General features: G+C 53.8%; 2 protein-coding genes and 2 long non-coding RNA genes across 7 annotated transcripts; 3 read left to right on the top strand and 1 right to left on the bottom strand.

Moving 5' to 3' along the window:
- The first annotated feature begins 31505 nt into the window (after positions 1-31505).
- LOC135286185 (uncharacterized) lies at positions 31506-46074 on the top strand. Its single transcript, XR_010350644.1, has 3 exons — positions 31506-31790; positions 33078-33323; positions 45683-46074. It is a non-coding gene; the product is annotated as an uncharacterized LOC135286185 (long non-coding RNA).
- Positions 46075-84640: 38566 nt separating this feature from the next.
- PLXNA2 (plexin A2) lies at positions 84641-217269 on the top strand. 4 transcript variants are annotated; one of them, XR_010350655.1, is made up of 33 exons: positions 84642-84904; positions 101727-102981; positions 103395-103577; positions 130045-130179; positions 155290-155390; positions 159062-159185; positions 160034-160187; positions 161415-161511; positions 163341-163455; positions 170458-170658; positions 172296-172392; positions 173067-173260; positions 179118-179269; positions 182459-182576; positions 183013-183149; positions 185954-186121; positions 186601-186694; positions 188660-188899; positions 189071-189214; positions 190283-190517; positions 191680-191822; positions 193798-194066; positions 198250-198316; positions 198864-199010; positions 199366-199525; positions 199614-199717; positions 203844-203943; positions 205978-206168; positions 207271-207440; positions 209028-209240; positions 209548-209698; positions 210723-212342; positions 213618-217269. XR_010350655.1 is itself a non-coding variant. In XM_064399207.1 (32 exons), exons 2-32 carry the CDS (start codon positions 101794-101796, stop codon positions 210816-210818), a joined length of 5688 nt encoding a protein of 1895 aa, XP_064255277.1. In that variant the 5' UTR covers positions 84642-84904; positions 101727-101793; the 3' UTR covers positions 210819-217269. The 4 variants fall into 4 exon arrangements, 3 of the variants coding, with proteins under 3 accessions (XP_064255280.1, XP_064255277.1, XP_064255278.1); XM_064399207.1 differs by having other exon boundaries at positions 210723-217269; XM_064399208.1 differs by having other exon boundaries at positions 101679-102981; positions 210723-217269.
- A 20250-nt stretch (positions 217270-237519) lies between these two features.
- Positions 237520-251281, top strand: CD34 (CD34 molecule). Its single transcript, XM_064399106.1, has 8 exons — positions 237520-237972; positions 243606-243740; positions 244583-244836; positions 244921-245010; positions 247737-247884; positions 248376-248422; positions 249127-249291; positions 250534-251281. The coding sequence occupies exons 1-8, from the start codon at positions 237924-237926 to the stop codon at positions 250705-250707; spliced, it is 1062 nt and encodes a 353-aa protein (XP_064255176.1). The 5' UTR covers positions 237520-237923; the 3' UTR covers positions 250708-251281.
- A 13764-nt stretch (positions 251282-265045) lies between these two features.
- On the bottom strand, positions 265046-274299 carry LOC135286193 (uncharacterized). Its single transcript, XR_010350654.1, has 2 exons — positions 273808-274299; positions 265046-273722 (listed from the first exon to the last, which is right to left on the bottom strand). It is a non-coding gene; the product is annotated as an uncharacterized LOC135286193 (long non-coding RNA).
- Positions 274300-280192: the final 5893 nt, after the last annotated feature.

Genomic DNA, 280192 nt, shown 5'->3' with positions numbered 1-280192 from the left:
TTGCAGCTGAGCTGGCTCCAGTCAGGAAGTCCCTGCCTCGAACACGAAAAATTCAGCTCCTTCAATTCCCAGTTTTAGTGAATTTAGCCAAATCTGATTATTTTTAATTTCCTTATCACTGCTGTTGCTGGCCCAATTTTCAGCAGAACGCCACGAACCCGCTCTGGAAATGTCAGAAATCCCTGGGAAAAGGCTCCATGTGTGTGAATCCCTCATTTGGGCTCCCCTTGCCCATTATGGTTTAACAGGTTGGAGCAGAATTTTATTCCTGGACTTGTGAACACAGCCTCCAACTGTCTGCTACTAAATAACTCCTCTGGAAATAAATCCCAAATTATGCTCAGCGTCTGAACACGGAAGCTGTGTGGGGATGAGATATTTCCCAGCCTGGCTGAGGCAGCCTGAGCTGATATTTCTCAGCAGTTTTTCACGTGCTGTAAAAGATATTTAGATCAGGCCCATCCATAAGCCCGGCATTATCTGGACTGAGGTTTCCAGGTCTGCTCCTGTCGGGGATGACTTAAGGGACAGGGGATGTTCGGCTGCATTAGCACAGCAGATGGAGCATTATTCCAGCCTGGATGGCAGGAGAACACAGAGCTCACCTCCAGACTCAGCAGATGTCAATTTATATTAACGAGCAGAGGCAACACACCATAGATTTGATTTTCCTTGTAACCTGTCTCCATTACAAAACATCTGCATACATTACACCCCATTCCAGATGTTTAAAATTAATGCTGTAGCAGGCAGCTCCCATTTTTGCCTTTTGCTGATAATTTTTTTTGTCAGCATAGCAATGAGGGCTGATAAAAACCAGCGAGCTGCTGATGGGCTCGGCTCTTTGGAGTCTATTACACCATCAACTGCACTTCCACAGCCTGCTAAAAGCAGCAATGAGACAAGACTGCTTGTCACATATTTATGAGCTCATGAACCCTCCTGTCCCTTTTGTTATCCCTTCCCCCGGCAGTGCAGGGGCTGGACCTGAATTAACGCGGGGAGGATGAGGCTCTGCTGCCTGCTGCAGCCCTCCTGGTGCCTGGCAGTTTGTACATGTCACCTGGACAGGGGACAGGGAGCTGTGTGCTGGGGCCGTGAGGCTGGCTTCTCACAGCTCCCCGGGAAATGGATGGGGCAGCAATGAGCAGCAGAGAAGCTCCTTTCATGTTCTTTGTGTTTTCCTTTCTCTTCGGCACGATCTACAGATGAATTTCCTCAGGGTGCAACCCTAAATCTTCTCTTAGAGTCAGCTGTGAATCCTAAAGCTGGAGAGACTCTGGGTGGCCCCAGAAGAACCTTTCATGGGAACAGGCAGGGCCTGAAGAATGGCTGGGGAATCCTTCAAGGAGTAATTGCAGCAATTGATCTGGAGATGTTCCCTGGCATCTTCCACTCCTCCTTCTCCAAAGCCGCTCCCGTGGCTGGGTGGGAGCTGCTGGGAGCAGAGAGCTCCTGGTCACTGAGGAGGAGGAGGAGGAGCTCCCCAGAGGACGAGGGGAACAGGGATGGGGTGGAGGAGTCTGGATGTCCACAGGGAATCCCACAAGGGTTTGGGTTGGAAGGACCTTCAAGCCCAGCCCGTTGCACACCCTGCCATGGGCAGGGACACTTCCACTCCAGCCTGGCCTGGGACACTCCCAGACGTGTTCATGCCTCCCATCACACACAGATATGTGTGCATTTGGGTTTTGGGGCTGGAACAAGGTGAGCTTTAGGGCTCCTCCCAATCCCAGCCCTGCTCTGATTCCATGATTGCTGGATCTGAACATTCCTGGAGGTTCTCAGGCCCAGCAGGTCCCACCTCAAACCCCTGGAGCACAGAGCCCTCACTGGGAAATCCTCTCCGGCTGCTCAGGTGTTCTCTGGGTACCAGTTTACTCCTGGTCCAAATTAATTTGGCTTTTCCTGGCCTGAGGGAGGGACGTGCCTTCCCCAGGGGCAGCTGGCAGAGCGTCCTGGAGCAGGCCAGGAGCAGAAATAGGCCTGAGTTTAATTCAGTGTGACTTGGTGGTGGGCTCGACTGCAGGGCAGAGCACACCCAGAAAATCATTTCAGTCTGTCCTGGCCGTGTGGGGACAGCAGGGATGGACACGGGAGTGCATTAATGCTCATTCTCCTTGGGAATCAATAGGAACCTGGATTTTATAAATGGCTCTGCTAAACACAAGAGAAAATTCATGGAGGGGAGAGAGAAGGAGGCAGGGAATGAAAAGGCAGCTAATTCCTTTCAAAGAGCTGATGATTATCAGATCCTTGGGAAGCACATCCACTGCAGGCCACGAGCTGGAGGCTCCTGCTGTTATTCCCAGCAGGATGATTGCATTAACCATGCAGGGACGCCAGGTTACCCCAGGTACAAAGCTGTTCCTTGTGCAGCACCTGGAAATGGCCCTGGGGATGCTCAGAGGCTCCGGGGAGAGCTGGGATGTTAATCAGCAATTAAATCAGCATAAATAGATAATGCAAAAAGGATGATAAGGCGGGAGAACCCAAACCAACCCAAACATCTGGGAGAAGAGGACAGCGAGGGGGTTCACAGGTGATTTTGGGGGGAGTAAGATTTTGTGGGATGTGGAAAGTGCAGGTGGATTTTAGGGTTGAAGTGAAGCTGACAGGGAAGAGAGGTGGGAGAACACAGATTTATGGAAAAGAGGTGGGAGAACACAGATTTATGGAAGAGAGTGAGGATGAAAAAGAAGCAGCAGAATAAAAGGTGAAAGGAGGGAAATGGCAAGTTGAAACAAAAATCAAATCAGGCAAAAGATCAAGCTCAGAGTAAAGTGGAAACCCATCAGGAATAACATTTTCTGCTGGAGCTGCTGCCCTGTGAGGATCTGTTTCACTTACTGCCACTCCAACCACGCTTCCCTGCACTCCTGAAGGGCTTTTCCTCCTCTGCAACAGCCCACGAGGGTTGGATGGATGGAGTCAGGACAGAAAGGATTTCGTTTAGATTCTCCCCCATTTGCAGTCCTGGCTAATTACAAAGGCCAGGGGGGTCAGGGACACGTGGAAAATCCAAGGTGCTCGCCAGGCTCTGCCACCAAGGCAGAAAGTTTGCAAAGACAAATGATTCTGCTGCCTCCAGGCCCAGTTTGCTCAGCTGGGTCATGCAGGGCTGAGATGGATGGAGCAGAGTTCCTCCTGCACCACGCAGGTGAGGGAGGAAAAAGTTGTTAATCCTTTGGGAAAATGGGCCAGCAGCATGGAACCTGCATTCCTGGAGCTGCTGGTGAGCAGGAGCAGGGGAGCCCAAACAGCAAAGTTTGGGAGCCCAGAGATGGGAGCAGATCATCCCTGAGGTACCAGGAGATCTCCTGGAGCAATCCCAGTCTTTAATCATTATCCTGGAAGCACAAAGCAGCTCCAGACACACACCAGGCTCGCTGAAAGACTTGTCAAGACTGAAAGGGTAATTCACAAATTCACTAAAATTCCCTGCTCCACTGAGCAATGTGACAGCTCTGCCGACCGCAGTAACATTTCTATTCAAACTGGCTTTGGTGCTGGAGCTATAAATATCCCTGCAATATTTCCTGCTTCAGAACATAAAGACAGCTTTACAGTGCTGATAAAATAGAAATTACTTTCTCTCGGAGGTCTAGCTGGAATTTTAATGTCTGTTTTGCAATAAAGCAGCTCCTCCACAATTCGATTTGAGGGGAAGAAAACAAACGGTCTAATTTAGTTACAGTAATGACTCCTCTTGGATTGCTGGCCACAGCTGAGGCTGGGCTGCTGAAGTTGGGACTGCTGGGCACAGAGATGATTTTTATTGTAATATGAATCCTTTTTATCCTTTAAATGTATAGATACACACACCCCTGCTTAATTACAGCTCGGGAAGAACAAGGCCCAGAGAGTAAAAGGTCATTAAAGTTTACAGCCTCTGACAGTGTTCCTGGGGAAATTGTTACAGCTTTAAAGCTGGTGACCAAGGATGACCTGGATTAAAAAGGCTTCTTCTATTGAAAAGAGAAATTGCAACTATTGGGCTCATCAGAGTTGCCTTTAATTATCCATAAATGTCACACTGGCTCTCGTTAGCTCCTTGAAAGGGAAAGGAGAGAATTTTGTCCAGAGTTTTGTTTTGCATGAGAGCAGGGAAGAGACCTGGAGCTGTTAAATGGGGAAGGGAGTGAAAAAACCGTGAAAAATAAGGATTCTTCATTTGCACGGGGGCAGAGGTGGAGTGTCCTGAGCAGGGAAGGTCTGAAACACCAGGACAGGTCCCAGGCCAGGCTGGACAGGCTGGGACAGGGGAGGTGGCCCTGCCCTGGCACTGGATGGGCTTTAATCCCCTCCCAGCCCTCACCAGTCTGATTTCCTGATTACTGCTCTCCCCTGAACTTCACCCTTGCTCTTCCAGCTGAAATCCCTGTCCTCCCTGAGGCGCCCTGCTTTGGTCTGAATGGTGCTGGAAAGATAAAGGAGCAGAAATGAGACAGAACCTGGGGACAAGCGGCAGAGGCAGGGCACTGTGTCACTGACTGACAACACTGAGAGCACAAATTTTGTTTCTCCTTCTCTTCTCTGCTGGATTTATTTGTTTGTGGTTTAGTCTGAGCTCTCCTTGCATGCCTCTGAAATGCCTAGCAAGCTTCCAGGGTTGCATAAATAAATAATAACTATTTAGAATCTTCTAAAAGATACATAAGTGTATTTCTTTTCATAGACCTAAAGCTAATGGAAACCTCTGAGTTTTTATTTCAGTGACAAAGCAGCCCTGGAGCAGCTGTGTGGGACTCGAATGGAATCAGCTGCAAATGTTAGACACTATTTCCTTTAAAGAATTAGAATTTATAGTGCCTCCATGAATGCTGATTTGGAGATATTTAAAGGAAAATAAATCCCTGTAGATATTTTTTCTTTATTATTTCAGAAGGGGATGTGTGATGGTGGCTTGCACTGCTGCAGGGGGATGGCACAGCAGGCTCCTGCAAGTTCTGCTCTCACACAGCTGGGCCAAGGAGGGAGAATTTACAGCAACCTGTTGACTTCTGTTCCCGAGGAGCCCTCACTGAAACCCAGCCCTGAGGGAGGAAGAGGAGGATAAATCCTGCACAATTCCCTGCAAAGCCTCTCCCTGTGCAGGGCTTCTGCTGCTGTCTTGCAGACCCAGCACTGGTGGATGGGTTTTGCTCTGGAATGCTTTAAACCATCCAGACAAATACTAAACTCTGGAAGAGGCATTTTTTTCTGCTGAAGAAATATCAGGAAGGATCTGGCAGAGTTGTTGTTTCTGAAGGGAAGAGCTTTTATTCTAGAGGACAAATGATTCCTGCTCTGCCTCTCAGGGCCCTCAAGCTGCTCCCAGGGTGCCACCAGTGAGAGCCAAACCCAACCACAGCTCCCAATTGCAGGGAAATTTGACTAAATGGGCACCTGAAGCTCCACTGGGAAAGGTTCCAACATCTGTAGGTGAAGAGGATTGCCAGGCAGGAGGATGGGCCACAAATGTCTGATGGGGAGGAGAAAAAGCCACCAGGAGCTTTTCCAGGGTCATCCCAAAAGGATGCCAGAACCTGCCCTGTTAGATCCAAACGTGCCCAGGTGTTACAGCCTTGAAAAGGGAGCATAAACCAGAATATTTGATTTGAAAATCTGTCTCGCTCACACCTTGGTGAACGCAGGCGTCGTTCCCAAGCTGGACTTGCAAGCTCAGGGTCTCGGGGAGCAGCCACGGAGCAGGAGTGAGTCCTGCTTTTCTGCCAGCTCTCCTTCATGTGATGCTCCAGGAAATCCAGCCACAACTGCATTTCCCTTGCACTCCATCCCACAGCAAGTGGGAAATCATCTCCGCTTCCTCTGACACGCAGTGCAAGAACATTAACCATAATGAATTTCTCTTTACTGTTCCTGTGCCCACCATACATTATTCCAGCCGAATCCCATTGTAATGGAGCACTAATTAATGGCTGCTGCTTATCAAGGGGTGCCCACTGCTCCCTTCCATCCCGCCCTGATCCTTGAGGAGTCTCACTTGGGAATGCTGCAGGGGCTGCCGCTGCTGCCAGGGAATCTCCACAGGCTGCAAAAAGTCCAATTCTCGTTCTGATGCCACACTTAGATCAAAATAAGGCTCTTTTCTTCCAGACTTAGCAGTAAAATGAGGCTTGCTGAGGAGCTGAGACTGTTTTCAAGAGTAGTTCTGTGATGAATTTCCTTATTAATTCTCCAGAACCTTCCAAGTTCAGCTTCGTGCACTCCTTAGAGACACTGGGCCACAGAGTGGGGTTAAAACCCACAAACCCCCAGTTCTGGCTGAAATGAAACCCAAGGGCAGCTCCAGCCATTCCCCAGGCTCAGTTTGGAGGTTCTGACCCCAAAAAGGCAGCAGAGCTCTCCTGAGCCCCTGGCTGTGAGGGGTCTCCCCTCCAGGTGAGATTTTTTTGCAGTTCCCAAAGCACACCTGAGGAACCCCTTCCCTGCATTTTGAAGCCTCCAGGTCCAAAGCAGATCTGCCGGGAGGTTTCCTCTGCAGCTCTGGGGGCTGCCAGGACCCCGAGCTCCTCGCTGCAGCTTCATTTGCAGGTTTAATTAGTCGCTGCTCCTCGGAGCCGTCCTACCACAAGATGTCATCCTTCCGACAGGTCTGCTCCGGGCTGGGCTGCCTCTCCTGCCTCGGTGCTCGTTCCAGGCCATCCCAGGAAAGCCAGCCTTCTTCTGCCAGACTCAGGAACTCGGGATGGGAGAGAGGAGAAACTCTGTGAACAAACACCACGTTCCTGGCAGCGAGCGTGAAACCGTGCAAACCGCTCTAATAAGCATAATTTAAACCTGTGGTTTTCTTTTTATGGCAGCTTCATATTGGGTGCTTTATATTCCAATTTTCCACCTTTTAGTCGTGCTTCTTCCTCTCTCTGCTATGGAGCCCTATCACAAATGGGAGGGCAATTACCAGGCGAGCATGTAGTTCTTTAATTGAAACACTTATAGGTGTACACTTAAAAACTATAAAGACTTTTATGGAATGGCAATGCCTTAATAGGCTCCTGTGTATGTACATTGTAATGTAATTCTGTACCCCGTGAGCATGGCTGGGGGAAGCTGCTAATTTATGGTTCCCAGGAGCAATAAAGCAATAACAGTAATCGAGAGGTGCAATATTCCCTGCTTAGGGGGCATTTATGGGTGGGTATTAAAACTATAAATACATCAACACGCCGCAAAACTGATCATGGAGAATGAAAGATAAGCTCTCCTCCCTTCCAAACGGGGCTTTTCCAGCAGCCTGATTAACTTAGGGTTGGTATCAGATCAGGGATTGGGGAGGAGCGAGGCGGCCAAGTGACCCCAGCCCTGTCCCCAGGTGTCCCCAGAGGTCCCCAGGGGTCCCCAGAGCTGCCCTGTTTCCCCTCAGCAGCTGAAATCCAGAGCCATTTGCTGGGACACTGCGTGACAGCCTGGCAGGAGCAGCTGGTTTGGAGCAGGCTGGAGGAGCAGGGTGACATGGAGGGATAATTACCTTGTCTCAGCAGGGCTCTGGGCAGCCACGGTGACATTTCACCAGCCCGGGCGGCTTTGTTGTGTTGTGATTGGGAAAAGAATGGAGGGCAGAGCCCCTGACATTCCCGACTGCCAACAGCTCCTCGGGAGGGCTGGCAGAGCCTCTGCCCCTCCAGGAATGAGAAATATTCTGCTTTGGGGGTTTGGGACAGTCCCTGCAGCTGGGAGCGAGCTGGGGCCACAGCCAGCGGGTTTTAATCTGGGTTTTAATCTGCAAGTTTGAGTTCCTCTGCATGTTCCTGCTCTTCAGCGTGGCAGTGTGAAGTGCCCTTGCTGGATTCTTGGCCACGCTGTGCCTGGGGCTGTGCCAGGGTTTCCCTGGGCACTGCTCAGGTGTTGCAGCCCCAGGCCTGGCTGGCAGAGTGGGGCAGAGCCTTGAGCTGATGGGCTGTGACCATCGTGGGCAGGGGCTGCTGGGTGTGCAGGGGACGTTCAGCTCTCCACATCACTCCCAGAATTCTGGAGAGGTTTTGCTTGGAAAGGACCTTGAACCCCAACTCATCCCACCCTGCCATGGGCAGGACACCTTGTTGCTCCAACCTCCTCTCTGCCTCATGCCTGTAAAACAGGGTTAAAATGAAGTTTATTTCAAGCAAAGGTTGTGTGAGTACAGATTGATTTTAATATTCAAACAGAGCTTGGAGACCTTCTAGAGCGCACTTGTTTGGAGCAGAGCTGTGCTGTCAGCAGTTTCCCTCTCTGTTTCCTGGTGAGGGCTGCAGGTTCTGCTGCCTGCTCTGCCCCAGGAGCCCCGAGCTGGGGAGGAAGCTCAGAGGAATGAACGAGCAGCAAATCCCCCTGTGCCGAGCTCCTTGCAGCGCTGCTGTTCCCCGCTGTGCTTTCAGGAGCTCATCCAGTGCCAGGAATTCCCTCCCAGACCCTGCCCTTCATCAGGACCAGCTGCTTGGCACCAGCCGTGCCAGCTCAGCGGCAATGCCCGCTCCTCCCCTGGGGGATCTGCTCACCCCATCTCCGAACAGAGACAGGGGGAGGAAATTCCATCTGCTCTGCTCCGTCACCGCGGCTGCACTGCAAATTCGGGGTTCAGGGAGTGCTGGGGGAGCATTCATTCTGCTTTTATTGCTGTTCTCTCCTCACGAGTGACTGTTCCACCTCCTCTGGGACGCCAGGAGTTCTGAGCTTAGCGATGCCAGGGCCACAAATCCATGCTGGAGGAGCTGTGCTCTGTCCCGAGGTGTGAGGGGACACTTCTGCTCCCACACTCCCTGACAGGACGGGCAGCCAGCAGGGACAGGGCTCTGCAGCGGCCTGGAGGGAATCCTGGGGGCGTCACAGTGAGGAAAAAATCCTCCTGAATGCACTTGACAAAGAGGAAACTTTGCAGGATTCCTTGCAAAAAAGGGTTTGGGCCAAATGTCTTCCATCCCTCTGCTGCTGGCTTTGATTCCCCGGGTACAGTCAGACCTCAGACTGAATACAAGTGGTTCTGCTTTATTTGTTTTTATTGCTGCCAAAGAGAGGGAAAAAAAAAAATCAGAGTAAACAGTGGGATGTTTGCAACCTCCTCACATTAGGCAGATTGAATAAACTGGCTCGCAGTTGATTGTTTTCCTTCAGATCAGTCATTGCATTTGTATTTATTTGATTTTATGGATGTAGATCGGGGGCTTTTGTTTTGTCTTGGGTTTTTTGGTTGGGTTGTTTTTGTTTGGTTTTTTTTTGCAAGGGAAAAGGGAGCACAGACAGGCCCTGCCTTTCCTGCCCATGGCTGTGGGAGCACAGACAGCTCTGCTTTTCCTGCCCATCCATGCAGGGTTTGCGGGATGCTGACCCCTGGGGCAGCCAGGTGGGACTCAGGGATGCAGAGTGACACCGAGGCTGCTCCTCTCTCCGGGAATTCCCGGGGGATTCCCTGCTGGGGAGCAGGGCAGGGCTGTGGGGAGGGGCAGCACCAGGGCTGGGAACTCCCTCCAGCTCCCCCCACTCCCCTCCCCAGGCCTCCATCCACTCCCACCATGGCAAAAGCAATTCCCCGAGGATTTTGGCTCTGTCCACCCTCAGTTCCCACCCCGAGGGCTTTTCCCTCTCTGGGATTCCCCTGGAATCCCCAAACAATGCAGAGAGAGCAGGAGCAGCATCCTCTCTCCATCAGGGTGCCACACCAGAGCTCACCTGCACTTTTACACCTTTCTGTCCCTTTCCCTTCCCTTGCAGCTCTCGGTGTCACCTGCAGTTGCATCTTTTTTGTCCTTTTCCCTTCCCTTTCAGCTCTGCTGGGTGTCACCTGCACTTTTACACCTCTCTTTTCACCTTCCCTTGCATCTCTCAGTGTCACCTGTAGGTAGATTTTTTTGTCCTTTTTCCTTCCCTTGCAGCTCTCGGTGTCACCTCAGTTTCGTCCTTTTGTCCCTTTTTCCCTTCCTTTACAGCTCTCATTGTCACCTGCAGTTTTACACTTTTTGTCCCTTTTTCGCTCCCTTTCAGCTCTGTTCAGCTCTCAGAGCACCGGGGAGGGGAGCAGCCCAGGCAGCCCCCGTGAATTCCCGAATGAATTCCCGAATATCCAGCCTGGTGCCACCTCAGGGACTTGCAGCTCCAAAATCCCACGTTTTCCTCCCCACTTTTCCTAGAAGGCAGAAGAAGTCGGAGTCGTGAGGCACTGCTGAGCAGGGGAGGAGGGAAAGAAGGGAATGTGGGGGTTTTTCATGCCTCACAAATGCAAACAGGTTGTGGTTATTCCCTGTATGCAAGGGCATACTAAGTGCAAGAACACTCATTAATTATGTATAATGCTCGCAGCTCAGTTGCCAAAAAAATCATATTTTTGGATATTGTTCACCAGAATATGACTTTAACCTACTGTCACCATTATTTTGCACGTCGTGGTGTTTTAATGAACATATGGCAGCGCATTAGCTCATGCCAGCCCCTGATTTGCTCACAAAGTTGGTTTCCCAGTAGCTGCAGTGGGCATTGTGTGCATCACAAGCTGAATACTGAAATGTTCAGGGGAGGGGGCAGTGGAGCTGCTCCTCCTCTGCATTCTGGTGCCCCAGACCTGGCTGGGGGGACCATTCCTGCCCCCGAACTTCAATTAAATCAATCTGCAGCTCCTGATGTTCCTCAGCCCATTCCCAGCCAGGAGAAAAATCTGTTGGTCTCTGAAATGTCTTCAGACACCACAGCTCCACGTGAGCATCTTCAAAGGCTCTGCCTCCCCGCCCTGCCACAGCACATTGTTCTAAAGCTGATCTCATAATTGTATCGATTTACTTTTTTTTGGTTCTCTGCGTCAAAGCACTTCTTTAATCAAAAGTAAATTATGTAAAGGCCATTAGGGTCAGCCCAGCCAGCAAAATGAAAACTGCAATACATCATTTATTTGTAAATGTCAGTGAAATCTGCAGATCAATATCCTGCCCAATGTGATTGATATTTATTATTTCATAGAACTCCTGAGGCAGCTGCAGGCTCGGGGTGGCCCAGCAGAGCTGGCTGGGGCAGGGGAGGCTGGGGACACCCCTGGGCCCGTCCCTGCTCCAGGGTCAGGGACAGATCCTGTGTCCCTGCCTGTGTCCCTGTCCATGTCAAGGACCTATGTGTGACCCCTGGAGAAGCCCCAGCCCCATTTGGGGTGGCTTTTATGGTCAGCAGACCCCAAACCTGGAGCTGCCAGGTGGCTGCCAGCCCTCCCTGCCCATGCCCCACTTCACAGACCCCAAACCCCAACACTCTGCTGAGGGAGCTGCTGGAACCCGGGCTGCCATCTCCATCCAAACTCCAGCCAGTGGCAAAAAAATCGGCATTTTGTGATGGTGGGAGCCTGGTGGGGCTGGGTGGGAGCTGATCTCCCCTTGAGGTGGGCTTAGGTGCTTCCAGGGCAGCTGGAACCTTGGCCTGGGTCACCCCTGGGTGCTCCCAGGGCAGCTGGAACCTTGGCCTGGGTCACCCCTGGGTGCTCCCAGGCAGGAGCTGTCGCTCTCCCAAGGGTTAAACCCCACGTGCTGAGCTCTGCCCCAGCAATGAAGGCATTTCGTGGTGTAAAAAAGCAGTCCTGGTGTGATAAAGGGGAAATTGCAGGGAATTCTGGCTGGGTGGAGAGCAGGGGCTCCTGGCAGCGTCAGGAGTATCTGCCCATCTCTTACAGCCTCGTGCAGGCCCGTGAGGGTCAGCTATCCGAGCCCTGCAGGGGAAATGAAGGAGGATATGGGAGCAGATAGGATCTGAGCGCTGCTCCGCTCTCCGGGATTCAAAGGGACCTCAGGAGAACGGATGGGATTCACATGGGGGAGATCTCCCTGCTGCTCGGGGCCGGGCTGGCCGTGAGAGCAGCACGGGCTGTGCTGGGGGGAAGGACAGGGGGCAGGGGAAGGAATGGGGGGCAGGGGAATGAGGGGGTTCAGGGGAAGGAGGGGTGCAGGGGAATGAGGGGGTTCAGGGGAAGGAGGGGTCCTGCCCAGCCCGGGCTCTGTTCCCCCGGCTCCCTGCAGGAAAATCCCCTCTGCCCCAGCCCCCTTGCCCCCAGCCCCGTGCCCAGGAGAAGGGGAATGCCGGGTTCCTGCTGTGGGAGGGTTTTCTCCAGCTGCCTCAGGCTTTGGGGGGATTTAGGGCCGGGCTGGGGCAGGTGTCCTGTCCCAAATCCCAACCGAGGACTGTGTGGATTGGGCTGAGCCCGGTTTTTAGCCCAGGCCGGGGAGTGTTTCACAGCCTGAGGCTTTCCCCCAGCCCAGGGAGGGAGGAAGGCTTCCAAAGTGTCCGGGACACCCCTGGCTGTCCCCTCACTGTCCGGAACAGCCCTGGCTGTCCCCTCACTGTGCCAAGGATGGGGTGCAAGCCGTGACCCCAAGCTCAGAGCCCCGGGCAGGGCCCGCAGAGGGAGAACAGAGCATTCCCAGCGCATCCCCGGGATCCGCGCCGCTCCCGGAGCGCTGGCACAGCCTGGCACACCCGGTGAGTGCCCAGGGGACAATCCCGGACCTGGCACAGGCTCCTGCTGCCTCTGGAACCGGCAGCACCAAGAGCCGGCACAGCCCGGCCGCGGGCGAGCGGCTGCCGCTAATTGCGGCCGCGCTTAATGAAGGCGTCCGCTCTCATTAAAGATGGAAATGATGGGAGGCAGGGGCACGGAGGGCTCGGTGCCCGCCCAGGGATGGCCCTGCTGGGCAGGGAGGGGGGCAGGGGCTGCTTTGGGGGGCAGGGGCTGCTTTGGGGTGCAGCCCCTCGCCCCCAGCCCTGCCCGGGCTCCGCGGGTGTCCCAGGCTCGGACAGGGCTGGGAATTCTGCTCAGAGCCGGGAATGCCCAGCCCAGCCCTGCCCTTCCCAGCTGGAAAGGCTTCCTGAGAGCCGCTCCTGGGGAAGGGAGAGCTGCCTTCCATCCTTCTCCAGGCAAAAAATCAGCCTCTCCCTCGCCTTCCCCGCAGGACGGGAGGGAAATCCCAACTCGTGGTTTGGGGAAAGAGAACAGCCCGGCCTCGCACCAGGGAATTCTGGTGCGTTTTTCTCTCAAACACCAGGTTCAACTCCACGTGAGAGCCACGAGCCACACACTTATGGGAGGAGAAAGTCTTGGGGCTCCACAGGAAAAATCCTGCAAGGCGACTTCCAATCCCTCTGAAAACAGAGAAAAAGGAACGCCTAAAATGGTGATTCCACTCGGGATAAAGCATTAAGAGTTTCTATGAAGTTATCATTTAAAAAAAAAAAAAAGGATTTGAGAACATCTTGGCCTGGAACAGTATTTCAGGCATGGCTAGCTGTTAAAAATAAGCTAATTCAGAAGAGCCACATTTAAATAAATATAATGCAAAGACATAATGGCACAGATAATAGTTTTGAATGGGGAATTCTAATGACTTCGAGGGCATTTTACAGGGCAATTAATACACATGAAAATGCTGCTCTATTCAACTGATGGAAAGAAAGGAAAATAAAATAAAATAAAGGCGGCAGAAAGAGAAAGGGAGATGGTTGTGACTGGCAAAAATGGGGTTTGATTTTCTTTTCAATAGGATCACTGCTTACAAACATAATAAAAGGAAAAATAAGCATGTCAGGTTCTATAATGTGCCTCGTGAAATCCCCAATGATTAGTTTCCAAAGAGGGGCAATTAGGAGCCTTTTGCATATGCATGTGACTTCTGCCAGCGGGGCTCCCTCCTTCCCCTTCGCTCTTCATCAACAGGCTGAAAATACACCCAAAACCGCATCTCTGATCCCCCACAGCACCTTCATCCTCATCCTCCTTATCCTCACTTTATCCTCATTCTCACCCTCATCCTCATCTCATCCTCCTCATCCTCATCTCATCCTCCTTATCCTCACCTTATCCTCCCAGGGCTTCCTCGCCCCTCTGGGGGGTCCAGGGCACTTTTGGGGTCGGGGCAGCCCCAGAGCGCAGCGAGGGCCGGAGCTGCTGGCAATGGGACCGGAGCTGCTCTGGGGAATCCCAGTGATGCCCCAGGGAAATAAATCCCGGGGATGTCCCATGGAAATCCCAGATGCCCCAGGGAATCCCAGATACCCCAGAGCAATCCCAGAGATACCCCAGAGCAATCCCAGATGCCCCAGAGGATTCCCAGATACCCCAGAGCATTCCCCGCTGCCCCAGAGCATTCCCAGATGCCCCCAATGCCCCAGAGCATTCCCAGCCGTGTCCCCCTGCAGAGGGAGCAGGGCTGGGGTCCCTGCCGGGCACGGGGGGCAGAAGGGGAGCAGCACAGCCTTGCCCTGGTGTGCTGGGGGTTTGTGGGGCTGCCCAGAGCTCAGCGCCCTTCCCACCCTCACTGTGCTGCCTGCTGGCCCCAAATCCACCTTTTCCCGGATTTCCCAGCACTGCCCGTCCCAGTGGAGAGGGGAGGGTGCCCTGTGCTGCTCCTCAGCCCAGGCTGACCCACAGGGCTGAGCTCGGGGGGTCCCAGGGCCCAGAACCCCCCCCCCGTGCCCCCTGCCCATCTGCACGGGGCCAGGGCTGCCCTGGCCTCGCAGCAGAGCCTGTCCAGACCTTGAGCTGCGCTTCTGAAATGTATAAATAAATATTACATATGCTAACAGATGGTTCATTAGCCAGTTGTTATGGCAATCAGCATTTCAGCCAATTAAAATCCTTTCTCGTAGCTTTAAAAATGTCACTGATAGGGACATTTAAATGGCCAGAGAACAAACAGCCCCTCTGTAGCCTGGCACTGAAACAAAAGGCGTTTTCTGTGGCTTTATGGAGACAGGAGGAGAAGAAACAGAGTAAGAATTGGAAATCCTTTGTGCTGGGAGTGAAAGGTGCTGGCCCCTGAGTTTTAATTAATGGGAGAGGCTGTTGGACACTTTGTCACTCAAATGTCCCAGTCTGGGGTGATACTTGGGAACCCGGAGGTGCAGCTGGGACATCCCAGTCCCTGCTGGGCTCTTCCTGCAGGAATTGTCCGGGGAGGGCTCAGCACCCTCAGGCTCTGTCCCAGGGGTGCCCTCAGGAGCCCCCGAGCTGTTCCTGGGGAGTGGCAGAGCCCTGCATCCCCTGGGGGCTCAGCAAGGCTCAGCTCAGCCTGGCTTGCAGTCAGGAGCTCCAAGAGCCCAGAGGGGATGGCAACCCAAAGGACCTGAAATGATTCTTGTAGGAACACCAGGACACACAGAGCTGGTCGCAGGGGAGGAATGGAGGAAGGAATTCACTCTTCCTCACCACTCCTGGTGGTTTGGTGGTTGCATGTGGCTGGAATAGAAAAGAACTGTTTGTATCCCAAAAATTCCTTCCAAACCCCTTTTCCTTGGGGTGGTGGTGCTGGCAGCACTGGGCCTCTCCAGCTGGGGCTCTGAGTGCAGGAATAAAATCGTGGCAGGGGGAGGCAGAGCCTTTTCATCCCAGAGTAGTGGTGTGGCCCTGGAGAGGGGGGAAATCCTTGGGAAATCCTTGCAGAGAGCATCCCCGTGCAGGCAGGGGTCAGCATGGTCCACGTCCCGTGTCAATGCAGGTAAAATCCTCAAAGCCCTTGTTCAGACAGGGCAGGACTGAGCTTCCCCCCGTGCCTGCCACCTTCCAGGGGCTGCTGCTGCCCCGGCAGGAGCAGGAGCCTGGATTTGATGAGTCACAGCCTCACCAGGGTCCATTCTCTTCTTCTAATCTCTGCTGTCTTCTGCGACCGTTTAGAGGAACAAAAAATAGCTCCCACAGACAATCAGGCCAGATTATTTTAATGAGAGCTGGAAAAAAATGAGAAACAAACGGCTCAAATTGAGCCTTCAAACATTTCTCCCACGTCTGCAAGGAGCTGCACGCTGCCTGCATCAGCAGGCCTGCAGCACGGGCGCTGCTGCCAGCAGGGCAGCTTCCAGCCCTCCTTTTTAAAAGGGTTTTTATCCCAGTAGCTGAACTCAACATCCCAAGTGGAAGCTGCCTGAGATCAGCAGCTCCATTTTCTGCTTGTAATTGTCTTTTATCTGCTGGAGTCGGTTCCCATCTGCTCCTGATTCCCTCCCTGCAAACCTCAGGGAGGGGAACAATCCCTTTGCCCATATGTGCTCCAACAGGCTGGGCTGGGACGGGGCTAAAACCTTTCCAGCCTTCCTTTTTCCTGAATTGTGCCCATTTTTAATGCTCAATATTTGTTTATTGATGAATTCAGGCTGGCCTGGGTCGCTCCCAGGGATCCACAGCTTCTCTGGGCACCCTGGGCTGGGGCTCCCTCACAGGAAGAATTCCTCCCTGAGATGAAGATCTGGAGGAATATTGGGTCAGAAGTGCAGGAAATTCTCGTGTTTTCACCAAGGGATTATTTGCTTCAGTGGGGAAAAGGGAAACCCCAGCAGAGGCAGCAGCTCCCAGCCCATGTGTCCCACGAGGGGATTCTGCAGCAGAGGGGAAGCTTTGAGGCATTTCACCCTGTCTCTGTTACCCACAGAGCACCCCACCAGCCATAAATAGATTTTTTTGCCTTCCTTTATTCCTCCCCTCCCTTTTGGCTGGCGGTGGCAGCTCCGAAAGCTTCCGAGCTGCTCCTTGATGGGCATAAAAATATCATGAGTACTTGTTTAAACATCAGAAAGGTATTAGCTCAATTTTGCACTTCAATGCTACCAAGAATGTTTAGGCCCATTGGGCATGAATTTAATTTTCTTACAGGCTGCAGAGAGAAGAAAAATCAGCCTCCCCTGTCTGAGCATTAACTGCTGCTCCCTGTGACAGCTCAGAGCATCACCTTTGCAGGGCTCCAGGCTCCAAATGGGGCTGAAATGGGATCCTGAGCAGGCAGAGGCCCCCAGATCCCCCCCCAGAGCTGTTCTGCACCTTTGCTGGGTGTTTGCACAGGAAAAGCAGCACTGCAGCAGGGCCACAGTGATCAAATTCAGCCCCCAGCAAAGCCCCTGTGGCAGGAAAATCCTTCCTCACCTCGTTAGTGATAGAAGATTGGATCAAAACGCACCAAATCGGACTGGGTGGTTTTAACAGGGCATTGATGACATGTCACGTTTTGGTTTGGGTTAAAAACGCAGGTTTTTGGTGGCCGTGGAAACAGCAAAATTCCTGCTGCAGGAGAGAACAGCAAAATTCCTGCAGCAGGAGGGAAAAACAGCAAAATTCCTGCTGCAGGAGAGAACAGCAAAATTCCTGCAGCAGGAGGGAAAAATAGCAAAATTCCTGCTGCAGGAGAGAACAGCAAAATTCCTGCAGCAGGAGGGAAAAATAGCAAAATTCCTGCTGCAGGAGAGAACAGAAAAATTCCTGCAGCAGGAGGGAACAAACAGCAAAATTCCTGCTGCAGGAGGGAGCTGCAATGCTCCTGCTGCTGCAGGGCTCAGGATAAATGCATGCAGTTCTGTGCTCATTCTCCCCATCTCTGAGCCCTGAAGAATTCCTCCTCCTGTGCCTCTCTCAGCCACAGAAGGGGTGCAGGGCCCAGGGCCGTGTCCTGCTGGAGGAATTGCAGCCCAGTGCAGACGTGGGGCCTTGGAGCCCCCCTCCATTCCTCCCTTGGAGCCCCCAGGCTCAGAGCAGCCTCAGCAGAGCATCCAAGCCTGGCAGAGCCGTTCTGTGCTCTGCCCAAACCTGGGGTGCTTTGAAGCCTTCCCAGGGCTGCTGGGCAGGAGATCAGAGGCACGGGGAGGGGGTTTGGAGCCAGGGCCCAGGGAAAAGGGTGGCAGCAAAAACAAAGGGACCAAAGGCCACCCCAGTGGCACCAGTGCCCTGCTCCAGCTGCAGCTGGCTGTGCTCAGAGCTCCGGAGGGAGCAGCAGCGAATGCCTGGCGCTGCACGAGGAGATTTTGGATGCTGATCAAGGTGCAGGTGGAGCAGGTTCCAGTGAATAAATGAATAATGGTTGGAAAGCTGGAGGGAAGATGTGGGATGAGGCCAGAGCTCCCCAGAGAAGGGTCTGTGGGCCCTGCAGGGCTGTTCCCCCAGGGCTGCTTTCCCATTTTGGGTGGTTCCAGTTTCCAGGCCTCTCTCTCTCCATCTCCTCTGAGCCTCAGGAACGTCGATAAACGCTGTGAAAAAAGTCTGGTGTAAATAACAGGAGTTTCTGCCTATTCTAATCAATAAAATATTGTTTATAGGAGCCCTCGTGGCCCTCTCAGCTGCAGTGGCAGCTCTGGAAGTGGCTTTATAAACTTGCTTTGCAGGTGGCTGTAGCGGGGAGTGCTGCCCTGCCAGGGATGTAAATCAGGTTAAGGTTTGTAGCTCCTGCTTTTGCTGTTTCTTTAAAACACAAGTGGCTGTATATGGCTTTTTTTATTATTTTTCCTTGCTGGGCTGTAGCTGAATAAAGGAGAGCAGAGGGTGGATGGATGCAGTTTGCAGTTAAACTCGATCCATGTCCTCTCACGTGCAGGGAGAGGGAAACAAGCAAACAAATAATGCTGAGATGGATTCCCAGGATCTGCATTTGGAAACCAAGCACCACAGAAATCACAACTGCAGCCCACAACTCTCCCTCTGCAAAGCCAAACTGGGCACTGCTCTGCTCAATGATTTCCTTCTGCTGCCTACACTTCCTTCTCCAGGTTTCCTCCTGGCCTTTTGATATCCCACAGCCAAAGACGCAGAGCATGGAGCAAACCACACCAAACCCCGTCCTCACCTCTCAAAATATTAGCTCAGTCCTCCCAGCAACACTTGATCCACAGAACACTAAAATAACATCAATAATTTCTTCTTGTTTTCACAAGGTTAGTTGCCAGATGCAGAGCTGGAAATAAGGGATGAAAGGTCTGTGCTTGCTGTTGGGCATCAAAATCCTTTAATGATTTATTAAAGTCAACGTTTTTATTTTCCATACAGGCTGTTGTTCTATGTGTGCCTATTTATTTCCGTGCACAGGCAAAGGTCAGTGCTTGGAACACAGCTGGGAAGATGTTTGAAAGTGCCTCAAAAAACACCAGAGAGATTTGTAAGTGGTCTGAAGAGCTCCTGGGATGTCCATCCATGAGTCCCCCTCCCTCCTGCCGGCTGCCTGCAGGGAGGAGCTGCTGGGGGTTTTGTCCCTTGGGCTGGACCCACTGGAGCCACCAGGGGCCAATTCCTGCCCCTGCAGCTGGGGGAGGGAAGGACAGACAGACACTCCTCTGTCCATCCCTCTGTGCCTCAGCCCCGGGCACCTCATCCTGCTCTCCCTCGGAGGGTCCTGCCCAGCCCTGAGGGCTCTGCAGAGCAGCAATTCACCCCACACAGGGGCATCAGGGGCTCCTGGGCAGCAGCGCTGGGGCACTTCCCTCTGCTCTGCCTGCCCTGCCACACTGGGACAGGATGGCTGTGTCTGTCACACTGGGACAGGATGGCTGTGTCTGTCACACTGGGACATGGTGGCTGTGTCTGTCACACTGGGACAGGGTGGTTTTATCTGTCACACTGGGACACGGTGACTTTTTGTCACAGCTGGGCTCTCCCTGTCCCCTCCTCAGTGACAGGAGCCCTCCAGGCCAGGCTGGGCAGGGCAGGAGCACCCTGGGACAGGGGAATTTGTCCCTCCTAAATGAACTTTAGGGTCCCTCCCCAGCCAAGCCCCCGTGAGCCCTTTCCTGCCCTGCAGCTCTGGGTTAACGGGGAAATCTCTGCCCACAACTTCCCCAAAGCTTTCTGTCACTTGGAGCACTGCCTGCAGCCTGGGGGTGTTTTTGAAGGACACAGGTTTTGTGTCCTCTCACAGAAATCCTCACAAAACCTCCTCAGCATTGCTGAGAGCTGAGCAGGGAGAGCTCCAGGAGCAAGGGCACCATTGTCCTTCTGCCATGGCCAGGCTGGAACAGCACTGAATGTCCAACAGCAGGGACAGAAAGCCACATTTTACCAATAAATTCTATTTACTAAACATTCAGTACCTGTGAAAAGCAACGGGGAGAATTATAATACAAGCCAGCTTCATCTGACAACAAAGCTGAAAACTTATTGACTTGGAAATGTGGGGTTGAGCTATCAAAAAGGGAAATATTCAAATGGAAAAGTCTCCCTTCCTTTTTAATGGTGGCAAAGCTCTGTTCCATGCGCTCAGTGGATTTAGAACAATTTTATAGCTGTGTTGTCTGGGAAGAAATGGCTTTGCCTGTAAGAGCACAGGTTCTTTTAATGGGAGTTGTCATCTAAATAATTCCATATCATCAAGCAAAAAGATAATTTATAAGGGGAAAAAATACCCCAGAGCAGCCTAAAGTCTCAGAGTCACCCACAAAATTGCTCATGAATGTGCTATTAGGTGGAGGTAAATTTAATGGAGAACTGGCTGGCCTTGGGGAGCAGTAAATGGGATACTGAGCCTGCTGCTCCAGGGCAGGATTTCAGCACTGGCCCAAGCCCGCCTGGTTTGAAAGAAGTTCCTGTCTGATGCTTATTTGTTGGTCTAAGTGAGATAATGCATTGATGAGCCTCAGCCTAATTCCAAATGAAAACCAGCTCCAGGATGATAATTTTTATTATAGAAATGCTCGGAGGCCACAGACTGTGCCTGGATTTACAATTCCTGCCCGTGGTACAAATCTTTCCCCCCGAGTGAGCACAGAAGGAACGTCCATAAATAAAATGTGGGGCTGCTCACAGGGCAGAGGAGAGGCAGAAATAAGGCTGGGCTTGGGAGCTGGGCTCTTGCTGCTTCTGAAGCTGGTCCCATCCCTGGGAGTGTCCAAGGCCAGGCTGGAGCAGCCTGGGGCAGTGGAAGGGACTGGGGGAGCCTTGGGGGCCTCCCAACCCAAACCACTCCGTGATTTTCTAGACCATTTTTAATGTTTATATTTCTGTTTTGTATTTTTTAAAAATATTTTTAATTTGCACAAACTGAGCTTAATTGACTTGTGGCAAAGTGAGACCATTTCTCAAGCTCTCTGCAAGCCCAAGTGGAGGAGAAATCACCTCCCTCCAGCACTGGGCCAGGGGGAGGGAAAACTCCTGCAATTGTCCTTCAAACTCACCCAACAGAGAAATTCCAACCCTTGCAGAGGAGGCAGAGCCTGGTGGGTTTGGTGCCTGTGCTGTGCTCCTCCTCTCTGCAGTAATTTATCAATAATTCCATTGCTCAGAGGGCTTTGGAGCCCGGGCTGGGGAGCTTTAGCATGAGCAGGAAAAAAAAAAAATAAAAAAAAAGGATTAGATTAGAGGATTAGGCATTAGACATTTATATGAATATGAATGGTCTTTGCAGCTACATCAGCCAGGAGAAAATTACATGGGGCTGATAATCTTCATGCTCGAGGGCCTAAGCCGCTCATGAGAGCCGGTCAAATTATTTGTTGGGAGCCATTTATTTGGAGAATTCAGCCTTTTTTCTGTTGGTGTGTGGATCATGGGTTTTATTCACGCACTTCCTCCTCAGGACAGTTTGACTGAGCTGTGGAAGGTTTATTGTGGATTTTCCATCAGTCATTCCCCAGCTGGGGCTTGTTCTCTGCCAGGGGAGGGAGGGGAAGGAGCATCCCAGGGCAGCCCCGAGCTGAGCAGAGCCCAGCCCTCTCCTGCTGCTCAAGCTGCAGCCCGGCTCTGTCCAGCAGGCAGCTTTTCTTCCTGAGTCAATAGAAAGCTGGAATTTGCTGCTGATTGGCATAAAAACCTAAAAATCCACAAGAACTGACAATGAACAAGCTCTCGATGCAGGCAAAGCAGAGCAAGAACAGGGAATAGCAAAGGTTTCTCTCTTCTGGGGGAATCCTGGGTTGAGAGATGTTTGAGGATTTAAATAGCTCAGCCTCAGCCTGTGCTGGTCCAAAATCCCTGGAGACCCCGAGTTTTAGGCAGGAGTGCTCCTGGCATGCTCCAGACCCTCATTAACAGCTGAGATCCCCTCCTGTTGTGTTCCTTGCCAGTTCAGCACAGACAAAGTCAAACCCAAGGAAATTGCCCGGTGCCATCCCTGCTCCTCCTGCCCTTCAGCATCCTCCTCCCTTCCCAAGACAGAAAATCCCACCGTGGTGGTGCCATTGTCATCCCTGGGGCTGCGGGGAGCAGGATGGGCTGGGAGTGATGGTGCCCAAAGCCCCAGCTGGCCTGGGCACTGTGAACCCCTGCGTGGGGCTTCAACTCCTCAGTGCACCTCCCTGGAGCGCTCCTTCGGTTCCTTTTTGGAGCCCACGGGTGTTTGTTTTTGTTCCTCTTTGCCAAGCTGGTTCCACTCTAGCCCTCCATTAATAGCTCTGAAAAAAAATCACACTCCGGTTGCAGGGAAGTTTGTGCAAGTGACAGCTTTCCTAACACGTCTGTGGAGCTTCCCAAAATATTGTGGAGCAGAAACGTGCGCGTGTGACTCCGCAAGCAGACGTGTGCTGCAGGGCCCCTTTGTGCAGCCAGGGAACACACGCAGGCCCGGGGAGCTGGCTCTGACCAAGATCCCAGTCCCTGCAGGCTCCCTCAGTGCCCGTGGGATATCACAGCACGTTCCCTGGATGTGTTGAGGCAGTCAGGAGCACCTGCAGACGGAGCTGGAGCTGCTCCCAGCCCGCTGTCCCCAGGCACGCTGGGATGTGCTGGGGCAAACTGGGATGGGCAGCTCACGCCTCCAGAGGGGACAGCTCAGGGGTGGGATGGACATCAAGATCCTCCTGTCCAAGCTGGGCCCAGTCCCCAGTTTGTCACCAGCCCAGAGCTCTGGGTGTCCTCGGAGCCCTCCCCTTCCAACCCTGAGCACCTCCCACGAGGAAAGCTCCTGGTGGTGGTGTGGTGGAACTGTGTCACTCTGCTCTTTTGAGTTCTTCTAAGCCTTCTGATGTTTACATCCTTGTAAGGAACTTTCTCACAGCCTTTAATTATTAATGAAAATATTTAATTTAATAATATTAATTATTTATGTAAATAATTAATTGTTTTGCATCCTTTTCTGGAGGAGGAGAAGTTTGATGGACTGCTGGTTTGTCCAGTGTCATTGGAGAGGTGGCACTGTCACCCTCCAATCCACTGTCACTTTTGGAAATCTGGAAATGTTGGAGCCAGAATTAAACTTCCCTTCTTTTTACCTCAGAGATTCCAGTGTCCACGTCGTTCTATTCAATGTCCTAGAGTGACACAGAGAAGGGAAGGAGAGCAGGAAAGGCCCCTGGGCCCCCGAGCCGGGGCCCTTGGCTGCCACAGCGCCGCTCGGCGAGAGCAAAACGGGGCCCCGCAACCCGCGGCCGTCACGGCAATTGGAAGCGACAGAATTACCGCTGGTACAAATTAAAAACAAATAAAAAGGGTACACAGCAGTGATTCCCCGAGTCCAGACTCCATTAGCAGCTGATTTACTGAGCAGTGACCTGTGGCTGCTCGCACGGGGAAGGTGCCGCGCGCGGATCCCGGCGGCCGCGCCGCGCCGGCTCTCTCCGGTCAATAAGCTATTTAATTTAATGACAAACAGTATTGATGGGCCGGGGAGGCAGCTCCCAAAAAAAGAAAAAAATAATGAAAAAAAGGAGGAAAAGAAGATGCAGCTGCGAAGCGCAGATAAAGTCTTCAACTCGGGGGTTCACTCTTTGGGTGTTTTCCCTTTTGTTATCTCATTAATTAAAGTCCCGAGAAGTCTCTGCTGGATTTGGGAGTGCCAGTGCTGAAGGTGGGATTGCTGCAGGGCCAGGGACTCAGGGAGGAGATAATGCAGGGAGCAGTGTAGTACCTTGACCTTCCTCAGAACACAAATCCATGAAGGAAGAAGTTGTTCCAAAGAAACCTCTGCCAGTTCAGCCAAGGAGAGCAGGTGCTGCTGCAAAGCCAAATTCTGCAGCAACACTCTAGAATGTTTCTGAGGTGAAAGTCACATTAAGGGTGTTCACATCTCAGAAATAATGTTAGAAAATGGGAAAATGGAAATGCAATGCCCAGGCAGCCCGTGGTGCTCAGTGCAGCTCTCCTGTGAGGTGACAGCAGGGTCAGCCTGGTGCCTCTGGGGAAAGAGAATGTGCCCAAAAATGGCCCCAGCAAAGTCCTGGGATGGTGGAACAGTTCAGGCTGGGAATGATCTGTGAGACCCTCCAGCTCAGTCATGAGCCCACCATCAGCACGTTCCCCACCAAACCACGGTGCTGGAGGAGAGGCAGGGGAGAATCAGAGCTTGGTCAAGCTGCATTTCCATCTCTAAATCATCCCAGGAGCCTTTGCCACAGGCAGCCCTGCCCCAGTGTCCTGGGGACACAGGAATGATCCAATTCCCAAGGCCATTAAAGTTCCCCATCCCCTGGCAATGGATTCCCAGCCAGCAGAGTGAAACCTCTGCACAAACTCCAGCTGCAGCCTGTAAAGAAAACACACATTTAAGGAAATTAGAGTAGCAAGACAAATGAGCTGGAACCATCAAGAGGAGCAGGAGCTGGAGATAATCCATATTTTAAAATACTGCAGTGGTTTGCAGGGTTTGGAGGAAGAAATATTCTGTGTTTTCTGGGCTTTGGGCCCCACAGCTCTGCCCACGTGTGGAGACACGAGTGTGGGCTCCATGTTCAGCAGGCTGCTTTATTATATTGTGATATATATTATATTAAAATGCTACATTAATACTACACTAAAAGAATAGAGAGAAAAGATTGATCGGGTTTGAAAGAACAAGAATGGAATGAATAAGAAAATCTTGTGACTCTCAGAGTGTGATGCAGATTCGTCTGTGATTGGCCATTAATTAGAAACAACAACCTGCCCCAATCCCAGCTGCACCTGTTGCATTCACAGCAGCACACAGTTATTGTTTGCATTTCTTTCCTGAGGCTCCTCAGCTCCTCAGGAGGGAAAAACCCCAGCAAAGGATTTTTTATAAAATGTCATGGCTCCAGAGCTGTGCCCTGCTGGGACCCCCTGGGCTGAGCCCAGCTCCCCCTGGCCAAATCCCCACTCCCAATCTGCTCCTGCAAAAACCCCACATCTTACAAACTCCCCGTGTGCTGCAAAGACAAACACAGCTCAGGGCGTGGGTTTAAAATGTCATTTAACCCCTTACCTTGAGAGGGGAGAGGGGCTGGGGGGTCTGCCTTGGCATTAGGCTTCATTCTGCCATCACAATTATTCTACTTTAATAGAGGGGAAAAACCCTTTAAGACCCGTTAGAAATGAGCCTGTCATGCCCTGTGGGATGTGGAGCCATGTCAGAGAACAATCAGGAGTGTGGCTGCAGGTATTTCAGCAGCAGGCCTGGCAGGGTCTGTGAACAGGGCAGGGCAGGGACGTGGGGGGGCTGATGATGTCATTTCTGTTTTAAGGAGAATTACTGGGCCTTAGCACTGGTTTGGGTTTGTCATTTCAGTGAGCTCCAAGGAGTTAAACCAAAGCAAGGAAAAAACTTCTGCTGTCCTCATAAAGAACAAAAAAAAATTATCAATAAATTCTGCAGCAATTACTCAAAAATTATCACAGATTTTTCCTTCTATTAAATAACCCAGAGCAATTTTAAGAATAAAACCAAAACAAGTAGGATTTTATGGAAAAGGAGAAGCTCAATTTCTCTCTTCTAAAAGCAATATCCTGTTCCAGGACTGGGAGCAGGAGTGGCTGTGATTGTCCTGGCAATTCCTGCAAATGGAGCGAGGAAATGCTGCATCACAAATACAGAAAGTCACAAATCACTGACATTTCTGAGAACGAGCTCCTCCAATACCCCCAAATGCTCCATCTCCAACAGTATCATTTACTGCAGGGTGCAGCCCCAGCACTTCCAGCACGAGTGGGTGGTTTCATTCCCACTTTGCAGATTGGGAAATGAGAAAAGGAGAATTGAGGTGCTTTTCTCTGAGAACGCTGAACTGGGGGCAGATTTTGCAGCTCAGATGTGAGCTGGAACCGTGCTCGCTGCCCAGGGCACAGCCTCATTTGGCTTTTCCCTGGAGAGCCCGTGCTGCTGCAGATGTGCAGGAGGGATTTAATATATAAATAATCCGATTATTTATAGGGAAATATTATATTATATTATATTATATTATATTATATTATATTATATTATATTATATTATATTATATATTTAAATATAATATATTAAATATATTTTATATGTTTATATATTATATATATTTATATTATAGATATTATATATATTAATTATTTACAGGGAAATAATCAGATTAAAACACCCCAATAGTGAATGACAGCAGTGCTGTCTCGGGGTGAGGGCAGTGCAGGGCAGGAATGGAGTGTTCTTTAGGAAGGGTGAGCACAGGAGCTCTCTGTGGAGCTGGGTCTGGCTGTGGGTTGTTCACCTGGAGCTTCTTTAGGCCTTTATTTTACATTTTCGTGGCGTGGAGGGATCAGGAAGAGTTTCCAGGCCATGGGCTGGGCCCAGCTGGGCTCTGGGTGCTGAGCACAACGTGCTTGAGCAGAGGAGGCTGAGTGAGGGTGGGAGGCAATTACAGAGCTGCACTCTGAGGATGCTCCATCCTCATCTCCAGGGCTGAGCCCTTCCCAGCCCTCCTGCCTGCACAGCCCCTGCTGACCCTCCCTGTGCCCTCCTGTGCTCGGGTGATGCTGCAGGAGCCCTTCCCTGTGTCAGGAAACAGAAATGTGCCTGGGAAAGAGGAATGCCATGAATCAAACCCCCCTGAGTTCCTCCTGGCCCTTCCTCCCCTCACCCTGACCACATTTGCAGTAGCTGTAGCATCCAATTGATTTTATTTCCCTTTCTCTCAGCCATCCTTTGGCTCCCAGTGCCCTCTGGGTTTTTTTTAAGGGAAGAGGAGGCTGGCAGCCTGGGAGCCTGGCTGTTCTCCCCAGAGGCTGCCCAGGGTGGTCCCACCGTGGCTCAGGTACAGCTGCACACTCTGCAGCTGCCTGACAGCTGGAGCTGAGCCGGTGGGAGCAGCAGGGGGAAGGTTCCTCCCTCTCCAGCTTCCACACCCCACATTTGCCTTCCCAGTGCCCCCGTGCACTCCACACCTGAGCCAGCACCAGCCTCCCGTGGAACCCATAGCATGATTTATGCACAAAGGCCCAGAAGCCCCGCAAAACAATTGGGTGAGTAATGTTTCATGAACTCGGCTCCGAGCACTTGCCAACAGGCTGAATTACCCTCTTGTTAAGTGTTGTATTTTGTTCTTCCTCCTTTCTTCTGCTCCGTGTATGCCTTAATATTGATAAGTGTTCTCCAGCGTCAGGGAACATTTGCATTTTGTGCTGAGCATCGTGCGGGTGAGCACATCAAAGGAGCCTTTTGTTCTTCCCCTCTGCTCCCTCCCCAGTTCGGGATTCTGTGAGCCAGACCCACCCTGGCAGCCCCGGGCTGTTTGCTCAGCCATTCCAAATCTGGGAAAGCCTTTCCAGCCATCCCAAACCCGGCAAAGCCTTTCCATCATCCCAAATCCTGGGAAAACCTTTGCTCAGCCATTCCAAATCTGGGAAAGCCTTTCCAGCCATCCCAAACCTGGGAAAGCCTTTCCATCATCCCAAATCCCAGGACAGCCTTTCCCCAGCCCTCGCTCAGCCATCCCACATCCCAGGACAGCCTTTCTGGGCTCTCAGAGTGAGCTGTGTGTGCTGAGCATCCCCTGTTCCTGCAGGGCTGGCTCAGAGCCTTCCCTGCCCGTGGTGAGGCTGCAATCCCTGCTCAAATCAAATGAACAGTATTCATAATTTCTTGCCTTGCTCCTGGCTGCTCTTTGTTCCCGAGCTCTGGGCTCCTTCCAGCCCCACTCCCATTGCCATCCCCGGGTTTTGGTGCCCAGCCTCACCTGCCAGGCCGGATCCCAGGGCTGGGAAGGGGCTCACCTGGCAGCAGGAGCTGGTGCTGTGTGTGTGACAGCACCCAGACAGTCCCAGGGAATCACAGAGACCCAGAATGGGGTTGGAAGGGCCCCAAAGACCCCCCAGCTCCAGCCCCCTTGAACCTTCCACGAGGGACTCTCTGTGCTGCGCTCCCCAAAATCCCACAGCCCCAGGTCTGGGAGGTTCATTCCCTGCACACCAGCCCTGGCACGGCCAGCTGGGTGCTTTGGCTCCTTGTGTCAATCTCTGCCAGCCACCAACCCCTTCCCTGCCCTCCCCAGGGGAGCCAGCTGGGGGAAGGAGCAGTTATGGGCTGTAATTCAGCTAATCTGCCTCCAAAAACGCTGCCTATTAAAAAGAATAAGACTTTAACTATCTTCTCTGTCAGAAACCAATTGCTACCGCAACATCAAAGTTCCCCAGCTTAGTTAATGTTTATTTAAATGACCATTTTCCACTGGCAGATAAAAGATTGAAGTGTTTTGTTGCTATTGTTGTTTTTAAAGCCCTGGAATATGAAGGCGCCTGGAGCCAACATTTGATTCTCATTATGTTATGACATTTTTTTCCCCCTACATAATTTGAATAAGACTCTGCTTAACTCAACAGCTGGAGGGATATGGCTTTCCCCTCACATTTCAGAAAGAGAAGATGGTTTTGTATAACTGAAAAAAACCAAAACAAGCAGCCTGGTGTACGGAGCAGAGCACTCCTTTTCCCTGAACACCTTTCCCTGGCTCTGGAAATGCTGCCCTGGTTTGGTGCAAGGATCTGGAATTCAGAGCAGGAAATGCTGCCCTGGTTTGGTGCAAGGATCTGGAATTCAGAGCAGGAAATGCTGCCCTGCCTTGGTGCAAGGATTTGGAGTCAAACTCCTCCAGGAATCCCTGCTCAGCCTCCTCCTCACCCCTGGACCTGCAAACCCACCCAGCAAAGCTCCCTGAGCTCCTCCAGCACCTCTTTGCACCCCAGGAACCCCCTGGACGTGGTTTAGAGGGAAACTCCCGTGGTGCTGCTGGGCTGGGGTGATCCCAGAGGGCTTTTCCAGCCCTAAAGAATTCCAGCATCCTGATTGTGGCCGGGGTGTTCAGCCCAAACCTCTCCCCTGGTCCCTCATCCCACGTTTCAAGGGCAAATCTCCACCAGATCGTTCCACAGGGTGCAGGTGCCCTGATCCAGACTGATCCTGGCACCCTGGAATGGCTTTTTGGGGCATTCCAGGATTTCCTGGCACCACACTGGCAACCCCAGCTCTCAGTGGAGACAAATGGATTTTATCCTCCCGGGCCAGAGGTGCTAAATGGGGATTTCTGGGGCGCTCTGGGTTTTCTTGCTGCCCTCCTCACCCTGAGGCACAGAGCCCTGCTGCCTCCCTGATCATATGCAAGTTGAAATGAAAGTCAGGTTTGATTCAAGTTTCCTTAAATCTCACTTCTTACTGCTCCTCTGGGCACGATATTGAAACTGCAGAAACTCTTCCTCGTTTAAGGAGTTAATGAGAGTCATTTTAAACCCTTGGAACACACTCAGGCCTCACCTGATCTTCACAAATGATTTTCCAAGGTCTCCCAAGCAGCAGATTTCAGCAGAGGTTTTCCCTGCACTCCTTACCTTGGCATTCCTGCATTTTGTTGTGCTCTGTGCGAATTCACAGCTCCCAGAGTTCACCAGGTCCTTGGGAAGGCCCCTCCTGCCTTCCCTGAGCCTCATTAACGATTGTTAATTGGATCTGGCATTCTTCTAGTGGAGGTCAATAGCAATGACTCGGTTTAATTTTGCATTCCTTCATGCCCATTCCTGTGTTTTTCCCCACGAAGGCCAAGCCTGCCCTGTTCTCCTGAAGCCCCTGACAGCCCCAGCAGCTGCTGGTTCCAGATTAAGCCTTTTCCACGTTCCAGAAGCTTCTCCCAGGATCCAGATGTTCCAAGCCTGGCTGCAAGCAGGCAGCAGCTGGGCTGGAGCTCCCAAAGCTGCTCCCTGGTGCTGTCCAGTTCCTTCCTTTATTGCAACATCACCCCCAAACAGTGTAAACACCTCAGGAGAGAAAATCCCAAAACCCAGACACGAAGTGTGAGAGATTTTTCATTTGCTTCTACACCAAGTCCCACTTGCAAGTGCTCACAACTATCAGCAACCTGGGGCAATCTTCGTTTAATTTAATTAATTAATTAATCCAGCACTGTAAAAGTCTGAAGGAAAAGGGAGAAATGGTTCTGAGCGAGAGGCTCTGGCAGTTTGTGAGTTATGGCACAGAAGCTTTTCCCAGGCTGCGCTTTCCAGGCAGAGGGAGGGGAGCCCTGCAGTCACAGAATCAGGCTCTGCCCCAGTGTGGCAGCCCCTGACGTGTCCCTGGGCACAGAAATCAGAGCCACGGCCACCCAAGGGCTGGCCCAGAGCTGCCAGAGCTCCCTGCAGGGTGGGGCAGGGACAGCAGGGACAGCAGGGACAGGGGAGCTCTGTCCCTGCCCTGGGCTCCATCAGGGAATCTCCTCCCTCCTCCTCCTCCCTGGGACTCCCAGCCAGGCAGGGGAGAGGAAAAATCAGCATTTTACACCTCAAGGACAGGAGACACCTCCCCTGGCCCTGCAGGACTCGGGGGTCCCAGGCTGGGCTCAGACCCTGAACCAAAGCTGGGTTTAGCAGGGCCTGGCCTGAGCAGAAATCTGACCCTCGGCAGGGTCCTGATGAGATGTGCAGAGCTCCCTCCTGGGCTCAGCCCTGGCGTGTGCACAAGGAGCCTTCCCCACCACGCTTGGGGTTTCCATTTCCAGTCATTCCGAGGGCTTGGGAAGTGTCAGCAGCGGAACTGAGAGTGCAAATGATTTCCACCCGGGTTTGTGTGAGGCTCCCAGCCAGGCTGGGTGTCCCTCGTGTGTTTATGGGCTGTCTGAGGCGCTGGCTCAGAGCACAGGGGTCAGCAGCCATCATTTCCTTGACCTGTGAATCGCTAAACTCCTCTCGCTCCTGACTGCCTCACGCTGCTTCCAAAAATTCAAAAGGTTTCATCCGAAATCCTTAGCAGGGCAAGAAGGAAATTTATCCCCAGGGGAGGAAAGGCAGCAAAGGAGAAAATAAACTCTCAGATTAAATTCTGAAATTGCTTTATTAACACTTTTTTCTGTTTAAAGCTTAGCTCCCCTGTGAACATACACATCCTGAAACCTTTCTCTTTCTTAATAGCACTCTCATTTAAAGCCCAATAAAAAGATGTTGAGGGGAGAATGAAAGTGTCTCTAATTTCCCCTTAACCTCTCACGAAATTGCCATGGAAACCACAAATGCCATATTTCAGTGGCCATTCAGCATCCTCATGGCCACAGCAGTATTGGCCACTGCAGGAGCTGCATTGCAGGCAGGCTGCTCCCAAAAAACTTCCTTGGAAGGATCCTGGGGTGGAGCCTGGTCCCCCAGAGGGGCAGGGGGACACGCTGGTCCCCGGGTGTCCCCAGGGGTCACAACTGCAGCTCTGGCTGGGTTTTATTTCCTGCCAGAGGGGAGGGATGGACACTGGGATGATGGAAAGTGGGGCTGGGTGGGTTTGGGTTTTAGGTGCCTTCCTCTCGGGATCTCCTCTGGTCGGGGTGACCCCGAGATGTACTAAAAGTCTCTTTTCCCCAACCCAGCTGTCGAAGAAGGAGTCAGAAGTCATTGGCTGTCGTTCTCAAGGCTGTTTATTATTTCTTATCTAAAACATATTCTGTCTGGCCTGCCGAGGTCTGTTCAGAAGGTCAGTCTGAATCCACGGGGCTGGTGTTGTCTTTTATACTGCAAACTACATATTCAATATTTACAGTTGTGTTCCAATACCTATCACCTGTGTTAGTGACTTTCTACTCTACACCAATCCCTCTCCCTTTCCCAGGTTCCCACTCCCTTTCCCAGGTTCCCACTCCCTTTCCCAGGTTCCCTCTCCCCTCCCCTGCCCAGGCTCTCCCCAGCTCGCTGGGGGCTGCAGCTGGCCTCTGTTCAGGCAGATTTTCCTTGCAGGTTTTGGCATCCCCAGGGCAGAGCTCCCCGGGGCTTTTCCCCGTCTCTGCTGGGATGCCTGGGAACAGCCCTGGAGAAACAAGGGAATGTTCCTTGGCAAATATCAGCTGCCAGGGGGTTTCAGAGGCTTACACCCACCAGACACCCCTGGCTCTGAGTTACAGCCTTGACTGCAGCTTTCTGACCAGTCCGTGACATCCTAAAAACACACCTGGAGGATTTTGGGTGAGTGTGAGCACAGTCCCTGTCCCTCAGGGCTGGGAACAGGTCACGTGCAGCTCTGCTCACGTGCTGTCCCCAAAATGTTCTCCCCCTGTGCTCTGCACTCCCTCCTCCTCCTTTAATTTCAGCTCCGTGTCGAGGATTTTCCCCTCTGTGATATATTAATTTCAAATATTGACTCACCAGATTCTGTGATTGATAGAACTCAAACATATTAGTCTTATTACATCCTATATACTTTAATTAACTTCAGCAGGTGATGTTAATCAACTTGAAGGCTGAAATGTGGAGCAGCTAAATAAATGAAAGGGAGATGGGAAAATATCTCCTGCGTTATCTGCCAGTGTGGATGGCTCCTGCTCCCAAGCCAGGCACATTTAGAAGGGTTTTATTTGAACTCAAACCTGTGTGGGGGACATTTGATAGCAGCTCCTTCATTTCAGTTAAAAGAGATGTTCAGACCCTACAGTATTTTGATCAGGGCAAGAAAAACATTGGAAGGAAATATTATTTAAAACAGTGATGTTTCAAAGGAGCATCCAAGCTGCAGGAATTCAGAGCAGGCTCGTGTGGAGACCTTTCTGGAAGCTTCATGCACCAAAATTCAGCATTTCATGGGAAAGGCAGAGCCATGGACCCCAGTGAGCTTTGGATGGGAGGGAGCTGAAAGCTCACCCAGTGCCACCCTGCCATGGCAGGGACACCTTCCCCTGGCCCAGGGCTGGGCACTGCCAGGGGTCCAGGGGCAGCCTCAGCACCCCTGGAATGGGGCTGATCTCCTCAGGAGCCTGGGGTGTAACTCCCAAACCCATTCACAAGGGCATAAGGAATTAAACATAAAGAATTAAACCCAAGGTGTAATTCCCAATCCTGTGGTGTAATTCCCAATCCCGTGGTTTAATTCCCAATCCCATGGTGTAATTCCCAATCCCGTGGTTTAATTCCCAATCCTGTGGTGTAATTCCCAATCCCGTGGTTTAATTCCCAATCCCGTGGTTTAATTCCCAATCCCGTGGTGTAATTCCCAATCCCGTGGTGTAACTTCCAATCCCATGATGTAATTCCCAATCCTGTGGTTTAATTCCCAATCCTGTGGTTTCATTCCCAGTCCATTTGATTCAGAAAGTGATTCTATTTTTTGAATATTAATTTATGGAACAAAGGCTGCCTTTTCCTATGAGTATTGAGAGCATCTGGCACCAATTATGAGTCAGGCTTCAAAGTGCTTAAATACTATCAATGCAAACCAAAACTGCCAAAAATCTTATTTTTTCCCCTCTTTCTCTGCAGCTGGGTGAAATTCTGCCATCTTGTTATCAGCAATGACCTTGCCTTTGACTTTGGGATTTACCTGACAGGAATTTCGTGGTGTGAACCCAAAGTCTGATATCCCTTGACAGCTCCACGTGAAATATCCAGCTCTGCACGTAAAGCACATGCCCACCCTTCTCCTGCTCACTTTGCCTGGCACCATTGGGGGCTGCCAGGATTCCAGCCAGCTTTCGCTTCACACCCGAAGACAAAACCATTCCCCAGGTTTGGCCAAACTTTTTTTGTTGTTTCTTAATCTTGAGAATCAATGGAACACAATTGATTTTTACCAGCATAAATCATAAGTGGCTCTGAGAGCTCGGGGAGTGCATTCAGTCTTGGTAATGAGACTGGAAGATCTCCTCTTTGTTTTGCTCCATGAGCTGTTTGTCATGTTCGAGAGGCTGCTGTGAATGACTCACTTCACTTTGAAGAGAGATTTATTTTTATAAACCATTATTCCTTCCCTCCCAAAGGCACAGAGGCGTTTCCCCCACACCCACACCGTGCGGCAGGAGGAGTTCCATTCCTCACCCTGTGCCCTGTGCCCAGCCCTGCCTGGGCACACCTGGGAGGTGGGATGGCAATTCCTGGTGGAGCTGCGGGCTGGGCACGGCCCTGGGGAGGGGGATGGATCATCCCACCCGGGCAGCAGCAGGAACACGGCCAGGGGAATGTCCTTCCTGTCCTGGGCAGAGCCGAGCGTGTTCCACCTGGGCATGGCACTGCGGGTGTCAGTGGGGATGGCACTGCCCTCTCACCTGGGGATGTCACCATCCTTCCACTTGGGGATGGCACTGCCCTCTCACCTGGGGATGGCACCATCCTTCCACTTGGGGATGGCACTGCCCATCCTGGGTGATGCCACCTGGGTGACATCATTGGTGATGTCACTGCCCACCCACCTGGGGATGGCACTGCTGATGTCACCTGGGTGACGTCACTGATGATGTCACTGCCCATTCACTTGAGTGATGTCACTGTTCATCCACCTGGGTGATGTCATTGGTGATGTCACTGCTAAGTCACTGCCCATCCACATGGGTGACATCACTGATGATGTCACTGCTGGTGTCACCTGAGTGATGTCATTATTCATCTAAATGGGTGATGTCATTGGTGATGTCACCGATGATGTCACTGTTCATTCATCTGGATGACATCACTGCTGATGTGACTGCTGATGTCACTGTCCATTCACCTGCGTGACATCACCTCTGATGTCACTGCTGATGACACCACCCATTTTGGGTGATGTCACTGCTGATGTCACTGCCCATCCTGGGTGATGTCACTGCTGATGTCACTGCTGATGTCACTGCTGATGTCACTGCCCTCTCACCTGGCTGCTGTCACTGCCCCCGTTCCTGGCAGGACTTTTGTCACACTGGGAGCTGCAGGCTCTTCTTTTGAAATCCAGTGCCAGAAAAAGCAATATCCACCCTGCCTGGGCTCTCCTTCCTGACAGTGACTTATAACTGATGTTTCACAAAATATGCAAAACTTCCTGCAATGTCTCCAGCCTGTCAGCAATACATGCAAGAAAATTGCTTCCTGACCTCCATCATTTCATAACCTGAAGCATGAGGGCTCCTAATCTCAGCAACTGTGTGTGCTCCTGGAGCTGCAGATCCTCATCTCATTATTATGGACAGATTGGATGCCAAACAGTTATGGCTTCATTTAAATGTCCATTCTAATCTTTACTCTTTACTTCCTCCCTAGTTTTTATTGAAGTAAACAATCTATTTGCAAAATGAAATGCTTAAAATAGGAGGGTGGGTTTTTTTCCTTCTGTGGGGAAATTCAGGCCTGGAATTATTTACATTAGCTGGTCAGAAATGGGTGGCTGTTTTACTGGAGAAGTTAAAAGCTTTTGAGACAGTTTTGTTCCTGCAGAACATAAATATGAGAACAGAGATGGTTTGTTTTAATGCTCTGCTGACACAAACTGATGTTCTTATGGCTCTGTGCTAATGGGGAGCTTGTTAGAGGTGTACATTTAATTTTAGCTGCCTGTTTGCTTGGGGCTTTATGTTTGTCTCCACGCCACACATCATCCACAGCCCCGTCCCAGCTTTGGGCGATTCCTGGCAGCTTTCTCCACCTTCCTGCCTGCTCCACACCTTCCTGGGGGCCACAGCCCCCCTCCCCTCCTGCTGCCAGCTCAGGTGCTCCCTGCCAGGGCTCCAGCTCCTGCTCCACCTTGATTTCTGTGTGGCTCTGATCAATATTTATGTCCATTAATGTTGTTTCCACTCTCTAAGTAAGACACAAACCTTCAGCCAGCTCCCACTTTAGTTCACCTCTCAGGGAACCTTTACTTGGTGTTGGTTGAATGTTGAGCAAACCATGGGAATTTTGGGCCAGCGGAGCTGAATAAATCTCCCCCCAGACCTTCCTCCTTTCCATTTTTCTAATCAGGACTGTTGTCATCTGCTCTGACAGATTATTAATGCTACACACAGGCACGTAATAGAGATTGTGTTTTTCCATTCAGGGATTTTTGTCCTGATAAACAGCCTGGCAGAGACAAGTTACCCCAGTCCCTGCACGAATGGTGGGAGTTTAAACGCAGCCAAATCCTTGAGAGCCACTGGCCCTGGGCCAGGAGCCCTCTGTCATCACTCTTGGCTCCTCCTCTGCAATCCATCACCACTGACCCATCACCCTGGCAGCTACCAGAAGAAATCTGGCATCTGGTGCCTGTTTTTATCCCAGCTCAGGTTCTGGTTTCTTTATCTCCCTGTCTGGCTCAAAGCTGCTCAAGCAAAGAAGGATCTCTCTGTTGAATTCAACAAGCTTCATATTTGGCTTTTTTCCCTCAGATATATCCTCGTCTTGGTTATTTTTCATGTTCCTTTGTGTGAGGAAATAGGAATTACCCTTCCCTGTGTTTCCTCTATCTCTTTGCTTCGTCTCTTCCGTATGTTGTTTTTCCTGATTATCATTTCTAGCTCCTTATCTCAGATATTCCTCCTCCTCAGCATTCCTCAGCCCACGAGGAGAGGGCTGCCAGGGGATGAGATGTGGAGCCTTTCCCAGGTAACCCAGCTCAGCGAGGAGCACAGGGCGCACAAATCCAGGATTTGGGTGGTGTGGAGCAGGGCTCCCGACCCCACAGAGACACTTGGGGGATGCTTCAGGTTCTGAGAGGGGAATGTGGAATTCCACAGGACACGAGGGCCTGGCAGGGCTCGGCGTGGGCAGCAGCAGGCTCTCTGGAGACCGACTGTGCCCCTGCAGAGAGGGTAAAATGCCATGGAGCGTGGGAAGTGCAGTGGGAAGGTCTGGTCTGGCTGCTCAGGGTCAGAGCCCCTGCTGCTCCTTCCTTGGGGCTGCCGCTTCCCACCAGGGCTAAAACCACGGGAGAACCCGGATTTTGAGAGCTGTTGTGCTGCAGAGGCTCTGAGGGGGAGCAGAGAGGCTCCAGCACCAGCCCCTGGACAGAGCCCGTGAGCACCAAGCCCCAGGGCTGCTCTCTGCCGAGGCACAGGAGCTGCTGCTGCTGCTGCTGTAAATTATTCATTCCTTTGCCAGAGTTTGTTTGGGTTTTATTTAGTTTGACATGGTCTGGAAGTTGGAGTAATTTTCTAACTCACTGAATGATCCTTTTTTACTCTCCTAAGCACCTTTCCTGTCTCATGAAAACAATTTCCAATCAAGACTACAAAGCAGCTGCTCGTAGCGATGGACTTCATTCCCCGTGCACACCAGGCACAGCTCTGGATGTATTTCATTTGAATACATTTGCATGGGGAGGCCAGGGCTGAACCAAACCCCTTCCTCTGCAAAAGCCACGAAAAGGAAAGCACCAGGGTAAAGCCTCCTGTGCAGAACGGGCTGGGGAGGCCAATTCTGCCTCTCCTCCTTGCCCTTCCTTTGTCTGAACGCAGAGGAATTGCAGGGAAGGGTCTGAGGGAATTTTGGGGCAGCTTTTGCTGATCCCAAGCCCTGCTGGGTGTGCAGAGCTGCCGAGGGAAGGGCCCTGCTGGCAGTGACAGACGGGCACGGCCCTGCCCGGCCAGCCTGGCACAGAGAGGAAGGATGGCACTTGGCTCGGCGAGGCATCCATTAATTACAGCGTGCCCACTGGAGAATGAATTCATTAATTACAGCGTGCCCACTGGAGAATGAACCTGGCCTGGCTTTGTTCTGCTGCCAGGGGATGGGGAGAGCTCAGGAGCAGGGCTGGAGCCCAGGTGAGGCTGGAGCAGCAGAGCTCCCTGGTCCTCATTTCAAGGTCTCTGCAGGGAGAGCAGGGAGCCTGTTCCTGGTGGGGAGCAGGGATCACTCACTGAAGGTCCTTCATGGAGGGAATCACTGCCCAGAACCCCAGGGAGTCACTGCCCAAAATCCCCAGAGAATCACTACCCAAAATCCCCTCCCAAATCCCCAGGGAATCTGCTGGAGTTCTGCTTCTCACATCCATCTGATTTTCCTCAGCTTCACAGGAAGGGTGAGAGGGGAGGAAAAGTCAACAGCCACTCTTGAACAAGAATTCCAAATGATTCTGGCCTCAAAAATCTGTAAATTAATGAAAAATCACCTGGACTGAGATGGAGTTCAGAGGTTTTGCATCAGCCATTGGCATTCCTTTTCCAAAGCTGCATTGAGATACTCTCAATGAAAATTTATTTAAATGGTGCCAGAAGAATTATTCCTAGCAGCAGCATGTACCCCCAACCACAGGGGAAGAACAACACCAGAAATCAGCAGGATAATCCAAACAGGTCCTGAAGGGCTCAGAGCATTCCCTGCTGGAAGGGGAGCCTTCCTTCTGCTCGGGGGAAAGGAACTGAGGTTTTCAGCAGCAGCAGCAGAGCAGCAGAGCTCTGACCTGCAGCTGCAGTCCAGTTCCTCCCTGAAACCACCACATGTTCCAGCCCTTTGCACTCCCTGATCCATGGACTTTCAGGGGGTCAGCTCCATGACCCTTAAACTCGGGAGAGATCCGGTACTGGGGCTTTAATCTGCCTAAAACTGGCCAAGTCTGAAACGCTGAGGCCAAATTGAAATGCAGCTAATCTAATATGTATTGATTTTTTCCCCTTTTTTTGTAGCAGAGCTTGTCTAGGAAGTGCAGGGTTTCTAGAAATGGCTGAGGCCAAATCCACTTACTCTGTGGTTTGTTAGGAAACATCAGTGATGGCTTTGCTGCCATTTCAGCACCATTTTATTTCTGGAAGTTTAGAGACAGCAAGAGTGGTTTAAATCCAAGTTAAAAGTAACACTGGAGGATTTCAAGCCACTGCTTGCTCAGGTCTGCTCATCTTTCCTTATCTTGCTGGAGAAAATAAATTTAGGGAGCTGAAGTCACCTGGATTTTAGCTCCCCTGAAAATCAAGCAGCTGTTTTACCCCTGCAGGGACGTTCCTGTGGAATGAAGGTGTGCATTAATTGCACAAATTAATGCACAAATCTCTGCTGCTTCACCCAGGCAAGGTTTGATCCAGACCATGAACTCCCTGCCTGCTTCCCAAGCCCACCCACAAATCCTGCCCAGGGATATCCTCAGGAAGAAGAATCCTTCCAATAAATCCCATTTCTGCACAGGAAGATAAAACCCCTGGGAATATTCCACAGCCTGTTCCTGTGAGAGGTGAAATTCCCCGGGGTGGGAAGAGCAGCTCTCACATTTAATTAATCTCCTCTCAGAGAGGTTCTGGTTGTGCCCCCTCTGTGGGCACTGCCAGGTCCCTCTGCTGGGATTTGCCCTTGCTGGCATTAATGGGGCACTTCAGGGGACTCTGTTTCCCCTGGCAATCATCCCCTCAATAAACCCCTGCCCAGGGTGTCACGTCTGCCTGGAAGGTGAAATTCCTCTTCTGCAGAAGAAAAAGCAAGGACAGGCTTGGCCCCTCCAGAGTGATTTTTAATTATTTCCAGATCTTCTGGATCATTAGGAAGATGAAAGATGGCATTGGTTAAGATGCAGGGCGCACTGAGAGGATGTAATTGATTTTTGCATGCATTTAACTGATGGTTCATGAAATGGGGTCTGGCTGGAGCAGCACAGCCCCGAGAGCAGCCCGAGCAGGGAAGGTCCAGGCTCAGCACGAGAGAGCCCTGGCTCTGCCCTGCAGGGATTCATCCCTGACACCCCTCAGAGTCATCCCTGCTATTGCTGCTCCTGCTCCGGGGTCAGGCTGCAGGAATCTGTCCCTCGTCTGTCCCCCAGGGAGTGTTTGGGGGTTCTGAGGACGGGATCTGACAGGCAGCCCCAAATCCTGAGCTCTCCCTGCTCCCCCACGAGCTGGGCCAGGCCTGCAGAGCTTCACTCTCTCATTTCAGGGGTTTGTATTGATTGCTTGAAGAATTATACACTCACTCACTCAGGGCACGGGAAAATCAGAGCAAACTTCTCCCAAACACTCATATCCCAAAGGACTGGGCAGGATTGATTTTCACACGTTTGGCTTTTAGGCTGCTCACATCTCAATCCAGACAATTTTCTTGCCAGAGAGTCCACTACAGTCCACTTAATTGTATTTTCTAACCAAGCTGGAAGAGATTTGTTGGCTTTACTGTCCAAAGAAGACACAAATCTTTTCTTCCAATTTTTTTTCCTCGAGTCCATAATAACGTGAGTGAATTTCTAACCCTAAAAGCAATAAAATATCAAATTGTTCAGTGCAACACCACAGGGGAAAGATTAGTTCATGGAGGAATGTAAAGACTTGGAAAGAAGGACCTGGCTGTATATTTTTAATTATTTTCTTTATTGGGTAGCAATTACTCCAAGTGTAACTTTCCATTTTGGCCAGGACAGTGGGTGAGCTCTGGTTCTGAACTCCACGTAATCACTCACAAAACAAACCCAGAATGGGCTTTCAGGAAGAATTCCTCTCTATATTTCCTTTGGCTCCAATTTAATAGTTGGAAATATTGCGTGTCTACCAGGCTGGGTATTCCAGGGCCATCTTGTAAACTGGGGTAAGAACTCAGCCTTGGAATTCCTGACCAAGTTTGCTGGATTATTTAAGAATACAGATGTGGAACTCCTGTCCAAGATCGTTGGATTATTCAAGGCTCAGATGCTATAAAAGAATCGGTTAAAATATGTTGGTTTTATTTGCCAGCTGCAAATTCAGAGCTTCAGTTACAGTGAAACTTTTTTCAATACTTTTATGTTCTATTTATTTATTTGTTGATTTATTTAAACAGCACAACCAAAATTCCTTTTGCTCAGAATATTTTGCTGGCCATGCTCCATGCTAGACCTTCCCTAAATTTTCCTAAGTGACAAAAAAATCCCATTTAATGTCCCCAAACCCTCAATCCAGCAGCACCAGCAGTGAAGTTTCAGCCCAGTCTGTCTCTAAACAGGGAAGGGAAGGAGAAGTGAAGAGCTCTGAGCAAACAGGGCTTGACCCTTGAGTGCAGCCCAGGGGCTGGAACCACAATTCCTGCCATCCCTGCTCATCCCACCAGCAAAACCAGCAAATAACCTGCCCGTGGTGCCTGGGAACTTCATCCTCTGCAGCATCCCTGTAATGGAATGCTTTTAGAGAGGGGCCATAAAAATGAATTGAAAACTGCTTTTTGTGCTGCTGCAGCTGGCAGAGCCAGCTCTTGCAACAGTGGCTGTAGGAAGATGGAGATGATTCCCCACTGCTGCTCACATCCCTTAATTTTTAAGCGAGAGTTTTAGCTGGTATAAATTAATTCTACCCCTTTCCTACTAAATTTCCTTGCATTTTCTGCCCTGCTGCTGTAACCCCAGTGAATCCAGGAAGGGGCACAGCCCATGGACAGAAAGAGCACGACCCTGCTTGAAACCACTTTGCAAATTGAGCCTCCAGTCTTCAAATTTCCCTTTGGAAGCTCATAACGAGTAAAATATGGGATGTAGCCCAAGGAAACTGCAGCAGCACCACCAAATCCTCGCCACTTCCTTCACTGAGCAGCTGCATTGTGATTTATTTTCCTTGCTTCGTGCTCGATGGTTCTGGTGATAATCTGAATTTGTGTCCTTGGCTGAATTCTCAGCTAAAAAAGGTTTTTGCCAGTGAAGGGAGCTGCTCGTGGCTGCAGTGCAGGGCTCTGCTGGAGGATTCCCTGGCTGGTGGCACCCAGCAGCCCTGGGCAGGGAGGGACACAGCTGCCACCAAGCCACCAGTGAGCAGGGAGGGGTGCTGCTGTCCTCCAGGTCCGCAGGGGAGCAGAAGCTGGAAGGTGACCTTGGCACCATGGCTCTCTGACAGAAAGGAGGTGCAGATGGGATTTTGGGAAGAAACCCTTCCCTGGGAGGGTGGGCAGCCCTGGCACAGGTGCCCAGAGCAGCAGGGGCTGCCCCTGCATCCCTGGAAGGTGCCAAGGCCAGGCTGGGCAGGGTCCCTGGTGCTGCAGACAGAGCTGGGGCAGGAGGAGGATGCTGGGTTTGAGGCACAGGGATGCTGTCCAAGGACAAAGCAGCCTGACCTAAATTCCTCCATGAGATGGCAGGGCCTGCAGTAATGAATTCTGTCTTATCTGCGTGATGGGGTTATGATTTGCAGACATCAAAATCCGTAATTCAGTGAATGCTGCTCTGAACCGGGCAGGGCGGCAAAATAAATAAATAAAATTTGTCAATGCAGAATAATGTGCTTGCACGTGGTTAGCAAGAGCCAGGCAAGTGGATATCACAGCCAAGAATAATGTCAGGTTTTGGAATCAGATAAATTGCAAATAACAATGCAGAAAGCAACTGAAGCTTGAGGAATATCCACAGCCTGGCTGGGATGAGGTGCCTGCAAAAAGCCTTTGTTTGGAAGGCAGAAATAGAGACCAATAAGACAGAGGGTAAAAAAAATGGGGAGGGAACAGCAGGGCCATAAAGCTGTGATCAAGTGCAGGAGAGATGATAAAAGGCCACGGGCAGCCCAGGAAAAATATTAAGAAGCAATAAAATGCGGCATCAGTGGAGATAAGATGATAATTTGTTATTCTCAGCAGAGCCATTTGTGCACCGAGGCCCTGCCTGGACTCAGAGCTGAGCTCTGCCTGGCACCTGGGGAGAGCTTTGTGCCTGGGGAGAGGTTTGCACCTTGGGCACAGCTTTGCACCTGGGCAGAGGTTTCCATCCTGGGCAGAGATTTCCCCCTGGGCAGAGATTTTTACCTTGGGCAGAGATTTCCCCCTGGGCAGAGATTTCCATCCTGGGCAGAGGTTTCCATCCTGGGCAGAGATTTCCCCCTGGGCAGAGATTTTTACCTTGGGCAGAGATTTTTGCCTTGGGCAGAGAGTTCCCCCTGGGCAGAGGTTTCCACTCTGGGCAGTGATTTCCCCCTGGGCAGAGCAGCAGGAGCCCCCTGAGCTGGCAGTGAGAGTTTTTTGAGTGTTCAGGTGGGAACTGGGTCCTGGCACAGCTCCAGCCTGACCCTGGCAGGGCTCAGAGGGGTTCCACACTCCTGACTTTGGCCCAAAGGAGAACCAGACCCACTTTTCCCAGGGCTCAGCAGGGATCTGGGGATGACGTGCTCCAGGACAGAGGGTCAGAGACCAGCGCTGACCCTCTCGGGTGAAGGCAGCACATCCCACACCAGCCCTGGAGCCAGGAAAGGATCTGGAGGGGTTTGGGGTGCCAGCTGCTGTGGGCACACCCTCTTTCCTCCCTGGGCACAGCTTCTCCTGCCTCCAGGTCTCAGGATGAAGCTCAGCCACCTCCACACATGAACATCCAAGGCACTTTTGGCTCAGAATAAATGAGAATGTGGCTGGGCTGGGCTGGGCTGGGCCGGGCTGGGCTGGGCCGGGCTGGGCTGGGCTGGGCTGGGCCGGGCTGGGCTGACCTTTAGAGGAGTGAGGAGGATTGAACCCTGAGCAGAGTCACAGGAACAGAGGGGAAATCCCTGCTCCCCACAGGGCACAGCTGCCCTGGGATGTGGAGCCAGCCTGGGGGATGCAGGAACCCGGGCTGGAGAGCCTGGAGGAGCCTCTGGAACCGGGGGGAGCTGCACGGAGCAATCTGCCAGCTCCATCTCTGCATCCCGAAATGGCACAGACATTGTTCAGCACTTTTCAAAGATGCTGATAACAATGACACACATCCCTGGCACTTATTAAGCTGATGGCTTTTAAACATTAAATCCCAGCTATAATTAAATTAACTGAAATTGGTTTTATTTATTAAAAAAAAAAGGATTCTAAGCACTCCCCAGTAGCGTTTGAAAGGTGAGGGAATTGCCTGCAGGCCCAAATAAGCATTGCTGCAGATTGCAGCCAGGACTAATTCAATAGCTAATGACTGGAGTTGCAGTCAGGGGGGCACAGGGGACAGGGGGACGAGGGAGGAGGGACAAACTTCATCACTGGGGAGGGCTCGGGTGCTGCTCTTCCTGGAAAGGGATTCTGGGCTGTCCTCTTGCCAAGCCACCGTCCCCTCTGCAGGAATTCCTCCTGAAAAGCACGGAACATTTCTGTCCAGGCTTTGAAGAGCTGATTAAAGCCTGCTCTGTTTTGGAGCAATTGAAGATATACTTGTTCATTTAATAGATGGCTTCCTCTGGCTGCAGGATTCGCCCTTGTTAGGCACATCATTCCAAAATGATCTATTGTGGCTGAAAAAACAATCCCCAGACATCTGGATGGGTGCTAATAACTGTGAGCAGCAAGGCTTTGATTTCTCTGTACTTCATTAGTCGCAGGCAGCAGTCCTGCCCTAATGAGGGCTTGTTCCTCCTGTCAGGACGTGGCTCAGGGGGAGCTGTGCAGCAGCAGGAGGCTCCTATCCTCCTCTCCTGCTCTCCTCCCACTCTCAGAATTCCTGTCCTGGCCGGGTGTTGGAGCCTCTGTGGTGGGGAGGGCAGGCAGGACAGGCAGAGGGACAGACACACAGACAGGCAAGGCCATGCCAGACCCCAGCCCGGTTCCAGCCCAGGCTGGAGTGGTTTTGTTTCCCAGTCAAAGTCAGGAGTGTGGAAAGCTTGGAAGTCTCAGCCCATCCCATCTGCCTCAGAGCCCTGAGGGACAGCTCCCCCAAATTCATGCCCAAGGGGCATCCTGAGCCCACAGTGGCTCTGTGGGGCAGGGATCCACTGGGATGTGCCCAGCCTGGCTCTCCAGGCCCTGTGTCCACCCCCATCCCACGTCCTTCTGCTGCCCTGGCTCTGAACAGCATCAGAGGATTCTTGATATAAAATTATCTGTGCCAAGGGCTCAAGTCCTTCACTTGTACAGAGCTGATTTATTGCATTCCTTGGCAGTCTTGGAGCTGTTCAGTGCTGCCTCTCAGCCCTGTTTGTGCATTTTAAAACAGGGAGGGAGGCACTTTGCTAATCCTCTGTGCAGCCTGGTGAGAACTTCCAGCTCCCCTTGGAAACAGCAGCTCCGTGTTCTGCTTGGAGCTCCCCAGGAAACGATGATGATTCCCTTTGAAACCCAAAGAGCTCTAAATTCCAGGTGTACCCGGCTCTCCCCGCTCCTGGCTGCTGCAGAGGTGACCTTGGGCAGGGCTGGGAGGTGTGGGAATGCAGCTTCTCCTCCCGGGGGATGGAACCAGCCTGGCTGCTCTCGGGGCTCTCCAGAGCAGTGTCAGGAGCAGGGGAAGCACAGGGAACGGGCTGAGGCTCAGAGTCAGTCAGAGCTGAAAGCTTCCACTGACATTTGGCCTTGATTGGGAGCTTCAGAGGAGGGACTCAGAAAGCACAGGGAGAAAGGACAGGGAGAAAGGACATGGAGAAAGGACAGGACACCTTCAGTCCTTTTTCAAGCAGGATAAAAACGCCTCCAGGACACCATTAGGGAAGGAGCTATTGATGATAAAGGCCAATAAAGCTGTGGCTGAATCCTTGCTTGGCTCAGGGCTCCTGAGCCAGGAGAACGAAGGGAGCTGGGGTGTTTGAAGTGCTCTGCCCCACGGGGAAGGGCTGGGTTCCTGTGGGGTGGGGATGGAGAGCCCAGCCCCACGTCCCTGCCTGGGAAAAGGGGTAAATCCTGTGGGGAGGGGGGGTTCTGACCACCCCCAGCACGTCCAGGGAGTCATCATCACTCCTGGCACTTCCAACCCACTTAACAACGGAGACAAAAGTTCAGCCAGGCACATTAACCCTTAATTAATAATCCTGATGCTTAACTCCACTCCTGGTCCCCATTAAGCTTCTGCTGACAGTGATGGAGCAGCAGGACCCTCGCTGGAGCTGGGGCCTGGGCAGTGCTGGGGCTGGCAGATGCATTTTTGGGGTGTCACCTCCTTCAGCAGCGCCCTAAAGTCAGTTTATTGTTTGAAGTCAGTTTTACTCAGTGGTTTCTCTTCAGGCTGTATTTCCTGGTTCCCATACTGAGGTCACACAGACACCAGCTGCCCCAAACCCTCTCTGGAGGCCAAGGCTGCCTCACCCCTCGTGCTGCAGGGATTCCTGTGATCCTCCCAGGGGAAAGGAGAAGGTCTCTGCCAGCCAGATAAAACCTCTGCAAGGGGAGAAGCAGAAAGCCCTGTGCTCAGAAAGGGTCATGGTGGAACCCTCTCATCACTAGAGGGACAGCAAAAAAGGAAAGATCTTGAAAAATGACATCTGTGCAGCATTCAGAAATAACACAGTACACAAATTGTAGGTGAACAATGTCATCATTGATGTGGCTCATTGCTTTTGGATTTTTAGGTGCTCTGGAGTGTAACAGGATCCCCTGGCTGTGACAAAAAAGGAGCATTTCCTCTTGCAAAGGCTCCAGCTGTTCCTGCCATATCCCTCTGCATCAGGACAACACACTGTGTTCTTGAAAGCAGCGCAGTCAGGTTGAGCCAAGGCTTGTCATCCAGCTGGAATTCAGCTGGAATTCAGCTCCCTGCTCCTCAGCTGCAGTCCTGGGCCGAGAGAGGAAGGAGAAGAAGAATATTCCAATGTCTGAGTGAGGCTGGGGCTCAGGAGGGCCGGGACAGCCCAGCTCCAGCCCAGGGTCCCGTTTGGGAGCTGCTCCCTGGCAGAGGAGGCTGCTGCCAGTTAAGATTTGCCATCACAGCCTCGGCACAAGTGGGATCTCAGCTGCACTCAGGCCCTGTGCAGGGTTTTTGGGACAGACCTTTCCCACTTCTCACTCCCTGGCAAGCTGGCAGGGCTCTGCTGCCCTGGGCAGGGCAGGATTTGGCTGGAGGTTCCCTGGGCGGGCACAGGCAGCTGCAGTTCCTGGTGCAGAACCAGCAGAACTCATCCCCACAGTCTCCTCCTCTGCTCTCAGCAGACACAGCTCCTCAGAACCTTGAATTGCAAATGCAAATCCCCAGCAAAGCTGCATTTCCATGCTGCAGCTTTCATCTTTTACGTAACTCTCACTTTCTGTCCCCTAAGAAACTCCTGGGCTCTTCCGTGCACTAACAGCAGAGAAAATCAAGGCAACAATAAAGGAAAGGCTTTGTTGTCTCTAAGAAGACAGCCAGAAAAGAGTCACCACTGCTCCTCTTCTCAAAGTCTTAAAAACAGAACCTTGGCTTGGAAAAATCCAGTAAAGCACTGAGAATGTTTCTGCAAACTTGGTGCTGTCTTCTCACTGGGGTGCTCTGGGTAACCATAAATAAATATTTATATACCTGATCATTGAGCTGGATTTGGGATTGGCCACAGTGTATAACTCAGTAAATAACCTTGAGCATAAAAATGAGATTCTCCTCCAGAAAACTCTTTAATCTGCCTTGTTTTTATGGATCAGCAAAGGTGTCAGAAGTTTGACACTCCAGATAATTGAGCTCTCGCATTTAGAGCACATCCTCCAAATAGTGGCAACTCTGCTTTGAAAGAGTCTCTCTAAACTTTGGGCTGACAATTAGCATTTCAAAAGGTTGCAGCTCCGTAGCTGCCATCCCCTAATACACAGTTTGAATCAAATGTACAGATTAATAGCACAGCACTAAAAACAGCCATAAACTCTCCGTGCCTTGGAAGTGCTCCTGGCAGCTCCCCGGAGCTGTGTGTCTGTGCCACCTGCCACTCCTCACGGGGGACACGGCACAGGGACAGCCTGCAGCTGATCCCTGCACGGGGACACCGACCCCGGCACCTCCCAGGAGGGTCCCATCGGCTGCTGGGTACCTGGAGGGGTGGGTGCTGCAAGAGCAGCTCTGTTCTGGACAGCAAACGTCCCCTTCCACGGCCAGGCCACAGGGACGTGCCCAGGAGGGAGCTGAGCCATGGGAATTCAGCAAACCCAACCATTCTGGGCCTCAGGCTGCTTAGATTGGATATTGGGAACAATTTCCTAGCAGGAAGCGTTGTCAAACATTGGAGCAGGCTCCCACTTCCCCATCCCACCCTCACGGGATCAATCCCTCCCCAACATCCCACCTCTGGCTGCCCTCTGCCACTCTGAACCATCCCCTGTGCCCTGGAGCCTCTTGCTGCTGCTCAGGCTGGCCCTGTGCTGGCCACAAACACCCTGGGCAGGGTTTTTCCCTCTGCCCTGGCTTCTCTGCAGCCCAGGGAAGGTTTCTCTGCAGCCCCTGGCTCAGCCACCCCGCTCAGGCAGAACGCGATCCGCGCTTCGGGCAGAATTAATACGAGATGGCAATAGTGATTAGGTAATTAGCAACTACCAGGAGTATTTAACCTTCCTGGTGACAGCGTGTCTGACATCACCTGCGCTCGTGCAGGCTCTGTGAAAAGAATTAACAATTTTAAATTACCCCATTTAAGTTATTAATTATGAAATAGAAGTCGGCCAGGAATGATGGCTGTGCTGCCCGGTATCCTGGTGGGTTTTTTCCACCTCTGCACATCTTAAATCTGTGTATTTTCTGCTTTTCATTTCACTGGAAAATTGGAATAGGATTGCAAGGATTGAAGGACATCTGCTGTGGAAAACTCTGGCTACATCCCTGGAATCGCTCAAAGCCAGGCTGGATGGGGCTGGAGCAGCCTGGGACAGTGGCAGGTGTCCCTGCCATGGCAGGGGTGGCACTGGATGGGCTTTGAGGTCCTTTTTAACCCAAAACATCCAACGATTCTATGCTGTATTATCCCTGCTCCCATGAATGATCAGGAAAGAACATTGCCTTTTACCTGAAAATACTGAAACCTTACAGTGGCCAAGTATTTTGATCTTTTTTTTCTCTTTGGAGCAGTGTCCATTTTCCTTAGAAACGCTTTTCCCCTCTCCACACACATCAGTGCTGGGGGTTATCAAGCTCAGCCATCCCTGAATTGATTCAGGGCTCTGGCCTGCAGCAGATCCAGAGCATCCCCCTCGCTGGGGCACAGGGGGTGTTGGAGCCTTCCCCTTCCCTGGGGGACCCCAGCAGGACAGATCCCCCCTCAGCTCTGCAATGCCTGGTTTTGGGAGAGCTGAGCAGAGGTGACTCGCAGGGGGAGGATGCACAGGCAGCTCCTCAGGGATATTTATATCCCGAGCTGGAACCCTGCTGCAAAGGAAGTTTGCAAACATTTGCTCCTGTAATGCATGTTTACAGCTCTGGAGTTCGCTCACATAAATTTCCCATTTAGCCATTTCATGGGCTGTGGAGTGCAAGTGGGAGTGCATCAATCTGCTGCTGGTGCCCCTGGGTTTCTTGTCCCACCCAGCCATCCCCTGGGTTTCTTGTCCCTCCCAGGCTGTCCCTGTCCCTTCCAGCCCCAGTCATGGCTCAGCTCCCAGCCTCTCGTTTTTAGCAGCCACTAATGTATTAATGCATTGCTCAGTGGGAAGTGAGCTCCTCACGATTACCTTGGACACTCATTTAGCTGAATTTGATAGTGACAACACATTGACATTGGTAAGGTTAATGACCCAATCCTTTATTTCATGGAATGAGTGGAACAACATTTAGTACCTTGTTCTGCCGTGTCCCCGAGAGCTGCAGGAGCTGCTCCTTTAATGGCACTGTGGCATCTCTGCCCTTTAAGTAATTGGCACCGTGAAAATATTCTCCAGGTCTTGTCACAATTGATTAGGATTGCACTGAATTGCAAAAAAAAAAAAAAGAAAAAAAATTACTTTTATTTTCATTTCTTGATCCTTTTAAAATGAGTGAAGGCAAAACTTGATCTCTGTGGATGTGGAAGGCTGGCAGCTCTGAAGGAGTGGGGAGGTGAAGTGCTGGCTCCTGGATGTGCAGCCAGCCCAAAGCTCTGCCCTCACCTCCTCCTGACCCACTGATCCAGAGGTTCCCCAGGAATGAATCCTATTCCTGCTGGGTTTTCCTGGCCAGGCAAACAGACCCAGCAGTTCCCAGGGAGTTCTGCCTTTCTGAGTACAGAGGGGATCCCTGCCCGTGGAACAGGCTGGAACTGGATGGACTTTAAGGAATTCTCTTTCTTCCAAAAGGCTGGAAGATGAAAACGTGTGGGATGAATTCTCTCTTCAGTGCAGGAAGCCATAGCACAGCTCTGAAATGACATCTGGGAACAGAGAGGTGGCATTTGGTGGCAGTGACCCAGAAGACAAGCGGTGTTTTCTCCATGGGACCGCGAGGTGTGAAGTAAAACATCATTTTTGTGTTTGCAGCAACAACAAAAAACCCTTGACTTTGGATTCGTGTCGTCCTTCTCTCACCTTCCCCCTGATTTTAAATTACCCCTGATTGTAGAACAGCTGCTCCCTTCACGCCTGCATATGGCTGCCTCCTCAAATCTGCATTTCTGTCGAGGGGCTGCATACAAATACCCAGCTGAAAGTTTGCTTTCAAAGGTCTGATTAACCAACTTACTGTGGCAAAGAAAAATGAGTATTGACATGACTGGAGGAGCTGCCAGCGAGGGGAAGGGGGATGGAGAGGAATGGTAATGACAAGTGTCAGGCAGGGACACTGCCGAGGCCCCGAGATGAAGCAATCCCAGGATCAAGCCCCACATCCTCAGACAGCAGCCTGTGTTTCATTCTAGAACTCAAAAAATAAAACCCTCAAAAAATAAAACCCTCACAGATGTGAAATTCTCAAAACATGAGAGGAATGCTATTTTTTTTTAAGGCATGTGAGAAAAATTCCTCCACTTGACATGCTCAGAATGTCTCCTCAGCAGGCATTTGCTACCCAAAATACTCAGCAAAGATTTCCAGCAAAGCTCTGGGTTGGGAGTGTGTAGGATGGCAAGATAAAGGAGTGTCTGCCTGTGAGCTCTCGTTGGTAAAGTTATCTCTCTTTTGATTTTAAACCTTAAAAAATAACCATATAAAAGCACACAACTGTCCTCTGATCAGCTAAATCTGTTTATAATCTGCTATACAGATTTTTCTGCTGTCTCTACAGGATGGATTAGCTTTTAGTTTATGGTAGAGGAAAAGGATCCATGTGTCTATGGGAGATGGAGGCCAAATTCCAAGGGCTCAGCCACAGAATTTTGGATTTCTTTGTGACTTCCCTTGTGCCCAGGGGCTGGTAATTAACTTCTCAGTGCCTTGACCTCTAATGTGACCGGGCATTTGCATTATTCTGTTATTATATTTCATTATTCCCAGCTCAAGCCCTCATTCTAAACCACTCAGGTGGCACTGGCTGAGCGGTGTCACCTCTGCAGGAATCGGGCAGAGGGACATCCCTGGGAGGAGGGCAGGGATGCCAACAGCCCCTGTGCCACCCCTGAGCATTTCTGAGCCCAGCTCAGGCTGGGGGATGATGACATCCAGCGCCACAAGCAGTGCAAGGGCAAGGCCTCGTTTGCTGCACACATTTATTCATTTCAATTTTTTTTTCCCCCCACACCCCCGGCTCTCCACCTCCGCTCCCCAGCTGAGCCTTTCTGGAACAGACTCTATATTTGTCTGCTGCTTCCCTGAACACCCATTATTATGTGGAATAATAATGCAGGAGCCGTGCTCGGGCCCTGTGCTCGGGGGCTGCGAGGGGCTGCGCGGTAGCCGGCGGCGGGGGGTGATAAATGTGCCGTGAGATGCCTTTTCCACAGCAAACTGCAAATTGCCTCGGCAGCACGGCCCTCAAAGGGGGCCTGCCGAGCAAATTTATTCCCATTGTCGGCCCGAGGAGGCACAGGGAGAGGAGCAGGCATCCTATTTTTAAAAAGTCACATTTGATCTCGTTCAGGCTCCGGTCCGGAGTATTTTAAAGGACTTCTGGTGGAAAGCGCGGAGCCGGGGACGCGGCGCGGATAAAGGGATTTATTTTTAACTGCAGCCAGGGTTCATGACCATGGGAGCATTGCAATTTTAAGCCACTCAGTTTGAATAATATATTTCAGCAAAGCGACTGTTATGTCATCTAATAACTCCTGGGTGGGAGGAGAGCTGGGGGCTGGCGAGGGGAGAGGAGCTGGCAGGGAGAAATCGCCAGGAATTCCCAGCGCTGCCCAAAGCAGGAGGGGAGCAGGGATTTGGGGGTTTGGCTGCTCAGGAACTCACACCTGTCTTCCCAGGAATTCCTAACACTGCCCAAAGCAGATGGGGAGCAGGGATTGAGGGATTTGGGCACTCAGGAGCTCACACCCGCCTGGCCAGGAATTCCGCTGATGTGTGGCAGCCTGTCTGCATGGCAGCTAATGAACCCAGAGTGGGTGTTTGGGGTGAACTCAGTGGGTGTTTGGGGTGAATTCCAACTGGCTATTGGGGTGAACTCCAGATGGGTATTGGGGTGAACTCAGTGGGTGTTTGGGGTGAATTCCAGCTGGGTATTGGGGTGAACTCAGTGGGTGTTTGGGGTGAATTCCAACTGGGTATTGGGGTGAACCCAGAGTGGGTATTTGGGGTGAATTCCAAGTGGGAGTTTGGGGTGAACTCCAAATGGATGTTTGGAGTGAACTCCAAGGGGGCATTTGGGGTGAACTCAGAGTGGGTGTTTGGGTGATCTCCAAGGGGGTGTTTGGGTGAATTCCAAGGGGGTGTTTGGGTGGGTTTGGCAGAGGATTTCCCTTCCCACCACCCCGAGTTTCCAGCGCAGCCGCGGCCTGGCCTGCGGGGCCTGCAGGGCCTCCTGCCCACCGGAGCTGCATCCCCAATTCATGGGGATGTTTCCAGGGATAAATGCTCGGCTGCCTTTAATTGCAGCCTTCATTAGCATCCCAGAGTTATTATTTGCATTGCAGTAATTGTCCTGGAGCAGCAGAGCCCGGGTGGGAGCTGCAGGAGAATCCAGGGAGAATCCCTGGGAACGCTGCTGGGGCCGGGAAGGACCAGGGCTGGCCAATCCCCCTGGAAATTCAATTTTACCCCAGCTCCTGCCCTCCCAATCCCCCTGGAAATGCAATTTTACCCCAGGTCCTGCCTGGGAATGATTCCCAAGTCAGGAGTGTGCAAATGGAAGCAGATTAACTCTCCGTGCCTCAGTGTCCCTCTTTGTGAGAGAACCTCCAGTAAACGCTGCTGTGAAGGGAGGTTTAATTTGTTTATGTCATGCCTAATTAACAGCGTGAGATCCTGCCTCAGAAAGGGGATTATTAGCAACAATAATATTATTATTCCAGCACTGTTGATTTTTGCAGAACTCTTATCAATAGGTGATAAATACCTATAAATCAAGGAGGGATTAACAGCACCCCAGGGCAGCAGGATCAGCACGGGGAGGTGGGAGCAGATCCCACCCAACCCGAGAGTTATTAAGGAAAAATACAAACCAACCTGCACTGTATATCCATTTCCCCCCAGCTTACTTGCAAACACATCAACCAATTTGCAATTCCAAGCTGAACTTGAGGGATTAGAACCCATTTTTCTGTGCTAACAGAACGAAAAATAAATATAAGTTTGCGGGTTGTTTTTCAAATGGCCTCTAAATCGAAGGTTTATTTATACACCATTTCTCTCCCAAGCACAGAAATAAAAAGTCTTCACTCCTCTTCTTCATCTAAGACATCTTCATATCTTTTCCCATGAAAATAATTCATGTCACTGAGAAAAAAACTCTTCTATGAATCACTGATGAGTCTTTGATGCTTAATGTGCTGTCCAGCACGACTTCTCTCGGAACGTACTTTAACAAGAAGATCTGATTTTCTTCCTACCATCATTAAAGTTTCCCCTTCAAATTTCACTTAACAAGCAAATGAATGTTCTCCCAGCATAATTATAATTTTTTTTCTTTTTTTTTTTTTAGAGAAAAATTTCATGTAGGAAAAAGCTTCATCCGTGCTGTGTTTTCCCCCCGGGAGGGACCCGGCCAGCTGAGCCATGCTGGGATTTATCTCCAGGTTGGGCTGGGGTGGGTTTGAAACACAGATCTGGCAGGATTCGTGGGGAGAACACAGCAAACCCCTTCCTGCAGGGCCTGGGTGCTTCTCTGGCTGGTTTGGGGCAGAAAACCCCATTCTGCTGAGTCAGTTTTCCGTGCAGAATTCCAGAGGGTGCCAGGCTGGGCACACGGGGTTCTGGCATGGCTGATCCTTGCTCAAACCTGAGCAGAGCTCTGCCAGCCCCACAACCCCTCTTTATTAATGGATTTTATCCTCTGGCAGTAATTGCTTTGTGGGTTAAAAGTGTTCCCGAGTTCCCCTCCAGGAGCAGGGGTGGGACCTGGAATTCTGCCTGCACTTCCCTGATTATTTTCCCCTTTCTTGCTCCCTCTCACCTTCATGGCTGGGTTTAATCCCTGATTTCTGCCCTGGGCTGGCAAATCCTGTCCCTTGGGAATAATGTCACCTATCCCTAACACCAGACCTGGCAGAATGTGGAAAACTGGAGTAGAGAGCCAGGAGTGTTTGAATTGAGGCCTTGGTGTGCCATGGGTTGTAAAATTTCATCTGCCAGCAGCTCCTGGCCTCAGAGCAATTACAGACAGCAAAATGAGGGGAAGTGTCCCAAATTTCTGGGCACTTAGGGGAAATGCCATCCTCAGGTCTGCCCCTGGATCCCTGGAATGCCCCAGGCCAGGCTGGGCAGGGCTGGGAGCACCTGGGACAGGGGAAGGTGTCCCTGCCATGGCAGGGGTGGCACTGGAGGGGATTTAGGATCCCTCCCAACCCGAACCATCCCAGGATTCTCTGAAGATGACAACCCTGCCTCTTGCTGGGTGTCTGCAGAGTTCTTAAACAAACACCCTGCAACACAAACAGCAATAAAATACCCAGTGCAAACCTCAGTGCCTGGGAGAGAAGGAACAATTAGCCAGATAATAGAATATACAAACAGCAACTGCCTTAAAAGCAGCTGGAAATATGTAGGGAACATGCCACTGTTACAGTTCTCCTCCCCCTCTGGATTTGTCTGGGGATGCTCAAAGCCTCTTCTTGAGGGAAAAAAACCCCTCTCATTTCTGCTCTATTTGTATGCTACAGTAGCAGTTTGGAGAAATTAAAAATAATTGATACATTCGCCAAAGCACGAGCAGGAACTATTTCATATTTTTAAAAGCTTTGCAAATATCCAGCAAAAAAGTGCTGTGCATGCATAAAGCCAGAGCTGAGATCTGCTCAGAATGATGGAATGGAGCCCTTTTTTCTGGGAATAACAGAGTGCAACAAACCCACAGATGGAGGAAATGTGGAAAAGCCAAGCAGCCCCTGGGGCTGGGCACTTGGTGCTGGGCTGGGGAAGGGTTTTCCCTTGAGTCCCAGAGGGCTGGAGAGAGCTGCTGGTGTGCCCCATCCTGCTCAGTGTGACCCCCATCCTGCCCTGACAAATGCCTGGAGTAGCAGGAATTTGGGGAAAGTGTTGGTGCTGTGCATGCCTTGCATGGAACAGATCAAAGCTGGGACCAGGCCCTTCCCTGGCACGCCCTGGCAGCAGATTTCTCACGGGATTTTTGATGGATCTCCCCACAGCAGTGCCCTCAGCTGTGCCCAGGAGCTGCAGCAGGAGCCACCTCAGGAGAGGACTCCCAAGGAAGCTCTTCCGTGAGCTAAAAGGGAATGAAGCACAAAAAATGCTTTCATTATTAACAAATGCCTCCATTATTTCACCAAATTAAATGCACTTTTCCGAGTGGGAAGGCAAAAGTCAGTCATTATCTGTCTGTAATACATGGCAGCAGATAATAAAGAGGGTTTATGATCTCTGAAAGCAAATCAGAGGATATTTAAACAACACGTCTCTCTCTGCAGGAGCGATAATTACAAAACCAGGTCAAAAAGCAGAACAATCCAGCCCTGCCCCGAGCTCCTGCCACTCCAGTGAGCTGAAACCTCCTGCATTCCCTGCTGGGAGGAGGATCCATGAGGGATGCAGTGTTCTCATCCTTCTCCTCATGGGGACCCACAGAGCCCTGGTGTGTGGGTGCTGGCAGCCCCAGCCCAGCCCCGTGTGTGCCCAGCTCCTCCCCTGCCACCCCCAGCCCTCCCAGCAGCTCTGGAAATTGGGATTTCTGTTACAATCCCTGCTCCCAGCACACTCCCAGTGCTGCAGTTCTGGAGCCAACACAGCTCCATCCAAGCAGGAGATGAATTCTCCTGGTGTCCACCAGCCTTTCTCCCTGCTGTGCCCCTCTTGCTCTCCTCGTCCTTATTCGGGCATTTCCAAACCCACATTTTCATTAAATCACACCGTTTGGGCTGTATATTCTACACAGAATGTTTTGCCTACCTGCTCTGCTCTAACTCCCGTGGCTCCAGGGCTCAGCACCCCGGGCAGCTCTGAGGAGCCCTGGAGCTGCTGGGATGTGTTGGGATGTGCCCCAAACCTGCTCCCACCCAGGTCAGCGTGTTTGGACCCAGTCCTGGCAGGAATGTCAGCAGGGAGCACAGCCAGCAGCTCACAGTGACAGATATCACCTGGCTTTGACTGACGGAGGGAATTAAGTTCTAAATCCTCTGGTTATCTTCTGCAAAGTTCCCTGCAGCCCATCCTGGGGTGATTTAATGACTTTTCTGGGACAGGGACAGCTGCCAGGGGGGACCAGCACATCAAGCCTGGCTGGAAGCACAGGTAATGATCAGTCCTGGAGCAGCAGCCTAAGCCAAGCTGAATTTCACATTCAGGACACCTCTGTGTGATCTCCCTGGCACAGGAGCCCAGAATTATCCAGCATTCAGCAAAACACTCCTGCTTTCCCGCTGCTTTATCCCAGAACAGAATTTTGCTGATAAAAACAAAGGATGAGCTGCTTCCCCAGCCCTTCCTCTTGTCTAATCCTCTGTGACCCACAGGATGAAAATTGAACTGATTAAAGCTCCAGCAAACAGACTGTGGGAATCCTGGCGGCTCTTGCCCTGAGGGGAGACTGGAAAGGCCTGAAAGGTCTTTTCCTTGCTCTAATTTCGGGGGTTTTTATCATTCACTTTGCTGTGGGAATAGAAAGGAAAAAGCAAAGCACCTGGACAAATTGTTTCAAGCCCTGGGTACCAAAGGAAAGGAAAATGTCAGAGCAGATGGAAATGAGATCGCTGTGGCTGCGGGAGAGATCAGAGCCTGGACAGGACCCTGGGGTGGGACAGGGCAGAAAAATCTCCCTCTCCTCCTCAGGGAGATCCTGGGCTGCCTTTCCTTTGGCCAAAAAAATGGGAAAATCTCCTCATGGTCCAGCTTTATGTGCTGTGCTCCTTTTCCCTCACAAATCACCAAAAACCCCAGTGCTGGGGTGGCTTTGGACTCCCTCCTGCCCCAGGGCCAGCTCAGGCACAGCACAGCAGGTGGAATTGTGGCATTTGTGGGATTTCATGAAGTGGAGCACCCTCCTGGCTGTGATATTCCCAGAGCTGCATCCTCGGAGGGGCTGCAGGCAGAGCAGCCTCCAAAGCAGCGCCCCCACCTCAGCTTTGCCCCCAGGCAGCTCAGGAGGTGTCTGCAGCCATTAAATCCCAGCCCGCTGCTGCCTGACACCTTGGGGCTGGGAGAAGGTGCCCAGCACTGCAGGAGCAGCTCGGGTCCCTGGGACTGATGGAGCTCCTCGCCCGTGGCACAGGGAACAATAATTGCAGCAGGGAATAACGAGCTGTGCTGTGCTGCACGAGGGCTCCTCTGACTTTTATGGCCCCTGACAGCATAAAGAGCTTGTGCTGGGCAGCAAAACCTCCCTGAGAGGCATTTGGGGTATCCTGCAAGGGAGGAATTCCCACTGGGGCTGAGCCCAGCCTGGAACTGCCAGGGGTGACCCTCTGGGAGGTGCCAGTGCCACACATCCCCCCGAGGGAGAGGGGATTGAACTGAAGCACTGAGAGGAAGCTGAGGTGCAGAGGGTTGGGGGAGACTGGGAATTCCTCCTAGGAAAAGCAGTGGCAGTCCACTCTGAGTCACTCAGAGTCACCCAAAACACTGTAAGAGACACAGGAGGGCAAATCTGGGCTGCCCCTGCCCCACGCTGGAACCCAGCAAAGCCCTGCTGTCAGCAGCCAGCCCAGAGAATCCTTCTCTCCTCAGGACAAGGGGCTTTCCCTGCACAGATTTTCCTCCTGCCCTTTTATCAGCTCGGGCCAGATTGAAGAATCCAGCGAGAAACTGTATCTGCCTAGAAAATTCCTAAATATCTTGGGAGCTTTTAATTGAAGCCCTTCCTCCCTGGGCAGCAGCCACGGCAGGTACCACTCTCTGCATTAAACAGTGTCATTCCTTGTGATTAATTCTGTGGGTCTTATCAAGTGCAGGCACACCGGTTCCTTATTTTTGAAGCCTATTCCCCTAAAAGTGCCTTTTAATGGATTTCCAGGGGAGGGAGGCAGGGCAGGCAGTGACCACTGGAGATTCCTTAGTTTCCCTGGCTGGAACTCCAAAAACCTGGAGATGAGGCCTTGGGATCTGCAGCTGGAACTCCAAAAACCTGGAGATGAGGCCTTGGGATTTGCAGCCTGGTGCCAGGCCAGGAGCTGGGCTGAAACCCCAAGAACAGCAGCCCGAGTTTGGGAGGGATCACTGCAATTACTGGGGTGGGTGGGTGGGAATTACTCCAGCCTGAGGCTGGGAAGTGCAGCCCCAACTCCATCCCAGGGGGTTCCCACCGCAGCCTGAGGGATTTGGGATCCCAGACCTCCAGGGCAGGAGTTTTCAGGGCCACAGAGGAGAGGGAAGGGCTGTGCACCCAGCCCTGGCACAGCAATCCATCCAGGAGATGAAAAGGAGCATCCACAGTCACCGGGCTTTGCTGCAAACTCATATTTCCTTGGGTGTCTCTGCAGTTAATTAGTTATCCTCTTCTTCCAGTTAATTAGCTCAAAGAAAAACAGCCCTTTGTACTCAGCCTTATAAATTACAGTCTTTGCCTGTCTTATATGTTAGAGGAGATGACACTTGCTGCATTTCCTTAGCAAGGTCACATTTACAATTCCTAAAGGTTTGGGAGGAATCTCAGCCAGGACGTGGGGAAGGTTTCAAAGTTACCGTGAAGCCTTAAAAAAATTATCAGAGGCACTGGGAGGGAAAATTGTGAGGATCAAAGCAAAGGGACTCCATTAAAAAAGACTAACTAATGAAAAAGTTACTGAGAAAATGCACAGAAGTGGCAAAAGGAACTTCAGATGTTGGTGAGATCCTGTCTAAAGGAGTGAGGAGCACTCAGGGAGCACTGGAGGGTGACCAGGGGCTGCAGTTGTGGGTGAGGTTTGCAAGAGGCTGGAAAGGCTCAGACCTGTTCCAATAAAAGGGTTTTGGCCTTTATCCCACACTGGATCAGTGGCACCAGATCTCCTGAAGTGCTGGACAGGGCTGGCAGCACCTGGGGCAGTGGAAGGGGTCCCTGCCATGGAAAGGGGCTGGAAGAAGGGGATTTTAGGTGGTTTTGAAGGTCTCTTCTCACCCAAACAGATTTGTCATCTCTGGAGCTCTCAAGCTCATTTTGGGCACTGATTTCCTCCAGGGCATTGAGTGCATTCCTCAGTCCAGCACATCCTGCTACGAGGCTAGCAGGGAACCCTAAAATATGAAATTTGGGGTTGTGTTTCCAGTCCCCAGCCCCAAACCTGGCTGTGCCCCAGCTCCAGGGGACAGAGCCATAGATCACGTCCTGGCTGGCACCTCAGCTGGCTCTGGGGCTGACTGGAGCAGGAAGGTTCTGCCCAGGGGGGCTCAGCAGAGCTCTGGGGTGTCTGAGGGATGGATGGGCACAGCACAACTGGGAGAATACAAAAAGACAATTAAATAACACAAAGGGAGACATTTTCAGTACCGACCTGGGGTCACGAGGAATTCCATAATAACTTCAACTCAGCCACTCCACTCAGGCTGTGCAGCCCTGGGTAATAAATGCCATCAGCCAGAGCTCTCTGTGGGAGCAGGACAGCGTTGGAGAGCTGTGTCCTTGGAATATCGTCCTCATCCACGACGTGGAAAGCCAAATCATCCTGAAGTGCTTTTATCTCCCTCTCTGGAGCCTGTGCTGCACACCCAGCTACAGGAGAGGAGCACAGCCCTGCCAGGCTGAGCTGAGCCAGAGCTGCCCCTGGAAAACGCAGGGAGCAGCTGAGCCCACCCTGGAGCCTGGGGCAGGTACGGCCACACCCAGCCCGGGGTGCTGAGCTGGGACAGCAGCACCCAGGGAGATGCGGATCAGAGGGGGGAGCAGGAAATCAGCCCCCAAAACAACCCCAAAGAACCCCAAAGCAACCCCAAAGAACCCCAAAGCAACCGCAAACAACCCCAAAGAACCCCAAAGCAACCCCAAACAACCCCAAACAACCCCAAACAACCCCAAGCAACCCCAAAGCAACACCAAAGAACCCCAAACAAGCCCAAAGCACCCCACAGCAAGCCCAAAGAACCCCAAAGAACCCCAAACAACCCCAAAGCAACCCCAAACAACCCCACAGCAAGCCCAAAGAACCCCAAAGAACCCCAAAGCACCCCAAAGCACCCCAGAGCTTCATCCCAGCAGTGGAACGCTGAGAGAGGTCCCAAACCAGCACAGGGCTGAAGGATGCTGGGCAGGGAGCTCTGGCTGGTTCAACCCGGGCTGGAGGAGCCCCAGAGCTGCCTCTGGTGGGGGCTGAGCTCCTGCAGCCCCTCCCAGCTCCCAGCACTCCCCTCAACCCAAACTCTCAGCACGTGGGAAGGAAACACCTCAGAACCCCCTCACTGTCCTGCACACGCCGAAGTCTCCGTTGGGCTGGAGCTCTGAGCCCTGCCTGGGCTGGGCTCTGGCCTGGCAGCAGTTCCAGGGGGGCTTTAGGGGTTTTAGGGTTTTTAGGCTGTGGCCTGACCCTGCATCACCCTGCAGCTCCAAGCCCAGCCCTGCCTGCACCCCCAGCTCCCCTCCCCAGCCCTCCCCATCTGCTGGGCCTTTGGGGGGCTCCCCCTGGGGCACAGGGACCTGGTGCCAGCCCTGCTGTCACCAGCGCTCTGCCAGGGTTCCAGATGTCACCCCGGGCTTGCTGGGGTTGAGCCTGAGCTCCAGAACCCACGGTGCTAATTACAGCCTGCCTGGAATGCTAACGAGCACAGAATCCTGGCACTGCTCACCTCGGGGACAAAAGGGTTCAGTCATGGCCGAAGCTGCTCTGGGGTTGGGGTTTTGGGGGTTATTGATTGAGGTTTGGGGTTTAATGCACGGAGATGGGTACAGCGTGCAACGTGTATTTTAAGCATCTATTTATTAAAGCTGAATTGTGCTGGAAGTTCTGTTCCAAAGCACTCCTGACAGCTAAATGAATAGCAAATGATTTCCCAGCGATCTGTGCTCGTTTCTGTTGTTACTCTACAGCCAGCTCTGCACGTAGGGCAGGTTAAAAGAATTCTCAACCTTCTATTTAATACAATAAACTTTGTCAGATGTTGTTATTATTTTATCTGAATGCCACATCCCGGTGTAAAATATGCATAAAAGCCTCATTGACTCCTCGAGTCAGGTGGAAACAGGAGGAGTGAGGGGAAAGCTGAGCAAGGTGGCTTTTATTTCATCTGCCTCAATTTTATTTAATCAGCACCTAATGATAGGCATTAAAAACGCTGGCAAATCCAGGGAAACAACTTTATTCCTGTTCGCCAGGGGCCCTGGCAGCTTTGTGTGCAGGGTGGGGATGGCAGAGTGTGGTGTCCATGAAACAATGAATCCCACGGCCACGGAATTCACAGCTGAGCACCCTCAGCTTGGTCAGGAAGAGTTAATAAATCCCAAAATGGGCTGGGAGGACCTTAGAGATCATCTCCTTCCACCCCCCAGACAATGAGAGCTCCTGAGAATTGATAGCAGGGGGTAAGAATGATGCCAGGGGTGGCCTCGGCAGGGCTGGGAGGAACTCCCAGGAGCATCCAGATCCCCCAGGAGCTCCTGCAGGGCCCAGGGGCGGCCCTGACCCCGCTGCAATGCTCAGCCCAGGCAGGGGAGCTCCCCTGAGAGGGGTCTGGGTGAGGGGACACATGTGAGGAAAGAACCAGAGATTCCCTGGGGGTCCAGCCCAGAGCAGGCTGGAGCAGCTCCTCCCCATCAGCCAAAAACCAAAAAAGGTGTGAGAAAAAGCAGAGAGAAGCCCAGAGATTGATGGTGTGAGCCCAGAGCTCAGTGCAGGAGATAAAGAAGTGCAGGGAATCATGGCTGTGCGTGCCCTGGAGGCGATTAAAGGAAATATTTGGGTTTTGGTGAGCCCAGGGGACTCTGAGGGAAGGGCTCTGCCTGCAGCTGGGTCAGGAGCAAACGGGATTGAGGAAAAGCTGTAAACTGGGCTTGTGCTGCTCTGCTGGAGCCCTTGCACCCACAAATGCTTCTGCTGCCTTGTTTCTGGGCTTTGGTGGAGCTATTTTGGGGTTTTTTCACTGAGTTCCTGTGCTTGGTGTGCCCAGTTCCCTGGGAAATGCTCCTGGGGCAGATTTTTGGGCTTTGTGTCAGTGGAAGGTGCTCAGGAGCAGGGCAGGAACTGGGAGCTCTCTGCACGGTGGGTGGCAGAGCTGGGGGTAAAGTCAGAGCTGATTTATTTCATTTTCTCAGAATAATAATAATTCTTCCTGAATTGACAGCCTGCATGTCAAAGTTTCAGCTCGATTTGAAATGCCTGAAAGATGAATTCCAGGGGAGAAATAACATTGTCTGTGTGTGCTGACAGGCCCTACCCAAGGTGCTGCTCTCCACCTTCACACACTCCAGAAAAAACAAATTATAGGCTGGCAAAACGAGCAGCATTTGCAGTGATTACGGCTTGTTTGTGGTACTGGCCATTAGAAGTGAAAGGGAGAGCAGGCAGGGTGGGCTTTGTTTGTTTTTTCAGCCTTCAACCGGGAATATTTCAGGCTGGAGTGGCTGGCAGAGGTTGAGGTTTTAATGATGGGGCTGCCCCTTGGGGAGGGGGAGTTCAGCAGCAGCAGGGCTTGGGGCTGCTCTGGAAATCACCTGAGTGGGGTCAGGCTTGCCCTGCATCCTCTGCATTAACATAAAACTTCCTTCTGTCTCCAGTTTTCCTTGTCAGGAGACCTTTGGAGGTCTGATTCACTTGCTCTTCACTCTCCTCTGTGTCCTGGTGTAATTTATGCCACAAAGGGCAAAATGTCCTGTGTAAATCACAGCTGGGGGGCTGAAGGAACTCACCACAAATTATGGAGGCCATCAAACTTCTTTTTTATATATCTAAAACATCCACTAGAGCTGTTTCTGATAATAGCCAGAGTATCTTTTATTAAAGATCCAATTTCAGGGCTTTGGGTGTGCTTGGATTGTGGGTGGTTCGTTTGCAAGAACCAGAACAATTGATGGGAATGGCCAGGAGCACTTCTGGGGCTGCTGGTGGTGCCCAGGACAGAACCCAGCAGTCCCAGGCAGGAACTTTCCCCGTTTTTCCCCCTTTTTCCCCCTTTTCCCCCCTTTTTAATGATGTTACAAGTCCTGAATCCAAACCAGGGGCTCCTAATTGGCCCCAGGCTTGGTTTATTTTTAGGATGCACAGGTTTGGAATATGTTTCCTTTAAAAATCCCCAGAAGATCTGCAGAGGCCATAGAGTTTGTAGGAAAAAAGCACAATGAATTTATCGTGGAACCATGGCCAAAAGAGGCAGGAGATAATCAGGGGGGAGAATGGAGCTCTGGGTTTCTGCAAATGCACCAGGAATCATAATTAAACTCCTGGCTCATCATGATTAAAATGGAGCTGGGGGGGTGTTTGTGGCCTCCAGGATTATCTGACCATTAGGGACAGCTGAGGCCCTGGGGACAGCAGCAGCACATCCCTCTGTGCCCAAGAACATCTGAGCCAGCAGCACCTTCACTGCTCTGCCCAAGAGAGGGGGGACACAGGCAAAGGTCTGCTCCTCCAATTAAAAAAAAAACCAAAAACTGAAATGTAAATGAGCAAAGAATCCCCCTGGTTAGAGAAGTTATTCCAGCAAGTGGCTCTGTAAATGTCTTTATATTGTTATTTCTGATATTAGTTTGTTGTTCCTTCATGAAAGCTGATTTATTTGAAATGTTATTACTTGAAACACCCTAATCTTTTTGTAATAATTCATATACTGGAGATTACAGTTTTGGAAGGCAGCCCAGCTCTGGCTGGAATCCTATTTATGGATTAAAGGATTTGAACAGCATTGCAAGCTAGATCTCCCAATAGCAGGATAATGTAAACCTGGTTCCATATAAAATGCTTTCCCTCTGCAATAGTAACCCCATTAAAGGCAGATTGTTGGAGGAGAGCACTTCCATTCCAGCAGGGCAGGATATCTTGCACCCCTGAAGAGCCAGGATTGCCTGGGCTGAGCCCTCCCCCTGTCACCGTGCCCTGAGCTGCATCCTGAGCTCTCCTTTCCCCTGGGAGCTCCCTGCCAGACAATCCCAGGCCTTTGCAGGGACTTTTTTGGGGCAGAACCTTTGTTCTGAGCCCCCAGAGCCAAGAATGGGTGCCCAGCACGGAGCTGAAGTGTGAGAACATCTCCATGAGCAGCAGCACAAACGCCAGCCCAGGATTCCCCAGAGTCACCCAGGCACAATCCCAGCCCCAAAGCTTTGGGGAGAGTCGTTATTTAATTAATTCCCCACTTAGTTTAATTGTGTGTCGGGGAAACCAGCCACTGGCTGAAATTTCCTTGTGTGGTAACTCAGAATGAGCCACAATGGCAAAATTTAATTGAAATCTTCCTCAAATCCATAGAAAACCCAGCACTAGGCTGCAAACAATGGCACTGGGAGCCCACGTTAGAATTAATGGGTTTGGAATGGCAAAATCCCACTTTTACATCCATCTGCACACGGGGCAGCAAGGGAGGCTTGAGGCAAAACTGGAAGCAGAGAATTTCAGGGTTTTGTGGGTGCTTGCAGGCAGCTGTTGCCAGCACTGAGGAGTGCCAGGGCTGGGGCCCTCAGCCAGGCTGGATGGAGGTGGGAAAGGCAGCACAGGGTGTCCAGAGCCAGGGAGCTGTGCTGGATGGGGCTGAGAGCCGTGAGCAGGGCAGGAGCAGGCAGAACCCCCTGGTGCTGGGAACTCCTCATGTGTGGGGACACGAGGCTTGACTCCATGTTACACAAGGCTGATTTATTATCTTATGACATATATTATATTAAAATGCTACATTACAACTATACTAAAAGAACAGAGAGAAAAGAATGACCAGAAGGCTACCAAGAACAAGAACAGAATAGAATGCATCACAAAATCCTGTGACTGCTCACAGCCTCGGCATAGGTGGCTGTGATTGGGCACCAATTGAACACAACCCACATGGACCAGTGGAAGATGCACCTGTTGCATCCACAGCAGCACACAGTTATTGTTTACATTTCTCTCCTGAGGCTCCTCAGCTCCTCAGGAGGGAAAAATCCTAGCGAAGGAGTTTTCATAAAATATCATGGTAACACCATGCTTCCCCCTGCTCCCGGCTGGGAAGGGGGTGGTGATGGCAGTGACCCCCCCACAGGGTGCTGTGACCCCAGAGAGGCTCCGGAGCAGAGCCTGGAGCTCAGAAATCCTCCTGGGATTGTTCCCCAGAGAAGTTGAGGAAGGCCCTTGGGAGAGTGCTGAGGAGGGGATGAAGATTCCTCTTCCCCTGGGTGCAATCGTGGGGAGGAGGAGGAGAGGGCTCAGCCCTGGGCATCCCAGGGGTGCAGAAGAGAAGCACAGCTGGGATCACCTGCCCAGAAAATCCCACCCTGAGCTGCTCCCCAGGCACAGCCTGCAGGGAGCAGCTGGAAATGGGGCTCCTGTGCCTGGGGGTGTCCCTGGGATCCCTCCTCCTCTGCAGCAGCAGCTCTGTGGGATGGGAGTGACCCCAGGCTGCTGCAGCGCTGCCCTGGGCAGAAATGAGAAATCAAAAACCAGAAATCAGAAATGAGAAATCAGAAATCAGAAATCATTCCTCTGCTCTGCAGCCTGCCTCTTCCCTGGAATGGGGAATGGCACGTGCATCCCGGAGGGTTTGAGCATTACTTATTATTTCTACAGGGATTTGAAGGTTAATAGCTTTACACAAGCCTAATTAATTGCTATTATTTAGTTTAATATTCTCTCCGAGTGCTTTGCCCGTGCCAAGCTCGCTCTGCCACCCTCCCTGCAGAGGGATTGGGAGCTTGGTTGTGGCCCAGGAAGGTGCCCAGCTCTGAGGAGAGCAGGGCAAGGTGTGCTGCATCCTGCCCGGGGGCTCTGTGCAGGCTGAGGGGGCAACGAAAGAAATGGGGGCAACAAAGGAAATGGGGGTGACAAAGGAAATGGGGGTGACAAAGGAAATGGGGGTGACAAAGGAAATGGGGGTGACAAAGGAAATTGGGATAATAAAAAAATGGGGTTAATAAATAGGGTTAATAAAAGAAATAGGGTTAATAAAAGAAATTGGGTTGATAAATGGGGTTAATAAAAGAAATAGGGTTAATCAAAGAAAGGGGGTTAATAAAAGAAATGGGGGTGAGAAGCCCTTCCTCCTGTGCTGTCAGTGATCCTCACTCCCTGCCCTCAGCTCAGCGTGCCCCAATCCCTCCCAGGCACAGGCAGTGCCAGCTCTGTCCCTCCTGGTGCCCAAGGGAAGAGGGACAAGAGCGGAGTTGGTGCAGCCTGTGCCCGGGATTTTGGAGCGTGGGGAGCTCCCTGCATCGCCCCCTCCCAGCAGGCAGGGCAGGAGCTGCTCCTGCAGGGCTCTGCCTGCAAGAGGGAACCAAACCGTCCCTGCAGGGTGGGAACACCTTCCAACCATCCCTGCAGGGTGGGAGCACCTTCCCAACCATCCCTGCAGGGTGGGAGCACCTTCCCAACCATCCCTGCAGGGTGGGAACACCTTCCCAACCATCCCTGCAGGGTGGGAACACCTTCCAACCATCCCTGCAGGCTGGGAACTCCTTCCCAACCATCCCTGAAGGGTGTGGAATGAGCTGTGGGCTGGGAGCACCTTCCCATCCATCCCTGCAGGGTGGGAACACCTTCCCAACCATCCCTGCAGAGTGGGAACACCTTCCCAACCATCCCTGCAGAGTGGGAACACCTTCCCAACCATCCCTGCAGGGTGGGAACACCTTCCCAACCATCCCTGCAGAGTGGGAACACCTTCCCAACCATCCCTGCAGGGTGTGGAAGGAGCTGGGAACACCTTCCCAACCATCCCTGCAGAGTGTGGAAGGAGCTGGGAGCACCTTCCCAACCATCCCTGCAGAGTGTGGAAGGAGCTGGGAGCACCTTCCCAACCATCCCTGCAGAGTGTGGAAGGAGCTGGGAGCACCTTCCCAACCATCCCTGCCCTGCAGCAGGATCTGCTGTGCTGGAGCCCATCCTGCTCCACGAGAAACGAGTGAGCACCTGCAGCTTAAAGTTATCATTTAATAATTATATTTAAAAGTCTACCTGGCTCTATAAATTTTTAATGACAGATTAATTAAAAGCTCAGTTATGAAAGCTTTGGAAAGGAGAAATAAATATTTAATATTTGTTAAAATATTCATATGCTACATGTTTTTTAATCTTGAATAAATATTTTTGGATAATCAGGCGTGGGTTTTTTGTGATGCTAAAAGTTTGCATTGTAAATTCAACCATGATTGATTATAAACTGTGCAATCTATTAATTATGAAAGAGCAGATGTGCTGCTCAGGACCTGGAAGAAATATCTGTATCTGGGTTTTATAAGCAGAGGAGTTATCAAGGTAATGTGCTCGTTGAACCCAGGGAAGGCTTTGATTCATGTGCTGGTGGCAAGATCTTGACCTTCATCAGGGTGAAATAAAACCCTGCTCATTCTTCCTTCCCACTGAGCAGCACGTGGGGAGTGAGGAACGATCTCCCCATGCCTGGCATGCCCAGGGCTGGGCTGGAGGGAGCTTGGAGCAGCCAGGGATGGAGAGGAGTCCCTGCCATGGCAGGGCTGGATGAGGGGATGCTCACAGTCCTTCGCACCCCGGAGAGGCTCTGGAGCTCAGAGGGGGCTCAGAAATCCTTCAGGGATCGTGTGCTCCCCACAGAAGTTGAGGAAGGCCCTTGGGAGAGAGCTGAGGAGGGGATGAAGATCCCTCTTCCCCTGGGTGCACTCGTGGGGAGGAGGAGGAGGAGGAGAGGGCTCAGCCCTGGGCATCCCAGGGGTGCAGAAGAGAAGCACAGCTGGGATCACCTGCCCAGAAAATCCCACCCTGAGCTGCTCCCCAGGCACAGCCTGCAGGGAGCAGCTGGAAATGGGGCTCCTGTGCCTGGGGGTGTCCCTGGGATCCCTGGAGGGAGCTTGGAGCCCCCAGGGATGGAGGAGGAGTCCCTGCCATGGCAGGGCTGGATGAGAGGATGGTTACGGTCCCTTCCCACCCAAACCATTCCCTGATCCCATGAAATGCTGAATTTAACATCCAGGGGTGCTGAGGGTGTTTCCACCTGCCCAAACCCTGAGTGCTCTGGGCTCCTGCAGCATTTCCTCTCTCTCTTTCCTCCCCAGCCCTCAATTCTTCACAGCAATGCCTGAGGGACTCGTTTCCCACCCAGGATTTGGAGGTTCCACACCACTCCTGGCTTTTCTCTGAAGGAGTTTCTCTCTCTTGGTGTCCCCTGAAGGAATCCCAGCAGCACAAAGGGGCTCAAAGCAAGAGGAAGTTTTGAGGGTTTTAATGAGCTGGAGCGACCCTCCCTCCCTGCCCCGAGTTAGGAGCTGCTCCCTCCTCTCCTGTGAAGCCTAAGGACGCCTTAAGTCTCTTTTTCCTGTGCACAAATAAAAGGCTCTTCCTGCGAATTAGGGTGGAAGTCAGAGCTGCTAAAGACACCGACCTCAAAACAAACAAAGGCAAACATGAAAGGCTTGTCTGGGGTGGGTTCTTCCCTCAGTGGAAGGATTAGTGTTGGTTTTTATGGGAAGTTCATCCCCGAGGCTGGAGGCAGTGGCGTTACTCGAGCAAGATTGAGCTGTTTAAAATTTCAGGGTTGTGTGCCAAAAAAAAAAAAAAAATACTAATAATAATAGGAAGTAGTGTGGAGAGGAATGTGCTGACAGCAGGGAAGTTTGGGTAATAATTCATGTGCTGGGGATGATGCTGCCTGCTGCAGGCTGGGAGTGCTCCCCTGCTCTGCTGGTGCCTTTTGGGGCTCCCTGAAACACAGAGCAGACAAAATTAAGGGAATAAAAAGCAGGTGTATTTATTGAAGGGCCTTCAGGTGCATTTAAGGGCTACACCAAAAAAAAATGGACAATGGGTCATAGGTTTTCACACTTTTATAAGTTTGGGTTATTTGCATTTTGGGGGTTAATTGTCCAATTACAGCTTTGGGTAATGAAGTCGTTGACCCCAAGTTTGCTCCCCCAAACTCAGTTTTGTTTCCATCTCTGGGGCCTGAGGCAGTGAGGGGTCCTTGATTCCAGGCCTGGAGAGGAATTGTTGTGTCAAAATGGGAGAGCTCACACTGTACATGGAGTTCAGAGTTATACACTAAAGCACTGCAGGATTTCAAATATCTGAAAACCCAAAAGCTGAAAGCCCGGGGCATCACTGCAGAGGCTGGCAGCCCTGCTGTGCCCTGGGCTGGGCTGGGATGCCCTGGGGGGCTTTGGGGCAGGGGGAGCACAGGGGAGCAGCACTGCGGGGTCAGGGCAGCTCTGTGCCAGGGGAACCCCCTGCTCTGGGGGCAGCACCTCAGCCCTGCTCTGTCCAGGCTCAGGTGAGCCCAGGGAATCCCAGGAAATCCCAGAGAATTCCAATCCCAGCAGCCAGACTCCTCCTGGGCCAGATTTTGTGGCTGGAGCCCCACGAAATGCTCTGGGTGCCCTCCCCTGAGGTGAGCTCCCTCTCCAGGCTGAGCTGTGCAAATCCCAGTTTGCTGCAGAGCCTCAGCCCGCACAGACCATCTGGGCACTCCGATTTCCTCGCCGCAGCCCCTGGAAGCGGGATTGGGATCAGCTGCCTCCTCAGAGCCCCGGGAACATCCCTCTGCCACTTGTTGGTGCCCAGGAATTACAGGCACAGAATGGATCAGGCCCTTTGAAGCCTGGCTGGAAACTTGACTTAAGCCCCTGGAAATAATAAAAAGCAAGTAAAGAACTCAGTAAAGCTGCAGAAAAGGATTAAGGGGGGGAAAGCCAAAGGGGACAGGCAATTGCAGCTCTGTGAGATGGGTGACAGTGCTGGTGCTATCACTGCAGCCAGGGGCTGCTCCCAGCCCTGTACACAAACCCTTTATTCCCTTTTTTAATCTACAGCCACTCTCTTGTATTTTTTTTTCTCTATACTCACAGTATTTAAGAAGGAATTAAAGTTTAAAAGCAAAAATTTTTTTTCGTATTTCCAGGAAATATTTTATGTGTAATAAAGAGGCTGAAAATGCTCTTATGCCTCTGAAGCCTTGGTCAAGAAAAGAGGCAGGCTCTCAAAACCAGCTGAAATCTGGGTTTGGGTTTGTTTTTACAAACAATTTCTTTTGTTTGGCGTCTGTGGAATAAAACCATTCCTGAGCCCCTTGGCTGCTGCTCCCTTGTCCCTTTGGAGGAGGCTTTGTCCAGGGCACGGGCACCTGGCTGTCCTTGCCCAAATCCAAGCTCCTCCCAAGGTCAGAGAGTGCTGAAAGGGTTATAAATTCCTGCCAGGAGCTGCATTTAAAGTCTGATGAGTGACCAGCAAACAACTCCAATGAGTGTGGCTCTTATTAAAGCCCAGCTCAGAGCAGGAGGACACGCAGAAAAATTAATGCAGAGCAATTTCTCCTTCATTTCTCAGACTCAGTGGTGTTAATGCAGACTAATAACCCCTGGTTTTAATTGTTTCTGTGGGTGGATTGGCTGCTTCTGTGCTTGTGTGTGGGAAGTGGCCACACTCAGCTGGTCAGAGGCACTGGGAAACCATCCAGGGCCAGGCCTGGGAGGCTAAAATGGGAGAAATCCTGCAGCTTTCCCTCTGCTAACAGCTCAGACACAATTCCCTGGGACAATCCCTGGGCTGTTTGTTCCACCTTTGCCTGGCTCTGGGTCAGACACAGCCCTGGGTCTCCAGGTGCCACAGACCTGCCAGGGTCCCTCCAGCCCGGGGGTCAGGGGGTTCCACCTGCCCTGAGCAGCAGTTCTGAGCCTCTGGGGCTGCCACAGCTCTGTCCTGCTGCTGGGACAGCATTCAGCTCCTGGATTTTCCTCCTGGCTGCAGGAAAGCTTTAAATTCCTGAGCAGAGCCCCTGGGTGTCCTGAAGGTGTTTGTACAGCCTCCGGTACAAATGGGCTGAGCAGAACCCCCATGGACACATTAACCTGGAAAACAAAACCTCCCCAGGTACCTCTGGGCAGGCTGAGTGTCCTTCAGCCGTGTTTCAGCCCTTTCAATTATGGGCTCACATTTCCTGAAGGGTTTAAGGTGGATTTGTGTGAGTGCAGTGAGAGCAGAGCAGTGATCAGGCCCCAAACCCCAGGGGCCTCATCCCAAACCCTGCCCTCCCCTGCAGGCCTTGCCTCTGCTTTTCAGCACGGAAATAATGAGAGGCGGACAATAAAGATTGATATTTTCCTTGCAGAGGTAATTTTTGATGTGGGAATAATTTGTTTCCTTAAGAAAAGGGTTTGAGTGGAGATCTGGGGGATGAAATGGACCACGAGGTGTGAGGGGAGCTCCTCGGGGCATCCAGCCCAGCTCCCAGTGCTCTGCTGGCTCCATCACTTCTGGGTTCTGTTCTTTCCTCACCTCCTCCAGCCCCAATTAAATCCACATGTGCTGTGCTTGGAGGCCACTGACAAGGAGGGGAAGCGTTTTAAGGCAAATTACAGATCAAGATGTGATGGAAACCCCAATTTCTGGGTTCAGGGCCCCTCTCCCCTGGCAGCAGCTCCACTCCCTGCCTGGCAAATTTTGGGAATCCACAGCCTCAACCAGAGCCACCAGCAAGAAAAATGGAAAAGGCTTAAAATATAACAGCCCTGGGATATTTTGGTAAATGATCATGATGTAAAATTGTGTCGAGATGGATCGGGGAAGGGATAGACACTTACAGAGTGAAAGAAATGATGGCTCTGGAGCTAATCCTGAATTAGTGACACCTTGTAGATCTTTGCTGGCTGCTGTCTGAGGAGCTCCAGGGACATTAATTAATTAATTAATGGGAGCTCAGGACACACAGGAGGGAGGCAGCAGTGGGGATGGGGCTGGGGGTGATCCCTAGCCTAGGGGATGCTGAGCAGACAGAGAGCAGGAATAAATTCTCCCCAAAGGTGAGAACAGCCTTTGGTCAAGTGAGATTTCTTCTGGCCTGAGCTGGAGTCAAAGAGGCTCCAGGTGAGGGCAGGAGGAGGTGACAAATCTGTGCCACAAAGAAAAGCCCACATGTAACCCTGATGCTGAATTAATTACAGGCTGATGAGCTCCATAAATACACCGTGCTCTGATCATTTATCTGAAACATCTCATCTGGACTATAATTAGTAGATAAGAGACTTTAATCTTTCCTTTCTTCATGTTTGTTTGTACCTGTTTACGGGTTTAATTAAAACTAAAGCAGTTTAAAATAAATGATCAGAAAGGAGGAGTGATGAAGAGGAGGGAAGAAGTGGGAGAGCAGAGGGAGGGGATGGGAGGAAGGCTCTGGATGGCAGGGGAAGGCCAGAGCAGCGAGCTTGATTTGTAAAATAAAACAGGAAAAAAAATGAAATTATAAAGGAATAGCCCTTAAAATAATGAAGCAGATTCTGTCCTCTGCTGCACTAATGACTGAGCTCCGTTACCCACTGGCTCCTGATGTCTTCCCTGGCAAACTGGGGCAGTGCTCAGCCAAGTGCCAAGCCCCAGGATTAAAATGCAGCAGGAGGAAAGCGAAATATTGGTTTCCTTTCTCACTTCCAGCCCCAATCTGCCTTTGAAGAAAGTGAGCTGCATAAAAAATGGATGAAAAGACTCCTTGGGAAATGGCAGCATTTGCCTACAGCAGGGGCTGGGGCTGGGGACAGACTGACACGAGTTATTCAGGTGCTTGGAGGGCTCTGGCAGCTCCCTGTGCACCTGGGGAGGCTTCAGGCTGAGCCAGGGAAGGTGAAACCATCAGTGGCTAATGCTCCAGGCCTTGCTTTTTCCTCAGAATGAGCCTGGAATTCTGTTTTCCCTGTCACCCAGTGTGAGTGGCTCAGGAGCTGCAGGGCTCAGGGGCTCTGGGTGCTCTGGGCTGGGTCAGGCACACCCACAGCACTCACATTCCCTTTTTGGCACCTTTTTTGGCTCCCAAATCCCTCCTGCCAGCTGCTCCCACCTGCACAGCACAGGCTGATCTCTGTGAGCCCAAACTGGGATGATTTGTGGGTTCTTTCCCCTGTTTCTTTACCAACACCAGTTGGGCTTTATTCCTGCAGGCTGCTGTTCCTTGGAACGTGGAACATCCTGCAAAGGATCCCCAAGGATCACCCCAGTGGGATGAGGGGGAGAGCAGGGGGAGAGGTGGATTTCCCACACAAAACACCCCCTGAGCCCTGGGAGCACCTGGGGCATGGCAGAGGAGCTGGGCAGAGCCAGGAGAGAGAGAAAACTGGAACTGGGATTGGGAAAGTGGGGCTGGGCTGGGCTGTGTGCTCCTGCAGGGCTCGGGAGGAGCTGTGAGTGTCTGTCAGAGGGTGCAGGAGGGACGCTCACCTTCTGAGCCTGAAAGGGGATTCAGTTCCCTGTCCTCCCCTGACCCCAACATCTGAGGCAGCACAAGCTTCCATCTGGGAATAAAACTGCATCATCCTTCCTCCTGCAGGCTCCTCTGCCTTGCCCTTTTTGTTGTCTGAGATCTTGTTCAAATCCTGCCTCCTTCACATTCCATTAGCTTCTGCTTTGCTGGAGTCAGGCAGGAGTGAGAACAAACAGAGCTCAGCTCCCAGCTCCAGGCTCTCCCTGCAGGGCCTCCCAGCCCTTCCCTGCCCCAGCGAGTGCCCAGGGGTCACTTTTCTATGTGAAATATCACAAAGTAACGATGTTTTACAAAAAATTCAGGATAAAAAGAAAACTCACGTTTTCTTCTCTCTGCAGCTGGAACTCCATGGGGCAAAAATCTCTGTGTGATCTATGAAATTACAGGTGTGGGGCCGCCAGGGCATAAACCAGATTGGGAACTGCTATGGCCTGGGCTGGATTTAATGAATTATTATTCATATCTAATCGAATATTAATTCCTCCTATGAATGAGGAATTGTTTGTCCCATCGCACACCTCCCAAAGTCAGCTGTAAGTTTTTCCCTTAGTTCTGCACACCTGGAGGAACGTGAGCAGTGCAGAGCTGCTGGGGCACGCAGGGATCTTTGGAGCTCAGGCTGCTCCTGGGAGTGATTGATCTTGTTTAAGGGCTGGCACCCAGCTCCCCTTCCCGCTGCTTTCCAGGCTGCTTTCCATGTCAGAGCAGGAGAGATTGTGCTGGAACGAGATTGTTCTGTGTTTGGAGGTCCCTAAAGAGCACACCAGCACTGCTGGCTCAGCACTTAGGCTCAGGCTTGGGTTTAAACCTCTCCCGGTTTGTTCGGGGTCAGGTGAGATCACTGGGGTTGCCATTCCCACCCTGAGGGTCAGGAATGGGAGCAGGGCTGGGGCTGGCAGGTCCTGGCGTGGGGATTTGTGTGTCAAACACACCTTGAGCCCCTGGGCTCTGCCCCTTTGGGGGTGGTTTCAGATCCCTGAGGGGAACTGGGCTCCTGGATGGTTGGAAATCAGGAGTTAAATCAGTCAGTGCAATCAGAGATTCCACAGTCATTCCAACCCTTTCAGTCCCCTGTTCATGACAGACTGAGAGGGTGAAAGGTGGAAGGTGACAGTGCCCAGGACTCTGGGGTGTGTGTCACCAGCACAAGGACTGCAGTGCTCTCACCATCCCTGCCTGGCCCTGCTCACTCCTCATCCAGCTGCTCCCTTCCAGCTCCAGGAGATGCAGTCAGTGCCTGGATTCCAGTGCTGGAGGCATTCCCCACAGAAATCCCCTGCTCAGTCAATTAGCAGGACTGAATTTCATATTACTTAAAATCTATTCTCCTGGAAGGCTGGAGATTCCAGCATCTCCACCTATATTTGCTGGGATTATTGCTTAAAGGTGGCTTAGCTGCTAAGCCACTGCTGCACAAGCTCCATTAAGTTCTTTCCTTGTTGTACATGGGAGCTGGAAGGATTTCAGGGCAGCAGGTCGGCTGCAGAAACCCGACACCCATTCTTCCAGCAATTAAACTTTGCAAAGTAAACTCGGTGGATTTCATTAAGGAAATGGAGCCATCAGCACTGGGAATAGCGTTTATGAATATTTCCTGGTAATGGCCAAGCCAGCGTGTTGACAGGATGAGTTATTAGACATATTTACAAACAGCTGTTAAAAAGCCAATGTGCAGGTCCCAGCTGTATTTTTTCCCCCTTTTTATGCAGGGTTTATAGCAGTTATCCTTTGAAAAGCCAGCTTGATTGGCTTTCCTGCAAGGAGAGGTAAGCTTGATTAATTTATTCCTTCTCCCCAGGCCTGCAGTCACAGGGAGGGCGCAGTCTGTCTGTCTGTCTGTCTGTCTGTCTGTGTGCAGCTCACTCCAGGAATAAAGCCAAGGGCAGCCAAGCAGCTCCCAGCCTGCACGTGTTTAATTGCAGGCACCATGTTCTTCTGGTGCAGGGATCAATAAGTTGGAGTCTTTTCCCCCATCAGGCTGATTTTTCATGGAATTCTTTTCCTTTTTTGTGTGAAATGAGAGGTCATTGGTGGGAGCTGGACACCCAGCCAGGGGAGAGGGTTTGGGTCCTGGTGACACCAGGGAGAGGTTTTGGGTCCTGGTGGCACCAGAGGAGAGGGTTTGGGTCCTGGTGACACCAGGGAGAGGTTTTGGGTCCTGGTGGCACCAGAGGAGAGGGTTTGGGTCCTGGTGACACCAGGGAGAGGGTTTGGGTCCTGCTGACACCACAGAGAGGGTTTGGGTCCTGCTGACACCACAGAGAGGGTTTGGGTCCTGCTGACACCACAGAGAGGGTTTTTGTCCCCTGCTGACAGGGGGAAGGGTCTGGCAGGGTTCACTGGCTGATCCCCCAGGTTGATAGGGACAGGCAGCAAAGGAGGGGTTAAACCCAGGGTGTTGCCCCTCGAGGAGTTGTGAATTCTGTTCCTTGGAAGTGACAGGAGATGTGCCTCCCATGGCACTGGATTATGAGCACAGAATAGGCTGTGAGATTATTGCCAGCACTTCCAGCCTTGTCTCCTGCCCCAGTTCTGCACCTCTCTCTCCACACCACAGCTGGAACAGCTGGAACAGCTGGAGAGGTCCAGGCAGGCCCTGGCACTGCCCCCCAGGTGCTGTGGGACCGTGGTGTCCAGACCTGGAATTCCTGGGCTGCTTCCCACAGCCGGATTCCCACAGATCCCAGCAGCTCCTCTCCTCTCCTCTCCTCTCCTCTCCTCTCCTCTCCTCTCCTCTCCTCTCCTCTCCTCTCCTCTCCTCTCCTCTCCTCTCCTCTCCTCTCCTCTCCTCTCCTCTCCTCTCCTCTCCTCTCCTCTCCTCTCCTCTCCTCTCCTCTCCTCTCCTCTCCTCTCCTCTCCTCTCCTCTCCTCTCCTCTCCTCTCCTCTCCTCTCCTCTCCTCTCCTCTCCTCTCCTCTCCCCTCCCCTCATTTCCCAAGGCAGAGCAGCAGCTCCTGCAGCTCCCAGAGGGCAGAAGTTCAGGATTGTTTTCCCTTGGGGTCCCAGGGCTCCCCTTCCCCCCTGAAATCCCCCCCAGCCATTCCCATCCGTGCTCCAGAAGCAGTTTTTCCTCGGAAGGGGCTGTGGGGCTGGAACTGCTGCAGAAATGGAGCCCCTGGGACCAGCTCCGTGTTTTGGGGCTGGGTTTGCTCAGGTCCCCCTGGAGGGTCCCCAGTTTCCCCCCAAGCTGTCCCTGGGCCATGCAGGAGCAGTATTGTTCCCGTGGTACAGGAGATGGTCACACACAAGAAGCTGTGCCAATTCCCCGTGTTTGCATCCACAATTCTCACAAACCTCTCCCAACAAACGGAAGCAGTGCAAAGCCAGCCCTGGGTTTGTGCACTGGAGAGAATTTCAGGTCTCTCTAAGCTAAATCTGTGAAATCAATCAAGTGTTTTTTAAAGAAGGTTTTAAGTTAATTAAGAAGTGGAAGTGTGTGGCTGTAAAGAAGTTAGATTTGGTGTAGCACACCTGTACAACACTCCTGTTTCCCAAGGAGATCCAGTGGAAGGAGAGTTCCCTCTGTGAGCTGCTTGGGCTGAGGAGAAACCCATTTGTAAGGAAAATTGGCTCTGGGAACAGTTGAGAGCGAGCGGCTGCTGGTTCTGAAGTCCCTGCCAAGTGATTGATTCAGTCCCCGGGTTCATCAGATCATTGCTTCCAATAATATCGTTTTGCTTATTTATTTTATAGAGGATCAATATGATAAATATTGCAGCGCCGTGGGAGTGCCAGGGAGCTGGTGCTGGGCGCTGAGGGGCTCTGCAGCCTCTCCGTGTGCCCCGTGAAGCAGAAAAGCAATTCAGCCTCACCAAGGGCTACAGATGAGCCTGGATGTTCCCTGCAATAAATGCAAATTATTTGAATTCATTTCGCTCCTAAGAGGAGAAGAGAGAGGAGAAAAAAAAATAAAAATTAAAGCTAAAGATGTTGCAGATCAAGGAATTCAACTTTAAGCAGCCACAGAATTAACATAAAAGAAAACAAAGCAATAAAGAGAGGGGGAAAATAGATTTCACTAAAATAATCTGGTTTAATGAATAGGCCGTGATTTATTTCTGAAGTACCTCTCTGTGGTGGTGCTTTTCTCCTCCTGTTTTTTTTTAGAGCACATACAATGGCATTCTGGCCCTGCTGCAATCAGTCTGCCACGAACAGCTTGTAGATATTTGGCTGTGCACTGGCCCATGAGAGCAAATCGTCCTCCCTCATCGTCAAAGACTCTCTTTTCCCGTTCCTTTATGAGGTGACAAACGGTTCCCCTTCCTTTTGTTCTCCAGTGCTGAGCGCGTTCAGCTCTTCTGGCCCTGCTTTATTATTTTTGCTTTGGGTTTATTAATGACTTGTGCTCCTTTGTCTGCCAGGGCTGCGCTGGGCAGGTTCCTGGTGGTGGAACCCTGTCCTGCAGGAGGGATCCCAGCTGGATCCTCCCCTCCTTGAGGGAATTCCTGCAAAGCCTCTCCAGAAGAAAGGAAATTCCCTCCCTCTGGAATGGCTGAACAGGCACCAGGAGCTCTCAGCTCTGCTCTCCAGCACCACAGGAGGAATAAAGGACAAAATAAATCTTCAAATGAGACAGATTTAGGGACAGCCTGCCCAAATCACTTCTTTAAATTTAGTTTGGATTGCCTCCAGGCTGGGGAGCGCTGCGAAGGGAAGGGAGGGAAGGGTCAGATCCTCCTGGAAACCCTCTGGTGCCTCCTCACGGGTGTGAGGAGCAGCCAAACCCAGAGCAGGCTCTGCTGGCCCAGCTGCCAGAGAACTGGGCTCCAGGGCTTGGCTTGGCGCTGGCCACGATCGCCTTGGGCTGACTGAAGCCCTGCAAGGGCACAGGAGCTGAGCCTGGGGGTGCTGCAGCACCGAGGAGTTCTGATGTTGGTCAGACTTGCCAGATGTGCCAGTTTGGGTTCCCCCTGCCCTCTCTGCCCTCTCCCTGAGCCAAACCCCTCACCCAAGAACTCATAAATAGGAAAATGCCAGCGTTCCTGGCTGGAAACAGCCTGTTCCTTTTGTCTGGGCTGGGTATATTTAACTGGTCCACTTCAGCTGCCAGAACACATTTGCCAAGCAAAACTTCCCCATTTAAACCTTCTACCCATCTAAATAAGGAGAGAGGAGCTGGAAGCAGGTCCTGGCAGAGCCGGGGAGGGATTGGAGCTGGCAGGAATAATCCACTTGGTCTCCTGTGTTTGTGATCCACTGCTTCCCTCAGTTTGAAACCCTCCCAGCTTTTCCTGGGGTGCCCCTGCTGCCAGCCACAGCCTGAGAGTCACACAGGGACAGGACAGGACAGGAGTTTTTATTCCTCAGGATGAGGACAGGGCTTGTTTTATTCCTCAGGATATGCTTCTGCCTTTCTTAATACCTCAGGGGCACGCTGGCACCAGGCTGGCACCAGGGAGGTGCCATCGCCACCACCCTGAGTGGCTTTGGGGAGGGGAAAACGCAGATTTGGGGCCTTCTTTTGTCAGAAGGAAACGTGTTGGAAGCAGAGCAGTTTGCCAGCAGCTCAGTGGAGACACCTGTGACCCCTCTGGGGGTGTCACTGGAGGAAATCCAGGCTCTCCCCTGGTTTTGGTGGGAGCTGAGCGGAGCTCCCTGCTTTGGGGTCGGGGTTTGGGGTCGGGGTTTGTGCCCAGCCGGAGCTGGGACTCCACTCTGGGGTGGTTCATCCACCTGCCCCAGAGCTGGCACTTGGGATCAGCCTCTGAAAGCCCCTGCTGACCCCACAGAGGGCACTCGGTGGCATCCGCAGGGCTGGCAGCTCCTTAATTAGGGGAATGCAAATGGGCTCCAGGGAGAAGGTGCCAGGGAAAGGAAAAGCAGCTCATGAAAGGGAGCTCAGACAAGAACGGGGAAATTATTCACATAGCCCCAAAGTTTACTTCTAAGAGGTCTTTTTTTCTTTTTATTTTTTTTCTTTTTCAATTTCATATATTTGCCTTGATCATTTGAGAGAAAAGATCCGTCCACAGACAGATCTCCAAAGAGATTATGATTTTTTTCTGCATTGCTGTTGCTTTAATCCGTGGTCTCTTTAGACAGGGAATGTCTAATTGGTGCACGGGTGAAATCAAATGTTTAAATAGATTGAATGGCAGACTTTTTCCCTCTGTTGTGACATTAATCCCCCAATATTCCTGGGCCCCTTGCTGGGCATTGAGGCAAAGAAAGGAGCCAGAGGAGGTCCCTCTCTGTACATCTGTGAGGTGAAAACCCCCTGGATCCACCCCCCACACGATCCAAGACATCAATTAAAGCCAGGGCCTTGCTGCAATCAGCACTGGCACACACGAAGTGAATCTCTCCACATGATCCACGTCTCCCTAGCCCGGGGCAGGGAAATGTGGATCGTGTGGAGGTGGGGAAGGCAGGAGGGGAGCCCAGAGAGTGCCGGGGCTGCAGCTGAGCTTTGCTCACTCCGGGGCCCTGGGCTCTGAGAGCTGCAAGGAGGTGCTGCAGAAGCAGGTGAGATGGAAATTCAGGGAAATTAAAGGGTTGGAGCTCTTGAAGTTTCCTTCTTTTGTTGTTTTTACGTTTTACCAGCCTGTGTTCTTTGTGGTTGTAACAAAGATGAGAACAGTGTTTAAAATGAGCTTGAATCCGTTCTGCCTTTCTCTGGTACTGGCTGAGCTACCTGAGGAGGAGTTTCATAAACTTCTGGGTTTGTGTTTGGCTGTGAACATCCCCCTTCCTGACAAAGCCCCTGAGAATCCCAGACAGAGTCTGGAGCAAGGAGCAGGCTCTGCATTCCTCCATCACTCGCAGAACGCTTTGCAGAATTTGCAGCAGCAGATTAACACTGCCAGAGCCACAAATCAAAGGATTTCCAGTTCCACCCCGCTCCCACCTATCATGCAGGGGGAGAAAAAAATCTCCATCTCCTCAGACAAGAGGAAAAAAAAAAGAGATGGAATTAGGGTTTAAAATCATTTAGGTTTGCATTTCATTCCGTTTGGCGCTGTCAGTGATACACAGCGCCTACAGAAGAATTAGGAAGATTATTGTGGAATGGAAGGCAGAGCCACAGCGTGTTTGACAATGCGCTCTGTATTTTACCTTCATTAGGACAGGGAGCTTGAAATACTCATTTCTTTATGATGAAGGAACTAAAGATTTCCAATGAGCTCAGAGCAGGGAGCAGGCGGGGGAGATTTATTGCCAAAGCAGCTTCTTAATCACAGCAAGAACCTGAACTCCGTTGTGGAGATGCTTCTCCCCCAGGGCACCCCTGCAGCGAGCTGGGGAAGGGGCAGCCCTGCAGGGGGAATTCGGGCAGCCCGGAGGAATTTCAGGTGCAGAGATTTTGGGAAGCCCCAGTCAGAGCCCTGCTAGAGCCCCCTTTGCATGTCCACCCCTCCAGAGGGGACAGCTGTGTCACCACAGGCCCTGCTGCACTTGGGGTCTCTGGGCAAGTGTGGACACTCCCTCATTAGGGGCAGTAATTAACTCCTCACCCCTGTGAGCCCAGCCCCGGGCTGGAGGGGCAGCCTGGCCCTGAGCAGCCCTGGCAGGCTCCAGCCTGGCACTGCCCTGCCTCGGGCACTCTGCAGCAGCTGAGGGGCCCTGGAGGGAAAGGGCAGCACAGCTGGGTGGGGGCAGCACAGCTGGATTGGGGCAGCACAGCTGGATTGGGGCAGCACACCTGGATGAGGTCAGCACAGCTGGGTGGGGTCAGCACAGCTGGGTGGGGGCAGCACACCTGGATGGGGTCAGCACAGCTGGATTGGGGCAGCACAGCTGGATGGGGTCAGCACAGCTGGATCAGGATCAGCACAGCTGGATTGGGGCAGCACAGCTGGATGGGGGCAGCACAGCTGGATCAGGATCAGCACAGCTGGATTGGGGCAGCACAGCTGGATGGGGGCAGCACAGCTGGATTGGGGCAGCACAGCTGGATCAGGATCAGCACAGCTGGATTGGGGCAGCACAGCTGGATGGGGGCAGCACAGCTGGATCAGGATCAGCACAGCTGGATTGGAGCAGCACAGCTGGATGGGGCAGCACAGCTGGATTGGGGCAGCACAGCTGGATGGGGTCAGCACAGCTGGGTCAGGGCAGCACAGCTGGATGGGTCAGCACAGCTGGGTGGGGTCAGCACACCTGGATCAGGATCAGGACACATGGATTCAGGGTCAGCACAGCTGGGTGGGATCAGCAGCTGGGTGGGGAGCGCTTCCCAAAGCCGTGGATGCATTCCCAGTCCCCTGGCCTGGTCTGGCAAAGCTCAGCTCCCCGCCCTCAGCCCCTGTGCCCCGCTCTGCCGGGTGGCCCTGGGCTCGGGGGACACTCTGGGGACACTCTGGGACACAGCTGAGCTCCAGAGTGGCACCGGGGGCTGGCAGCTCCTCAGGTGACCTCTCCTCGGCCACTTGGCTTGGCTTGTGCCCGAGGTGGGACCCTCTCCCTGCTCCTGGCAGGGCCACGTGCAGCCCTGGAGGGGGAAACACGAGGATGCAGTGGAACATTTATTTAAAAAGAGTTGGGAGTGGTGTGCAGAGCTCGGGTCACACTGAGGAGCCAAGGAAGGAGAGAAGGTGACCCTGTCCCTCCTGGTATGGGCCAGCCTGGCTGATGTTTCCATGTTGTATTTGATTTTTTTTTTAACATCACTAAATATTTCTGGGTTTTTTTCCAGGGTTATTTTTGTGCTCTCCTCTGTATGATCCCCTTTCTTTCAGCTCTTAGCTGTGGGAAGATGATTAAAAATGGCACATTGTCTGCACCTGGAATTCCTGACACAGCCCCGGCACAGGCAATTGTGTTTCTGACAGGAACAAGACACTCTGGAACTCGGGATCCGGGGACTTTCTGTTCTCCTGCCCTTGCACTTAATGAAACCAGAGTTTGTTTTAGCAAGAAAAAGCCAGAGTTAATTTCAGCTCAGCTCAAACCAGGAGATCCAGAGGCAGGAGCCGGAGCTCGGAGTTATGGGAAAATCCGAGGAGAGGAAGGGATAAGGAGCACCAGGAAAAGAAAAATCCTTTTTATTTCCCAAGAAGACGTGATGAACAGGAGAGAGAGAAAAAAATCACTTGACAAGGCTCTTCTAAAGAGGAAGAATAGTGCAAAGTGCTGGTTAAATTCCCATTGATCCTTCACTCAGCTTCCCATATACATGTGGGTTTGACTACTTGATACTTCCTTTCACTGTCATAAGTAATAACCGAGGGGAAACAATCATTTCTAAATAACTGCCTATGATTCTTCTATTGTAGTGATTAGTGCTGAATAATTATTAGCTGCGCTGGCTTTCTGCGGGGCTGGGAGGCAGCGGGAGCTGCCGGCGCCTATAGACGGTGCCTATAGATGGTGCTCTTGGCCTCGCACAGCCGCCACCGCCGCTCTCCCGTGTCCCAAACCCCGGCAATGGGGGAAAGGATCTTTTCCCCTCGCTGTTTCCCTGCAGGGCTGTCTGTGAGGCGGTGGCTCTGTTTGATTGCCCCGGGAATGGCGCAAAGGCTGGTTTGGGTCCTGGCAGGGGGGAAGAGCCCGAGGAGGGGCTCGAGCCGCTTGTCCCGCACTCGCAGGAGCGGGCAGGGCTGGAAGCTCCCGATCGCGCAGCTCGTGACCCCCGCGCCCCGAGGCAAAGGCGTTATCAAAGACACAGACAAAGAAATCCGTGATCCGGGGCTCCGAGCGGAGCCTGGGCTTTCCCCGGAGCTCCCCAGCGCTGGAACAACCAGCTGGAAACATCCCCGGCACCCTCGGCTCACTGCCCGTCAGTGAACAATAACGGGGGCAGGAGAGGAGAGGAGAGGAGAGGAGAGGAGAGGAGAGGAGAGGAGAGGAGAGGAGAGGAGAGGAGAGGAGAGGAGAGGAGAGGAGAGGAGAGGAGAGGAGAGGAGAGGAGAGGAGAGGAGAGGAGAGGAGAGGAGAGGAGGAGAGGAGAGGAGAGGAGAGGAGAGGAGAGGAGAGGAGAGGAGAGGAGAGGAGAGGAGAGGAGAGGAGAGGAGAGGAGAGGAGAGGAGAGGAGAGGAGAGGAGAGGAGAGGAGAGGAGAGGAGAGGAGAGGAGAGGAGAGGAGAGGAGAGGAGAGGAGAGGAGAGGAGAAAGGCTCTGCATTGTGGGATGTGCATTTCCCCGAGATGGGCTTTGCAGTGGGGCTTGTGGGGTTTGCACCGGGGTTTGTGGGGTTTCTCAGTGGGGTTTATGGGGTTTGCACTGGGGTTTGTGGGGTTTTGCAGTGGGGTTTGTGGGGTTTTGCAGTGGGATTTCGTTCCATTTTTTGGGAACGTGCAGCACAGGAGCTGTACTGGGAGCAGAGTGGGAGAGAGAAGAGCTTGCTCAGGACCCAGTGCTGCCATCCACTGAGTGCCTGCTGCTGCCTGTCCCCAGCTGAGCAGCTGCAGCCTGGGGACCTCTCCAGGCTGCCAAAGTCCCCAGCCCCGGAGCTGCAGCGAGATCGAGGGGAGCCTTCCTGTAGGGGTGGGCTGTGCTGGGCAGGGGCTCTGCCCGTGCCCCCTGAGGGCTCCTCAGAGGCTGCTGAGAGGATGGAGACGCTGCTGGGATGGGGAGAGCACCGAGCAACCAACCTGTGGCTTTCTGCCTGGGGAAGGGTGGCACCTGCATCTGCACAGTGGGACGCAAGGCACTCCCTGCTGGGCTCCCCTTTAGGGGTTCCTGAACCCTCTGCAGGGGGCAGAGAGCAAAACCAACCACAACGGGGTCCCTTTCCACCCAAAACTGCTCCTGCAGGGCCTTGCTAAAGGCACCAGGCAGGGGAGATGCAGCGAGGCCACTGCTGTGGCCATGGTGACAGCAGTGAGGGTGACACGGGCTGGGCTGGAGGGGAACTGTAAGAGGACACGGGGTTGCTTTAGTCACTCGGGTTTGTTGTGGAGGAGGCCCAGCATGATGGCTCTGATTTTCTCTTGCAGCTGTCCCAATGTGTAATAGAAAAATGGTTTAAAAATTCCCGATGACAAGATCTGGCAAGCAGCAATCCATCATGGTATTGATCCCCTCCACCAGTTGCGCTGCTCGGAATCATCCCCGTGCCCCTGGCTGGGTCAGGGTCAGCTGGACCGGGGTGCTCCTGCCTTTCAGGAGCACAAGAACCTGCTCTGGCACCGGGACTGCCTTCTCCTCCCTGAGTCCAGGTGTTCCCAAACCCCTGGGGCTGCTGCAGGTGGCCAGTGGGGTACGGGGTGTTGGTGTTGGAAGATGCTCCTCCCTTTGGGTGCCCTGCAGCTTCCAGGTGTTCTAGGGCAGCAGGAAAGGCCAGGTTGTGGCTCTGTGGCTGAAGCACTCAAGGCCAAGGAGGGGTTCTCAGCAGTGGGTGGTCGCAGTGTGCCCTGTCCCAGCTGGCCATGCCACCCTGGCTGGGTTCTGGCAGCTTTTGGCAGGAGCTGTGGGGCTCAGTGGTGTCAGGGGCCTTGCAGCAGCTCTAGCTCTGCTGGAGGTGACCCAGCCTCGGCAGAAAACCAGGCTGCCAGCCCTTCCAGAGATGGGGAAACTGAGGAACGCAGCGCTCAGGTGCCTCTCCTGGAGCCGCGGGGCGCGCAGGGGCTCAGAGCGGGGGGCAGAGCCCCACAGCCCCCCCGAGCCGGGACAGCTGCGGGGGCAGCTGCGGGCCTTTCTGGGGCACAGCTGTGCCGGCCTTTGCCGCGCAGCCCGGCTCGGGAGCTGCCCCGGCCGTGCGGGGCTTTGTTCCAGGGCGGAGCCGCTCCCCGGCCCCGGCTCGGCCGCGCTCCGCGGGACTCGGGGGGCGCAGGTGAGGTGGGGAGGGGGCGCCGAGCCCCGCTGCCGGCTCCCTGGCTGCGGAAGGGTTAAGGCGGGCGCGGGGGCGGCGCGGGGGGCGGGCGGGGAGCGGCGCGGGGAGCGCGCCCGGCGCGGGGCCGGCGCGGAGCGGGGAGCGCGCCCGGGCTGGCGGCGGGCGGATGCCGGGGCGGGCGCAGCGCAGCCGAGCCGCGCTCGCCGCACTCGGGCAGCGGCTGCGGAGGCGATGAGAGGCCGGAGGGGCTGAGCCGAGCCGAGCCGCGCCGCGCCGGGGGAGGCGGAGGGGCTGCGGGCAGCGGCGGCCGCCCGGCCCCGGATTTCCATGGTGCCGGGGGCCGCCTGCGTCCCCCCGCCCTGAGCCGGCAGGCGGGCGGCAGCGGAGCCGGTGAGTGGCGGCGGATGGCGAGGGGATGCTGCCCGGAGGGGTGCGGGGGGTCCCCGGGGTGGGGGCTCCGCCGGGCATCTCCCGCCGGAGGATGCGGGGAGGAGGCTCGGCAGCGTTGTCGCCGTGCCGCCCGCAGCTGCCCGAGCCGGGTGGCACCGCGGGCTGCGGGTGGCAGCGGGGACTGCGGGTGGCAGAGGGGGCTGCAGAGCGCGGGGTGGTGCCCGGCGGTCCCGGCCGTGCCCGCGGAGGGGCCGGGGGTGCCTGGGAAGGGATGGAGGAGCCGCTCGGATTGCCCGGCTCCGGGGAATCCAGCTCCCGCTCCGCGCTCCCGTTAGACATCGCCGTCTCCTCGTTAATTCCGCGGCCGCTCCGTCACGGTCTGGAGCCAATGCAGCGGGATAAACTCATCCCCGTGAAAAGTTCCTGCTAGCGAGGAGGCACTTTCTGGAAAACAGCCCTGAATCTTAAGGGAAAATACATAAAATCCCCACTGAAACTTTCCCAAATCCGCGCGAGACCCTTTTTGGACGGCGGTGAGGGGAGAGATGCCGACCGCACTTGCGCTCCCTCGGGGGGAATCCCGGCTCCCGGGGGAGGGTCCCGCGTTCCGCAGCCCCGGAGCTGCCGGGTGGCTGCCGGTGACAGCCGGGGCTGCTCCGGCTGAGCTGTCCTCGCCGGCTGTGACCTCCGTTTAACCTGGCACGGCCAGGCATTCCCGGCTTTGTCTCCGTTCACGCTACGGCCAATAGCCGCACGTTCCTGGAGGTGAAGTGAGTGATGTTCAATTAATCTGTGTTCTGAGGGGTATCAGAAAGTCAATAGGTTAATTTTAAGCGAGGTGAATAGTAAGTGGCAGAGGGGAAAAAACGCCCTGGGCGTCCGTGAGCAGCAGCTGAGGCTTGGAGCTGAGGGAACGTGAAGTTCTCCGAGTGCCATGGTGGGAAACCACGGCTCAAAGGCTGCTCCTGCTCTTTGCTGGGCACTTGATGCTTCACTGGTGGCTTCGAGGCGCTCGATAGACCTGGGCTGAGCTGGGGACCTGTCCTGTCCCTCCTGCTCTGGATGGCTTCATTGATAACGGTGACTGAAGTGAGGTGAGATGACCTACTTACAGCTGAGGGACAGATGCCTCGCAAGAATCTGTGCCATGCTCGGAACAGATGTTTGGCTTTTTACCTTTAACACAGAGGTGTTAGATCCTTTAGAACTCACTGGGGCTCTTTTTTTCGGTCTTTATTGCTGTCCTTCTGCCGTTTGTTGTCACTTTGAGGACCCTCAGGGCTCAAATGTGGTACTCCGGGTGGTGTAGATAAAGCAGCTTTGACTCGGTGCGAGCAGCGAGGGACGTGACCCAGCGGTGTCCCTCGTGAAATGCCTCATCAGGCAAAGCAGCCCTGCCGGCCACATCCCCAGCGCTCGCTGCAAGAAGATGAAGTAACCCAATTCACTCCTCGTTGTTTATGGGGTTGTTTGATGGAATTCACGGTGGAGTCGCCCCAGTGAGAAGCTGGTGCGGTGGGGCCGGTGTTGATGCTGTGCAAAACCTGCATAGCCCACCAAGAGGAGCAGCCGTGGCCGTGCTCTGCCTGTTCCCTGGCTGACCCTGAGCCTGTCCTGCTTCCCGGCAGCTCCAGCTGGGAGCCGCAGGCACAGCCTGGCCGCGGGACCCGGGGAAGGCACGGCCGCCTGCCCCTGCCCTGCGCTCTTTAACTCTCCTCTGCAAATTGCATTAGGATGTGACAAATTGGCCCGCGAACAGCTAAATGGAGGTGACATTTGGAGCGGTGTGCCGGGCAGACCCTGCGGAGGCTCAGGAAATGTGTGATTTGCGGGCTCTTCCCGACATCTCCCATTGAGGCAGCGCCACGAGGCTTTCCAGAACTTACCCAGGGAACTCCTGTTGCAGCCAAATGTGGGAGTCTGGAGCCTGCCTGGCAAAGGTTGCCCGAAGCTAGGGCAGATGTAGGTGCAGACTGTCTCATGCCGTGGGCAGCCGAGATGGGGAGCTGCACTGCGAGAGAAAGCAGAGCCGGAATTTAGAAACTGCGTGAGTGGTGAGGAGAGGAAGGTGGGAAGCTGGGCTGGCTGCTGGGAGCCAGCGTGACGGGGAGCAGGGGCCCCTCGCTGCCTGAGGGGTGATCCCGGGGGTACAGAGACACCTCTGCTCCCTGAGGGGTGATCCTGGGGGCGCAGAGACACCTCTGCTCCCTGAGGGATGATCCTGGGGATGCAGGGGCACCTTTGTTCACCGTGGGATGATCCTGGGGATGCAGGGATATCTTTTTTTCACTAAAGGATGCTCTCCTGGGGGAGCAGGGGTATCTTTGCTCATGAAGGGATTATCCTGGGGGTACAGGGGTATCTTTGTTCACTAAAGGATGCTCTCTTTGAGAAGCAGGGGCACCACTGATGGGTGATCCTGGGGGAGCAGAGGCACCTTTGTTCACCATGGGATGATTCTGGTGGAGCAGGGGTATCTTTGTTCACTGAGGGATGATCCTGGGGGAGCAGGGGTATCTTTGTTCACTAAAGGATGCTCTGCTGGTGGAGCAGGGGTATTTTTGCTCATGAAGGGATGATCCTGGTGAAGCAGGGACACCTTTTGCTCACTGAGGGGTGATCCTGGTGGAGCATGGATACCTTTGCCCACCAAGGGATGATCCTGGGGGTGCAGGGGTACCTTTGCCCACCAAGGGATGATTCTGGGGGGTGCAGGGTTATCTTTGTTCACTAAAGAATGCTCTGCTGGTGGAGCAGGGGTATTTGGCTCATGAAGGGATGATCCTGGGGATGCAGGGACACCTTTTGCTGACCGAGTGATGATCCTGGTGGAGCATGGATACCTTTGCCAACCAAGGGATGATCCGGGGGGTGCAGGGGTACCTTTGCCCACCCAGCCCGGTCTGTGGCTCTCGGGGAAGGGATGCACCACATCCCAACAGCAGCGTGTGCACCTGCCCCTCTCACCCCGCCTCTCCCAGCACATCCGCGGCTGCTCCAGCACGGCGCTGATCAAGCTGCTTTAATTGGCCCCTCTGCAGCCCGGACGATAAATATGCAATGGGGGAGAGTGCCCCGCTGCTGCTCTCGGCGCCGAGCCTGTCATTCCTGACGGGGCAGGGCTCGCTCCCGCCCGCCTCCACCCCGCCAAAACCGCGCTCGGCATCCTTAAAAATTGGAAAAAACCTGCAAAAAGATGAACCTGAGCATGCCGTGCTCCTGAGACAGGCCCCTTCACATTTCTAAACACTCCTGATTATTCAGCTAATCTTTATTTCATGGGCCTGTTACAAGAAACACAAACGGGGGAGAAAGTAGAAGGCGGTGACACATTTAAAATACACAAGAAAAGTGCTGGCAGGAATATAATCGTTCTTCTTCCAGCGATATGAAATATTTATGGGCCTAAGTTGTGGCAAGATCCTCTGCCTCCCCTCCCACCTTAACTCTGAAATGTATTTTTTCCCGGTGCAACAGGAACTGGGGGGCACTGGGGGTGCTGGCAGCAGGGCAGGGGCACGCAGCTGGCCGGGCACAGCGTCCGTCTGTCCGTCTGTCCGTCTGTCCGTCCCCGAGCAAGGGAAGGGAAGGGAAGGGAGGAGCGGAGCGCTGGCCAAGCTGCCCGGCTCGAACGGGAGCAGAGCTGTTACAGTCTGTTAACTCGAAATAATTCAGCAGCGTCCCTTCGGCGAGCTGTGAAAAGCCCCCTTTGAGGTGCCCGTGTTGTGGAGGAGCCGCTGCTCCCTCGGGGCATTCTGCTATTAATTCATTAGATCTGAGGGGGTTTTTTCCTCTCGTCCCCCCCTCTTTTCTCTTCCCCACCCCCCTCCCTGGCAATTCAAACAGTGATGAATGGACAAAAATCCCTCAAGGGAAACATTTTTTCACTTAGTTACAAAGATTTCATGGCTAATTAGAGTAAATGTGGTTTTTAGAGTGTTAATCTCTTAACCAGCTTGGCTGGGAGGCCACCGCCACAACAGCACCAGGGGAGGGCAGGGGGGACCAAGGTGCTCCCAACCCCTCCGGGCTGAGCCACGGGCAGCGGGGGCGGCATCGGGGGGAGCCCAAGTGTCGCTGTCACCCGGAGCATCCCTGGGCACCTCCTCCAGGCCGGGCAGGGCGGGGGCACAGCGGGGAACCAAAGGAGAGCCGAGGAGCCGCTGTCTGCAGCCAAAATAAATGGATTTACCGCCGGTGGTGCCGGGTGAGCAGCCCGGGCTGTGTCCCCACGAGCTGCGGTGGCACAGGTGGCCCTGGCACCTCCCGCAGCACCCAGTGCCCGTGGCACAGGCGGGCCCTCATTGCCAGGGGGGCTCTGCTGGTGGGAATCCTCTCCTTTTGCGGCTGTGCAGGGATTTCTCCTCCTTTCTGGGCAGCGTTTCTCTTTTCCCTGTTCTCCCCACCCGGCATCCACATTTCAGCTACACCTCCAGGGGGAAAATGGCAAAAGGGGCAGAGGAGCTCCTGGGGCAGCCCAGCACCCAGCCGGGCCCACAAACAGCACGGGGTGGGAGGTGGGCTTGAAATTCCTCCTCATCCCACTAGAGGGGATCCTCTGGATCCGGCTAAAACCCCACACGAGCCCAGCAAGAGCAAAGCTGCGCCGAGCCGCAGCCGCTGCTGCTGCCGATGCCTGACCCGGAGCTCTGCAGCCCTGGAGGTGGCACGGGGGGGCTTGGAGCTTTCCAGACACCCCCGGGTGGTCCAGGCTGGCCGTGCCCGTGTGTCCCCGCTGCCGGCTGGGGCGAGGATGCTCCAGCAGCGTTTTCCTGAGGAAGAGCAGCATCCCCGGGCTCAGGAGTGCAACACGTGTGAGCGATGGAGCCGAGGCTGGGCTGGAAATCCTCACCCGGCCCCGGGATGCTGCCAGGGATGGGGGGCTGGGAAAGAGGACCCCCCCCCTCCTTATCAGAGAGAACCCATCTCATGTTTCTCCCTGCAATCGCAGCTTCTGTTTGGCTGGGATCGACCTGGGAGGGGGTGAAAAGCCAGATCAATGTGTCCTGCTATGAAAATTTAATCCTGCTTTGCCTGGGCTAAAACCGCATTCAGAGCTGGAGATAAAAGGCATCAGAGCCACGTTTTAAAAAGCCCAGATGATCTCTGAAGGCACGAGCCTGGGAGAGCCCTGCCAGGGCTCTGCTGTGCCCGGGTGGCAGCCACTGCTGCCCCTCCTTGCCTGGCACTGTCCTGGCAGCAGCCCTGGCCCGGCCAGCTCCGTGCTGGGGGCACACTCAGCTCCATCTCCCCACATGCTAAAGGAGAATGTTCTTCCAGGTTCTTCCCCTGTGGAAGTTCTGTCGTGCAGCTGATCCCGTGCTCTGTTCCTGCCAGTTCCTAAAACCCTCAGTGCCCAGGGGTGACCCCACCGTGCTCCTGAGTGCCTGGGCACCTCCTGCAGCCCAGGGGAGGCTCTGCAGAGCTGCTGCCTGCCCAGCCATTCCCACAGGGAGCCTGGGAGCCCTGCCCAGCCCTGTGTGGGGTTGGAGGCTCCTGTCCCAGCCAGGCCTTGGCTCCTGGAGCCAGCTCTGCTGTGTTTGCTGTGACAGCACTTCCCCGGAGGGAACGTTCCTCGCAGCCCTTTTCCTGCTCCAGCCCCGTTTCCCCACTTCATAAAAGTGAAAGGTGACATCTGAGTAAATATTGTCCTGACCTCTCACCTCTCGTGCTCCCACTGCTGCTGTTGCCTCCCCAGGGGCTGTGCCGGGAGTGGGGGGCTCTTGGGGGGCTCTCGGGGGCTCAGGGCTGGAACACAAACTGGTGTCTCACGGCTGGAGCTGGACAGGACGGGCAGGTCCAGCCTGGCTGCCCCGAGCACGGTCAGTGCTGTTGGGCCAGCGTGGGGAGCACCGTGGGCTCTGTGAGTGTGACAGCCACCAGCACTGCCCTTCCCTGTGTCACAGCCCTGCCAGACCCTGGGGGGAGCCAGGCAGGAGCCTCTGTGGGAGCCCACACCAGGAACAATCCCCGTGAGCAGGAGAGGGGTCGGAGAGGGGGCACAGGCAGGGAGAGCTGAGTGTGGGTGCAGCCTCTGCCCCTCTGTGTGACCTGGCAGGGCTGGACCAGGGCTGGACCAGCAGCTCCCACCTGCCCTGGGCTCAACTCATGCATGGGGACCGGCAGTGGGAATTCCGGGGTGTGTGTGTGACAAATCCAATCCCATTCTCCTGCTGAAGGGGCGGATGGGAGCGCGGCCATCCTTGGCGAGGCCGTACAGCACAGGTTGGACAAACCGCTCATTTTCCTTGCAGCCCCTGTGTGCCTCCGGCAGCATTTGCACACCAGCAGTTTAACCCCCGCAGTGCCAGCCTCTGGAGCCCCATTTCGCTGCCTGGGGAAGGCACAGGGAGCAGGAAAGCCGTGGGGCAGCGCCGGCTCTGACGCGCCGGGAGGAAGCGCGGCCACCGCGGCCCCGCGGCCGCCGCCGCTCCCTGACTCAGCGTGGAAGAAGTTCCTCCTGTCATTTCCAGGCTGGCCCAGCCTGGGAACAGATTCCTGCAGGGGGATTTATGGGCAGTTCTTCCTCCGTGGAGGCTCTGCCATCGGCCGGAGCCCGCGGCCATCCCTCGTGTGCGCTGGTCCTGCTGCAGGGCACTGAGAGAGAAGGGCAGAAATCTGGAGGTGCTTTCCAGCTCTTCCTGAATCTCCCTGCTTTGGTTTGTTCACCTGGGAATGAGCTTCCGAACAGTGAGTCTGTGCTCTGAGCTTTTGAGGGTAATGCCTGGACAGCACTTAAAGGAGACTTTGAGTTGTTTGGATTTGTGTGGTTTGGTGATTTCTGGGTTCTCAGGGTTTGCCTTGGCAGGGTTTTCCTTCGAGCCCAAAGTGGCCATTTCCCCCTCGGGATGGGAGGCTGAGATTCTGGGAATTGGCAGCTGTGGTGACTGTGTGTTGGTGGCAGGGTTCAACCCCCCAGGTGCTGGCTCTGAAGTCGGCATTTTCCCACTTTTTGGGGAACGTTTGCACACAGCAGAGCCCAGAGGCTGTGAGGTTGCCCAGGTAGCCAAATACGAGGGGTTCACGTGTGGCCAGCTGGTGTGAGGAGCTTTGTTCCCCGTGGCTGGGCAGATTTATTGGTGTCAGAGCAGAGAACGGGGAGCTGGCTGCGGAACAGGGATGTTACAGTTCAACTCCATAAAACACGCCGGCTGTCTCCTCTGCTCACTCATTTGCCAAGTCCCCAAAAAGTCGCAGTGACAGGAGCAGAGGATGGAGCTCTGCCCTCATGATCATATTTCCTGTCTTTGCTGGCTTATGTCACAGCCTGGAATGTTATTTGAACAACAACAACAAAAAAAAGCCTGCGAATTTCCTTTTGGTTTTAATGGAAGTGTGAAGAGGTGGGGAGGAAAAGGGAGCGTGCCTGGAGTTTCCTAACCGCCTTGATTATTCTTATGCTTCAAATATGCCATTTCACAGGTTTGAAATCTGCTCTCAAGTCAAAACATAGAACTGTGGAATGGTCTGGGCTGGAAAGGACCTTAAAAATCCCTTCTCTGGAGTGTCCAAGGCCAGGTTGGATGAGGCTTGGGGTAACCTGGTGGAAGGTGTCCCTGCCCATGGGAGGGTTTGGAACTGGATGAGATTTAAGCTCCCTTCCAACCCAAACCACTCTGTAATTCCACAATAAACCCAGAGTAAGCAAACTGGCAGTAAGAGCTTTCCAAAGTCCACCTTGGAATGAGGAATCTTGTGTTTGCCTTGCACCTTCCAAAACCCCTGACTTTCTCTGTCTGCCCCTCTGGATTTCCAAGTGAATTTGATACCAGAGGCATCATCCCTTGTGAGACTGGAGCTGGGAGGGCCAGATGGAAAACCATGCCCAGGAACGTGCTGTGGCAGAGGAAGGGGCACTCAGCTCCTTTCCGCCCCAGCCGTGAAGTTCCCCTGCAGCTCTCCAGGAGTTAATCCCAGCAGCAGCGAGGACCAGCCCTCTCCTGGAGCGTTTGGCTGCACTGGCAGCCTCCTGGAGCAGGAATTGTGTTCAAAGGCTGCTCAGAGTGGTGGCAGGTCCAGACTGTCTTTAAAAGTCTCATGGCAACCACGGAGCTCGGGCCAAGCTCGCGGGGCTCGCGGGCAGAGAGAGGCAGCAGCCCCTGCCTTGTCCCTGGGGCCATAATGAGCTGCTGCTACAAGGGCTTGTGTAACTCTGCTTTTCAGGGCAGGAATTGTGTGACAGGGACAAGTTCTGGGTGACAGGGACAAGTCTGTGTTCCACCAGATGAATTCCCCGGAGTCGAGGTGGCCGCGGCTTGTGCTGGGCTCAGCTCAGCAGTGCCAGAACAAACTCCTGGGGAGAAACAACAGCAGAGGCTCTTGTGAGGACTTCCAAGGGGGTTGTGTAACCTGGTTTTAATTAATTAATTAATTAATTAAAATTAGCCCAGCCCAGGGTGCTGAGTCACGGGGAGGTTTGACCTCAGGAGGGACAGGCTGGGTGGAACTGAGGGACTTTGCAGAGGGGGTTTTTCAATTCTGAATCTGCTGGATTTTAACCATTCACTGCCTCACGGGCTTTCCCCAAGGAGCTCTGTGTCAATCCTCTCATAGAAGTGAGATTGAATTGAGTTTTTATAAAGGAATAGTCTCCCTGGGGGAGTCCTGCTGGCAGGGGGCTTTGGGCAGCTCACCTGCCCCAGAGAACCTGCTCTCAAACCCTCTGAGCTGCAAAGATCTATTGGAAACCAAACCATTTTGGCCTAATTTAATTCTCCTCCCAAGATTTATAAAAAACACCATTATTTTTATCTCAAACAGCAAAATTTTAACATGAGAAGAAGCAGAATATTGGCTCATTTGTTCATCCCTGCGAATTCCTGCTTCATTCTCTGCAAATTCCCATTATAAACATGACACTTGGGCAGATTATCTGCTTTAGCCATCGTGTTACTGAGGGGGATATCACATTAATTTCCTTGTCATTGCGTTTGTTCTCATCTGTGTGGGATCATTTGGTTAAAAGTCTTGTGATCCTTAATGTAACTCCGTTGGTCTTTGCTTCTGGCTTCGAAAAAGACAAAGGGAGCAGCACTCAAGTGCTCCTGGGTTTTCCAAAATCATTAATTTTCCTCAGATCTGGGAGGTTCTTTTTGACCAAGCAGCTCGGCTGGGTGCTTTTGGTGGAAGTTCCACAGGTTTTGGGCCAGAGACAGCTCCAGTTGTTGAGTTTTGGCTTTGCCCCCCCTGTCCTCGTGCTCTGCAGGAATGTTTTGGGGATCTGGAAGAGCAGTTTGTGATTGTAAAGGGGGGATTTGTAAAACTGAACCAGCTGAGAGTGGGCAATGGCCCTCACAAGTTGTTTTGTTGTGTTTTTGGAGGGAAATCCTTTTGTGATGTGTTCTTGGGTTTGCCAAAGGAGCCCTGCCACAAATTCAGCCGAAGCTTCTCTCCCTGTGGGATCCTCTGTGCATTTTATGGAGTTTTTCTGGTCATTCTCGACCCACCCCAGTGATGTGCCCACCCGGGGTGACAGGGTGCCTGTGATCCCCGTGCTGCCCCATCCGAAGCAGTGCCCTGGGGTTTGGGGACAGCTGGGCTGGGATGGGACACCCCCCTGGGGCAGAGCTGAACCCGAGGGTGCTGAGAGCTCCTGGGGCAGGCAGGCTGGCTGCAGCCCTGTGAAATATGGCCTCACACGTCCTTGAAGGATTTATTGTTTTCCGGGCACGGCTGGAGCCTGTCCCACGGGCTGGAGCGGGGAGGAAGTGACTCAGTTGCTCTCCAGACAAGTGCAGCTTTGAGCTCCAGGGAGGCAGCCCAGGGGCTCCTGGGGGGCTCTGGAGGGATGGGCAGGGCTGGGCAGTGCCACGGTGCCCCAGGAGCCTGGCAGGATGTCACGGCAGAGCAGGTGACAAGGGGAGGTGACCCACAGAGCAGGGACAGGCTGTGGATGCCGTGCAAGGCTGGGAGCAGCTGGAGCAGCCCGTGGCCAATCGATTGCCACGCCAGGGGCACAGTGTGGGACACAGCCCCAGCAGCAGCAGCTTCCAGGGGGGTTTTTTTGGGCTATTTTCCTCCCCCACAGGCAGAAACATGGTGAGCCTTCCTGGGTGGGTGCTGCAGCTCCTCTCCTGTCACCCCACGGTCCCCACAGTGCCGCTGTTTGTGCCCTGCTCTGAGGGATTTGTGGAGATCCTGATTTTGCTCAGGCTTGTGGGATATCTCATCCATCAAAGTGTCCAGCCCCTCTTTAGCCTCAGACCTTCTGGCTGGTGTCAGATGTGGACGTCAGCAGCTGCTTTCTCCATCTTAGTGTCAGCTTGGTTGGAGAGAGAGAAGTTTTTAAATGACAGAGATCCTTAGCAAAGAAACGAGAGTTAGTGTTAAAAATAAAGAAAACAAGACAGCTCGTTTCATCTAAACAGAAGGGTTATTAAACAGGCTTGAATTAATCAGAGATCTGCCAGAGCTCTGAAATTGAAAAGCAGGGCAGAGGAGCAGGGAGCACACGAGTGTGAAGGAGCCACTTTCTCAAGCAGACATTGATGTCCCAGCACTCTGGGAGAGGAGCTGATGTTCAGCTGCTGCTGGCAGGAGGGGAGGGGGCTCCAGCCTTTGGGGTCCTTGCCTGGAGCTCAGGCCATGAGCCTGGGGGCACCTGCCACCCTGGGAGCCCCCAGACCCCGTCTGCAGGCCGTGCTGGGCCCCTGCCCACAGCCAGGCTCCATCCCTGCGCCCTGGGCTCTGTGGTGGCCACGGCTCGTGCTGGGTGGAGCTGTCTGACCCTTCCCAGGGCTCAGGCACCGTGAAACCATCAAAAACAGAATCAAGCACCCTTGGAAGGGCAGCCTGGGAGATAAACCTGGCTTGGTGCTGATCCTGGAGATAAACCTGTTCTGGAGGGCAGGGAGCTACACCAACCATGCCCAGAGGTGCTCACAGGCAGTGTCAGTGCCAGTGCCAGTGCCATGCTCCCAGTGCCATGCTCACAGTGGCAGTGCCATGCCCACAGCCAGTGCCATGCTCACAGTGCCAGTGCCATGCTCACAGTGGCAGTGGCATGCCCCCAGAGCCCAGCACGGCTGCCTGACAGACACCCAGCGCTGCAGGGGGGGTTGTGCTCTCAGAAGCACGCTGTTACACGGGCACCGTGTCCTGGCTGCCCGGGCAGCAGCGCTGTGGCTGCTGCTGTGTAAATGCAGCGGGGGCAGCGCTCGCTGCACGCGGCCGCCGCAGCCCAGGAGCTCTGCTGCACCAGCTCTGTTTAATGGAGTGGCTGGGGACACATTTAATTTGAAGCTGGGGTTCTTCACTTGCCTGTGGTGTGCTTGGAGTGAGGCCAGGAGAAGCTGCTGCTTATTTTTCTCCCGCAGCCCGGTGGCCGCTCTGTGATCCTCCCTCGTGCTGCTCTGTAATGTTCTCTTGTAATAAACTGCAGCTGGATGTCACCTGGGGACACGGGGCTGGGCTGGGGCTGGGGAGATAAAACTCCCTGCCTTGCCACTGGGACCTTTTGCTTAGCCTTGGGCAAATCATTTCATCGTTTAATCTGCTCGCACCTAAGGTCAGCAGCCATTAAATTCCATTTTGTTGGGAAAAAAGCCCATGAATAATCAAGCGATGCTCAGGTGCGCCGGTGGAGAGGTGGATAAAGCTCAGTCCATCAGGGCTCAGGTAGGAAACCAGAAAAAGCACTTTCTGAGGCACGTAAAACTGACCTAGATTGCCTGGAGGGGTTGTGGATTGTGTTTCTGGGGGTCCTTGAGGACTCTTTAGAGAAGCACCACGGCAGCGATGGCTCCAACAGCTGGGCCTTGCAGCAGGAGGCTGCAACACGCTCACAGCTCTCCGTCCAGCTCTACCCTTTCAACATCATCCAGCGCCAGCGACCTGTGTACACAGGTTTGGCTGAGCCTCCCCAAAACTCGACTAAACCAGCCACGAAACCTCAGAAGTGTTAAATCTCCCCTCGGTGGCAGGCTTGAGGGCAGCTCTGTTCTGCTCCGCGCTGAGCGCTGCCAGGCTGTCACCAGCCGCTGCCCGGGGAGCAAACCCTCCTTGCCCAGCTCCCCTCCCCAGGGCAGCTCACTGATGAGCTGTTCCACCCCCAGCTCGGTGCCTGCTGCGGTTTCTCAGAGCAGGTGTCAGTGTGGGCACAGGAGAAGGCGGCTGAGTGCTGCCCGGGCTGGGGGATGCATTTTCCTGCAAGCCCTGCGGGGTTGCTGGGTTAAATGGCTCCAGCTGTGCGGCACATCTGGGTGACAGCCACAGCTGTGGTGCTGCTTGGGATCCTCCTGGGGATGGGGGCTGAGGAGCACAGCTTGTCCAGGCTTGTCCAGCAAACCTGGGACAGGCACTGGCTGTGCTGTGTCCTTGTCCTCCCAGCTGCAGCTCCAAACCTGGCTCAGGGCAGGGCCCTGCCTGGGTTCTGTGCTTCTCTGGACCCGTTGGGATGTGTGTGCATGGAGGGAGGTGGAGGGGAGAGCTTTGCACAGCGTGTGCTGTATAAACAAATGTCTGGGCTCTGGACAAATTTTGTGCATAATTCCTGTGATGTTGTTTGTTATCAGGGAAATGCCTTTTCGTGGCTGGGCTCTGTTCTTCCCCTCCTCTTCCTTGTCCCAGGCCTGGAGGAAGCAATAATCACAATGCTGTGCTTTGCCCTCTTAACTCTTTCTCAGAGGGCTGTGGAATGCCATCGCTGGGAAGGAGCAGCCTCTGAGGGGGGACACAGCTCCTGGCAGGGTCCTGCCCTGGTGCCAGCACAGAGCAGGGACAGGGCGGGCCAGGAGGGTGGATTTGGGTCCAAAACCCAGAGGGTTCAGTTGTGCTTTAGGAAAAGCTTTTATTTGTCATCCCTGTGGGGGAACCTCTGGAGAAACCTCGGAGCCGACTCCAGGCTCCTCACTGGTGATTTACAACTTGTTCTTAGTGTTGTTGGAGTCAAAATATTAACTGGAAAAGACCAAGAAGAGGCGGTGGGAGCCATCCTCATGGCTCTGTGTTACAGAATTCCAATTATTCACACCAAGCTGGCAGTAACTTCCCCTGGGGCCAGGCTCTGTGGGGCTCCTCTGGCTGTGGTGGCCTGGCCAAAGAGGCAGCACTGGGCATCCAGACCTCTGATCCACGCTGGAAACATCCCAGGCCTTGGAGAAGCTTCCATCAGACACTTTGGCTCAGACTTTTTGCCTAATTAAACCCAAACCCTATTAATTATTGCAAGGCCTTCCTCCATAGCTGACAAATGTGCGCTGAGTGTCACTCCTCCGAGGGGATCAATCACTGCAGCAGCTTCAGTGCTTGGAAAGGTTTCACAGGACAATTCCCAAGGTGCTGCAGGAGGGACGAGGCTCCAGCACCTGTGTTCCCGTTTGCTGCAGGGAAATGGCCAAACTCGGGGCTTTTCCCTCATTCCCAGACCCAGAATGGAGCCAGCGGGAGGGGAAAGGCTCAGGCTGAGGCTGTGCCAGAGGGTTTGTCCTGCCTGAGGGTTTGTCATGTGCAGCCTGCCCTCCTGGTGGCCCTTGGGGCAGTGCTGGGGGGCTGTGACAGCCTGGTGACCCTTTGGGCAGTGCTGGGAGTGTGTGACAGCCTGGTCACCCTTTGGGCAGTGCTGGGGGGCTGTGACAGCCTGGTCACCCTTTGGGCAGTCCCCTGTCCCCTGTCCCAGCCATGAATCTTGCGGGGCTGTAAACAGCCGAAAGGGCAGAACCACCCCCAGCTTCCAGAGCAATCCCAGCCCCTCTCCCCCAGCTCTGTCATCCCTCAGGAGGGTCTGTTCAGGGACACAGCCCCCACAAAGCCAGCCTGGGATTTATGGCCCAATCTGCTCCCCCTGCCTGGGGACCCTGGGGGCCTCCCTGGGGGGAGGCACGGGGACAGAAAAGGGACAGAAAAGGGACAGGCAGGGAAAAGCTTCTGGGGCTGGGAGGGTGGGGATGGGGGTCAGTGCAGGTTCTGGGGTCAGTGAGGCACTGGGGATGTTTGCTGTGTCCTGGAGGTGCTGGGGCGCACCCAGAGGGGTGAAATAGCCCAGGACACAGGAGCTGAGTGTAAATCACTGCTCACCAGAGCAACCCCACCCCCAAAGAAAAGCCCCCTCACCACCAGGCAAACACAGCTGCCACTCTGGTGACATCAGAATTGTGCCTTTGAGTCGTCATTTGCCACAGGAGATTCTCTTGTTGTTTTGGCTTTTTTTTTTTTTTTTTTTTTTTTTTTTTTTTTTTTTTTTGGGTCTGCACAAAATGCCACTAATGACAAACTGTGGTGCCCGTGAGTGAGTGACAGCTGAAATGAGAGAAATTACTAATGGTGCCTCCTGAAGCCCTGTCGCATGGAGATTAAATGAGCCCTTTTTTCTTCCCCCCTCAATGAGAATCATGGGCATTTGAATAATAATATTATAGTCTCCATTAGGATGACAGTGGGGGAAAAAATCGGCTCAGACCTGTGATTATTCCTTCAATCTAATAATTATTTAAATACCAGATAACTCCTTTCAGCCTAATTGAGGCCTTTCAGCTGCTTGGGTTTATATTGTGTCCCTGAATTTACTCTCGCTTTCACCTTGCGTTACTAATAGCTGCAGATTGCTTCTGAGGCTGTATTTTAAAACTCTCTTCAGAAAAAAAAAAAAAAAAAGAAAGAGAGGGAAAATTAATGATCAAATGGTATTAAGGATCAGAGTTAAAATCACCCATTCTGCTGGTGTTTAACTCCCCAGGTGTTTGGCCTCCTCCACAGGGATGGTTTGGGTTGGAAGGGACATTAAAGCTCTTCCAGTGCCACCCCCTGCCGTGGGCAGGGACAGCCTCCACCATCCCACGTCGCTGCAAACCCCGTCCAGCCTGGCCTTGGACACTGCAGGGATGTGGCACCAACAGCTGCCAACCTCTCCCTGCTCTTTGAGCCAAGAATTCCTCCCCAAAATCCCTCACAGGGATTTGCTGTCGGCACTGCTGAGCTCTGCTCAACCCCGCACCCTCACCTCGTCCCCCAGCCCTGGGGACAGGAGCTGCCCCAGGGTGACAGGGACAAGGGAGGGCTGGGGAGGATGGCAGCCCATGCAGGTCTGTCATGTTCAGATCTGTTTGGGAGGCAGATTCTCCTTCCTGGATGGTCTCTGTTGCCGTTGGCAGTGGCTGTTTGTGAGTACCTGAGAGGCAGAGCAGCCAGGCTGCTCACAGCTCTGCTGCCCCTCGTGCTGGGCTTGGGCTGGAAACTGCTGAGAAACACCCAAAACTGCTGTGGAACCACACACCCATGTGTGTAAAGTTCAATTGTTTAAATCCATTCATTTCTAGCCTGCACTCTCCTTGTCTCACTTTGCAATTTCTAGCCTGCACTCTCCTGCACTCACTTTGTCTCACTTTACAACTTTTTAAGAACTGGAAGATGCTGAGCAGGAAAATTGTGTGTGCAGGGCTCTCCAGCAGGGCCTCAGTGTGTTTTGGGGCTCCCTTTGAACCTGAGGAGCATGTCCCAGGACTTGGGGCACTGAGGGGGTGCAGGCAAAGCTGCTGTGATCAGATGTCAGTGCCCAAATTGTCACCAGCACGGAAAGGACACTCCCAGATCCTTTGGAAAGATCCTGGCTCAGGGAATGGTGTGGGGTGCTCGCTCAGAAATGTGGGGAGAGCCTGGTGCTGCCGTGGCTGTGGGAGGGCAGCAGGAGCAGCTTCCCTGTGCCCAGCACACCCCGAGGGTGCCAGGGGCCGTGTCCGTCCCAGGACGGACAAACTGCCGCCGCCAAGGTGGGCATGCCGAGCCTGGCAGCGAGAGGGAAGCAGCTGGGGAAGTGTCAGCCTGAGCAGAATGACAAAGCCACCCGGGCTGCCTCTCCTGTCTCCTGTCAGAGGCAGCGCAGGGACAGAGCTCCTTTGTCACCTCTCAGGAACTGCTCCCGGCTAGAGAGCGGCTGCTCGGTGACACCCGCAGCCCAGGGCGCCTCTGCAGCGCTGCAATTATTGTAAATTTAAATAAACCAAAGCAGCAGCAGGGGCTCAGAGCTGCAGAGGGCAGGGGTGTGTGGGACACGGTGGGTGCAGAGTGGGGCCTCATCCTCAGCCTCCTCCCAGGGCTGGGGTGACCCCGAGGTGAGGGAGGATGCTCTGAAGTGGTTCCTTTGCCTTTCCTGGAGCACGTAAGGAATGCAGAATTTGGGATAAAGGAGAACTTTGTGGTGGTTCTGTCAGACACCTCCGTGGTCAGGTCAAGCAAGCTGCTCTAGCCTGGTGGTCTCTCCCCTGCTGGCAGGGTTTGGTGGCTGCTCTCACCCTGTGCTCCCACCTTGGTGGCAGCTGCTTTTTGGCAGGAAAGTACCTTGTGAAGGAGCTCCTGCCTAAAAAGCACCTGCTTGAGAGGCACTTCTGGCTCTGGGGAGGGTCTGAAGGGAGATGTCAGAGCCTCCAGTGTGTGTGCTCAATGAACTTGCCTGCATGAAGCTTCTTCCTCAGGTTCCCAAATTAAATCAGAGAGGGTTTAAAGGTAAAGAACAGCTCTTACTTCCTCTGCTGCTTCCAGCAACACACCCTGCAGGAGACATCCTTTCAGCCAAGATTGCAGATGGGTGGTTGGGGCTGAGAGCCACAGGCTTTGTCTTGGGCTGGAGCTGATTCTCCCCTCCCCGTCTGAGCAGAGCGTGTTCTAAACAGCCAAACCCCACCACAAATTAAGATGCAGGGGCTGAAACAAGTGGCAAAGCACCAAGCCTGAACTGCTCTCCACTAAGTTGTGGACTCGCTTAATTCTCGTTGTGCTTAGAGACATCCTCCCTTTATCTCAAGGACTGTGTAATTAGAAAGCCTCCTTTGAATTTTATCTGCAGGGCACACGGGATCTAATCCTTCGCTCTGGGTGGTTCTTGTCTCCACAGAACCATGTGAGGGACATTGCCGGGGCTCAGGACACGCGCGGGGGACACGGAGCTTGCCTTTCCCAGGATGGATCAGAGGAGGAGCTGGCCTCGGGTACTGGACTCTGATGGCTGCTCAGTGGCTCTGCTCTGCCTCTTCCTGGCATCGCTCTCCCGGAACGTGTCCAGCAATGCCTTGTTCAACACTTTCCACTCGGAGAACCGGGACTGGACGTTCAACCACCTGACGGTGCACCGGGGCACGGGCGCCGTCTACGTGGGGGCCATCAACAGGGTGTACAAGCTTTCGGGGAACCTGACCATTCTGGTGGCTCACAAAACCGGCCCCGAGGAGGACAACAAATCCTGCTACCCTCCCCTCATCGTGCAGCCCTGCAGCGAGGTCCTGACGCTCACCAACAACGTCAACAAGCTGCTCATCATCGACTACTCCGAGAACCGGCTGCTGGCCTGCGGCAGCCTCTACCAGGGCGTTTGCAAGCTGCTGCGCCTCGACGACCTCTTCATCCTGGTGGAGCCCTCGCACAAGAAGGAGCATTACCTCTCCAGCGTCAACAAAACGGGCACCATGTACGGGGTGATCGTGCGCTCCGAGGGCGAGGACGGGAAGCTCTTCATCGGCACGGCGGTGGATGGCAAGCAGGATTACTTCCCCACCCTGTCCAGCCGCAAGCTGCCCCGCGACCCGGAGTCGTCGGCGATGCTGGATTACGAGCTCCACAGTGACTTTGTCTCGTCCCTCATCAAAATCCCCTCGGACACGCTGGCCCTGGTTTCGCACTTTGACATTTTTTACATCTACGGCTTCGCCAGCGGTAACTTCGTCTATTTTCTGACGGTGCAGCCCGAGACACCCGAGGGCGTCTCCATCAACTCCGCCAGCGACCTCTTCTACACCTCGCGCATCGTCCGCCTGTGCAAGGACGACCCCAAGTTCCACTCATACGTGTCCCTGCCCTTCGGCTGCGTCAAGGGCGACACGGAGTACCGGCTGCTGCAGGCTGCCTACCTGTCCAAGCCGGGCCAGGTGCTGGCCAGGGCCCTCAACATCACGGCAGAGGAGGACGTGCTCTTTGCCATCTTCTCCAAGGGGCAGAAGCAGTACCACCACCCGCCCGACGACTCCGCGCTCTGCGCCTTCCCCATCCGCACCGTCAACGCCCACATCAAGGAGCGCCTGCAGTCCTGCTACCAGGGCGAGGGCAACCTGGAGCTCAACTGGCTGCTGGGCAAGGATGTGCAGTGCACCAAAGCGGTAAGGGTGTGCTGGGTGTTGGCTGTGGGAGCCCTCCAGAGCCGGGTTCAGTCCCTGCCCCCATGGAACACAAGTTTGCAGAGTAGGATCGGTCTGTGCCTCGCTTTCCCTAAATTCAGAGCACTCTTCCCCTTTAATCCATGCTGTCACCCTACAGTGTGATGACAATGAGGGAAGGGATGGTGTTAAAGCAGGATAAAGGTGTGCAGCTTCCTGGGAGTCTTTGTCACTCCCAGCCTGGGCTCTGGAAGCTGCAGGAGCCCTGGGGAAGGTGGCTGGAGCTGGCAGGGGGTGGCACATTGGTGGCCCCCACCCTGCTGCCAGCACCGCCAGCTCCCTCCACACCACCCAAGTGTGTGGGACCACTCTGGGCTCTGCGTCACTCACAGCTGCCCCAAACCTTGTCTTTCCAGCCAGTCCCCATCGATGACAACTTCTGTGGGCTGGACATCAACCAGCCCCTGGGGGGCTCGGTGCCCGTGGAGGGGGTGACGCTCTTCACCTCCAGCCGCGACCGCATGACCTCCGTGGCCTCCTACGTCTACAACGGCTACAGCGTGGTCTTCGTGGGCACCAAGACGGGCAGGCTGAAGAAGGTAAGGCCTCTCCATGGCTGTGGAGAGCCGGGAGCTGGGTTTGTCTCTCTCGGGACGCTCTGACGCGCCTCACTGCCGCTGCATCTTACGGGCGTTCCCCAGCGGGAAACTGGGAGTGAAGCAGGACTGGGAATGGCAGGTTTGGGTCACAGCCTGGTGTTGGAGAGGCAGAGCTCAGCTCTCAGTGTTGTTGGTGTGGTTTGTTGTTGGAGTTTTGGGGAAGGTGAAGTTGAAGCTGCTGCAGGACGGTCCTGGGAAAGGAACCAAAGGAGGTCGGATGGAAATCTTGCAATAGTTTTGTTTCCCAGCAATCCTTCTGCAACTGGTTTAGAAGAGTGTGAGTTACAAAGCCTTTGGAACTGCTGGTGCCGGCAGGATTTTGGAGAGACAGGAATGGGTTAATGTGGCTGCTTTTGGAAGCAAGCCTCAGGGCAGAGTCCTGCTGCCTGCCTGTGCCTCTTCCCTCCTGCTGGATGATTGATCAGCCCTGGAACATTCCTTGTCCTCCATCACAAACTCTGAGGGGGGGTTGGTGGGGCTCACCTGAGAGTCACAGAACGTTTCTGGGTTGGAAGGGACCTGGGCAAGGACACCTTCCACTACCCCGGGCTGCTTCAAGCCCTGTCCAACCTGACCTTGAGTGACTTTTAGGCCTTTGAAGTCCAGCTGGGATTTTGCCACTTCTGAGTCACAAAATCACAGAATATTCTGAGTTGGAAGGGAACTCTGAGGACTTCTGCATTTAAAATAAGTTTGGAAGCGGCCTTGGGGTGTAAACAGAGGTGTGTGAGAGCCCTTGCTGGCCTTTGGAGCTGGAGCTGCAGCTGGAAGCCAGCTCAGCAGAGGGTCTGATCCAGCTCCAGCAAAAACAGCCTTGGAGCTGCTGCTCTGGCAAGCTGAGACCCTTCCAATTAACCTCAGCTCTAAATGACAGCATTAGGTGAACCTGCTAAACGCAGCCCCTGCTCCTTCATGCCAGGGAAAGAGTTAACAAATGTAATCAACAGCAGGCTGTTAATTTTTTGAGTCCTTAAGCAGCAGGGAATTTCTTCCTCATCTATCCAGGAAGATACAAGGACAGGCAGATACTACACTTGAATGTCTGCATCATTTTAATTACATCAGTTCATTAATATTCATTCAGCACTTTACAAGTGCTGAGTAGTAGTAAATTAGGTGCCTCCCTGGTGCCTCTCGAGTGTCAGTGGGGCAATTTTGAACGTGGGGGAGAGGGAGCTTGTAAAGCAGAGCTCTTCCCTGCTTCCTCTGCCGTGGCTCAGAGGAGAGCCGGGGTTTTTTTAGCTAAATGGAGGAAGAGAAACCCTCAGCACATCCCAAATGCTTGTGCCAAGCCCGGAGCTGGGGATGCAGCCCGGTGCTCGCTGTGGGCAGGGTCTGGGGACAGGGGAGGCTCCTCTTCCAGAGGCAGCAGCAGCCAAGAGCCCGTGCCTGCACACGAGGTATTTACGGGCTTGTTCCATGAATTATGGAGGATTACAGAAGCAGCAGTCTCTCCAGCAGGGTTTAATTCCTGGTGCTAGTCTACACTGAACGCTTTCTGATGCAAAGTTAATCTATTCATGCTCCTCCGACCAGAGGGAGGGCTGTGCAATCCTTCACCTGCAATCCTTCATCTGTTGGATGAAAATTGGCCCATCTCTGAAGCAAATTCATCCCAGACATTCACTACAGTCAGATTTTCATGGCATCTGCCCTTATTTAACAGCAGAGCTGCCTGCAGCTGGGGGGATCCATGTCCCCTGTAATTAACTGGAACAATCCTGGTCCCGTCCTCCCCTGTGTGGGGCTGGGGATGCTGTTCCCTCTCTCCCAGCTCTGTCTACACCTTTAGCAGATTTTCCCTCCTTTGACACAGTGGGATTGTCTTTTCCATGGCCCGAGGGAGCCCAGGTGAGGCGTAGGAAGCAGCTCTGCACCGAGCTGAGGGGCTCTGGCTGCAGAGGAGGGAAGTTAACAGGTTGTCTCTGGATTTTGTGCCTGTTCCAAGATAACCAGACATGTCTCGAAGTCAGCGAGTGCTCAGGATGCTCAGGACTCTCCTTATCTCTCCTTGCCCATCTGTGAAATGATGGTGGAAACGTTCAGCAGCTCTGTGAGTGCCAGAGCTTTGTGCAGACGCCTTTTCCACCTGATCTCCTCCTTGTCCTCCTCAGATCTACCCACACAATTAATGTCTGAAAGCTTTGTCACACCTATTCCCTCGCCCACAGCTGTTGATTTCCTTTGGAAACAAGCTGCTGGCTCCGTCTGGGCTTTCAGGGAAAGCATTTTTGTAGCTGGAGGAAAGTCAGGGAGATGGCTCTGAAATATTTCAAATTTGCCTGTGCTCCCCCAGTGAGGATTCTTACTGGAAACACTGGGATATCCCTCTGGTGTCCTCCTGCCTTCAGCTCTTCACCTCACTGCTCCTGCCACATTCCCAGCTCCTGCTGGTTCTGCTGCCCAGGAATTGTCTCCGAGAGGGTGAAAAGCAAATGCTGCTGATGCTGGGGCCCTTTGGCCCAGGCACAGGTAGAGGGATGAAATTCTCCCTCCTGCTCCCTTCCAAAGCACCTCAGCCTCCCGCCTGTGGCAGGAAGGGGAAAGGGGCCCATGCTGGAGACACAACCATCCAGAATCGGGGATTCCTCCAACAAAACCATTTCCATCAAGCAAAACGAGAAGGGACATTAATGCAACAGTTAAGAGCAACTAAGTGCTGGGGGAGATGTGTCAGCTTGCTTGTTCTGTTTATGGGCTTCATGGAATTCTATCAATATTGATGTGTGATGCCTTTGATTTTGACACTAATCATTGCCATGAATTAAATTTGCAGCCATATAATTAGAACTGCTATTAATAGGGCCTCAAGCTAAGCACTGCTGTGCTAGTTGGCTTTTTCCTGATGGAAAACGGCATCCACGGAACTCGGCTCATGTGGTGAGCCTGATGTGGAAATTGCACTGGCTGTGCTTAGAGGGGCTCCTCTGGGAGGCAGGTTCATGGGGAGGGTCTGGCTCTGAGGTTTCCCAGGAAATCCTACTAGATCTTCCCTTCAACTTCCCAGTGGTTTGCTGCTCTTGGGATCCACAGCCTCAGTGGGAGAGAGGAGGATTGCAGGGAGAAAAGAGCAGCGTGCAGGGCTGTTATTGCTGTGTTTCCATTCCATCTCCCTTCCCCGTGGCAATCCTCCCGTTTGTTGCCCTGCCCCAGCAGAGCTGTGGCAGCCCCGTGTCCCTCCCTGTGCATGCCTGGTTCCATCTCATCAGCCTGAGCCCAGTGCCTGGGATGGCAGCAAGGCTCACCACTAAAAATCAATCTTGTATTTCATCCCGAGAGGTCTGTTTCTTATTAGGTCTAATAAATCAGTGAAGTGCCCTTCATTCAGCTTGTCAATGCAGGACATTGTTTGTGATCAAGAATAAATAAATGTCTCTGCTCTGTCTGCCAGTCGCCATCTAGGTATTATTTTTCCATCACGCTGTTTATGCTGGCTGTAGGAAAAATGCAGTTCCTGCAGCCTTGCCTGCCTTCCCACGGGCTGGGAGTGCTCCTGGGTGGTAGAGGCGAGGGAAAAGCTGGAACAGTGATGTTGTACCTGGGCTTCACCCAGCGCTGAGATTCTCAGTGCTGATAAGGTTTTAATTTGTGTGCTTGGAGATGTGGAGGTGTTGCAGTGCTGCAGGCAAGGGCCCAGGTGTGGTTATTTCAGGTGCCCTGAGGTGAAGGAAAAAGGGTGAGAATGACATCACCCCCAGTTCTCCTGGAAAAGGGGTGTCACTGCTGCCCTGGCCACGTGTGACACTGTCCCAGGGGCAGCCGGACGTGGCTGGAATCCATCCCGGGCGTGACAGAGCTGCTCAGTCTGCCTGCAGGAGTGGCACAGAGAAATGCACCGTGCTGGGACTCTGTTCGTGCTGGGAACACCCTCCTGTCACCTGCAGAATTCCTGAACTCTGTCCTTGCTCCTCCACTGCTCCAAGGGACAGCCACGAGCGACTGGGTTGCGCCGCCAGAGGAACGCAGAACTTTTAAGTGCCTTGTTACATCTTGGGACGTGAGAGTTTTATTCAGCTTGGCTGATTTCATTTGTTCCATTAGTGGGAATAAAGCAGCTCTTTCACAATGAAATATATATGTCCGGACCTGTCCTGAGATGACTTCATTTTATGGGTGCTTATCTCATCCCGGTGATTTATCCTTCGTTATCACCCCCAACACTTCAGGAAAAACTCGGTTGCATCAGCCTGTGGAGAAGCCAAGAGGACAGCAGGCTGTTATTGAGCAGATGAAAATCATCCATTTGCAGGCGCCTTCCCGAGGATTTGTCTGGTTTTAGCTGCAGGTTGGGAGGTCAGGGGCTCTGCTGGCTCCGTGCTCAATCCATCACCCTCGGAGCGCAGATCCCAGCAGAGGTGGGAGAGGGCAGATGGTTCTTGTTTGGCTGAAAAAGTTGTTTAATTGAAAGGTCTGAGAAAAAAAAGGCTGATTTTTGCCCAGTGATGTGAAATAAGGGGGTGTTTGTTCAGTACTGTACTTGCTGCTGTGGTTGGAGGAGCTGGGATTTATTTTCCCCCTAAACAAGGATTTTCCAGCCTCAGAAAGTAATTCCCCTTTGCTTCATCTGTGCTGAAAAGCGTCCCCAGAATGCCCCAAAGCCCCTCACATTTATTATTTTTCATAGCCAGAAGTTGGAATCTTATTAATTGGGATTTGTGCAAGGGAATAGGAAAAGTGCTGGGAGCCAGAGGAGAGCACTGGGGGCGTTTGGGGCTGGAGATGGGGCAGAGCTGCCAGCTCCCTCCTGACTGTGGCTCTGAGCACTCAGGAATGTCCCTGCCACCTCTTCATGGCATGAAATTGGCCTCTCTTCTCCCAGCATCCCTTCCCTGGTCTGGGATCTGGCGCCTGCCAGAGCCAGGCACGTCAGAAGAAAGCCAGGAGTTGGCAGATATTTTTATGGCTGCTGGAGAGGGAAGGGACAGGTGTTCAGGAAGTGCTGGGGATGTGAAATGGAGCCAGGTGAGCTCGGAGGCTGCTTTAATCTCATTCCTTGGCTCAGGAGATGGGGATGACTCTGGGTTTTTATGCAGGTTCAGGCACCTTGAAAAATCAACTGGAAATTTTGGAGGGCAGCGATTGCTTTTGGTTCAGCTCTAAATCAAGTGGGGCTAGTGAGGCTGCGAGTGCTGAGCAGCCTTACCCATGGAATCCATCCTGCCTGGAATCCATCCTGCCTGGAATCATGGCTTGGAAGGGACCTTCAAAGGCTCTGCAATGAGCAGGGACACCTTGAGCCAGAGCAGGCTGCTCAGCACCCCATCCAAACAGAGTTTTCGTCTTGAATTTCGCAGATAATTCATCCCCACACCTTCTCTCACAGCCATTATCTCCCTTATGAGCATCAAGTGAGGCAGAAGTTATTCCTCCTCCGTTTCACGACGTTTTTCCTCAAGTTCAATAATGAATTTCTACTTGAAATGATCTTGGTGAAAAATACCACGAAGTTCCAAGCCCTTTGGTGAACTCCTGGTGGTTTTCCTGCCTGTCCCTGCTCTCCTTGGAGTGTGGAGCTGGAGGAGCTGCTCTGGATTTGTTGGGTTTGGGGGTAGGGCACTGTCAGACTCCTGCCTTTCCACTCACGAGTCAAGAAGTTCATGCTTTCTTTACTATAAACATATTTTTTCTGCAGGCTTTTAAAATCCTCAGAGGTCAAAACAACACAGGTTTTGGTCCATTTGTGAGATCTTAAATCCCTGGGTGGCAAGAAACACTGTGAGAAGCCGGGGCTATGTTGCTTCTCTAAATGCCTCCTCGAGGCAGTAAAAACAAATGTGGAAACCACAAATGTGCCGGGAGAGACGGGGGAATGTGCAGGGAGAGTCCTGGGCGCTGCCACAGCCCTGAGCTGCTGCTGCTGCTGTGAAAAGGTTGGGATTTAGGGATTTGAGGTGCCCTGGAGGAGCAGCACGGCCGCGGTTTGAGGTGGGCACGGCTGCAGGCTTTCCCCTGGGTGTCTGACGATGCTGCCTTGAGCATTCCCTCCATCCGCCGATGGAGCTTACAGCTCGCCGTGCCAGGGTGCCTCGGGCAGTGAAACCCGCCGGCTTTGGGGCGGATCCATCGCGGAGCATCCCCGCTATTTTCGGCCGGCTCCGCAGCCTTACCCCGCTCTGACCGGGGGCTCCACACCTCCCCCTGCCTTTTACGAGCCTCTTCCCATTCCTGCCGAGCTGCCGGGGTGGGCAGAAGCCTGCCTTTCCTTCGGGCAGCTCCCTGCAGGCAGCCCAGCTGGGAACAGGGGAGGCAGAGACAGCCCTGCCTGCTGTGGGGTGCACCAGAATCCTCCGGAGATGTGCAAGGGCTTTCCTGGCTGTGCCCTGGGGAAAAAACCCAGCAAAACCCTCAGCCTGAGCTGTGCCCGGGGTGTGACCACGGCTGCCATCCCCACGGGGTGAGGGAGAGGCCCCCAGTCCCTCCCAGTTCGTACTGGGGAGCCTGCCAGGAGGGTTCAGGACTGCGATTCCTTGGCCAGGGAGGCAGAGGGGGAGCACGGGCAGCAGCAGGGCAAGGCTGCAGTACTTAGCAAGAGGCTTTGTCAGCAATTGTCCCTGCACCTCTGCTGCCCCTCGCTCCTGAATCAAACACACCCGAGCACAGGACAGGGATGTGAGGGCACTGAAAGTGAGTGTACACATCACACAGCCCCGCTCCTCCAAGCACGGGGAGGGGCTGCTTTGGGTTAGCTGCTGAATTATTGATTGTGTGCCGGGCTTTAATCTCACAAACCTGCCTGCAGGCCTCGGGCACGCCAGCCCGAGCATCCCGGGGATGGCAGCAGCACTTCCCATGGCACGGGGCACAGTTTGTATTATTTGCCCTTGATTTGAGGGGAGTTTGGCCACCCCGGAGTGGGGATTGCCAGGAAATGCAGCAGGAACGGGGCAAACAGCACCTGACACCAGGTTTGGGGACAGCAAGGCAGCTCAGGGTTTGCTTGAGAAAACAAACAAGTTTCATGTTTTCAAGAGCGCTGTGCCGAGGCTGGCTTGTTCAGAGCCCTGTGATCAGAGGCAGCAGAGCCCAGGTCCAGCAGGAGCTCTGCCATTCCTCCAGGAGCATTAAAGAGCAGCCGATGCCTTCTGGAAACTGTTGATAAAGCTCTCTTTTTTAGAATCATTTCTGCTTCTCTAGCACAAATGTACTATTTCTTGTTTGGATGTGTTGCTTTCTTCATTCACTTTTATTACTGGGGACATTTACATGAAAACAGCTTTTTTTTCTTTTTTTTTTCTGCTCTCGCAGCACATTTCCCAATTGCAGCTGCATGGAAAGGGATCTCCACCTTCCCTGGGAATGGGAGTGGGATGGGATGGGGATGGGGAATGGGAAAAGGGAAATGGGAATGGGACTGGGAAATGGGGAATGGGGAATGGGGATGGAATGGGGATGGGAATGGGGAATGAGGATGGGGATGGGGCTGCCCTCTCTGCTGGGGATGGCTGCCAGGCTCTGGGGTGGGATGGGGATTGGGATGGTTTCTCTCCACGTAGGGCTCCAGAGGGGCTGTTCCAGCTCACTCCTGGCTCTCTGCTCTCTTGACCCACCTTGTGGGCTTGGGGGGATGCTGAGTGCTGCCCTCCTCTCCCAGATTATTTGTTCCTTCCCTGCAGAGAGAGGCTGGTGTGGAACCCTCCAGCGGGCAGGAATCCTCCCAGGGCTTCCCAAAGCCTGGCTGTGGAGCAGTTTGGGAAGGGAGAGCTAATGGATGTGTCTGGCAGATAGAGAGTGCAGCGATAATGAAAATTACAGGGAAAAGCCCAAAGGCTGCTGCTCAGGGCAGAGTGATGACATCAGCACTGTGGGATGATGGATTTATCCACTCCAGCCCCTGCTTGGGAAGAGGCAGCAGCAGCCAAACTCCCCCCTCCCGCTGAGAGGGCACCTGGAGAGAACCTGCAGGACCTTCCCTGGCTGTGTCTGCCTGCCTGGGCCCTGCAGACGGGCCCTGGGAGCTCCAGATGTGTGAAGCACATCTCTCATTTCCTCTCGCTCCATTTCTGCTGCAGCTCTGCTCTGGGGGTTGGCATTCTGCTGGGGTTTTTTTTGTTTTTTTTTGCTGGCACCTTGAGAACCTTGGGATAAGCCCAAAAAAAAAAGGGAGGAAAGCTTCAGGAGAGAGGAGTTGTGCTGGCTGTGGGGTGGGGGACACCCTGCTCTGTCCCCACGAGCCCTCTCTGCACTGCCCTGGCCCAGCTCAGCTCCCCCACCCCTGCCAGGAGCTCTGGAGCTGCTGATTCATGGAACCAGACACTTGGTGAGGTGAAATTCCTCCCCTGTGTGCTTCCTTCACCCCTGACCCCACTCCATTCCTTCCTCCTGACCCCTGAATTTCAAACCTGACCTTTGGTATTGGGGGGGAGGCACTGCCATGGGCACAGAGCTCTGCACCTGCCCTGGCACTGCCGTGGGCACAGAGCTCTGCACCCTGGCACTGCCATCCCTCAGGAGGGGATGGGGAGGCTGGGAGTGCTCAGTGGCCCTGGCAGGTCGAGCTCTTTAAGGGAAGCTGCCTCCCCAATCCCCCTGCAGGTGCTGGCCCCCGCCCCACAAGGGCTCTGAGTGAATGGGGAGGCAGTAAATGTGCCCAGCTCCCGATTTATTCCTTCATTAGGTACTGAAATGCATTCTGCTGCACAGGATGCTGCTGTCAGGGAGCCTGCTGCTGTTTGTCTCTGTGGGATAAAGGTGGGGGCTCCCAAAACCCCCAGAGCCAGCGTGGGTTGGGCAGGGGGAGCAGGAATGGGCTGGGGAAGGGGCTCTGCACGGGGGGGGGGGGGTTATGGGAGGGAACCCCAGCAGAGGGGTGAGCAGGAGGGGCTGCAGAGACTGCAGGGATGGGCACATCCACACTGGGATGGTCCCAAATCCCCTGGCTGGGCTGGGCTGGGCTGGGCTGGGCTCACGTGCCACAGGCAGCAGTGGCAGTGCCAGGACCAGCAGTGACAGTGCCAGGACCAGCAGTGGCAGTGCCAGGACCAGCAGTGGCAGTGCCAGGACCAGCAGTGACAGTGCCAGGACCAGCAGTGACAGTGCCAGGACCAGCAGTGGCAGTGCCAGGACCAGCAGCCATGGCTCTTTGGGCACCCCACACAACCCAGGGTGTGTGACAGAAGGGATGGGCCCCACAGGCCCCTGTGTGGGACCCATGTCCTGCAACTCCTGAAAATGTTCACCATCCCAGGGCGGAACATTTTCGGGAGCTGCAGGAAAAGCTCTGAAACTGTGCAGTCATGGCACCAGACAGCTCCGGGAAGAGCCGAGGAACTAAAATTAGCAGGAGTGCCCCAGGCAGAGGCCACCTGGGGCTTTGTTTCATTTCGCTCTCAACTTTCATCTCTTTTATTTATAATTTGTGGCTGATTGATTTTTACCTTTTTTTTCCCCCTTCCCCTCCTTTGAAAACGAGGAGCTTTGCTGGCTCATGATGTGCACTCCCTGCACTCCCAAGGGTGGCACTGCCTCTGCTGCCCAGTTCTGCCTCTGCCTCCCCCGAGCACTGGCAGCAGTGGTGGGGAGCAGGGATGGGGAATGGGGAGCAGGGATGGGGAATGGGGAGCAGGGATGGGGAATGGGGAGCAGGGATGGGAGCAGGGATGGTGCCAGTGCCAATCAGCCTCCCCAGGGCTCAGGGTAACTCAGATTTCAGCCCTCAGCTTTGGGCAGTTGGGGATCAGGAGCTGCTTTCACCCCTGGGAACAGCTCAGCAAACGAAATATTCATGTGAAAGCAGCGTGTGCTTTAAAAGCCCAGAAAATCCAGCGCCTTCCCCTGAACCATTGTTCTCTCCTGCCGTGTCTCTGGCTAAATTAAGACTTTCTTAGAAATGCACAGGTTAAAAGTTTAAAAGCTTAAGGTTTCATTCATAATTCACATATCAATGAGGCTTTGATTGCTGGCAGGAGCAGCCTGCAGTGAATGCTGATGGGGGAGCCAGCACCTCCGAGCCTCCCCTGTCCCTTCCAGGAGCAGAGCAGAGGCTCCTGGGGGAGCCAAACCTCCAAACCTCCCCTTCTGGGTCACTGCTCTGAGTCTGACCCAGCTCAGCCACTGCCAGCAGTCCTGAAGGTCTGATGGTGCTCAGGGCCCTGTGACAAAGGAGTCACCTGGTCCTGTCCCCAGCCAGGCACATCCCATCCCATCCCATCCCATCCCATCCCATCCCATCCCATCCCATCCCATCCCATCCCATCCCATCCATCCCATCCCATCCATCCCATCCCATCCCATCCCATCCCATCCCATCCATCCCATCCCATCCCATCCCATCCCATCCCATCCCATCCCATCCCATCCCATCCCATCCCATCCCATCCCATCCCATCCCAGGCAGGCCCAGAGCTGCAGGAACACCACTCCTGGCATGATCCCCCAGGAGCAGCACAGCTCCTCTGTGTGTCCGTGGCTCTGTCCCTGCCCCAGGGAGGGAGGCAGGGCCGTTCCCGGGTGCTGGGGACAGGGGACAGGGATGTGTGGCCAGTTCGGGGAGGAGGCTGTGACTCAGAACACATTAGTATTGCTGCCTGCAGCTCCCCTGCCTCCAGCAGCTCCTGGCAGTGGGTGGCTGCAGCTTTTTTCCCTCAATTCCACCCCAAACCTGTTTCAGATTAAAAACAAACGCTGTTGCAGATCAGTCTGTCAGTCACTCTAGACATAATCTCCCAAAATAATCTTTTGCCAGCCCTCTCCTCCCCCAAGATGGGCAATAATTGTTTCAAGACATGTCAGCCTTTGTTTAAAATGAGGTTTGTGTTTTCCTGAGGCTCATTCTTGGAAGGGGAAGCAAAGAGGTGCTGAGCAAGGCCTGGCTGCAGGGAGAGCTGCTGGGGACAGAGGAGAGGCTGATGTGGCAGCCCTGAGGTGCTGGGGACAATTTTCTGCAGGGCTGGGACACCAGGGCAGGCTCAGGGCAGCTCCAAAGCAGAGCAGAGGGATCTGCTTTGCCCTGCTGCTGCCCAAACAACAGTCAGAGCTGGAAAATAATCCCTCGCAGTGGTTCTCACACCCCTGGACTCGGTGCTAGCCCAGCTCAGCTCCCTGCAGGGAGATGTGGGCAGTGCCCAGGGGCTCCTCCTGTGCCATGGGCTCATCTGTGCTCTTGGTTCCTTTGCTCTGTGCAGAGTCAAGGCTCAGGGGCTGCCCCACTCTGCTCCCCTGAGCCCTGGGAGCACTGGAGATGCCTTTTGGGAATGCATTGCCCAAAAAAATAACCTTTTTTTTTTTATGTGAGCGCTGCTATGGCAAAGGGGGATTTTAAAGGGAATCAAATGCCAGAACTTTAAAGGAGTTTTAATCCAGCTATGAGAGGTAAAAAGCAGAGCTTGCTAGCTTTGCAGCCCTGTGTTTTTGGAGGATTGCTCTCCCACATCAGCCTGTGTGTGTCCCTGGCATGGGACACATGGCCCCACGTGCCAGGCAGGTAAATGTTCCAAATGTTCCAAAAGTGCCCTGGGAGCTGCCCAGGGCTGTCGTGTTCTCACCTGGCTGATGTTGCTGGTGACAGGGAGGCTGGCGGCGCTGGGAACTGCCACCACTCCCAGCAGGAATTGGTTTGTGGGCTCTGCTGGCAGCCCGAGCAGCTGGGACACGTTGGATCACAAATGTGGTAACGGCTTATCAGGGAATTGCGGTTTGGATTGCAGCAAAATCCCAGAATGAGCAAATCCCTGCTTAATCTGGAGGGCTCTGGCAGCCTGCTGGGGTTTCTGACAGGAAAATGGAGCTGGCAGGAGTTTCGTGTGCCCTCTGGGAACTTTCTCCCAGTTCCCATCCCGTTCGGAGAACAAAGTGAAAATATTTCCTCGCTCCTTCCCTCCTTATTTCTGGGCCTCCCTGCATTTGGATTTTTCCACTCTCTCTCGTGGTGCAGAATCCCCAAAGAGGAGCAGGCAGACCCACCCCACCTGCCCAGGTTCTGCTGGCTGCTCTCTCTCCCCTGCATTATTCAGAACCACGGGGGATTGTGATTTGCATTCCTTACAGCACCGTGGGATCCTGATCCCCTCTGGGGGGAGATTACACGAGATTGCAGCGAGACTGGCAGGGAAATTGCTCCAAATTGCACCTCTCATGGCAAGGAGGCACGGAGCTGCTCCCGGGAAGGGAGGGGAGCAGGAGAGGGACAGGGAGGGGCAGGGGCTCTGTCACCCAGGGACACTCGAGGTGATGCTGTTCCCTCAGCCCTGCCCTGTGCCCCCCCAATCCCAGCTGCACCTGTTGCATTCCCCAGCAGCAGACAGCTAATTGTTTACATTTCTTCCCTGAGGCTTCTCAGCTAGAACAGGAGAAAAATCCTAGCAAAGGATTTTCCACAAAATATCATGGCTACAAAAGACGCCTTTGGGGTAAACGCAGGCTGGCTTTCAAGCAGACACTGGACATGGAGAAGCTTTTGTGTGAATGAGAACTGCCCAGGCTGTGCCAGAGGTCCTGACCCCAGCACGGCCCCCCAGATCTCTCCTCTGAGGAGGAAGGCAGCCCAGGAGCCCTGAGGGATGGAGCTGGAGCCACGCGGTGCCCCCGGCGCCTTTGGATGCAGCTGGATCAATTGTGAAAGCTTTGCCCCCTCGCTGTGTAAAACATCCAGAGCAAATGTAGAGTGACAGGAAAGGGGTCAGCGCTCTGGGTCACCACTGAGGTGCTGGAGGAGATAATCAGACCCTTTTCCTTCCAGTTCAGCGCCTGCCAAAAACACGGCAGCGCCTCACAAAAGCGCGGGGAGCAGCCAGGCGTGAGCACTCAGAGAGGCCAGCACGGGAGGAGCCCGCTGTCCCCCTGTCCCCCCTGTCCCCCTGTGCCCACCCCAGGGCCACCAGCAGCCCAGCCCTGCTCACTCTGCTCCTGGTGAGGATCTGGGCTTTGAGAGTCGGGGCGTGAAGCATGAGCGCTGCCCCCGTCACCTGGGAGGTGACAAACTTCCCTGCGAGGTGACAAACTTCCCTGGGCTGCTTTGGGAAGGGGTTTGTGCTCCCTGGGGCTCAGGGCGGGTGGAAGCAGCCAGGCTGGATTAGCACTGCTGTTAATAGACCTTGAGAGCATCCCTGCTCCATGTGGGGCTGGGAAAAGCCACAAAATGAGGTGATCTGAGAAGGCCAGACCCCACTAACCCCGCTCTAAGGGGTTTCTCTCCTAAGCTTTCCCAGGGAACATTTTGGAGTTTCTTCTGTTTAGTCCCAAATTTTCCTCCCAAACAAGGCTTTGGTGCTGATTGCATCTCCAAAAAGGCTCCCTGCCAGGGATATTTTGATAGAAAGTGTGATAAAATATAACACAGCAGATACCATCCCCCTTACAATTTATAAGGAATTTTGTAACCTGAGGGGATTCATTCTCTATCATGTTACAACACATAGTATGGATCCTGTCCTCCTGCTTGCTGTTCCTTTGCACACATAATGAACAAATCTGCTTGTATCTGAAAAAATTCTCATGGCTGGGTTTGAGCTAATCAAGTTCTCGTCTGCAGCATCTTCCCCTCACTTTGTCCCTAGATGATCTCGCAGTTATCCCGACTTTCTCAAAAGCACAAAATAAAACACTTTTTGTGAGAGCTGCAATTGCTTTTGACAACTCAATGGCTCTTTGGAATTTGGGAAACCACAAAAAAAAAAAAAAAAAAAAAAAAAAAAAAAACAAACCTCCCAGGCTCCTCAGTTCTGCTCAGATCCCTTCTCCATCCCTTCCCTGTCATTTACACCCCGTGGAGTGGGTGGGAATGGTGGGAGTGAAATGCTGGTGTAGGAGCTCGGGGATAGGTGGGGTTTGGAGGCACGCAGGCAATTTAGCAGGGATAATCAATGGGATTTGGGCATTTTGGGGAATCTGTCTTTGCTGCTCGACGGGCATTTGTGCAAATGCTCAACAGCTTGAGACGGGAGATTTGTTCCCCGCTCCCTCTCCCTGTCAGCTTTTATTTGCCTTCTGTTGCCCTCCCGCACAATCCATAAGCCCTCCTCTTTTGCATGATTGTCTCAATTTGCATTTCCAGCAGATCCACTGACATTTGGCTGGACTCTGGGTGAAACACTCCTTGAAATTAGCCCGCACGTTGAGTTTGTTCTGGGAAGATAAGAAGGGAAGTGGCAGGGGGGCCTGGGGGGAATTACACATGTGAGACTGCACTGGGAAAGGAGCACCAACAGTCAGACTGGAGGCCAGCAATATTTCTCTGGGATTTGTTTGGGAAGCAGAATTTGTCACCGTGGGCAATGGACTCATCTCCCTCACCCCACTGGCTTCCAATCCCAGCACAAGCCCGTCTGAGGAAGCCAAAGGATAAATTGTCTGCTCGCCTGCTCTGGAGTCGCTCTGTAGTGCTGGCAATGTGAGACTGAGGAGGAATTTTAATTTCATGCTGTGTAAGAAGAGTGCATGCAACAGTAGCAGCCGTATGGATTTTCATATGAATAGAGTACAGTATTCGTGACAGGGCAGCAGTGTTGTCCCGCAGGTTTGCATTCTTCTCCTTTCTTTGCTGTTCTCACATTCCCCTCGCTGTCCACCCATCCTCGCACTTGCTGAAATGGAAAGTATGTCCTTGCCAGATGGGTGTACAAAGTGACGAGCCTGTTTCTCAGTTAGATGGCAATTGGCTTCAGAGACCTTTTGTTGCTTTAATTTCTGTGCAATCCAAGTGCGAGTCTGTTTTGCTTGAGAGGGAACATTTTTTAGCCTGGTGCCTCTCTTGCTCAGCTTTGCGGGTGTCTAAGCACGAGCACTTTGAAGACAGTGGAGCCCATTAATGCTGCTCTGACTCGAGATCTCGAAAATAACAGGGCTTAAATCACTTGCTTGGAGGGGGAAAGCAGGTCCTGGGAGTGATTGATCCACAGGGATGGGTTGTGTGGGGCTGGACTGGGTGCTGCTCACCCCTTTCTCCTTCCTGGTGATCTCTTTACTCCTCACCCAAGAGCTGAAGTCACCTCAGCAGCAAAGAATTTGGTTTGTAAAACGTGTCACGCTGTGTTCGGGGGAGGTTTTGTTTTATTTGATTTTAAAAATTTGCGTGTGTTTGTTAGGGAAGGAGCCTGTAGTGATTTTTCTTGAGGCTGCTGATCTAATACATTCTGCACAGCCATAAAATATGCTTTAGATAAACTTCTCCTCCTAACATCTGCGAGGAGCACTGCTCTGCTCGTTTCCATGCTAAAGTGGTCGTTAACGCGCCGGCACATCCCGGCACGTCTGTCAAACCCAATCAGTTTTGCCAGGTAGGGCAGGTGGATAAATCTGTCTGCCTGCACACGCTGCTCTTTCTGATAGCCCTGCATGGTAGGAAAAGGCATGAATGGGGGAAATCCTCCTCCTGGCTGCCGGGGAGCTGTGTGCACGCAGCGGGAGACGAGCGCAGAATTCGCGGGATTGTCGGCGCAGAGCGAGCCTGGACCGAGCTGGGGAAACGAGGCTGGGGAAGGGGTTTGCAGCAATGCAAGAGGGTTTCTCTCCCAGCCTCGTCTGTCCCTTTGACAGCTGCTGGCAGCACGCTGAGCTGGAGCCCAGCAGGGCTGGATCTGGCTCCGTGCATTCCCTGCCAGCCAGCGGGAAGGACAGAGAAACCCGGCGGCGTCTCCAGATGGACCTGCCTGGCCATCCTCCACTGGGCTGGGCTGGGCACAGCCCCATCCACTGCCACACTGGCCCTGGATGTGTTGGATGTTGGGAAAAGTTCACTGGAAGAGTGGTCAGACATTGGAGCAGCTCCCCAGGGCCGTGGTGGAGTCACCATCCCTGGAAGTGCCCACAAAAGGAGTCGAGGTGGCACTGGGACGAGGTTTGGGCATTGGTGGCACTGGTTGAAGGTTGGGCTTGATGATCTTGGAGGTCTTTTCCAGCCTGAAGGATTCTGTGATCCACAGGAGAGGGGGGACAGCAGCTTTGGCCGTGGCCCCCACCCCGGCTAGCCCTGGTGACAGCTGTGTCCCAGCAGGAGTGGCACGCTCCAGGCAGTTGCGTTTAGTGGCTCCCTCCATGGCTCACGTTGACACAGCTGGCAAACACGTTGAAGAGTCCAGCAGCAAAGCACACCCCCAATTAATAAAATAGAGATTTTCATCTGAAATGGCTCCCTAATGGAGGGAGGAAGGAGTGAGAGTGTGTCCTGCCTGGGCACGTCCCTTCGGCCAGGGACTGAGCTCCTCCAGTGCCCCCAGACACCCAGCGAGGGGGAGCAGCCAGCAGGCACACCACCAGCTCTGAGCCCTGAAGAACAAGTGCCTGCCTGGATAATTCCAGAAAATCCCACCAGCCTCCAGGATCAGACAATTCCCACCCAAACAATCTGAGGATGGTGAACTCTCAGCCAGGTTCAACCAAATAATTCCATGTTGAATGCGGCGAGTTCCTCTGAGGGCTGGTGGGTTCCTCCCCAGGGTGATTCCAGGAGATGCTGTCATGGCCTGAGAAGGGAGAGGCTTCCCCAGGGCACCTCTGAGAGATCCCCTCACGCCCTGAGGAAGGTCAGGTTTATGCCTGGCAGGAGCTGCCTCTCCTCAGCCGGGCTTGGAGAGGCTGTTAAGAAGCAATTTCAAGTGCAGGCTGAGAGGGAAGCTAAAGTGACCAATAAAGTCTCTCTTCAGCACTTGTAGAGCCTTTGGGATGCTCTTATAAATCAAAGCCTGCAGGTAGACTCAGGTGCTGGAGCTCAGAAGCACAAACAGCATTAATGAGGCCGTGGAACATCGTCCCCACGGCGGCAGAAGCAAAGGGGAGGGGGTTTGATCTTGCAGAGCCTGTGCCTCTAATGATGGTGCAAGTCCTTCAGAAGGAAAAAAGGGACAGTCTGGGGAAAAGGACCTTCTGGGCTGGCTCGTTCCCAAAGATCCAGGAGCTGCTCATGTTGCCTGCCTGCTAATTGGAGCTGGCTGTAACTGATTCAGAAAGCGATGGCCTTAGGGAGCTGAGATTGTTGTTTGTGTTTGTCTGGGATTAAATACAGATGGAATTAAAACCAAGGGGGGGAAAACCCCCACGACAAACCCTCGATTGCAGGAGGAAGCTTTGATGGAATGAATTCCTGCTGCCGGGTCGGGGTCTCGCTGCCATTCCCAGGGAAGCACCGGGGAAACAATGAAAGGGAAGAGACAGAAAGAGAAAGCAAAAGGATGAGTGGACTCTGATGAAAGGAGTCGTATTAATAATGAAAACTGGAGGGTTTGAAGCTGCTTTAGAATGAATTTTCAAGGCACAGAGCCCCTGGGGAGCAGGTGAAGGCACAAACCACAGCACTCCAGCTGCTCAGAGCAGGACCCAGCTGCCAGCCAGGTCCTGGCAGCACAAACTGCAGGAGGAGACAGGGAAATACCTGGAGGGTTGGGCTGGCCTGGCCAGAGGCTCCAACACCAGGAAAATTGGAGTCTCACGGCTTTAGGTCACGGCCAGATTCCTTCACAGCTGAGTGCAAAGCATGACACGAGCAATAAATGATGGCAGTGACCAAGCACGAGGCCGGGGATCATCAGCAGATTCCTCTGCAGATGTGTGGGTGTGCAGGGGCTGTGCTGCTTGAAGAGGAAGGCAAGAGGGAGCTCAGCTCCCCTGACACTGAGCAGTGGCCTCGTGCACAGAGGCTGCTGTGGCTGCCAGCACTCCCTCACTGGGAAATTCTGCCCTGGAAGGTGACTTTCCGTATCAGTCCTGAGCCTTGGCTCAGTTTGCAGCTCTTGCTTTAAAAGCTTTGGGAACATTTGATACCTGGTCTCTTTTTAGTGAGAGCAATTCAAAGAACCCCCCCTTGTTGGAACTGCAGCTCCTGGGGCAGGGGATGGCAAACAGCCCCGTGGTGTCCCTCAGGTCACCTCAAAGCTCTCTGGAGGGGACTGAGCAGCTCCTTTTCCTCCCAACACCTCCCCCTGCCCCTTTCAGCACCCCTGGCACCTCTCCCTGCCTGGCTGCAGTCTCCTGCCAGGGCTCCTGAGGTTCCTGGGCCTGGCTGCACAAACACCCAGGGGATTGTGATTCCCAGCAGAATCCAGGGCAGGAATCCAGGGCTCTGCAGGGATCCAGGCTGCGAGGCTGGGGCTGTGAGAGGGCTCTGAGCTTGTTCCTCACACAAGGGGATGGTTCTGGGGTCTGCAGTGTCCCAGGCACAAAAACTCAGCCCCTACAGCAGCAGCAACCAAAACTGCCAAAACAAAGACCAAGACCCTTCTCCAAAAGCAGAAAAACCCTTTGTGACACTGCCTAGGACAAGGAATAAAATCCTCCTTGAGACACTCCAACAAACACTCCTACAATAATATCACCTCCAAACCTGTGTTTCTGGTATTGAGTCTGAAGATGAAGGTGTGACTGCTGAGAGCTGGAGGTGGCTGTAGTTTGTCACAGGTGAATTTCAGAAAGAAAACAGAAATATTTGACAGTGGCTTCAGCAGCTCAGCTCCTTGTTGCCGGGGATGGATGAAATGGTTAAGTGAAGGTGTTTCTCTCTGTGCTTTCTTGGTTTCTCTGCCTCCCTGTTGGCACACACATCCACATTCTCTGTTCCTCTCCCATCTGCTTCCCCTTCCCAAAATTCGAACATTTCTCTCTCAAAATTCTGCCTTCATGTATATGAATGAAAGAGAAAAATATCTCTGCAAGCCATGAGGGCTGGGTGCTGGGATGAATTCTGATCTGCACAAAGCCCCTCGGAGCTGTGGTGGCCTCCAGCCCTGCCTGGTTCTGGTGCTGGTGCTGAGCATCCCCACCAGGAGGTTGTTCCTCCACCAGGGTCTCAGCTGTGACCCTCAGATGCTGAATTTAGGCAGGCAGGGGTCCCAAAATCTGGGATCCCTGAGGTGGGGGTACCCCTCCAGCCCCAGCAGAGAGGGGGCTCTGGGGGAGCTGCTGGCCTTGCTCCATGCCCAGTCCCCGGGCTGTAACTGGAGCAGCATTCTGGGGAGATGAGGCCCCTGGCAGCACGGGAGGCTCCGGGGCTCTTTGGGGAAGCAGGACAGCACAGGGGGAGCCGTTCAGTGTTGAGTTACTGAGCCACACACGCAGTGTTTGCCTAACCAGCCAGACCTGAACTGCTGTTCAAACACTGCTCTGCTGCCTGACGCTGGCAATCAGGGAGCTAATTACACTGGATTAGGGTTTTTCTCTTAATTACATGAAAAATTTAGCGCGGCTGATGTTCATGAGGCTGCGGGGGATTAGGGCGGAAGCCATGTGTTTATCTGCAGGTCAGTGATGGAGCAGAGCAGGAATGTGCTGGGGCTCTGTCCCTGCACCCTGCACCCAGCCCGAGCCCAGCTCCTGATCCTGGGCCATGGGCACGAGGGGGGATCGGCTGTGCTGGCTGCTGGGGGCAGAGCTGCCCCTGTCCTGCCCTGAGGGGTGTCACAGCTCTGGGGCAGCTCTGTCCCACCTCTCCTCACTCAGGAACCACAAGAAAACCTTCCAGCACAGAGCCAGCTCAGGCTGCCATGTCCCGCTGGGCCAGGGAGCTCAGATTGTGCTGCTCGTGTGTTCCAAACGCATTTTCAGCTCTGCCCTGCAGCCACAGCCCCTTTTCCCCTTTTCCCCTCCCTCCTCCCATCCCCTTTTTCCCTTTTCCCTTTTTCCCTTTTTCCCCTTTTCCCCTTTTCCCCTTTTCCCCTCCCTCCCCCCAGTCTGGGGGTGTCTGACACCACTCTGAGCTCTGCTGTGTTGCTGCTCCACCTGCCCTCGTGTCCCTGTGCCAGTGGCCACCACCAGAGAGCTGTGGCACCCTGAAGTGACCCTGTGATTGCCACCAAGGCCAGCAGCAAGGCCTTGGGCACATCCTCAGCTCTTTGAGGGACAGAGGGACAGGGACAGAGGGGCAGAGGGACAGAGGGACAGGGACAGACACGTGCTCTGAGCCCAGCCCAGCACATCCCACTGCATGCAAGGCCGTGCAGAGCAGCGTTCCATGTGTTGCACGCACAGATTATTCAGAGCCGGTTCATCTGCTTATCTGCTGATTAGTTCTGAGATGCTGCAAAGGGCATGTGCCGAAGGCTTAGGGAGTTACACTGTGGAGATGGAAGAGATTTTGCTTTTTATTTTTATTTTTATCCTTGATCTGCCCCGGAATAGCACTGGGGAAGCAGCTCAGAGGGGCAGGAGGAGCTTTCCTCACACACCAGGAGCCTGAGCTACCTCAAACCTCTGTCTGATGGGGACTGGGGCATGAATGAGCAGGCAGGGAGAGGTTCAGCCCAGGGATTTCTATGGCAGAGCCTCCCATCAGGAGCTCAGTGCTTCCAGCACAGGGAATGTACCAGCCAATGTCCCTGGGCCCAGCCAGCCCTGCAGGTGACACCTTGCTGCAGCTCCTGCGTGCCCAGGGAGGCTGAAGCAGCCCCAAACACAGAGCCAGGCCCTGCTGGTGCAGGCTGCAGGGCTGGAGGCAGCCCTGGGGCAGTGCCAGCTTGCCTGGGGCTCTCTGTCCTCACACGACCTCCCTGCAGGGCTGCTCCTGCCCCAGCACCCAGCCCTTTGTGGGGCTCTGCCCCAGTTCACTACCCAAAAATGCCCTTTGTGGGGCTCTGCCCCAGTTCACAACCCAAAAATGCCCTTTGTGAGGCTCTGCCCCAATTCGCAACCCAAAAATGCCCTTTGTGAGGCTCTGCCCCAATTCACTACCCAAAAATTCCCTTTGTGAGGCTCTGCCCCAATTCACAACCCAAAAATGCCCTTTGTGGGGCTCTGCCCCAATTCACTACCCAAAAATGCCCTTTGTGGGGCTCTGCCCCCATTCACTACCCAAAAATGCCCTTTGTGGGGCTCTGTTCCAATTCACAACCCAAACATTCCCACTGCCACCTGCAGCTCTGGTCCTGATGGGCAGGAGTGCCTGGGGGAGCAGCAGAGAGGCTCATTTTCCTCATTTCCCAGGATCTGAGCTCAGCTGAGTGCTCGGTAATTTTCTCACATCCTCTGCCCCAGCAAGGTTAGATCTGATCAGTAACACATGACTGGCTCTGCATGCACAAGTGAAACCAAAAATATGCACGGCCTCCTTGTTCACCTGATGGCTCCTGCCTGACCTAGAGCAGCACAGAACCACCAGGCAGGATTTATCCACAGCTTTATAAACCCCAAAGACAATAAAATCTGGATTCTCTTATTTCCTTCTGGGTTTTGGCCTTCAGCAGCTCCAAGTTTGGCTCATGTTCCAGCATCCCCGGGAGGTGCTGGGCAGGAAACCGAAGCCATTTGAAACATATTACTTACATGATGTTTTCAAAAAGGAAAGAGAATAATATTTCCTGAGGAACTCTGTGGCTCCCACCTGATCAGCTGGAAGCTGTGGCTTTGGAGAAACAGGGGTTTTTTGTGTGGCAATTTTTGACAGTCATTTAGTTTTTTCCTCCTTGGGGAGAATCACGACTCACTGAAGCTCGTTTAGAGCAAACTTCACATTAGACAGTCTTGTCTAAGTGGCTTTTGATGCCATTTTACATGGCCACTCAAGGTCAACAAAGCAAACTAAGCAGGACCAATCCCTTCAGCTGTGAAATGCAGAGCTGGAGGAGGATGTTCCTGGGGAGAGAGAGCCTGACACGGAGCTGTGCAGGATTATTCAGCTGGAAGGGCACAGGTGAGGTGTGGACAGACAGCACAGATGCAGGGCTATTTTGGGGGCTTTGGGCAAGAGCTGCAAATGGTTTGTGACAAGCAGATAGCTGGTGCCTCCCTCGCCCTGAATAACACCAGAACAACACCAGAACAACAGCAGCTCTGGGCTTGCTCTCGTGTTTTCTGTCCATCACAGAGTGAGGCTCAGCACTCAGCCCTGTTCTGGTGTTCACTCCCAGATGCCTCTCACAATTCCTCCATCCCCAGGTGTCCTGCAGGCCCAGCCAGGCAGTTTGGGTTTCTCACGTGTCCCTTTGTGTCCCTGCTCACACCGAGCCCAGCTTTGGCTCAGGACAAAGGGGAGAACGAGGGCAGAGAGTGGGGAAAGGCAAGGACTGACCCTGCCCGGGGTTTGTGGCACCCAGAGGGCTGAGGGCAGCTTGGGTGTGTTCAGCCAACCCTGCGGTGCCTCTCCAGCCTGCCCACGGAGAGCAGGAATGAAATCCCCTCTGCGTGCTCCTGGGGCTGTCCCACCCTTCCTCACCTGTGCTGGCAGGGGGTGGTTCCAGCACCAGGGGGTGCAGAGCATTCCCAGGGGCACGGAATGGGAAGGAGCTTCCCTCTGGATGGGAGGGAGAGCTGGGCCTCCAGGAGAAGACAATGCTGCTGATTTAAAGCACCATCCAGAGCAATCCAGCCTCGCCAGCCCAAATTTCATTCTAATGAATCCATCCCTGGAAGAATACTACTTAATTAATTAGCAGCTCATTTGCATGAGGTGGCATGTTATTAAAGTTGTGCTGCTGCAAGTAGGGCTGTGACAAGGTGTGAGCTGACAGCTTTTCAAATAAAAAGTCTTTTCAAGGAATGATCTCCTGAACTGGCAGCTTTGTTCTAAACGAGCCTCTCATGCAGTAATAAATTAAAGACATGGGGCTGCTGATTAGGCTCTGCGTGGTGCCTGTGCCACCCTCCCTGCCTCATCCTGCACCAGCAGCTCTGCACGAGGCTGCAGGGAGCAGGAGGGTGGCACAAGGAAATAAAGGCCTGGAGCAGGGAAGAGTGGCAGTTTGTCTCAGGGGTTTGTCCTGTCAGGATGTCTGAGCTGCTGCTTCACCCCAACAATTGGCTCCTTCCCCTCCAGAGCCCTGCAGAAAGGCAGCAAGGGATCCTCCTCCTCCCGATCTCTTTCCTTGTGGGAACGGAAGAGCTGCGTTGATGGAAGAGATGTTCTGGAATCTCTTCCCCTGGCAGATCCAACATTGGGTGCCCCCAGACAGACAGGGAGAAGCTGCAGCTCTGCAGGAGTTAATGGGGGGCCTTGCTGCAGGACCCAGGCTGGGGAACCAGCCCCCTCATGCACCGACTTATTCAGCTGTTTTTTTCTGGCATCAGGAATTCCATCATGAGTCAGCCTGGTGGAAACACCCCTAATGAAAACAGACAGGTAATTTAATCACGGAAAGTTCCTGCGAAGAGATTCGGTGTCTGCTAATGGGAGCCTGCTGGGAGGGAAGGCAGAGATATCCCAGCACTGGCACTGCCCGGGCACAGCACCCCAGGGCACCTCCTCCACGAGGTGTGCTGGAGCTTCATGTCAGATTAGATCCTTGAGTGGCTCCTACACGGCCACATCCCGCTGCCACAATGCGGAGTTTTGCTAATCTCTGGTGATAAAGCCTGGTTTAGCCTGCAGCTGCATTGTGGGGGCATTAGAGAGCTCAGTGTGAGCCCGGCTCTGCAGGGCTGCAGCTCCCTGCACCCAGCACACCCCGCTGCTCCAGCGGGGCTGCCGGTGGCCCTGCCAGCAGGGATGAGCTCGGATTTGCAGATTATGTCATTAGGCACTTTCCAGGAGAGATTTGTAAACATGCAGCCCGAGGGAAGGGCTGGATGTGGCCCGGGCAGCTCCTCAGGTTCCTGCCCGAGTGTGGCAGCCCATGGTGTATCCTCCTGGCTCTGCTGTCCCTCTGATCCCGATTTCCAGCTCGCTCAGGTGCCTCTCCCCACACCTGTGCTCCCCCCATGCCCACCCTGCTTCCCTCTCCTGAACCCTTCCCACGCCCATCACGCTGTCAGGAGAGGGGACAGGCAGGGACAGGGAGGGGACAGAAGCAAACAGGGCCCCTGGAGCCCAGCCCCGTCCCTGTGCTCCCCTCTGCCCCAGGGCCCTGTCAGACGAGCCCTGGATTTGGGCTGGTCCCACCCCTGCTCCAGGGACAGCCCAGGAGTTGTCAGGCCCCGGGAGGGCGCCCATCCGTGAGGCAGAGGAATCATTTCCCTCTCCAAAACGTCAACAAGGAGCTTCCTGCTGCGTGAGATGATCCCTTTCTTCTTCCTCGGCCACAGGAATCATCGCTCTTCTCTGACATCATCATTTGTTGCCATGGAAACCGAGCCCTGAGCAAGAGATGCAGCGGAGCATCCTGGTGTCAGTGGGTGCCCCTCGGCCTGGGCTGTGGGCAGGGGGCTCCGGGGGCTCAACACCCACCCAGGGAGGGGGGCAGGGGGCTCTGCTGTCCCCTTGTCGTGTGCCCTGGGCCACCTCACGGTAACAGAGTCCCTGAGAGCCCCAGGGCTGCTCCCCGTGGGGGCAGGAGGGCACAGGCAGTGCCCAGCACCCTGAGCTGTGCCCCAAATCTCCCGTTCCGGGCACCGAGGCCATTCCAGGCTCCCGTTCCAGGCACAGCCCCAAGCCCTGAGCCGGGCTGGAGGAGCCGCCGGGCACTCGGCGCTGCCTCCAGCCCCGAGCTGCAATTCCCAGTTGGAATTGGTCTGCACCAGGCTTGTCCAGTGGTATCTCTCTTTATTAGCCCTGTCTGACCTCATTACTAGAAAGAAGCTCAATTTAACGAGCTGCCGGTGCCCTGAGGGAACTCTGGAAAACAGTTGTTTTTCACAAAGGCTGCTGATCCTTCATGTCCGGCGCTCCCATTCCCGTCTGGCCATTAATCAGGCGTGGTGCTGGCAGTGGAGCCCTGACAGCCCCGCGCTCCTGCTCCTTTTTCCTCGGGTGATTTCTGTCCCTGCTGCAGGCTGATGGCTCCCACAGCAGCGGGGGGGACTCAGGTGGCAGCGCCCAGTAAGGCACTGGGCTCATACTGGTGTGGATCTGCCTCTAATTCCTGGTGTTTCACGGGGGCTGTGGCGATCCTAATTCTCACAGGTGGGATTAAAGCAGGATTTGACCTTCTGCCTTTTGGCGGATTTTGCTTTCTGGAAATTCAGGGCTTTCGAGGCAGGCTTGGGCTGGCAGCTTAATCCTGCCAGAGGCTCCTGTGCCTGACTGTGGCTGTTCAACAGACCACTCACATTCCCACCTGATGTTCTTTTATAGCACTGAACACTCGGGAGGAAAAGGGGAAAAGAGAGAAATCCAGAAAATAAATGTGCTTTTGTGTACCCACCATGTAAAGGGAAAAAGAGAGAAATCCAGAAAATAAATGTGTTTGTGCGTGCCCAACATGTCTGTACATGGCAGGAGGCACCGGGGCTCCTTCCAAGGGGAGGATTTATTCGGAGAGGGTGCAGGGGAGCAGCTCTGCTCTCCCAGTGTGGAGATCTCCCGGTATTTCCAGCTGGGGTGGCATCTCTGGGATAAGGGGTTATCCTAGAGCCACATTCCCTCTTCTGGATGGGCAAAAGGCGCATCCCGGCAATTCCCGGCTCATTCCCAGCAATTCCCGGCAATTCCCGGCACGTTCCCGGCAATTCCCGGCTCATTCCCAGCATATTCCGGCACATCCTGGCAATTCCCAGCTCATTCCTGGCAATTCCCGGCACATCCCGGCAATTCCCGGCTCATTCCTGGCAATTCCCGGCACATCCCGGCAATTCCCAGCTCATTCCTGGCAATTCCCGGCACATCCCGGCAATTCCCGGCTCATTCCTGGCAATTTCCGGCTCATTCCTGGCAATTCCTGGTACATTCCCGATACATCCCCGGCAATTCCCGGCAATTCCCGGCTCATTCCCAGCACATCCCGGCTCATCCCCGGCAATTCCCGGCTCATTCCCAGCACATCCCGGCTCATCCCCGGCAGTTCCCGGCTCATCCCCGGCCCAGCAGCGCTGCCGCTGCCGCGCTCCCATCCCGCGGCTCTCCAAACACGCAGATCCTGCGGGGAAAGACAATGTGAAGAGTTTGTTTATCCCGCTCCCCTCCCCGAGGCCATCAATTATTAACTTGGCGTTTCCTCCGCGGCCGCGGCTGCTGGCAGGGATGGGGCTGGTCACAGCCCGGGCAGGTTCTCCTGCGGGAGCAGGGAGGTGTTTTGGAGGGATGGAGGGATGCTTGGACCGTGTGGAGCTGTGCCAGAGGGGCTCCTGAGAGGATTCCCAGGGCCAGGATCACTGGATCCTGCAGACAGGAAAGTGGCAGCAGCATCTCCAGGTTTTAAGCAGGGATGATGCTCCAGGAGGGTTCCGTGGCAGGAAGAGGTGATGGAGATTATCCAAGTGTCATTCTATAGGTGTCTAGAGAATTAAAAAATACCTCTGCAGTATCTTGGCATTGCTGTTGGCTGTAGAGTTTTGTGGTTTCCTTTCAGGTTTATTTTAGAGAGAATCTTAAAAGTTTACAATTTTCCTTCTCCCTCGATGGTCAATCATGGCTCACTGGCAGACTCTGTGCTCGCCTTGCAAGCACAAAACTCTCTCATTATTTCTCCTGGATTTGAGAAATCACACTGGCTGCAGTGGAGACAGAACCTTTGCTCCAGCTCCTGCTCCCACCGCTGCCTCTGCTCTGTCTGCAGTTCGGAGCTGTGATTTTTGGATTCATTCCTTTTCCTACCTTCTCCTAACCCCTCGCCCCTCCATCCCCCGAAACAAAGGCAGAATTTGGCAGCTGTGAGCTCTGACCTGTGCGTGTTTTCTGCTGCAGATCCGGGCGGACGGGCCGCCCCAGGGCGGGATCCAGTACGAGGTGGTGCCGGTGTTCAAGGACGGCAGCCCGGTGCTGAGGGACATGGCCTTCTCCACCGACCACAAGTTCCTGTACGTCATGTCCGAGCGCCAGGTGAGTGCTGCTGCCCTGCCCTGCCCGGGGATGCCAGCTCCCTCCCCTCAGCAGCGTGCTCTGGAGCACCCGAGGTGCTGGATGGGGACAGGGCTTGGAGCACCAGGAGGAGCTCGGGTTGCTCTGCCCCCGAGCAGAGGTTGGCATCAGGGCTGGGGGGAGAGCTGAAGCTGCTTGTTCCTGGCTGGAGGTGATGGGAGCTGAGCTGGTTTGGGGCTCTGAGCCGCTCCTGCCTCGGTCCTGAGCCGCAGGGGTTCCTTGGTTATAAAGTCATCTGAAAGCAGGGAAGAAATGTTTGAGAAGAGGGCAAAGTCTTCTCCCTGCCGAAAGCCTGGAGTGAGTGAATCCCCGAGGCTGAGGAAGGCATTTTGTGCTTGTTGGAGCCACTCAGGGACAGACACTTGCATGAGCTGCCACAATCTCAGATCCCATCCAGCTCGGGCTGGGATTAGATGGCAGTAATGAGGATCTGTGCAAACTTTGCAATTGAATTATTTAATTCAAATGTTAATGCTTGGTCACTTTGTGCAGGAGCCACGTGCTGCCCATGCTCCCAGCAGGGAGGAAAGGGCCCAGTGTGGCTCTCAAACAGTTGAGGAACTGTTTTCATTAGGAGCAGAGTCCAGGGGGAATGCCTCTAACTCATCTTTCATGAGGCAAGAGCGTCTTAATATTCATCAAAGCACTAATTTGCTTAATTGTGAAACAAAAAGATGTGAAGAGAATTAGCAAATAATAGAATATTCCTGGAACATTAATTCCATTTTCAGCCACGGCTCTGCCTTGGGGAGACTCCAGGAGCTGGGGGCTGTTGCTTCTCATTCCTTGCAGGGTTTGCCACAGGATTTGCCTGCTGCCCTTGCAGCAATGCGTGCTCTGGGTCCCAAAATCCCAGCACCTGATGCATATGGATCCTGTCAGCTCCTGTGACCCCAGTGCCCCCATCCTGCAATGTGATAGGCCAGCAAAGTGCAGCCAAGAAGAGATTTTTCCCTGGTTCTCTATAAAGGAGGCTGATGATTGAAAAGGGGTCAGCAGCAAGAGGAGGAGGGAGGTCCAGAGGGCTGAGGCTGCAAATGGTGGGAGGTGCCCTCAGAAGGACTGAGAACACACAGCAAAAAACAGCCTCTGAAGGCTGGAAATGGAGGACAAACCGAAATTTGCCACAGGGAGCAGCTGCTCCTAGCAGTTAACGTCGGGGGAGCATTGCCCAGAGCTGGGGTTTGATGTCTGAGACAGAGCCAGGCCAGTGCCTGTGTCCACCACAGCCCTCGAGAATGGCTGGGGGGGTGGAACTCACCTGGGGAAGGTGCTGGGGTTTGTGGAACTCTCCTGGGGAAGGTGCTGGGGTTTGTGGAACTCACCTGGGGAAGGTGCTGGGGTTTGTGGAACTCTCCTGGGGAAGGTGCTCCCCAATACATGCTGGCACTTTCTGAGCCCCTCTGAGCATGGGGACAGCCCTGGAACAGCCCTGGAACATCCCTGGGATGGGCTCTGGGGCAGCCCTGGGGCTGTAGGGATGTGGGGATGAAGCTGTGAGGATGGAGATGTGGGGATGGAGTTTTGGGGATGGGGATGTGGGTATGGGGATGTGGGGATGGAGTTCTGGGGATGGAGTTCTGGGGATGGGTTGTGGGGATGGAGTTCTGGGGATGGAGCAGTGGGGATGCTTCCCACAAAGGATGGAGGGAGCTCCTCGGCACGGAGCCCAGCTCCCTTCTGTGCAGGCAGCAGCCAGGACCAGCTTTGTGCAGAACTGCAGGGAAAAGAACCTCTCCCTGCTCAGCTCTGGAGCTGTGGCTGCAGGCACAGCCCTTCCCCATCCCCTGGCTCCTGTCCCAGCCCTGTCTGTGCTTTGCTCCAGTTTTTTCCTCCCTCTTTTTTTGAGCTCTCCCTGAGCCTTTCATGTCTCGCTGCCAACTCCTTCCAAAGCAGAATATTTGACATTTGATTTCACTCCCACAAAGCACAGAAGCAACAGTTGCACAGCCCAATCCGGGGGAGAGAGGAATAAAGAAACTTTGCTTCCAGGCACTGGGAGCTCTTGAACCACTCGGTTTAAGGGCGGTTATTAGGAGCTTTCAGGTTCCTTTCACACAGCACCTGCTTTCAAACACTCAGAGGGGAAAGGAGAAGTGGTTCTGACACTATTTAAAGCAGGAATTCATTTCTCCGTGTTGGGGGAGCAAACAAAGTCCATTTCTGCAGACAGGCTGAGCAAGGCTCAGGGAGAGCTGGATGGAGATGGAGATGGTGGAGATGATGGAGATGGTGGAGATGATGGAGATGATGGAGATGGGTGGCATTGCAGGACCTTTGTGGGGTTCCAGGGTGGGAATAGCACTGGGGCTGGTGGGTGCTGGCAGAGTTACTCTCTCCAACATCGCAATTTTTGGGTCCTGTCCCCAAATTCAGCATGGGTTCTGTGGTAGGGGGACCAGCAGGGTCACAGTGAGGGGAGCCTGGCTCTTCTCAGCCACTGCCCAGTGTGAGCTGCCTCATTTTTCACAGACAAATTCAATTAACAGCTTCTATCAGGCAGAAAAAACCACAAAAAACACACAAAAAATAAAATATTGACATGGAATTGGTCACGTTGCTGCTTCACTGGTGAGACGTGGGGTGCACCCAGGGCTGCTCAAACAGCAGGTGAAGGGTTAATGGCAATGTCTGGCAAACGTGGGGCCACCAACACCCCCTGATTTAAAAATTCCCGTTTTGTCAGAGTCTGTCACAGAGCCCACACCAACAACCCCTGCACGTGCAGAAAATCTCTGCTTTCCCCCTCCCAGAGGGAAGGGCTGCTGGTGCTGAGAAGTGGCTCTGTAATTCAGCCCAGGAGCATTCACTGTCTGGGTGTCAGCGAGGCGCTTGGGTTTGCTCACTGTGGAAGCTCCAGCTCCATCAGTCCTGTGGGACGAGGGTGCTTTGATGGCCCCAAGGCTGCAGGAGCCCCCTCTGCTCCCCCAGGCAGCCCAGCCCAGCCTGGCAGGGCTGTGGGCATTATGTAAGCATCAGCAAAACTGGGGCCAAAGATTTTCACAGCTCCTGACAGAAGAAGGAATTTGGCTATTTTTAAGGCAGGAGTGAGAGGAGCTCAATCAAACCCAGGGCAGGGATTGCTGGCTCCAAAAGATTTCACCACCTAATCAAGGGCTGCAGACGTGGAATGTAAATCAGCAGGATGGAAATGCTGGCTGGAAGGAAGATGCTGGTGTTAGTGGTGAGGAAAACATCCCAGGAGGGCCCTTCCCACCCCAGCCCGTGCTTCAGGGGCTCCTGGCAGGTGGGAGCTGCAGGGCAGAGGAGCTGGTGCTGGGCAGGCTCTCCCTCTGCCCTCGCTGCCTGGAAACAACCGTGCCAACAGGAATTTTCCCTTCCTAATTTCCCAGCTCTTGATCCCTCAGCTGTTGGTGCTCCTCAGGTGAAACCCCTGTGTGGGGTGCTGGGGGAACAGCAGCGCCTTCCTCCCCAGGGTGCTGTAAGTGCAAAATTCACCTTGCAGAAACATCCCCCACAATTCCTGCACCCTTCAGGGGCTCAGGAGCTGCCCCCAGCCCAGCTGGGCTCACACCATGGCTCATTCAGGATTGCCCTCTGCTTTTCTGGGGAGGCGAGCAGAGCAGCCTCCTGCTCTGGCTGGGAGCCTCAGCATTCCCCAGGCACAGAGAAGAGCCCAGAACCACCCTGAGAATGCCAAGGAGCACAGCAGAGCTCTGAGAGAGACCCTGCTGCTCCTGGCAGTGCTGCATGTGCCCACTGGGGCTTTGGAGGGCACAGGTTTTTGTTCTTTGATGGAATCAGAGAACCACAAAATGGTTTGACTTGGGAGGGACCTTAGATCTCATCTCATTCCACCCCAGGTTGCTCCAAGCCCATCCAAACTGGCTTTGAGCTCTGCAGGGATGGGGCAGCCACAGCTCCTCCTCGTTTATTCCCAGACCTGTTGCTTTTCCACCGACTGAATTCCCCCCTCCCCCTCCACATCCATCACCGTGGCTTTAGGTAAAGAAATTGTCTTTTAGTCTGCTCTGGGAGCAGTGAAATATTTGCTTTGCAAGTGCCCCTGTGCCAGGAGCTGCAGCTCTCCAGGGATGATTTGTTGTGCATTCCCCTGTCCTGTAACCCCGAGAGGTTTCAGTCCTGTGCAAACTGCTTTGCTTTGGGCTGAACTTTCTGCATGTCGAGGGAGGCAGACAGGAGCTGCCCAGATGATTTAGGAGAGGCTGGATTGGAGTGAGAGCTGAGAAAAACAGGGGAGCCCATCAGGCCTGGAGTAGCAGGGCTGTAAATAGTGATGCTGTCCTGAAGACAACTGAGAAAACACAATAAAAAATGCACGAGATGTGGATAAAAGGGTTGGAGTCATCATGAAGGAAAAAATGAACTGATTCAATTTTGAACTACATTATCTGCTAGTTGGACAGGCAGTTAGCTGGACATAATCTCAGCAAACTTTGAACACTGGCACGGGGAGAAGGGCTCGGCTGGATCCCACCAGAGGTGTCCAAAATCCTCTCTCGTGGGCTCCTCCACCTGCTCATGCTGAGCCCATGGGCTGGGGCAGAGAGGAGCTGGGATGGGCACAGGAGCCCTGCAGGAAGGGCTGTGCTCCTGGGATGTGTGCACAGCTCCTCCTCCACCCTCCCAAAATTCCCAACTCTTTTTTTCCCCCCTTCCCTCCCCGCGCTCAATTAAGAATAATTAAGAAATTCCGCTAAAAACTTGTCTGTGCTCATTAACAACACCTCGCTGCCAGGGAGGATGTGTTAATTACCACGGACTGCCCAAAAAGCCGAGCCAGGCAGGTGGGACAGCCTGCTGGCTCCTGCTGCCAGCACATTTGTCAGCCCTGCTGGGCTCACCTGCTCCGGCCACGCTGGCCCCAGTGCCTCCCCCGGCCCCAGGGGTGTCTGTCCAGAGCCAAAATCAATGTGGGCAGCTCAGGGCAGAAGCCTGTGAGCTGAGGGATGCTTGGAGAATGAACTTTGCAGGAAGGAGGGCTGGGAAAGGCGGCGGTGTGAGCGGGGGGTCAGCGGGTTTGTTTTTCCTGGATGAGTTGGATCGCAGACATTGCTCGTGTGGTTGCTCCTTTCAAGTGCTGCCTGCCTTTGCCTGCAGTTTGTTTGCTTTGCTTTGGTTTTTCTTTGTATTAGGGCTGTTTCTTCCCCTGCCAGTCACAGCCACAGGGTTCCCATGTGTTTGCTTCAGCATTTGCTTCCCTTTCCAATTCCTCCTTTTCCACAGACCCATTGTTTTATTTCCAGGCCAGCCACCACAGTCCTGAGGTATTTCTAGAATTTCTCTTACGTGCACATTTGGAGGCACAGAGCCTCAGCTCCCCAGGGCTGTGGGGTCTGTAAAGGGACCTGGGACATCCCCAGGAGCTGGGGGCAGCTCTGATGTCCCTCCAGATTTGGTGCCACCATCCCTGCTCCATCCTGAAAGAAGCTGAGTTCATGGATTCCCAGAATTTTTTGGGTTGGGAAGGACCTTAAAGCTCATCCACTGGAAGTGGACAGGGACAGCTCCCAGCATCCCAGGCTGTCCAGAGCCTCATCCAGCTCTGTGGGTGATGCTGGTGTTCAAGGCTGGGTTTGGAATGCTGCAGGATTTCCTGTCTGGAAGGACAGACAGACCCTGGTCTTCCTTACCAGCAATAAAAGGAGAGAGCTGTGTTCCCGGGGGGAAAAGGCCTTGAAGGAGAGATCTGAAAGGAGAGATCTCAGTGCTCAGCTATGAAATTTAAAAGCAAATTTGGATTCCTTTTCCCCTTTAAAGTTGCCCTCTTCCCCCATCCCCGTGCTCCTGGAACAGTTTGTGTCCCCAGCAGATGAGTTTGGGGGTACTGAGCCGGCGAGGCTGGGAATTGCTCACATCAGGCACCAACAGAAAGGAAACATAACTCACAATATGCTGAGGGCAGCTCTGAAATTGCACAAATTATTCTATTTTATACTTTAATTAGTTTGAATTAGCAATGGGAATAGATGCATAAAATGATCCAGCGAAGGGTGAAATGGAAAAAGGGCTGCGGTGAGGAGGATCGCTTTATTGTGGTGTGCAGGAGCTGCTCCTGCTGGATCCAGGCCTGGGAGGAGCTGCCTCACCCCTGGCAGTGCTTGTCTCACCCCTGGCAGTGTCCCAGGCCGGGCTGGACAGGGTTTGGAGCACCCTGGGGCAGGGAAGGTGACATGGTGGCACTGGAAGGTGACCCCATGGCAGGGGTGGCACTGCAAGGGGTTTAAGATCCTTTCCAACCCAAACCATTCCTGGGTCTGACTCTGCCAAGTCCGAGCTCTGTCCTGCAGTGCTTCCCTTGTCCCTCCTCCAAGGCCTGGGACAATGTGGCACTTTGCTGGTGGCTGTGTGGGCTGGGGGAGCAGCTGAGAGCCCCCCCAGCATTGCCCTCTCCAGGCTTCCAGCCCCTGCTTGGACTCATCTGAGGCTCAAAGGGGCAGAAGGGTTTAAGAGAGTTCAAATCCACCCTGACTCTTAAAAGCCTTTGCATTTTTCTCCTTTTCCCCCAAAGGTTCTGAAAAATGCCCCCAGACGAGGTGGAACTTGACTCAAGCTCCTGCAGGTTCCAGACAGGTTGAAAACTATGCATGTGCCCCAGGGAAAGTGGCTGGAATGGTCTTGCAAGCTGAGACTAAATATAAAAGTTAAGGCTGGTTGTAAAGCAGAAAAAACCCAACTTTTTGTGAGGTTTGCTCTTGCTCTCCCTCCTCCTCCTCCTCTGGAGAAACATTTCCCATTATAACTTTGCTGCGGCAAAACGTGTTGATATTTTCTGGGGGGAGCTACAGGGATTTCTCAGGGTTGTTCCTGGAGAGCACATTCAGCATCCCAAATGGAAATCCTGAGCACCAGCCCTGGGGCAGACCCTGCCTTTCTAAACAAGAACTCCTCTGGCCTGGGAGTCCCTCCATCTCCCAGGTCCCTCCAGCCCCATCCCCGAGCTGTTCCAAGGAGCCACTTGAAAACTGTGGCATTTCTGCCTGGTGCTGGGGAGGGAGCTCCATCAATAACCCTGTATTTATTTGAGCAGCAAGCAGGAATGTGCCTGGCAGACTAAACACTGCCTGCTCCCCCTGCCCCAGCCCTGCCCAGGGCCCTGCCAAGAGTGCTGGGGGCCAGACAGAGAGGGGGAGCAGCAATCCTGGCCTGGAGCTTTCTGTGTGGGTGTTAAAGAAATTATTTTTATTGTAATCAAGCTTGGAACGTGCTGCTCACACAGGGGGATTGTTGTTTTCCCTCTTTATTTTCCCTCTGCCTTTTCCACTGGTTTCTCTGCAGCAGCCCCCACCAGGCTGGGAACGTTTTGCTCTCCACTCCCAGATTTGGGAGAAGGAGCAGTAATATCATTTTTTAGAGCAGGATTGAAGCGTAGAGATGCTGTGTGACCTGTCCTGAGTCACACAGGAAATTTGGAAAAGCCCCCAGACCCTCAGTCCCACAGCCAAGAGCCGTTCCTCACTCCACTCCTGTCCAGGTCTGCTCCCCCGAGGAGGAGGAGGGAAGAGGAGGCACTGGGTGTGGTTTGCAGTGCCAGCTTGTTTGTAAAGACCCCATAAATCCGTGCATCACCTTCCCAGCTGCAACTATTCCCGTGCACTCCTGGGAGTGAGCCTTTAGAATGGATAAATGTCCATGAAAAGTTTATCCCAGTGCACCAAATCCCCTTGGGAGCTGCAGCAACGTCCCCAGTGCCTGTCCCCGAGGGGAGGATGCTCCTGGCAGGGCACAGAGATGTGCTGGGCACCAGGGCTGGCTCCTGGGGAGCTGGGGGAGCTCCTTCCCTCCCTGCAGAGCAGCTAAAGTGGCTGTGGGTGTTCTCCAGGCTGGCTGAGCAGGGGCTGCTCCTCGCTGGCAGCCCTGCAGGTGCAGAGCAGCTCTGCTGTGAGTGCTGCTGCCAGTGTTTATAGACTCTGGGCTCTTCTCCCCACCCTGGGAGCCTCCTCTCTTTCCTCCAAACCTCCTTGAGCTCTGGAAGAGCCAGACTGCTGGGTTTGGTGGCAAAAAGGCAAAGCTCAGGGCGGGGTTTGCTGTTCCTGCCTGGGAGCCCAAATTTCACAGGGCATCCCCAGGGCTCTGCCCCTTCCCAGAGCAGCATCCCTCACCCCAGCTGCAGACCAAGCAGGGCAGAGAATTTGGGGCTTAAAGCTGTGCTGAGGGCTCGTCCAGCAGGTTTGTGCTGGGCTTGCAAAGGGAGCAGAGAGACAGGAGCACTGCACAGCCCGCTGTGCTGCCAGGAGGGCCTGTCCTAGGGAGAAACGGGAGAGCTGGGTGTTTTCTCCTCTCAGGAGGCAGGAAAAGGCTGTGTTTGCTGTCCCTGCAGCCCAGAGGAGCTGGCACTGGTGTGCTGGAAGCTGGCACAGGAACTCTGCTTTATCTGGCCTTCAGATGGAGCAAAATATTGTTCCAAATGTGCATTGCTGAGGTCAGGGCAGCATGGAGGTCGGCGAGGAGCAGGGGGGAGGTTTTCAGGGAGCTGTTTCTCACACTGCACCGGGTCTGGATGGGTTTGGGGGTATTTAAAGGCACAAACTCCCCGCTGAAATTGTGCCACCAGCAGCAGGGACTCATTGCCTCCTCCCTGGCTCCACTTCAGAGCGTGTCTCTCCCGTTTCTGCTGCAGCACACATTTATTTATCTGCTCCGTGCCCTTCTGGCTGTTTGGTTTGTGTCGGTGTTCCCTTTCAAACAGGCTGAGTGCAGAGCAGGAGCTGCTGGGCAGGGCAGCACGTGGGGCTGCAGGGCCTGCAGAGCCCACCCTGGGTTGGCAGGGCTCCAGAGATGCTTTCAAATAACTGAATTAAAAGAGCCTCCAGGAGCCCCATCCCAGCAGTGGAGGAACAGGGAGGTTTGGGGAGGGAGGGGGACAAAAAGGAGCCCCAGGCACTGAGGGGCTCTCAGCTGCTGAGGTGGCTGGTGGAGGTGGAATGAGATGAGCTTTAATGTCCTTTCCAAGCCAAACCATTCCAGGATTCCCTGATTTTCAGGCTCTCAGAGGCAGGGATGTGCCTTTTGCTTCGTTAGTGACACCCTTAACGACCCCGCCATGGCCTCCAGAGCCACATCAAACCCAAACTGGCCCAAATCCCTGGAGACTGAGGGCAGGATTTGCTCAGGGTTTCTGCCTGCCTGCCTGGCTGGGCAGTCCCTGGAGCTGATTCCCCCCAATCTCTGGAGTGAGGACAGCACTCAGCACTGGGATCAGAGACTTTTCCTTTGCCTCCTGCCCTTGTTTTGGGCTTTTCCCCATCCATTTAAGTGAATCACAACTGTCAGTGCCTTGGGTGCTATTAACACCTCACCAAGAGCTGGATCTAGTATTTTTATTTTCATTTTCTTTGTGAGGAGAGCAGGGGAAGGCCGGGGTTTAACAACAACTCCTCCCTGTGTGGCTGGGCCTTGGAGCAGACAGCGCTGCCCACAAAAACAATTTGCTCAGAATCCATCCAAAAAGAGCTGACCACACTTTTATTTGGAGAAGCTGTGCCAGAAACAGCATTCCCGTGCCTGCAGAGGAGAGTGCAGGCTCCAGGCAGTCAAAAACAAGCTGGATTTTTCCATTTTAGGCCTTTGCGTGGTCCAGGCTGGTGGCCTGGGCTCCTGGCACCTCGTTCCAGCAGGATGCTGGAGGAAGTGTTGGATTTGTAGGGGAAATCTCCCCGAGAGGCAGCAGCAGGGCTTGGGGGCTGGGTTTAGGGTTTGTTTGGGGGATGCAGCGATCCAGAACAGCAACAGAACATCCTCTGCCACCCAAAAAGGACCTGAGCCCTCCAAGGGAATAAGGGGATCACAGAATTACAGAATTTCCTAAGCTGGAAGGCACCCACAGGGGTCACTGAGTCCTGGCCCTGCACAGGACACCCCAAAACCCCACCCCGTGCCTGAGGGCAGTGTCCAAACACCGGGTTTTGGTTATTTTATGGGTATTTTAAGCCACGAGCAGGATTCTGAAGCTGTAGCACCAGAATGTGGAGTCTGTGTGGGGGTTTGCGTGGGGTTGTGTGGGGTTTGTGTGGATTTCTGTGGGTTTTGTGTGGGGTTTTGTGTGTGGGGTTGTGTGGGATCTGTGTAGGGGTCTGTGTGGGGTTTTTGTGTGTTTCTGTGGGTTTTATGTGGGTTTATGTGTGTTTCTGTGGGAGTTTCTGTGGGGGTTTTGTGTGGGGGTTTTGTGTGGTTTTGTGTGGTTTTGTGTGGTTTTGCGTGGGGCCTGTGCGGAGTCTGTGTGGGATTTGTGAGGCTTTTTTGTGGGTTTGTGTGGGTTTTGTGTCAGTTTTGTGTGGGTTTCTGTGGGGTTTGTGTGGGTTTTGTGTGGGTTTTGTGTGGGTTTCTGTGGGGTTTGTGTGGGTTTTGTGTGGGTTTTGTGTGGGTTTCTGTGGGGTTTGTGTGGGTTATGTGTGGGTTTCATGTGGGTTTCTGTGGGGTTTGTGTGGGTTTTGTGTGGGTTTCTGTGGGGTTTGTGTGGGTTTTGTGTGGGTTTTGTGTGGATTTCTGTGGGGTTTGTGTGGGTTTTGTGTGGATTTCTGTGGGGTCTGTGTGGGTTTGTGAGGTCACCCCGATGGCAGCAGTGTCACAGCCCTGGAGATGGGGACACGAGGCACAGGAGGCCCCTCCTGAGCTCCCCGTGGTTATTGTCTTTGGGTGCAGAGCAGGACGGGCAGGCTCCAGCCTGGGCTGTGTAAATCTCGTAAGAAAGCCATTCCCAGCTAATGAAACCCTGGGAGAGAGGGATTTGGCTCCTCAGCCCTCAGCCTTGCAGCAGAGGCTGGAATAAATCCATCTCCACTTGTGTGTGGGCTGCTCTGCCCTCTCCCCCAGCACAGGGGGAGCAGCCCCAGCTCAGCAGCACTTGGTGCATCTGCACCTCAATAATTCCAGGTGAAAATTATCTTCTCTTTTAGGAAAGAAAAAAAAAAAAGGGCAAAACCCAAAATAAAAACTGCCATGAAAAGCCTCACCTGGCCTTTAATCCTTGTGCAGGAAGGGGGAGCAGCCATGTAAATAATTCTGCCTCCCCTGCAGCCTGCTGGGCTCTGGGTATTAATGCCAGGGGCTGGAAGTGTTGGGGAAAGCTGGAGAGAGGAGGGATTTGGGATAAATTCACCTCAGCTCTGCTGTTTGTGTAGCTGGGATGTGCCTGCCTCAGCCCTGGGTCCCGCTGGGGTCATGTTTGTTTGGCTGTGCTTTTATTGCTCTAACTGTGAATTTAGCAGCTCCTACCGGGTGAAATACGATTGTCTCTGTGCTCCACGGCCAGGCTGGGCTTTGCTGAGCTTCTGAGCGCAGCTGCTGCAATATTTGGGTTTATTAACACCCAGACAAGGCAGACACACAGCCCTGGGCTCAGCTGCTGGATCTGTGCCCAGATTTGTCCCTCCTCTGCAGGTTTGGGTGCTTTGGACACCCGGGGCTGGCTGCCATCCCCATCCCTGCAGAGATCCGTGATCCCTCCTGTCTCAGCCCATTCTTGTGCTGGGCCTTCTCCTCCCTGCAGGCAGGGATTGCTCTGCTCTCTGCTTTTTCTTTTATTTATCTGATTTTCCCTCACGCGTCTTGCCTTTCTAGCCTCTGTTTATCCACATATCCATATATCTATCTCTCTATATATTTATCCAACAACTGAGATGCAAATCCAGTTGTTGGATAAATATATAGAGAGGCATTCAGGCCCATCTGGGACAGCACAGGCTGCTGGAAATATTTCCATAGCTTTGCATTCCCTGTCCCCCTTCCTGTCCCAAAGAACACAGGAGTATCCTCTGCATATAATGAAGTCTCTGAAGGGTTGAACAATATTTCTTTTCTGCCTCTAACTAATCTTTTTTAATGCTTGACAGCCTCATGTTCTGTAATTTAATGCATTTTATTTAGAAAATAACATTTAGTGCCACTTTGGATTTCCAATTATTCTTCAATCGGACTTTGAGGGCCTGATGTCTTTGTCACTTGGATGTGTGCAAGAGATGGCAACATCAGAGCAGACAACAGCAAATTATTTCCACTACTGATTACTAGGCTTGGGAGGAAAATATGCAGGGACAAATTTAGTCTCAGCATAAATGTATGAAAATGAGTTAAAGCATTGCAGCAGCAGCAGCAGCTTTGTGCCGTGGCTCGGCGTGGATGGGGAGAACCTGGCTCATCCTGCAGCACCAGGGAATCTTTGGGAGCAAGGAAAGCCTCCAAGGAATGGGAGCTGCAGTGTCCCAGCTGCATCTGTCTGTGGTGCTCAGGGTGGGCTTTGAGGGCTTTGCTGACACCTCCTGTGCAGGGGGAAAAGCATTCCCAGTAAACCCATCATAAACCCCCACATTACTGGTGGCCAAGGGAGGAGCTGCCTGCTCCCACCTCGTGGGTGCCCTTTGTGCTTGGAGAAACTCAGGGGTTTGATCTGGAGCTGTCAGGGCAGGTTTAGGTTGGATTTTAGGGAAAGGTTCTTTCCCAGAGAGTGCTGGGCATGGCCCCGAGGCTGCCAGAGCTCCAGGAGCATTTGGAAAATGCCTCCAGGGATGCCCAGGGTGGGATTTGGGTGTCTGTGCAGGGCAGGGCTTGGAATTGATCCTTGTGGGTCCCTTCAGCTCAGGCTGTTCCAGGATTCTCTGGTCCTTTTCCTGCCTGCAGTGGAATTCCACAGCCTGGGAATCCAGAGGGAGAGGCAGGATGCCCCTGTTGGTGTAAATCTGCTCTTGGAGTCTAAACCATCCCTCCAGGGCTCCTCTTTAGCCTTGAGACAAGTCTGGCACCTTATCACAGGCTGAGATGCCCAAGGTCGCAGTGGGCAGGGCCAGCCCAGCTCTGTCTTCCTTGGGAAAAGCAAACTGCCTCCTCAGAGTAGTAAACTGGGAGAATCCAATGAACTTCCCAGTCTCCAAGTGAACAAAGTTTTAAAAGTCAGCCCAAACTGACTTGGTGTGCACAGGGGAGAGGGAGGATCACCTCAGAATGATCAAACCTTGTGTTCTGACAGCTCCCAGTGCTTCCTGGGTTTGTTGTGGCCCTGAAGCTCGGCTGTGTTGTCTCCTGAGATGTTTCCTTGTCCCCACTGATGTGTCCATGGGTGGGGACAGACCCATGTCCTACACCCAGCCACGCTGGGCTCCTTCTGTAGGCAACAGGGCTTAGAGCTCATTTTCTTCCACAACTCAGGAGTTTGGGATATGCTTAGGACAGCTCGTTCCTCACGCTGCCCGTCAGGTTCCTAAATTATTTTTGACAGCCGTGTGTAATGATATACAAATGGGAAAGTGATGGAGTAGCAGAAAATTGACTGGCAAGGACAGCGTGATGGAGTTGGAGAGCAATCCCTGCTAAAAAGCCGGGGAGACTGCGGAGTGCTCCTGGAGCAAACACCAAGCAGAGCCCTCGCCAGGCTGTGGAAGCAGCAAAGATACCACTCTGTGACCTTTAAAGCCACTTAGGGCACTCAAATGCTTTGGGTTTTCAAGGCTCTGTAAAATTACACAAACCTGCCATGTTCCTCCCAGGTTTCTGCAGTGTTTGAAGAGCCCTGAATGGTTCAGAAATGGGGAATTGAGGGTTGCTCGTGCTCCTGCCCTGTGTGCAGCAGGCCTTTGTGGCTGTGCAGAAGGTTTGAGCAGGGTCTGTGCTGAATGTCCCCAGCATTGCCACAGAGCTCACTTGGGGAGGCTCACGTGGGATGTGGGCTCTGAGGGATGAACCCTGCAGCTCTGCCAGCCAGGACTCATGGAATCCTGGAGTATGGAAGGGACCCACAAGGACAATCCAGTCCAAATCCTGCACAGACAACCCCAAAATCCCACCCTATGCATTTTCCAAACACTCCTGGAGCTCTGGCAGCCTTAGGGCCGTGCCCATTCCCTGGGGAGCCTGGGCAGTGCCCAGCACTGGTCACCCACTCTGGCATGTGGGACGCTGTGCTGGAAAACCAAAGGGAAATGGGCACTGAAGGAGCCAGAGGGGCTGGATGGCATCGTTTGGTGCCCAGCCCCTTCCCTGGGCAGAGCTGCAGCTCAGTAGTCCTGCCAGGCACACGCGAGGTGCGGGCACAGCGAGGCCGGGCCATTGAAGCCATGCCTGTATGTGCCAAGAAAACAAACAGAAAGGGCCAGTCAAAGCTTTTCAGTGTCACTGACACCCCGGGACGTGCCAGAGCCGGGAACAAAGGCGGCATTGAGGCACAGCAGGGCCTGGGAGGCTGCTGGGAGCGGGCAGATGCGGGGCTGTGCCCACCCTGCTGCCCACGGCCACGGTGGGTGGCAGGACACGGCCTGGGCCAGCTCCTCAGCAAGGAGGGCAAACAAAACGTGGCCTCCACGTCCCCCTGAGTGCCAGGGGTGGCAGGTGGCCAGGCACCGAGGGGGCTCTGTAGGGACAGCAGAATGTTCCTGCTCCATGCCAGCACAAGGCAAAGGCAGCTCCAAGGTGGCAGGGGATGGGTGGCTTTGGGACACTGGGCTGGACACAGAGTGCTGCCAGAGATTTGGGGCACACCTTGCCTGTGTGCCCTCCAAAAGTGCCAGGCAGGGAGCTTCATCCCAGCAGGCTGTGGGGATGGGATGGGCACAGGCATTGCTGCCCATGCTTGCCCTGCCTCGCCCGTGAGCTCGGGTCATGTTCCCTTGCTGCTGTGCCCTGCTGTGCTGTGTGAGCACACGGGCCTGTTCCTGCAGGGCTGCAGCTCCTGTCACTGCTGTTCCTGCAGCTCCTGTCACTGCTGCTCCTGCAGGGCTGCAGCTCCTGTCACTGCTGCTCCTGCAGGGCTGCAGCTCCTGTCACTGCAGTTCCTGCAGGGCTGCAGCTCCTCTGTCACTGCTGTTCCTGCAGGGCTGCAGCTCCTGTCACTGCTGCTCCTGCAGGGCTGCAGCTCCTGTCACTGCAGTTCCTGCAGGGCTGCAGCTCCTCTGTCACTGCTGCTCCTGCAGCTCCCCTGTCACTGCAGTTCCTGCAGGGCTGCAGCTCCTGTCACTGCAGTTCCTGCAGGGCTGCAGCTCCTCTGTCACTGCTGCTCCTGCAGGGCTGCAGCTCCTGTCACTGCTGCTCCTGCAGCTCCTCTGTCACTGCTGCTCCTGCAGGGCTGCAGCTCCTGTCACTGCTGCTTCTGCAGCTCCCCTGTCACTGCTGCTCCTGCAGGGCTGCAGCTCCTGTCACTGCTGGTCCTGCAGCTCCTCTGTCACTGCTGCTCCTGCAGCTCCTCTGTCACTGCTGCTTCTGCAGCTCCCCTGTCACTGCTGTTCAGGGTCCAGGACACACACCCTGCACTGGGGACAGCCAGGGTGACCCGGGCCTGTGGCTTTGGCTGCTTTGCTCCAACACAGGAAAGCAAGGGTTAAGCTCAGGGCCCCTCTGGAGAGAGGGAAATAACCCCAGGGACCCCGGGGTCCCTCGCTGCGCTCCAGCTGCCTCCTGCATGTGCTGCTCATTTTTCACCCTGAACACAGCTGCCGCCAGCAGCTCTGTCCCACCCCTGCTCCTGCCAGTTTTATGAGCAGAAAATAAAGAGGGGGGGCACACGAACCACCGAGGTTCATCTGCCAATCGTCAGGCTGCCGGGGCAGCAGGGACCGAGCCATGGCAGGCACCTTTCATTAGCAGCGTTCTTTATTCATCCCCCACAAGCTGCTCTCCCTTTCAGAGCAGGGGACCTGCTGCTGCTCGGGTTTTTATCAGGGTTTGGCCCTGATTATCTGGGTGGGGTGGGAGGAGCTGCCTTCCCTGGGATCGCTCCGGGGTGCAGAGATCGATGCCATCAGCACCGGGAGCTGGCAGAGCCCCAGGCAGAGCCCTTTTCCTTCAGCTGGGTAATTAGGAGCTCTGGAGCGGGGGAAGAGAGGTCACACGTGGAGTGGGACCATTAACCCCGTCCCTTGCCAGCCACCCTGCAGGGAAATGCCCTCGGAGCAGCTGCTGCAGCGCTGGCTCCCAGCAGGAAGGCAGCTGAGGCAGGGCACGGCCCCTGCCAGGGCATTCGCCCCGCTGGGAGGTTTGCAGCTGACAGACATCGTGCCAGGGACCAAGTCTGGGCCAGAAGTGGTGGTTTCATGTCGTTCACGTGGCAGAAATTGCCACCCTCGTGTGTCCCTGTGCCCTGCTCCCTGCCAGAGGCAGAAGGCAGAGCAGGTCATGGATGCACCAGCTCTTCTCCTGGTTTTTGGCATTCCCGAGTTGTCATTGATGAGCTGATCCCTGCAAGCCTGCTCAATGCCATCCTCTTCCAGCTCCTGGGGCAATGATTCCCCCCTGCTCCCAGCCTCCCCAGGAGCTGAGGGCTCCCAGTCCCCACAGGAGCTGGTTAATTTTGTCCTCTCCAAAGCCTTGCAAGCCCAGAGCTTTTCCTGGAGCTGCTCTGTAGGTAGGCTCAGCACAGTCTGCAGGATCCCCCTCGCAGTCTGTTGGGTCTGCTGCTGTACTGACGCCAGTGGTATTTATGGAAATACATGCAGAAGATCCTCAGGCTCCGATGGAGCAGAAATAGTTTCATGGCATTATTTGCCCAAAATGCCACCGTTCTGAGTGCTGGATCCGGACGCTGAGAAGCTGATGTCAAAGCAACTGCTTACAGCAGGAGCTGAGGTGGCTGCCAGGGACAAGTGCCTCGTTGTGGCAGCTCTGGGAGCATTAAAGCAGCAATTCTGGAGTTTGTGTGGAGGCTCTGAGCTTGTATCAGCCCTGCCTCCCGTCAGAGCAGCGCCACAGCCCCAGAGCTGCTCTTTGATTCCACATCTCCCATGCAGCAAAACAGCAGCCCAAGGAAAAGCAGGTGGAGATCAAAGCTAAACCCCTTTGCCCGACCTTCCCTGGCTGCAAAACCCATCCCAGCTTTCGCTTCCCACAACGGGAGGCCCTTGGTTGGTGCTCCCACTTTCCCAGGGGCGCGTCCAAGCCGCAGGCAGCCGTGTTTGCTCCAGGGGAGGGAGGGCCAGGGGCTGTTTAAAGAGCCCACTTGTGGTGGGACCACAAATGAAGTCATGTCCCGAGGGATGGGGATGGTTTGTGGGGAAAACCGCCGTGGTGTGACTCGTGACCCAGCGAAACCCCTAATTGTGTGTTTAGCAGAGCCCAGGCTGGAGCTGTTTCCTTTGCCTTGGCTTGGCACGCTGCCCTTGGCTCGGATCACTCATCCTGTGGCTGGGGCTGCTCAGGAGTCACCCCAGTCATTAGGAAAGGAATGTTAAAGAGCTGCTGTGTAAACCCACGGCTGCCTGAACAGGCCTTGTTCTCAGTGTAAATCTGCTGCAGGGAATGGTTGAACCTTCCTCGTATTTATTTTTTTATTATTTCATTAAGTAAGATTTATACAGGTATAGTATTGGAAAGGTCATCCATCCCTTGAGCTGTGGGAAGAGCTCTGAGCATTCCTCCCTCTCCACTTGGTTGTTTTACCCCTGGTTTCTGCTGGGAAAGCACCAGGCCTGGGTTTTGTTGCCTTCTGGGAAGTGAATTTATCCCTGCCTGTACACAGAGCCCCTCAGCCCTGCTGCCCCCATTCCCACCCTCAGTGAATCCTCCAGCAGCAGCCCCCTGGAGCTGCTGGGTGGCCTTTTCCCAGGGGATTGCATCCCAGCAGGGAGTTATTCCCCTCCTCTCCCTCAGGAAATTCGGGATGTTGGATCTGCAGCAGGGACCCGGGTTCTGGGCTCAGGATCTCTGGATGCTTCGCTGCTCCTGTACCCCTGAAATGAGATATTTTCTGTCTTTCTTGTTTACTGGCATGTGATGAGGCTGAGTGAGGGGTTTTTGCAGATATTTAAGATCCTCTAGCAGCAGGACATCAGTGGTTTTCCAGCACAGCCCGGGTGTGCTTTAGTGCTCTGCTTATCCCACAGCCATCGAGGACACTCCAGCCAGGCATGGAGCTTCAGAGGCTCAGGCAGCAGAGCTGGGAAGGAGCTTTTGCAGCTTTTCTAGCAGCAACCTGTTCTCCAAGGCTTTTCTGAACCCGAGAACAGATGGCTGGGCTGGAGGCTGAGATGCAAGGACAAGGGACTCGTGTTGACATTACCTTTACCAGAGTGCCTTTCATCATCAGCATGTAAATGCCAGCAAACACCCAGGAATTATCCAGCTATGATCTCTTCATCAGAAGAGGCCTCTGATCAGGTTAATCTCACTTTCCCAGCGTGGAAAGGAGGATGCTGAGCAGCTGTACCCACCAGCAAGGGAAGCAGAGTGAATTTCTGAGAGGGAAGGATGCTGCGAGCATCAGGTTTGAAGTGGCTGTCAGTGATTGCCTTGCCAGGGCTGAAATAGCAGCGCTGCTGGTGCTGAGGGAGCTGATGGGGCTGCTCCTGGGGCAGTGCCCTGGGACACCCTGGCCGGGTGCTGAGCAGCCCAGCTCTCCCGTGGGCAGGAGGGAGCTCCCAGCCCGCTGCATTTTCCATCCTCCCAGTGATCTCCTCTCCCTCCTGAGAAGCAGAAGCCAAAACAAGCATGGGGGAGGGTGGAGGAAATGTGTTTTAACAGTAAATACGGCCTTGTTATTTATCAATGCAGAGTAATTGAAGTAATTTCATGTCGGTTTTAAATGCAGCGCCCAGGGATCTAATCTATCTGTCTAATATTAATGGGGAATATTTGCTTGCCTCATTCATTCATTACTGTTTTCATTAAGACTCTAGTCCCATTTAGGAGTCTGTTTGTCATCTTAAACTCTTCTGTTTTATCTTAGCCTGCCACAATCCTTTTTAACAACTTAAGTGAATCCGTGAGTTGCAGGCTGGCAGCTTGGGGGAAGGGGCTCTGCTGTCTGGCGTGTGCTTTTCCTGGGCAGCCAGGAGAAACAGACTGAGGCACTCGCAGGCAGCAGCTCTGAGCCCGCCTGCATCCACACCCTGCGAGGAAGGGTGTCCCAGCAGAGCTGGGTGTCTGTGCCCCCCAGCGTGGCCATCCCTGCTGGGACTGCAGCTCTGGAGGCTCCGTCGTGTCCAAGGCAGCCCAGGAGGCTGCTCAGGGCAGGGGTGGGGGTGATGGATGCTCAGGGAGCTCTGGTTCCTCACGAGGTGTGTCCCCTCTAAGGCATCCCCACCTTCAGGGTATCACAGAATCACTGAATGGTTTGGGTTAGAAGGGACCTTAAAATCCACCCAGTGCCACCCCTGCCATGGCAGGGACACCTTTGCCTGTCCCAGAGGCTCCCAGCCCTGCCCAGCCTGGCCTTGGCACTGCCAGGGATCCAGGGGCAGCCCCAGCTGCTCTGGGCACCTGTGCCAGGGCCTGCCACCCTCCCAGAATGGAATCTCCTCTCATTGCCCACTGCCAGGGGCTCCGTCCCTGTCCCTGGCTGAGTCCCCCTGGCCTGGAGCTGGGAGGAGCCCAGGGAGCATCACCTGCAGGGCTGGGCTGGGCTGGAGGCGTCCAAGCCTAATTAGACTCCCAGGGAAGGGGAGCATTGTGCTCTTAACGACTCTCTGGCAAAATGCTCTGCCTAAAACAGTAATTTTAATAAGCACAGCCCAGTAGTGAGTGCTCGTTGAACACCTAATTACTTTGGTTACCGCTCCAAAATTATTCCGAATTCTATTTTTTCCTCACCAAACAGAGAGGGGAAGAAGCGCACACTTTATAATTATTCACCTTAATTAATTTTCTGAGCTTCTGTTAAAACTTTTAAGTGCCTGCAGGGAGCACACCAGGAGTTCCATGGCAGCCAGGCAAAGCAGAGGCCGTGAACTGATGCGAGATGAAAGTTTCCTGTGTTGGATTGATCCCCACCTGAGCCCAGAGATTTTGGAAGGCTGCCCCCTTTTTATCCTGATTAATTAGTTCCCCTGAGGCCTGGGCTAATCAAAGGGCAGTGCTCATCAGCTGGTGGCCATGGCAGGGTGGCATCAGAAGACGGTGCCAAGACGTCAGGGAGCCGCTGGTGATGGCAGCAGTGATGTCCCCTGGCAGCAGCACGGGATGGGCCCTGGCTGCTCCAGGAACATCCAGGACTCCCACCCAGCACGGAGGCTGTGTCATCCTGGCAGCTGAGGAGCAGGGGAGCTCCTGCCTGGATCCTGCCTGCTGGGAGCTCGTTTGACCCTTTTTGTGCAGTCAGGAATGAAACTGGCACTCCCCTGAGGGGTGGCGGCTTTCCAGGGATGCAGGGACGTGGATCCATTGCAGCAGAGCCCTGTCCTTGTGGGGGAGACCTTTAGCATCCCCTTCCTCATTATTTGCACCCTCGTCACCCCCTGTTCTTGTCAGGGAAGGTTCTGTGGGTCAGTTCTGCAAGAAACTCACTGGTTTGGGGTCCCCAAAGAGAAGGATGTGCTGAGGGTCCTGTCCCCCCCAGCTGCCATCCCTGTGTGGGGACACCGAGCTGTCACCAGCACCCCAGGGGCAGGAGGAGCTCAGAGGAGCCAGGCAGGAGCGAATGTGTGGCTGCACCTCCTTATTTAATCCATGAATTTCGCTGCATTTGCCATTCCAGAAGCTCCTGTGAACACCTCAGCCAGGTCTGCGCCCCAGATTTCATTTCAGCACTGAAGATGACAGAATTTCCTCCTGACCCTGTGTGGGCACGACGTCTGCCCAGCTCTGCGGGCAGTGGGCACGGGGAGCTGGAGGTGGCCGTGCCTGCCTGGCCCCAAATCCCCAGATGCAGATGGCCCGGGCGAGGCAGGAGGCAGAGCTGGGGCTGCCAAGGCTGTCACACAGAGCTGGCACTGCTGTGCCAGCCTGGGCAGGGGGTGGAAGCCAGAGTGGCATCCCAAACGCTGGGCTGAGCCTCCACCCACAGCCGGGAGCCCAGGCAGGGTGAGGGATGGGACACCGGCTGCTGTGCCAGGCAGGGGGCTCCTGCCCCCATGCCCACCCTGCAGGGCCCACCCTGCAGCCCCAGAGTGTCACTGTCACCTGCTGGGGGCAGAGGAGGAGCTGCCAGAGCCAGCAGACCGAGCATCCCACACACGATCATGTGCTGGAGATGAAAAACCCATTTCCCCTCCTGGACGAGGCCGTGCTGCTCCTGGGAGCGGGCTGGGATCTCTGCCTGGCACTTTGTTATTGCAACAAACCCCGTCAGATGTTCCATATTGATGTGATGATGAACTCGAGCCGTGGTAAACCACAGGGAAGTGTTTGTCTGCAGGAGCCGTGTGCCAGAACACGAGGCTGCTCCGAGCCCTCCGGGATGCTGGGCCGGGTGGATGCGTGGAGGAAACGCTGGCTTGAGGACAATTTTCCTGCTCCAGCAAGCCTCACTTCAGGATATTTGCTGTTTTTTCAGTCTTTCTGGCTTCCCAGAGGAGGCTGTCCTTGCTTTCATCACCTCCCTGAGGAGCCTGGCATGGCACACAGAGGGTCTGGGGGAGCCAAGGGGGTGGGAATGTTTGCAGAGGATCTGATCCCTCACTCGGAGAGTGATCAGGTCCCCGTGCTCCAGCACAGCTCGTCCTCCTCAGATGTTAATGAGGTTCTTAGAGCAGCAAAGCCAAGCCCACTGCAAAGGTTGCCTGGATCAGAGTTGAAGGGGCTCTCTCCGTGCATCTGCAGTGCTGTAATTAAATAATCCCCTCGTAGCCATGGCAACGTTGTCTCCCCATCCTCTCCCACTCGCTGCCTCTCTGCCAGAACTTCCAGGCGTTGATTTGGTTCTGACAGCCCTGGGGGGGCTCTGAGAGCTGTGGGACAGCAGAGCTGCTCCTGCAGGAGCCCCTGTGCCTGGCAGAGCACTGCCCCTCACCTGCTCTGTGGCACAGGGGTGGATCCTGGAGCCATCCCCACCTCGGGGAGCTCCACGGCACCCTGGGGATGCTCCTCAGTTATTTGTGCTCAAGACTCCCCTCTCCTGTGTGCCCTGGCTCTGCCCCGTGGATGCAGTTCCCTCATCCCACCACTCCTGCTCCTTCCACGCTCCCTGCCTGTGTCTGAGGCCTCCAGGAGCAGCAGTTTCCAGGCAGGGATTTCCACAGCCCGGGGCACCCACGTGCCTCGCTCAGCACAGCATTCCCACCCCTGCACACTGGGATTTTGTTTTTTGGCAAAGGTGCCCAGCAGGATATTCCACCTGGAGCTCAGCTTGGAGCAGTGGGAAGAGTCTGCCAGACTTTTTACAGCCTCTGGGAAAGCCTGGCTTTATTTTCCCTGTCGCCCTGACACATTAATGGCTGCAGCTGAGGCGTCCTCCTTGCTCCTTCCCACACTTTTTCACGTCTCCTGCCCCAGCACAACGCAGAGTTTTCTCACGAATAAAGGAAAGAATCAAATCTCATTGGAAAGTTCATCAACTTTGGGCTCCTGCTCAGTGAGTGATAGATGGCTTTAATTACACTGAACTAGTTGGCATCTCTACTCCACTCCCCAAAGTCATTAAAAATAGATTTTCTGTTTGAACTCCAGCCCCCCGAGGGGTCTGTGGGCAGCCTGCTGTGGCTGTGAGATGCTCCAGGGGCTGTCTCCAGCCAGGGGAGGTCACAGGACTGGGCTGGTAGCACGCAAAAGCTGTGGAAACTTTGCTTTGGCTGTGTATTTTATTTTATTTATTTATTTGGAACTGGTTTCTTGCACTTATTTGCTCCGGGGGCTGGCAGAGTTGGAATTTGTGTGTTTTGGACAGTCTGTATTGATTTTTATTTTTTTTAATTTATTTTATTTTGCTGGTGTTATGGGTCAGGCAGTCAGGGACAGTAATAACGAGGTTTTATCATTTAATGCCTGAGCAGCAGGTCCATTTTGGCAGGGAGAGCAGGAAGGGAGGCTGTGCCCTCAGGAGTGAGGAGATCCCCTGCAGCGCTGCACTCTCGGCTGCTGTCCTTCACACAGATGCTCCTCCAGAGACATTGTTCAAAACCTCTGTGTGGTTTTTAAAGAATTATCATGTGCAGAAGCCGCAGCTTCTGAGCAGAAAAAGAAACGAAGCGCTCAACATCAAATCATCTCTAATGAACTCTTATTCACATAATTCCAACCCTCCGTTATTTATAGAGCGCAGCGAGAGCATCCAGCTCCTCACAAACACGAAACAAGGCCTGAGCTGCATTTAAATCACGGGGACAGATCCTGCCAAGCCTCCCTTGGTGGGTACGAGCGGGGGATCTGCAGAGCTGGGGGATTTTGGGGCTGGGGCAGGGCTCAGCGTGCTGGGCTGATTTTAGGGGGAGCCCAGGGACCTCCCTGGGTGCATCCTGTGCTGGCTGGCGTCTCCCAAAGGGAGCTTTTTGGTTTGGAAAAGCTGGGTTTGCTGCTGGTGGTGTCTCCCACAAGGAGTTTTTGGTTTGGAAAAGCTGGGTTTGCTGCTGGTTCTCCAGCAGCAGCACTGCTCTGCACTGGGAAATGCTGGCTGCTCACTGGGGGAGGGCAGTGTCGTGCAGGAATAAATCCTGGAGGGGCCATGGATGGGCTGTTCTGTCACCAGGCCCCTGGGTTTGCTCCCACCCCATCTCTAAAGTGCTTTTTGCTGCTTAGGAGGGAGAGGCAAACAACAAATAGCACATCACCTGTGGCCACTCCAGTGTAGACCAGCGAGGGCACCCTGGCCCCTCTGCAGCCAGCAATCCCACCCCAGCCCTTCATCTCCACCTCTGAATTTCTCCTCTCTGCATTCCTGGAGCTCTTCCCATCCCAGCTCTGCCTCTCCCACCCCTCACTCCCAGGCTCCCAACCCCAGCCCTCCACCCTCCCCTCGGAGGGCTCCACCAGACAACCCCAACCCTGGGCGATCCCCGCTCCGGGAAAAAGCTGTTGAGAGCGGGGCCGAGGAAACAAGGAGAATAGCAGCCCTATTGGTGTCGAGCTCGGAGAGGAACTGGGTTCTCACTGTGTCAACAGCACTTGGCGTGACAGCGGCCGTTGTGTGGGGAGACACTGCTCCTTTCAGAGCGGCTGCTGGGAGCCGCGCGCTGTTGTGACGGACGCAGCCAGAGCCATCCAGCAGTTGTTTGAATTCCCAGCCAGTTGCAGGCATCGCTCCTGGGGCCCGGGAGCTGCGGGGAGGACGGCAGAGGATTATCTGCTGGGAGAAATGGGGGTAGAGTGGCAGAATTGCGGAATGGCCCGGGCTGGATGGGAGTTTAAAAAACATCTGGGCACCTCCCGCTGTCCCAGGTTGCGCCAGGGTCTGTCCAGCCTAGACTTGAGCACCTCCAGGAACTGGGAGTCCACACTCAACCTGTTCCAGTGCCTCCCAACCTCTCAGGAAGGAATTTCTTCCATATTTTATAGAGGGAACACCACAGGAGCTCGAGATGCAAACCCACCCTGCTGCGGGAGGTGGCAAGGAATGGGCTGCAAAGGTTAAAGTGGTTAAAAATGCCGGAGGTGGCAAAGGATGTGTTGGAAAGGTTAAAGTGGATAAAAAGGTTACAAATGTCTTTGCTGGAGCCAAGCAGTGACCTGTGGTTAAAGCCTGGTGTCGTTTTGAAGCCTCTGGGGCTTTCAGTGCTGGTAAATAGGTCAGGGCTGTGCTGCACCTCACCATCACCATCACTGCTCGCGTGCTGGGAGTGGGAGAGGGGCTTCCAGCAGCCTCGGGGGCTGTTCCCACCTGTGCTCCTCTCTGTGGCACCCCTGCCTGGAAGGGACAGGGACCCCAGCGGGTCAGTCCTGGGGGCCCCAGTGGCTGCTGCTGGAAGGGCTCAGAGTGGCCCAAGCAGTGAAACACCCAGCCAGACCCCACAAAGCAGTGAAACACCCATCCAGAACCTGCAAAGTAGTCAAACACCCAGCCAGACCCAGCAAAGCAGTCAAACACCCATCCAGAACCTGCAAAGCAGTCAAACACCCAGCCAGACCCCACAAAGCAGTGAAACACCCAGCCAGACCCAGCAAAGCAGTGAAACACCCAGCCAGACCCAACAAGCTTCCACAATCCCGGGGATTTATACTCCCCGGGGAAGGGTGAGGCAGCAAAGTGTAAATCAGGGAGGAGAGGGCTCAGCTCCAGCCCAGGGGAGGCTCTGAGGAGCTGGCACCACTGTGGGAGCCCAGCTGGGGCTCTGCATGCCCAGGACCCACCCAGGGGACAGGCTGACCTCACGTCTCATCCCCAGCAATTCCTATTCTTGGATGTCGGAACGAATTCATTCCAGGCTCTGCTGTTGTGGCCCCTCATGTGGCTCTGGGGGGCTCAGCAGGACCTGGGGCTGCTCTGGCCATGCTGGGCGGAGCAGCCCTGAGTGTTTGTGTTCCCTGCAGGTGTCCCGGGTGCCCGTGGAGTCCTGTGAGCAGTACACGACCTGCCAGGAGTGCCTGAGCTCGGGGGACCCCCACTGCGGCTGGTGCTCCCTGCACCACATGTAAGTCCAGCCTTGGCCGTTCCCTGGTGATAAAAGCAGCTCTCAGAGCTTCCCAGAGCCTCCCACACAAAACAAATCAGGCTGAAGTTGCTCGAGTCCATTTTTCTCTCCTTTGGACATTCCCTGCATTGCAGCTCGGGTGCCGTTGGAGATCCCGGGAGAGGTGAAGGGAAATCAACTCCTGATTCAGGGCAGTGGGTGATGTGGATGGAAAAGCAGGTGGAAAAATGATGGAAAAGCAGGATTTGAACTCGTGGGAGTGGAGCCTGCTGGTTTGCACGCCCCTCCTGGTGTTTTGCACCCTCCTGCTCTTTGCCCAGCCTGCAAATCCCAATAATGTGGAATTTTCAACAGCAACAGCAGACGTGATCCTGTGAGCGGGGCTGTGCTCCCAGGCAGGTTTCATCAGCACAGCAGAGCACAGAGCCCCTTTAAAAGCCCCAAAAGGGAGATTTCAGCCCTGTAGGGGAGCTCAGGGGGTCCCAGCTCCAGCTGCTCCGGGGGGACCCGGCAGCAGGGCTGGGAGCTGCCACAAAGGGCTGAGGGTGCCTTTCTGCAGGGGAGCTCCAGGAAAGCCTCTCTGCATTCAGGAGGTGTCCGTGCCCTTCCTTTCTCTGGCCTGCCATAAAAACCAGCACTTCCTAGGGCGGAAGGGAGCCTTAGGAAGGGGCAGAGGAGCTCGGGGAGGAGGGGAGAGCCGGGAGCAGGGAATAGAAATCCCCGCGGCCCCGTGCCAGCTGCTGAGCAGCCCTGGGAGCACGGGCACGGGGGAGGCAGGGCTCAGGGACCCGCTCGGCAGCGCTTGGCCCCTTGCCTGAGGAGCAGGTGCTGGGGGGAGCGGGGAGCTGCAGGCTCCTCCACAAACCCGGCCTGGATCCGGGGCTGGGGGGCACAGCAGCTCCCACCGCGGGTCTGGGGCAGGAGGGGCAGGAGAAGCAGCTCAGCCCCTGAGCTTCCCGCAGGATCCTCTCGGGGAGGGGCTGCAGGGCTCTGAGCATCCCACGGCACTCTGGGCATCCTTTTTTGGCTTTTTCCCTTTCCAAGCGAGCCTGTCCAGCCCTGCAGCTGAGCCACCCTTTGGTGTCCCAAAGGTGTCGCTGTCCCAGCTCCTCTGTCAGAAGGGGACTATTCCCACCCTCGGGCTCTGCCCCGTGTGCCCCCTGGGCTGGGCACAGGGTGGGCAGGGGCTGCAGCAGCAGCAGGAGCTGTGCTGGGGCCCTGGTGCTGCTCCTGCAGCAGCTCCTCTGCAAGGATCAGCGAGCACTCCCCTCATGCTAATGAGCTGAATCTTCACAAGCCACCTGGGAGGCAGGTAAAGGTTGTTATCTTCATTTTGCAGAGACAAAACCCTCGATGACAAGAGGAGAGAAAAGTGTCATTTCCTCTGCCCTTTTGGCCATGACATTTCAGCATCAACCTATTCCCAACAAGGGCTCTTCCCCCGATGGGATTTCTCAACTCTCCCTTCAAGCATCTGCACTTTGGAGCAGTGATCATCTTTTAGCTTTATTTTTTTAAGCTGTAAATAATTGAGTTTATCTCGCTGTTCCTCAAAGCCCCTGTCATCTTTGGAGGCCCCAAGTGCTGGAGTGTTTGTATTTCATTTGTCACCTCTCCCCTTCCATTCTCACCCACTCCTGCTTCCAGCTGCTCCGTGGAAGGTGCTGGGCCAGGGGGTGATGCTCCCACTGGGTTTGGGGGTGGCTGGAAGGCTGAGGGGTGCAGGACAAGGTGATTTTTCATCCTCTGCATGGACAGGGATCCTTTGCTCTCTGGGAGCCGTCAGAGGCCTCCAGGAGATTGTTACAGGATCTCTCCAGCCCAGTGGGATGTGGAGCCTGCAAGACTTCCCCGTGCTGCTCTCTGCAAGAGTGTTATTGTCTCCAGGCCTATTTATCTCTGTTGGGGCTGTTGCCATAAATAGGATGATAAAAAAGAGCCATTCCAGCGAGTCAATGAGATAAAGGCTCCAGTCAAGAGCTCACTTTAGGGCTATCTTAGAGATTCACTTCAACCTCGATATTTCTTCCTTTGGCACCATTCATATTTAGCTCCTTTATGCTCCAAAGGAAAAGGTACAAAAGGGAGAGGGTGAGGAGAGCAGCCCCGGCGTTTGTTGGGGATCAGGGGGGTGGTTTGGGAAGGGAAAGTGGAAACTTCACTTGCCTTCATCTAAAGCAACCTCCCACTGTTCCACAGAATCCCTCAATCCCTCAAAGGCACCTTAAAGGCGAATTTGCACCCATGGAGGGGGGTTGGAAAGAGAGGATTTTCCCCTTGGAAATGACAAAATCCAGGAAATCCTGGAGGCAGTCTGGTGTGGAGCACTGACAGTCCTCCCCTGGTGCCCAGTGGTGCCCTGCTGGGAACAGCTGGATTCCTCTCTGCTCCGAGGACACCTGCAGCAAAAGCAGGGATGAGGAGCCTTGCTGGAGCACGTGGAATGCTGGAGCACTCCCAGGCACCTTGGCACGCTCAGAGCCCTGATTCCTGCTGCTGGGAATGGCAGTGGGCAGGAGCTGGGGGCTCCAGGCAGGAGCAGCAGCCAAGCACTGCTGGCAGCAGCTGGAATCTCCCATTCCTCACCCCCAGCTCCAGCAGGAGGTGATTAGTGGGCTGTGTGGATTTAATTAGGACAGAGGCATCGCCCTGTCCCTGCCTGTCACAGCTTTCTGGCTTAGCTCATGTGCAGATGAGTCCATGGCTCACCCCGCACCCCCAGCACTTGGGACTGGCAGCTCTGGATCGTGTCCCACGGCAGGAATTACTCGTGGGATACCAGCCTTGGTGGTTTTGCTGCTCACTGAATATTTTCCAGCGCCTTTTGGTCCTAACCTGGTGCCCAACACCTGCTCCCTCTGCAGGGCATCCCCAGGTCCTGCTGTGGAACACCTCCTCGGGGGTTTGGGGTGTGTTCTGCACTCTGGGGGTGTTTTCAGTGCTTTGGGGTTTTTTTCAGTACTCTGAGGTGTGTTTTTTGCTCTGAGGGATGTTTCTGCTGCTCCTGGGGGATGTTTTCCTCATTCTGGGGGGTGTTTTCAGTGCACTGAAGGATGTTTCCAGTGCTCTGGAGGTGTTTCAGATGCTCTGGCAGTGTTTTCATACTCTGGGGGTGTGTTTTTTGCTCTGGGGGATTTTTTTGCTGCTCTGGGGGGATGTTTTCCTCACTCTGGGGGGTGTTTTCAGTGCACTGAAGGATGTTTTCAGTGCTCTGGGGGTGTTTTGGGTGCTCTGGGGGGATGTTTTCCTCCCTCTGGGGGTGTTCTGGGTGCCCTGGGGGGATGTTTTCCTCCCTCTGGGGGTGGTTTTGGTGCCCTGGGGGGATGTTTTCCTCCCTCTGGGGGTGTTCTGGGTGCCCTGGGGGGATGTTTTCCTCCCTCTGGGGGTGGTTTTGGTGCCCTGGGGGGATGTTTTCCTCCCTCTGGGGGTGGTTTTGGTGCCCTGGGGGGATGTTTTCCTCCCTCTGGGGGTGTTCTGGGTGCCCTGGGGGGATGTTTTCCTCCCTCTGGGGGTGGTTTTGGTGCCCTGGGGGGATGTTTTCCTCCCTCTGGGGGTGGTTTTGGTGCCCTGGGGGGATGTTTTCCTCCCTCTGAGGGTGTTCTGGGTGCCCTGGGGGGATGTTTTCCTCCCTCTGGGGGTGGTTTCGGTGCCCTGAGCGCTCCTGTGTGCAGGTGCTCCCCGAGGGACCGCTGTGAGCGGGCAGAGGAGCCGTTCCGCTTCGCGGGGAGCATCGGGCAGTGCCTGAGCGTGGCCGTGCAGCCCAGCAGCATCTCCGTGTCCGAGCACAGCCTCCCGGTGAGCAGGGACAGGGGACAGGCCCGGCAGGACTGCCACCTCCGGCGGGGAGCCCTCCTCGCTCCAGCCTTTCCCCCTTCCCCCTGGCACAAATGTTTTCTCATGAAGTCATGCAGAGGGAGAGGGAAGGGGTCACCCGAGCCGGGGAGAGGGCGGAGGGGGGTGCCAGAGACAAATCCCCCTTCCCCTGGTGCCTCAGCTCACATTTCCCTGGTCTCTGGAGCTGGTAAAGGAAAGGCTTTGTTTCCCAAAAAGCTCCTCTGTGAGCTGTGCTCAGGCCTGGCTCTCCCCAGCTGTTGCTGCCGGAGCCCCCCATGCCCTGTGACAGCTGCTCCTGCTGCCCCACCTTCCTGGGCTGCCCCAGCCCCCCTGGAAAAATGGTGAGGGGACAGGGACGGAGCCCTCCAGGCGCTGGTTTGCCATGGGGACACCCCCCAGCCATGCTGGGGACACTGGGGGCTCTCTCCCCTCAGGGCAGGGCAGGGCAGGGTGGTCTCCCCTGTTCGTGCAGTGGGGACAGAGGTGGTCTGAGCTCAGGGCTCTGGGGACAGTCACTGCTGCTCTCAGGGTGCTGGCACTGGCACTGAGGGTGGCAAAGCTTCTGTAGAGCAACCAGGGGACAAAAATCTGCCATTGCCACCGCCCCTGACCTGCAGCACCCTGTGGGTTCATATCCACAAAGAACACCCTTGCCTTCCTTCCCCACGCCAGGGCAGCTGGCCACCAGCTGTGGGCGGGTGGGTGATTCAAGGGGGTTGTTTTGGAGGGGAAAACAGGCAGGGCTGGGAATCTGAGGGAGGTTTGGGCTGCCCTGCCCGCTGACAGCTCTGCTTTGCTCCCTGGTGCAGCTCAGCCTGCGGGTGAGCGACGCGCCCGACCTGAGTGCCGGGGTCAGCTGCCTCTTCGGGAACCTCAGCGAGGTGCAGGGCCAGGTGTCGGGCAGCCAGGTGGTGTGTGTGTCACCGGCAGCCAAGGACGTCCCTGCCATCCCCGTGGATCAGGGTAAGTGATGCTCCTGGGCAGTGACACGGTGGCAGGCAGAGCAGGGCAGCTTTGGCAGTGTCAGCTGAGCCTCTGGGGGCTGCTGCCAGAGAAATTCATGCTGCTGCCAAAGCCCGTTGAACCCAGGGAGCTCCATGCCCAGGAAATGCATCCCACACAGGGCAGGACGGGCTGGCAGTGGGCAGCAGGGAGTGCTTGCCCTGTCCTCACCCCCTCCCCGTGCTGCCAGACAGCTCCCAGGGCAGGGCAGGAGCCGTCTGTCCCCTCCAGGAGCTCTCAGCCCTGCCAGGATGAGCAGGAATCTCCCCTGGGCCAGGCTCAGCACCCACGAGTCGGTGGCTGCAGTTGCTCTGCTTCGTGCTGATCTTTGGGCTGGCTCCTCATTAATGTCACCACTGTCACATTTGCTCTTGCTGTAACTGGAGCACCACTGGCTCGGAGCTCATTTTGCCCTTGGCACCCTTCCAGGTGTCCACGGTGCCTCCCTGGTGATGTCTTTGTGGTTCTGAGGCATTTTCTGGAGCCTGAGCCTTGGAGAACACTGCAGGGCCAGCATAGGCTTCCCCAGCAGCCCCAAAAGAAAATCTGCTGGAAATGAACCCAGAGCTCAGGCTCCTGCAGAGCTCCACTTGCTTCCAGCAGTGGCTCCTGCTCTGGGATAACTCTGGGAGATGATGCCCAGAGAAGCTGTGGAGCCCAGTCCCTGGAAGTGTTCAGGGATGGGCTGGATGGGCTTTGGGGGAGCCTGGGATGGTGGAAGGTGTCCCAGCCCATGGCAGGGGGTGGCACTGGGTGTTTGAGGAACCCTTCCAGCCCAAACCCCTCTGTGATTCCACCATTCTGCTCCTGGGCTGTCTCAGAACAGTCTCACCTTTTACTCTCAGAGTGAATCAGGGAACAGGGCGAGCTTCCAAACCCATTCCAAGGCACCTTTACCCCTCGGCTCTGATGGGCTTTGCCACAAGGGCTGGCCTTTGGAGCCACTGCTGGACACACCCGGGGGACTCCAGGCAGGGTGTGAGGGGGTCCTGGTGGACAGGGGCACCCAGGGGGCTCCAGGCAGGGTCTGGGGGGGGTCCTGGTGGACATAGACACCCTGCAGGGTGTGGGGGGGTCCTGGTGCTGGGAGGTGAACCCGAGCTGCCCCAGCAGCAGCAGGGGGCTCAGCAGTGGGCAGTGGGCAGCAGACCCCCCCGGCAGCAGTGACAGGCTCTGCTCTGTCCCCAGACTGGTTCGGTGTCGTGCTCCAGCTGAAGTCCCGGGAGACGGGCAGGACCTTCGTCAGCACCGAGTTCAAGTTCTACAACTGCAGCGCCCACCAGCTGTGAGTGCCCCCTCCCCAGCCCCCAGCAGAGCCAAAAACCAGCCCGGGGGTTTGGGGAGGGGGGCGCTGGGGGCTGGCACGGTGCCCGGGTGACGGCACGCACAGGGACAGCCGGCTGCCCGGGGCTGGGGGCTCGGGGGGCTCCGGGAGCCGCGGAGGAGGCAGCTGCAGAGAGCCGGGAACAACCTCAACCTGCTGGTGCCCCCAAGCTGTGCGATCCTGCAACTGAGAGCTGGGATGGGAATGGGAATGGGAATGGGAATGGGAATGGGAATGGGAATGGGAATGGGAATGGGAAGGGAAGGGAAGGGAAGGGAAGGGAAGGGAAGGGAAGGGAAGGGAAGGGAAGGGAAGGGAAGGGAAGGGAAGGGAAGGGAAGGGAAGGGAAGGGAAGGGAAGGGAAGGGAAGGGAAGGGAAGGGAAGGGAAGGGAAGGGAAGGGAAGGGAAGGGAAGGGAAGGGAAGGGAAGGGAAGGGAAGGGAAGGGAAGGGAAGGGAAGGGAAGGGAAGGGAAGGGAAGGGAAGGGAAGGGAAGGGAAGGGAAGGGAAGGGAAGGGAAGGGAAGGGAAGGGAAGGGAAGGGAAGGGAAGACACGGGCAGAGGGAGGTGGGATGTAGGATGGAGAAGGGATGTGGGATGGAGGAAGTGGGATTTGGGCAGGGGGAGGTGGGATGCAGGAGGGGAAGGTGGGCAGGGGGAGGTGGGATACAAGCTGCAGGAGTTGGGGTACAGGAGAAGGTGGGCTGCAGCCCAGGCGTGTGGCAGGCCAGGGGAGGCTCAGTTTTGCTGAGGATGGTGGAATCACACCCCCCGGGCACTGGGAGGCAGCAGGCAGCTGGCTGGCCTTGGAAACGCATTCACAGTCCTGAAGCATTTATGGATTTCTCTCAGGAAACAAAAGCAAGCTGCAGCACTGTGGGCAGGACCTGCCAGCAGCGGGATGGGGGTGGCAGGGCTGGGACATCTCCTGGGGCAGGGGCAACTGCTGGAGCCACCGAGGGCCAGCACAAGGTCACTGCCAGCCTTGCTGTGCTGGGTTTGAAGCTCCAGGGCCTTTCCTGTGGCACTGGGAAGTGGGTTGGTGTGTTTGTGTGCTCATGAGCTTGGCTGGTCTTGCTCCGGCACGTCCGGGCACTTCCCTCTGCAGGCAGCCCCAGGAGCCAGGGCCATGGCCTGGCACTGCATCCACGGGCACAGCTGATCCTTGTGCCACCAAGAGCTGCCACGTGGCAGCAGGGGTGGCCTCGGAGATGGAGGAGGTGGCAACTGCCAGGATTAGCAGCTGTCACAGCTCCTGCATCCCTGTGGCAGCAGCGAGGGGGGAACAAAACCCACCCAGCCACTCTGCTGGCAGCTGGGTCCCCTGGGGCTCAAAAGGGTCTGTGTTCTTTCAAAAACATTTCATAAACGGTTATTTTTTTCTCCCCCAACATGAATCAAAAGCACTTGCTGCACCCTCTGCTCTCCAAGGCCAGGCAGAAGTGTTGCTGTTGACTTGGAGCATTCCTGACTGGCAGAACAGCTGATCCCATTTTTGCCAGGCTTGCCTCCTTTTCTAGAAGCTAAAGCCCAAGCCTGTGCAACACCCTCCTCTACTTTACACCAACCCAGGGATGTGCAATAAATCCCAGCCCGTGTTTTCCTCTGGAATAAATTGTGAGGCTGCCCCAAGTCTGCCTTTTGAGCGTGTGTGTTTTCCCAAACCCCTTCCTTGTTTTTTGCTCTATCGCAACCACCCCCTCACCAAAGAAATTCTTTTCCCAGGACGGCTGGGTTTCTGGCAAGGCCTGCAGGTGGCTGCAGCCCTTCTAACCCCTGGTTTCCCCCCAGGTGCCTGTCCTGTGTGAACAGTGCCTTCCGCTGCCACTGGTGCAAGTACCGCAACCTGTGCACCCACGACCCCACCACCTGCTCCTTCCAGGAGGGGAGGATCAACGTCTCCGAGGTACCAGCTGCCATTCCTCCCTCTGCCCTTTGCTCCTCCGTGCCACCAGCAGCACAACCCGTGTTGCTGTGAGGTTTGTGGGTCGCTCTGCTGTCCAAAAGTGCAGCTTTAAAGCCGGGCAGTGTTGGTGGCACTGCAGTGCTGCTCTCGACCTGAGCACAGAGCTGAGCCCTCCCCTGCTGCGGGGGAATGCCCAGGTTCATTAATTACAGTAATTGCTGCAGTGTTTTCCCCCGGGGGTCCCAGAGACTCCTCAGCCCCAGCACTTGCAGCAGCTCTGCTTTGCTGGGTCTGAGCAGCAGCTCTGGCTGGGCTGGGATTTCTGGCACAGCCTGGCTGTGGCTGATGAAGGAGGGAAGTACCAAGGAGCACAGCCCCAGATTTTGGAACAGGGAGCTGCTTTGGGTTCCAGACTCGGAGCCATCTCTCTTAGCAGCTCATAAAAGGTGTGGGGCTCCAATCCAAAAATGCTTTTAACACTTGGAAAGGCACGGCCCGTGAATGGCTCTGCCAGCTCTCCTGTGTGTCCCAGGGCAGAGGGATCCATGGAGGAAAGGGGTTGTTAGCACAAATTGAACATTGCTAGGAACCCTTGGGCTGGGGTTTCTGCACTCCTTGTCCTGACTGATCCCCTGCCTGCTTCTCTTTGTGGGGTCCTGGTGCTGGAAGGGTCTTTGCCCTCACTGTTCCTACAAACAGCTTTGTAGCACCTGAAATGAGTGCAGGTCCTAAAGCTGCAAGGGGAAAATGGTTTAAAAGATGCTCTGGAAATCCTGAGAGTCCTGGAAAGTGGGGAAGGCAGCAGTGAGGACAGGTACAAATATGAGAAAAAGGAAGGAGAGGAAGGTGTGCCAGCATCCAGAGAAATCCTTGTCAGTGAGTGATGGAGATGGAGAAGAACAGGAGAGATCAGTCAGTGGAGCAAACACTGAGCTGTCAAAAAGGAGTGACTGGAGGTTTAGCCAGGTTGCTGCTAAACCAGGAGCAAACTCCACTCTGGTGTCTCCCTGGCTGCAATGCTGCCAGGAGGTCCAGAGGAAAAGGGCAGAGTGATTTCTGAGCTGTGTGCGTAAGGACCTGGTGGGATCTGCAAACCCAAGGATGGGCAGCGTGCCCAGGATGGGAACGGGTGCCCAGGGAGAAGCTTCCACCCCAGGAGCAAACCAAAAGCTTTCTCCACCCAGTTCAAAGTCAAGAAACTTCCTTTCACCATGTCAAGAGAAAGCAAACCCCTTTGCCTCTCCTCCTCTTGAGTGATTGGGGGGGTTCTCCTCCACACTCCGAGCATCCCTGTCCTCCCAGAGCTCTGTCTTTTCTGGGTCCCCAGTCCCAGAGTGTCTGACAAGTCCCTGCTAAAGGAGAACCATCCCATGATCTCTGTTTTGCTCCTGGGAGCACCCAGGACTTGCCTGGGATCACACAGATGAGAGAGTGGAGCAGTTGGTATCCCTGGAAGTTCCTGCTGGGATCACAGGGCTGCCGTGTCTCCAAAGAACTTCCTCAGTCTTCATCTTGCAGAGGTTGTTTCTTACCAGGGGGTGTTTTGGGACGCCTCACACCTTCCTGTGATTAGCTTTGATAAGGGCTGATGATAATGACACAAGTCATTTCTTCCCCAGACCTCTGAGCACAGGCAAAACCACCCCAAAGAAATGTGTGTGCTTGTTTAAGAGCAATGAGTCTCCTCTTCACACGCAGCATGCTGATAATGCCCTCGCTCTGGGCTCTTCACTAACACAGAAATGAGTAAATGCCTCATGGAGAGTTTCCTCTCCTAAACCAATTCAGATCACAATGTTCTCATTGTGTCACGGCCTGATGTATTAGGAAATTGTTTGTGCTTACCCTGGCTCCCTCCCCAGCAGAGCCAGTGGTGTTTGGAGCGGGGGATCTCCGTGCCTGTGCCCTACTTTCAGTCCCCTGTGCCTCTCCTTACGTAAGGTTTACACACGTGTTCACACGGGCCCGCAGATTTGCTCGCATCTCTATATTTAATTCAAGGGAAAATATCTTGAATATTCCCTTTCACTCCTGGCCCATCAGAGCCGGCGTCCCCGTGGGATTGGATGTGGAACGAGCTCCCTTTGATGCTCCCAGGAGTTGTCTGTCTGGAGGAGGAACTGAAAAGCCTCAGCCACTTCAGGAGGAGATGGGGGACAGAAATTCCCTCTCTGTGAGCTGTGCTCTTGCTCCTTGCCAGGCTCTGCCCCCGTGCCCGAGCTCAGTGCTGCCCTGCCTGCTGTGGAAACTCAGCCCAGGAGCTCTTCCCATCCCTCCTCCTGCCCTCCAGCAGGAACTGTTGGCTCAGACCCAAGGGCAGAGCCCAGGGACAGATGTGGGGGCGCAGAGGGACCCCCAGAGGTGGGTGGGTGCTTTAGGAAAAGTGGAGATGTGGTTTGGGGTCACTGGTCAGTGAAAACAGATATTTTACAGCCTGTACAGCAGAGGGATCCTGCAGGACAGAGCTCGCTGCTCCTGATGTTCTCCCTCTCGTGGCAATTTCTGAGATGGGGGAGCCCAGCTCCTCTGAGGTCTCCCTTTCCAGGCACCCAGTTCTTTAGGAGTTAATTATTAGAGAAGCAATTATTTTCCCATCCTTTTCCTGGTCAGAGTCTTCACTGTCAGCAGAAGGTGCCTGCTCAGACCTTGCCCCCACTAAATCAGGATTTCCCCAAGAGATTTCTCCTGGGTGTGGAGCACTGATTGTCCCTCTTTACAAAACCCCAGATCGAGCCAGTGATGCCATTTTAATGTGCCTGATGTGGTTTGGTTTGTGTGTGTGTGTGAGGTTTTCTGATGTCTCTCTCTAAATGTCTGAAGTTTCCAGATGAGGAGGAACGTGGATTCATAAACATCCTCCCACCCCATCCCAGAGGAGAGCTAGAACCAAATAAATCCTCTTAGCTCCCCAGAATGTGAGAGCCCGGCCCTCTTTGATGTCCAGCGAGTGCTGATAATGCCATTTCCACAGGGGGACGCTGATCTGGGGACAGAGAGGTTCAGATTCGGGGATTTCAGTGCCCTTGGGGCTCCTGTGGATAATTCCCACTGATTTTGTGGCAACGCCCTTGCCCCTGGCTGTGCCCTTGGGTGCTGAGCGCTGCTTGATGTGCCCTGAAGGAAACAAAACCAAAGCAGCCCGTCCTGCCAATCCCCATCCCAGCAGAGCTGAGATGTGCTGGAGGTGACTCAGAGCCGCATCTCAGGCCACCAAAGCCAGCCAATGACTTTGCAGGGTCACACCTGACTTTGGGGAGATGCCTTTGCCTGAAATAGGAACAAAAAGCCCGGTTTCAGCAGAATTCCCTCAGCTCTGAGCCGTGGCTGGGCTTTTATCACCCGTGCTGTGGAGGTTTGGTGCTCAGAGGGAAGGAGCCAGGAGGGAGAGGAGGGAGATGTTCCTGCTGTCCCTGTGCAGGGAGCTGCTCCTGCCTCACCTCTGGCACACAAAGGGTTGTTTACAGGAGGGAAAGGTGCTGTAAATATCCCCTGCCTCCCAAAGTGATGGAGAAGACCCAGGTTACAGCTCAGGGTAAGGGTGTGGGGAAGGAATTCACCAGGCTGGGCTCCAGCTGCCTTTCTTTCACATCTGGTTTCCAAGGAGCAGGGGCTGCTCTCCTTTCCCGTGGCATAAATGAAGGATAATGTGTTTCCATGAGTGACAGGGACTGTAATTTATATCATTGGGAACACAACTGTGAACCAGGGGTTTGCATTCACGTGCCAGATTGGGTTATGTTTATAACTTTCAAATAACGTGCAGCAAGTTAACATTTGTGGAGAGTTTGCGGGGGTTTTTTGAAGATGAAAAGTACAGAAACAGTCTATTTTCTGCCATTTGGGCTAAATCCCGTAGTCAGAAGAATTGCCTGCCATTTCTAGGCAATTTTTTTTCCAAATAAGAGCAAGGAGGTTTGACCTACTAAAACTGCTCGGTTAAACACAAATAATAACCATGGGTGCTCTGTTCTGCTCCAGAGACAGCTGCAGAACGCGGGTCTTTAAGGTATTTATAGACCTTGGAGTCTTTGAGGCTAAAAAGTGTTGGAGAAGCATAAAATGTCTTTGTAAATTGTGTGTGCTGATACTTCACAGGCAGAATATTCCCCGAGAGTCTGTGCCACTCAGGCATCGGAGCCTTGTCTTCCTCCAGCAGATCTGATCCGTGTTTATTCTGGCGCGGGGAAGTCAAGGAGGATAATGAGAGGATTCTGCCTGTTTGTTTAGAGAGAGGAGGCAATAATGGCCTTTCTAACTCGCTGCAGGATTTACCTCTCATGAATTAAAAAACAAAGTAAACTGATTATGGAGCAAGCTGTGCGTTCCACCGCCTTCACTCGGTGTTTTCTGGGTGTTTCTCTGTGTTTTCTGGGTGATTTTTGGTGTTTTCTGGGTGTTTCTCAATGTTTCCTGAGTGTTTCTTGGTGTTTTCTGGGTGTTTCTCTCTTTTCCTGGGGAGGAAAGCAGGATGGGGCACCCAGGACACAGCAGGGACACCAGGAGGGACCTTGGCCACAGGCACAGCTCAGCCCAGCAGCAGGGCTGGTGCTGCCAGCCCCTTCCCAGGGCACTGGGAAATTCCTGTCAAGGGAATCCGCATGGACAGAGGCACTGCTCAACTGATGATTAAACCCTGACCAAAAAAAAAAAAAATTACCTGAACAAAATCATAAATCATTTACCTGAACAGTGGCTGTTCCAACAGGGAGAAGCCGGGAGAGGTGGTGGAGGGACAAACCACCCTGCCAGGCTGTTCTCCTGCAGCAGCAGCCAGCTGAGAGCCAAAACCCCACACAGGGTCTGTGGGAAGGGCTGTGTGTGCAGGGATTTGGGGTGCAGGGATGTAGCTGTGCAGGGATTCAGGTGCAGAACATGGATTTTCAGGGATTTGGGGTGCAGGGACATGGCTGTGCAGGATTTGGGGTGCAGGGATGTGGCTGTGCAGGGCCGTGGGTGCACATCACTGAGGCTGAAATTTAAAAAAAAACAAATTGGAAAAAGAAAATCCTTGAAAGCTGAGCTTTCCCTGAGGCTGGAAATGTCTCACAGGGGCTCCAGGGACGTGCAGGGTCCGAGCTGACCCGAGCACCCCCCAGCTCCTGCAGCTCCTCTCGCTCAGCTGAGAAATTCACAGCACTGCCCGCAGCAGTGTGGCTGCCCACGAGCACCCTGGCTTTGCTGGAGTCTGGCGTCTTCCTACAGATCTCCCCATCCCCAAACGTGGATCCCTTGTTAGTGTGATCACTGCAGCTGTCAGCACAGCTTCATTCCTGTGCCTGCCTCGCTTTCCCCACAACCCCAATGTGACATTTTCCTTCCACTGGAACCAAAGGAATGGAAAAAAAAATCTCTTTTGCCCCACTAATGATGGCAGAACGGTTTTCCTGCCAGCATTTTCAGCACCAGGGAGCAGATGTGGGGATGGAGTCCCCCCCATGCCTGGGAAGGCAGGAGCCTTTCCTCAGCAGTCACCTCACGGATGGAGCTGGCCAGGAGGGATAATGGTCCATAACATATTCATTATTTTCAGGACTGTGCACTGAAGTTCTCCCACTGGTGATGCAAGTGGAGATTTTTTTTGTTTTCAGTTTTAATGGGGTGAAGGATTCTGCAGCTCTGGGTTGCTTTTCCTTCCTCACAGCCCTCGGGTGTTCCACAGCCCCTCTCTGCTGGAGCTCGATGGGATTGTGAGGTGAAATCAGAACCTTACAGGCAGGTGTTGAGTGGAAGGTGGCACAGGTGAGTGGTGCTTCAGGAGAGGAAGGAATGTGCAGAGCCAGCTTGGAAGAGCTGGGTGGAAAATGCTGTGAATCCAGGGAGTTTGCTGGTGGTGAGCTGGGGCTGGATCCATGGTGCCAGGGTCAGTGGGAAGCAGGGAATGCCATTCCCTTCCAGCCTGTGAACCCACTCCTCTGCAGGAAAGAGCCTCCCTTCCCTCCCCAGCGCAGCTGATGGAGTTTGAAATCACTCCTGGCTGTTAATCCGTGAAAGTCCCTGTTAGAAATAAAATAAAATATATATACGGAAAAGTGCCACTAAAAAGGTTTACGAGGCTGCAGTTTAAGTTAGTGGTTCCTCCAGACCTGAGCATCTGTTTCTCATTTACAGCTCGCTGGAGCCAGTGGTGAAACACTTCCCATGGCCCCGGCTGGGAGCTGCAGGGGAGCCTGCCTTGGGGAGGGGGATTTTCCCCCTGGACACGCAGGATTCTGGGCAGGATGGCTGCCTGGCATTGCCAGCAGCAGGATTTCCTTTCATCCCCGGGCTGGGGGGCAAAGGGCTTGGGATGCCAGTCTGGGATTTGGCAGAGGGAGACTGACGTGTTTGTTCTAAACTCCTGCTTTAGCTGGGGATTAATCATTCAGTGTCAGGTGCTTACAGGTACTTAGGTACCTTGTTCCATGAGATCAAAGCAAATTAGAGCTGAGCAGAATGTAAATGCAGCTGATGGTCAGAGGTCTTGCAGTTCCTGGTGTAGAGATTGAAGAAAATATTGTATTTCCCAGTCTGTTGTGCAAGATAATGTTTGGGATGTTGAGATCTCACAGGAGGGATGTGAGAGGAGCTGAAAAGTCATTTTTTGTGGTCCATCTCAGGGTCTCATTTAGACATTCCCTTTGTGCTTGGGCGAACTTGACTTGGACTCAATGATCTTAGAGGTCTCTTCCAACCTCATCATCCTGTGGTTCTGTGAACTGGAGATCTGTGCCATGGTGTTTCACAGAGTCCCAGATGGTTTGGATGGGAAGGTGTCACGGTTTTCTTCACATCTCAGGGGGCCTGAGACGCTGACTGTCCTTGGTTCCCAGACCTGCAGAGGAATTGTGTCTGACCAAAACGAGAGAGCAGCAGCTCACGCTGTGTGGAGTTTGGAGTTATACACTCCAAATTTGCAGGATTTGCAGCATTGCAGGATTACAATGGTACGAAAAACATAAAAGCTCAAACCCAAATGCATCACACCCCAGCCGTGACCTCCCGCCTTCTCCCCCTGCCTCCCAGGACTGCCCCCAGCTGTTCCCCACGGAGGAGATCCTGATCCCGGTGGGAGAGGTGAAGCCCATCACGCTGAAGGCCAGGAACCTGCCGCAGCCCCAGTCGGGCCAGAGGGGCTACGAGTGCGTGCTCAGCATCCAGGGCATCGTGCACAGGGTGCCCGCCCTGCGCTTCAACAGCTCCAGCGTGCAGTGCCAGAACAGCTCGGTGAGAGCATCCCTCTGATCCTGGGTTCCAGGGGGGAGAATGCCCGCGGGGAGGAGATGCTGGCTCTGGAGTGCCCTGGCTGCCGGTGGGGGGTCAGCAAGGGGAGGAGGAGGAGGAGGAGGAGGGAATGCAGGAGGTGTTCAGGCAGGCTAATTCACACACGGGGAGATAAGGAGAATCACAGACCCCTTATCGGGGAGCTGTCAAATCCCAGGTCACGGTGGCTGGATGAATAGAGCGGTGCTGGAGAGCAGGGAAGGAGGGGGAGAGGGAAAGTGCCAGGGGAGAGAGCAGAGCGGGGCTGGAGAGGGGAATCACCGGCTGATGCTGACAGGAGCAGGGCAGGGTAATCCCCTCACAGGACAGGGCTCAGCCTCGCCGTGGGCACCCCAAAGTCACCCTGCTGGGATGCCAAAACACCAATGGCACGTGCAGGCACCCCCACCCTGGCCCACAGCCCCAATTTGGGTCTGCTGTGTCCCTGCACAGCTGGGGGACGAGCAGGGACAAGCGTGGCCCTTCCTCTGCTCACCATGTGCTGGGAAAGCGCCCTGGGCAAAAAGGGCACAGTCAGTTTGTTTTAGGCAGCAGAGCAGGGTCCACTTGAATATTCAGTGCAGATGGCCTTAAATTGTTAATGAAGTTTTGAATTTTTAAAAGTTTCACTATTTATACATTGCTGGCCGTCTTTGGGCCTTGCAGCTTGCTGGATAATAAATCTATTAATAGTATATAGTACTTTTTCTATCCAGAGTGATTTATAAGCATTAGAGAAGCACTTTTATTGCTGTTGGGCTGATAGGAAGTGGTAGGGGGAGGACGTGAGGGCCGTTCTGCACTCACAGCTTCTTGTTCCACACCAGCTTAATTAAAACCAGGCAGGGTGAACCAGTACAGTCAAACATGAGTTAAAACTGCACAGCTCCTGCCCAGGGACAGGCAGAGCACTCTGCCCTGCTTTTGCCATCCTCCCAGAGAGGATGGCAATGCTCACTCACCTTCTGAAGTCTTTCTAGCAGCTCTTGGTTGACCTAAAGAGAGCGCCAGAGTGAGGCCTGGCCAGTGCTGGGTGTGATAATGGGAATTCCAGCATTCCCTGGGAATTCAGCTGCAGCACCCAGCCTCACTCAGCCACGACCCCTAGGATGTCATAAAAAGGGGAATAATTCAGGCCAGTGCTATCCTGGAGCAGGCTCAGGCAGTGGCTGGGGCTCTGCACCCTCTGTTTTTGCTCAGCTGTTTCCTGTTCCACCTGCAAAGCTCTGCAGTGGGGTTTTGGGGCTCCCAGTCCCACTGGGGTGCACAGACTGGGCGAGAAGCAGCCTGAAGGCAGCAGTCCCAGTCTGGTTAACTGGAGGGGCTGTGCTGGTGAGCCAGAGACTGAGTGATGAGAGCAACCACTGCAAGTGGAATAATTAATCTGTTACCTCTCACAAGGACTAGATCTGATTTAATTATCTCCTCCTCATGAGGAGAAGGGACTCAAAGCAGAACCCTGGAGATGGAAGTGTAAAAATATGGTGTCTGAGCACCAGCAGATGTTTTTAAGCAGAGAACAAAGATAGTTTCTCTCAGAAAACCCTCTTTTTCTGGGAGTGTTGTGTCCCCAAGCATTCACTCTGGATCTTACCCTGCAGTACCTCTATGATGGGATGGACATCAGCAACCTGGCAGTGGACTTTGCCGTGGTTTGGAACGGGAACTTCGTCATTGACAACCCAGAGAACCTGAAAGGTAAAACCTGCTTGAATTGGCTTCAGGCCATCCCAGTTGTGTCCCTCGGAAGTCCCTCAATCCCAGCTATACCCCAGGGGTATATCCCAGCTGTATCCTGAGGGAATCTCCCAATCCCAGCTGAATCCAGAGGGAATACTCAATCCCAGCTCTACCCTGAGGGAATCCCTTCAATCCCAGCTGTATCCCAAGGGAATCCCCCTCAATTCCAGCTGCACCCCAAGGGAATCCCCCAATCCCAGCTGCACCCCGAGTTAATTCCCCAGTCCCAGCTGCACCCCCAGTCCCAGCTGCACCCCAAGGGAATCCCCCAATCCCAGCTGCACCCCGAGTTAATTCCCCAGTCCTAGCTGCACCCCCAGTCCCAGCTGCACCCCCAATCCCAGCTGCACCCCGAGTTAATTCCCCAGTCCTAGCTGCACCCCCAGTCCCAGCTGCACCCCCAGTCCCAGCTGCACCCCCAATCCCAGCTGTATCTCAAGGGAATCCCCCAATCCCAGCTACACCCTGGGTGAATTCCCCAATCCCAGCTGCATCCCCAGTCCCAGCTGCACTCCAAGGCAATCCCTCAGTCCCAGCTGCACCCCCAGCCCCAGCTGCACCCAAGGGAATCCCCCAGCCCCGGCTGCACCCCGAGGAGCCCCTCCTGGCTGATCCCCGTGCCCATCCCGCAGTGCACCTGTACAAGTGCGCGGCGCAGCGCGAGAGCTGCGGGCTGTGCCTCAAGGCCGACCCCAAGTTCGAGTGCGGCTGGTGCAGCGGCGAGGCCAAGTGCACCCTGCGGCCCCACTGCGGCTCCCCCGGCGCCCCGCCCTGGCTCGACTGGTCCAGCCACAACGTCAAGTGCTCCAACCCGCGCATCACCGAGGTGAGCCCAGCCTGCCCTCCCCTGCTGCGGCAGCCAGCCCTCAATAAGGGAATAATTCACTCCGTGATGGCAGGAGGCTGATCAGGTCTTTATTCTCTCATACAAACTGTATTATTACTCCTGTACTACACACTGTATTATACTACACACAATCAGAATAATGAGGTTGGAAGAGACCTCCAAGATCATCGAGTCCAACCCATGCCCTAACACCTCAACTAGACCACAGCACCAAGTGCCATGTCCAGTCTCTTTTTAAACACCTCCAGAGATGGTGATTCCACCACCTCCCTGGGAAGAGCATTCCAGTGCTTTATTATTCTTTTGGTGAAGAATTTCTTCCTAATATCCAAGCTGTACCTTCCGTGACGTAGCTTGAGACTACTATACTATACACTATTGTACTATTACTACTGCACTGTACTGCACTACCACCAAGAAAAACCCGTCGCCCCTGCCAGCCACGTGTGGATCAAATTGGTCAATGAATCAAAACACCACCACCAGAGCCCAGTTAGGAAATCCCTTTTTGTAAACAATCTCCATAACACATTCCACATGTGCACAACAACAGGCGCGGCAAATGAAGGTAAGAATTGTTTTAATTCTCTCTCTGAGCTTTCTCACTGCCTTCCCCAGGAAAATCCTGGGAAAGTCTGTGTCTCTCTTTGTTCAGAGGGTACGTGATTAGCACACTCTCCCTGTGCTGTCCCAAAATCTGCCCAGCCCCAAGAAATGCAGGTAAAACGCTCCAGAACTTTCTGGGACAGTTTTAACTCTGCCCCACCCACGCCGCGGTGACCGCCACAGACTGCGGCGGGAATGCTAATTAAACCAGGGAGCTAATTAGTCTGGAGTTGGTGGTTCTGATATTTCTGTTCAGCCCACTGAGGGATGCAAAATGTGTCCCAGGAGCATTTTCAGCAGTGAAACTGCACTCGCTCTGTTAACGCTGCTGTGAGGAGTGACACTCCTGTCAGGAGGGAATGAAGGAAGGTTTGGGTTTCTCAGTTAATTAAATCCCCCAAAAACGCCTCCCTTACCCTGGGTGTGCATCCACACTGCCAAAGGTGTAACACAGTAGGATCAGAGTTGTCTGTTACACCAGTGCTGCCGACAGTGCTGCTCAGCACCCAAAATCTGCCAGCTGGATCAGAACCCAAGTGAGTGTGGAAGTCTCCTCTTAAATTAAATTAGTTTCTACACTGGTTTAACTAAACTGGCTCAGATCCCGTGGGAGGGAGGCATCAACCTCCTTTTATGGAGGAGAGGAGGAAGCACAGAGGCTGCTGCTGGATGTGGCTGGGTGGGACTGGCAGGAGAACAGTGTTGCTGAGGAGGGTCCATCCATCCATCCATCCATCCATCCATCCATCCATCCATCCATCCATCCATCATCCATCCATCCATCCATCCATCCATCCATCCATCCATCCATCCATCCTCAGGAATGTTACCAGACTTTTGGTATTTCTTAGGCCTTCTGCCAGCAGTGTTACACCTTTGCTGGGCAGGTGTTTTTCTCATGCAGGTGTTTTTCTCATGCAGGTTTTTTTCTCGTGCAGTGTTTTGTACAGGGCAGAGTGGAGCTGGTGGCTGGTTGTGCAGGGATAGGAAAGCACTAGAAAGGGTTGGAAGCATGTCCTTTCCCTGCTTGGTTGGTCTCTTTGTTTTCCAAGTCCCAGCTGTGCTACCAAGAGATAAAATGATCCTTAAAGGCTCCCCTTGCCCTGCCACTGGGCAGAGCCCAAACTTCTCTTGCCCAAGTGCTGTTCTGCTGCACAAGGTTATGCTACAGGAAGCAATCGGCCTCTAGTGAGATTTGCTTCCCCATAAACCATGCAGAAAGTTGTCAAGTCAAAGAAATCTTGGAATTATCTGTCTACCCCTCCTTGATCTGGGCAGAGAAGGGGAAAGCACTGTGCTCCAGTGCCTTGCATGTGAGCAGTGCCAGGCTGGCTCTGGCAGCTGGCTGCAGGCAGGGCACTGCCACCAAGTGTTTTATCGCTGTCCAACTTGAAAGCAATACTTTTGGGCTCTGTCCAAGCAGAAAAGAGCAGAGCTCTGCTGTTACAGATTTCTCAACTCCATCTCAGCCCTCAGTGTGAGACTTGGAGGAGACCATGAGACCTTCCCAGCATTCGTTGTTGTTGGGTCCTTTCCCAACATCTGAGTTTTCTTGGGATTTTGGGTACCAAAAACTGCAGCCCAGTGCTGCAGAGCTGTACAGCTGGGAGGACACCCTGCCCTGCTGGGACTGAGCTGGTCCTGGCAGGTCCAGAGCTGGCACTGGTGCCATGTCCCCCATCCCTTGGGCACCAGCAGTGGCAGGACTGGGGAGCAGGGTTTGCTCTCATACTGGAGCTCACATTGCAGCCTGGATTGCCCAGAGTAAAAGAGCCTTTAATGTGGGCTGGTTTCCACTCCTTTTGCTTCATCTGGCCAGGTTCACTCTTTGTGACAAGCCTGAGGTCAAGGGCCTGGCTCCCAGGCGCCAGTGCCTTCGGGGGATGCATAAATAAGGAGATTATTGTGCCTTAATAATTCTAAAAGTAAATGAGCAGTGGGGTATTTGCAGTCCTCTCACTGAGTGAGAGGTCCAGCCCTCCCCAGCAATGTCCCCTCAGCAGCTTAAAAGTTCCACCCGGTCTGTGGCCTTAGCAATAAATAAATAAAAATCCGTTTTCTGGCGAACAAGCGGCGCTCTGATCTCCTATTCATTTATTTGCAGGCCTCATTAATATAACATCAGCGCAACAAACAGCTGAAGGGGGGGCAGTGTCAGGCTGAATAATGGAGTTGCTCTGCTGAGATAACAATTAGGTTCTGAATGTGCCATCAGCTGAGGCAGAGACAAGGAGGGATCATGCCGGGATGACAATGCTCATGTGCTGCTTCCCGCTGGGCTCATCAGCTGGGATCCAGGGCTCGGAGCAGGAGCAAAAAAAGCACAAAGAGGATGGAGGTGGATGGGTTTGGGGAGGGGGCAGGGGCTGTGCCGTTGATTGGGTGCTCTCTCTGCACCCGAGCAGATTGTGCAGGGCTCGTGGCTTCCCTGCAGCTCCGCAGAGAAAGCCCCAGCAGCTCCAGCCAGCCCCAGCTCCTGCTCTCCCGGCTCCTCACTGACTTCTTCTGCAGGCAAAATGTTGCTTCATGTCAGAAACGCTGAAAGATTCGAGCAGCAAGACATGACACTGAGAACATTTATCCCTCGTTGCTGGAGCCGTGTCCCCTGCAGGCTGCGAGGGCCAGGGCTCTGGCACTGGGCTGGGGCTCCTGGATCCCTGGGACCCTTGGATCCCAACCTTGGGGGTCCCTTGGGTTCCAGCCTGGGGGATCCCTTGGGTCCCAACCTTGGGGGTCCCTTTTGATCCCAAGCTTGGGGATCTCTTGGGTTCCAGCCTTGGGAGTCTCTTGGATCCCAACCTTGGGGGTCCCTTGGACTCCAGCCTTGGGGGATCTCTTGGGTTCCAGCCTCAGTGGTCCCTACCTTGGTTCCAGGTAAAAAGCAGCAATAAGAGACGTGCTCTGGAGCACCTGCAGCCCTTCCCTGACCAAGGGCAGGGTGTGAGGGTGACCGAGCCCCTGGCACCCCCCCATCCCTGTCCCCAGCCCGTTTTCTGACTGACACAGGGCTGCACAGCTGATCAGTCCTGTCCTGCATGACTACAGGGGCTGGGGTGGGATTTGTCTCTGGAGTGGGGAGATCTGACCTGCTCAGAATAATTCTGCCTCCCACACCCCGCTCAGACCTCGATGACTTTCAAGATGCTTCAGTTTAGGAAACAACCTGAAAAGCTTCCAGCAGAGGTGCAGATTCCTAAACAGCAAAGGTCCCTCCCCTGGAATGGCCTTGCTCTTTCTCAGCTGCCCTTTGCTGGTCCTTTCCATCCTGCACAGAGCTCTAAGTGAAAAGCCAGTCTGGTGAAGTGATTTTCTTGAAATTGGGGAATATTTCTTGCTAATCCTGTCTGTCTCAGATCAGAGATCTGGACTGGCAGCCCTGCAGCTCCCAGCACACCCAGCTGGGATCAAGGCAGACCAAGGGCTGGAGGTGCCTCGTGCTCACCCCAACGAGCAGCCCAGGATGCTGCTCGGAGGGTCCCCAGCTCTGGGTGCACCGGGACCTTTAAGACTTATCTTCTTTCTGCGATTTTGACTGAATCTCTCCAGCTGTAATTAATTGAATGCATCTGTTCTAACCCTGGGGCTGCTTTATGGCACAGTTACTTCAAAACTGTTCAATTAGTGGCCACTAAAATCTAGGTCGAGTGGAGCTCCATATTGGGGATTTTCCAGGTCAGGACATTTTTAAAATACAGCATCAGCTGGGCTTTGTTCGGGGAGGCCGCTCGGCCCCGCTGCTTCTGCTCGGGTCAGGAAATGGCAAGCAGTGACTTCTTTTTCTTGAGCAGCGATGAGACAACGAGACAGCGGAGTAAGTGCCCCAGTAAATGGATTTTAACATCATCCAGAGCTGCAAAGGACAGTTGTAACTGTCAGCCAAGTTCAGGTGATTCCCCACCAGTGATGTAAACACTCCCAGGCCTCCAGGACTCGGTGTAACACAATCCAGCTTGGTTTTGTAGTGGGTTTATGAGCACGTCGAGCTTCCCAGAGCTAAATGATACAAGACAGGCCATGGTGTGAGTTACAGGGAACAGCAGCACAACAGGCAGTGCGTGGTGAATAAATTAAAAACCTCCAGCAGGCGGTGGAGGGGAGAGGGAGGTGGGAATTAAAGGAGGTGGAGGAAGGAGGGGGTGGCTTGGTGGCTCTGGCGGGTGCGTGGAGCTGGAATAACCTCAGCACGTGTGGCCAAAAACGGGGCAGAATGCCCAGGGATGTGATGGAGCCACCCTGGCAGTGCTCAAAAACCAAGTGGATGTGGCCATTGGTTTAGAGGGGATGGTGGGATTCCTTCTTGAAGATCTTGGATGTCTTTTTGGGGAGCTGGGAAGCACAGAAGTGATGGGGACAGGGGTGTCCCTCGAGGGCTGCTGTGGGGCAGGTCACTGGGATGGTGGCACTGGTGTTTGGCCTTCCTCACTCCTGAGGAGGTGGAAAAAACCCCCCATCCATCTGGAAACAGCGAGGAAAAGGTTCTGAAGAGCTCAAGTTTTTTGCCAAAGACAAGGGTGGAACAAAGAAGCATAAACAAGATTTATCCATTAAATTAATTAAATTGCATTATTATGGATTGTGTTTATTTATTAATAACAGCTGCAGCACAGGGAAGATTGGAAACTCACCCAAGAGCAACAACAGAGCGATGGCAGATTCAGGATAGCTGTCTGAGAGTCCTGGGTCCAAATTTTGTGACCATGCATTATTGAAATTTATACTCCTAATTGAAGAGGAGATTGTCCTTAATGCAAGTCCGGGGAAGCAGGGATGATTATGGCTGAGGCAGGCTATAAACAGGCAGCCTGAAAGCACACACCTCACCCTTTAACATTTTTAAGTCATTTGAGGTGCCAAGTCACTAATAAAATGTGACATTAACATTCAGAGAAGAGCCAAGGCAGGAGGTAAAGTTCTCCAAGCACCAGGCTGCTTCTGGAAGGTGACTTACCCTGCTCTGGGTGGAGCCAGGTGCATCCTTCTGCAGGGATTTCTGGGAATGGCGCTGCCCACTCTTCTTGGCCAGCTCAGGGACCTTGGAGTCCTCTCTTTGAGCAGGGCGCAGATGGATTTCAGCATCCCTGGGCTCCTCCAGGACATCCAGAGGAGCCACGAGGGTGGCCCTGGCTGGTGTGGCAGCAGGAGCAGTGGCTCCAAACCGGGGACGGGGCTGGAGAAGGGGCGTGGTGGGGACGTCACCTCACCTTCCCTGTGTCCTCCTGTCTCCCTGCAGATCCTGACGGTGTCGGGGCCCCCGGAAGGAGGGACCAGGGTGACAATCCGTGGCGTGAACCTGGGCCTGGACTTCTCGGAGATCGCGCAGGGCGTGCAGGTGGCCGGGGTGCAGTGCACGCCCCTGCCCGAGCACTACGTCGTGGCCGAGCAGTGAGTGTCCCCTCCGCTGTCCCCAGGGCTGGGCACCCCCCAGAGCTCCTCCCTGACCTCCAGCCAGCGCTCAGGAGGCCAAAAACTCACCAAAAACTCACCCAGAGCTCGGGCAGCTGCAGGAAGGGCTGTGGAGGCGGGCATGGGAAGGGATTCCTGCACATTCCTGCACATCCCCGCACTCTGGACTCTCTCTGCAGGGGTTAAGCAGCCCTTTAAGCTTTCAGTAAATGTTGTTTCCTTGCACGCCTGGGTTCCTGCTTGGCTAAGCACCTTTGCTGATGAGCACCTTGCTGCTGCTGCCTCCCCATCCCACTTGGAATTCCGCCGGCGCCGCCGGCTGCAGCAGCCATTTGTTAGGCAGGCGAGGCGGTGACAGCCCCGCGCTCCGAGTGGGCTCCACTGGACTCAATCCATTTGTTTCACTAAGAAAAATGTCAGCCCAAAATTACAAAACAGGCCTGGAACAGGGGAAGGGAGGAAAAAACCCCCACGGCGTGTCACCCGCTCCTCTGCTGCCCCTCGGGGCTGTGCTGGGGTGCCAAGGTGCTCAGGGGGTGCTGGGGGGCATTTGTGGGACAGGAGAAATAGGACAGGAGAATGGGAGAAATGTCTCCCCTTGGGTTGCGTCATCTCCTGCTGGGGACCAGGACGGTGTCCTGTGCACTAGGAGCTGGCCAAGGTCCCATGGGTGGTCCCAGCAGCACAAATCCTGCCCCAGGTTCGGGAGCAGCTGGAAGGAGTTGTCCTCTGCTGGGAAATGCATTTGGTGGCTCCCACCCAGAGCCCAGCAGCCCCAGGACCTGTCACAGCAGCACGTGGTGGTGTTGGTTGGGTTTTGTCCATTCCTGGTGTTTCTTTCCCACCTGTAAGGGCACTGCTGACCTGCAGTGCAGATTCCCAGGGCATTTGGGATCATGGGTGAAGGGTGCCTGGGGCTGCTGCAGGGATGGCTCCAAGCACGGCACCAACACCCCACCACTGCGAGCAGTTGGGGCTGTTCTGCTGAGCAGTACTTTGCTATATTTTATTTTTCAAATAAAAGATGGAAGATTATGAAATTATCCCCCTTTGATGGTATGAAACCCTGATTTTATAATCATGACTCTAATTACGGCTCTTGAGCTTTCAAAGTTTGTTAACATCATTAAAACATTTACCCTGGGCAGATAACAGCAAGCGTTAGCATGAGAGCTGCCTTTTAAAGATGAATACAGATAAAAGGACCCTCTTAAGGGTTCTGTGGGCAGACTGAATTCCAAGACTGTAATGACTCTGCCATATGCTCCAGCCCCGCAATCTATCAGCCAGCAATTAGGTTAATGTTGGTGAAAGGGCCACTTAGCCCGGCAATCAGCACCCTACAGCTCTGCCGAATGCATCATTTTGTAACAAGGTACCTGCTGGGGCTTTGGCTTGGAGCAGGACCCGGGGCCAGGTGTGCCCGGTCCCTTCTGCCCTGTCCCGCACCCGTCCCTGCCCGGGCTGCGCTGCAGCTGCCGCTCTGCTGGCAGAGCTGGGCATTTGGTGTTTCCTTGCTGCAGAGAGAACCTCCCCTCTGCTCTCCTGCCCTCGGGGTGCCAGGAATCGCCCCCTGGCTTTGTTTGCCCCAAGCTCAGAGTGGCCTCCTCTCCCCGCTGCCAGTCTGCAGGAGGAGGAGGAGGAGGGAGAGGTGAAGGAACAGGCAGAGAGGTGCAGGGGCGATGTCTGGTTGAAGGGCAGAGCGAGGAGCGCGTGGCAGAGGAAGGCTGGGAGCTGAGACGCTTCAATCCCTGCTCTCCAAAGGCAGCTCTCTCCAGGCAAGCCCTTTTGATGTGCAGCAGCGAGGACGTGCACGTTCCAGCTCTTTACCAGCCTGTGTGTATTTCATCAGGCCTCCTGGCATCACCTGTGCGCAGCAGCTTCTTTTTTCCTTCAGTCTTCGTGGTTTATTTTATTTTATTTTATTTTATTTTATTTTATTTTATTTTATTTTATTTTTTATTTGCTGTGAGTTTAAGGCTGCTGAAGGAAGCTCGAAGGCTGCCTCTCCAAACTGGCGCCTTTTATGTCTTTGTGTGTGATGGGCAGAGTGAGAACTTCTTTTTCCTTCAGCTCAGCAGGCAGAGGCTGCCCTGGCTCTTCTCTGGTCCCACTCCCAGGGTCAGATCCCCACAGGTGGAGCTGCACCTCCTGCCTCAGGCAGGTTACTCCCACCTTCAGCTTTTCCTCCCTGAGGCCAATTACCCATCTCCAGTCCCCCTCTCAGATTTCCAGTCTGGGGCAGGTTCCTCCCGCCCTCAGCTTCCCAGAGCCTGCAGGGATGCTCTTGAATTTATTTTCCCAGCATTGCTGTGGCAGCAAGCAGCATCCAGGTCCATCTGGAGAGCCCTGCCAGCTGATGCCCCTCTGAAAACCTCCCCCAGACCTGCTGGCATGACTGGCATCCGCTTGATCCCGTCCCCAGCTGGTGCCACACATCCCCTGTGCCCTGGGATTTGGGGGTTATTCATCCACAGTGATCAGCCATGGATAGCCCCAGCAGCTCTGCCTGGCCCTGCAGCTTTGCCCTGGGATTTTGGGGTTGTTCATGCATCAGTTCTGGTTAGCCCCACTGCTCTGCCTAGCCCTGCAGCTCTGCCCTGGGGTTTTGGGGTTGTTCATGCATCAGTTGTGGTTAGCCCCACTGCTCTCCCTGGCCCTGCAGCTTTCCCAGCCTCAGGATGTGCCCGCGGGGCTGAGCTGGAGCACACCAGGACAAACTGTGTGACCACCACGAGTGTGTTTGTGGCACCCAGCCTGTCCCCCAGCAGAAGCTGCTCTCCAGGGCTGTCTCTATCATCCCCAGCAGGTTTCTCCAGTTTTGATTAACTGGGAGTCTGCAGTGTGAGCTGTTCCCTTAATGAACTCATCTGTTACTCTGAGGACTTCGCACTCACTTTGCTACTGGCTAATATATTGCCATTAGTGCTCTGCTTTGCTCTGGAGTTTACAGCTTGTAATAATTATGTCTAATTTTGATTTTTTTTTTCCTTTAAATTACTACACGGGGTAAAAATAGACTCAGTAATTAACTTCTTCCAAAGAGGCAGATATCAAAGTTAATGCGGGGGGGAGGGGGGAGAAAGGAGAAATAAAGGCAGCATGGAGCTGTGCAGGGCACTGCTGGCACCTCCTGCCAAAGCTCCCCTGGGCCATTTGTGCTTCCAGGATCGTCTGTGAAATGGGGCAGGCGCTTCCAGGGATCAGCTCCGGCCCAGTGCTCCTGTGCATCGGAGAGTGCAAGCCCGAGTTCACGGCCAAGTCAGCGCAGCAGTACACGTTCGTGGTGAGTGTCCTGCTGGGGACAGCACGTGTGTGCCCAGCCTGGCACTCCGAGGGGCTTCAGCTCCAGAGCGCAGTCCTGGAATTGCTGAGGTTTTTGGGGTTTTTTTCTGGGGCTTTCCCCCTGGTGTTGCTCAGGTTTTGGTGGCCCACTCAACAAGCCCAGCTGGCAGGACCAAGAGCTCACCCTGTGGATAAACCATGGCTCTGCACCCCCAGAGCAGGGATTGTGGAATCACAGATTGCTGTGGGTTGGAAGGGACCCTCAAAGACCCTGTCCCACCCCTGCCTGGGCAGGGACACCTTCCACAGTCCCAGGCTGCTCCAAGCCCTGTCCAGCCTGGCCTTGGGCACTGCCAGGGATGCCCTGCCCTGTCGCAGGCACCACTGCAGCTCGCTGGCTGCTGCAGGGGCACTGAGCTGTCCTTTCCTTCCTGCAGACCCCAGCTGTGAGTTTCCTGAGCCCCAGCCGTGGCCCGGAGTCGGGAGGGACCATGGTGACCATCTCTGGCCACTACCTCGGGGCTGGCAGCCGCGTGTCCGTGCTCCTGGGGAACCAGACCTGCGAGTTCCTCGAGTAAGAGACCAGCACAGGCTCCTGCAGCACCTCCTGCTCCCATCCCAGCTCGGATCTGCTGGAGCTGAATGTGCAAAAATCCATCTGGGAGCCCCTAAGGCTCCCGTTGCCTCTTTCATTGCATGAAACCATCTTCTCTTTTATTGTGATGGAGGCTTGCATGGCAAGGGAGGGATTCGTCGGTGTCAGTGCTGTTCATTATTTCGTTTTAATGCTGTTCCGATGGTAACTGCTCTGAAAATCACAGTGAAACACCACTGGGGTGGAAATATGCTTATATTGGTCACTAGTACCCGCCCCAGCCTGGCTGCGCTGAAGGAAATGGCACATTTATATGAAATATCTCCTTTCTCTTCACAGACCTGCATTGCTTTTCTTGTAGCCACTGCTGCAGGTGCCTCGACCTCCTAGAAATGGTCTGGGATCCTCAGGGCAGAGCAAGGCGAGGTCTGCTCACACCTCCTGCTGAGGAACTTGCAGAGCCATCAATCTCTGCTGGGATTTCGATGGCAAATTTGCTTTTTCCCCAGCAGTGTAAACACAGAGTTGACATTTGCAGGGTTTAATGGGTTTTCCTGGGGCTTAGTTTAAAAAGAGACGTGAGGTTTACATCTGTGTGTACCAGTACACAGCCCTGCCCACCCTGCTGGCAGCGGGCACAGCCCGGGTGGCAGCCTGGTATCCAAAGGGATTCTGCCTCCCAGATCCTCACTCAGGCTGCCCAGGAGGAGCTGAGGAAGTTTCTGGAAAAGCCAAGATCCCTGGAGGTGAATTTCTTATCCAAAAGCCTGAGAGATTCCTGGATGTGGGAGCTGTGGGTGCTCAGGTTGGGAGCACATTGGGTTATCAGCAGGGCTTGCTCTGCATCCATGCCAGGATGGTGCTCAGGGCATTCCAGAACCTTCCAGAGCAGCTCAGCCCTGCAGGTGTTAAGCAGTGTGGCCAACCCATCAGTATTTCCTCCCACATCCCAAACAAAGGTGCCAAATTGCTCCCTGAGATGGAGACAGGGAAGAGCAGAGGCGCAGGGTCAGCCCTAGAATATCATCCCTGAAACACCCGATCCTGTTCAGGCAACCTGCAGCTGCTGGCCTGCAAAACCTGGGGGGTTTTGGATTCCCTGGGTGTTGTGATGGCAGCAGGACAGAAACTTCAGCCAGCAGAGAGCAGTGCCTGGGTGCCCTGTCCCTCACTGGGGCCACGCTGTGCTCTGGGTTTGCCTCAGACTCTGCTGAGCCAGTGAACTCCAATTGTACTCCCGGGCGTGGGGGAGCCTGATGAGATGAAGCAGCTCCTAATGAGATTCCCTCTAATTACAGCTTCCCCCATTCTCCCCTCTGTGATCGGAGGAGTGGGTAGATTCACCATGACGACACAATAATAGCACAGAAAGCTAATTAGCTGATCACAGGCAGCCGGGAGCTGCTCTGCCAGCAGCCCTGCCTCACTCCGGGCTCGTGCCAGAGCTGGGCAGGCACGGGCTGGGCAGCAGCAGGGCAGGAACCCAGAATCACCTCAGCACAGAGCCTGCAGAATCCCACTCCTCACACAAGGAAGCCTTTGTGGCTAAATTAAAGCAAGGTGGATGTGAGGAAACAAAGTGAGGAGAGGAAAAGGATCAGGAGCAGGGCAGAGGGGGTGGGTGTGTTACTGCAGCCACAGCAATGGTCAGGTGCACTTGGTGTGGGGTGTTTCAGGGGGCTGTCTCTGTCCCCTCGGATGTGGGGCGTGGAAGGGCCGAGGTGTGAGCTGGGAACGTTGTGGTGCCTGCTGTTCCATGCCCTCCTGAATGCTCCTTAGGGAGGGCAGGGGGTGTGTAAGTACCCCAAAAGGGACCCCACATTGTCCCCCTGGCAGGCACAGGCTCAGGGCTTTGCTGGAAGCAGAGCAGGGACACGGCTGCACTTGAGCCTCAGCCACCCAGGCACCCCCACAAGCCCCTGAGGATGGTGAGGGTGGTGAAGGTTGCCCATTCAGGAGTGCCAGGTTTTGATTTGAGTACCAGACTGGCAGTGAGGTGCTGCAGACCTGCCTGCCCTCTGCCGTAGGGGAACCCAAAACTAAAGAAACCACGAGCCAGATAGGTTTGGGCAGCAAGGAGAGCCAGAGGTGGCCATGCAGGAGAACTGGCCTGCCAGGAATGTGCCTCCAGCTCCTTGGATCAGTGTCCAAGGAGCCTCCCAGCTCAGTTCTGGATGCTCAGATCTCATTCCCCTTCTCCATCCCTCCGCCCCCGGTGCCTTTGTGCTCTGGCAGCGCCTCACTGCCGCTGCCTCCACCTTCTCTGGGGCTCTGGTGGCAGCAGATGGTCTGTTGTGTCCAGCCAGGCAGCGCTGAGCCCAGGTCACCCCGCTCTGAGGGGACACAAAGCCGAGGCAGCGCTGCCGTGCCACGGCCCTCCGCAGGCAGGGGCTGCTCATTGTGCCGCTCACAAGAGCCTGGTGTGTGCACTGGGCTGGGGACGGGAGGAATTTGGCTTTTCACTGAGCTCATGCATGCCGTTGAAAAGGCAGCCATCTGTTTTCGCACGCCCAGCAGACGGCAGCGGGTTCAGGGGGTGCAGCTTGGCACTCAGAGGGATTTCAGGGGGGCTGCGCTGCTCTCACCATGGGCAGAGCTCGGGGCAGAGCTCCCCACCTTTCCTTCCATGCCAAGCCCTCCTGCCCACCTCAGCAGCTGCCCCGGTGCCAGTCTGGGGCTGGCTGCAGGCTCAGCCCTTCCTGAGCTGCCCCAGGACAGGCCCAGGGCTGTTTCTTGCCCTGCACCACCACCCCATTAACACTGCCCGCTTCCCTCCCGCGCAGGCGATCCATGAACGAGATTGTTTGTGTGTCAGCGCCCTCAGCTCACGGCCTGGGGGCTGTTCAGGTCTCTGTCAGCGTGGACAGGGCTCAGCTGGAGAGAACTCTGCTGTTTGAGTACATCGATGACCCCAAGGTGCAGCACATCGAGCCCGAGTGGAGCATCGCCAGGTAACAGCACCTCCTTGGCTCTCCCTGCCCTGGCGCTCCTCAGCACACACCCAGGCCAAAAAAGGGGCTGTTTGGGAGTGCACATCCCACCTAGCATCCTGAACGGGTCAGGCCTGGGCATTTCTGGGTTTGCATTTAGCACAGCTCAGGCCTGGGGTTACCAGGGGGGTTGTGTTCAGACCCTGCACCAAAGTCTGGGGGCTCAACCAAAGCCCAGACCACCCCCTCTGCTGCAGAAAAGCACAACTGTTCAGTAAAAGCTCCTTCTTGTGGTCCTGGAGCACCACAAAACCAGCAGCCACCAAGAAAGGAAAGCTGATGTTGATCAGAAGTCAGGGTGAGGGACAGGGTGGCTGCTGCTGTCACATCACGGGGACACTGCTGAAAGCCCTGGGCTGTTCCCATCCTGGCATCTTGTCTCTGGGGGCCAGGCCCCATGCCCAGCCCAGCCCTGACCAGCCTCTCCTGGCTTCCCACAGCGGACACACGCCCCTGACTGTCACTGGCTCCAACCTGGACGTGATCCAGGAGCCCCGGATCCGCGTCAAGCACAACGGCAAGGAGTTTGTCAACGTGAGTAGGGGCTGGGAGCACCACCTGCACCCCCTGGATGGGCCACTGCCGCCAGGGCTGCCTGCCTGGGCAGGTTTGCCATGGCAGAAGCTGCTCTGGGGGTGTTTCCTGCACTCCCCCAAACTGGGAGCGCTGGGAAGAGGGAATTTGACACACAAGAGTGGGAGATTACCTCCTTCCCCTATCTATTCTTTCAGTCCATGAACCCACAGCTAAATGGGGACTAAGCAAGGTTCTTGTGTGTAAGAATTGTACCTCCAGGGCTTCAGAAATTATTCTGGCCAAGTAGAACTGAAATATATTGTTTCTATGCAGTGATCTTTGTGACTGAGTCTGTATTCTCTTGGAAAGGGCAAATCACTGAGCAGTCTTTTCCTATTCCTTTTCTCCCCCTCAAGACCTTTTTCATCTGAGCTCTTTTTAAAAAGACATCTAATTTTGTTGCTAGCACTTGCAGTTACAGTGCTACAAAAATAATTCTGAAGACACAAAATTGAGTGAAATTAAATCTTTCAGTTATGGAGGGAGGCCAAATGGTTGGGCTCTTGCTGCTTTACAAGGCAAGAGCCCCATAAATCAGTGATTTGCCTGCTTTGAGGGCTGCAGGAGCTGTGGGTGTCCTCAGCCCAGCAGGAGATGACCTTCACGTTCCCTCCTGCCCACCAGTGCCACATGATCTGTTCCCTTCCCTCGCTGGCATTTGGGAATGGCCTCTAATCACCCATTTGCAGCAGGGAACTGGTATTCCCTGTGGGCCTGCTTCAGAGCTAGAGAGGAGAAAAGTGAAAAGAAATGGGAAAAAATAGAGAAAAAAAAGTAAGAGCTGCTGTGTGAGCCTTTAGCTCCACTGAAACACGGCTCATTTTGGGCTCACCTCCATCTCTACCCCAGTGCTTTCATGCTGGCTGGAGGAGAAGAAAATTACTCCAAATTATGGCAGTGGCATCAGTAAGGTTGGAAAAAACCTCTGAGACCACGGAGCATCAAGCCTGGATTAAACATTCCCAGCTAGGCATGAACCCCCTGGGCTTCCCATCCACCAGAGCACCACGGCCCAGCTCAGGGCAGAGTGTTCCCTGCTGTGTCCACTCCTGGTGTGCAAGGTGGTGAGCGCTGAAATAAACGGGCAGAAGATCTTTCTCCTTTTTAATGCCTTTATTAAGAAGAATCAGCTCAGGTGGGGAGAAATCAACGGGTCGTGCCCACGCCGCTGTTGCTCCCAGGCGTGGCACGGAGGAGGAGGAGGGTGATGCAGCTTTGTCCGCTGGTCTGCAGGCAGAGCTGGGGATTCCGTCCTCACGAGAAATTAGCAGATTCCTCCCTTTTTTGTCTAACACCTCGGGGTGTCTCTTTAATCAGCATCTTTTAGGTTAGGGTGAGAAGCAAAAAGGATCCAAGCAGGTACGGGACTGCGCTCCCATCCTTAGACGTCACTTAAGTCACCTGTTGGGTCGTGATTTTAGGGGTTTTTCTTGTAAAAACTGTAAAAATTCGGGGCGCAATGCATTTCTGATCTGCATACTGGCTCTGATGTCACTGCTATTCTCTTCGTACTTGGAGGGTCTGTCCCGTGTCCCTCCCTGGCAAGCGGCCAGCATCAGGGGGACAATGCTTAATCACCGGCCATTAACAGGTAATTGAAGAACTTTTCTTTGGCAGTGAAACCAAAGAGGTCTGACTGGTCTGACTTGTTTTTAACTCTAAAACCTAAAAAAAAATAGATAGCTTTCTATTCATAACAAACGCCACAGCCCTGGCCTGCTTGGCCTAGCTCAGGAAAGTCTTCCCTGCTGAAATTCCCCTGCTCCAGGTGTGCAAGGTGGTGAACGCCACAGCCCTGGCCTGGTTCAGTGCAGAGTGTTCCCTGCTGAAATGTCCCTTCCCCAGGTGTGCAAGGTGGTGAACGCCATGGCCCTGGTCCAGCTCAGGGCAGAGTGTTCCTTGCTGTGTCCCCCATTTCCCCAGGTGTGCAAGGTGGTGAACGCCACGGCCCTGGCCTGCCTGGCGCCGCCGCTGACCGCTGAGTACCGGCCGGGGCTGGACGCCGTGGAGCGCCCGGACGAGTTCGGCTTCATCTTCAACAACGTCCAGTCCCTGCTGCTCTACAATGACACCAAGTTCATCTACTACCCCAACCCCACCTTTGAAATGCTGAGCTCCACCGGGGTGCTGGAGCAGAAGCCGGGCTCTCCCATCATCCTGAAGGTAAGGAGAGCCTCGCTCAGCCCGTGGGGAGCCCACAAAAACCCAGGGAGGGAGGGAATGAGTGGGGTTCTCCCTGCTGCGGAGTTTGGGGTGCCCTAAACAGAGCCCCGTTGTTTGCGCGAGGTGGAAGCTGGAGGAATGTGCTGCATCTTTGTCATGTCGTGTCCCCAGGGCAGGAACCTGTGCCCGCCGGCCCCCGGAGGAGCCAAGCTCAACTACACGGTGCTGATTGGGGAGACGCCCTGTGCTGTCACCGTGTCTGAGACACAGCTGCTCTGCGAGCCCCCCACCCTCACCGGGCAGCACAAAGTGGTGGTGAGGATGTCCTCCAGCATCCCCTTCCCCTCTCCTCCCCGCCCTTTCTCCTCCTTCTCCACTCCCTGACTCGCCTGGATACACAATCCCCCTGTAGGATTTTCCATTTTATGGGTGTCTGATTGGAAGTTGAAAATATTGGTGTGGATTAGCATGGAGAGGCTTTGTCCTTCCCTGAGAGTCCCTCCCTTCTAGAAGGATAAATACCCCTCAGAGCGTTCTAGAAGGAACAAATCTTTCTGGCAGTGCCTTTGGCACTGGGTGCCATCCTTCCTCTGGATGCAGTTGAGAGCATTCCCAGTTCTCCCTCCTGGAGGTTTAATCAGCCCACAGAGACAGACCTGAGCTGCCAAGCGGATGGAAAGGTTTTGCCTTTTCCCGAAGCAGGAGCCAGGAACATCTGAACCCTGGAGTGGTTGGATCAACACCCTCACCCAGGACAGCCCTCAGTGCCTCCCTCTGCTCGGGGTTTGGGCATCGCTGCTTCCTCTGCTCCTCCTGCAGACCAAGCCCTGCTGAACTGCCTGAGCAGAGCCCAAATGAGATTGTAATTGTGATTTATTTCCCTTGAAGTTCAGCATCCAAAACATATTCAGATTATCGCAGCGTGACTCCCAGCAGCTCAACCTGGCTGAGAGCTGCTCACATCTGTGGCCAGGGCACATCCAAGAAAAGCCTGTCTGGTGTAAACTCCAGCCTGTTTGCTGCACAGCCCTCACGTGGGGCTCTCTGCTCCCTTCTCTGCTCTGCCCTTGCAGTCGCTCTGGTTTCTTGTCAGTGGAATGATCAGGGGCTTGTTAACGTCCGTGGCTTACGAAAAGGAGTTGAAAGCTTATAAAATGAAAGTCAAATGGAGCCATCAGATAACAAGAACAAAGCCCAGATAGTGAAGGGCTGGCACATTTATCATCACTTGAAGCCTCCCTGTGCTCACGCAAGCAGCCCCTCCGTGTTTGAAGGCAGCTGGGTTTCCTGTCCCTCAGCAGAGGCGGCTCAGTGCTTCCCCAGGGATCTGTGGGTGGGCAGGACGGGCTTTGGCACAGGGCTCACCTGTGCTGTGCCCTGCAGGTGCGTGTGGGGGGGGTCATCTTCTCCCCTGGCTCGGTGAGCGTCGTGTCCGACAGCCTGCTGACCCTGCCCGCCATCGTCAGCATCGCGGCCGGCGGCTCCCTGCTCCTCATCATCGTCATCATCGTCCTCATCGCCTACAAGCGCAAGTCCCGTGAGAACGACCTCACCCTCAAGAGGCTGCAGATGCAGATGGACAACCTGGAGTCCCGGGTGGCCCTGGAGTGCAAGGAGGGTCAGTGCTGCTGGGGCTGGGCGTGCCTGGCTGCTGCAGCTCCCTGGCGGGGTCCCAGTTCTCCCAGTGCCGCGGGGTGTGCAGCGGGGAGCTGGGTGGGAGCTCCTTGGGGTTTGTGGGAGCTCCTTGGGGTTTGTGGGAGCTCCTTGGGGTTTGTGGGTGCTCCTTATGGTTTGTGGGCTTTTTGTGGGGTTTTTTTTGTGGGATTTTTGGGGGTTCCCATGCCTGCCCCACGGCGGGAGGGTGGCAGCCCGCAGCGTGTGAGCAGCAGACACGGCTCTGATGTGCAGAGAATGGGATTAGAGCTTGATCCTGCTTAGGCACCCTGCCTAAATTTTGGGTGTTATTTGGAGTACCTAGAGCTGCTGCTTGAGAGTTTCCACATGGATGAGTCCTGTCCCTTGCAAGGAGGCAGCTGAGCCCCGCTCACCCCGCAGGTGAAGGTGGATTTTTGGGGGGTGCTGCTGCTGTTTCCTGCTCCTCCCACCTGGGAAGGGCCTTAATCAATCAAAGTAAAATAAATGGCTGCACATTTCATAGTGGAGAGAGAGAGTTGCATTGGATTTGTTCAGCTGATTTCAAGGGTAGCCTTGAAAGCAGAAATTGAGATGTATTCAGGAGAAGGCACAGATTCAGCTTGGCACAGCCCAGCTGGGCTACAGAGGCTTCCCTGAGCCAGCGTGTCTCACTTTGGAGAGGGAACAGGAGGAGACACATCCAGCTGTACAACACGGTGTTAGGAGAGGAAGAATAAATCCCTTCCTGACCCCTGCAGCAGCTCAGATTTGATCTGCAACAGATTTGATTATCTTGGCAACTGTTGATAGAGGAGGAAAACAAGAAGAAAGGAAAATAGGGGAGGCAGCAAGTTATGAAAACAGATCCTCGTTTCTCTGCGCAGCCTTTAAAGGTGTTTTAGGTGTGTGTGCACAGGTGTGAACTGCATACAAATTAACCACAGCTTTGTTCTCAGCCTGCTCTGAGCAGAGCCTGCTCTCCCACCCTCGGCTGCTGAGACAGAATCTCCAGGGGTGCTGAGCTCCCTGGATCCCTTCCTGAGCTGTCCCTCCAGCCGTGCCCACGGGGAGAGCAGCCAGCCAGCCCTGCTGAGCTCTCCCTGCCCTGCTGAGCTCTCCCTGCCCCTTTCTCTCCCCGTGAACAGCTTTTGCAGAGCTGCAGACGGACATCAACGAGCTGACCAGCGACCTGGACCGCTCGGGGATCCCCTACCTGGACTACCGCACCTACGCCATGCGCGTGCTCTTCCCGGGCATCGAGGACCACCCGGTCCTGCGGGAGCTGGAGGTAACCCCCGCCCTGCTCCGGCTCCCCAGGCTCCCCCGAGCCCTCCGGGGAGGCAGCAGGAAGCCCTGCAGCACCTCTGGAGCTCCACACCAAATTGTTGGATGCTCTGGGGTCAGCAGGGTTTATTTTAATTCCCGGCCTGGAGGTTTGTCTCCTCCCACATCGCCGGATTCCTTTCGGCTTCTCCTGCCTGGTGTTGGTTTATTTTTATTTTATGAGGGTTTATATCGCTCTAGGGCAGGGCAGAGCAGTTGTGGTGTGCTTTAAAGCCCTCCAAAGTCACCTCGTGGGGCAGGGGATGTTGGAGTGCCCGGAGCATCCTGCCCGGAGCATCCTGCTGCTGTTCCCTCGCGTGTCCACAGGAGGGCAAGGAGAATGCCCGGGAATTCAGCCTCTGAGCAAGCGCTTCCATCTCCCTGCTTTTCCCACCAGGATGTGTAAAAATATACAAAAAAACTTTCACTGGGAATACGGAGGGATTGGGAAGGCACAGGGTCCATCAGTGCACCTGGCAGATGGGCCAAAAAAAGGATGGGGTTCATCAACATCACACCTGGGATGGGGCTGCTCTCCTTCCCTTGGCATGGGGCTCTGATGCCCACCCCGGGGTGGAGCTGCCATCCTCCCTGTGGGATGTGCAGAGGCTCAGCTCAGCTTTTCAGGGACTGGGATTGCCCCAGTAAATCCTGAAATCCTGTTTCCTCCACACAGACCAGGGATGGATGGAGGAGGGAGGAGTCCTGGTTGCTCTAGGGCTGATTCCTTTTCCAGGCAGGCACTCCCCACCATTAAAGGATTAATTTGGGTTCCTTTCCTCAGCACCCAGCAGTTGCTGTGGTGTTGCTGAAACAGGAGCAGCCTCTCCCAGCCCATTCCTGCTCCGAGTTTTCCAGCTCCATGCATTATGTTTGCTGTTGGGTTGCCAAAGAATCTGACACTCCAGCAAACAAATATGAATGCTTTTTTTTTTTTTTTTTACTCATGAAAAACAGAATTGCAGAAGTGATAAATGTGTTGCCAATTACACAGTTGCTTAATTATGTAACGTTAGTAAAACCAATACATAACTCTCCAAGATGTTTGGTAAAGAGTTGCTTCGTGCAGTTCATCATTTTCACTTGTAATGAATTACTTGAATCCGCAACTGGCTGAAAGCCTCAATTAATTTTTTACACTTGGCCCATAATAAAGCAATAGTCTAAATTAGTATTTAATTTACTTACCAGAGTGTCACTTTTTGTGCAGAACAAGCAGAACTGGTGTCATTTCTGGGGCCGTTAGGCTCCAGGCTGCTGTTTTATGGCGTGCACAGGGTGCAGCTCCCATCCAGGGCCCAGGGCAGCCGTGGAGGGGGAGGTTTGCTCAAGGTGGACCAGAAACCACATCCAGGGGTGCTGAGATCCTGAGGGATGGGTGCAGCCAGGGTTAAACCATGCTGTGCACATTTCTGACACCCCCAACATGAGAAGGACTGCTGGAGCAAGTCCAGAGGAGGACAGGAAGCTGCTCAGGAGGCTGGAACAGGCTGGGAGAGTTGGAAATGTTCAGTCTGGAGAAGAAGAAGTCGTGTGGAGACCTCCCAGCACCTTCCAGGGTCTGAAGGGGTGACAAGAGAGCAGGAGTTGGGACTGTTGATCAGGAACTGCAGGGACAGGAGAAGGGAGAATGGATTCAGACTGGCAGAGGGCAGGGTTAGGTGGGATCTTGGGAAGAAATTATTCCCTGTGAGGGTGGGAAGAGAAGAAGCTAGAGAAGCTATGGCTGCCCCTGGGTCCATGGAAGTGTCCAAGGTTGGAGGACCCTGGGACAGTGGAAGGTGTCGCTGCCATGGCAGGGGGTGGGATGAGCAGATTTTTAATGTCCCTTCCCACCCAAACCATTCCCTGCTCCTGTGCTCGCCCGGTGCTGGCAGGGTGACCCTGCTGTCCCTTGTCCCCGCCATGCTGCAGCTGACGGCCACAATCCCCTCCTGCAGGTGCAGGGCAACGGGCAGCAGAGCGTGGAGAAGGCCCTGAAGCTCTTCGCCCAGCTGATCAACAACAAGGTGTTCCTGCTGACCTTCATCCGCACGCTGGAGCTGCAGCGCAGCTTCTCCATGCGCGACCGCGGCAACGTGGCCTCGCTGATCATGACGGGGCTGCAGGGCAAGCTGGAGTACGCCACCGACGTCCTCAAGCAGCTGCTCTCCGACCTCATTGAGAAGAACCTGGAGAACAAGAACCACCCCAAGCTGCTGCTGCGCAGGTGAGGCCGGGCACGGGCAGGGGGTGGGTGCTGCAGGCGGCGCGGCCACGCTGGTGGGGATTCCAGGAGGAATTCTTGGTGGAAAAGGCTGGGAGGGGCTGCCCAGGGACGTGGTGCAGTGGCTGGAGGGTCTGGTCTTGTTGACAAGGTGGGGAGTGGACACAGGTTGGATTTGATGATCTCAGAGGTGTTTTTCAACCTGAATAATTCCAGGATTCTGTGATCTGAGGGCTCTGCGGGGTGTTGGAAGGGAATTGCTGCTCTCCATCCATTTCCTCACCTGTCTCCAGGGTGGGGGCTTAGCCCTGCTCTGGGAGGTCACAGATGGCAGGACAGGGTCTCAAACCAGATCCTCTGGCTCTGCCTGGCTGGGGAGCAGCATTTGTGTGCCACAGCTGGGCCAGGAGCTCACAGGGATTGAGCAACTCACCCAGGGCAGAGCTGGGAAGAGCCAGCAAGAAAATAGGGAAAAAATGTGCATTAATGTGGGGCAAATCAGTGGGCACAAGGAAAAGGCTGCCTCTGTTCTCCACGTCCTTGGGGGGTCCTGCAGGGTCTGACCTCAGCCAGTGCTGCCCCTCGGCTATGCTGGGGCTGTGCTGGCATCACAGTGGAGAGAGGGGAGGATTTCACAGCTCCAGGAAAATTTCAGGGGTCCCTGCAGCCACAATGAATATACTTGACAGGAAATTGCTTTAAATCTGGCTGTGTTTGCGGAGGCAATAACTCATCTTGGCAAAGGAAGCCGCCTTAATTTCCCCCGTGGTTTGACGAGTCACTGGGAAGGCGTCTTCTGCCTCAGCCATCAATAATGACTTTTCCTGGCACTCCAAAAAACACAGGGATGGCGATAGGAGCTGTGCCCCCTCCTCCCTGCACAGCCAGCAAGGAGTCAGGCCCGGGGGCTGTGTGTCCTTTGGGCTGTGTGTCCATTGGGCTGTGTGTCCTTTGGGCTGTGTGTCCTTTGGGATGTGTGTCCTTTGGGCTGTGTGTCCTTTGGGCTGTCTGTCCTTTGGGCTGTGTGTCCTTTGGGCTGTGTGTCCTTTGGGCTGTCTGTCCTTTGGGCTGTGTGTCCTTTGGGATGTGTGTCCTTTGGGCTGCCTGTCCTTCAGGCTGTGTGTCCTTTGGGCTGTGTGTCCTTTGGGCTGTGTGTGCTTTGGGCTGTCTGTCCTTTGGGCTGTCTGTCCTTTGGGCTGTGTGTGCTTTGGGCTGTGTGTCCTTTGGGCTGTGTGTGCTTTGGGCTGTGTGTCCTTTGGGCTGTGTGTCCTTTGGGCTGTGTGTCCTTTGGGCTGTCTGTCCATTGGGCTGTGTGTCCTTTGGGCTGTGTGTCCTTTGGGCTGTGTGTCCTTTGGGCTGTGTGTCCTTTGGGCTGTGTGTCCTTTGGGCTGTCTGTCCTTTGGGCTGTGTGTCCTTTGGGATGTGTGTCCTTTGGGTTGTCTGTCCATTGGGCTGTCTGTCCTTTGGGCTGTCTGTCCTTTGGGCTGTCTGTCCTACACTAGGATTTGCCCATTGCACAGGGAATCACAGCATTGGGCATCTAGCACCAATCTGGGCAATCTGGGCCAGTGTTTCACCACCCTTATAAAAATTCCTGCTTTATGTCTAGTCTGAATCTGTTCTTTTTTAGTTTAAAAGCTTTATTCCTTGTCCTGATACTCCAGGTCCTGTTAAACCCGAGGCTGGAGACCTGTCCCAACCCTGTGCCCAGCTGCTCCAGCCCAGCCTGGAGCTCCTTGCTCTGACTTAATAAGGAGTGATCAGCCATGAAGTGAAACACTATTTTTTAAAATGTTTTGAGCTCTCTGGTGGCAGCAGCTGATAACTGACACTCGGTTCTTTCCCTCTTTCTTCCTTGCCTTCCCCTCTCTCTTTCTTCCACGACTGCCCCTCGCGGGAGACAGCAAGAAAGTTGACGTTAAATCAAACAGCTGCTCTGGTTGCTGGCAACAGCAGTTTGGAGACCTACATAGAGCAGGGAGAATTAATAAAATACATATTTATTTTTTAGGTTCTCCCAGCTCGTTTTGTTTAGGTTTGTTTTCTTGCTGGAGCAGCCAAGGCTGGTCGTTTTTGTCAGGCTCCTCTGGATTGTGCTGTGCCCTCCTTCTGTGGCCAGCATGAGAAGGGTTTGCTCCAACTCTATGGATTCTCTTCTGCCCTGGCAATCTCCAGGAGTTTATTTTTTATTTTTGGAGCAGATCTTTAACAGCATCCAGAGGCCGGTGATGGCACAGAGTGGTGCTGGTAGGGGCAGCTCAAAACCTGGCAGCAGATCTGGGGCTCAGCAGATCTGGGGGCTCAGCAGAGCCCTCTGTGTGTAGGAGAAAGGCCAGGCCCTGGGCTGTGAGGCAGAGTTTCCCATTTGCAAGGCAGGGATGCTCCATGCAGGCATTCCTAGCACCAGGGAGGTTGAGAGCTGCCCCTGTCCACCAGCACAGGGCAGTGAGGATGGACCCAGCATTGACTCCATTGCTGGCTGTCCCCAGGATTGAGGAATTGCAAATATCTCATGGTAATTCCATCCTATCCCATGGATCCCATCCCATCCCATCCCATCCCATCCATCCCATCCCATCCCATCCATCCCATCCCATCCCATTGATCCCATCCCATCCCATCCCATCCCATCCCATCCCATCCCATCCCATCCCATCCCCTCCCATCCATCCCATCCCATCCCATCCCATCCCATCCCATGGATCCCATCCCATCCCATCCCATGGATCCCATCCCATCCCCCCCTCAGAATTCCCCAGCTTCTCTGTCCCTCCACATTTCAGTGCTTTTTGCAGAGCTGGTGTCAGGCCATGAGCAGCCCACAGGGACAGGGCACAGCAGCTTCACGGGGAGGGCTAACTGGGAGACTTGCTAATTCTTCATTTAATATTCTATTAACAAAGTAGTTTATTAAATTAATATTCCCCCTGAAGCCCTGAATGTATTATTTTCTGAGTTTTTCACCTCTTTTGTGGCTGGTGTCACTGCCTCTCCATTTTCTAGGGCTGTTTGGAAGGGTGCTGCTGCTTCTTCTCTTTAATTAGGTGCCTGAAATATTTCAAACAGGAGAACGATGTGTGTGTCAATTTGTAGGATGAATTTTTAGGCAGTTAATCAATTCAGCCTTAAATTCTTTGGGGATGTGCAGACATTTTCACGAATTCCTGACAGATGTTGCCATCCTAGGAGATGATGGATGATGCTACCCCAGGTCTGTTGGCCGACTGGTGTCAGTTTTTGTTTGTTGAAATCTCTGGCTCCTGTTTTTTCTTGATCTGCTTGGCTCTGGAATCAAGCCCTGTGCTTCTTTGGTGTGTGCTTGTAATTCCAAGCACTTGGAATGCTGTGGGGATTCAGATGAAGAGGCAGTCCCTCATTTAAGGGGAAGAACGGGGGAAATGGGGCTGGAGTGAGATGTGACCCTCTCCAGGTCAGGAGGAGGTGACCTGGTTCATGGCAAGGGCAGAGGGATCAGTCCCCGGGGGGAAGGGAATTGCATTCATCCCTCTTTGCTTGCTGGAACTTGGACCAGATCCTGGTGTCCATGAGGGGAAGGCTGAGCCAGGCCAAGCCATGGTCACAGCTGGCCAGGGTCGTGGTCACAGCAGCTCTCCCCTGCATGGGGCTGGGGCTCCAATTTGAGGCATCCCATCCCATCCCATCCCATCCCATCCCATCCCATCCCATCCCATCCCATCCCATCCCATCCCATCCCATCCCATCCCATCCCATCCCATCCCATCCCATGGATCCCATCCCATCCCATCCCATCCCATCCCATCCCATCCCATCCCAGGAAAAGGGGCTGTTTAGCTTCAAGGAAAAGCTCCGGGTCCTGCAGAGGCAGCGTTAAAAGCTGCCATTAGGAGCCATTGTATTTAAATTAGAGATAATCTCGGGCACAATGCGGGGAGAGGACATGGGGTGGGACTGGGGAGAAAGCTGCAATTTCCCTGCCATTGTCACTCGGCTGTCCCTGATTGCCAGGAGCTGCTGTAAATCCCAGTGATTTACTCAGCCAGCCTGTAATTTGCGCCACGTGCGGGGAGCTGAGTGTCACCAGCTCGCTGTCACCAGCCCCGGCAGGCTGGGACGGGCTGGCAGCGCTGCAGGGACAGGGACAGGGACAGGGACAGGGACAGGGACAGGGGCTCGGGTGTGATGTGTGCCCTCCTGCCTCCCCCAGGACCGAGTCGGTGGCCGAGAAGATGCTGACCAACTGGTTTGCCTTCCTGCTCCACAGGTTCCTCAAGGTAAGGAGGGGTGGAGCAGGGACCCTGCTCTGTTGTGTCACCCTCCAGCCACCCCCGGGGTGTGTCTGGGGTGAAATTCTTCCATCAGGCTCCAAGAGATGGAGTAGCAGGGATGGAGAGGTGGAGATTTGCTCTGGGGCTGCTGCTCCATGCTCACAGCCTTCTTCCCCAAGCCTCGGGCCTCCCGGAGTAATTCCCACTAAAGGAGGTTCTGTTCCACCTCTTGGGTACTTGAGGGAAACTCTCACATCTTCCTGCCTCGGCCTTCACAGTTTTTAACTTCATTTGTGGCTCTGGGAGCCCCACTGAATTTGCTCCAGGGGAGTGAAGGGTGAGATCGAGATCTCAAATTCCATTTTTTTACAGCCATATAGGTTCAGGAGGGATTTACCCTGCCAAACACAACACAGCCATGGAGCAGTGGAGCTCAGGGCTTTGGCTGAGCTCTGCAGGAGCTGCTGGGGCTGAGCCTGTGCTGGGGGCAATCCAAGCGGGGCTGGCACAGGAGGAGAGGCACCTTGACCCTCTGTGTCCTCCTCTGGTGCAGGAATGTGCTGGAGAGCCCCTGTTCATGCTCTACTGTGCCATCAAGCAGCAGATGGAGAAGGGCCCCATCGATGCCATCACGGGGGAGGCGCGCTACTCCCTGAGTGAGGACAAGCTCATCCGGCAGCAGATCGAGTACAAGACCCTGGTGAGTGACAAACCCTGCTGGCCCCGGGCTGGGCTGGCCCTGCTGGGGCCCTGGAGCAGGGATCATGGCCCTGCCTGAGCTGTGAGCTCTGCTGGGCAGTAAGGACACGTGTCCCAGCCAGGTGTGGCCCCAGTTCGAGGGGAATGTGTTGTCACCCTGTGCTCTGGGCACTGCCCTCCTGCAGCGAGTGAAACTGGGCATGCAGGGCTCCTGTCCCAGCAATAATTGTGTAAATATCACTGGTGCAATAGCAGCGGTGCATTTAGGGCTGCAGTGGGGTTTTTCGTGGGAAGAGGCTGTTGTGACACGTGGCTGCAGCTCTCCTTCAGAGCACGGTGTGGTTCTTCTCTTGCAGATCCTGAACTGTGTGAACCCAGACAACGAGAACAGCCCGGAGATCCCGGTGAAGGTGCTGAACTGCGACACCATCACCCAAGTCAAGGAGAAGATCCTGGACGCCGTGTACAAAAACGTCCCCTACTCCCAGAGACCGAGAGCTGTGGACATGGATTTGGGTAGGAGGGTGATCAGAGGGGCTGGGGGCGATTCCTGGTGGGCTTGGCAGAGCTTGGCCCCCTCTGACCGTGGCTTTCCCTGTGCCAGAGTGGCGGCAGGGCCGGATCGCCCGCGTGGTGCTGCAGGATGAAGACATCACCACCAAGATCGAGGGGGACTGGAAGCGCCTCAACACCCTGGTGCACTACCAGGTGAGGGAGCAGCCCCGCTGGCAGCCCCCAGCAGGCTGCCAGCAGGGAAAAGAACACCAGGAGCCGAATTCCCAGTGCCTGCTCTGCCCAGGCAGGCGGGGAGGTCACGTTTGTGTGATAAAGCAGAAGGGTTCCATGTGCTGCAGCATTAGGGGGGAAAGCAACCTTGACACGGAGCTCAAAGGGAGCAGCAGAGTTGAAAATTGGCTAAATTAAACCTGCCAGCCTTGGGAGAGAGGCAGAGGGAGCGGTGCAGGGGCTGAACTGGGGATGAGGGGCCTGGGGAGGGCAGCACGGGGGGCTCAGGACTTTGTCTGGGGTCTGGGACAGCCTGGAGTGCAGCAGGGGAGGAATAAAATCACAGGGAAGTGGAGCCAGGCAGGGAAATGCTCAGACAGGGTGGGTGAGAAGGTCTAACAAATTCCTGCTGTCTTTATCTTCTGGTTAGGGCAGAGTCTGTTGGAAAGGGCTGCTCACAGCGTGAAAGATGGGAAAAGAGGGAGCTGGGGAAGGTTTGGATAGAGGCAATCAAAGCACAAGATGGGAAGAGAGGCAAGGAGGGGGCTGAGGAAGGTTTGGCTGCAGGGAATCAAAGGCTTTCCCTCCCAGCCTGTCTGCAGCACAGGATAAGTGCATTAATTGGGACTGTAACCTACTCCTGTCCATCACCACCTCCCCAGAAGTGTTTAGTATTTAATCTGGCATCTCTCCCTGTTTATCCAGCATCTCCAGTCCATCAGCCTGACTCACGCTGGGGGACTTGAATGGGAGCCAGTATTGACAGGAGCCCTGCAATCAGGCAGGAGAGTGCCATCAATATGCACAGTGCATGTTAAAAAGCACCTCCAGGGTCAACTTTTCCAAGCAGCCCCCAGGATTTAAACACAGATTACCAAAAAATGTCAGAGGAGTTGCGCAGATTAATTCCATTGTTCCCAAAAATCTGTTTTACCTGACAGTTGCAAGGGATTAACCAACAAGCAGGGAAGCAGCGAGACTTTATTATGCCTTGATCTTTAAAAGTCATCGTGAGGAAGTCACAAGTGAGAGCTGTGCTTGTCTGATGTGTGCTGGATGCTGGGGGAGGGAGCACTTTTGTTCCAGAGCCTGTGGGAAAACCTGAGCCAAAAGCTTCCCCTTAAAATAAACAAAATCCTCGCAGCACTCGAGGTGCTGCAGCTCTTGCTGCCATTTGAATGTCAGGTTTGCTCTGGAAGAAAGGAGAAGTTGGCAGCCAAGCATCCAGCCAGGTAGTGACAGGAGCCCGAGCCCTGCTCAGCCCAACAGAGCTGTCTCAGTCATTAAAGAGAAGCCAAATTCTTTTCACTGCAGCAGAAACCCTGTCAAGGCGAGGCTGTTGCCAAAAGCTAACAGATAAATATAGATATATATATTTTTTTAAATTTTTTTTTTTATTCTTACCAGGTTGGGGTTTTTTTCTGTTGGAGTAGAAGTTTTATTAGGTATCAAAAATACTGCTGTTCCAGGACTACCCAGTAAAACAGACACCTGGGTGAAGGCCCAGCTTTAGGAGGGTGTAAAATCCCTGGGGTTCCACGTGCTCTCAGCGTTTAACAGCAGCGTGACACATGAACCAGGTGTGGTTCAAACCATTAAAATAAACGTGGATTTCCAGAGGATCAGTAAAGATGATTTCTAGGAAAGAAATGAAAGCAGCTTTGCAAAGCCCTGCCCATTTTATATTCAGAGCTGTTTTGTCTTTACCCTGCTCTGAAGGCAGGGACATCCCTGGGTCTGCAGGTGGTGCTGGGGGCTGCTCAGCCCAGGTTCCATCCCACATCCCAGGGGTGTCCCCTGGACAGGTGCTGCACCTGGGAGGCTGCAGGACCCTCCTGGTGCTCAATTCCCTGCTCCTGATTGCCAGGATCATTCCCCACAGCCCCATTCCTGCAGCTCCAGGGCTCCACGGCACCCTCCTCCTCCTCACTGTGCCCCCAGGTGGTTATTTAACCCCCAGCTCCACACCTGGATGCTGCATTTTTTTGCTTTTGTTTTCTGCATTAGAATCACAAAAATGTAATAACTGATCAAATGCATTTTTCATGGGAAGCCTTCACATTCAAAACCCAAATTGGAATTAAAGAGAAATGTTCACCTTTCTAATAGTTTTGAACCACTTCATGAAATTATAGAGAGAACCGTGCACCTCCTGCTTATTTCTTCATTTATAAAAATAGATGTGTAGCTTAAATAAGTGTAATTCTTTGTTAAATTCTCCGGAGCTGTTAGACATGGCAGGGAATTGTATTACATTTGTGTCATATCCTTTTGGTTCCGTGGCTATTAAACTCCATGGGAGAGTCTTACCCCGTGTGGTTTCACTCAGGAAAAATGAAACACTGAATTTAATATCGAGTGATTTACAGTGGCTCACGCAGGGTTAACTCAGAGGCAGCAGAGCATGAATACCTGTCAGCCCCTGCCAGTCTGGAGAGGCCAGGAGACCAGGAAACTGCTTTCAATGAAAAAATAGGAGGAGAAAGGGGAGGTTTGGGTGGAAAATGAGGCTTAGGAGGCCAGGGTGGCGTGGACGCGGAGCTGGAATCGTCGTCGCGCCCTCGCTGCCCCACGCAGACACAGCTCCAGGGCCTGGCCTCCCTTCTCCCCCTCCCAGGTTTTATTTTCCCTGTCTTTAAGGTGTTTCGTGCCCCGTGTTTCCAGCTTGTAGAATAATCAGGATATTTATAAAGTTGTGAAGCAGCCAGGCAGCCCGGGGCGCGTCCCGGGGGTGCTGCGGGAGCGGACGCGTGCTGCACCTGAGGCTGCCCTGCAGCTGCTGGGGCTGAGCTGACAGCAGCCGTTCCACCCCAAATTTACTGAGTGAGAGGGCTCTTTTGTGTGTCCGTGTGTGGAGTTTTCAGTGCCTCTCTCCCAGTTAAGCACAGCCCTGGTGGAAATGGATCCGGCACGGGAGCACCCTGGGCTCGGGTTTCTCCCTGGTGAGATGGAGCAGAAGTGGCAGCTAATAACAGCCTGAGAAAACAATATCAGCACTGATCACTCCTTCCACTGACTTAATAAATTGGATGAAGTGAGGCAGGAGCAGCAAAGGAAATTATGGAGGTGTTTGGAGTGTTTTGCTTAGAAAAATCTCACTTTTGTGCCGTGAAACACAAGTAACTATTATTTCCACTATCACCAGCAATAATAACAACTCAGATTTCCATGAAACCTTTCATCTGGATGGAGCCCAAAGCCTTGGAGGCAGCACAGGGCATTGTGTGCAGCTCACCTTGGTGCTGCAGAGAGGGTACAGACCCCTGGGGTGCAAAAACCTCAATTTATGGGGTCAGTGCTGAGTCCATCACCAGACTCCTGGCAGATAATGCAGGGTTTAGCCCCAAAAAGCAATTCCTGCAGCAGGAAGAGGCATTTCTTTTGAGTTGAGCCTCTAAAAAGTATCTGCTGGGCCCTGGCAAGATGTGGTGACTCTCTGCTCCCTCACTGTGCTGCACCACAGGTCACAAGTTCAAAATTAAAAGCTACTCAGGCCCCTTCCCTGGAAACCTGCAGCTCCTTAATTAAGGGGAATAAGTTAGAAAACTTCCAGTGACTACCAGATTTATAGGGAGGATAAAATTAAACATGGCTACTAAAATCTGCTGTAACAAAACCTTGTTAGTGCTAATGTTCATTTATAGTTTGACTTCCCAGTGTTTAATTCCTTCTCTGGAGCAGTAAAGGGATAACAATTAAATACCCTGAAAGATGGCTTTATGACTTGCTCCGCTGTAAATCAAACTTTTAAAGTTCGTAAAAATTGCTAAAATAAAAAATGGTTTAATAGGAATGTTTTATGGCCCATAACGTTATTACAGCCCTTTTATTCCCTCTGCATTGTTACTTTAATTGGATCACAACAATTCTTGAGATTCTCATTTTTATTGGGTAAGGCATAATCTTAAATCAGAACGACCAGAAGCATCTTCACCACATCTTTTGATTTATCCCTCATTTCCTTCAGGCTGCTGCTGCGGCCTGACCCAGCACAGGGCTCAGGGATTGTGTCCTGGGCTGCCCTTCCCAGGATTTGCTGGATCAGCAGCCAGGGATCACAGGGTGGGCAGGGAATGCCCCTGAGCTCGTCGTGCTTTGCCTCCCCCAGGTGTCAGACCGCTCCGTGGTGGCTCTGGTTCCCAAGCAAACCTCCTCCTACAACATCCCTGCCTCTGCCAGCATCTCCCGGACATCCATCAGCAGATACGGTAAGAAATGGGGTGGGATGGGCAGACACTGGGGTGTAGGTGGGGAAAAAGCAGCAGCTCCCCACAAAGAACCACCCAAAACAAATGTAAATCCAAACAGAAAAACATCCTTGGCTGCCGGTTCGGATTGCAAAGGCTTTTCCAGCTGTGAGAGCAGCAAAAGGACCAGGAAAGGTGAGAGGAGGGAAAAGGAAATTCCCAATGCCTTTGGGAATGTGGGGCTTGGGAAAGGTCCGAGGGCTCAGAGGGGATGGGTGATGCAGGAGAGGATCTCTGAGCCCCGTGGCCCTGAGCAGGGCAGCTCCACAGATAAACCTGATTTATCTGATCCTCCCCCTCTCCTCCCCAAGTGCACGATGCTGAGCTCTGAGCTAATGGGTCACAAATGGGGAAGGGCAATCTTAGCACAGAGTGCAGGGATGTGCACACCTGGGAATTCCTGATTTGCATAATAGAAGGGCTCAGCACATTCCAGAGGGTCCCTGAAGATGCTGCAGCCTGAGAAAATGAGCCTGCAAGGTGCCAGGTGCACGCTTGGAACACTAAATCCACAATAATTGTAATAATAGACTTCCATAAAAGGCAGCAGTGGCAAAATCTCTCGAGTGCTGATCTTTCATTATCGTTCATTTCACAGAGTGTTTTACCAGCAAAAAGTCTCTTGACAAACCCATCTCCTCCTCTTGTTTATAGCTCCCAAAATAATGTTGGTTTTTAGCTCGAGCAAGTGTTCTGAGGAGCCAAAACCAGGGGAGTCTTGAGGTAAAAACCAGGAGAAAAGGCATTTCTCCCTGCCAGGTGTAGGCCCACACATCCCATAGTGCAGGTGATGGAAAAAGCAAGGCTGGGTCTCACAGCCTGAGCCCTCAGTGCTCATTGATCTCTGTCAGCTGGAAAAGCTTTTGCAAAGCGCCAATATGAGCGATCATTGCTCATGTTGAGATTAATATTTCTAATTGTGCCGGCAGAATTTAAATTAGATACTTATTTACTTCCCCTGTCATATATCAGTACAGAGATATGTTTAAAAATAGAATTACTGCATGCTTCCTGAGCTGTCCCCCTGTCTGTCTCCTTAATTATATCAGTTGGAGCACTCATTTATCTAAGCCTTAATCAGGGATGAAAATCCAGCTACTTTGGTAATGACTTGAGTATTTCCCTCAGTTGATTTACAATCGATCCCTGCACTCCTGACGAGGAGGGTGAGCAGTGAATTGAAGACTAAACTTGAGAAAATGCACGAGATTCCCGGAGAACAAAGAAATGTAGCAGGAGGAAAAATCCAGCAGAGCACATTTGGGCTCCTCAGCCTCATGTCTCATCCTGGAGATGCTGAGGATCTGGGGAGAGACATTCTTTGGGAAGTGAAATATATGAATAAATGTGCCACATGCATCCCATGGTTTCTGAGCAATTCAGGGAAAGCTGTCTGGTGCCTCTGAGCTCCCTTTTCCCTGCAGGGACAGCACAAGGCTGGACCTGCTCAGCCCAGGGATGGCACAGGGTGCAGGACTGGCCTCAGGCTCTACTGTTCAGGCTCAGCTTGAATCCTCACTGCTCTCCTGAAAGATTCAAGGACAAGCTCAGCAGCTTCTCCTGCCCTTTGTGCTGGGCAGCTCCCCATTATTTACAAAATCCTGAAGTTAGGGCTCTGCTTCTGCAGGAGTCGGTGCTGGGGTTGTGCGTGAGCTGCAACTCAGGGAGGATTTTTGTGTGGATTTGTATGAGAAGTTCACATCAGGAAAGGATGTGAATGGGGCAGGAAAGGCCAAATATGGGAGGGGGAAAAAAGCTCAATTCAGAGGTTTTTTGTTGAAGGGAAACCAACACAGATTTTTGACAAACCCCAAATTTTAACGGCGCAGAGCGAGAACGCGTGCAAAACAAAACCGTGGCGGTTTTCCATTTCATTTCCCCACCAAAAAAAAAACCGCCAAAAAACCCCAATGCAAATTATTTGGGTGTTATCAGCCCTGGTGAGGGCACTGAGGGAGGTGCAGAAGGAGTGACCAGCCTCTCTCCCTGGCTCAGACTCCACGTTCCGCTACACGGGCAGCCCCGACAGCCTCCGCTCGCGCGCGCCCATGATCACCCCCGACCTGGAGAGCGGCGTCAAGGTCTGGCACCTGGTCAAGAACCACGACCACGGCGACCAGAAGGAAGGGGACAGGGGCAGCAAGATGGTCTCTGAGATCTACCTGACCAGGCTCCTGGCTACAAAGGTAACTGAGCTGGATTCAGCTGGGCAGCGCGCGGTGAGGCGCGGCGAGGCGTGCTGGTGGTGCTCAGCTCCCAGCCTGGCTGGGTTTTCCTGGGATTGGGAGAGTCCTGGAGCAGCTACAGCACAGCCCAGATTTCCTCACACTCAAGGCAATTGCTGCAATTCTCTTTTTTTTTTTTTGCACAATGTTAAAACTGTTCATCAATTCACAAATTGGTGAATGAAGCAGTGCCTGGAAATATTTACCCATTTCCTCGACCAGACATGATTCTCCTGCTTTTCCCCACGTGCTCATCAGTGTGGATAACACAGCTGTGCTCTGGAAAGCAAAAAAAATTTATTTCAGGTTAGAAATAAAGAATAAATGAATGAGTAGCTGCGGGCTGGGGCTTTTTGAAAGACCCTGACCTTGGTTATTCCCATGGGATCTGTGGTGGCACTTTTTGGGGCTGGTGTCCCTTCCTGCCACCACTGCTTGGCCAGAGGAGTGCCTGTCCCTCCCCTCAACCCTGGATTGCTGCTTCTGTCACCAAAACTGCAGGAAAAACAAAAACTCTCCAACAACATCTTTTCAATATTAGAGAATTAAGTTTACTTTATTCTGGCCAGGATGTGCAATAGAAATTATCTCATCCACACATGCCTGGGTTGTGCATGAAAATCCTTCCATCACACATGGGTTTTTACCCCATTTTTCACATATTTATACATAAAACCTCCAAGGAAATTCACATTCACTGCTTCTAAATTACACAATTCTTAGTACTTGATCTCCTGTTGGTTATTGATCCTTTCAATGCTAACTTGGTCCTCATGCTTTGGTTCTCTTAGCAATCATTTCCCAGACCAGGTATCTGATCACACTGGGTGTTTGTCAATGTTCATTTATCCCCTTTGTATCTTCTGGCCCTGGGAATCTCCTTTTTGTTTTACTGAAGCCCATAAGGCCTCACCCAGAAATTGTGAAACCCTTGGTGAAGCAGAACCTTTCCAAGAGAAACTTCAATTCCCCCCACCCCGAGCAGAGGCGAACAAACCCCCGAACAAAATTACACTAAAAGAAAAAAACCTAGAAGCTGTCTGAATTGCCATCCTGCCATCAGGGCACGCTGCAGAAGTTCGTGGACGACCTGTTTGAGACGCTGTTCAGCACGGTGCACCGCGGCAGCGCCCTGCCCCTCGCCATCAAGTACATGTTTGACTTCCTGGACGAGCAGGCGGACAAGCACGGCATCCACGACACCGACGTGCGCCACACCTGGAAGAGCAACTGGTAACGGGGCAGGGAGGCACACCCGCCTGATTCCGGGCAAAAAAAAGATCTGGGAGGTGGTTTTGGGAAGGGTTGGGCACAGCCAAGCACCAAAGAGGGACGCAAAGGTGGGGTTTGAGCCTTGGTGGGCTGGCAGTGTTCACGGGATGCTAAAATGCTGAAATATCCTGATTTGGAGGGAAGGGAGATAGCCTGGCTGTCTCTCTGCTCAGGGTGGGAGATGGACACTGCCCTCAGGCTGTAGATCTGCACATCTGGACTTGGGGAAGAGGGGGAAGCAAGGCTCCAGTGCCTGCCCCGTGCTGCCTGCACAGCCCTGCTGTGCCACAAATGCCAGCCCTGGCTGGGAGGGGGAGCTGCACCTTTCCCGTCCCTTTGGGAAGCACCTGGAGCATTTGGGCATCAGCAGGAGGTGGCACAGGGAGATGGAGCCAGTTCTGCATGCCTCAGGCATGGGCTGCAGCCAGGTCCAGCCTCTCCAAACAGTGGGAGCTTTCACATCTCTGCCTCTGCTGCTATTTTAGGATTAAAACCTCTGTGGGTTGGAAATTTACCTCTGCAAGAAAGGAATAAAAAAGCACAACAAATGGTTGTTCCCTGAAGACCTTGTATTTTCCCCTGAGTCCCTCGTGGTTTAAAAGGCCTCTAATCATCATGGCTGCAAAAACTGCTTCCCTGCTAAGGCAGTGGGAAGCTCAAAACAATTCATTTAAAGCCTTAGAAGGAGTTAGTGGGATAAAAACTATAGAATCACAAGAAATTACGAGAAAAAAAGAAAGCAACAACCACCAGAGTTTGGTCTACCAGAGCAAACAGCCCCCATCAGGCTTGGACCTTCATTCTCCCCATCCCAGCTGAGCTGCAGCATTTCCAGAAAGGGAATTTTTGTGGGGATGTGAGAGAAGGCTGCCCCTGGAGCAGGTTGAAGCAAATGGAAGTTTGGAGGAGGGAGCTGGGGTGGCTGGGGCTGGGGCTGAGCTGCTCTCCTGCAGCACTGCAAGAGTTAAGGCTGCAGCCTTCAGCGAGCTGGAGAGACAGAGAGAGCTGCGACTTGAAAGGTAATAGAAAGCAGCAGCTGCTTTTTTGATCCTGCTATACAGCCGAAGAAAAAAAGGAATAATAATTCCCCTTTGATTGCAAAGGCCCCGGGATTTGGGGACAAAGCCTGTGGTTCCTGCTGCCAGCTCGTGGGTGCTGGAGCGCGGCCGGGCAGCGCTGATTAGTGCCAGGGCTGCCCTGCTCACCCCACACTGCACCCTGCTCTGGTGAGCTCCTCCTGGTGGGCTCCTCCTGCTGATGCTCCCCCAGTACCCCCAAACTGCCCAGCTCTGCCCTGCCCCTCATCTCCTCCACTGCTCCGTGTGGGATCTGAGCCTGGAGCAGCTGCTGGGCATGGCAGGATGCACCAGCAGCCTTCTGGGCAGCACTGGGCTAACTGGTGCTTGATGGCCTTGGCCCAGCTCCTGTTTAAATTCTTCTCTTATTGTTCCCACCATTTTTGTTCTGCCTGGGAGCATCATCCTCAGCACGAGCCCTTTCCTCGCCTTTGTCTTCTCATTTCATTTCAATTCCCTCTTTGCCTCCCAGCCTTCCCCTCCGCTTCTGGGTGAACGTGATCAAAAACCCGCAGTTCGTGTTCGACATCCACAAGGGCAGCATCACGGACGCCTGCCTGTCCGTGGTGGCTCAGACCTTCATGGATTCCTGCTCCACCTCGGAGCACCGCCTGGGCAAGGACTCCCCCTCCAACAAGCTGCTGTACGCCAAGGACATCCCCAGCTACAAGAGCTGGGTGGAGAGGTGAGGGCAGCACGTGGCAGTGGGGGTGCAGGGTGCTCTCAAACCCCATGGGTCTCAGGACAGAGCATCCTGAGTGGAAGGGAAGCACAAGGACCACCAGTGATGCTGCAGGGTGGTTCTCAGCCCCGCCAAGCACCGCTGCTCCTGTTTTCAGCTCATTACAGCCCAGAATCCCGTTTTGCTGGATGTAAACACAAAGCAAAAAGACGTTCTTATCCCTGCAGAGCTTAGCTTAAACCCCAGGGGGAACAGGGACATTTGGGGCGTTCCTGTTTCTCATTCTTGCCCTGACCCCTCGTTCCTGCAGGTATTACGCGGACATCGCCAAGCTCCCGGCCATCAGCGACCAGGACATGAACGCCTACCTCGCCGAGCAGTCGCGCCTGCACGCCGTGGAGTTCAACATGCTGAGCGCGCTCAACGAGATCTACTCCTACGTCAGCAAGTACAGCGAGGAGGTGGGTGTGGGCAGCAGTGTCCCCTGGAGTGATGGTATCCCCTGGAGTGAAGGCGTGCTCTGGTAATGGTGTCCCCTGGGCAATGGTGTCCTCTAGAGTGATGGTGTCCTCTGGGCCATGGTGGTGAACCCTGGAGTGATGGCATGCTCTGGACTGTAATGTTGTCCCCTGGGCAACAGTGTCCCCTGTGCCATGGTGTCCCCAGGGTGATAGGGCCCCATGGCAGGTGTGTGGGAGAGCAGATGCAGTGCTGGGTTGTGTCAGGACCCCTCTGCTGCCTCCCAGAGCTCCTTGCCCTCCCTTCCCTGGATGCAGCCCGGCCGTAGCTAGCGCCGCTCCCGCCCCGCTGTTCTCTTCACACACAGAGGGATTTGGGATTGGCCACACTTGTAGTATCCTCCCCAGGAGCACTGAGAGCTAAAATATTGTGGGAGCCCCTGGATACCTCAGCTCTGGCATGCACCCAGTGCAGTGGAAAATATTCATGACCCATCAAAGCTCCCCGGAAACCTGGGTGTCCTTTGGGAGCAGCACGGTCCAAATCCCTGTTGTAGTGGCACAGGCTCCTGTTTGCAAAGGCTTCCTGGCAGCCTGAGCTCCTTTAATGAATGCATCACTTGAAACCAAGTTCTCGCCATCTGTTCCACCCCTTCATTTCGCTGCAAGAAGAACCGATTTTGTAATTATGTCCGTGAAACGGAAGGGTTTTGTCATTGAACTGCATGTAGCCATTTGTGATACAACGCCACGGCTATTTTCCCATTAGGGCTGAAAAATCTCATCACTTTCCTGCTAAACGAGACAAGAAATGTGGAGTCCAAGGCACCAGAGTGGTTTTTGTTGGGTGGGTATGGAAGGGTCCAACAAACCAGTGACAGCCAAGTTGCTTTGCTATTTATTGGGATTTCACAGCTCCCCACTTGGAGTTGCTCACATCTCACTGCCCACCTCTCCCACCCCCTCTCTCAGGCTGATTTCTCTCTCTGATTCATTTTTTTCCCCCTTTTCCTGTTCTCTCCCCCAGCTCATCGGAGCTCTGGAGCAGGATGAGCAGGCTCGGAGGCAGCGCTTGGCTTACAAAGTAGAGCAACTCATCGGGGCCATGTCCTTCGAGAGCTGAAGAAAGGTCACGGGCAGCAAAGGGCAGAGGATCGCACGGACTCTCGGGAATTTGGAGGAGAACAAGCGAGGAAGGCACTGGACACACCCCCAAGGCTCTGCTGGAGAGAGCAGAGCCTGGCTCAAGGACTGGCTGTGTTCAAAACTCATACAGGATCCGGTTTGAAAGGGCAGGAAGGGAAGAAGGTGAAACATCTCAATCCAAGTCCAAGCAAGGTGGATCGTTTTTTCAAGTGTACGCGGAAAGAAGGAACCTGGAAAGTCTGGATGTCTCCACGACTGCTGCTTTGCATGAAAATTGTTTAATGTATATTGGAAAACAAAACTTTATTTAAAGGGGTTTTTTTGTAAAAAAAAAAAAAAAAAAAAAAGAAAAAAAAGGAAAAAAAGAAAATAAATAGAGCAAAAACCACAGAGGCCATAGAGATAATCCTGGCAAGAAGGATCAGCTGTGAATCCTGTCCCTCAGAGCCTTCCAAGGACATGGCTCAGGCATTCTGCAAATGGACTCTCACGCCAATTGGAACATCTGAAAAACCAAAATGTCTTTGTTTTGGATTCTTACAACAAATACGAGCACAAGTTTGCACCACACCTTTTTACACAAGCGAAATTGCAGTTTTGCCCGAAAACAGTCCAGTGGCTGAGTAACTTAGAGGCACTAGAAGGAACTTCACCTGAATTGCAAAACCATCACATCATCCGACCTGTCTGAAACCCAGCTTTATCCATGTATTTATGCAGTGTCAATATATGTATTTTTTTTTTAAATCCCATTTAGTGTCGAATGAGGGAAGACCTGAATTTCATTGGTTTTGCCTTTTCCACCTCCATCCCACCTCACTGGCTGATCCAGCAGTATGGATATGGTGATCCAGCGGTGTCCAGCATGGCCACGGTGATCCAGCAGTGACCAGAATGACCACAGTGATCCAGCAGTGACCAGAATGACCACAGTGATCCAGCAGTGTCCAGCATGGCCACGGTGATCCAGCAGTGTCCAGCATGGCCACGGTGATCCAGCAGTGACCAGAATGACCACCGTGATCCAGCAGTGACCAGCACTGATCCATTCAGTGTCCACTGCTGGTTCCTGCAGGTGCCACGTGAGCCAAGGCAGAGCTGGGCTGACACCTCCAGGGCTGGTTTTGGGGGTCTCCAGCAGCCACATCTGATTTCTCGCAGCAAAGCCCCCCAAACCCCGATGTTTACGGTGACAATACTTGAAGAGCCTGGATGTTGGGAGAGCAGATTTTGTTGCTTTTCTGATGGACGTGCAGTCCTTGGGCACAGGCTCCCTTTGGGTGTCTCCGCCAGCGTTTGCCGCCTCGCCCAGGACCAGGACTTGCATTTCCACTGGGAAAGGGAGAGAAATCTCTGCTCCAGGCAAGAGCAAACCTTAACCAGCACCCCTGGGCCAGCCAGCTCTGCTGTCGTGTCTCTGTGTCGGCGTCTCGTTGTTCTCCTCAGTTCCTTGCTGGCCCCCATGGCACACGTTCCTGTGGCCAGTGACAGGCAAATGTTTGTGAGTGTTATTTCTTTCAAAGACACCAAAGCTTATGTGTGTCCCTTTGTAGAGTGCCAGGAGGGGAAGGAATGCTGTAAATATTTCTCTCTGTAGTGAATATTGATACGTGTGCAGGCTGCAGTGGGGAGGGCAGGGAGAGGAGGCCTAATGGAAATACAAGAGCTGGCTGCAGGAGCTTGGCAGTGGCAGAAAAATAATTCCTGGTGTCTGCCCAGGCAGTGTCACACCAGACTGGGACCTTCGTTTGCAGCCCGTGTGTGTTGAAGGAAAATCCATTTCCATCTCCATCCCCCTCCTCCACCATTCCTGCCTGAGGAGCCCAGCAGGGCTCCCTGAGAGCTGCTGGCTTTCCGTGTCCTGCAGTCCAGCACCAGGGGAGGGGAGAAGCACGTAGAGAAATACTCAGGAAACTTGGTTTAATTACCATTCAGTAAAAGCCATGCCAAGTCCACTTTCTTTTGGTAATCCACTTCTGTGAGTCTCTCTGAAAAGCAGAAAATACTGATGATAATAATCAACCTTGTGCAATAAGTTCTTGACATTTACAGCAGCCTGAGCACTGGATTTACTGAGACAGGGGGAGAGTGGCAGAAACAGAGACTGAAAGGCAGAGCAGTGTTTGCACTGCCTCTTATCCAAGAGTTCCCTTCCCAGGGATCCTGCTCCTGCACGGTGAATCTCATTTCTGAGGCAAAAAATGTGCAAAAGTCCTGCTAAAAGTCAGGCACTGCGGAGCCCAGCGCCAGGAACGTCGCTGGAGCAGTCCCCAGCCTGGCCTGCCCTGTGCTGCAGGTACCCCAGGGCATGGCAGAGGGTCAGGCTTTGAAATCCTGCAGGTTTTTTGCTGGTTCTGTTCCTGCTGTTCACCCTGATCCATCACACAGCTTAGGTGAGGGATTGCCAGGTCTGTTCTAGCTGTGGTTGTTGGTTTGGGTTCGCCAAGTTCTCATGGTACTCTGAAACCCAAAGAGAGCACTCCAAAAAGTTCCTGAACGACTTCCAAACACTTCCAAATACCAGTCTGGGGAGTTATCTCTGCAGGACTCTCAAAACACGAGTACAGCCCAAAGCAAAGGCCTGGCTGTGCCTCACCCGGGCCTGGTGACAATGTCCCTGTCCCGCAGCCCTCGTGGTGCTCCTCTCTGCATCCCTTTGAGAGGCTCTTGTGCAGCTTTTCATCCTGCTTTCCTCCTCCTGCTCCCTCCCCTCTGGCCAGGAGCATCCCCCAAGCCAAGGCTTTGTCATGCCCCCTCCCCTGTATTTTCTCAGCAGACGTGGAGCTCCCCACACACCCCCTGGATTCTCTGGGAGAACGTGAAGGAGACAAGGGGACAACTGAGTTCATCTTCTGTGCTGTGGGACGATCTCAGCAGAGAGAAAAATAAAGGGAAAGCAGCAGGAGCACTTTGCAAACCAGTAAACTCTTACACTTCTGACTGAATCCTGAAGGAAACAGCAAAAACACCTCGTCCATCACCTGGAAAAGCTTTGGGAGGACAGCAGAGGGAACAGCACAGTCCTGGCTGGAGGGGTGGCCTACAAATACATTGCCAAGTATCTCCTCATGGTGGTTGACATTAATTATGGATCTTTACAGGCAATTATATGGATTGAAGCAACATATCCCCCCGGGGCAGAGCGCTGGGAATCTCTTGCCCTGCTTGCATCCAACATTTCCATTCCTCCTTCGGGAGGAGGAAGCTTCAGATCTCAAAATGGCATTTTCTTCTCACTCGCAGCAAACTGGACTCGAGGGTTGGTCAGGAGGGGGCACTTGCCTTAGATGAAATGATTTCACGTCCCTCTCATTGCCCCCTTCCTCCTGCAAGGCCACGTGGAGTTTGGAGTCTGCAGTTCCCTTCGTTTCAGGTATTCCGACATCAAAGTGGGAGACGTCACTTGCCGGGATCTCTCTGCCTGGTGTCACCGCTTGAATAATTCCGTTTAATCTTCTGCTCATGAGCTATCAAAGCACCCACTCCGAGGGGGAGCGAGGTGCTAATCAAACGCTTCTCCACCTTGAAAGCCTTTATTAAAACCCCACACAGGAGAGGGGAGCTGGCAGGCAAGGCTGGCCCCGCCGAGGAGCCGCAGCCACCAAAGCTCAGAGGGCGTGGACAGCGAGTGGTCCACGCTTTGCCACAAAGGATGGATTTAAAGGGAGGCAGGAGGGATCAGCACGGCCAAAGCGCTGGAAACCCTGTGAAATCCAGCATGGATATCCCTGGAAACCCTGTGGAATCTAGCATAGATATCCCTGGAAACCCTGTGAAATCCAGCATGGATATCCCTGGAAACCCTGTGGAATCCAGCATGGATATCCCTGGAAACCCTGAGGAATCCAGCACGGATATCCCTGGAAACCCTGAGGAATCCAGCACGGATATCCCTGGAAACCCTGGATATCCTCTCTGCAGCAGGGAAGACCCACCGTGGGGACAAGCGCTGAGAAACAAAACTGCTGCCACGGCCTGGCTGCACCCCAGCAGCATTCCAGGTGTGGAATTTCAGGTTTTTGCCTGAAGGATGGCCGTGGGGACAGCGGTGCCTCCCCAGGGCTGGGGCTGTGACACGCTGGGGACGGTGAGCGCAGTGCCAACACTTCATCACAGCAGTGCCTTCCACACTCTGTCTTAAAATCCTGGTGGCCCATCCCCACGTCAGTGTTCCCTCCTACCTTCCACTGGACTCCACAAAAAATGTCCCAACGTAGGAAGCAGTTTGGGTGGGCTCGTGGAGGGCAAAGGCGAGAGGGTTTAAGGCTCTGGGGTTGCATTCTGCACGCTGCTGGCTCCCAGCTCCTTGGTGGGTCTTGGTGTTCAAGTCTGTGTGGGAGAAGGGTCAGAGCCTCCCCTCCTGCAGTGGGCACAGCCTCCAAACAAGGTCTCATTCCCAGAAGTGCCCAGGAGCCAGCAGGGATGAGGAAGGCCAGGTTGGCACGGGGCAGAGCAGCTCCCAGCACAGCCCCTGTGCTGCTCCAGAGCCTCGAGCCCCTTCCCTGGCAGCAGCCCAGCCACGTTCTGCTGTCACTGGCTGTTCTCCATCCAGTTTCCTGTGCTGTCAGAGCTCACCTGTCACAGGGACTCAGCTCCCCAAACTAAATGAAACTAAAAGAGACTGACTTGAATAAGCTGGGCCATCAGGGAGAGCTCACGTGTGACTGCGCCCTGGAGAGAAGAAAAAATGTTCCGAGGAGGGTAAATAACTGACATCAAAGATGCATTAAAATGCCACAGAGCTTCAGCCATCCTGTTCCAGATCCACATTTGCACCAGGAGTTGCAAGGCTATAGTGCAGGGAGCTGTGACATTGTACAGCTGTGTGAGGAAGAGCTCGGAGCACAGTCCTGCCCTTGGTGCAAACACCCAGCCTGGGCCCAAAACCAGACACCAGCGGGTCAGAGGCTGAGGGCAAAGCACCGGGGCCAGTTCTGAGGCCACCTGCATGGGCAGGATGGTTTGGTTTTACTGATGAGACATTCAGTGGGGAAACAACCAGAGTGAGAGATGTGTGCGCCGCAAGGACACCGCTGGGATCTGCTGAGCTGAGCAGCCCCAGAGGGGCAGTTTCAGTGCAGCTTGGTCAGGCTGGTTTTGCAGGGGAAGAGGGTGGGAGGTTTGGACCAGTTTTGGCTGCCTGGAAGGCTTTGTTAAAGCCCCTTCACCCTGAAAACCCCCAGATGTGGGTGCTGGTCCTGTTCTGGGCAGGGAATGGAGCAGCGGCCGGAGCCCCAGCTGCGGGTGGTGCCTGGTGCCTTCCTGGCTCCTGGAAGAAAACTGGGGGTCTGTGGTGTGAGCCCTGCACCCCAGGGCGGTCAGAGAAGGGGAGGTGGAAGGGTGGGGCAGTGTGGGCTGGCAGAGCCCCCCTGCTCCGTGCTGGAAAAGCCACTCTGTCCCTCCAGGGTGTCTGTGCCCACCCAGCTGAGGTGGCACCAGCGGTGTCGTGGCCGTGCCGTGAGCACGGCAGTGTCTCTGTGCTTGTTCTTTCAGATCCCCCCTTGTCCCTGTGTTTCCCATCCCTCTCCTCCCTTTGTGACCGTGGAATATAATCCTGACAGAATTTCCCTTTCTGCAGCGTTGAGGAACACGCCCCCAAGGCCTGCAGGGTCCTTCCAGTTGCACGGACAATATCCCAAATATCCCAAACTCCCCGGGCCTCCCAAGGCTGCCAAATCAAACACCAGATCTCCCGTATGGCCTTTCCTTGGGGATTTTTAATACCTCTCTTTCGGATCAGCTTGGAAGTTTATGCAACAGCTTCTCCAGCCGGCGTTCCCACCCCGAGGGCTGGGCACACAAAGGTGCAGAGCAGCCGTGGGGAGGGCAAAAAGCTGATTTTGCCACGTTATTTCCTGGCTTCAGAAGACGCAGCAGAAATGTCCCTGTCTTACTGCTGAGTTTTGGTGTTGATGGCACCTTGGGAGCCGCTAGGAGAGGCAGCGAGGGGAAGGGAATGTACAGGTACTAAAACTTCTGGAGTCCCCCCAAAAACAGAATGTAGAGGTATCAGCCATGGAACAGATTCTGATTTCTTCTTCCCCTTCTCCTCACAGACCAAGCCCCAGCAGTTTTAGGGGATTTGTGTGTTGGCAGGAACAGGGAGTTGATTTGTGTCTGTGCCCATTCCACCACATCGTTCTCTGGCTCCTCCCCTCCCCGTTATACTTGACACACTGGAGTTCTGTATTATATTTTTTTTTAAGATGATTGTCTGTTTTTTGTTGTTTTTACAAGTGTTGTGGAAAAAAAAATGTAAGAAAGTTTAAGTATTTAAAAATGTTCCAAGGAAATAAAAGGGGGTTTTGTTATTATTCTAATATATTATTGTGTACCTATTGTAAATATGAAACACTCCTATTTTGCAAGCCAAGGACTCACTTTGTACTGTTGTTATATATAAATAAAGTTTACTGGTTAAAAAAGCCCTCCTGAGTGGCTCCTTATTTTCCCCACACAATAAATGCTGTGTGGCATTTATTGTGTGGAGAATATTTATTTACTGAATCCCAGCAGCACAAAATGGATGAGTGGAAATCCCAGAGTGGTTTGGGTTGGAAGGGACCTTAAAGCCCATCCAGTGCCACCCCCTGCCCTGGGCAGGGACACCTCCAACCCTGTCCAGCCTGGCCTGGGGCACTCCCAGGGATGGAATATCTGGAATAACCCCTGACTGGTGGAACTGGGAGCAGCTGGGGTGGGGTCCCCAACACCTGCAGGCAGGAGCACCTTAGGGACTGCATGAAATTCCACTTATTTCCACCTGGAGCAGGAGCATCAAACCCTGTTTGCAAACAGAAGACCTGGGTGAGTTCTTTGTGTTTTCCCCTCGCTGGAACGCTCAGTCCTTGAGGTGAAACACTTCTGCTTCCATCTCATAAATTCAGGCCAGCGTCTCAGCAAACGCTGAGAGGCATCTGCTGAGCAGCAGAATCAGCCAGTGACTTCTCCAGCAGCTGTCTGTCAACTTTAATGACCAATATGGTCGCAATTACAGCAATGAACTTTCTCTAACAGCCCAAAATTACTCTGGATGATGATAAGTGACAGAAAAATGGAGACCCTTAAGGAAGCATTAAAGAAGAAGCATGTGGATACGGAACAAGAGGTCTCACTGCTTTTTCTGGAGGATCTCAAGGGGTGGGGTTTTTTTTCTTTCCAAATTAGGTACTAAAAAGGATAAATCTAAGCCAGAAGGGGAAGGCCTGGCACACTGTGGGTCACAGCAGGGAGTTCAGTGCTGCCCTGGGATGAGGTTTTTATGGACATTTGACTCTGAATCTCTGGTTTTAGTGCAGGGCTAATGGGGAGAGGGGAAGCTGCTCCCGTTTGAAGGGAATGCAAATCCATCCTGTCAGAGCAGCACTCTGCTCCTCAGGCAGGTCATTCCAGCTTATTTCCCTCAAACTGAGACCAAAGCTTGACACTGACGTCGGGGGGCCAGTTTGGCCACATGTCCCCCTTGGAACCAGCAGGTTTAACCTTCCCAGACAGATCCCATGGGCTGGGAGCCCTGGAACCATTCCAGTGCTGTGGCCACCCAGCATGGAGAGGAGTTTTCACATGATTTGTGAATTAGGGAACAAAAGAGGAGACTTCTGTTTTTTACCTGTGCCTTGGGTAAGTCTAAATATAACAAATTAAATAGGAACTGAGTTTCCCAGAGCTTTCCTGAGGGCTGGGGGAGCTGCAATTGTGTTTTACCTTCAGAGGTAAAACACTGCAGAACAGACCCTGGAGGCAGGGCAGCAGCTGCCAGGAAAATCTCCACTCCCTGTGACCCTTTGGGAGGTTATTGACTCCTTCAGCTCAGCAAAGGAGAAAGAAACTCCAACACGAATCGACAGCATCGACCGTGGGGTCATTTGTATTCATCTGCACCTTGTTAATAGATGTAATAAGGATACTCAATTAAAAATTACATTTTATCTGGCGTGCACTTCACAGGCCTTTATTGGCACTGACAAGGTCAAGTGATGCTTAATAAAGGTTATATAAAATGCAGATGGCTTGGATCCCTCTGTCACACCCACATCCAGGGCAGGGAGTGACACAGTGTGGAAAGAGCCAGGACAGCAGGTTTGGGATCTCCCACGTGGGAAGTTTGGGGGTCCCAGCACTGAAAGAGCAGCAGGATATCCTGGAGTTTCCCTGCCAGCCCTGCAGCCCCGTGGGCAGCTCTCCTTTCCCCTCCTGAGCGTGCGGGGCGCTGCCGTTGTTCCATCACTGTCACCCTGCAGATTGTGCAGCAGATTTTGGACATCCTGGTGCTGCCTTTTCCAGCCTGCTTATCAGGGTGAGCTAATGGAGGTGACACTTCCAATTATCAAATACAGTCGTGGCATTAATTTTGACCTGTTTAAATTTCAGCATCTTTTCCCGTCTGTGAGTGCTTAGCTGGAGGGTGACATGGAATTGGATGGAACCAGACAGTGATCTCAGGCTGGCAATAAGGGCCACAAAAATCCCCTGCTCTTTATTTATGCAGGGTCTGGTTGGATTTAAGTGGCCAACTCATTTGTAATGGAAATTTAATTCTGTGTTATTGGACACTTCAGTGCTTAAAATGGAGCAGATCACTAAAACCCACATTAAATTCCCCCCTCTCAACTCCAGGCTCTTTCCAAGGGACATTTGGGACCCCTCACCTGCCAGGGCTATAAAAATTATAATTTAATTAAGATTTAAAAGTAATAATAATAAAACATAAAACATTACCCTGGCTGCCAGGACAACCTGGAACCTGCAAAATATTGATGTTGTCCCAGACTGACATCAACGTGATGAAAACTCATTAATTAATTTAGAGATCATCCTGAAGAGAAATCTTGTCTGTGCTCCAGAATATTGACAGGTCTGTGCAGGCAAGTGGATACAAAATAATGTGAAAGTATAAAAACACAATATAAAATAGATGTACAGCATAATCCAACATGAACACGTCTGTATCTATTTGGATCAAGAGTACACCCCGAGGTTCATGTTAAACTTAAAATTACAAATATTGATGCCAAAACAAAGGGGTTGTTTTTACTCCCAAATTATACTTAGGAAAATGGGAACCACTCAGGCTTTATTGTCACCTCATAATTAACTCCACTGGAGGAATCTAATTACAAATGTTCAATGCTGCCCCAGGGCAGCGTGTGTAGGAAAGGGAAGGAGGATGGTCAGGCTTAAACAACTCAGGTAAAAATGAACTCCATGGTAATATTTGATAATCAAGAATGTCTCTATCAGCTTGTCTGGCTATTAATGAATTGGGCTGTTCTTTTCACATTTGATTACTGGAGTTTTATGATGCCTGCTCGCCTTTATTGCTCCTGGGAATGGGCTTGTCTGTGGGCTGAGCACCAGGAGTAATGGCAGAGAGTGAGTTGGGTTGGAAATGATCTTAAAATCCACCCAGTGCCACCCCTGCCATGGCAGGGACACCTCCCACTGTGCCAGGTGCTCCCAGCCCTGCCCACCGGGCACTGCCAGGGATCCAGGGGCAGCCCCAGCTGCTCTGGGCACCCACCTGGGTGTTGGGGGACTTAATTCCATCTTGAGAGCCTCGGCACTGCAGAAACGCCGTGGATGAATCCATTCCTGTGTCCTGGCTGGACACATGGAGCCCTCATCCAAAGGGTGGGAGATGGCCGGGGGTCCCTGGGGTGCTGGGCAGGGTGTGGACACATGGGCACCTCCTGTTGAGGTGGCAGTGACCCTCCAGGAGCCACCAGAGCTGCCAGAGCTGGCTGGGGACACATGGACTCCTCATGTTAGGGTGGCAGTGGCTGTCTTGGGGCCACCAGGACATCCCAGAGCTGGCCCTGGACACATGGACACCTTGTGCTGGGGTGGCAGTGGTTGCCCAGGAGCCACCAGGACATGGGCACAGCTGTCAGAGCTGGCTGGGGACACACGGACACCTCATGTCAAGGTGGCAGTGATTCTCCAGGAGCCACCAGGACATGCCAGAGCTGTCTCTGGACACACAGACCCCTCGTGCTGAAGTGGCAGTGGCCCTCCAGGAGTCACCAAGGCTATCAGAGCTGGCTGGGGACACATGGACACCTCATGTTAGGGTGGCAGTGGTTCTCTTGGGGCCACCAGGACATGCCAGAGCTGGCTGTGGGCACACAGACCCCTGGTGCGGTGCCGTGGGTGGCAGGGCTGCTGGCACCCCGGGGCTGGCTGTCTCCCACGCTGGCATTGTCATTCCGCTCCAGCCGCCGCCTGCCTGCAGAGGAGAAAGCGTTCCCTCTTTTGTTCGCACTCAATTAGGCTGAGCTTTGAGGAGAAGATGGGAATGCTTAAAAGTTCCTTTTTTCAGCCTGCACAAAGGGAGGCGCGGGGATGCTCTCGGGGGACAGGCGCTCCTGCACGCGTATTTTCTTTTTCTTTTTTTTTTTTTTTTTATAGGATTCTTTTGACGTTCATTTGATTTTTGCAGCGGGAAGCTGCGCTGTCCCTGAGCTCCCCACAAAGGCATCGCCCCGGGCTGTACAGGGGTTTCTAGCCCGGGTCAGCGACCTCATGAATGTTTGATATGTGCTCAAATGGCATCTTGGCCTTTGACAAGGCCGGGGCAGCTCCAGAGCCCTCCCTGGGAGGGACGCGGCTCAAGGCAAGTCACACACAGCAAATGCACCGAAGGAGGAGATCAAGGAGCAGGAATGCCGCGATCCCCCTGGCAGGGAGCTCAGAGGATGCTGAGTGCCCGGCCTGGCCTGTTTGCTGCACGGGCAGCAGCAGCAGATCCTGGATGATTCCAGCAGGAGATCCTGGATGATTCCAGCAGGAGATCCTGGATGATTCCAGGAGGATCCTGGATGATTCCAGCAGGATTGGGAGCGAGCAGGGATGGCATGGCCAGCAAGCCTTGCCCTGCTGCAGGATGGAATTCACCTCCCCTGCCGGGAATAAGAGAGATCCGTGTTTCTGGAAGGCCAGCCACCCTCTGGATGCTGCATTCCCTGCATCCCTGTCGGGGCAGGAGCTGCGGGAGCTCGGTGGGTGTTGGCAGGTGAGGTGTAGGAAATGCACTGGTCTGTGCTAATTGCAGCGCTCAGACAAACACCTCATACACACACACACACACTAATGAATTGGCTGCCTTTTGGCGGGGAGCTCTGCACTGAGCTGCCGAGGCTGCGGCTCTGGAATTCCCTCCCTCCATCCACGGGGGAGCTGCTGGTGGGGAGCCAAAGCCCCCAGCCCACGAGCTGGAGGATCAGCAGCTTGGCAATGCATATGGGCAGAGTAATAATCTGCGGGGTGATTAATATGGAGATGATTTGTGGATTAGTAAGGGTGCAGCAGAGCTGCCTGCTCAGGAGAGATGTTTGCTCTCTGCAGCTTGAACACAGTGACCGTTACCTTAATGCCCTGATTAAACCCACGTTTAAGACACCTCATTAAATTAGAGTGTAAGAGCGAATTGTTATAACCCACAGCAGGAAATGCACTCAGGCCTGGCGGGTGGAGAATGCCAGGAGATCCCTGGAGCACCTCTGGGGTGTCTGAAGCTGCCAGCCCAGGTGACCCTGCACTGCTCCAGGTGTGTGCCTTCACCTCAGCTCTGAGGCTGCCGTCCCCAGCAGGGATCCTGGCCGTGGTGACACTGCCACAGCCACCCCTGTGCAGCTGTGGCCCCTTCAGTGAGCTGGGTTCAGCTGCAGGAGGACTCCTGAGCAGAAAATTCCACTGCAAAGCACAGCTGTGGGGCTCCTGCCTTGCTCTGAAGTGCACCGAGCTTGCCCACCTCCTCTGAGCCCTGGAAAAGAGGGGTTCCCACTTCAAAAAGGGGTTAAACGTGCAGGTGGATCCCTGACCTGTCTGCAAAGCGCTGACCTAGAAGGGAAGGAGCCTTTCTAGTGCTTTAAGGGCTCCCCTGCAGTCAGAGCTCGGCTCACGGCGCCTCAATTGCCTTTGGCTGCTCTGGGGATGAAAGCAGCCTTTGGCAGAGGGGATTTGAGAGCTGAGGCACTGCCCATCCTCTCCTTCCAGCCCTGCAAGGCCTCGAGGGGTCCCTGGGGGCTGGGGCCACCCCTGCCCAGGCGTGTGCCCGGCCCCTGTGCCCTGTGCTGTTTGTAAAACATTCTCCTGCATTTTCTGCTTGCTTTGGCAGGTCACAGCTGCTCTGAGCTCTGAGCTCTGGGCACTTCTGCCCAGGCTCCACACGGGAGGGCTGCTCAGCTCCTCCTGGCCCTGCATTTCAGGGAAAAACCCTCTGAAACTGGGGCAGGGAATGGGGTGTGGGACACGGACAGCACACACAGCCCAGGATTGCTGGGATGGCCCTGGGCAAGAGGACCTCACGAGGGTTTGCCCTTCACTTATTTTAGCTTTAACTCACTGGTTTTGCATTTATCAAGCCCGAACCGAGGTGCTTGAGGATTAATTGATGCTGCCTGCTGAGCAAGGCTCATTAAACAGCAGCTTTGGGGTGCAAGTGGCCGCTCACGGAGGCTGTAACGAGCAGGAGCAGAGCTCTGGGACTGGAACTTCTCTCCCCCAACATCTGTTGCCACAATTACGGCCCCAGAGCCACGGGAGCAGCACAAAAAGAGCCCTGTTAGAGCAAACGGCTCTGGCCACGGGCCAGCAGGGGTTTCTTGGGGAGCTCTGGCCAGCAGTGGGGTCACCACGGTGTTTGGGGAGCCCCCCCTGCACAGGGCAGGGATTCCATCAGCGGCAGGACCCGGGCTGTGGGGTGAGGGGGGCTGCAGGGGGCTCCCCCCGGGGCTGGGGCGCTGGCCACAGCAATTAGCATCCCGCAGTGATTAATACGGCGCAATTTGCGCGCGCGCTGTAATTACAGGGATGATTTATGCACGCGGCTGATGGCAGCGGAACGCTCCTGCTGCCGGTCCCGGGTGTGCCCGGGGCACAGCTCCGACCCCCGGGGGCAGTGCCCGGTCCGTGCCCCCCCACCATGGGACAGCGGCTCTGGCATTGCCCCCGGGCGCTGCCAGTGCCAGGAGGAGGCGCAGGGGATGCAGGAGGCGCAGGGGATGCAGGGATTCAGGGATGCAGGAGGATGCAGGAGGTGCAGGAGATGCCCGGGATGCAGGAGGTGCTGGGGATGTGGAGATGCTGGGGATGCAGGAGGCGCTCGGGATGCAGGAGGGTTTCGGGATTCAGGAGATGCTCGGGATTCAGGAGATGCTCGGGATGCTTGGGATGCAGGAGGATGCAGGAGGCGCTCGGGATTCAGGAGATGCTCGGGACGCTCTGCTCCCGCCGCTCCAGCTCCATCTGGTGGCTTCCCGGGGTTTGTTTTTCCCTGTTTTTCCCGAGGACTCTGAGCCCGGGTAGGAGAGCAGCGCTGGCCGGGCTCGGGAGGGATCGCAGGGATTTGCGCTGGGTGGGGACTGACGCGGATTTCTGTCGGGTTTGTGTCAGTTTGCTTTGTTCCAGCACTTTCTGATCCTGATTTGTAACACAGCAAACAGTAAACAAAACAGAAAAATAAAAATAAAAGTCCTGATCTATGCGTAGAGGCAGAGGATTGTCAATGGACTGGCTTTAAAATCTGAAAGCTTGTCCTCAGATTGTCACCCTGGGGCTGGGACAAGGCTCTGTATCCTTCTGCTTCTGAGTTTTAAGGGGGTTTTTGGCTCGTTTGGAAAAGAAGGATAAAATGAAGTGAGCATTTATGAACTCAGTGGGATGGTTCTCACCCCAAAACGCTTTGGGGGCTGTGGCTCAGCCCTTTGAGCTGCCCTGATGCTCTGCAGTGCAGGAGCTGGGCTCTGAGGGCCACCAAGGGCTGGATTTTGGAGCTGTGACCCCGCTCCAGATGGGATGGGATCCCCCAGAGCACAGCCACGACCCTGCAAGGACCAGCTGCTGCTGTGGCAGAAAAAAAACCTAGAAATAAACGGGATAAAAAGCATTTCAGCAACTGCACGGGCTGCTCCCAGCCTGCTCCTCTGGGGTGAGTGACGGGAGCCTCCCTCCGCAGCCTGAATTCCCTGGAATTCCCTGCAGGGAAGGGAACATTCCCGGTCCAAGCAGGAGGATCCTGCTCCCACCTGGCTCCCTGGTGCTGCTCCAGAGGCTCAGGAAGGCACATCAGAATAAACGCGACCCTCTTGAAGGCAGCTGGTGCTGCAAAGGTCAAAAGAAATGACTGACGAGGAGAAAAGTACATGCTAATATTTCTCCAAGAGGAGAAAGAATTACATGTAATGGGGGTAATATTCAGAGAGAGAGAGCACAGCCTGGTGACTGATGCCAGCATTTTAAAGGCACTTAAGCCTTAAATTTCCCCTTGATAAAAGTTATGTCACGTCACTGTGACACGGGCTGTGGGGGAAGTGTCACCAAAACAGAGCCGGGGGAGAGGAGAGCCAGGGAAATCAGGAGCAGAGAGTGCCACAGCTCCCTGCTCTCCCTTGGGAATATCCCCTGAAAATTGTGCTCACAGCCACCCAGCTGGAGCCCCTGCAGGGTTTTGGTGTCCTTTTCCCGACAAGAAAGAGCCCCAGGTTCCCCTCTGTGCTGCAGCAGCTGGTTCTGATCAGCACCAAGAGCATCACACCCTCACTTGCACCCGGCCAAGGGTGGGCCCTGCAAAGGCTCAGCTTTGCTCCAGGCTCGGGTTTGTGTCAGATCGTTGTGAAACGAGGAGCTGGGGCTGTGGGAAATTCGGGGTTTGGCCAGAGGGTGCAGGGGGAGGGTGCAGCATCCTGAGGGAGCACCCGGCCCTCTCACCCTGATTTTTTAAGTTTTTTTAAACCTTCTGATGTTTATATTATTGTAACAATTTTTTATACACTTGCTGTAAATAACTTATTGTTTTGCATTCTTTTATAGAGGAGGAGAAGTTTGATGGGCTGTTGGTGTGTCCAGTGTCATTGGAGAGGTGGCACTGTCACCCTCCAATCCACTGTCACCTTGGAAATCTAGAGATGTTGGAGTCAGAAATTAAAAATCTCTTTTTTACTTGAAAGAACAGCATGTGCACGCCGTGTTATTTCATGTCCTGTAGTGACACACCCCAGCACCTCCTCTGAGCAGGGAGAGGCTGCTGCTCCAAAAACCCTCCTTATTTATTGATCTCTGGGCTGGGCACACAAAAACCCCAACAGGATAATCATCAGTGATAAACTTTCTGCTTCTCTATCACAAAAAAAATAATTGTTCTGCCTGAGCATCATTATCCCAACATTTCTCTGCTCCTGTGTCACTTACTGAAAATAAAGGTTCATTTCTCCCATTATAATGAGGTGCACTTTCAATAATTCACAGGCAGTTTTTCATTTTTTTTTTAATCTTCATCACAAGGTTATGAAATTTGTGCCACTTTCCTGAGCATTCCTGAAGGATCAGCAGGAGGAGAAAGGAAGTGCAGATTTGCTTCAGTTCATTTAGAGGGATTTTCCTGTGCTCTTTTGCAACTATTTATTATTATTATTATTATTATTATTATTATTATTATTATTATTATTATTACCACTACTATTTCCAGTGCCTACTGCTGAGGGAAGATGAGGGTTCAGGGAAGATTTAGAATGACATTTGGACCCCAGAGATGCCCTCCATCTTTAGAGACAACATTTTCTATTTCTGATTACTTTGATACCTGCAGAAGTCTCTGAAGCAGTGAAATCCTTACAAAACCATTCCAGGCTAAAAAAGTGCTTTTTTCCACCCTCTCTTTGTATTGTTTCTTACCTGGTTTGATGTATGATACCTTCATATGTGCTCTGTGTATACATATTTAATTTTCCATACCGAAAGTTCTGCCTGTCTTCAGGAACAGGATGTGGAGCTCTTGTGGCATTAATCTGGGAGCATCATGAATTATGGTGCTATTTCTGAACGCTTTCTTCATCTATATGAAATGAATATTTGACAGAACAGCCGTTCAATATTGTTGGAATAATTATGATGCTTGTTTACTACATCAATTTGAGCTGTTATCATGGATTCTTTGAAATGCTGGATAATTACATAAATAATTAGGAAACACTCTATCAGAGCATTTTAGGGCAAAGCAGAGCTGCTGATCTTTTGTACACCCAGGACGAAAACTTGGGAAAAGAGGAGGGAAGGCACAGCACCATGAATAGGTTTTCCATCAGTTCCCACTCTTGGCTCCTCCTCATCCTCCCCGTGCCCTCAGGGCACCGCACATCCCTAAAATCATGGCATGGTCTGGTTATTTCCACGATTTAAGAGTGTTAAAATGGCTTTTCCTGGCCAGAATGGTGCCTTGTGTCTGGCAGCAGCCGAGAATTGGGGATTCCTTGGGATCCCAGGGCCCTCTGGGCCCTTCCCCGTCCCTCTGCTGCTGCCTGGCAGGAATGCAGCACCTCGATTGATCCTGGATCTCCGGGGGCTTATCAACACATCATTAATTAGCACACGAGGCCAGGGGAGGTCTGTCAGCACCTTCACCTGCCATTCCCAAACTCATCACCTCCTTCTGCACTGGAAAGGAATTTTTTAACTCCCTTTTTAAGGAAAAACCAGGGGTGGGTGCCAAGAGTGGTGTGGGCAATCTGGAGAAGATGGAATTTCTTAATTTGAGAAGGATGGGGGGAAGGAGGGACCTGTGCCACCTGTGCCACCTCTGGCAGCCCAAGGATGGGCAGGAGAGGCTCTGCCGGGTGCTGGAGCTGCCTCAGCTCAGCACTTTGAACATTTAATAAGAATAAATCAGTTTTCCACGAGAACGCGGGGAGGATCCGAGCGAAGCTCTGCCTCCTGGCTGAATTTTCCTCCCTTTGTTTAAACCCCTCCGCGCTGGGGGGAGGCAGCAGCACCCCCTCAGCTGTGAGACCCCAGCAGCCCTGGCCCCCTCCCCGTTTTGGGGACATCTGGTGCTGTCGGCTGAGCAGCTCCATCACAGCTCCCCTCGGCCGCCACCGGAGACGCGGCGGAACAAAAACAAAAGACGTGACAAATTTGTCCTTTTCTCTTTCATAATTAACCAAAATATCTCGTTGTGTAGCAAAGCGTGGCTCCTAATTAACAGACGGGCGAGAGGCTATTTTTAAAATCCAGACCCCCAGTAATTATATTTGTAGCAGAGAATGATATTTCAGTCAAACGCGACAGACAGCGAGCCAAGCTCCCATGCGAGGCAATTAATATTTCACACCTGCCAAGCAAATCAGTGGCAGGGAGGGGAGGGGATGGCATTGATGCTGCTCTGGGGGGGCCCTGCCTGTTCATGGAGCACCAAAAATCCTTCACTTGGCTGTGGGGTGGTCGGTGAAGCAGCTCTGGCTGCTGTTGGGACAGAGTTGGCCAAAATGGGAAATAGATTGGGGTGAGGACCAATGGGAAGGGAGAGGAACAACCAGGAACTGAAATAATCAGTCCTGCCTTTCCCTGTACAAAGTTATTTTTCCTCTCCTGGCCCCCGGGGGCTGGAGCACACCTGGGCTTGGGCTCCTCTCCTGCTCCAGGAGCTCCTCAGGGCTGGAGCTGCCCCTCTCACAGCAGCACCTTCCTCTCCCCTGTTTTGGAAACAAAGGCTGCCTTTCCTTGCCCTGTTTGTGCAGCTCAGGATTAATCTGCCTGCTAATGGATAATCTGTCAGCCCTGGGATGCTCTGGAAGTTGGGAGGAGGTTCACGGGGCTGTGGTGCCATCTGCTTTGTTGGGAGGCTTTGGGAAGCTGCCCTTCCGTTTGTTCTGCGGGATTTGACGGTGGATTATTCTCCAGGTTCCAAAATAATTACGGGAATCAAAAGGCAGAAAGAAGGATGATGGGGAGGGGGAAGCAGAGGGAGGGGAGGCAGCTCTGGACATGGGCAGGACAGGCTGACAAACAAACCCTGCCTGGGGAGGTTTGCTGTCCTTTGTTCCTGTGCTCGGCAATGAAATTCCGCAGGCAGGGAGGCAGCAGGGTGATCCTGCGGCACAGCAGAGCCACGATCATCCCTTATTCCTGGGCCATGGTAAAGCTGCTGTGGTTAACAAGGAGCTGGGCTGGGTTCCTCTCCAACACTCTGTGCAAGGTGCCCCGGGCACTGCAGCTCTGGAAATTTCCCTTCCAAATCGTGGAGGAGTCTGGCCCAGGCAGGAGCCTCTATTGACCTCCTGCCACCCTCCTAATGAGAAAAGATGATGGTTAAACTCCAGGGGGAGGAAAAGCAAACAAACCTCCTTTCCTCCGTAAAAACAAACCTGCAAACCTGTAACAATTAATGTGAAACCAGCCAGGAGAGGTCCCAGGACGGGGCTTTGCATTTCCAAGGCTCTCTCCGAAGCAATCCTGCTGAGTGCTGGAGCCCGAGCCTGCCCACATCGATCTGTGGCCTTTGCCACCCCAGAGCTCTCTCTAAATGATGTAGTGTCACCTCCCATCACCAACCCCTCCCCGGGATAACAGATGGGGCTGGGCGAGCTGTGTCCCACAGGATTGAATGGAAAGTTTTTCCTTTTAGGTGGAAAAAAACATTCAGAGCATTCCTGATCCCCAGCTCCCCGTGTGAATTCCCTCAGTCCTCCCACTGGCCACAGCCACGCTGAGCAGCACTGGTGACCCTGCTGTGGCCACCAAGGTGCCACCCTGAGCATGGAGGGGACACAGGGGAGAGCCCTTCCTGGCCCTGAAACCCTTCCAGCTGCTCTGGGAGCACCCAGAGCCATTAACTCTGCTCCTGCAGCAAGTTCTGCTCCTTGGTCATTCCTAATGCATTTTTTATTCTCTCATAAATATATTTTTTGCACCACAGGAAGAACAGTTTGGGATGGTGCCCACGATTTGGATGCCTTTTCATGAAGCCATGGAATCACAGAGTTACAGAATGGTCTGGATGGGAAAGGACATGAAAACTCATCCCACCCCAGCCCTGCCGTGGCAGGGACACCTTCCACTGGTCCAAGCCCTGTCCAGCCTGGCCTTGGGCACTGCCAGGGATGGGCACCCTCTGCCAGGGCCTGCCCACCCTCCCAGGGAAGGATTTATTCCCAATATTCCATCCAAAGCCCCTCTCAGTGCTTCCTCAGGCAGTCCCTCTCAGCAGCACTGTGTGAGACATCCGTCATTCGCGGGGTAAAGCAGCACGGTGATTTTAATTGCTAATTCCGTGGGATGTTCCTGTGGAATGTGCCTGTCCTGTGAGTGCCACTCCCCCTGAGCTGGCCCTGGCTCCCCTCCCCAGGAGGTTTCACTGGGTTCCATCCCCTTCCCCGTGCGCTTTGATTCCCAGCCATCCTGGGAGCTTTTTGTTCTATTATTCACCACGGGTCTGTGTTGTCTGCGCTTATTATGAGCCATCAGAAGGTACCTGGGAGTCTGCAGCCTTCCCAGCCACTCCTATTGTACAAACACATCAATAAATAAGTGCTGTCTGAATTTAGCTGCGAGCTCGGAGCTGCTGGCAGAGCCCTGTCATTTTTCCAGGTCAGCTGGCACTGCAGTTAAAATAGTTTTGCTGTTGCATCCTTCTCTTCAGGAGACAACCAAAAAAGTGGCTCTTAGGCTCCTGTTTCTTTTCTATTTGTCCCTCTAAGAACAAGGACACGACTTCAAGCCCCAGACAAAAGGAGGTTGGGAAGGCAGAGCAGCAGGAGTCGGTAATGACCGAGGACGCTCCCTCCTGCATTTGAACAAATCCTTTGAAAAACAGAAAGCCTCTTCCCCCTGGGACCCCATTTCCCAGGGAGCAAACAGCATCACTTCACGATCAGCAACTGGCAGGGTGGAGGGCAGGGCCCTGTGCAGCCCCGTGTCCCTGGTGCTGCTGGGGCTGATTTCTGTGCCACTGCTGCCTTCCACATCCCCCTGCTGCTCCAGCAGCACCTGCCACGACCTGCTGTCCACCCAAAGCCATCCCTTTATTTCCTAATTGCAGTTTTGGTTTCCCTCTCACAAACACCACCAAAGTTTTTTTTTTTGTTTTGGGGTTTTTTTTTGTTTTTTGGGTGTTTTTTGGTTGGTTGGTTGGTTGGTTGGTTGGTTGGTTTTTTTGGTTTTGGTTTTGGTCTTGGTTTTGGTTTTTTTTTAAGGCTGAGCTTCCTTTGCATGAATTACAGCTGGAGGGGAGGGGGGGATAACCCTGGAAACAAAGGCAGTGGAACTGAGATTTTTCTTTTTTCTCCCCTGATTCCCAGGGCAGAGGGGATGCTCAGCAGGAGCCAGGCAGGCTTCTGGCAAGTGGAAGCTTGGGATCAACAAGGAGACCCATCAGGTGGTTGAAGTATATTTGTAATGTTTAATTTAATAAATTAAACACAGAAAAGCAGCTAATAGGAGACATTTTTTCACCAAAAGGTTGGTCAAGAATTAGAAAAGACAACCCAGGGGTGGATTCCCCATCCCTGGAGGGATTTGAAAGGTGTGTGGATGTGGCACTTGGGGCCATGGCTGGGATTGGGATGTTGGACTCAAAGCTCTTTTCCAACCTAAACCATTCCACGATCCCACAACTGCATTTAGAACGGGCAGCACTGCAAAGAGTGTTTATTTGGAATTAAACTTTAAATTAAACCTCTCATCCATCTGAGGTTCTGCTCACTTGGAGCTTCCACACGGTGCAGGGCTGGCGATGGATGGAGAGCCCCAGCCATGAATCCAGCTCCCACCTGCTCCTAGGACATCCAAAAACGGAGAAATAAATTGCAATTAGCAGCTGCAGAGCTGGATGGAGGAGCCAATCTTCCCCCTGAATTACCAGACTTATGCTGTAATGATTTTTATCAGTGTTTCATGGCGCTGCTGTTTATTATAGTTAAACATTTTGGAGGGGGCAGCAATGGAAAGCAATCAATGAAATGAAGTTAATGAGAATCCAACAGCGTCCAGGGCTCTGATGGATGGGGACAGGAATGTCCAGCTCTGTCCTCTCCCCTCTGCCCTCTCACCTTCCTCCAGCTCCTCCTTGCTCCTGGGATGTTAAAGTAATTTTGGAACATTCAAACTAATGGGGAAATTTCCAGAAAATTTAAAAAACCCAGATTTTGAGGGTGGTTTGGTATCTCAGCACACCAAGAGCAGCTGCCTAAAACCACTCTTGGTGCATCTGCTGGCACACAGGGGTGCAGCTGCACCCTGCAGAGAGGGGAAACTCACTCATTTACTCTTCCCAAGGGATTATCAGAAAATCCCAGGATGGTTTGGGTTGGGAGGAACCTCAAAAACCCTCCAGTTGCACTCCTGCCATGGCAGGGCCATCCTCCATTCCCTCAGGTTGCTCCAAGCCCCGTCCAGCCTGGCCTTGGACACTTCCAGGAATGGTTTAACAATTAAAATATTGGTTCTATAATTAAAACCCATATATTTATTTATATGGCTTATATTTTTTCTCTTTTTTTTTTAACTTGAGCAAATTCTTGCCTCTTCATAACCCTTCCAACTGCATTTAACTGTGCTCTTGCTATTTATCACCCTCTTGCACAGCTACTGCTCAGCCACTTACAGCAGAATCATTTCTCCAAGAGAAGCAGCTGAAAAAAACCCTTCAGAATCTCAGACTTCTGCTCTTCAGATCACGCATTTTATCCCAAAAAGCTCTTGGAAATCTTAAAAAAAAAAAAAAAAGAAAGAAAGATGAATGGCTGCTGCAAGTCTAACACACTGTTAATAAAAGTGGTCTATTAAAACAAATTGCTCGCTATGATCATCCTGCTAAAATCAATATCTTCAGATAATAAAGCAAATACCAAGTGCACACACGGCTGCAGTCAGGCAAACCATCTGCTGGAGAGACTGCTGAGGAGTTTTGTGCCTGAAACTTTCACTCTGAGCCTTCAAATGGAATCAGGGGATGCTCATTTGCTGCCTCCTGCAAAGTGCTCGGCGCTTGGGGGCTGTGGAAAATGTGCATTTTATGATGGGCTTTTTGCAAATATTAAAATGAATGTTATATGTGCTGTGTTAGAAAGTTATACTGCATTAATCCTTTTAAATAGTGTGTTAAATACGGTTTTAAGTTCTAAGATAATATTAAAATAGGAGTTATGCAGTGTAAGATGCTTTTCTAAGCAGCTCAAGGGATGGATAAGATAATAAAGAAATTCTTCACACAGAGATAACAGCAACAAGACACCAAAATCCCAAACTAAGAGTTACTACCTCCGTTCTGGGAAGGACCAGACTTCGAGGGACCAAGACAACTGATTTACAAGATGAGGGGGGGAAGTTAACAATAACCAAAAAAATCTCTAGTTTAAAAAGAATGCATGCATCGTGTATGAGAGGTATGAATATGCAACAGGCTGTTGCTTTTAAAGGTTAATCCTTTGTTAACAGCCACACTCTCAAGAGGAAAGCACCCAAACATTCATAATTCTTTACTCTTTTATTGTCCTAACTCTGATTGTCCAAATTCTCATTACTCTAATGTATTACTATTTTTATAACCATTTTATTATTATTAAATTTTTTTAAATTTTAAACAAGTGATTGGCGTTTGTCACTAGGGTCATTCCCAGCTCTTTAACCCTGGAAGGAGCAGGCTGTGATGGAAATCAATCCACCTGAGCGTTTTTCCATGAAATCTTCCCCAGAGCAACATCCTCCTGAGGCAGCGCAGGAGGGGGAGTGAGCCAGGAGGAATTTCCCCCAAAAAACAAGAGGAGAAGGGGCAGACCCGACAGCCTGCAGGGAGGGGATGCTTTTCCCAGCCACAGGAAAAGGGGCTTGGGTGGGAAAAATGGAATTCTGGCACAGGATGAGCCGGGAGATGCTCGCTGCAGTGACCTGGAAACAGTCGGAGCAGCAGAGGCAGGAAACCAGCCAGGCTGCCCCAGCTCCAGGGCTAAATAAAGCCCTTTGTTGTCCTGGGATGGAATCCCTCCTGGGTCTGGGACGGGAAGAAGGAGGTCCATCCGTGGAGATGATATCTCCTCATCAGCACGGTAAAAGCACAGCTGAGGGGACAAGAAAATCCATCAACAGCCCTGAAACTCACCCAAAAAACGCCTCAAAGGGTGGGTGAGGTGTTTGGGGGGGAATGGCTCTCACTGGAGTCCTGGGAATGCCTAAAGGAGAAAAAAAGAAGGATTCAGGGAGAACTTCTAGCACATCCCAGTCTCCCCAGCACCCTCCTGGGCAGGAGGGCACTGCCAGGGCTCCTCAGGACAACCTGGTGTAGAAATTAAACCACCATGCAAATCCCAGCACGACAAAACCAATGGGTGACAAGGTTTAAGGAAATCTCAACAAGGGTGATGCTGTCAGGGCAGCTTCGGGGCTCTCTGCCCCTTTTTAGGTGAATCCCATCAGTCCATCCCTCAGGACTGGATCCCATCAGTCCATCCCTCAGGAGATGGATCCCATCCGTCCATCCCTCAGGAGCAGGATCCCATCAGTCCATCCCTGAGGAATTGCCTGCTCAGGCAGGGTTTGTGTTCTCCTGCAGAGAACCAAAGGTCCCAGGAACCACAGGACCAGGATTTGGTGCTGCCCCAAAGCAGATGTGATCCCCACAGCATTTTCCCAGGTTAAACAACCCAAACTTCACTAAATCCCATTTCATTTGCAGCTCCATGCTCTGCTGTGGCTGTCCACCATTCCCGAAGCTGGATCTCCTCCTGCAGCATCCCCTCCTCCTCCTCCAGCAGTTTTTGGGCTGGGTGTGCTGGATGTAGGACAGGGACATTTCCAGAAGGAGCTGCCCTGTCTGGGTTGAGGGTTGGGATGCAGACATTGTTCTTTTGGGGTCTCCCTGTGGTGTGGTCCTGCTCCAAGTGCCTCCAGGTGCCTCTGGAAGTGCTGTGGGGAGTTCTGCTCGCTCCAGCTGAAGTAGAAAAGTTATTTAAATACTTTGAAACCTGTGAGTGGCACTGGGGAGGAGGGTGCAAGGCTGATTTATTTATTTATGTGTTTGTTTGTTTATCAAACACTGCACATCCCCTGGGTCAGCAGTGCTGCTGCCTGGGGAGGATGGTGGGAATGGGATTATTTCATCTGTCCCAAATAGTAACTTTCAAGAGGTGAGGAAATGACTGCACCAAAACCATTGTGTGCCATCTGCCTGCTAAAATACTTATAGAAAACATGTTTCCTGGCATATAGCTTCCCAGCCATATGTCTATTGCATCATTCACAATTAAATTAAATCACCCTTAAAGGCTTGGACAAAATCCCAGCCCGTGTGAGCGAGCCTCCAACGCCGCGCTGCACAAAATTTGGACACTTGATCCCCTAAATGTTGGGCTGGAATGGGCTCAGGCGTTGCTAACCTGATACAGCTGATGCTGAGTGCTGGGAGATAATTCAAGGCCATGTTCCTTATTGTGGGCTTGCAGTTTCTGCCTATAAAAATGTGTCGGAGCTCTGAGAGAAAGGAAATCATTCTGCAGGATTTGCCCTCAACACGCTCCGTTGTATCCATAGAAAAGGTGTCTCCCACTCATGGAATCAAGGAAAAAACTGGAGGGCCTGGTCACAGCTGGATATTTGGGATATTTGGGATATGCTCAGAGCTGTGTGCACAGAAACATCCACAAACAAAGCCTGGCCTGCTCTGTGCTAGGCTGGGTCAGATTTTTGTCAGCTGAGGGGGGAGCAGGGTCCCAGTGCCACCACCCCATGTGCCCAGCACAGCAATTCCTGTGCCACAGGAATGGCCAGGATGGATGGAAGCACCCCTAGATCTGCCCACAGGAATTCCTGTGCCACAGGAATGGCCAGGATGGATGGAAGCACCCCTAGATCTGCCCACAGGAATGCTCTGAGGACAGCGCATTCACGTAAAGAATAATCTTAATAAGTCACTTATTCTGTGGGTTTGTGGCTCTTCCTTTGAGGAAATGTTGGATTTCCCTGTGCTGAGCTGAGCCACTCTCCCAAAGGGAATTCTGTGGGATGGTCTGACACGGGCAGTGCATAAACAGGAATGAAATCCCACATCCCTGACACAGGGAATGTCCTTCCAACCCAAAGCAGCTTCCACTGGAAACCAAACCCACAGCTTCCCCTGCACGGTGCCTGCCAGGCCTGGCCTCAGCCTATTTTTAGTCCAGCTCTCTATTTCTGGGCTGGTTTGGAAAGGTGAAACAAACCCAGCAGCCAGACCGGGATGATCCCGTTGGTTTCTTTACCCAGGAGCAGCCTGGGCTGTGGAGAGTGTCCCTGTCCACAGCAGGGATGGCCTTCAATGTCCTTTCCAACCCAAACTCCTCCATGGATCCATCACTCTGATTTTCAGTCGTGTTATTCAACCCAAATTCTCACTTTCATAGACAAAAACATATCTGTTATTTAAATAAGACTCTTGTCTCACTCTGCCTTTCACATTTCATCTCTGAATTCATTTTCTGGGCTGACATGCAATGTAAAACGTGGTTACACACTGAGTCAATGTGTGTGTGTGTGTTTGAGGGAGGAAAAAGGGAAAAAAAGGGAAAATTCTTGGTGGGAGCTGCTGGAGTCAGCAGGGCTGTGCCCACACTCAGGTTTTAGACCACTTTTTATGGGGATATTTTGGCCTTTCACAGAGCTGCGTGTCCCTGTCAGTAATAGATTACTGAACATAATAGAAATCTTTATATAGACGTTGGAGCCCTTTGCTGAGCCACAGATGTTTCCTTCCAAGAAACATTTTCCTGCCACAGAATCAGAGAAGGCTTTGAGTTGGAAGGGACATTTAAACATCATCTCATCCAGCTCCTGTACTATGCTAAAAGCAAAAGCTCCTGGAATTTTATCCTACAATAAATGTGGAAATACTATTTGAGGATTTCTTTGTAGGTAACGCCATCCTGGGTTTTTTTGTGTGTTTTTTAATCCTTTTCTGGCTACAGACAAATGATGCCCATTCCTGCCTGCATCCAATGAGTTTTTGGGTCCCTTAAAACCCAGGGCAGTTTCTGTGACTGTGACTGCAGAAGTGTTGCAGGAGCATCCAGGAAAAGAGAATACACTGAGTAAGAGCTTCCTCATCCTTCTTTCCACAGCTTTCTTTCCTGTCCACCTCATTTTTCAATTTCCTGTTCCCAATGACTCCTTTAGTCACCTCATCATCAAGCTATAAAAAAGATGGAATTAATACTGAACTGCAGTTGTTTCCCAAGCGTTCACCTCTTATTTTTTTAATACCCAAAGGCCATAATTTGACTCCCAGACTGGTTTGGGTTGGAAGGGATATTAGGGATCCTCTCATTCCACCCCTGCCATGGGCAGGGACACCTTGCCCTATCCCAGGCTGCTCCAAATCCCCTCCAAGCTGGCCTGGAACATTCCAGGACGGACATCCCTGTGGGGACACAGAGCATCCCTCATGCTGCCCTTCCTGAGCTGCTCCCACGTGTGTCTGCAGCGCAGAAACTGAGCCAAGTTTCCCACTTGGTGAGGCTCAGCTGGCAATAAAACTGCAGCCCGAGCTCTGCGCTGCTCCAAGGCTCCCACAAAGCATTCCTAACGAGCTCGGGGAAGTTCCTGCTCTCCCGTCCTGCTCCTGCTCCAGGTTTAGTGCCAAAGCTTTTTGCCTGTGGGTTTTTCTGTGCCCCAGACCTTCTCCAACCCATCTCACTCGTGCTCCCTGTTTAATTTAGTGCAGCTAATGGAGTTACTTCTCCTCAGCTCAGCCATGATTTCACATCCTTGAGTTCCCTGCTTAATTTGCTGAGAAAATCTCTGATTCTGAAGCCCATTTTCAGCATTCCCCTGTTTTCCACTGCGCCAGGACCACGCTTGGGGCTCTCTGGGCTGGACCTGGGTTTCCCCAGAGCTCTGCTGTCCTCGGGCTGGCTTTGCTTTGCTCTGAAGGAGCTCAGCTGCAGGCTGGGCTGTGTCCCTGCATCCAGCTGGACCAGGCTGTGTCCTGCCCTCCTTGGACAGGAAAGCAGCAGCTCTCAGGAAAGAGTTAATCCCAGCGAGCCTTTGGGATCCTTTGCTGGGGAGAGGGCCGATCCTTTGTTTGTTTTGAAGCTGCTGGCAGGAAAGCGGGGAGGAGAAAATTACCTAAGTGATAGTGAGCTTGCCACGAACTATATAAAACTGGGAAATCAAAGCCGAGAAACTCCACCTCGCAGTCCTGAAGCACAAGCACAACCCCTGAAGAGAAACCCACCCCAGCAGCGAGTGATCTCAAAGGCTTGAACTCCGAGCAAGCCGCATGAGCTCAGAGCTGCTGCGGGACTGAGCAGCCCGGAGCAGGGAACGCTGCTTGGGAGCTCCCAGAGCCATGGAGTGGAGGCAGCTCCTCTGCATCCTCTGCCTGCTGGAGCTGGCTGGTGAGTACTGATGTCCCCAAGCCCGGGTGGCAGCAGGGACCGGGCTGGGGCAGCTCCTGGGGGGAAGATGCTTCTCCAGGAGTTTGGGATGCTGTCCCACCCCAAAACCTCACTGCTGCTCTAAAAGGGACAGGAACGGGGATCTAAACTCCCCACAAACTCCTGGATAGCACGAGGAGTTATCAGGGAGTGCAGCCACAGTTCAAGCTGTCTCTCAGCCCGCGCTGGTGTAAATGAGCCACGCTTTTGTTTTGTGGTTGGAACTAAACATTTGCTGAAAATCAAATGAGTCTCCATAAATATTAAAATCTCCTATTGCAGCTCTTCAAATATTCATCATGTGAAGCAATGAATAACAGCGCCGAGATTTTTCTCTAGGTGTTACTTTTGAAGGGGTTATGTTTTAGGGAAATATTATCACTTTTGTCCCAAACCCAACAGCCATGAGGTAATAAAAAAGGACTAAAAAAGTGAAGCAGCACTCTGTGTGTTGCCTGGTGTGCTGGGACAGGAGCCAGGAGCCTGCGGGTGTCTCCTCAAATGTGATTTTTTCTTACTCACACGAATGTGAGCGAGGAGATCTATTGCAGGAATGGGCTGGGTTTTGTTCTCCTGTTTCACAGAGCTCCTTTCATGTTCCCCTGGCTGCCCAGGTAAATTGTTCACCTGAGCTGCTGGTTGACCCTCCACTCTGTGTTAATTTTAAAGGAATTGAAAAAAAAAACCCAATTTTCTGTGAGAAAAATGGCATTCAGGGCTGTGTGGCTGGGCTGAAGCGAGCGAGGGTGTGAGACAAAGGTGTGAGGCAAACCTCGAGCTTCAAACCTCCTGTTCCAAACCCGGAGCTCCTTTACAAAACAAAAGAGATGGAAAAGTCATAAAAGTGATAAAAAGCTCGGGTTTTGGAAGGGCAAAGCTGGTGGGCAGCAGGGGCTTTAATGATTTATGCAAAATGTGCTTGCACAGCCCATCATTCCTGCAGGATATTCCTGCCTGGAAGGTGGAGGAGGTTGGTTTCTCCTCGGTGTAGCTGCTGGGAAAAATCATCCTCGGGGCTCTGCTCCTTCCTCAGCTCCGTGGGGAGTCCCAGAGAAGCCATCAAAGGCTCCAGTTGTGCAAGTGCCCTGGAAATCCCAGCTCTGTGCCTTGGGGCTGGAGCTGCTCCTGCGGGGTGGGAGCACGGGGCTCCTCCTGCTCCCGGGGCACCTGCAGCTCAGGGCACGGGGATTATAGGAAAAAAACCCACACTGGGGCAGGGCAGGGTCCTGCAGATGTGCTGTGTGGGGGGTTTGCTCTGGGGAGGATGGGGTTTGGTTCTGGGGTCCAGAGCCAGGATCCAGGCTCCAGCCTGGTCCAACCCCAGGGAAAGCCAACCCCAAATCCAGGAAAGGCTCCTTCTGCCGGGTTCTCTGGGGTTCCTCCCGAGTTCCAAGGAGGGGTTTAGAGCCAGCCCTGCTCTGCAGAGTGGGCTGCAGTTCCCAGACCCTCCCAAGCCCCTGGGAGGATGCTGTGAGCAGCTTGTGTTGGGAAGCTGGGGATGGATAAAGCACTTGGAGAGCTGTCCTGTGCTTGTCTCAGAGCGAGCATGGAGCAGGGAGGCTGGATTGTATTTGTGCCTAATAAAAACACTTCATTCTTTCACTTATCCTTTCATCTTTCTTTTTTATATGTTTTTCATTCATCTCTGCCAATCTTGATTTTTAGAAAAATCTCTTTTCTTACCATTTTCACACGTTCTTTCTTTGCTCCACTCCTTTTGCAACTCTTGTGAAAGTTCTGGATATCAGGAAAGGAAAAAGAGACTTTAAAACTTCCAGCTGCTCGAGTTTAACATCCTTTAGAGGCTGCTGCTCCAGCCAGGAGAAATCTCAACCCCGGGAAGGTGCTGGGCTGCCCAAGAGGCCCCAGCCCCAAGGAAAGCCTGGGAGCAGCAGCTGGGCTTTGGTGGGGCAGCTCGGGGGGCTCCCCCAGCCCCCCGCCCCCGGCCCCACACCCACATCCTGTCTGGGCCAAGGAAAAGGGGGAGGGAAGGGATTTTTATCAGATATTTCCAGAGGGAAGAGGGCTCCACCCGCTTGAATTCCTGCCACATGGCTGAGAGCTGTGGAGCTGGAAAGGCATGAGTAATGCCGGCTGGAGTGCTTGGAGGGGCTGCTGGGGGAGCTGGGGCTGGCTGCGGCCCCAGGGCTCTGCAGCCCCCAGCCCACAGCCCCTTTCCTGCATGCCCCAGTCCAGAGCCCCTTTCCACCATCCCCAGAACTTGTCTCCTGCATCCCTCAGCCCAGAGCCCTTTTCCACCATCCCCAGAACTTGTCTCCTGCATCCCTCAGCCCACAGCCCCTTTCCAGCATGCCCCAGTCCAGAGCCCTTTTCCACCATCCCCAGAACTTGTCTCCTGCATCCCTCAGCCCAGAGCCCCTTTCCAGCATGCCCCAGCCCAGAACTCCTCTGAATCCCCAGAGTTCCCCTCCTTCATCCCCAGAGCTCCTCTCCTGCATCCCATGGTCCCTTTACCTTCCTGTTCTTCATCCCATGGCTCCTCACCCTCCCCTGCAGCCCTGGTACCAGCAGTGCCCCTGTGCCAGCTCAGGGCATCCCATCCCATCCCATCCCATCCCATCCCATCCCATCCCATCCCATCCCATCCCATCCCATCCCATCCATCCCATCCATCCCATCCCAGGGAACAAACCCTGCTAAAGGCAGAGCTGGAGGAGCTGCCCTGGCCCTGGGCTCGTGTCTCAGGTGCCCCAGGAGCCCCAGGCTGAGCTCAGGGTTTGCCAGAGGGGAATCAGCCCAGGGGTGCAGGTCCTGCAGATCCCCAGAGGAACTCAGCTCCCTCAGCTCTGTTTGCTGTGGGTCAGTGTTGGGATCCAGTGGTGGAAATTTCCCTCCTCTTTCCTGAACCTTTGCCACTGCAGAGCTTGTTTGTGGCCCTGGCTTAGTGCTCAGGGATGAGTCTGGAGCAAGTTTAACATTTCTGTTGTTGTCTTTTCTTTATTCAATCTAAGATCCTTCCTAAGCCCCATTATTAAAATATCTTTAAAAACTCATTTACTTTTTAAAACCTAGGTGGGTGAACACAATGGGGGCTGGGAAGTGCAATTTTCTTTCCCATCTCTGCATGGTTTTGCTCCTGCACGTGCTTGCATTGCCAGGTGAAGATTTCTCCCAGGTTAATAAATAGCTTGGCTTAAACTCTAAACCCTCAATCCTAACAAACTGACAAAGTTTAATAAAGCCATTAAAAATGTATGCTGCAATAAATAACCCTCTTTAGCTGAGCACCACGTGGGTTAGCCAGCCCACATCTGGATCATTATTTATCTCACGAGCCCAAAGATTTCACAAAAACCCTCATCCACGTTGTGTGGAAAAGCTCCTGCACATGCCCCAAGAAAGGCCAGAGAAAGAAATCCAGAGTGACAGCTCCTGTCCCAAAGCACACCGAGAGCAGCCGGGCTCCAGTCCAACAGCCAGGGCTGAAAGCTTCGATGAGGAATCCCCGGTGCTCTGCAAACATCGGAGCAGCTCAGAGGTGCGTGGGTGGCTGTGGCACCCCGAGGTCAGGCCAGGAGCTGCATTTGCTGCTGATGTGAGGACAGAGCTGGGCCTAAAGCCTGGCTCTGCCTAAAGCCTGGCTCTGCCCAAAGCCTGGCCCTGCCCAAAGCCTGGTTCTGCCCAAAGCCTGGCTCTGCCCAAAGCCTGGTTCTCCTTAAAGCCTGGTTCTCCCTAAAGCCTGGCTCTGCCCAAAGCCTGACTCTGCCCAAAGCCTGACTCTGCCTAAAGCCTGGTTCTCCCTAAAGCCTGGTCCTGCCCAAAGCCTGACTCTGCCTAAAGCCTGCTTCTCCCTAAAGCCTGGTTCTCCCTAAAGCCTGGTTCTCCCTAAAGCCTGGCCCTGCCCAAAGCCTGGCTCTGCCTCTGGGCTGCTCCTTGCTCCGGGCACGCAGTTCCTGCCTCCTGCTTTTCATTTGCTCAAGGTCAGCAGGAAAGCTCGGTGACTTAACCAGCTGGAAGTGCCTTGGGGAAGGAGGAGGAACTTCTCCCCCTGCACTAAAAGCTGGGCCAGAACCCAAAGTCCAGCTCCAGACACCTGCACTGAGCCCTCAGCTGGGCCCCGAGCAGCTGCAGCCCAGGAGGGGTGGGAGGGGTGGGATGGGATGGGATGGGATGGGATGGGATGGGATGGGATGGGATGGGATGGGATGGGATGGGATGGGATGGATAGGATGGATTGGGATAGATAGAATGGATAGGATAGGTAGGATTGATAGGATGGATAGGATGGATTGAGATGGATAGGATGGGATGGTTAGGATGGATCAGGATGGGATGGATCAGGATGGATAGGATGGGATGGATAGGATGGATGGGATGGATGGGATGGAAAGAATGGAGCAGGATGGATCAGGATGAATCAGGATGGGATGGGATGGGATGGATCAGGATGAATCAGGATGAATGGATGAAATAGATCAGGATGGGATGGATCAGGATGGGATGGATCAGGATGGGATGGTTAGGATGGATCGGGATGGGATGGATAGCATGGACAGGATGGATGGGATGGATCAGGATGGATGGATGAGATGGATCAGGATGGGATGGGATGGATCAGGACGGGCAGCAGCAGTGTGGGCACCCCCTCAGGTCCAGTCTGAGCCCCACATTTCCCAGTCTCCCACAGCAGGAGCAGCAGCTCTGTCCCTGCCACCACAGCCAAACCAACCCCTGCTGCTCTTCCCAGCCCCCCCGGCTCTGTGGGGCTGACCCAGCCAGGAGCAGCTCCTGCCAGCCCCATGCCCAGCTCCAGTGCTGTTCCCTGGCTGCAGATCCTGCTCAGGACCTGCCAGAGCTGCTCCATCTCTCAGGGTGGTTTGGGAGGATGAAGTAACTGTTCTTGGAGCTGGGGCTCCCCTGGGCAGAGCTACAAATGAAACAAAACATTCTGTATGATTTTCTCTTTAGTGCCTGGATAAGAATCTTAAACACCAAGAGCCCTGGGGTAGAGACTGGAGCTGTTTGCTAAAAGTGGGAATAGATCCTGGGGAGAGGAGCTGAGGAATGGGCAGAAATGCATTTTCATTGACTCACACGGCTCCTTCCAGAAGGGAAAGCTGGAAGTGTCATCTCTGTAAGGCAGCAGGAAGCAATATATAAACTTTAGGTTAGAACAGCAAACCACTCTCCAAACATTCAGCTTTACCTCCAAAGATGTTTTCACTCATGAGTCAGGGCTGAGCCCAAGCCAGTGGGAATGTTTCTATTTACTTTGAGATCCTGCCTGCAACTGCAAATCCAACTTATCTATCCTGAGGCACACAAGTGATCTCTTCCAAGGCTTGATTCTTTCCTCCCAGGATTAGAAACCCAAACTGCTCTGAAACCCAGCTTCGTGCAGAGCTCTGGGCATCCACCAGCGAGCTGGGGATGGGGTGGGCTGAGGGCAGAGCCTTCCTCCCGCTCTGGGAGCCCCGGAGCCCCTCAAGGGCTGCACCAGCCAGATGAAAAGTTTCACCCCTGAGCCTCTCCAGGGGTTTTTGGGGCAAGAAAAAGCGACTTTGGGAGAGCTACTGAACCTTTCCTGCTTTCCCCAGGGGCTCAGCAGCCCCTCAGAGCTCCTGTTCCCCCAGGTTTTGCTGCTGGGAGCACCACGGCCGCCCCCAGCCCCGCAGGAACAGCGAGGGACAGCAGCAGAGGGACAGCCAGCCCTGCCACCACGGACAGCACAGCCACAGGCGACAGCAGCAGCACCAAAGCAACCTCTGGTAACCTCTGCCTTTGCTCCCTCTGTCACTGCTTGTAGCTCCTGTGGTTATAATTACGTTTATTAATGCCATTAAGGCATGGTTTGTGCTCTGAAAAGAAGAGGCTGAGTGTGGTCACAAGGTTTAATTCCATCCAAAAAAATCCCACCTGGCAGCTCAGCCCTGTCCTGGTCAAAACCAACAGCTCAGTGATGTTTATCTGTCCACACATGTTGGGAGAGCACCTGTAGGAGTCCCTTTGGGAGGAGAGGACAAGGGGGATGGCTTTAGGCTGGAGGAGGGAGGTTTGGATTAGATCTTGGGCAGGAATTGTGCCCTGGAAGGATGGCAGGCCTGGCACAGGTGCCCAGAGCAGCTGGGGCTGCCCCTGGATCCCTGGCAGTGCCAGGGCCAGGCTGGGCAGGGCTGGGAGCACCTGGGACAGGGAAGGTGTCCCTGCCCTGGCAGGGGTGGCACTGGATGGGATTTAATTTCCATTCCAACCCAAACCAGTGTGGGGTTCCCTGATGGGCTCAGGCTCTGAAGGGCTCTGAAGGGAGGGGAGGGTGCAGGGAGCCTTTCCCTGGCGCTGTTTGGGATCACAGCCTCCTCTGGAAGCCTCGGGGCCAAGGAGGAGCTGGGGACAATGGAGTGGCCGGTGTCACCTTTGCCGTGGTGGCCCAGAAACGAGCCCACTGTCCCCAGTGTGGGTGTGTGTAATTAGGCAGGGCTAATGAGCGTTCCCTGGAGAGCCAGCAGCTCCTGGTGCCGCTGCTGCCTCTGACAGACCCGTGTCACATCTCTCACTGAGCTCACAAGCTCCAGACTCTCTCCTGAGCCCTTCTCTCTGCGTTTCCCCCAAGCTGCAGCCACAGCCAGCTCCGAGGCCACCAGCCCGACACCACCAGAGCTCCTTGGCCAGCAGACAACGGGCCCCCAGCCCAGCCCTGCCTCCACAGCACTGCTGGGCTCCTCCCCGGGGTCCCTGGGGTCCCCGGGGGTCCCCACGAGCCAGCCCGAGGACAGGACACTCACCTTGGGCCCCCCCAGCTCTGCGGCCACCCCGGAGCCTGCTGCTGTCCCTGCTGCCACCACAGCCCTGCACAGCGGCTCCCAGGTGAGGAGGGGGCTGCCCTGGGGGGGCCGGGCTGTCCCCAGCCCCGGCAGGGCACCGACACCCCCTGTGCTCTCTCCCTTGCAGCCTGCCCTCCGTGCCATCAGCTGCCACGGTGCCAGGGACCAGGGTGACACCGGGGCCATCTGCCTGCAGCTCAACGAGTCCAGCACCTGCGTGAGTGTCCCCTGCAGCCCCGGGGTCACTCTGCACCCCCGGGGGCTCTCTGGGGTGGGGGGGCTCCAGCGGGTCCCCCTGGGCTGGTGCAGGAGGGTCCCAAAGGGGAGGATCCCGCAGGGTTGCAGGGGAAATGCGAGCTCCCAGCTGCACAAATCTCCTTTTTTCCTCTGAGCTCTGGGGGCAGCTCGGCTTCTGAAGCAGCTCCCAGCGCATCCAGCAGGAAGGTGCCTTTGTTCTTCTTCTTCCTCTTCCCTGCTGGAAACAAAAGTGCCTTTTTTTGTCTTGCCAAGTGGCCTAGGAAAGCAAACAGGGCATTGCAAGGAGCTGCTCAGCATCCCCAGCAACTCCCGAGGGAGTCCCAGGCTCTCTGTGACTGGCCTTGGCCTTGAGCACCAAAAATGAGGCATTTGTAACAGCACAGGGGTCTGCAGGGCTGGGGGGAAGAGACCTGGAGGCACAGCCTGCCCCAGAGGGTGCAGGGGGCTGGGTCCTGTGAGACAGCAGTGCCCTGGGTGAGAGATATCTATAAAATAGACAATTTAATGTTGTCATTGAGCCCGCGGTAGTTAGGCTGAGCGAGCCTGGCTGCACGAGAGTGATTAAATGGCATTTAGGCTCGTTCCTGTGTGCAGGGGCTGTGCTGGAGCAGGAACCCAGAGGGAAACTGCTGGGATCCCAGCTGGAACCCAGCTCTGCTCCACCTGGGCACGGGCTGTGAGCATCCCGGGATAAATGGGTGTACAGAACACCTAGAACATCCCACAGAGCCACGGGCTGTGAGCATCCCGGGATAAATGGGTGTACAGAACACCTAGAACATCCCACAGAGCCACGGGCTGTGAGCATCCTGGGATAAATGGGTGTGCAACACACCTAGAACATTCCTCAGAGCCCTGGGCTGTGAGCATCCTGGGATAAATGGGTGTACAGAACACCTAGAACATCCCACAGAGCCATGAGTTGTGAGCATCCTGGGATAAATGGGTGTACAGAACACCCAGAATATCCCACCCAGCCACGGCTCACACCCCCAGCCCTCCCTCCTCGTGAGCACCCCAGGCACCCCCAGCTCCCTGCAGGGCTGTCGGGGGCTCCTGCCTGATGTGCAGAAGCAAACAAACTGCACGACTTTGTGAAAGTTGTAAAGCTGGTGTGTTTGCTACCCAGTGTGTTCATTACCCAGTGTGTTCATTACACGTGTGTTAATTACAGCACTGACCATGTGGGGATCGTTCCCCTTGTTCCCCCTAAATGACATCCGTGCCTCTGGGAACTCCAGATTTTTATCTCCCCCTCAAACACATGTGCATGTGATTTCACAATAGGTTCATACGTGTTCATTCTGCTGATTTCTCGTTACATTTGAAGCTAATTCTTCTTTATCAGAAAGAATTCCTGGGTCACTTTGCCCTGCTCTCTCTGTCTGCCCCCCTTATCTCTGCCCTCGGCTGAAGCAGTTCCTCAGAGCTTTTAGCAAGAGCAGGCACTCAGACCAAAGAGCTACCTTTGCAAGCTACAGACTTAACTCAAAGATGTACATTTCATCTTATTCAAAATGGATTTCTGCTCTGGAAAATGTCCCCTCTGCCCCCCAGCCCACAGCAGAGCCCATCCCGCAGCCCCGGCGGGACCAGGCGGCTCAGGCTGGACCTGGAGCCAGAGGAGATCTGTCCTGCCATGTCCCTGTCTCCCCCTGGCCTTTCCCGAGGCAAATGAGCAATCAGCTGGCACCGGCCGCTAATTGCAAAGGGAAACTCTGACACTCCGATGAGTTCTTTCCACAGCGCAGAAAGGAAAATACACACTTGGGTCTCTTGTTCCATCTTGGCCTTCCTCCCCCCCGTGAGCCAAGCTCTATAGAAACAGCTGAAAACGATTTGTTTGTTGTTCTCCCGTGGAGGAGCTGCTGCGGTTTTGCACTTGGGGAGGATGGAGGGAGCTGGGGATGGTCCTGGGCAGCTCTGGGCAGGGGAGGAGGGCACAGAGGCCGTGCCAGGACAGGGGGGCTCTGCCTTCCACAGCCCCGGGGGGATGGAGCCCAGGGCAGGGCTCGGTGCAGCTCTCTGTGCCTCTGGGGTGGGGGGTCAGGGGGCTGAGCAGGGTTTTGGCAAAGCTGGGCTCAGCCTGCGAGCCTGGCTGGGGCTGAAAGCCCATCCTGTCTGATCCACAAACCGGCCCACAAAGGCTGCAGCTCCTCACTCTTCCTCTTCCTCTTCCTCCCCCAGCGTCAGCGCAGCTCTAAAATGTGAGAAATGTGGTTTTTTACCTAGCCTTTGATCAGCAACCTAGCAAAAACACTGAAGACATTTCCTAAACAGGAAGGCTCAATGCTTCTTTGTTATTTCCCTCCTTTCCCAGCCCCTGCCTGGGACTCTGAAACAATAGGGCTCTTCAGCTGTTCCAGCCCAAAAACTGGGGAGACTTGCCATGCGATTCAGAGCCTAAATTTAGCTTTGTTTAAATGCCATTTTCAAGAGTTGCTAATAATATCTTCATAATAATATCATTTATTCTCATTAATTAAGACATGAGAAATGAGCACCTCCAAGGTGTTGGGGCTCTGGGCAGTGCTGGAGTGGGAGGGGAGGGTCTGACACCCTGCAGGGCACTGAGGAGCCACCAAAATTCACATGGGAAAGCACAACACCTCCACCAGCATGGCCAAGGCAGAGAATTGCTCAGTTTGCTTGGATTAATGGCTGCTCTTCCTGAAAACTTGGCAGGAGCACTTTCTGGAGAGGAAGGGATTGGATTTATGGCAAGCACTGTGTGAAAATAGAACCCACGGCGTGGAGCCCCCCTGTGAGATCAAACTGACTCCATCCAGCCTGGACAGGGACTGTTTGCTCCTCATCCTCAAAGGAGAGAAAGGTCAGTGAGGGACCCCCAGGTGTGGGCAGGGGACAGGGGCTCCCTGTGGGGGATCCTGACAGGAGAAACCTCTCTGCAATTCTGCTCTCTCTTCTGGGGTCCTGCTGCACCCCTGGAGCTGTGGAACTGCCTGCAGGTACATCCTCAGCTCAGCAGGGTTCTTGGTGTGCCCTGAGCTGCAGGGTGTGTGATTCCTGTCCAGAACGTGTGCATGTGTAACGTGTGTGATGAACATTTAACATGTGTAAAGTATGTGATGATCATATTTAATGTGGGTAACGTGTGTGATGAACATATTTAATGTAACGTGTGATGAACATATTTAATGTGGGTAAAGTGTGTGATGATCATATTTAATATGTGTAACATGTGATGAACATTTAATGTGTGTAATGTGTGGGATGAGCATATTTAATGTGTGTAATGTGTGTGATGAACATATTTAACGTGTGTAAAGTGTGTGATCTGCTCTCCTGTTTTGAACCTTGCAGATCCTGACAAACTTCTGAACACGCTCCAGAAGTCTCACTGGGAAAAGGTAAATCCCTCAAGCAAATTTGGCTGCAAACTGTGCCTGGCCAGGTGGCCGGAGGGGTGAGGGCTGTAGCTGTCGGCTGAGGCTGGGGACACGCTGGGACCTGAGTCTGGAGGAGGGCAGGGATCCCTGAAGTGCCCAAGGCCAGGCTGGACAGGGCTGGAGCAGCCTGGGATGGTGGAAGGCGTCCCTGCCCACGGCAGGGGTGGCACTGGGTGATTTGTAAGGTCCAAGCCAGCCTGGGATTGTGTGGTTGGAGCCAGGCAGCAGCAATGCAGCACCAGAGAGCCAGCACAATGGCTCTGTGAACGCTGGAGTGCCTCCTCAGCAGAGGTCAGACCAGCAGTGACCCTCAGGGTGCCACTGGCACTCGGCTTCTCCAAAGGAGCAGGCTGGCATGAATGAATTCCTGCCCCCAGCACGCCCCTGAGGCTCCTCTGGCTGCTGGGCTGAGCCCCAGGGGTGCCCAGGGCACCAACAGCAGAGCTCAGAGATCTCCAAACCCCAGAGCACAGAACTCCCTGTGCCAAGGAGCCCCCAGGCTGGCAGGGAGCCTGTGAGGGCTGCCAGGGCAGCAGAGCCCAGCTGGGCTGCCGTGCAGTCCCCAAGAGGTGACAGCAGCATTGTCTGAAGCCTGTGCAAGACGCAAACATTTCCTGTTTGTCCCGCTCCCCGCTCCCTTTGCCGTTTTCCTTTTTTCCCCGCAGCTTGGAATAGAATCCCTTAAAAAGGAGAGCACGGGGAGCCGGCGGGAGCCTTCCCAGAGGACGCTGATCGCCCTGGTGACATCTGGGCTGCTGCTGGCCTTCCTGGGGCTGGCCGGGTATTTCCTGATGAGGCGGCGCAGCTGGAGCCCCGCGGGCCAGAGGCTGGTCAGTGCTTACAGGTGGCACAGCCGCGGGTAGACAGGAGCCCCCAGCCCGGGGGGGCAGCACGGGGGTGTCCCCAGCCCTGGGGCTCCCCCTGTGTGTCCCCTCCTCGTGGGAAGGGCAGGGTCACTGCACAGGGGGAAGGGGAGACTCTGTCCTCTTCCAAAATCAGCTCCTGCAGCAGCACGGCCCCTTTCCCACACGTCTGACAGGTCTGACACTTCTTTTTGCTCAGCAGTAAGAGCTCATCCAGCAAGAGCCCTCCAGAGCCCCTCATGGGCCTGTCCTGAGCAGTGACTCCCCAGTTCCCATTTCCTGTGTGAGCCCCGTGTCTGTACCCGTGCTGCAATAAAGGCAATTTCTCCCCACCAGGATGGTAATAAAACATATAAAGAAAGAAAGAGGCAGAAATTTCCTATTTCCATTCACCCTGAGGACTCCTCCCCTCCGGTGATTTTTGGGGATGTGACCCTGTGTAAAGCGAGGCTGGGCCACGATTCCCCCACCACTGCCCAGCGTGAGCAGCTGTGCCCTGGAGGCCATCGGGGCAATTCCTGCCCAGGAGGGATGTCCCCAGAGCTGGGTCAGAGGCAGGGACACTGCCTGGTGCCCCTGGGGCTGGCAGCAGTGGCAGCGTGTGGCACGGGACCCCCTGGCAGTGCCAAGCCCAGCTCCAGGTGAGGAGTGTCCAGCCCGCCCATGGAAAAGGGACTGAGTGAACTCCAGCCCGGCTGCTGAGGGGATTCCAGCTGGGAATTGCCACCTGGGATTGCCGGTTCCAGGGCTGCACAAGGTCTGGGGAATTCTCCTGGGTCCTCAGAGGCACCTGCTCCTCCTCGCAGCAACAGCAGCACCCAGAGCTGCAGTTCTGCACTTCTGCCACACCTGGCAGCGAGCTCTGCACTTCAAAGGACGGGGAGGGGAAGGAAAAGAGACGATTTCCATCATTTCCATTCAATTGTGATTCTTCCTTGGCCAAAGCGGCCAGCAGAGGTTCTGCCCCAAGGCAAGGTCAGCTCCAAAACTTGATTGGGAGAAAACAACAAAACCTGGCAAAAAATCTTCTCCTGCAGGTGCTGGAGGGGAAAGTGCAGCTCCTGGGTGGTTTTCTTGCTCCACCTTGGTTCAGAGCCTCTGCTCCCCTTCTTGCCAGCAGCCCTGAGCTGTGTCTGTCTGTCCCTCCTGCCTGGGGACAGCAGGGACCTTTCCCCTTCCCCTCCCTGACTCTGTCCCTTGTGTCCCCAGGCTGAAGACCCCTACTACACGGAGAACGGCAGCCAGGGGAACACCATGCTGATGTCGCCGTCCCAGGAGCCGGCGGAGCTGCAGGAGAAGCCGAACCTGAACGGGGGCGCGCAGGAGAACGGGACGGGCTCCAAGAACGGCCGGCAGCACAGCCCCGCCGACACCGAGATGTGACAGCGACATCTCCCCGGGCCCGCAGGGGATCTCCTTCAGACCTCCTGTGTCTCACTGTCTCTGTGAAGGACTCCAAAACCAGCCTAAACCACCTGGAGAGCCAAAGCTGCCGAAGAGCAGCTCCTCCTCCTCCTCCTCCTCATCCTCCTCCTCCCGCTGAACACACAGGACAATTTTTGCAGCTGTTCTCTGCTTTTGTTGTCAGAAGAACACCAGGACAAAAGCCGGTGCCCTCTGGCCTCCCCAGATTTCAGGCAGAGGCAGAGTTTGGCTCCAGGCAGCCCAGATGTCTGGTAGCAATATGTTAGGCTGACCGAAGTAGTGAAATTGGGATTGCAGTGACAAAAGCCTCTCAGGTTTCAGATAGTTTTGGTTAACAGAGTTGTTTATAATCTCATCTTTATGTTTAAGTGCAGGATTTCTTCCTCTTCTGAGGCCACCAGGCATTTAACCCCTTCCTGTCTTTAGGGCTCCTCTACTATTCCCTACTCCAGCAGAATTTGCTGAAGCTGTGTTTAAAACTTTCCACATGGAATTGCAGGCTGAAATGTCAACTTTTTCTCTTTTAATCCTACTAGGATTGTGTCCTGAAGGTTTTTTTAGAGGGGAAAAAACCTTCCCCAGCCTCCTCCTGCCAGGGGCTGGGGGTTGTGGCTGGCAGAGCTCATCCCTTGAGGGAGATGGAGAGCTCTGGGCAGGGCTGAGGGGCTCTGAGGGCGCCTGGGGCTGGGCACTCTCCCCCTGGCACCTGGGCCAGGAATTTGGGCACGAGAGGTGCCCAAGGGCTCCCAGAGGGATGAGTGGAGGCAAACCCCCAGCTCTGCAAAGGGCAGAGTTCCTGTCTCTGCACAGCAGCAGGGACAGGGACACAGAGCAGGGTTTCACTGTGGAAATCCCAAACCCAGGAGCAGCAGCAGAAGCAGGAGAGAAACAGAAATAAATGCAGGAGCAGCAGGTCCAGGTCTGGCCCCTCTCTCTGCTGATCCTGCTCCCCAGGGAAGCGCTGCTGGAGCCACATTGAGCTCTCAGTGGGAGCCAGGGACTCAGGGCAGGTTTGTTCCCCATCCCAAGCACATTTTTAGGGAGCCAAAGCCCGGACTGTGCCAGCCCCGTGCTGCTGGTGCCAGCCCAGGAGGGTGCTGTCCAACACCAGCACCAGCAGCGACCTCCACACCCCAAATAAACGCAAAAATGGCCCTTGGAGCTGATCTGCCCTCTCAGGAGTGAGTTCATCCCAACCTTCTCTCAGTGCTGAACACCTGAGGGAGGGGTTTTTTTCTGGTACAGTGCTCAAAGCAACGACAGCAGCATCCACCACCACCTGGGGCTGGTTTTTTGTGGGTGCAAGAGTCGCTTCAACACAATTAAAATATTCCAGGCTGTTTGCTTTGGTGTGAATTGCTCCTCGCAGATCTCATTGTAAATAATCCCGGTTGAAAAAGAAAAATAATTAAGTACTAAAAGCCGGCTTCTCCGCTGTGTCCTTGGAGCAGCAGCGTGCTCGTCCCTGCGGGATGTGCGGCTCTGGCTGCTGCCAGCAGGGCGGGGGGACAACGCCTCACCGAGAGGTTCTTTCCCAGCAGAAATCCCATGACTAAAGGCTCTGGCTTGCTCTGAGCACGTTCCCCTCCCAAAAAATCGTCTGCAGGATGAGTGGCGTGCAGCAGGCTGTCACACCTCGTGCGTTTGATTTGTTTGTTTGGATGTTTGAGGCACCCAGGGAAAATGAAGCTGTGCCAGGCAGGGGCAGGCTGGGCATCAGCAGGGATTTCTCCATGGGAAGGGTGGCCAGGCCTTGGCAGGGGCTGCCCAGGGGGGTTTGGGGTGCCCATCCCTGGGGGTGTCACCTGCAGGTGGCACTGAGTGCTCCGGGCTGGGGACAAGGTGGGGGTGGATGATCCTGGAGGGATTTTCCAGCCTCAGGGGTGCTGGGATTCCCTCCCTCTGCAGTAACCAGCAACTTTTCCTGCCCCAAAAATTTACAGGGGGGACGCAGGGAAGCCTTTGGTGCCTTCTCATGTGGAGATGCTGGAGCTGCACTCCAGGCAGGAGCTTTGGGAATGGGGATCTCCCCTGATTCCCTCTCCTCTCCGGGATGCCTGACCCTCCCCAGGGCTGCACCCCTGGCAGGGCACACCAGGGACCCCCCCCGGGCCCTGCTGGGGTTTCGGGGCAGCCTGAGCTCCGGCAGCCCGGCTGCGAGGGGAACAGATGCAGGAAAAGCAAATTCCTCTCCCGGGGAAGGCTGGATGAGCCCGGGAGCTGGGGCAGGGAGCTTTTCTCCTGGCAGGCGTTTCTCCAATCAGCCCCGGGAGCTGCGGATCTCATCAGCCCTCAGGTGCGCTTTTCACAGCTCAGGGAACGTCCTGGGCCAGGCAGGGACAATAAACTTACAGTCAAGCGCTCCGGCAAAACAAAAGGCTCCTCCAAAGCCAGACTGAGGGAAATGCCGGCAGCGGGGCCGCTGCTGAGCCAGCGGAAAAGGCTGGAAAAGGCTGGAAAAAAAGGGCTGGGAAAGGCTCCACTTCCAGCTCAGGAAGTTTTTTGCCTGTGTGTAAACAGCCCTGGCCAGGCCAGAAAGGTTTTTCTTATTATTCCTTCCTTATCAGCCCCCTTGCATTCCTTCCTTGCCCCCTCCTCTCGCCGTCCCCTGCAGCCTCACTCACAGCTGCTTTTTTTGGGTCATTTTGGGGGCTCTGAGTCCATTTCAGCTCCCTAGAGCAGCCTGATTTCCCATCTGCGGGGTTCAAGGCTGGTGCAAGTGCTCCTACCTGGCTCATGAGCTCACACTCTGCTCCCACACGATCTTTAGCTCAGTCTTCAGCTTGGGTGAGCCTCATATTGAAAGGGACCCTCCAGAGGAAAATAATTGGCATGAAAACTTCCTCTGGGGAAGAACAGGGGGGATACAAGCTGCTAAATATAAATACAAATACAAAAAAATTAGAAATAAAAATATAAATAGAAATAATATATAAATATAAATATAAATATAAATATAAATATAAATATAAATAGAAATAGAAATAGAAATAGAAATAGAAATAGAAATAGAAATAGAAATAGAAATAGAAATAGAAATAGAAATAGAAATAGAAATAGAAGTAGATAGAAATAGATGCAGCACTGCCACTGGATGCCGTGTCTGTGTCCATTCCCCAGCCTGCCCAAGCACTTTTTGCCCATCCCGGGCTGGGGAAAAGCAGCTCCTTGCTGTGTTTGTTTGCTGCGTTTTGATTTCCCGTTTTGTGAGAGCCCCGAGCATCCCGCAGGGCTGGGGGCAGCACGGGACGCACACTTGTGCAAATTTGTGCTCATTTGTGCTCCTTTTTGCTCATTTGTGCTCATTTGTGCTCATTTGTGCACACTTGTGCACACTTATGCTCATTTGTGTTCGTTTGTGCACGCTTGTGCTCGTTTGTGTTCATTTTTTGCTCATTTTTGCTCATTTTTGCCCATTTTTGCCCATTTTTGCTCATTTTTGCCCATTTTTTGCCCATTTTTCTCATTGGCGCTCCAATGCTGCTCTCTGCCGGCCGTGCTCTGCCCGAGCAGGTTCCAGCGGGCAGCTGCAGCTCGGGGAGCGCTGCCCTGGCAACAACACCACCCAAAGCAGACCCAAAGCAGACCCATCTCAAAACACAAATACCCAAAAAGCGGCTCCTGCCCCGGGGCAGAGCCCGCGGTGCCGCAATCCAGCCCCGGGATCAGGGAAACCCTGGAATTACGGAAGAACAATGAGAACAGAGGGACTTGGAGCTCAAATTCCAGGAAGGGGGAGCATCCACCGTGGCGTTTCTGGGTTTCACATCCATTTCTTTCCCATCTGCGTGCTCACTGTCAGATCTCGTGTTTCTTTTTTTTTTTTTTTTTTTTTTTTTCTGTGGGAGCTCTCCCAGTTTTGCTGCTCCATCCCCTGCAAGGCCACGCAGGATTTTTGTTCTGACCCCGGGAATTCAGGGGCTCTGGTGATGTCCTGTGCTCCACCTCAGGAAAAGAAGCTGGAGGAGCATCAGAGGGGCCAGGAATTCCTGAAATCCCAGCCCGGGAACCAGCGCTGTCCTGGGCTCAGCCCCTCTGAGCCAGCCTGAACCTCAGCCACCATCAGCTGGCCACAAAGGTGTTCCCCAGAGCTGGAAAAGGGTGATGATCAGGCTCATTTTGATTTTTTTCCAGCCATGGTGTGAGCCTGGCAGTGTTGGATTAGTGGCTGGACTTGATCTTTGAGGTCTCTTCCAGCCTTAATTCTTCCACGATCCTGTCTTGGCATTCCAGGTAAAAGAGCAGCATCTGTGTAGGGCTTTTCCAACCTCTCCTTAAAAAAAAATAATAAAATTTTACATCTCTTTGCATCACAGGCACTTCCCATGTGTTTGGAGCTTTAATCTGGGCCCTCAGATCCATTTAATTTGCTGCTGGTTTGGTTTGAAGGAGCAGAGGTAAATGAGATTATCCACCCCTGGGATCGACTGTCGGAGGCAAACGCTGAGGAATTGGGGTCTGGAAACTTTTCCATGTGCTGGAACACCCAGGATGGGCAGAGGTCAGAGCAGAGCTGTCCCCTGACCCCTCCTGATCCTGAAGGAGCCCCAGGGGCAGAGGGAAACACCTTCCCAGTGCCAAGAGCATCCCAAGCGCTGTGAGGCTGGAAATGTTCTTTTTTAACTTAAAACAGACAAGGATGGGCGAGCCAGGGGTGCTGTTTGTGGGCCAGTGTGGAGCCAGATGCAGAAATTCCTTGGAGGTAAGGTCTTCTTATTGAAAATTCCTTGTGTTTTTCTCCTGGAGAGGGAAAACCCCACAAACTTTGAATAGTTTTTCTGTTAATTTTCCACTGGCAACTCCTGGTGTTGGGGAAGATGGGTTCCACTTCTGGTTCCACTGCTCTGACTGCAGAAAAACCAAGGTCTGAAAAGTCCTGTCCCTTTTTGTCCTGTGTAAGACACAGATGCCCCAAGGGCTCCTATCCAATAGGAAATTGGTTCTCAAGTTACTTATTTTTTATTCCTGTAAATTAAGAATACATCACCCTTCTGACTCTTAGTTATTTATTTGCTATTTTTGGTCCTTTTGATTTTTTTTCTTCATTTTTTTTTTAATCTTCATGTTTGCATCTTCCTTCTCTCCTTATCTCCTGCCTGCCCCAGAGGCTTATTGCTGCTTTGGCAACATGCTAACGTGTTTAGGAACGATAAGACGTCTAATTAATAGTTTAATTAGCAGTACAAGGTCTTAATAGCTTATTAAAGGAAATACATTCAGAAAATTCCTTTCCTCTCCTCTCTCTGGTACAATATAATTCACCAGCAAATGATAAAACAGTTTGAAACGTTCCGATTTTAGAGAGGGACGTGGGGCTGTGCTGCTGATTTCACGGGGGATTTCGCACCGCTAATGCCATTATTTTGTTGTTGTTGTTTTAAAACAATTTAAGAGATTAAGAAAAGCGATTGGGAAGGAGCGGGAAGGAGCCCGAGAGAGGAATTAAGAACAACTGCTTTCCCTGCTTACAAACAAATCCTGGGCAAGTCAAACTTGCTCTTTAAGAGGCTCCGGCTGAAATGTCAGCTCGGAGCCGGGGCAGCGCTGCCTCCTCCCGCTCCTTTCCCACTGAATCACTGAAAAATCTTCTTTTAAATCCTTGGCTCACCAACTCCAGCAGGGTCTGGCCCACCCCCGAGCTTGGGCAGCGAGGATGAGAAACGCGGCTGGGAGCGAGCCGAGCCGAGCCGAGCCGAGCCGAGCCGAGCAGCCCGGCTTCCCCCCGCCGCGTTTTTCCTCTGACCCACACAAAGATTTCTTTCTAAATTTATCGCGGCGCTCATCGGCAGTCCCACTTAGCGCAGATTAGGAGGCCGGGCGGGCAGAGCCCGTCGGAATGAGGGCAGGGGAGCGGGAGAACCGCGGGGCTCCATCCCCGCACCCCGGACCCCCGGCTCCCCGGCTCCCCCAGACCCCCCGCTCCACAGGCTCCCTCCCGGCGCCCGGAATGCTCTCCCGGTGGCACAGCCCCAGCTCCTGGCTGGCTCCGGGGAGCTTTTGCCGCTCCCCGGAGGCCCCAGCGCTGGCACCGCCGGGGAATTTCCACTGGGCTGCGGAATCCTGCGGGCGCGGGGCTGAAGGGGAAGGTTGGAGAGGGGCTTTGTGCGGCACCCCCGGGCAGCTGAGCGTCCCTCGGCCTCCGCAGAGCTCCCGGGTGCCCCCCGGGCGATACCTGTGCGGTGACCCGCAGCTGCGGGTCCGAGCCCCGAGGAGCCCCCGGGGACACGGACGGGTCCTGCCGCTGATCTGAGCCTCACGCTCCGCGGAGATGAAGCCCTGCCCTGCCCGGGGAGTCTGAGCCGTGTTTGGAATCACGCAGGGAAATTATGCAGTTCCAAGGATGGCATAATTGGGGGAACGCTTGACTGGCGCAATTTTCCTGCGCGCCTGTCAGCAAATCGCTTAATGCGCGCTGTGCCAAGCTTCCCAGGCGTTAAATGGGGAATGATTATCCCACCGCCTCCTGAGAGGGAGCGAGGGTAACACCCGCTAATGACTGCGGAGGTCCTGGAAGGTGCTCCCGGAGATGTGCAGTGGTTCAGCCCTGCGAGGAGCTCGCAGCACTTCAAACCCGACCGTCAGACATTTATTCCTCCTCATGCTGCTTTCCTTTTTTTTTTTTTTTTTTTTTTTTTAAATCCCGAAATAGATCCGCGTCTGTTTGTGCCGGATTCTCAAAGGCTGCGCCGTCATCCCCCGGGATGGGACATCCGATGAGGAAGAAGAGGAAAATGCGGGGGGAAGGCGGCTCAGAGGGGTCTGGAGCGCACCCCTCACTCCTGCCCCGCTCCCCCCGGGCCTTTTCCCGGTGTTTCGCCTCCTCCTGGGAATTGCGGCCGCCGCGGGGTGACCTTGGCCCCGCGAGGGATCCAGGAGGGCCCGGGGGGCTCCGCACCTGCTGCGCCCCGGGCCGGGGATGCTGCGCCAGGCGAGTACCGGGGGCGCGGGGCGGGGGGATCGGGGCCGGGCACGGCCCCAGCGCAGCCCGCGCACATCCCGCGCACGTCGCGCTCGATCCCCGCGCACACGGCGCGCACGTCGCGCTGGATCTCGGGGCTCATCCCGCGCGCGTCGCGCCGCATCCCCGCGCACACGGCGCGCACGTCGCGCTGCATCCCCGCGCACATCCCGCGCACCTCGCGCTGGATCTCCGCGCTCGCCCCGCCGCGGCCCCGCGCTCGCCCCGCCGCGTCCCCGCCGCACCCGCGCTCACATCGCTCTGCATCCCCGCGCTCGCCCCGCTGCATCCCCGCGCACATCCCGCGCACATCCTGCGCACATCCCCGCGCACATCCCGCGCACATCCTGCGCACATCCCCGCGCACCTCCCGCTGCGTTCCTGCGCACATCCTGCGCACATCCCACTGCATCCCCGCGCCTCTCGTGCGCATCCCCTGCCTGCATCCCCTGCTCATCTGCATCCCGCCATCCGCATCCCCTGCTCATCTCCTGCATCCCCTGCATCCCCTGCTCATCCTGCATCGTCTGCATCCCCTGTCTGCACCCCCTGCTCGTCTCCTGCATCCCCTGCTCGTCTCCTGCATTCCCAGCACATCCCCTGCTCACCCCCACGTCCCCACCCCCGTCCTGCCCCCCCTTGTCCCCCAGCTCCTCGCAGGGGCCGGGACCCCCCCCCCGCAGCCCCGGGCCCCAGGGAGGGACTGGCCTGGGTCAGGCATGGCCCAGCCCCGGTCTGGAGTGAGGAGGATGATTTAAAATCATGATAATGCTGATGATGATTATTATAATGTCAATAGGAATAATAATAAATAGGAATACTGGAAATAATAGTAATGGTAATGATAATGGTGATAATGCTAATTATCATAATGCTAATAATGATAATGATATCATAATTATGTTATATTCAAATTTAAATAATAGTAATAGTAATAATAATAGTAATAGTAATAATAGTAATAATAGTGATAATAGTAATAGTAATAGTAATAGTAATAGTAATAGTATTATTATTATTATTATTATTAATAATAATAATAATAATAATAATAATAATGTTACATTTGAATAAAAGGATCCAAGTGGATAAAATCTTAGGCAACTCTGCCCTGGCTCCTCCTTCCCAGTGGAAAAGTGGGAATGAGAGCCCCAGGCCAAATGGGAACATCGGGTGGAATTTAAGGTCTCTTATTCTTCCTGTTTTACCCCAAGGCTCCAAGGAAGGAGCTGCTTCACAGCTTCGTATTTTCCCTGTTTTCCTGCTTAGGGATAATTGCTCCCCACAGCACTGGAACTTCCATGCCATGGGCTGTTTTGTTCTCGCTCCTTTTTTTCCCCCCAGAATATACGATGCAGGTTCTGTTTGTGGACTGTTTTAACAGCAAGGTGGCTGAGACAAAGTTTGCTCAATAAACTTGCTTTTCCCCTTGAGCAGCTTCAGCTTAGATAAATGGGCTTTAAAGTCCCGGCCTAGCGTGGGACTGGGACTGTTTACCATTCATCATTGTTAGTTAATTGCTGTTTGCTTAAATATTTAGTTTGGATTAAGTTCTTTTCTTCCCTTTTCTTAAAAAATAATAAATAAAGGTGTGTTTAGCCATGTGGTAAAAGGCTTTTTAGAAGGCTTTTTAAAGACACTGCAGGGGGGAAGCTCCATAAAGTTCTTTTTTTATATTTTGCATTTAAATTTTCTTATTTTTAGTCTGCTGTGTTATATTTGTAATTAGCCAGGCTGAAGCAGCAGGGACATTTCACTGTTTTCTGTAGAGGCTGCAGACAGTTTTACTCCTTATTTCAAAGAGAAAAACCCCATTGAACCCTGGAATATCCTGAGCTGGAAGGGACCCACGGGAGCATCAGCTCCTGCCCGTGGCTCTGCAGGGACAGCCCCAAATGCAGATTCCAGCCTGGTTAAAGCCCCCAAGGCCAGCTGGGGGCCTGCAGGTGGATTGTGTTCGTGGAAGGGGAGGGGGAGAAGGCAGTTTGGGAAGGGCAGTTTGGGAAGGGCAGTTGGGAAGGGCAGTTTGGGAAGGGCAGTTTGGGAAGGGCAGTTTGGGAAGGCAGTTTGGGGAAGGGCAGTTTGGGGAAGGGCAGTTTGGAAGGGCAGTTTGGGGAAGGGCAGTTTGGGGAAGGAGAGTTTGGGAAGGAGAGTTTGGGAAGGGCAGTTGGGGAAGGGCAGTTTGGGAAGGACAGTTTGGGGAAGGGCAGTTTGGGAAGGACAGTTTGGGAAGGCAGTTTGGGAAGGAGAGTTTGGGAAAGACAGTTTGGGAAGGACAGTTTGGGGAAGGGCAGTTTGGGAAGGACAGTTTGGGAAGGCAGTTTGGGAAGGAGAGTTTGGGAAGGACAGTTTGGGAAGGGCAGTTTGGGAAGGCAGTTTGGGAAGGGCAGTTGGGGAAGGGCAGTTTGGGAAGGGCAGTTTGGGACGGGCAGTTGGGGAAGGGCAGTTTGGGAAGGGCAGTTGGGGAAGGGTGCCGAGGAGGATTGCCAGCCCTGAGAGGTGTTATGAGCAGCAGGGTGAGGAGCTGAGTGCTCCAGGTCCCTGTCCCTGCACAGGGCAGGGGGAGGCCTGGCAGAGAGCAGGGCCCCTGGAAAGGGCCTTTTTTGGTTCAAAGCGCCGTGTTCCAGCAGCAGTGACCCAGTCGTTACGTAAACAAGGGTTTAATTTTGGAACTTTAATGTTTCGCGGCTTAGGTTTCCTCTGCCGGTTCTCACGCAGGGCCCGGCTGACAGAACGCTTCTCTCTCCTGCTGTCAGCCACCAAAGGCATGTCCCGTGCCCTGCTCGGGGTCCAGTGCAGGAATATTTGGTTTTGGGACAGTTCTGTGCCCCAGCACGGCTCTGCCAGCCCGGGGCAGGGTTTGTAAGGTGCCCTCAGCCCCGGTGGCTGCTCTGAGCTCTGCCCTGCCCAGGGAGGACAAGGAACACCAAAAGCTGCTGGGTTTGTTCTGTATCCTCACAGTAAAGGTGCCACAGGTGTCCCCAGGGAGGGGACAGAAGCTCTGCCTGTCCCCTGCTGCCAAAGGCAGAGCTGGTTTCTCACCTGCAGCCCTCCAGCCCTGACTGGTCTGTTCCAAACCAGCAGAGAGCTCAGGAACTGGAGGTAAATTCCATCAGAAGGGCAGGAGGAAGGAGTTTCCCTGGAGAGGGGGACTGGGTGGGTTTATTTCAGGTCATTAGGAGGCAGTAGGTCCTTCCCAACTGAACCTGGGTGCTCTCCATCCACGACTTCTGCCTTTCCTTCCCCCTTGGCTCTGGTGGTTCCCTCACTGCCATCCTCTCCATCCATTCCATGGAATGACTGCAGCTCCAGCTTGGAGCCATCCCTGGACCATTCTGAGCATCCCCTCCCAATGCCAGCGGGATGGATTTCCCTGTCTTGTGTCTGTGAAACGGATTTCGAGACAGGTTTGGGCTGGGGGCCATCAAAGGGACTTTAAAACTCCCCTCATTCCACCCCTGCCATGACAGGGACACCTTCCACCATCCCAAATTGCTCCAAGCCCCATCCAACCTGCCCTTGGGCACTGCCAGGGATTTACAGAAGTCAATTTTTCAAGGGATTTACAGAAGTCAGTTTTTCAAGGGATTTACAGAAGTCAATTCTTCTTCTTTGTGCTGCAGGAGTAACCTTGGTATTCTGGGAAAGAAATACTTGCCTTTAAGCTGCAATGGAGCATTTCCCTTGTGCTCCCAGGATTTTCCTACCTGGGTGTCCCTGGCACAGCATTCCCAGGCAGCTCCCACTGCCCCAGAGCACTGGCAGAGGGAATAATGGAGACTTTGCCCCTTTAAACATGATTTACTGCAGCATTTCCCAGCGCTGGGCTCTGAAGCGGGAAGGAGCTGAGCGTGGGCACGGCCTGAGCCTGTCCCTGCTGTGTTTACCTGCCCAGGTGCTCTGTGACCCCGTCACGCTGCCTGCCCAGCACGGCCTGGCACGGGGCTGGCATGGAGCAAACACGGGAGCAGCCCTGCCCTGCTGGGCGGCACAACCCGGCCTGCCCGGAACGGCCCCCGCACACTGGGGTGGGCTGGGGGTACTGGGGTGTGCTGGGGTGGGCTGGGGGGTACTGGGGGGTGCTGGGATGGGCTGGGGGGTACTGGGGGGTGCTGGGATTGACTGGAATGTGCTGAGATGTACTGGGATGGACTGGGATGTACTGGAGTGTGCTGGGGTGTACTGGGGTGTGCTGGGGTCTGCTGGGATGGACTGGGGTGTGCTGGGGTGTACTGGGGGCACTGGGGTGTGCTGGGATTGACTGGGGTCTGCTGGGATGTACTGGGGGGTGCTGGGGTGGGCTGGGGGTACTGGGGTGTGCTGGGGTCTGCTGGGATGGACTGGGGTGTGCTGGGGGGTACTGGGGTGTGCTGGGGTGTGCTGGGATGTACTGGGGGGTGCTGGGATGGGCTGGGGGGCACTGGGGTGTGCTGGGATTGACTGGAATGTGCTGAGATGTACTGGGATGGACTGGGATGTACTGGGGTGCACTGGGGTGGGCTGGGGGGTGCTGGGGGGTACTGGGATGGACTGGGGTGTGCTGGGGTGTACTGGGGTGTGCTGGGGTGGGCTGGGGGGTACTGAGATGGGCTGGGGGGTACTGGGGTGTACTGGGATGGACTGGGGGGTGCTGGGGTGTCCTGGAGTGGGCTGGGGTGTACTGGGATGTGTTGGGATGTGCTGGGCTGTACTGGAATGTGCTGGAAAGTGCTGATGGAGGATGCCAGGGCCAGAGCAGGGTGTCACTACCAGGAGTGAGGGGCACCTCTGCGAGATAACTCCGGCTGCCATGGTTACAGGTGGGCACCTGGGCTGTGGGTTCACTGGAGCCAGTGGCACACGGAGCAGAGCATCCCGTGCCAGCTGGGGACACCTGAGGCGGTGTGAGGGAGGCTGGCACCCACCAGAACCCCCCGAGCCCCCAGAGTGGAGCTGAACGTCCCCAGAGCTCCCAGGCAGGGAGGGCAGAGGGCAGCAGCCCCGGGGGTGGCAGGGCTGGGGCACAGCAGCCTCCTGGGACAAGGGGCAGAGGAGCCAGTCCCAGCCCTGGAGCCTTCTGCCACTTCTGGGTGGCACCTGAGCACCCCAAACTGGGCACCCCAAACTGGGCACCCCAAATTGAGCACCCCAAATTGAGCATCCCAAACTGGGCACCCCAAATTGAGCACCCCAAATTGAGCATCCCAAATTGAGCACCCCAAACTGGGTACCCCAAATTGGGCACCCCAAACTGGGCACCCCAAATTGAGCATCCCAAATTGAGCACCCCAAACTGGGCACCCCAAATTGGGCACCCCAAACTGGGCACCCCAAACTGGGCACCCCAAACGTCAAGGCTGCAACCCAGGCCAGTGGGACATCCCTGCCCATGGAACAAGATGAGATTTAAAGTCCCTTCCAGCCCAAACCATTCCATGATAATTTATTCTTATTTTCTCAGGTTTTTTTGGGAAGGATCAGTATCAAATGCTGGCTTAGAAGCTCAAACCCAGTCCTTGCCATTCCTCAGGTGCTGGCCCTTCCTGCAGGATGAACAAAAATCCTCAGCTTTTTTCCCCTCTTTAAAGGAGTAAAATAGGCTGGGAAGGAGCTGATTTATGTGGGGTTTTTTTAAGAGGAAAAGAATTGGCAGGTGCATGAGCAAGGCTGAAAGTATTTTCATCTGTTTTGGTTTGTAATGTTTAATGTTTTGTTTTCTACTTCACGAGTTATACAAAGGAATCACTCAAAACAAAGTTCTCCCATTCTGGTAAGGGAAAAAAAATCTGTGGTGGGACTAATGAGATTAATGAGAATTAGCTAGGCAAGAAAGAATCCAAAATATCTTTAAAAATGACAATTAGGGAAAAAAATAGAAAAGTTCATTTTTTAATTAAGCTTTGTTTGCAAAAAAATTCCAGACTGCAAAGAGTAATCAACTCATGCATAAAAAATGGCTTTAGGATCAATTTTAATTTTATTACCGGTAGTTTGGATTTTAGAAGTTACTGGTGGTTTTCAAATGATTTTTGCTATGGAAGTACAAAACACCTGTCCTAAATTTGTGAGCGCTTTTTTAATGAAAGGCTATGGAGAGAACTGATCAAGAAAACACATTTTTAAAAAAATAACTCTTGGCAGTTTGAGGCCAAAACAGCTGTGAAAGGATCCTCGCCTTGCCCCCTCTTTTTCCCAAGTATTTTAAAAGATAATCGCTTAGAACTCCTTATTTTTAGAAGCCTCCAGAAGGCTCAGCCGAGACCCAGAGGCCACCGTGGCTCAGCGCTGCAGAAGCAAATTATTTAGGCCAGTTTATCCCCGGCCAGAATAATTTACAATCGCAGTTTCCAGGCTGAGACAAGAGGCAGGGACAAAGCTCAGGCAGCGCTGCCAGCACCAGCCCCAGCAGGAACAGCAGAACACCCCGGCCAGCCAAGCTGATGAATATGTTAATCCCGAATATGATAATTTGCAGTAATAAAAAGCACTTCAGGATTTTTTTTTAACATTTCGGAGCAGAATAAATGGTGTGTGTGCGGCGAGGCTCCGGCTCTGGGCGTTCCCTGGCAGCCGGAGCTGCGCCGTGCGCGTCTGGCGGCTCCGAGCGCCCGCGGGTGCCGAGCGGGGCTGCAGCTCTCCCATGAATCACTGTTAGTGAGGGGTTTTTTTTTAATTTTATTGGTTTGCTTGCTGTTCGATTTGTGATTTTGCAATCCCTTTATGCCTCTCCCTACCAAGTTTTAAACCCCCACCTTCCCAGCTGTCCATCCCTCCTATCCCTGCCCTTTTTCCCCGAATCCCCCTTTCCCCCCCTCACTGGGTGTTAATCCTCCCCCAAACCTGCCCCTTCTTCTGGAGAATTCCCTATTTTGTGTCCTTTGGGACCCTATTACCCAAGTTATTCCCCTCCCTAGTGCTCCTTTATTGCTTCAAGAGCAAAGTACCCTGCCTCCAACCCTCCCCAACCATACCCTGTCGGTTTGCTACCCTAAACCCCTCCTCCCGAGCGAGGTATGAAAGCTCTTGTTAGCCCCACGGGTGGGTCTTGGGTGCTGATCATGAGCCCCAAGTCTCACCCCAAACCCGTGCTGCTGCCTTTTGTTCCTGTGCCCAACCCCAGGCGGTAGCTGGGATTCTGCAGAGCTTGCAAGGGGGGTCTGCGGCGCCCCAGTTGTCACAAAGTTGTGACAAAGTCCTTGCCGTGACAGCCTGGCGCCCAACGTGGGGCTGGAGAACATCAACGGCACATTTCCCAATCCCTGCAAAAGCAGGGGCTCCAGGCAGGCACTGGGATGTGCCCTCCCAGCCCTGTGGTCGTGTTTGAGGGTCCCAGGATGAGGGAGAGATGAGAATCTTGACTCCATCTTCTCAGAAGGCTGATTTATTATTTTATGATATTATATTGTATTAAAAATGCTATACTAAAAGAATAGAGAAAATGACACAGACAGAAAGCTAGAAAGGAAAAGGAATGGAATGGGATGGAATGGAATGGAATGGAATGGAATGGAATGGAATGGAATGGAATGGAATGGAATGGAATGGAATGGAATGACAACAAAAGCTCGTGACTCTCCGAGAGTCCAAGACAGCTGGACCATGGTTGGTCATTAAGTAGAAACAACCCACATGGACCCATCAAAGATGCACCTGTTGCATTCCACAGCAGCAGATAATTATTGTTTTTTCTTTTCCTCTGAGGCGTCTCAGCTTCTCAGGAGAAAAAATCCTAGTGAAGGGATTTTCATAAACTATCACAGTGACACACCCACAGGGATCTCCCAGCCAGGCCCCGGGCTCAGCCCCCCTGGCAGAGCTGATGCCAGGAGCAGGGGGCACAGGACAGGGATGCTCCTGGCCACGGGCTGCTCCTGGCCCAGCAATGCCAAACCAGCTGCTCAGGAATGCCCAAACAGGTTTTTTTCCCCTGTTTGTTCATTTCCCAGTGGGAAAATGTTGTTTTGCTACATGACGGGGTTGGCAGAAGTTTAATGGGAGGTTTTTGTGTACCCAGGGTGCAGCTCCAGGCAGCTGGGAGGTGACAGCAGGAGGGACAGCAGGGCTGAGGGACAGCCAGAAACTGCTCTGGCACCAGCTGGGCTCCAGGAGACTGGCTCCATGGGACTTCTCCTGGGGAAGCAAACAGGGCTGTGCAGGGGAATTTCTGCCCTGCAGCCCACAGGTACCAACTGCTCTGCACTGAGTCTTTCTCATTTAAATAAAAACAAAAAAAAGCCAAATCCTGGATCTGCATTTCAGAGCAAAGGGCGATTGAGCCCTAGAAGTGTAAACTGAAATATTTTCTGATCAGTTCTAAGCAGAAATATTGCTGCTACCCAGCACATCCAAACCCTTATCCCCACTCAGAGCTGCCTGCCAGCCTGGACACGATCCTGCCTCTCTCAGGGCTGGGTCCTGGCATTCACCATGGCTTCGATTTTTACATAAAACATCCCATCAGGCTCAGATGAACATAAAATTTAATCCATGCTATTCCCCCTGTACTTGCAGTTGTTCCTCAGGAAAATCCAAAATATTAAACTGTGATTTCTGCCACAGAAACGAAAAGAAACCCCAGAGCATTCACTCCTGATTTCTGATTAAACAAAACGAAGTTGTTACAGCTGAAGGGATTCATTTTATGACTATTTAAATTGGTAATTAATATCCATCCCTTTGGTGGGAAAAGAGTTATTTACCAGAGTTTCCCAGACTGGATGGGACAAATAAACTTACCAGAGTTTGGAAAACAGAGGCTCAAATCTGTTTATTTCCCACTAAACATTTTGCAACGCTGCTGACGAGAAGCAGTCAGAGGAGCAGTCGGAGGAGCAGTCGGAGGAGCAGCCAGGGGAGGAAATGCGTCCAGCCGGGATTTCGGGGGGTTTACCCAGAGCCTGGCACGCAGGGGGGGCCGAGGGCTCGGTCTCTAGGCGGAGAGGCCGCGGGAGCCGCAGCCGCGCCCGGCAGAGCGCAGAGCTCGGCTCAGGCAGAGCTGCAGGAGCACAGCTGAGCGCTGGGCAGCTGGAGCTGCAGCCAAGGCCGGCAGGAGGGACACTGCTGCCACTGCCACTGCCACCGTCACTGCCACTGCCGCCCTCCGAGCCCCCGGGCTCTGCCAGGATGGGCACCGAGTGCCCCCGGCCCCGCTGCGGGCAGCCGGGCACCGAGCCCCTCTGCAGCCACAGCGCCCTGTGCCCACGGGGACCTGGGCAAGGCAGAAGTGTGGCTGTAATTGGGATTAATCTATTTTTAGCAGGCTGTCTGCTGCCCTGTCCACGCTCCAGCTGAGATGTTTAATTCTGTCCAGCTTGACTCTTTCTGCAGTGGCACCCAGGACTGATTTTTCTTTCCTTACAAACCTTGAATTTATTTCAGTTCTTGGTTGGTTTTTTTTTTTGGTTTTTTTTTTTTCCTAATTCATTGTTATTCCTTGGTTTTTTTTTTTAATCTTTTTTTCCCCCTATCTACAATAACTGGAAAATCCAGCACTGAAGTAATACAAAGATTGCTGTATTATTAAAAAAAAAAAAAAAAAGTTATACAACATTTACTATCATTATTATTCATTTTACTATGGAGTTTGGAAACCTCGTCATAGATCAGGAATGTGTTGTACCCTGCGCTGCACAAACAGCACAGAAGGAAAATTGCCTCTTCCAAGTTATATTGGATAAAAACACGCAGTGATACCAAAAGGATTTTGGTAAAACAGCAGCAGGACAAGATGTTAAAGCCATCTCTGAGCACCTCACCATTCACTGACCCCACACTTAAATACCTGCCGTGCGTATCTTTAACCTTTTATGAGGTATTTGCAAAGGGAACTTCGAGATTAGACTTGGGAAAACACCCTGGAACACAGTTGGACCGACATCAAGAGGCTGCTCTGGCCCGGGAATGTTTGCCTTTCCCAAATCCTCCCGGCCCGTGCCAGAGCAGGACCTGCTGCCCAGGGAGCAGAGCACGGGGAGCCAGAGCAGCTCTTTGGGCTTCTCCTGGCGATTGGGAAGATGCTCCGCAGGGAAAACCAGGGGCCCGTGCCCAAAGCTGCCCTGCAAACCCAGCCCGGGGCCGGTTCTGTGGGGTTTGGACCCTGCTGGGTTTGGATCCCTCTGGGTTTGGACCCTGCTGGGTTTGAATCCTGCTGGGTTTAGATCCTGCTGGGTTCGGACCCTGCCGGGTTTGGATCCTGCCCAGTTCGGACCCTGCTGGGTTTGGATCCTGCCCAGTTCGGACCCTGCTGGGTTTGGATCCTTGCTGGGTTCGGATCCTGCCCGGTTCCGTCCCTGCCCGGTTCGGTCCCTGCCCGGTTCGGTCCCTGCCCGGTTCGGTCCCTGCCCGGTTCAGTCCTGCCCGGTTCGGTCCCTGCCCGGCTCGGTCCCTGCCCGGTTCGGTCCCTGCCCGGTTCGGTCCCTGCCCGGTTCGGTCCCTGCCCGGTTCCGTCCCTGCCCGGTTCGGTCCCTGCCCGGCTCGGCCCCTGCCCGCCCCCTGTGCCCCGGGCCGGGGTGACTCACGGAGCTGGGGGTGCTGAGCTGGAGCGCGGCTATTTCCGTGCTCCCCCTGCAATCGCTGCTCCTCCGGCTGCGCTGTCAGGCACCTCAGCACCCCCGCCGCCTCTATTCTTAGCAGCTAATAGCTGAAATAATTCCTTTTGTCTCCGCGCTGCTGGCTCCTTGCATCGGGAGCTGCCCCCACAGCCGCTGCCAGCGCTGGGAGGGCGGCCGGGGGTCCCGGGGGTGAGGGCGGTGTCCCTGTATCCCACCGGGAATTCTGGTGTGGGCTGAGCATCCCAAATACCCCGGCCCCGAGTCCCACACAGGCCACGAAGCGGTGCCTTGAAGCGGCTGGGATGTCAATGCGGTGCCACCTCTTTGAAAAGCATCCTGGCACTTCCAGCTGGGTTTCTTAGACTTCACCGGAAAAATTCCAGGTTTTCACCTGCGGGCTCCCATCCCAGTGCCTGCTCTGTGCCGTGGGCTGGGTTCACACCGAGAATGCAAACGCTCCATGCCAATGCGACTCCCCAGTGCCAGCACAGCCGTGCCAACACATCCCCAACAGCGCCCGGGAGCGAGCCCACACCTCTGGCAGGGCTGGCAGGGCTGGCTTTCGATCCCAGCACCAGCTGTTCCACACAATTCCTTTGGACCACCTCCCGAGGGGCACCGTGAGCCCCCTGGCCCGCTCTCTGTGGGGCTGTCAGCTGAGCACACCCAAACAGACACACAAAATCCGCTTTGGAACTGTCTGGGAAGGGGTTTGTTGCTCTTTATCTGCCTGCTGCTCTTCCTCCTGCTGCGTGGGACCCCAGGGAGAGCAGCAGAGTTCCAAATGGAACAGGGTGCCCAGTGGCTGTCCCTGGATCCCTGGAGGCATCCAAGGCCAGGCTGGATGGGGCTTGGAGCAGCCTGGGATGGTAGAAGATGTCCCGGGGTGGCACTGGATGAGTTTTAAGGACCCTTCTAACCCAAACCATTCTGGGATTCTGCTGGGCTGGTAAAGAAAGGACTCACTGGCCATTTCTCTGGAATTCACTTAAGAAGCTTGTCTGGAAAACAATAAACCTTTTGGAAAAAAACAAACCCTGAATGTTAGTTGTGACTCTGTCCCTCACTGAGGCTGTTTGTAAGGATGAGGTATCACTGGCAAATCCGACAAGAGCTACCCCACATCAGCACCTGAAAAACTGACCATTCTGCATTTTACAGCAGCTTTTAAGCCTCCGGGTTGGTAAAGCGAAGAAACTTTTCCACTGCCCTGTCCACCTTTGCCCGATTCTTTGCTCCTTCCGTCTGTGGCCAGCCACTCCCGCGGGGATGTGCCAAGCGAGGTCGAGGGGTTACACATTTACAGCTGCCCAGACTTGCTCCGGCCCGGGCAGGAATTCACTTGGCATAAACGAGGCCTTTGGATTATTTATCTCAGCCTTTCAGTGAAACAGGAACATGCCCTGATTTCAACAATCGTGCTTCCTGCGCTGGGGGAAGGTGTGGCCGATGGCATTTAAACCCAAACCCGAGCCAAGGCTTCCCTGGCAGGAAGCTGGAAGTGTGGGCAGGACCACGAGGGTTTCCTCCAGCCCTCAAAACACCAAGGGCCTCCCTCAGGTCACTTTATCACCCCAGCAGCAGTAATGATGTGCACGAGGGTGAGATTTGGGGAGTGTCAGACTCCGTTTGTTGTTGCTATTAAGGTCAACGCAGCGTGGCAGCAGAAAATCACACAGGAGACGCCGGAGAACTGAGGATGAACCTTCAGGTACAGCCTGGCACAGAGGCAGGGCAAGCCCAAACTTCCTCTGGAAGCCGAGGAATCCCTCCCTGATCCTTTCGTGGTGCTGAGGGAACTGTCAGTGACAGTCTGGAGGGTCAATCCCCTCCCTCCCTCCTCAAAAAATGGTATTTTCCCCAAACATCCAGCCCAAACCACCCCAGTTGCAAGTCCTGAAATCTTGCTAGAATGTTCAGCACTATAAAAACTCTCTGTTTTATTAATCAGCACTGTAAGCACTCAGGGCCCAACTGTGATCAGCCATGGGGTCACTCCCAGTTTTGGAAGAGATTCCTACCCTGCCATTCTGATGGAGACACTGATCTCCCCAGTCTCACACCACAGCCATGGATTATTCCCATTTTCCAAGGCTCCTTTCTAGCCCAGGACTTTGCACCCTCATAGGCAGTTCTTACAAAATCAAAGCTCTGCCTCCTACTTTTAAAGTCTGTAAGGAAAAGAAAAAAAGCTAAAAAAAACCCAACCCAAACCAGTAGCTACAAATGGAAATGGGCTCCAGTCAAATCAGAAAAGCAGCCTAGATTTTTATAGTGAATGTCGAAGATGTTCAAACCAGAAAATGCCAAATCCTGCCCAAGAGTGTCAGGAAATTTCTTTATGTTTTAGGCCTCATCACTCAGTTCTGAGGGCTGAAGTTTTCCACTGGCCCAAGATTTCTCCCACAGTTGATTGCTCCCCAGTGCAGCACAGCTCTGAGCTCTTCTTGGGAGCCAGCAAGCACCTAGAGCCAGGCAAAGACAGAAACACCCCAGGGCAGGTGATTTTCAAAGGAAAGCAAACCATAAAATAAACAGTCCATTTCTCCTGAAAGCAACCAGAAAGAGTCATTTGGGATAAATCCAAGCTGGTTTCACCTTCCTGACGCACCACAGGCCTGACAAAAGCAGCGTGAGCTGCAAGCACCTTGAACTGCCCCGTTTCTGAGGCTCCCAGCTTTCATCTGGCTCGGGTGTTTCATCTCGCTCTGTCACATCTGGAGCTCCCTGGCTCTCGAGGTGGGCTCTGCCTGCCTGCACAGCGTGGTGCAAACCACCAGGGAGAAGTGGGAGCACAGAAAACCCGCCCTGGCCCCGCGTGCTGGGGCTCCTGAGAGCATGGGGGTGCCTGGAAGCAGCACAGGCCCAGCAAAGCCCGGCCTGCTTGGGGGGATGGCTCATTTCAGGAGCCTGTGCTCGCTCCCAGCCATTAAGGAAGGAGTTAATCCCTGCAGCTTTGGCCACAAAGTGGATGTGTAAGGCCTGGAGTCCCATGGGCTCGATTGCATAAGAAACCATGTATTGTGGCATTTAGTTGATCATGCACTACTTCTTCTGGTCACATGGAGGCTTGATTTCCCCTTGCATCAGCTACTACAGACTTTTTACATTTCTCATACTGGTGTCTGTTCAGTTCAGCGGGGTCATCCCCTTCACCCCACAGCACAGCCCGTGCTGCTCAGCCAGCCCTGACCCAGGGGATCTCACCCCATTTTTTGTAGGATTCTACCAGAGGAACCGGGCACTTGTAATTTTCCTCATTTGTGTCTGTGCGTAACAGGTGTCATTTTCAGTGTAGTACAGACAAATCCCAAAATAGCTCAGGCTCTTCAGACGCCGTGAGGAGAAAAAACCGTGGTTACTTCAGCTTTGGTTGTAGTGAAAAACCCAACGCTCGCAGCCGGCTCTGGAGTCAGAATTAAAATGGCAGACGGAGGAGTGGAGCAGGGATCTCTGCATTCCGTGGCTCCTGACGGACTGCTCCTCGCTGCTCTGTGTGTGCACATCAACTCCCTCTCAGTGCTGCCTCTCCATCAGCTTCCCTGGTTCCCAGGAGCTGCACCTACCACGGATCCTCCTCCACACTTCCCGGGGCTGGCAGAGCTCTGCTTCCCCTGCCGGTGCCGGGGCTGGCCGGAGGCACCGGAGTTATTCCAGGGATTTGGGGGGCAGAGGCAAGGAGAGAGCGTGCAGCTGCAAAAGGCTCCGTGCCTGGGGATGGTGCCTGCTGTGCTGAAATGCAGAGCTGCCTGTGGCCTGTCTTTGTCGGGGATTATTGGATTCTGTGGATTCTGGTGACTCCAGGAGCGCAGTCATTAGTTCCCCTGCCTACGCCGAGCGTTTTGAATCTGTGTGTGTGATAACACTTATTAATGCTGCTCAGATTAAGAAGATCCTGTGGCTTTCCAGCACTTTCAGCACCTTATCTCATGCCACGCATCTGCCCAGCAGCTAAACCACACTCAGATCAGTGTCTTGTGGCCAGCAGAGCAGGGCTTGTGGGGCCAGCAGTAGCCTCATGCCTGTAAGTCCTGCATTTGTTCACAGCAGCAGCTCCTCTTAAGCTGCCTTGTGCTTCAGGGGATCTGCCTGCTGAGGATTTGCAGGACATGGGCCTAAAATATTTCATTTCAGGAAGTCAAGCAGTGGTTCCTGTCCCCGAAACAGTTAATCAGAAAGCACCAACTCTCTGCTGCAACGTGTGTGTGCGTGCACGTGTTTTTGTTTTTTAGAGCCAGCAAGATTTGCTTTGGTTTTTTTAAAGCAGAAAACACCAAAAAAGTTGGCTGTGGTTTCAGCTGCTATCGCTCGAGATTTGTACTGCTGACTACCAATCCTAAAAGAGTTAACCTGGCAAGTATGACTCAGAAGCAGAGAAGGAGATGCGAGGCTGAGAGCCGAGGAGGAAGCGCAGAAAGAGAGGTGAGGAACAGAATAATTGCCAAAAAAAGGTGCAGAGTCCAGGAGCGACATTCTCTCCGGTCTGCCTGGCCCTGGCACCGCTGGCACGGGCTCCCTGGAAAGCTGCAGTTCCGCTCTTATAACACAAGGAGCAGGCTGGAGAATTTAGAGCTGCGTCACAGAGCTCAGCGAGAGAGTGAGAGAGCAAGCTCCGTCGATAGGTCTACCAGCAACAGCCCTGCTGCAGCAAGAGGGGAGAGAGGCAGCAAGAGAGGCACAGAGGGCTCCGGGGAGAGAAGTGGCACCAACACCACGGACTGGGCTCCTGCCACCATCCACTGCCACTTGCACCTCGTACTCGGGCTCGCCTGGCGTAGGAGGCTTCGCCCATTGACGATGCTGGAGACCCGGCGCGCTTAATCCCACGGGGAGGGAGAGTGGGCAGACGCCGAAAGGGTTAACGGGAAGGAAATTTCTGGAACCTTCTCTTCTGCGGCGCTCCAGAGCGAGCGGAGGGCTGAGGACTGCGCAGATGGTGCACGGGCACGGCTCCTCGGTCCGGTTCGTCTGCCTCACGTACGTACCCTTTGATCAGGATGGGGCTGGAGCTGCAGCTACGTATTTGGATTATTTGCAGGGCGTCCCTTTCCCCCGGCGTCCCTAAGTTGGGATCCCAAAGTGCCTTTATTATTATTTTGGCTGGGCAGGATTGCTCTGTTCTGCGTCAGAGCTGTTTTCTCAATGGAGCGACGGCACAGGTTGTACTAATGTCACTCCTGCCGGCATTGCTGTACTGCAGAGGAGGGTAGTAGTCGTGGGGGAGAGATGACAACTTTGCAAAGACTGCTGTTTTCCCGGTTTGTCTGGGCTGTTTATCCCCCCCCGTGTCCCTGGAGGCTGGCATGTCAGCGAGGGCTTGGTGCAGGGGTTAACAGGCGCCCTGCGATTCGGAGCTCGGAGGTTTGTCACTGCGTAGTTCGCAAAGTGGCAAACGGTGACGCAGTGATCATTGCAGGGCACGTCGTCCAGTTTTTAAAAGCACTGGGGACAGGTAGACGGGTGCCTTCCAGACGCTTCCACACCAGCTGAAAGGGGTTAAAGATGAGTCGAGCCGGGAAGCCAGCATTTAGGGATTAAATGTCATCATTTTGGCGTTGGAAAGTTGTTTACCTTGCTCTCTCGGTGTCTCCATGCTGGCAGGCGGCCAGCTCACATGTGATAGTCTTCCCTGGACTGCTGCATCATTAACGAGAGCCAGCGCCGGCTCCCATTGGCCGGGGAGGGCGCAGCGCCGGGGCCGCGCCGCCATTGGGCGCAGCGGGGATGGCAGGTGGAGCGCCCGAGCCCATTGGCCGTGCGCGGGTGTCAGCGGAGCGGGCAGCGAGCGGGCTGCCGTGCCCTCCGACACTGCCCGCGGACACTGCCCGCTGCCCGTCCCTGTCTGCTCCCTACTCCCTGTCTGCTCCCTGTCTGCTCCCTATTCCCTGTCTGCTCCCTGTCTGCTCCCTGCCTGCTCCCTATTCCCTGCCTGCTCACTGCCCTGCTCCCTATTCCCTGCCTGCTCCCTGCCTGCTCCCTATTCCCTGCCTGCTCCCTGTCTGCTCACAGCCCTGCTCCCCATTTCCTGCCTGCTCACTGCCCTGCTCCCCATTTCCTGCCTGCTCACTGCCCTGCTCCCCATTCCCTGCCTGCTCCCTGTCTGCTCCCTGCCTGCTCCCTATTCCCTGTCTGCTCCCTGCCTGCTCCCTATTCCCTGCCCGCTCCCTGTCTGCTCACAGCCCTGCTCCCCATTCCCTGCCTGCTCACCGCCCTGCTCCCTATTCCCTGCCTGCTCACTGCTTGCTCCCTGCCCTGCTCCCTATTCCCTGCCTGATCACTGCTTGCTCCCTGCCCTGCTCCCTATTCCCTGCCTGATCACTGCTCTTTTCCCTATTCCCTGCCTGCTCACTGCCCTGCTCCCTATTCCCTGCCTGCTCCCTATTCCCTATCTGCTCACTGCCCTGCTCCCTGCCCTGCTCCCCATCCCCTGTCTGCTCCCTGCCTGCTCCCCATCCCCTGTCTGCTCCCTGCCTGCTCCCTACTCCCTGCGTGCTCACTGTCCTGCTCCCTATTCCCTGCCTGCCCACTGCCTGCTCCCTGCCCGCGGGGCTGCCGGTGCCCACTGACACTGATCACCACCCGCTCCCCATTCCCTGCCTGCTCACTGCCTGCTCACTGCCCTGCTCCCTCCCTCCCTGCCTGGCCACTGCCCACTGCCACTGCCCACTCCCTATTCCCTGCCTGCTCCCTGCCCGCAGATGTCAGCGGAGCGGGCAGCGAGCGGGGCTACCCGTGCCCTCTGACACTGCCCACTGACATTGCCCATTGCCTGCTCCCTGCTTCTATTCCCTACCCTGCTCCCTATTCCCTGCCCTGCTCCCTATTCCCTGCCCGCGAGTGTCAGCGGAGCAGGCAAGCGAGCGGAGCTGCCACTGCCCTCTGCCACTGCCCACTGACACTGCCCGCTGACACTGCCCGCTCCCTGCTTCTATTCCCTGCCTGCTCCCTGCCCATGGGTATCAGCAGAGCAGCCGTGTGAGCGCTGGGCTGCCTCTGCAGCCTGAACGTTGATCCCAGTACTGCAAGTACCGGCAGCTGCCCCTGTCCTATTCCCTGCCTGCTTGCTGGCTGTTCCTGTCTGTTCCCCCTGCTCCCTGCCCATTCCTTGGCATGCTCCATAGCTGCTCCCTGCCCGATTGCTGCCCATTCCCTGCCTGCTCCCAGCTCCCTTCCCACCACTCCCTGCCCGCTGCTCGCTCCGTGCCCACCTCGGATCCCGGGATGCCAGGCGTCCCTCGGGCAGCAGGCAGGACAGGAGCTGGTCACTGCTGGGTGTGCTGGGTGCAGCCCTTGGCCCATGGGTGCTGCCAGGAGGTCTTGTTTTGTCGTCCAGTCGTGACAATGATGTGTCAGAGCTGCAGCCCACAGTGCAGGGGAAAGTATCAGGGTTCAGGGCTTTTCTCCTTGCTTCCTTCTCCCTTGTAAGGTGCTGGAGTGTTGGCAGCATTGTGAGCTGCTTGGGGCAGGGATTGCACCTGGAAATCATGTTAAAGAAATGAAAATTACTCTTACCCAAACTCAGCTTTTGTTTGCACAAGTGTGAGTTGGCCACAGGCTCAGTAACATCTCAGAGAGATGGAGACTGCCCTCAGTGATGGCTCTGTAAAGGTTTGCAAAGGAGTAACAGCATTAGAGGGCAAGGAAGGAAGGACTGGGAACTGGTTAAGGATGAATGGAAGACTGAGGGCAGAGAGCAGCTCCAGAGAGAGGATAAGGAAGCGAAGGGAAGAACACTTTTCCCTCTTAACCATTTACTATACTATTTTTTCACCTCTCTTCTTAAAGCGCCCAGCAATGAAGATGGCAGCTCTGCCTGGAAGTGCTGAGGACACAGCCAGCCTTGAGCTTGGTCCTGGCCGAGGAAGTCCCCCGATTGTGCAGTGGAGTGGTAACTTTGCTTTCTCATACGACAGGGGCCATTATTCCATAGCCTTCCATCATTCTGAGGCTTACCAAGTTTCAGGATGTGCTAGCAGGAGTGTTTAATCTCTGTTCCTTGCTGGCTGACATCTCCAGCGTCAGGGTTGGTTGTTTAGCAACAACCACCAGGCTCAGGCACCGCGCGGCCGCCGTCCCCATCGCCTGGGCTGCAGCCTGGCCCCTGCAGGGTGCTCTGGGAGACAGGGAGAGAGGGCAGGGCTGGATTTCCACCCCGGATGGAATTTTGGGGGTTTTGTCGTGCAGGCCGCAGGCGCTGCGGATTTTTCGCGACGCCGTCCTCTGCGCAGGGCCGCCATTTCCAACGGCAGTGCGGCGCGGGGACGGGGAGGGAAGAGCCCAACAGACTGTACGTGCCACTCCCCACTTTCTTTCCCTCTTTCCCATCTCCATCCTTCCTCCTTCCCCTCCTTTCCTGCCAGATTCCATAGGGAATTTCAGCCTCTTACTGCAGTCATCACAAGCCCTCCTGACTCACTGAGCCTTCGCTGGCTGTTGCTGGCTCCCTCGGAGCATCCTTGCCTCCCGCAGCGCCAGATCCGCAGAGCAGGGGAACAACAGGAACAGCAGCGACAATGGTGGTCCCTGCAGACAGACAGACAGGCAGAAATACACACACACACATGAGAACAGTCCCAGGCAGCTGTGGAGGGAGTTCTGTACGGCCAGGAGCTGGACTAAGGCACGATGCTGGGTTGTGTGGATGATGGGTGGGTTAAGGCTGTTTTCTCGAGTGTTGGTTGCATGGACAACTCTTCGTGGTTTTCCCCATCACGGCTGTGGGGTGGAGAAGCCCTGACTTTGTAAAGCTAGTGCTGTTTTATGGCTTTCAAGGAGGTGCCACTGGCTGCTGAGTGTGCTCAGCACAGGGATCAATTTGATTTAATTCCTTTTGCCACCATGTTTTGGCCACAGCGATGCTTTAACTGTGTCTAAACGCAGGGAGGGTAAGGAGACGGATATAAGAGGAGTTATTTCAATGTTAAACTCCAGCTGTAAATCTCATTACTCAGGAATTGAGGTTACTGTCAGCAGGTAAATCTGTGGGACTGGCAGGAAACAAGGCTAAGAAGGGGACATGGCATATTTCTGTAGGACAGCAGTGATTGTGAGCACAGGGGTGGCACTGTCACCCTGAGCTGTACCTGGGTAACCGTTCCGTGATCGTTTTCCGCACAGTGCCGCAAAAGGACCGGGGAAAGCTGTGATTTCTCCCTCCCTCTGACACTTGTGTGTGTGACACTGCATGAGCTGATTCATTTCCCTGTATCTGGGTTTCCCTGCTCTGGGGAGTGGGGTTTGCTCTGCCTCGGCCTTGGTGCAGCATCGTGACGCAGCGTTCGGTTCCACGCCGACAAAACGCACGCAATTTTCTCGGGCGTTCTGACCGCTCAGGGACCGCAGGATTCGGGGAAGGAAGGGCAGGATTTCACATGCCCATGATATAAATTTAAAGCATTACCTCTTCTTGTCTGCTAGTGAAGGAAGGCTCTGTGAGGGACGAGACAGCCATGATCTCCTCTGCTCTTGTTTTGCCGATGGTCATGTTACATCTGTGACGCAGACGAATTTTGCTGTTGGTTCCTGTCGGTGCTTTTAGGGAGTGGAGCTGATGGGGGCACAAGCTTGAATATGGTTAGAAATATTCATTTCATATTGATATTGGAGTTGAAACCACACCTGAAGGGTCAGGGGTATCAGGTCCACATAGAGACCCCCCCAAATGGTGAAGGAATTGGGATGAGCCCCAGCACCCCTGGCCATTTTGCTGCTCACAGAGCAGGCTCGGAGCCTGCAGCTCTGCTGCTGCTGCTGTTCATTTCCATGTTATACAAATACAGCATTGGGCTCTGTGTCAGGAGCTTTCTGATGCTGTGAGAAGCTTAAAGTCTACAAGCAAATGTTTTTCTTTTCTTATTTGGGAACATTCATTAAAACGTCTAAATGCCAAGTGTTCTACCCTCTCTCCTCTGACAAATCTCTCCCAGACCTATCCAGAAAATTCAGTGCTGCTGCGTAGGATTTTTTAAACTTTTATCGTGGTGTTTTCTTACAGTTTAATATGGGTATGGCTGGGGGGGGAGAGTAAGATTTAATTTGGTTAAATATCTGTAATGCTGATGTTAATGGGCAAGGATGTAGGCAGCAGATAAGAGTTGTCCCCTTTATCTCTGTATATAGACAGTCCCAAGCCCAGGCTGTGAGGAAAAAAGGGAATACTCTACCCCATTCCCACCCAGCCAAACAATTTGGGTGCAAAGGCAGCAGGAGAAAAGGCCAAGCTGGAATGTCACAAAATGGTTCCACCAGCACTCAGAGATGCCAGTGCCGTTTATCCTGGCACGGCTCCGAGAGCGGCACCGTGAGCCGCCTGCTGCAAGGTCATTCCCCTGACTCATGGTCAGCAACCAGTTGGTTCAGGAACTCCCAATCTACTTCTCTTGCAACTGTGCCCATGCCTGAACCTGGAGGGGAGGCTTGAAAATTATACTGCAGCAGTGGGGGCACTGAGCCCAAAACTGTAGCTCAAAAAAATCCCATGTCTCTGAAAGATTTAAAAATCCATATCTGTAATTTGTTTATTTGCTAGCTCAAAAAACTTTCCACTAGTTCCCTCATCCCCTTTTCCCCCAAGACTTCCTCTGGACTGCTGGGAACCAGGAGTGACATGTATTTAAGTGCTCACACTCTGTTCTGGGAAGAAAACCTCTGTACATTTGCGTTTCTGTGGCTATCAGGTGGACTCTGCAGGCTCCCCAGAGCCTCTCAAGCCAGGGGTGTCTCTTAGGTGCTTTCAGTTTCAGATACCTCAGCTCAGGAGCTGTCTTGTCCCCTCCCAAGTTTCCCCATTTTTCCCTGGTGCTCCTATTTGCCCATCTCGCTGGTATTTTCAGCTGTCTCAGGACAACACATGGATATGCTCAGGGTTGTCTCCCGGGCAGCAGAGCAGTGGTTAATGCCTCTGAGCAAAATAACTTATTTAGTGCTCAAGTTCAATTTGGGGGCACGTTCTGTGGGCAGAGAGGGACAGGGGGAGCAGTGCAGGCCAAGCAGGGCCAGGAGCAGAGCCCTGCTGCTCCCAGAGCTGCCAGCCCACCTCACCAGGCCCCCAGCCTGACCCTGCCCACCACGAGCCTTCGCCCTCCCCATCACCATTCCCTGGTTTCCAAAGGGACAGAACCTGGCTGCCAATCCCGGTGCCAGTGACGGCTCCTCGCCTACAGGGAGGCAGATGTGATGGCTCGTCTGCTAAAAACTGAGCCAACACACTGTGATTCAGCCCTCCAGCTTTCCAAGGAAGAGCTATTTCTGAGTGAGGCTCATCTCTTCAGCTCCCCCCACAAACACTCACGGCGCTCAGGAGTCCAGCAGCAGCCACTGGGTTTGCATTTGGATATCCAGCCCAAATGCTTCCCAAACACTGACAGTGGCTCTTGGACACACGGTGACATTTCAGGGGTGGAATGATGGAAACCCTGGGAACAGGGACAGACCAGCAGCTCGTGTGCCTGGGGGAGTCAGCCAGGAGTGTTTGGTCAGTGCTTTTCTCCAGCTGATTTCCAGGCAGTGTTAAACTAAAGGCATGTTTTCAGATACCTGGTTTAAAGGCAGGTTATACTTCAGTGAACATCTGGCTGGGTTTGTTTCCTTATGCTCCTCCCTGGCACAGGACATTCTTTTGTCTCCAGAATGACACAAAAGAAAAATATGGCTTCCCTTGCCATTACCTGGAGGAGCTGGAGCGGTGGTGTTGGGGGAACACCATGTTCCTGAACTGACTGTACAAATCACAACAATCATCTCCCTGTGAGAGCTTTCAAGCCCTGCAATCAGTACTTTACATTCTAAAGTGATGCTTAGGTACAGGAGTTAGGAATAGAAAATGGCCTTTCTGGTTGCAGCTGCTTAGGTGGATCATTTGTTTGAGTGGAATGAGTTTTGCAATGTGCTGCTCACTCAGGCTGTGCAGGGCTAAATTTGATGTTTCTTTCCTACTGCCCTTCCCTGACCTCAGCCA

This window comes from Passer domesticus, chromosome 25 (assembly GCF_036417665.1).
Source record: "Passer domesticus isolate bPasDom1 chromosome 25, bPasDom1.hap1, whole genome shotgun sequence".
Lineage (NCBI taxonomy): Eukaryota > Metazoa > Chordata > Aves > Passeriformes > Passeridae > Passer > Passer domesticus.
Note: the sequence above shows the minus strand (reverse complement) of the source record. Positions and strands in the feature narration are given on the sequence as shown.

Excerpts from the sequence above, each read along its gene's own strand:
- PLXNA2 (XM_064399207.1), top strand. The coding sequence starts at position 101,794 with ATGGATCAGAGGAGGAGCTGGCCTCGGGTACTGGACTCTGATGGCTGC. Across the intron at positions 159,186-160,033 it reads TGTCCGAGCACAGCCTCCCG|CTCAGCCTGCGGGTGAGCGA; the intron begins GTGAGCAGGGAC and ends TCCCTGGTGCAG. Across the intron at positions 189,215-190,282 it reads CCGGGCAGCACAAAGTGGTG|GTGCGTGTGGGGGGGGTCAT; the intron begins GTGAGGATGTCC and ends TGTGCCCTGCAG.
- CD34 (XM_064399106.1), top strand. The coding sequence starts at position 237,924 with ATGGAGTGGAGGCAGCTCCTCTGCATCCTCTGCCTGCTGGAGCTGGCT. Across the intron at positions 237,973-243,605 it reads CTGCCTGCTGGAGCTGGCTG|GTTTTGCTGCTGGGAGCACC; the intron begins GTGAGTACTGAT and ends CTGTTCCCCCAG. Across the intron at positions 243,741-244,582 it reads CAGCACCAAAGCAACCTCTG|CTGCAGCCACAGCCAGCTCC; the intron begins GTAACCTCTGCC and ends GTTTCCCCCAAG.